This window comes from Eulemur rufifrons, chromosome 29 (genome assembly GCF_041146395.1).
Source record: "Eulemur rufifrons isolate Redbay chromosome 29, OSU_ERuf_1, whole genome shotgun sequence".
NCBI classification, from domain to species: Eukaryota; Metazoa; Chordata; class Mammalia; order Primates; family Lemuridae; genus Eulemur; species Eulemur rufifrons.
Window position 1 is genome coordinate 31,333,839 of NC_091011.1, and position 288,358 is coordinate 31,622,196.

Here is a 288,358-nt window from a genome sequence, read left to right on the forward strand (position 1 = left end):
GAGGTCTACTGCCAGAAAGGGCAGAAACATGTCATTGCCCTTTTTAGGGAGAAATTTTTTAAAAGGGTAATGCCAATGCAATCTGCCTTGAGTCATCTCTCAGGGCAAATTCTGGATGAGAGATCCGTTGCTCTGGATAGTCTCAGATGTACTGGCCTAAATCAGGCCTGATTCTCTCTGAACACACCCAGTGGCTTTGAGTGGAATGCCTTGTTAATGCTTGCATTATGTCCTTGATGGCAGTGTGTTCTAATTGTATAAGGACAGATCTCCCCACTGAACTACTTTGAGGGCAAGGACCATATCTTTCCATCTGTGCATACTCAGCACCAAGCAGTATGCCTATCACATGGTGAGAGGTCTGTTGTTATTGAATGAATAAATAAACAAATAAACCAATCAAAGCAAACCAATGGAAGAGAATAGTGACCCTGTATCAATCAAGGTAATCCAGCCCTACGGTTGTTTAGGATTCAAAAATATCATCCATTTGGGGCACAAAGTTCTTACTGACTGCATATTCAGGTATTGGGACATTGTTTTATTACCTATTCAGCTGCTCTTAAGATAGTATTAAAATGCTGAAGTTAAAATGAATTAAAACAAATAATGCACTATACTAGAACAGAACAAAATGCTTTTTAAAGACATAAACTATATGGACTATAACAAATTATACACCCTCCTCAAACCTCAATTTTCTCATCTGCCAAATGGGGGTAATAATTTACCATCTTTATCAAAGGTTTCATCAAATTTTATGTATATGATAATTTAAGTTTGATAAATGAAAGTGTTATATAATTATAATTAGTATTAAATTTACTCCCTCAGAACATCAGAAGGTAGTTACCTGTTCTTGCATAATATATAATTAAGATACTTATTTAGAATTTATTTCACTTGCATAGCATAATGGCTCATAATTCATTTGTTTATGAAAATAGATGAAGCTAAAGATAACTTTTAATATTTAATAGGCATGTTAAAAAGTATATAGTTACATGGTGGTAGAAGTCACCATGTCCCTCCCTCTTATGGAGCTGTAAGAAAATAATGTGTTTTCTAGAGAGGAAGAAAAATAAGGAAAAAAGAAAGAAAGGGATTAATAATAGTATTTAATAAATGCCTGGGATGTACCAAACACTTTGCTAATGTATTTCATTTCATTTCATTCTCACAATCACCTGACCTTACTATCTGATTTTAGAGAAGAAAACAATGCCTAGAGAAGTTAAGTTACTGGCCTAAGAGCAAATAATCAGTAAGTAATAGAGCTTATGAAAACCCAGGAATGTGGACTTCATTGTACTTTGCCACTAAGAAATCAAAGAGGTGGAATAAAAACCAAATGATGGACATTATCTCCTTCATTGCTACAACCTGGTTTTTGGTAATTCTTAAAAATAATTTGATTGAAACTCTGAGCCCATTGAACTGAGTTTCTGAGCTATGCCTTCTCAAAAGTAACAACTGAAAAGAATATTTTGATTTTGGAGTCCCTTACAAAAACCATACATTACATAATAGCTTCTTCAAAAGGGAAAGAATAATTTAAAGGTGTTTCTTCAAACCACATATTTGTTTTATAAAAAAGATATTACTTTAAATTTTTGCCTATGTAATACATATGCATGGTATAAAAATCAAATACTATTAAAAAGACCCCCAGTCCCACTCCCACTTCTCTCAATCCCCCCCACACCAAATGCTATAGCTCAAAGCAATCACTCTTAGTTTTATCTTTCAGCAATTAAGTACATATTTTAAAATTGTATACATAGATGTAAATTTTTATATATAACCTCTTGGTGTCCTATCATGAATGATACGGATGATGATTACATTTTCTTCTACCATCTTACCTTCCAAAAAAATACACATTTGTCTCCCCATCCATCCAATGTAGTTATATCAAAATTTTCATTTAAATGAATAACATTTACTGTATTATGACTATATAAATATTGTTTACTACTTAGCCAAGTGGTGTATTTTGATCATGTTTCCTCTCTCATTTACCTTTTTGTTTTTCCTGGAGTTATTCCTTTCTTCGGTATTACATTGGTTTAGTTTTCTGTATACTTATAGCTATTTTTTTCCCAAATGCTATAACAGATTTGTCAAATGCTTATCAATTTTTCTAAAGATTTATGCACATCAAATAATCTATTACTTTTGTATTTTTTTCTTGAAGTTCTCCCTCCCATAGCCTTCTGTTTCAATCTGGTTTGGTAATTCTTTCTAAGGCTAATACCCATTTTGTCATTCTTTCTTTCACCATAATTTTTGGTTAGATTCTGTTTCCTGAATCCCATGACTACCTATTTCTTGGTTTACTCTCTGGCTCTACTTTGTTCTCTCATATTCATTCATTATGATTTTGATAGGTTTCTGGAGAGAGAGGGTAGAAAAGCACATGTGTTCAATCTCCTATATTTAATCAGAAGTCCCTAAATTACATTTTCTTCAAAGTCTGTTTACATTGAGGTAGCCTTTCTTTAATGGGATTAGATTTATCTTTATTGGTTTAAAAAAAAAAAGCTTTGTGACTACAACTGCAATTTAAAATGATCACCATCAGCAGTTAACATCTAACTGGATAGATTATGTATATAATTTGATCATTGTGACTACTTGCTATATAGTAATATACTTTCCCAATGGCCTGCAGTTGGCTGACGTAAAAACAAAGCATTTCGTGCTACTTTTCATTGTCTATACAGGGGATTTAAATATGTTTGGGTAAAAGCAACTTTATCCTTTCCAACATAGATTTTTCCTTTAATGTATAATGATTGGTTGCAATCAGTGGCTGTTTCCTCCATTAAAGAAATATAGCAGAATCGATTTCATCATTAAAAAGAATTTAGTACCAGGCCAGTCACAGTGACTCACACCTGTAATCTCAGCACTTTGGGAGGCCAAGGTGGGAGCATAGCTTGAGACCAGGAGTTTGAGACTAGCCTGGGCAATATAGAAAGATCCTGCCTCTATTTTTCTTAAAAAAATCAAATCAAATAAAAAGAATTTAGTAGTCTATATACTCACAAAATAGTTATAATTTTACATTGGATTTTTGATCAAAAATTAAGTAGGGATTCAGGTATTAAAAAATGTAAAGAGGCCAAAAACTAGACATATTATCATAAAGCAAAAGATAAGAACCTTTAATATAAGAAAAGGCTTTAGTTTCTATAGGTAAAGGTTTGGGAGAAAATTCTTTTCTCTATGACTAACAGTGGAGAAAAATTCGATTTAAGCCTTCCCCTCCCCCCCAATAATTACATTAGAGTGAGTCTACTGTACACGGGGCAGTAGAGGGATATGAAGAAAAGATGCTGAAATAACTATTATCTAAATCAATTTACCAAGTTATTATAGGTACACGGTACCTACATAACATAGATTGAAATAACATCCATTGTCTTTAAGAGCTAACAATCTGGCTGGTTGCCATTGCACATGCCTATAGTCCCAGCTACTCAGGAGGCTGAGGTGGGAAGATCCCTTAATCCCAAAAGTTCAAATCCAGCCTGGACAACATAGCAACACCCCATATCTAAAAAACAAACAAAAAGAGTTAACAATCCAAAATAGCAATAATAACACAAATGGAGGTAGAGAATATTGAGGTAATTCAATGAGAAAAGGCATTCTACATGACAGGGCTTTTAATCCTGTTTACTTTGGTACTATTCAGAATTTATATAATAATAAATTAAAATGATTTTTAAAAAAATCACATTTTCCATTATATTGCATATTAAAAAAGCTAATCACATCACATGGTACCTATTTGACAGTATGATATTTAATTAGTAAGGTCAGTTTAACCACTTAATTTTAAAACACCCAATGCATACAGATAACATATCTTCGTAGTCCTGAAAAGGAAAGAAAGGGGAAAAACCTATCTATCTGCTCAGAAAAATTTAATGTATGGAAGGATGAGGAGGGGACAACTCCTCAGGTATGTGATATGTAATAATATTTTTTCATGGTCCAGTAGAACAAAAATTATTAATTCTTGTTTAATACAACTTTGCAATGGTTGAGTATTTCTTCCCTTTGGGAAGAGACTACAAACTAGTCTTGTCACCGAGTAATGTGTGTTCAGTAATCAAAGTAGCCATAATTACAATTGTTGAGTCAAATGACCATAATCACAATTGTCCAGCGAACCAGATTATGACTGTGTTTATTGTCTTTCTCATCAGGGTGTTTCTCTGGTCCATTTCCTATTGTTAGAAATGACTGTACCAACAAAGTTTTGGAGGTTGTTTGGTCTTCATTTGGTTGACTATACAGATTTAATTGTGAAACTAGCTTTGTGGGGCTTTTTAATTACTGAAATCCATAACTTAATACAAGATACATAACTTTTTTTGTCTGAATGACCACTTAGAATGTCTTCTTGCCAGTCTTACCTAATATCATAAGGGTTTTTGTTTGTTTGTTTCTATTTTGTTTTTGGGACAGGGTTTCCCTCTGTTACCCAGGCTGGAGTGCAGTGGCGTCTTCATAGCTCACTGTAACCTCTAACTCCTGGGCTCAAGTGGTCCTCCTGCCTCAGCCTCCTGAGTAGCTGGGGCTACGGACTTGCACCACCACACTTCGCTAATTTTGCTATTTTTTGTAGAGATGGGGTTTTATTCTTGTTCAGGCTGGTCTCAAACTCCTGGCCCCAAGTGATCCTCCCACCTTGGCCTCAGCCTCCCAAAGTACTGGGATTACAGGTGTGAGTCTCTTGTATCGTAAGTTTTGACCATGGTTCTTCTACCCTACTTTGGGTGTGTTATAGGCACTGTTCAACCCTAATAGTTCTCAGTGCTGAATTGGGTTTGCCATCTAGGATTGCTGAACAGTCTTTATCCCTTTTCCAGCTTCCAAATATGTATAAATAATGGGAAGATGTGATATCCACCACTTAAAGACACTGGGCTTTTAACAATTTTATTATGGACTCCCACATCCAGTGAGAATGTATAATGGCACAAAAGACTTTTGCTGGTGGACAGACTTTAGAGTCATCCCTAAGATCTCTGCCTCCTGGTTTTCATGCCTTTGTATAATCTCCCCTTGAGTGTGGGCATGATCTGTGACTTGCTTCTGATCAAGAAAATATAGCAAAGGTGATGAAACCACTCCTGGGGTTACAGTACATTATACAAGACACTGACTTGATAACACACACTCTCTAGACACTTTCCTTACAGGCTTGATGAAGCAAGCAGACACATGGCATGGAACTGAGGGCAGCCCCCAGCTGACAGACAGTAAATAATATGGGGCCTTCAGTCTTACGGTTACAAGAAAAGGAACTCTACCAATAACCTGAGTAATGAATGATCTTAGAAGTGGATTCTTCCCCAGATAGGCCTTCAGATGAGGTTGCAGCCCAGCCAATATGTTGCTTTTAGCATAGTAAAACCCAGCTAAGCCATGCTGGAATAGAAACCGTGAGACAATAAATGTGGATTGTTTTAATTTTCTAAGTTTGTGTTAATTTCTTACATAGCAATAGGAAACAGATATACTTTCACTCCAGTAGTGAACAAAATTAAAAATTAAAAAATGGAAATATAGAAATCATGTACATGCTTCCTGGGTATTTGGGTAGAGGAAAATGCTATAATTAAGGCTTTTATTCAGTTTTCTCTGCTGTGGAACACTTAACAGTCTAAAATAGGAACAAAGTTTAAAGGAAAGAAAAAAAAAAACAGGCAGCCTAAGAGTTACTTGAAACTGAAGTTCTGATATAGATCTGAGTTTAGATTTAAGGGGTCCGACCTTGTTAAAAACTACTCTATAGGCCGGGCACAGTGGCTCATGTCTGTAATTCTAGCACTTTGGGAAGCCGAGGTGGGAGGATCACTTGAGGCCAGGAGTTTAAGACTGACTTGAGCAAGAGTGAGACCCCATCTCTACGAAAAAGTAGAAAAATTAGCTGGGTGTTGTGGCACAGGCCCGTAGTCCCAACTACTCGGGAGGCTGAGGCAAGAAGATCACTTAAGCCCAGGAGTTCAAGACTGCAGTGAGCTATGATAATGCCACTGCACTCTAGCCTAGGCAACAGAGCAAGACCCCTTCTCAAAAACAAAAAAACAAACTACTGTACAGAACTAATAGTTGACACACTGATCTCACAAATAACAAAAAAACTTTAATTATTTCCCAATGATTAAGAAGTAATAAAAAGTCTTTATATTTTTCTTTTTTCTTATTTGGTATTAATTCCAGCTGCATCTGCTCAACTGTCTGTGTGTATGTGCATGTGTGTGTGTGTGTGTGTGTGTGTACGTGGAAATCTTATGTCCTTAATTATATATGCCACTAAATTTCCTGAGGTAAGCAACTTGGCATAGCATTCTTTGGAAAAATACTCTCAGATTTAGAAAATAAATTTGAATTTCCAAATGAAAACACTTTCAGAATTCATGTGTTTCTCCAATAATTTGTGTTTGGGGTGTTTCCCTAGGAATTTGGTTTTCTGTTTGGTGGCTCTAAAGTCTGTTTCATTGGAACTGCCCCAAATATGCATGGAGTGATCTAAATTTCTGGAGTTAGAAATTAGAATTAGTACTTTTCCATCAGGATTATTGGGATAATTAAAGACAAATTCAAACACACACACATACACACATACACACTCACTTAATACAACTGCCAGTAAAAAGAATGCCCAGATGAACTTTGATCTTCTCATCTTTACTAATTCCAACTCAAACCTGCAGTTTGGCCAGAACCAGCCCAGCCGCCAACCAATAGAAAAACCATTTGATTTCTCCACATTCAAATTTCTGTGACAGATCCAAGCCATTAATACTGAGTGAGTAGAATTTGCTACTTCCAAACACAAAAGACTCTTTGCTTATGTCCACATCTTATTTCAGAAGTCAACAGATTAGTCCTTGTTAGGAAGGAAACCTAACCAGAACCTTCCAACTGGATTCTCCCTCCTTTTCCATTTACTAACTGCTTCTGGCTATGCAAATGCACGCATGTGCATGGCCAACATAAATTATGGCTAACAATTTGACACTATTGTTTTATTAACAAATACAATTCAAAGTAGAATAATTAAATAGGGACACATAGTAAAATAAACATTCCAATGACCTTTTAAACTGAAAAGTTCTGCTTTACAAACAAAGGGGAGAACAATACAATTACATGATCGTGCTTGTACAGACTTGCTGAATATGTGATGAAGCCTTGACCAGCCAGCAAGTCCTCCCATCTCTTCCGTCCGAGAAAAGGTTGAAAAGAATAGGACAGCTGTAGTGTCCCCACTTTGAGACCCACTGGTGAATGGAGTGACAGATGTAGAGCCAGTGTCTCAAAGTGGGCAGGTCCTGGTCCCCAACAAACAAAAGAGGGTGACAGTCTCAGACCCCTATTTATTTCAATAAATTTTTTTTAAGCCAGCTGTCTTTTTCTACACATAAGATACTGGTGTCTCAGAATGCCATCTTACTTGATAATCTGAGCAAAATACTAAGCAACAGTTTTACCCTCACTCATTATTATCATCTGTTTATTCTATCTACTTTACTAGGTATACATCCTATGCTATTGTGCTTTCAGTAACTTAAGCACATGTCTCAAATAATAAGGGCTACTCTAGTTTGTGTTAGGTTTGCCCATCAAAAATCTGAAAAGTAAAAGTTTTAATCTCCAAAATATTTCAAATCTGTTATAGATGTCTTCCTATAATACACCAAAGACCCCTGGTTTTTTCTTCTCTTAACTCCACGTTGACCCAAAGTAACAATTTGTAGAAATCTCTAAACACATATTCTATTCTTTAACATATGTTGTGATGGTGACTTCCTGAGTTTTTGCTATTTTACCCAGGAACTATAAACATCTTGAAATCAGGCATCTATTGCTTATGTTTATCTGTCTAGAGTAGATGCTTAATAAATAGCTTAATAAATTCACATGTATTATCTCATTGGATCCTCAGAGCCATCTTGTGGAGTTGGCAGGGTGGTAATCTCCCTATTTTATAATAAGCAAACTGAGGCACAGGCAGATTAAGTGACATATCATTTTACCTAATACAGAAAATCGGTGAAATTGGAAATAAAAAAGAATTTTCCCAATTTAAAATGTGATGGTCATTCCATTGTATTACACAAGTTCTCCAAACATATGGAAAAGCATAGTAATTTTATATAGAAATATTTTTATTCTCAATTTCTTTCAGTTGATCAGTAATAACAAATTGCTCAGGGACAGAGACAAAAACTATAGCAGTTTTCAAAAACACGTATTATCATTTAGATTGTATATTTCTCAAGCTTAAATTCTGATTAACCCAATTCATAGTGCAGTTCTATATTTAGTAAGATTAATGCAACCATCAACATATTTGCTTTGACTTGAAAATAGCTTTAGAATATGAAGACTTTATTGAAATATAGTAGAAAGACTCATTTAAAAAAATGTGAACTACATAAGAATAAAATAAAACATTAAATCACATTTAAAATAATCAAAGTAACAGTGATCCTGACCCAAGGAGGTAATTATGTATATAAAATTTAATGTTCCTGCTAATTTTTACATAAAGCTGTATAAATTTCACACCTAACAAACTGCAAAAATTCATCTACATTTATTTGTAAGACGGTCTTAAGCTCCAGGAATTTCATGCAGTTAGAAGTTGATTTTCTAAAGAAGAGAGAATAATGCTAATGAGTGAATATTAAGTATAAGGCATTAACACTACAGAGGTAAATATGTAATTATATACATTTCCAAAAGTGGGATAAATCACACATTAAGTTATGTAATAATTCAAGGACTTGTAAGAGACAAGAAGATGTACTTAATAGTCTTTGGCTAATTACTTTTAATTAGCATGTCTATATTATAAAAACATATGAGAATATTTAAAATTAAGCATGTAAAATTATTCAACATAGAAAAAATATGGATCTTTACAGCCAGTGGAGGGCCACTATTGGAAAGATGAGAGGTTTTACTTCTTCTACCTACCCATAAAGGCCAAGTCTAGACACTCATAATTATACCAATTAATTGACCATTTTGGCTAAATTATGTAAATTGTCTACATACACTTCTCAAAGTACATAACTGCCAATGCTATTTTCACTTTGGTCAAGTCTACACTAGCTAGCAAAATGAAGTGGATAATTAAAACAATTATTCTGATAACTTAAATCAAGCATTAATTAAGGTAAAAGCAGAATTTTCTCTCTATTTTTTGGTTTGGATTAAAATATAAATGTTCTGTTTGTGTTCTATAAGCATGTCAAAATGGTTTTGCTTCTTTAATTGTTTTTGAAATCTATTTAGCAATTTCTTAATCAGATTTTCAGGTTCTAAAATTTCCAGGATGCCAAGGTAATACAATAGTATTTTAGAATTGTTTATACTGATACTGGCTTAAATCTCATTTCCTAAATTTATAGACAACACTGACGAAATTTATGGACATTCTGAACACAAAAATAAAGCCATTGGAATGCTTTTAAAAACACAACAAGAACGTATTCTTTATATTGGCATTGCGGTTATGTCAAAGAATACTCTTTTATCAGGAGAAGTATGCAAAAGTACTTAGGAAGGAAGTGCAGTGATGTAACTTACTTTAAATGGATAGGGAGGTAAGTACATGTGTATGTGCACGAATAGATAAGCAAGCAAATAATTATATCCTACAAGCATCTATCCAGATATAGGAGATTGATATATGTCTGTCTATTTAGAGAGAAAATTTAAGCAATTGTCACAAAATGTTAACAACTGGTGAACCTAGATGAAGGAAATATGGGTGTTCTTTGAAATTAAATGTTTCATTGTATCATAATTTCAACTTTTCTGTAAGTTTGAAGTTTTTCAAAATAAAAAGTTAGGGAAAATGTACATTTTAGGCTTCACATAAAATAACTAATAAATATTCAGTACCCATCAAATCCCCATGAATATGATACCCCTGAGACTGAAAATTCTGCAATACCTCATTTCTTAAAACCATACTGTGAAATCCATACTAAAAGATTCCTTCCAATAGGCCTTAAGTGAGCACTTTAAAATATTCCCAAGGTTTCCCATGCAGAGTATAGTTAAAGAGCATTCCACTTGAGATCCTTGCCTGAAAGGCCCTATAGAATTGCAAAGTATCATTATTAAGCAAATGTTCCTGGGCCCTTGGGTGGTTCACTTAAAACACATTTCACTGTATTGAATATTCAATGCCAAAAGCACACTGTTCATGTTAAGATTTGCAATTTAAACCCAGTTGGGAGAAGTAAAAGGTTCTTGTAATTTGCCTATACTGTATTGCGTTGATGTAGTAGCTTTCATTGATAATTAAGTCCCAAAAATATGAGTTAGATTGTGTGAACAATGGAGGAAAGCTAACCTTTCTATTATAGCTTTAGCTCTTGACTTCTTGTATTTAAGATTACAGATGCTCCATTAAATCGATTTTGTGTTTAATCTTCTCTTGAAAAACAGTGAATGCAAGTCCCCAACTTTCTTCCCTTTGAGAGAACCCAAGTATTTCACAATGAAAACTACAAGGCTCAAACTAGATGATTAACACCGCCCACTGGGGCTAAGAAAAGTTTAGCTTGTCTCTTTTTGGGTAGTTTCCTCAACTAACTCTCACTAGATTGGAATGCCAACATATATTTCACATTAGATTTTCAAATAATTGTTTGGAGGAATCAGATTTGAGAGGACATTTTAACTAAAAAGATTACTTATGTTCTCTTTAAATACATAGACTTTTTTAAAAAAAAGTTGGAGAATTTTTTTCAATTGTAAAATTGTGGCTTTTAAAAAAGTGTCATTTAAATCTCTTCTCTGCCTATTATTTAGTTCTTTAGCTGTTTTTAACTCTTTTTAGTCTCTCATTAAAACATAAAACAATAGAAATATGCAGAACATAGGATCAAATTTAAAAACATCAAAAATTTATAAGAATAGAAGGTGGGAGATTCTCTTTATGTCAAAATGGAGTTACTTGATTATCTTTTGAGTTTGTGCTGGAGTGGGGAGACCCATCACGCTGGTTCTCACTCACTCAGGAGGGAAATGTTCAGCTAGACTATGGCTTTCTCTGGCCGACATCTTTACAGCACCAGTGGCATGGGGATTCCACTCCAGCATTTGGTCAAACTTCTGGGGAAAAAAATCCAGTCCATGTTCGATGTAGACCTCACCTTCAAGAGGTAAAACTTCCTTGGAACTCCCTTGGCCATGACAGCACAAGTGGTACACTTGGGATTCCTGTGGGAGGTCTTCTCCCCACTTCTACACAGAGGGGGCGGTGGGGAATGAATGGCATAGCAGTGATTGTCCAAGTGTGGTACCCGGTTCAGCAGCACCAGCATCCCTGGGAACTTGTCAGAAATGGAAATGACCAGGCCCCATCCCAGACCTACTTAAGCAGGAACTCTGGGGATGAGCCCAGCCATCTGCGTTTTTAACCGGCCCTCTGGGTGATGCTGATGTATAGCCGCTGACATAAAAACGAGAATATAAATTTTCTAAAGGAGCTTTAAAGTCCAGTCAAGATCTAAAGGGGGAGGCTAGAGAAGCAAGAGGTGCAGCTATTACCCGGGTGGGGTGGGTCCCAGGCCGCCTGACCTGTCCGCGACCCCCTCCCCCACACACGCCCCTGCGCTCGCGCTTCCCACCCCCACCGCCCGCTGCCCTCGGCCCCGGGCCGCGCAGGCTGCCCAGCAGGTGTCAGGTCGGCGGCCCGGGGCGCGGCCGGCCCCTCCCGCGGCCGCGCGTGCCGGCTGCAGCCCCCTCCCGCCCCGCCAGCCCCTTTGTCCGCCCCGAGGGCGGCACCTTCCCGCCCGCGGGGTGTGCGAGCCCTCGGGGGTGGGAGAGGAGGAGGGACAGGGGAGGGAAGGAGGAGGAGCGGGGCGGGCGGCTGAGTGCAGGGGTGGGGAGCCGCCGCCGCCGCGCACCCGATTCCCGTCCCGCCCGGTCTGCGGAAAGAGGCTTTGTGGCCTGCCCCGGAGTCCGAGCGAAACGACCGCCCCGGGGCGGGGTGGCGCCTCCCCCTTGGCGGGAGCCGGCGCGCCCTTCCAGGCCCGGGAGCCGCGGAGGCCAGCGGCGTCCGGGCCGGGCCGAGCGCGGAGCCGGCGGCGGAGCTCGGCGGGAGAGCGCGGCTAAGCGGAGGGGAGGGCCGGAGGGTGGGGCGGGGCGGGGCGGGGCTGGGCCGGGCGGCGGCGGAGCCTGGCGCCCGCGCCTCCGCCTCCCGCGCCCGCGGCCGCCGCAGCCTGGGCCGCGCGGGCGGGCGGGAGAGCGGGCGGGGACGCGTGTGCCCCCCGGCGGGCGGCCTGCGCCGGGGGCCGGGAAGTGCGGGGCGGCGCGGGCTGGACCCCGGACGGCGGGCTGTCCCTCGGGCTGGGGGTGGGACGGGTGGGAAGGAAGGAAAGGGAGGGGTTGGCGGGGCTGGAAGAAAGGGGAGTGCAAATATTGTGACTGCTGGGGACGGAAACTATCTGTGGCGCAGTCGGAGGACATCTCCACTCCAGGCTCTCGGAAGGCTGCCAGGAAGCCCGACGGCCTCTCGTCTGAACTGTCACTCTTCCTTCTGACTGCCACACAGACAGCCGTCACTCATTTCTTTTCGATCCTGCGACTGGTGGGGAAAGTTGCCCACTGCTCACCTTTTATTCTAGTTTCCTCAAGGGCCGGCTATTAATTAAGCTGACTGCTTTCGTGGGAAGCTTCCGCTCCTGGAAACCCTTATCGGTTGTCACCTTTGCGGGTGAATGTGATGGGGGAGCCTGTCCTCTTTCTTCTGTGCCCCTCATCCTACCCTGGGGCATTGCCTTGCGTTCTCCATTGCCAGTCTCCTGTCCTAGTATTGTCGATGGTCACTGCCTGAAACGGGACAACCGTACCTTTGGCAAATCGGTATGGCGGAACACCTCGGGTATACGTGACACCCGAAAGCAGGGACACTTCTGAAGTTTCCCTAACAGTCTCTGAAAAGCGCGGCTCCTCACGGCTCCCTGCGCAGGTGGCAGCCTTGGTGGGCCCTGCCCCTGAGCGGAGCGTGGTGGATGCTGATGCATTAATTGACTTGGAGACACCCAGTCCTCAAGGTTCTCCCATCCAATTGAGTGATAAGATAGGACGTACCAGGCCTTTTAAAAGTCAGTCCACAGCGGGTTGTAATTTCCTTCCTTAGACTTCTAAACCTACAATTTCCCCCACCCATTTCAAACCATTTGGAATTTCTGTTCCTAAATCTTGACTGAGGAAGCTAAGGGGAAGGAATTCTGATCACCAGAGCTTAAGTTAGGGTAAAGAATAGTTTTGATTTAGTTGGTAAATCAACAGAAATCACCTAATAAAATTATTTGTGAACATCTGAGATTTATTTTTGAAGTTTCGATACTATATTTTAACCTATTTTTTAGGTAAATGTGTTAAAGTCAATTAAAACACTGAAATCGAGCAAAACACTCTTTGTAACATCCTAATGCCAATCAATAAAATCTATAGTGCAGGTTTCTTTTACCCAATCCCCCAAAGATGCTTTTTTTGGTTTGACTTTGGCTCTTATTCGCTTGCTACACACCTTATTTGGTTTTATTTGGTAAGTATGCTAAAATTGTAAAAATTACTTTTTTCTTCCTTTTGTTCTTTAACCTTAGAAGGCATCTTGAACCAAAGCAGAAAAGTAATTGAAGTGGATTTATTAGTTCTTCCCACATTTTTATCTATACAGTTTCAAATAAACTGGCATTGGGCAGTATTAGTCAAATCGTTTAAGTTTGCAACAACTGTTTTTTTTCCAGCTTCACCAAAAGGGAGAAAGTTATGCCTAAATTAGAATACTACTGCAAATCACCATCTAGAGAAAAATCCAAGAACTTTCTGTTGCTAATAGCTGACCTTTTGAAGGTAATGGGCATTCCACTTCAGGGCTGTAAATGCCAAGTGTAGACTCCAAAGTAGTGAGTTTTGGTTCTTCCAATGTTTGCTTTCTTCAGTGTTGATCAAAGACCAATGTGTTTGCCTTATGAGGCCCCATTGGAAAATGTTTTTAGAGCAATTACAGACATAACAATAATCAGTTCAGCTTATTTCTTTTACCTTAAGGAACGTGGACAAACAACAACAAAAAGAATGAAAGAAGCATTTTAATAAAAATAAGAGAGAGGGAAAGAGGAATTATATTGGCTATCGTAGGTTAATCGTAGGCACTTCAGGAGAAAAAAAGTTTGATCGTCACTCTCCAGCTTTTTCTAAGACCAGCACTCCTGGTCCTAGTTTTGAATTAAAATGGGGCAGCCTTCTTTGGTACTCTGCAGGGTCCTTGTTATGTAGATGGAGAATCTTCGTGGCCACGTAGGGGGAGGGAGTGATGCAAAGTGTTCAGGAGAAACGAAGCTTAGAGACACAATTCAGCAAGTGGGAAGGTTCGGATGAGGATATTGTGGAAAATTATCTGAACAACCTTTATTACATTTCCAGAATTCATAAGCAAGAATCAAGATTTTATTTCCTCTTTAAAAAATAACCTCTACTAGGTACAGGAGTTGGTACTTGTCAAGCCTTAAATAAAACGTGCCTTCTGTTCGTTCTAGATGGGCGTTTCTGTCTGGGATTGCAAGCCGGGACCTCGCAGCTAGTAATGTAGACGCCCTTGAACCGAGTGATTAGGGCATCCCGTCGTTTCCGAGAGCTGATATGGATATTTTATTTCCAACACCTTCTAAAGTGGAGGCGGTTTCTACTAAGTGGGTCCCCTTCTCTGTAGGCATATACCCTGCCCCCCAACCCAGCAGCCCTAAACTCGGGGAAGGAGGCCAAAGTGGCCAATGCCTCTCTATTTAAAGGGGGTGAGGGGCTGCATAGACCTGACGCCAAAAACAGAAATAGTCCTATTTGTAGCCTGAGTTGACGAAATTAATCACTCAGATTCCCTCAGTTTGCATCTAGAACTTTCCAGTGACCAGCAAAACCGTCGATGTTTTCTTAGGAGGAAAGCTGGGCGTGTGCGGCCCGTGCGGCCAAGACCATTGCGTAATCCTGCAAAACTCACCAAAACCAATCGTGAAAAATGTGTCGAAAATAACCTGGGCCGAAGCTTTTGATGTGTGGGGATGAGCTGGAGGTGGCAGGCGTGGGGGAGGGAGGAACGCCGACCCAAGACCCAGAACGCTGTCGGGGGCCGGCGTCACCCGGCCCGCTGTGACGCACCGAGCCAAACCCGGATCCACCGGGCACCCTTTGCTGTGACCAATACAGACGTCCAGTTTGATTACCACGGAAGCTCGCCTGGCTGATTGAATTTGACCCAAACGTATAACCCACCTCGTTTACCAGGGAAAGGGGGGCTCGTGGCTCTCTTCACTTTGGTAGCACCTGAAATCAGTGGGGCTTTGGGCAACAGCTTCCGTGTGTGTGTGTGTGTGTGTGTGTGTGTGTAGGTGTCGGCGCACAGATTCTTTTTGAAAACATCTTTTGAAGTTGTTTTCTCCCTTGTGATTTACAAACCAAATGAATTTCAAAGAGCTTGACAGCATTCTCAGACACCTAAATGCACCGTCATCTTTTCTCCTAAATTAGGCTTTAGCTTTACTCTTGATTTTTGAACCCCTATATCGGAAACAGCCAGGAGAAATGAGTTAAACATAAAATTTGATTAATGTAGACTTTTACTAAAAAAAAAAAGTTAAAATGAAGCACACATAAAAACGTTTCAATATACTTTGCAAACTCATTCAGGAAAACAGGTATCTGCTGGCACCAACACGTTGTCACAAGAATTTTTTGCCCAAGTGTCCCTTCAAAGTGGCTCTTGAGATCCCCATTTCTTGAGAAAATAAAAGTCAGCAAAAGCCTGCACCCAATTTTTGGTTGGAATTTAATTTTCTAAGCAAAATATGCTCAACAGATGATAGTAGAGATGAAGCCAGAAAACAACTCCAGCTCTTTAAACTGCCAAATGAGACATAAAGCTGCATTGTAAAAATCATCTGGAAAACAGGTTTCCCCATTGAAGTCGCTATGTGTTAATTACTGTGAGCTGGAAGGCTGGAGATCGAACGCCTGGAAGCCGACTTTCACCCCGCATACGTAAACCGAGAAAGTGCTGAGCCGCAGCCAGAGGGCTCCTGCTCGGACTCATTGCCATGCATGCCTAGACATTAATATGTGTTCATGGAGGGCTCATACAGTACGAGGTGTTATTTCCTTATAAAGAAACACCAGGTCTCTCTTTCCATTCTTCTTACAAAATTATTCGCATTATTTATGCTACATTGAGCGATCTAATTTCTTCGTGATAGTCAGCTAATTGCTCTGGCAGGTAATTAGAAGCGGTTTACAACGCAAAGGGCTTTTGCATTGCCCCTTGGATTATTAAGTTGCGCTGTAAATTATACCATTTTTGCAGGGGAAAAATTCTTTTGAGCAAGTTCTCTTCCTGCGATCCGAGATGAAATCGTCTCCCCCCCCCATACACACCCCTCCCTAGCCACCCCCACTGCCACCACACCCCCTGCTTTTCCTGGACTCAGAGTCGAATGATTCTAAAGCACGCGATTTTGTTCGTGTTCACTGGGCCGAAATAACGTGGCCATTATGGCCTGAAATGGGCCAGGTTTGAAGCGAGCTTCCTGCGCGCCTGCAATATCCAGCAGGCATGTGGGAAAAGAACGGCTTAAATGGGGACATCTGTTCAGTGCTGCTCATCTTACTCTTACAGCCAGGTCAGGTTAAGAGAATAACCTGTTCGCCACCTTTTTTCTTGTTAATAAGACTATTAGAAAAAAGCGAGCACACACACACAAACAACACTAATTGAGCTGCCATATAAGCAAAGAATCACACACACACAAAGGTAGCAGCTGAGTTACAAGGGGAATTGTGAAAAATAACCATTGGACTATTTCAGGGGAAATCCACAAAACTTCTGTCAAAAAAGAAACTAAAAAAATTAACATATGCAAGCTCAAAAATGTTCTCTACGCAAATAAATGGATTTATGCAAGGGTTCTTAAGGACTCAACAAAAATGGCTAATTTTCAGGTTTTCATTTTAGTAAACTGACCTGATGGTAAACTCCAATTAAATTATTTTCTTAGGTGTTCAAGTACTCTAAGGCCCAGCACTTTGTTTTGGTTGTTGTTATTTTGGTCTCTGTTATCTCTAAGGATCTGATGACAGACCCCAAGTGGGAGCATGCTAGTTTGTACCCTGGTTTTAGAAAGTGAATTGCATCCCCTTTCACAAATATCACCCATTTGTAAACCTTGTACAATGATTTGAACACATATGGTTAAACCCAGAGACCCAGAGCAGCTCCTAGATTATTTGTAATTAAACACAATTCCCAAAGTAACATTTATCTTCCCAAAACTGCGATTGCAATTGTCAACCGTCTGGAGGAAACGACGGGGTAATCTGGGAACATTACCCCTTCTAGTAACAGAACAGAATGAAAAGAAATCAATAGTGTTAAGAATAAGAATTTAGTAGTTTTTAAATCTGCGAGTTAGCTGTGAGAAAGTGATATATAATACCAAAAGAGAAAACAGCTGAAACAAATCCATTCTAGAAAAAAAAAAAAATCAGACACACTCATCTGAATATCTAAGCTTCTCTTTTTCTCTCTTGCCTTGCACAACAAGAACATACACACACACCCCATTCACCCTAAATGAGCAAACTCTCTTTTCTCTATATGTGTTCCCTTCATTTACATGATGAAGGAGAAATTGAAGTGCTGTAGAATTAATTATCAATTTCATATATGGGCTGACAGAGAGATGAATATGAAATATACCATAGAGTACAAGCCTGCCTGTGGAACTGGCATGAGGTCACATTAACATAGTATGGAAGATACGAACATTATGCATGTTGACAATAAATAGGGAAGTGTGTTTTGTTTTCTTTCTTTAATATAGGCTATACATAGACATGGAGATTTCAAATACCTATTTTGGCAAATATGTTCATATATTTCCTACCTATGAAACTTACGTAGGTATTAAGATGATGTTTTGATACATGGGGAAAGTCCTTCTCCTTGTCTACTGAATATGCAATTTGAATACCCCAGCTAAAGTAAATCACATACTATCCTAAGTTAGATGCGTAAATCTCTTTTAGTTAAGCTATCCCTAACTTTTGAACGTTTGGAAATGGCAGAGAAGAAAAAAGAGTAAATATTAAGGAGAAATGGAAGAAAAATATGGAGTCAATTAAGAAAAAATATAAAATGCTCTTTCAAGTGGTTCCATTTATTCAAAAAGAGTCACCAAGGCAATGCTTTGCATCCACAAGGAGCTACTGTGCTAGTAGATCAACAGTCAGTATTGCTTCGCTGTGGTCAACAAATGCATTCAATTAAGCAGTACCAGGAAAGTAAAGACCCGGCTGTAAATGTGGCCGGACAGTTTGAAACCGAATAACCTCACTAATAGCGGCTATTGTTCAGCGTGAAAGTTCCCATTTTCCAATCAGGAAAATACAACCCTCTCTGGGCTCTGGCCGACTGATCCCTTCCCACCTATGGCTCAACAATCTGCCACCAGCGAGGGGCTTTGATTACCTCCCTTCCCAGGAAATGTTAGGCAACTTCTTAGTAAAGCCACCCGAAAGCAGAAATGGACCTCAGAGGGGCACCCCTCAGGAATCCAACAGGTCCTCGCCTGGCCAGGTTTTCTTTTCAGCAGGGAAGAAACTTTGAACAGAGAGCTCTCGACGAGGAAACACCCCCAACCTGGCTCAGCCCGCTCCTCCCGGCAGCCGCCGGCGGCGCTCAGCTCCCTAGCCACCCCTCTTCACGCTTTATTTAGTAGCCATCACGTCCGCGCGCTAGGTCCCTGCACAGTGGCCAGGGGCTGGGGGCCGTCTTCTCATTCTGGGAGAGGCGCCCGCCAGGGACGCACCGCCCGCACCGCCCGCACCGCGTTCAGTCGGTCGGCGGCCGGCACCAGCCAGTCGGCTTCTAGAGCTTGCGTGTCCCTGCCAACGCTCTGAAAATGGAGATGCTAAGAGCCGGGTTTAAACGTACCCAGCAGAGGTACGCGCTATAGTTGGTGTGCATTATTTTTTTTTTCTATTAGGCTCCCCCCTCCCTCCCCCCTTTTTTTTTTGAAGTGCTGTGTATATACTGGAACACACTTCACAAGTTCAAAAACCGTATTTGGTGTAGATGCGTTGCAGGACACTTGAAAGCCTGGATAACTTTGATGTTTTCCACTATAAATCCCTAATTGTACTTAATGGTTACAAATGGCTTTATTTACTTGTCGCTGTATCTACACATTTTAATCTATTAACCAAACAGCAGAGGCATATTTCACTCCCTATTCCCCCAAAAGGAAAAGCAGGAATTGAGGCCTCTAATTTGCTTTTAGGACCTTCTGTTTCTTTGGTCGTGAAAGCGTAAGAGCTCCAGGTCTGAGCATTGATTAGTCCTCAAACCCGCCTGCAAAAAAAAGCTCCCTTTCTCCACTCTATCTAAGGAGATGTTGATGTATATTGTAGCTGCAAGGTGTTAGATATACTTGAGCAAGTTGTTCCCAGGATGTAAATTAGGTCCCAAAAGCTGTTGTCCAAATCGAAGAAACAGAGAAATTAATCTGGGAGACTATCCATCATCACCGGTAATAAAGAGAGCGACATGGATGAGACAGATGATATGATTAAGGGGCTGTGGTCGTTTTAATTAACTTTTTGCTGTCCTGTAATGATCAAACTGGTCACCAGACCCGGTCAATAAGCATGTTAATATCAAACAAATAAAACCAGGGATGATTAAAAACCTCCTGGTTTATTAAATTTGAAATTCAAATGAAATTTATGCTGCAGATGCATACAGAATGCTAATAGATTTTAGCTTTATTGATAGTGGATCCCACAGGTTTGCAAGAAACAGCAGGATATCTATCTACCCCTCTTCTTGCCAGCACATTAAACTTCATATGGGGTGGGGGAAACTTTTAATTAATATTAAAAAGCCTATACTTCCTATTTTTTTATTCCCCTTCTTTTCCAAACATCTATGTTATCACAATATAATACTCAAGAGTAATGATCAATATTGTAAAAGGTAAACTGAACTGTATGCACCCTGAAATGCTTTGCCAGGCAGGCTGTATCTACAATGGATTACAGATGTTTCCTCCTGTGGGACAGGATTTAAGAATAATCCAGTCACTTCTCCAAAGTGGAGAAAGAGCTGCCATTCAGGCGAGTTTCAAGTAAGTTTAGAAGCAAAATTATGACTGTTTTAATTTTTGGTCAATTACATAATTCTCTTTGTCCTTCCTTTTTAACTGTGCTGCCTTATGCCTTATGACACAAACACTAATTACTTTTGGGGGGGTAAAGGGGGGTAGTATAAGAAAAAAAATGCCCTTTGACCAATGCTACTATGAAATAAATACTTCACTTTTTAAACGGGAGTAAATGGAATATATATATGTGTAGAGAGAGAGAGACAGAGAGATACAAAATGAAGAAAGTTGCACATACAAACCTTTATGAAAATCCTCAAATGCTGCAAGCCAAGCTTATTCAAACTGAAGAACCCAGTACTTTCATTAAATCCACAACAACGTTGTGACTCATGTCATAGGAAGAATGACATATGATTCTAAAGTGAATTTATACGAATGAAAAATCTTAGAATTAGGTAGCTCAAAATTGCAGTCACATGATGCTGGGTTTTTCTAATTCCTGGCATTTTTGAGGAAACAGTAGTTAACGCCTCTGTTTACTATCAGAATCAGCATTTAACTTTTTAATAGTCGTGCCTCACTTCCTTTCAGAAGATAAAATAAATTACTATTCATAGAAGGGAGTCTCCCCTCAAAGCTTTTTTTCTCCACCTTAGAGGGTGATGGTATTGATTAGAATTAAACCCCAAATTTGAACAACTGTATATTAGGTCCTTAAAATGAATATCATTATGGAAGGAGACCAAAGCAATGAAGTTAATTCTCTTTTATTTGTTAAACGGAGTTCCCTCCTTCCCCCACCCCTTCCTCCTTCTGGGCTGGCCTGTCACGCCTTCTCAACACGCTAAAATCATTCAGAGCGGCTTGCAGGGAGAAACACGACATTTATGGTAAGCGTCAGCCTTCAGAGAAAGAAAGCAGTTCATTAATTTACTTCACACTTACTTCAAAGTATGAGAGTGTACCTTACCCCCTTAATCAATAGATATGATGTACAGTCAATACCCACACATGTTAAAAAGGGGTCAGAAATACACACTCTCACACCACAGACATCAGCCTCAACTCTGCTCAATGAAATTTACACAAACAATACCACCTGAATTTGGTATTTACTAAATTCCAGGAGGAATTTTTGACATCTCCATAAGCTGTGATACACTTGAGGGTTCAAAGACAACAAAATAAAAATGTTGCCCCAATCAAAATAGAATAGTTCCTTCATCTAGTCAGATTTTAATCAATTTCACTTAAAATTAGAGTTTTGAGAGCATAACTGCTTAAAAATATGAATTACTATTGTTTTTTTTTTTTTTTAAACGTGAATATTCAGTAGGCCTTCAAGGACTTTGGACTTTTTGCTACACTGGTGTTGTGCTTTCTGTGGTTTAAGAAGTTCCCTTAAGGTAGCAGTGAAATTGTAATGACGTTTCTGAAAGCAACTAATAACAAAATGGCAAGCAAGTGACTAAAACTCACAGAATTTGAACTTAAGTGTGTCTATTAACATGCACATACACTCAGATCTCTGGCCCAAACGCCATTTGACACAAACGCCCAGATAAATGTAGTCCGAGACTTGTCTCTATTCTTAGATAAATAGAATCCATAGATTTAACAATCAAAGTCCTGAGTTTTTTTTTTTTTTTTTCTCAGAAAGAGGCAGTGGTGTTTCCCGTGAAAACTTCTAAATTCGTCAAATGTTCCTGGATTTCTCACCCCAAGAAAAAACAACCCTTGCTTACTCCCTTCTCTATCTGATCCTTTTGTATTGAAATTTACTCAACTCCACGGGACAAACACACCTCTTCCTTTGGAATGAGTCCTGCACTTCCAAAGCCAAATCCCACCTCAGGGAGGAAAAAAAAAAAGCCACTACATCAAAGTAAGAACTCACGGGCGCAGGCGCACACACGCCCCAATTCACCCCTAAAAATACCCCTCAGCCCCCCAATCTTTCTACTGTTTGGTTGGAGAGCCGGGAAGGAAAAGTAGGTGTTAAAATCTTCTTCAAAAATGTAGTGACAGTACTCAATGAGTTGAGAAAAATCACTCAAGATTTTAGGTACAAGGAGCCAGAGGAAATTGGCGACAGTGGCAGGGTTTGTGAATATTTATTCATCAGCCTCACTCAACTTCGCAGTTTCCCTCTGCAAGTCGCCAATCTCTCTCTTACATACGTACACTTTATTGCATTGTTCCTGTTTCCCACCCCCAGCTTTGGTGCGTGCACACACCCGTGCACACACACATCCTCCCTCTTCCTTCTCGCACAAACACGTATTCACACCCCTCAGTCTCCCCCCAAACCAGACACACTCACACACCCCTACTTTGCTGCATTGTCCTCTCCTCCCTAGGTTGGTCAGACTAGCAGTTACACCATAGTACAACTCACACTCTTCCCCTCAACACTTTCCTGCTGTCCCTCCAACCCCCTTTGTCGCACACGCACTTATACTGTCATACACAACACCCTCCCCCTCTTTCTGCACTCTCTCTCCACTTGCCCCCCTTACCACACTGTCACTGCTACAGTGTCACACTTACACCCACCCTCCCCTCCGGTCTCTGCACTGTCCTCTCCTTCTCCGCTTGGTCACACTCGCACAGTTAAATTGTTACACTCTCTCTCTGTCACACACTCACACTCACACACACACACGCGCACGCAGGCACCCCCGCCCGCTCCGGCTCCCGGCCCCCCTCCCCCCCGCGGCGGCCGGAGGCGGCGCCGATGACCTCACGGCGCGCGCGCGGCGCGGCCCGGCGAGGCCGCAGATTGGCTGGCCGCGCCTCCGCGGCACTTCAAAGCCGGAGAGGGAGCTACAATTGTGGTGGGATGGGCGGAACTGATCATTGTATTGCACACCTCTAAAAAAAACACTGCCTCTGATTTATCAATATAAAAAAGATCCTCTGAGAGGAGGAGGGCACTTTTGTGTGATGGCAACTTCACTTCTAGGGGTGAGTCTCAGGATTTTCTCTTGCTGGTTTAATTAGTTTCCTTTTATTGCCGATCGGAGGGGGTTAAAGTCGCCCCGGCCAGGCCACGGGCTATCAGTCTCTCTATTGAGAGCTTTTTTTTTTTTTTTCTTTAAATACAAGTGAGTTTGGAGAAAAGAAAAAGGGGGAGGGGGGGCAGAGTCACTTTTTTCAGCGCAGGAAAAGGTTCGAAGGGCATTTAGACAAGCCACCTCGCAGCGCCTGGCCGCTCCCTGCCCGGGAGACCTGCGCCCAGCCTATCGTACAGGCTTCGATTTCGGGGGTAAAGAGAGCAAGCTTTTTCTCCTGGGCAAACTGCAGATTCTTCCCCTTCCCCTAAAAAAATTCCGCAGCTCGCCTTGTCTTGCAGGTACGTTGAACTCGTCTCATTTTTACTACTGTAGATATGCTTTAAAAAAAGAAAGAAAAGCAGGAAGAGCAAGTGAACCCTACAGTATGACCTCTTTTGGCCTGGGAGAAACAACCCAGGATGGGTTTCTGGGGACCGGAACAGGATTTTCAAAGCTCTTTCAGGATTACAGGGGAAGCGCTCTTAAAAGCAATCCAGTGGTTTTTGCCTAGACTTCTCGGCAAAAGAAACTTCCTTCCTCCCCAGTCTGGACTTTTTGCTTGTTTCGAAGTGTCTGGGGCCTTGTGTGCACGAGAGTGTTGTTTTAGGTGAGAATACTTGTCAAACTCTTCTTTTGCGTGGCGCTTTGCTCCCGAATCAGACGCCGGCAGCCAAACTTGTCCCCTCCTGTAGAGTAGGAAGCAGCCGGGCGCCAGGGCTGTTGGGGGTGCCAGGTGAGTTGGTGGCGGCGTGCCGCAGCGAGAGATGGGGTGCAGTGGGACGTTTTGGAGGCCACCGGAGGACTGATGCACATTTCTTCCCTCCCTCCCCCACCGGCCCTTTGCCCACCTCCCCTCCCCCACCCCTTCCCCTCTCCTCACAGGAAGAACCGAGGTTGGGATCCACTCCTCTGGCCATGCTTGCTGCTACCTGTAATAAGATCGGCAGCCCCAGCCCGTCTCCCTCCTCCCTCTCGGACAGCTCTTCTTCCTTCGGCAAAGGCTTCCACCCCTGGAAACGCTCCTCGTCCTCCTCCTCCGGCAGCTGCAACGTAGTGGGTTCCAGTCTCTCAAGCTTCGGCGTGTCCGGGGCCTCCAGGAACGGCGGCTCGTCCTCTGCGGCGGCTGCGGCCGCGGCGGCAGCGGCAGCGGCCGCGGCCCTGGTGTCCGACTCGTTCAGCTGCGGCGGCTCGCCTGGCTCCAGCGCCTTCTCCCTCACCTCCAGTAGTGCAGCGGCCGCCGCCGCGGCTGCCGCGGCCGCCGCCTCCAGCTCGCCCTTCGCCAACGACTACTCTGTGTTCCAGGCCCCCGGCGTATCCGGGGGCAGCGGCGGCGGCGGCGGGGGCGGCGGCGGCGGCTCCTCGGCGCACTCGCAGGACGGCTCCCACCAGCCAGTGTTCATCTCCAAGGTGCACACCTCGGTGGACGGGCTGCAGGGCATCTACCCACGCGTGGGCATGGCGCACCCATACGAATCGTGGTTCAAGCCCTCGCACCCGGGCCTGGGTGCCGCGGGCGAAGTGGGCTCGGCCGGCGCCTCCAGCTGGTGGGACGTGGGCGCCGGCTGGATCGACGTGCAGAACCCGAATGGCGCGGCAGCGCTGCCCGGCTCGCTGCACCCTGCCGCCGGGGGGCTCCAAACCTCGCTGCACTCGCCGCTCGGAGGCTACAACTCGGATTACTCAGGCCTGAGTCACTCGGCCTTCAGCAGCGGCGCCTCCTCGCACCTGCTCAGCCCTGCGGGGCAGCACCTCATGGACGGCTTCAAGCCAGTGCTACCCGGCTCCTACCCGGACTCGGCCCCGTCTCCGCTGGCCGGCGCGGGGGGCTCCATGCTGAGCGCTGGGCCGTCGGCGCCGCTGGGGGGCTCCCCGCGCTCCTCCGCTCGCCGCTACTCCGGCCGCGCCACCTGCGACTGCCCCAACTGCCAGGAGGCAGAGCGGTTGGGCCCGGCTGGGGCGAGCCTGCGGCGCAAGGGCTTGCACAGCTGCCACATCCCCGGCTGCGGCAAGGTGTACGGCAAGACGTCGCACCTCAAAGCGCACCTGCGCTGGCACACGGGCGAGCGGCCCTTCGTGTGCAACTGGCTCTTCTGCGGCAAGCGCTTCACGCGCTCTGACGAGCTGCAGCGGCATCTGCGGACCCACACCGGCGAGAAGCGCTTCGCCTGCCCCGTCTGCAACAAGCGCTTCATGCGCAGCGACCACCTCAGCAAGCACGTGAAGACGCACAGCGGCGGCGGCGGCGGCTCGGCGGGTTCCGGCAGCGGCGGCAAGAAGGGCAGCGACACCGACAGCGAGCACAGCGCCGCGGGCAGCCCGCCCTGCCACTCCCCGGAGCTGCTGCAGCCCCCAGAGCCCGGGCACCGCAACGGCCTAGAGTGACGCGCACCCGCGCCCGCCCCTCTCCCCGACCTGCTCCCACCCCGGTCCGCTTGGGCACAGTCTGTCCTGGCTTCAACTCCAGCTTCTATCTATTGCATCCTACTCGCTCACTCTCTCTTTTTCTGTCCCTGTCCCCCGACCCCCGCGTGACTTAACTTTGTAAATGGGGATATGGACATGTAAGTAACACGCATTGCTGTCCCGGGCCCTGGCTTTCCCTCTCCACTGGTAACACTATCCGACCCTGGTGCAGCTCGAAACCGCGGCTGTAGGCCTTTAGTTCTCGTCTACCCCTCCTTTTCCTCCCTCCGCCACCCCCAGGTTGTGACGGGTGTAACTTTTAGAGGGAAGCGGCCGCTGGAGGTAGAGCTGGGCGAATCCAGTGCCTGGGAGACCGCAGGCGTCTGCGCGGGCAGGAACGACTCCGCTGAGCAAGTTTGGGCCGGAGTAGTGGGGAGGGTGAGGCAGTAGGCCCGGGCAGGGCAGACCCGCCGGAGCAACCGCCGACTTGATTCCAGAACCGGTGTCCTGGGCGCCTCGGCTTCGGAGCGCCCTCCCAGGGCTCCGGGCACCACTGGAGCCTTGCGCAGGCAGTCGGAGCTCGGTGGGGTGCCCATCTGGCTGCACCGAGACCCAGAGATTGCAGAGTTTAGCTCTCCTAACAGTCAGCTCTGCCTCTTTTTCTTTGTTCCTTGAGGTGGAACCGATGCAAGTTTCAGCAAAGGGCGGTCTTGGTGAATCGCTGCAGCAGCCTTCTTTCATCTTTATAACTTTTTTTTTTTTAACTGAAAAACTAAGGGGAAAAAAATAGCAACCCTCTACTTGGTTTCCCTTCTAGATAGTTTTTCCTCTTAGCGGGAGAAACTCTTTCTCTGGAAACTGTTCTAATATTGATCCCAAAGTTATTTTGATTGCATTAACTTAACTTATGGGGTGGGGGTGGGGGTGAGGGTAGGTGTCTTTTTCTTATGCAAAAATACCCCTTTCCGGTGAGACCAGATTAACTCTCTCCATGTTTGTCCTTTTCTACCTCGTTTTTCACCACTCCCCAGCGTAATCTCCCAATCTTTTTTTTGTTAGTCCAACCGTCAATTTGTATAATACCCATTTCTGTAGATTCTTGCAATTCATTGAAGATTTTAGGGTGAAACTTTTTTTGTGATTTAAACTTATAAACAAGTGAAGAAGCTATCGTTTATTTCAGACGAGACTGTAGTTTAAATGCCAAAAGAGGGAAAATAGGAAAAATAAAAAACCTTTGTAAAATATATCTGAACCTAATGGTTTGTACAACTGGAGAATCGTTCTAGATTAGTTAACAATTAAATATAACTCCACCAGTGTAAGGGTGCGAGGTGCAGTTGTCCAGGAGACGATTTTGTATAGTATTTTTCTTGTACATTACTTCCAGTAAATATTTGAAAATATATTGAAGTAAACTTGATTTTTTTTTGTTTGGTCACAAAATTATTAAGAGTTATTGTTGCAGTTCTGATGAGCTGCAGGTTTTTTGAACTCACTTCTGGAGGTGCAGAGCCACAAACGCACTTTCGGGGCCTAGTTTTGCTCGAATATGAATTTTAGATAGGTATCAAACTGTAACTAAGACAATATTTGATAAATGTTGGATGACATTTAATTTAATGGAGCATGTACTTATTTGCATTTGCTGGCAGTTCAGGCATAGTTAAAGTGAGAGTTCTCCTATATTTCATAATAACTGGGTCTACCAAAACCCATGTATTAAGTAAATTGTCCAAGTGAAACTCGACTAACTTTGGCCTTTGTGTATTTCCTGAAGGTAATATTGTTAACTGTTAATAAACACTCCTGATACTACATTTAAGTGTTTGCAGATTCTGCAAACTAATTGCTCATTGTAATGTTGAAATAATTTGGATATTTCACATTGAAATGAAAAGCCTTTCTCTGGAACATTTTAGACTTGCATTTTAAATGCATGAAATGTAATTGATTTATTTGTAATATTTTAAATGGTATTAATAAACTCAGATAAAAGACTAGGCCAGTTAATTTGTATTTTTTTCCCCGTTTTTAAGCTATGAACATTTTCATTTTATCTTCAGTTAATTGTCTAATTTAAACAAAATATAACCCTGGTTGTATGGTAATATTTAAATAATTGTCTTTAAGATATTAGTTAGATGGAAAGATCTATTTGACAAAATTGTGTTTTCTCTGTTTACCAAGATAAAGATTATAGTGTCTAAGAAATATAATTAATTATTTACCAGTAGATTTAGCTCATAGCATCAGGATTTACTGACCTCTTGAAATTTGTATGAAGTCACAAACAATTCAAAGAAATTTCCCATTCTGCTTCCTTCTCAGTCTCCAGAAGGAGTCAAGTTGTTGGCCATTGATTGCATTTAGTACTTAAAAGGCCAACCCTTACACTGGAAGATCAATACATCTAAAATAAAAACATGGGTTTGAGGATAACTTTTGTTGTTAGGAGGTGGAGGAGGTCAAGCTAACAAAAGCTTGTTTTGGGCATTCCATGTCTTAGCTAAAGATTATGTAGAGGTAAATATCAGTAGTAGATTCCTGTTGAAATGAGTTATCTGTTCTTTTAAAGTCTCTAAACAGCCACCAAAGAAAGGGAAGGTTTAACCTTAATCTATTTACTAGGCTGTTGTTCATAGGTGTCAATGATGCCAATAAAAAATATTGTCTTGTTATGTCTAAGTGCATTTAAGAAATGGGTGTTCCTTGAGCCATACTTTGAAACATAAAATACTCTAAATGTTGATTGATGTTATATCACTATTTCACTATTAGATTAATATTATTATTTTGAATCAAATTGAATAAAAAGTTAGTGTGTTCAGATTCTTATAAGTTTAGCTTCTTTCTTTCTGTTTGCCTTCTCCCCACCCTAAATTCAGTCTTGGTATAATCTTGAACTGACAATTTTCCTTTGAAATTTATATGAAGTCATTATAACCCATAGAAACAGAAGTGAAAATACAAAGTAATATGAACATTTTAAATTCAGGGGAAAAATAACCGGATATAGAAAAATGTTTTAAAATAATGCAGTTTGTGTCCAAGTAACAGACAGCCTAAATCCTTCTGTCTATGCAGATATTTGAGGCCTCCAATCCCTTTGGCTTTAGACAAGCAAGTTAGCTCTGATTCTTTGGCATACTATAACTCTAAATAATGGTTTTTAAAAGTAAAACAGTCTCTTTCTGTCACTTTCTTCCTAGGAATAACACGCAGAACACAGTTTAAGTGTTGTTTCTTTTTTATTGAAAGTTGCAGAGCTGAGGGCTTCCGGAGAGAGCCGTTCTGAAGGAGTTAAATGTAGTGGCAGGTAAGAGGAAAACTGCTTGGTACTTTATAACATCAGCTGCATTACATGCAGAATCAACATTTAAGAGGTGGTTATGGCAAGGAGAAATACTGTCTAGAAGACGATTTCTTTGGTTGAAGGGGGACAGATTTTTTTCTGTTGCGTAGATGTGCAAACTTTCACTTTCTTCTTTTGGCACCCTCATACCTTTCTAGTTTTGCTTTAGTTTGTTTTGATGGTTATTGAGCAGTTTATTTCTAGATTAGTTTTCTGCATGGTGGGCAGGGCTCTGCTTTTGGGGATGAGTATCCTCTTTTGGGAGACCAGAAGATGAAGTACCAAACTGTGATTTCTCCCTACTTTGTGATCAGGCATCTCCTAGCAATGGTTGGAGCCTCACTCAAATGAGGACAGGCTGGGTCTCACTTTGAACTAAGAGACACTTCTAATTTTGCAGATGGAGATAGAGTTAAACTAGCCGTTGACCTGAAGGTCAGGCCAGTATATATCAACCCACCCTCCAGAGATCAGAAAAGGGCTGCCAATGCGATTTCCTACCTCATCTCTTCTCCAAACTTGAGTGTTTCTTCCCTATCCTGCCTCTTCCTTTTCTGGCTCCTTACATATCTTCTCTCTTTTTGGATAATCTCTTTCATTTAGGGATGTGATGGTGATGTGTTGAGGCTGGATTATCAACTAAAATGTTTTAAGCTAGAAAGTTAAACAAATGTGATGAATTACTCTCCTTTAACAAATGACGTCGAAAAAAATTCCTGGATGGATTTGCCTTCCTTTCACCCTCCTCTTAGCCCAATCTTAGCATAACTTCTCAACTGGGATTCCTTTAGGTAGAGAATGCAGAAATTAAAATTTAAAGACAAGCAGGCGATGAGATTGGACTCCTGAGTAGGCAGATCCATAATGCAGCCATAATTTTCATCTCCCATGTGGATCTTTTGGTGAGATTATTGAATGGAATGTTACAAAAGACCTGTGGTGGAATTTCTTTAAAATAAATATTTTATTATAGAAAATTAGCTCAGAGGTCATGTGATCTTTTTGGCTGGTAAATTAAGGCAGGAACTGTAGAGGAAAAAAGAAATGTGGATTTGATTATTCTCTGGTTGCCTAAAATGGTAGAGATAAATATCATAATGAAAGAATTTCTAAATTTTGCCGTTCTCTTCATATAAATAACCTCAAAGAGAGATTGATTTGATGCAGGTATTTTGAATAAACTGTGGATTATCTTTTTTTTTTTTTTTTTTTTTTTACGGATTTTTGCTGCTTCTGTCTAAACAGGCATTATTATTTCTCCCTACACTCCTAAGAAAAACCCAGGTATTACCAGTGTCTCTCTTTCCCCCTCTCTTTCTTTTAAAAGTATGGTTTCTACAGTAGTCTCTTCCTTCCCTCCCTCCTTCCCCTTTCCTTCCTCTCTGTTTTCAAAATGGCCCATACAATTGTTGCTGTTATTTAAAAAATAAGATTCAGAATTTGCTTGCGCCCTATTTATTCCCTGCTTCCGGATTAAAGAAAAGCGGTAATTCCTTGCTTTCCTGGACCCTGGCTGCCGCTGTTTAAGGGGATGCGCGTCAGTGGCCATCTCTTTAGGTTCGCTGCACTCCCCATGAGCAGAAGTGTTGATTTGTTATAGCAGGGGGGAGGTGGATCTCTTTTCTTTGGTCCCTGGGCGCATGTTTAATTTAATTTAATTTTCTGCGGAGTCTCCTGGCAATGAGGAAGCAGCCTCATACGTTTTGCTTTGGTTCCTAACGAACGGTCTGTCGGGGCTCTAAGAGCTCTAGGGACAGCGAGGAGAGCTTGAGGTGACCTAGAATCAGGATTCACTGTTGTTTTAACGCCGTTCTTTCAAGTCCATCTACTGGGGCTTCTTCTTTTAAGCCCAGTCCCCAACTTTGCTTCTCAGGCACTAACTTCTTGCTGCGCGGGAGGGAACATTGGAAGCGCCCTCTGCTACTCTTGCAGGGCTCTGAGCTGAGGGCCAGCCTGCCCAGTTTCCCTCTTTCTCTTTTTAAATGAATTAAGGGGGAGGTTTTGAGCCCGGGAGGATTTCCCTGCCTTTCTAAACGCGACCTCCTGTTTTCCTCTTCTCCCTCCTCGATGTGCCCTGTGCTGTCAGAAAGACCCTCAGGATCTCTCCAAGAGGGTTCCGAGCTGGCGAGCAGCGCGGTCCGCGGGCGGGTAGCAGCCAAGCGTGGGGCGCCCCGTTCTGGGTCTCCCCGCGAACTCAGCCCCGGGCCGACCCGGGCCCGCCGCCTCCCTCGGGCTCCCAGCCGGAACAGCCCCGCGCCGCGCCCACCGTACACAAAGGCACCGCGGCCGCCTCCGCCCGCTGCGCGGACAGCGAGCGCCACCCTGTGCCCCGTGCCCGCTCTGCAGCGCGGCCCGCGCGGGCGATGCCTGCGCGACCTCGGCCTGCCATTCTCGAGCCTCTGACCTTGGTGGGAATTGCCACCCGGAGATACCCCTGGGCCGCCTCTGGGCGCGCAAAAGACGCTCGGGGCCCCTCGCGGTGAAGGATTCCCTTCCCTTGCCTTGCCTTGTTCTTCAAGTCCCCAGGACCCTCTCGCTGCCCTTCGCCATCCTTAGCGCCTTGGAGCGCGGAGCCTCTGTCCCACGCTATCCCCGGATGCCGCGTCCTGCCTGTGCCACTGGAGCCTGCTGAGGCGCCCAGAGGCTGAGGTCATTTTTCCCGAATTTGTTGAGATTTCTCTTTGGTCTTGGCCACGACTGCCTGCCCTACTTCACCTCCTGTGCTCTTTTCTGGGCCGCGCTGCACCCTCTTTCTCTCCCACGGTGTTAGACAAAGTGCAGCGTCCTCCATAGGTGGGAAGATTTATTCTGATCATTTCATTGTGGGTTTGCGAGACTCGAATGGAGGGATTTGCGCACCTTTTTCCACAGTGTTATCACGAAGGAAGCAAAATTATGTCTCATTGGCCGTGAAAACTCTGTGCCCTTTTTAATTTCAGGAGTCAAAGAACAATTTAGTCACCCCGGTGACTACCTGGGAGAAAATTTGATAGATAGATAAATGGAGATATAGAATCACTGAACCTGTTGAACAAAACTCAACTTTACTGCACTGCACTTAAAACCTAATAGCCTGTCTTTGGCTTCCTTCCTAACCATTCTTCTCTCCCGACTCTTTGGAGAACTGGCAACATACTTCAGGCCCATATTTTGGTGACATCTGAAAGGAGATGAGGATATATCAACCCCTTAGAGTGGCGTGCCATGCTCCCTTTAAAGGTCTTTACTTGGAGTATGTGCTGCCTGAGGAAAGGAGATCGCTCCTGGTAAACCTCTCCCCAACCCCTGACTCTTTTAGGCGCCTCTAAGGCCTTAGGCCCTTTGGTCTTGGAAGCTCATCACCCAGGTTCAGGTCCGTGCGTTTCACTTCGTATTCTCCAGATACTCCAAGGATTAAACTTGGTGATTATCGACGGTTATGCGTGCACCATCTATATGAATTTAAGCCACTCTGTGATGAGGCTGCAGCATAAATCTTAAGCACTTATGTTCAGGGAGTTCTCAGAGCTGAACACCTGCGCTTGACAAGGCTCCAGCCACATCCCTCCTGGGGCTAAATCCACAGGCTCTACTGACCCGGATCCCCATAGCCGGGAAGGAAGGGGGGTGGCCTATCTGGTCCGCAGCGCGGCCCTCGCATGCGAAACCCCTGCAGCCGCCAGGAGAAGCAATCTGGCCTCCCAGAGCTCCAGGATATAATTGACACGTCCACCTCCGGAGCCGCCACCACCCCCCTCCCTCAAATCAGCCGGTGAGGTGAGCCCCCACCCCCACCCCCTCTCTCCAGGGTCCGGAAAGCCAGGAAGCGCTGGAATGCCGAGTTCTCTCACCCTATTGTGCCTAGGTGTTGCAAACCACTGGAGGACAGAGCTTCGCGCTTTGATCTCATGTCCCAGTCATTCTTTAGCTCAGAGGGGTGAATTTAAATTAAATTTCTTTTTCTGCTGATAAGTTCTAATGGGCCTCAGAAGGTGAATAATTATGCAGTAACATTTCATGGGTTGTTGGAGTGGGAATTCCCACTGTGCTGTCACCGGGAACAGAATTTCCTTCTTATGCTCAATGCTAAATGAAGCTTCCCAAGGAAGCCACAAGTGTCTTTGAAATCTCGATGCAGATGATCTAGTTCTTCCCTACTCTCACCTCTTTTGCTCCTGCAAAGCTTTGTCGTCATTTTTTTTAATTCAAAGTTTCTTAGTGGTATAGGAATACATTTAAAAACAGTACTAAAGGCTCTTACTTTTGAGGGTAAAAAAATACTTTGCTTTTTGATGACTTGATGATTAAATATGCATTCCTGTTAAGACAAAGTACACACTGATGAAAGCCGGGGCAGCATTTTCCGGGAAAAAGGCAGACCAGTCACCTGAGATTTGCCTCCAAATACCTGGAACTAGTCTTGTCACCTTTCTTGACTTCATTTAGTAAATCAGGGCTTTTTTGCTTGATTTCTGAGAAGAAGGGTTGGGACCTGGAGCTGCTGCAGTCATAAGATTTGATCACTAGTGCTCGGAACCTACCTAGTTTGCAGTTCAGAAGTGGACTTTGCATGGAGGAAAGTTAAAAGGAAAAATGCCTTTGCTGCTTTACTCAAAGTAGCCATCTACCTATTAGAAAATGTGGACTTAATTCTTTGCGATTTTAATTTATATTTAATTTCCGCCCAAGCTAGATAAGAAACAACATCAGCAATTTGGACATTGTAAATGGGTCCTGATGTTTTGATACTCAAAAGAAAATCAGACCCTCAACCTAAATCAAAGAACTCTAAATTTGTAATTTAAAAGCACAATGGAACTCTTTATTGTTTTGGTTTTTAAAGAAAATCCTCCATACCCCATTCAGGTCAGTGCTTCATTGCATAGCATTTTCCCTGTTTACTTTTCTTCCCTTTAAATTTCTTCCTTTAAATGAATTGAGCTCCCACAAGCTTTAAGATTTCTAAATCAACACATAGAAACTGGAGCCTGCTTATCAAGTTTTCACTCCTCTCTTGGCAACTAATTTGAAAGGGCTCAAACAATGAGTTGATTTACATTATGCTCATTTCACCCAGAATTCTGTGCGAATGTTAAAAAACCCTCAATAATTCACCTTGGGTTATCTTTACATCTTTGGGGGAACCAGTCCCTCCAGCTTTAAGTTTTTTAGCCACTCCATTTTAAATGCTGAAATAGAAGAAAGTAAGTAGATGTTTTTCTTTTTCCCCCTAGAGTTCAAGTGATTGTCTACTCCAGCTGAAAATAAAGGATTTGTAGTGCCCAATTTTTCACCCAATTTAATGCCCCTAATTATGCAGCCACCCTATCATCAGGTTTCCCATCATTTCAGGAAGTTTTGTGCTCATTCTTGTACACTGATCAATGCTTCATTTCTCTCTCACGTACCTATCCCTTATTTTGCCTTTTTTCTCTTCCTTTTGCTTTCTTTCTTTTCTTCTCTTTTCTTCTCCTTTTCTTTTCTTCTCTCTTCTTTTCTTTCTTTCCTTTCTTTCCCTTCTTTCTTTCTTTTCTCTCTTTGTCTAAGTAGGTTCTTTCCCCTTTCAACTTAACAAAAATTGGCCTTTGTAAGGGAGGGGGAACCTAGTGGCAGGTGGAAATATGTTTGAAAGACATTCAAATTGATTTAGTGATGCTTTAACAATATTGTTGAGTTATATGTACTCTTTAACAGAATTTGGACAGAATTTGTGTATAGATAAATGAAGTCTTCATTTTGGGAAAAATAATATTTTTTATAACATTAAATTATATTTCTCCCCAAATTTTAAGAAAACACAGTTCTTACAGATGACAATTCAGTAGGCTTTGTATTACGAAGGCAAATTAAGTTTTACTGTTTCTCCCAATAAATAACTGTTTGAATTAAAACTACAGTGGGTAAGTTCACATAAGGTACACCTACATTGTACTTTCTATGTCCTCGATAGTGACATATTTTAGGGACTATCATAATTAAATGTTGTAATAGTAATGAATAGAGAGTAGTAAAACAACCTTGTAAATATTTTGGTTATAGCACATTGTATGTTCTTTAGTTACATGCACTTTGTAGGAAGCATATGGTATAATTTATTTAGTATGTAATTATTAAGTGTGAAATACATTGCTTAGTGACGTGTTCACTTGAGTGTTTTAATATGTACATCCACGAAAGTCAGATTTAGTGAAGTTTTCCATTCTTAAAATTCTACCTGTTGTTTTGCAGAAAAAATACTGGTTTCACAATACGGGTATAATAGATCCCTGTTGTAAAGAAATGGTATTCATGTCTGTGAAGTGGTTTGGAACTACTTTTATTATTATATTATACTCTGAAAGCAGTGGTATGGGTATTTGTAACCTTACTTTTTAAGTGAACTTTTCATTTTGGAATAGTTTTAGATTTATAGAAAAGCTGTAAAAATAGTATATAGAGTTTCTGAGGTTTTCCCTATTGTTATTCTCTTACATTACAGTGGTATATTTGTCAAACCTAAGAAATAAAAAATGATATTTTTAAATGAAGAAATAAAAGCAAAAAAATATTGCATTGCTTATCAGTTAGTGGTAGGATGTAGCTTAGAAAAATGCTGACCTTTTTTTTGGTCAACTTCTTAAAATCAGCTGGGATTTGTCTCTAAGACTGAGACTGTGTAATAAGTAAGTAGAAAGCTATTCCTCAGGTAATGTCTTTAGTATATAGCTTCTTATAATGAAGAATTTTTGTTTCTTTCCTAGTTAACTAAAATCTAAGAAAACATATCTAGTTCAGTTTTGTATTTTTATTTCATACATGGAAGCATCAGATTAAATTTTGAATGGTCAATATTTTCACTTCAAATTATCAAAAATAGTAATATTCTATTTGTTGCCTATACCTATATTTTATTCTACAATTTAAAATGACATATTTACTTATTATTTTTTTTCCTTAATTAGTAACTACAAAATATAAGTAATGTAATGACTTCATTTCTTTCCCTTCCATATTTTTAAACTTAAATTTTAGGATCATTTTTGCCAAAAAACTGAGTGTGTCAAAGTGTAGAAAGCTTTAATACCCAATAGGTGAGTCTTTTTTTTTTAAGTGCAGATAAATGTATCTCCTATACTTCATGGAGTAATAAATTTGCATGTGTTTTTGTTTTATTTACGTAATTATAAAAAGTTTCATCAAAAAGGAAAATATTCTTTATTTAGAAAATATTTTCACTATACCTAGGGTTGCCAGATAAAATACAGAATACCCAGTTAAATTTGAATTTTAGATAAACAGCAAATAATTTTTTAGTATAAGTAAGCCTTGCGCAATATTTGAACCACAATTATACTAAAATGATTTATTTTTTGAAATTCCAATTTAATTTGATATCTTGATTTTTCATTTTTTGTTTTCACTTTTTTTTAAAAAAATAACTTTTATGTATCTATAAGGACAAAGCTCAAAACAAAGGCTATCCACAAACATAATAGCTTGTGCTTGTTCATGAACATGCTAAGGGTAGTATTCTGTACTTCTTTAAAAAGGGAATGTAGGACATAAAGAAATTAGGATTTACTTGTTACCTGGAGAGTGAAAATATAAAATTGATTTTCCTATTATTCTTTTTTGTTTCTTCTTTTTCAGCTCATTTGGCTTCATTCTGAGCTATCTTTACGTTGAGAACACTAGTACTATCCTACCTTACTGAGAAACTACATTTACCTAGCTTCTAAGAAAATAATATTATGCTGGTAATTACTCATCAGCATCTCTACCTTCTTTCAAATATGCTTTTTAAAAGGAAATATCAAAAAAATCTAATTTCTATCCATTAGATTCATGCAGTTGAGACTCTACACTGAAGTTTTGTTCCTACAAATTCTATGCCCCAGATACTTTCTACCCACCCCCTGGTTGAATTATTCTCTTTTAAGCTGCACAGGTATGGACTTCAGTATTTCTAGAAGACACGTGTAAACTGTAGCAGTTGTACTACATATCAAATTCACTGACTTGGTTTTCCATAAATTAAAACCCAATAATCAGAAGTTAAAGTTCTCTGTTACAGGAGGGTTTCTTTTTTCTTTTGTGGAAGTATTGCTTTAGGAAATAAAGGTAATGTCCACTCATTTATTCATGACATTTTCTCAAAAAGCAATCTATTATATTTAAGTAATGTTTTGCTTTCATTATGCTGTTAATTTAATTTTTCTAATAGTTTCATATCTCTTGATATTGTTTGTGATTATCCCCAGAAATAATGACTAAGATTCTGTGTAGTTTATATACAGGCTAATAAGGGTAAAAGGGAGAATGACCCTGGCATGTAAGATTTATCTCTCTTGACTTCATACAGGTCATGCAGAATAAATAAAAACAATATTCACAAGCCACGAATGTCAATCAGATAAATCATTAAGAACAATACAGGCAATCTTTTACCCATAAACAGAAGATGTATCAAGGTTCCATGCTTAAAGACAGCCACGCCTTAGATTTTGCTTTTACCAAGAAATACAGCTATTACTGTGAGGGTTGAGGTGGGGGATGGGGGGAGGGGATGGGTGTATGCCTGCATGATGAGTGCGTGCGTTGCACACCCTCTGGGGAATGGTCACGCTTGAAGGTGCTGACTCGGGGAGGGGGGGTACGAGGAGGGGATGGGTGTATGCCTGCATGATGAGTGCAATGTGCACTGTCTGGGGAATGGACACGCCTGGAGCTCTGACTTGGGGGGACAGGTGGTACATGGGCAACGTATGTAACCTGAACTTTCGTACCCCCATAATAAGCTGAAATTAAAAAAAAAAAAGAAAGAAATGAGAAAGTGGGAAGTTTAGGAAATCTTATTTTGGAGGCAGACTTAAATGATAGCTCTCCCTGGGAAATTAAATTGTGTATAGGCTCCCACAAATTGCCCTACTATTTTTTTACATTTTACTTTGTTTTATAAAACCACTTATATATGCATTTGAATTGATATTTTTTAAAAATATAATTAGCTCTGTGAATTATAAGAGAGGCATTCACATACAAGTACAAATTTGTCTAATTATGTTACCTTCATCCTGATCTAAAGATTTTATATTTCAATAAAAGTTTTAGACTTCATTTTTGAAGACAATTAGATGCTCACTGAAAAATACAAGAAATTATGAGGAAGCAGGGAAAGCAAATTACCTTAAATCTTTCTCTCATTTCTCAGACTCAACAGTTGTGTCTTTACCACCTTTGTTCTATGTAATTTTTTTTTCTTATATCTGTATAAGGTGGTAACGTCCTTTTTTCGAATAATATTGAAATAACTTTCCCTTATTACTAACAATTCTTTGCAAATATAATCTTAAATGGCTAAAAATACTCTATGGAATGCATATATCAAAATTTTACCTACTTCCCTAATACTGGGCATTTGGTTTTTTCCAAATGATCAATATTATATACAATGCTGCATTACATATCCTTATACATGACTTTTTTCCCTAAGTTCTGGTTATTTCCTTCAGATACTAGTAAGAGTAAGGAATTCTGGAGAGATAAACACATTTTAAAGGTTCTAGATAGAGATTACCAGATTACTCTCCAGGAAGTATGTAGCAGTTTATACTCCAACAAACAGTGGTTGAGAGAATTAGCCTTAAATCTTACCAGCCCTGAGTTCTTAAACTCTCTTCCTTTAGTAAGGAAGAAATGAATCTCATCATTGTTTTAAGTAGCATATTTTAGATTCCTAAACTTGTTTTCATATGTTTATTTGCCATCTTAATGTCCTTTTTCATGAACTGTTCCTCCATCCTTGCGCCCTTTTGAGAATGAGAGTTCACTTGATTGCAACCTGAGGCAGATCTGTCCAATGGAGTGCATCCTGGGGAAGGACGTGCTCACTCTGGAACCAGGATCTCACTTCAAGCCTTTGCACCACAGTGTTCCCTTAAGCTGGAGCTGGAAAGTCAGTTTACCTTTATTAGTCCTCGATTAACTAGAGGAAGGGGGTGGAATGCAACATTATGTATGCTACTACTTCACAAAGGAATTTTGGGAATACCAGTTGTATTCCCTAACAAAAAGTAGACATTATTTTGCAATGTCACATGGTACTAAAATATGGATTCAACTGAACATATCTGAATCTTAAACTCCACTAAATGTCTCTTTCTATGGCAGCCTCTACAAAAGCTATACCTGACTGAAAAGCTAAAAAAAAAAAAAAAAAAAAAAAAAGATTCAATCAATGAGTCTATAGAATGCCAAAAAAAAAAACCAGAGTTAAGATTTTTATATTTTACTTTATTAACTGATTTAGCTAGATGTTTTGAACTCTAGCTGCATGAAGCTACAAAATTTACCTTTAAAGAGAATTCATTTATTCATGGCCACCAGGGATGATGCCTTTGATTTGAATCAACTATTATAGCTGGACAAAAAGATCTATTTAAAAATTCTGATGGTTTATGGCCATTGGAGAAATAATGTCCAACAGTAAAATTATGTCTACTTAATCGTTAATTAATTTTAAGTCTTTGAAATTTCTTATATAATTCTATATAATTAAAAGAGTTATCCTTTAGTAAGCATGAATTTTTGTAATACCAAAGTGACATATTCTTTAGCACTGGAAAGAAATGCTTAAATGCAAATACTAAAGAGTGTTAAACCTTTGAATTGTTGAGAGGAGGGAAGGGAAGAAGATGATAAGTTTGGAAATCCATGATTTCTCTCATAGAGCCTCAGCTTGAAGTAGAGACAAGTTTATCTTATAGTGATATTTTAAATGATATATTTGTTTTGTTCAAAAATAAAAATCAAATCAACAAATACTGAATGCCTACTTCGTGTTCAGTACTTTTATTTGGTTTGTTAAAAATAAGCCTTGAGCATAATCATGAATCACAGTCATAATTTCAGAACTTACTTATAATTGTAAAATAAAATTAAAATATTTCTTATGTTATTTTCTTAAGGAAAAAAAGCCATCATTTGAAAAAAAATAATCACCCCATCCTGCCTTTATGACTCTAAAATTAACTATTTAAAAATTTAACAGTATGTAGGCATTATAGTTTTATAATTTTAAAATGCTCAAACTGTGCTAAAATAACTTAAACTTTGGTCTGTGAATGTACATATATTTATTTACCCAGAATTAAATCCTATCTGTTTTTGTCTAAAACTATTACAAAGGGATAGAGGTTAATTTAGTATGGCCTCCAAATAAAGTTACTTGGTTATTAAGTAAATTTAAGTGTTCTATTGTGTATTACAAACTAAAAGAGCTCACTGGTGGTGCTAAATAGACTTTTTGAAAAATAACAGCTCTTTCTTCTTTTAACTATACATGTGAAATTCAGAACACACTGAAAAGAGACTATAAAATGGAGGTAAGAGCCTATGTGTTTTTAAAACTATTACATATTACAAGAGAGAAAATAAGCTAACACTTACTGGACTGCATCAATTATTTGTTCCATGCTCAAGTTTAAAACTCTTCATTTATGAATTCTACATATAAAATGACTGATTTTAAAGATAAGTTTTTTATTTTCTTAGAACAGTTGTTCTCACCCCGTTTTTTGGTTAACAAACTCCTCTGAGACTGTGGTACAGGCTGTGGACCTTCTCTTAAAATTGTACTCATCACTATACCTGTCTGATGCCTGTCAGTGGACCCCAGCTCTAGAGCCAGGGTTGAGCTGTTGGGTCCTTAGTTTATATGCTCTACTAAGATGTTGTACATTTTAGAATTTACTTGAGTAAATCAAAGAAAGTGTCTTTTATCTTTGGCTCTATAATCTACATTGATAAAAATTAACATGGATAAAGGAGACAGGTTAACTCTAGCCTGACAGACTGGATTTTCTGTGAAGATTCCGATTTTCACTGAAGGAGCAACTTGAAATACAATAGATAACAGAAGAGAAAAACCATGGGTACTGTCTTTCCCATTTCAGAAGTGTATGAGCAAAATTTCATGATGTTTGCACTTCTTTTGCTGGTTGCGTCTATGCTGAGTTTGTGATATAATTTACTAGAGGTCACTCCAAATGCTTATATTTTGTCTAGATTAATGTCATAAGGACTTTTGCCAATATATAGAAATGTATAGAATTTTATAGTCCATCATTAAACACTTCAATTTTAAAATAATTTCATTACTCAAAGCAGTGTTTATTTTATAGTATTTGGAAAGTCATTTGTATGAATTAGAGCCTCAGTATAGTTAAGCAAACCAGAACCACTTTTTTTTTTCCTCTGTGAGATGAGGGTCTCATTATATTGCCTAATTTGGTCTCCAACTTCTGGGCTCAAGCAATTTTCCTGCCTTAGCCTCCTGAGTAGCTGGGACTACAAGGTGCATGCCACCACGCCTGACTTCAAATTACTTTTGATGACTCCACCTTAGCCAACACTTCACCCAATGCATGTGTTACTACTTTTTTTTTTTCCAGTTACAACATTTGTAAACCTGTCTTGGTTTTTGCATGATACTGCTATCGAGATCTTTTTGATCTTAACCAAAGAGAAGAATGATGCATCAACAAGAGGGTTGCAAATGGAACAAAAGAGTTATGATAAACATCCTGAAAATAAAGATAGCAGGGATGATTCAACAGTGAGAGACAATCTGTGTAGATACCAGGGTCTAATCTACCCCCTACACTTGTGAGTGTGTTTGTTGGAAGGTAGGGAAGATCGGAGAGCTGTGGGGAAAATGTGTTACTGCTGAAGCAGCTGTATTTCTGACCCTTCCAAGCTGTAATTTGGTTGTGCATAGGAAGTTTTTCAGTGTGAGTGGGCAGAAAAACATCCAGCTTCATGCCAAATGTTAACCAAAGAGGAACCACGTACCTTTGTATTTTTGCAGTGTAAGGAGGAGGCAAACAGCAAGTTGTTATTTCTGTATGAACAACTCAAAAGTACCTTACCATTTCCAGCTCTATCTTAGAGGGATAATGGGTTGGCTGAGTGTGGGCTATGGACTCAGATTCTCTGGGTTGAATCCTCATTCTGTCACTTCCTTGGTGTTTGAGCTTGGGAAGTTTCCTTAATTACTCCATGCCTCATTTTCCCCATTTGGTAAAATTTGAATAATAATAGAATGTATCCTATTGGCAGTGAGTTAATGCTTACAAGGCTCAACTACTTATTAAGCTGATAGATGAGTGCTCAATGACTGTGAACTTATTTCTAATAATAGGTCTAGCTTATTTTATATTATTGATATTATTACTACTACTGAGTGCCAGGAACATTCCATTTTATAATTCTCTCTGCATTTCTCAGCATTCACATGCATTTCCCAGAGTTTTTAATCAAAAGGCACTTACTTTCTCTTTGCTACTTTGGAGGTTTTCTCTGTCCCCATCCTTGGGGGCTATGTCCACCTTGCTCTGACTCTCTATGACCACCCACCCCTCCTGTTTTCCTTTGGCCTCCTGTACATACCATCCTGTGACAGCCAGGCCTTTCCTTTTTGGCTAATTTGTCACACATTAACTCCTCTCTTTTCAGGGGACATAACTCTAGGAAATCGGGGATTAAAGGAATTTATGAAACTCATGTAGATGAAGTATAATTCTGCCTGAACTGGGGCTGTAAGAATTAGACTTTAAATTTAAATTTGTATCTCTCTTTTTAGGTTTTCTGAGGATTTTGTAGTGGAATATTTTTTCCTTCCAGTCCTAAGCTAAATACTAGAGTGTAGTACATTTTTTATTGTTTCAGTGTTTTTAAATAGTCTCCCTCCATTCCTCCCTCCTTCTCTTCCTTCCTTCCTATCCTTCTTTCTTTTTGCTTCACAATTGTCCAGAGCGTTCTGGGAATTTAACATCTCCAACCCTTTCCCTAGAATCTCTTCTTTACTTTCAACTGGGCAAAAATATTTTAACCCAGTTTAATATTACTGTGATGTAGGGAAGTTGAGGGTCAACAAAATGCCTCCATGCAAGAGCAAGTTTAACTTGTCTTATAAATGATGGCATTCCATCATTTACATCTAAACAAAAAAGTAGATTCGTTTACTAGATCATTCTTTCCCTCAGTCTAATAATGCAGCACTGAATGCATTCATTTATAAACACCTAATTATCTAACTTTTGCTTTTTTGCAATCTCAATAAACTAGCATCTTTAAGCAGCTCCTCAGTTTAAAAAGAAAAACATTTTAGTAGGATTAAAATTTAGTAGGATTATCAATTAACTTTGATAATTAAGTATAAATCACTAAGAAAACATGCCTAATAAACTCAAATGCATGGGTGATGTGTTTCAGAATATTTCCATAGACATTATAGTCAGAGACACTACACTTTTATGTAAGAAGTGTGTCTCTTTCTATATTTTTCTTAGCTTGTATATTTCTGCAATTTTGCCCATGCAAAAACTGTCTGAATCCCCAAAACTTATATATGTAGGTAAACACTAAAAGAGAAACAGATCTTATACCTTGAGCTAAATTCAATTTTGTCTTAATGATGTGGATATAAAGAGTATTTCAGGGTATGGCTGGTTTTAATAAGACCATGTAGCTGCTGCCAAAATTTTTGTTTGATCCTCACATTAACCGGACGCACTCTTGTAAGCCATGACTGCAACCAACCATCTTGCTTGGATAAATTGAGGACAGTAGACCTTGGTGCTACAGTGAAGACTCTAGGCTCTGATGTTAGAAAGACAAGGGTCTGAATCTCAGAGTCCAATTCTCAACAAGATTCTTAATTTCCTTAAGCTTTAGTTTTCTTTAAATAGAGATAATAGTAATAACATCTGCCATCATAGTTAATGTGAGGACTAAATGAAATAATGTACATAAAGTGCTTATCCCTTGCTATATGAAACATTTCACAAAAAATATTGTCCATCATTAGAAGCGGTAGTCTGAAATGGTTTTTAGGAAAACTTAGAAGTGTATTGGATCAGTAGTATGTGAAAGCTCATATATTTACAGTATTAAGAATGCCATTTTTACTTATTAGCACATAAAATTATATAATAGAGAATAATGATGTTAAGAAGATAGAATTTATCTTAAACTTCTACTTAATAAATCTAGTCTCAGGATAAAAGGAAATAGCAACAATAGTGGAATCTGTAGCAAAAGTGAAGAGAGAAAAACAAATACATTCTACATACTGGCCCAGCAATAAGGGTACATAGCATGTTGCAGTGGAAAAGGTATAGGGACCGGAGGCAAAATACATGAGTTTTTGCTCTTTCTGTATACACTGATGCTGTTGGATTGGATATTTCCAGGGTTCTCTTTGAGCTTTTACTCAATGCAAATACGTGCAAAATCTGGCTTGCTTTTTCCAAGGAATAAAAGTTTAAATAAATAAGCTTTGTGGTAGGCTGAGTAATGGCCTTCCCAAAATGTCCACAATCTCATTCCTGGAATCAGTGAAATATGTTACCTTACATGACAAAAGGGAATTTGCAGATGTGATTAAGTTTAGGAATCTTGAGATGGGGAGATTATATGGGATTATCCCTGTGGGCCCAGAGTAATCACTAGAGTCCTTATAAGAGCAAGAGGAGGGGCGGAGTCAGAGAGAGACGGAGGTGTAACAAAGGAAGCAGAGGTCAAAGGGATGCAGGCCATTTAGAAGCTTCTAGCTGTTGGAAATGAATGAGGAACAGATTCTTCTTTGGGCCTCTAGAAGGAATGAAGCCTTTGATTTTAATCCACAGAGACTGATTTTTAGACTTGACTTCCAGAGTTAGAAGATAATAAATTTGTGTTGTCTCAAGCCACTAAGTTTGTGGTAATTTGTTATAGCAGGACTAGGAAAGGAATACAGGCTTTATCAGTGTGGTTTTGCTAAAAGGAGGCAGGTTGAGTTCCTTGAGCTACTATGTAGAGACATTTGGTATATGTATAATTATGGTTTTTAAGCGAGCTTTTACATTTCTGGTAATTATCACTAATGGTAGGGAAATAAATAAAGACTTAAAAGCTTCTGCATACTTCAAACTCTCTATCCTCATTCCTCCATTTCTAATTTTCCCAGTTTCCTCCCTTGACTATTTCTTATGAGTGAACTTTCCAATAAGTCTATGATTCCACTTCACAAACATTCTTGGAATAAGAGCTCAGAACCAAAACAGTGACTACATTAGTTGACACCAACATAGGAATTATTTTCACAGAATAGGTCGCATGTAAAGCATAAGACATACTATGTATACTATGAAACTGACACATTGAGTAGATATTAGCTATGACCTAAGTTAACTTAACATGAGAACACACCACAACTTGTTTTAAGGACTGGTAGAATATAAGGTAGGTTGGCTGGGTGAGTTATCAAACAAGTGTGTTTCATAACTCCATGTTGTTTTGTTCTTTGCCCCAACATGTGTGCTATATCTTATTCTTGTTAAATTGTTTCTCTTCCACTGGTACCCTCATTGGTGTTTCAATTATATTAAGACTCACTGAACAGTCTTCCTTTCTAGGAAGGAAGGATGCTTCAAAGGATAAGATGTGGCAATGGCTGAGAGCTACTGGAACACAATAACATTCATAGCTGATTCTGTTGGATCTTGACATCTCTGGACAGCTGCCTTAATTGTATTTAGGATTTTCTAGGCCAGGTATTTTTTTTTCTTTTTTAATTGTTGTTTTATTCTTCTCATCTCTTGTTTTTTTAACTATATCAAGGCCCAGAAGTAGAAGAGAAGCAAAGGGCAAGGACATTCAGATAAGTTTGGATTGAGGTCAATCTGAATAAGTAGTAGGCTGTAAATCATGACTGGCAGAAATCAGTGTTTTCTTTAGACCAGAAGTCCTTGAGATTAGGGGATATGTCTTACTCTAGACAAAAGTCTTATGGGACATTAGATCCACAGGATTCTAAAAGAAATTAGGCAGTGTATGCTCCAGTACTAAATTATTTCAAAATTAAGTAGATTGAACCAACCTATATACTATGATAAAAGGCTAAAATTAAATTAAAATTAAAAATTAACTAAAATTAAAATTGTCATACAAATGAAAAGAAAGTGTTTTTATGGACTTAAACCAGGCTAGAATAGAAGTCAACTATCCAGTGTGTCACCAGTGACTGATAATAACCATGACAAGGAGCTGGTAATACATGATTGTTGAAGAAAACAGCCACAGCCACCAGGGTATCTTTTCAGTAAATGTGTGCTCCTCATTTTATTATGAATAATGAACCTGGTATGATTTCTGCCTTTTCATCCTGAATCACCTAGTATTTATTGAATATCCAAGGCACTTTGAGAAGACAATACATCTTTGGGTATCAGTATACCTGTGGGATAGATGTTGATAGGATCGGGGCAAGTGGGCATTGCAGGTACTGTATTTGCCCCTCTAGGAGGGGTTACAGAATTGACCCTGAGGTGCTCCTGCTCTGAGGTTCTGAGCATATCTATCCCATACTTCCCTTTTCCTCCTGCCTACCCTACTCAGGAAAAGGAAGCTACCAAGAGCTCTATATCCATGCATACTGAAACGGCCACCAGGCAATCAATGCCAATGCTTCTAAACCATGCATCTGGTTCTCAACTCCCCAATCTTATTTTTATTTTGCACTTTTAAAAAAAGTGGCATGATACACAAATGATTTTATTTATTTTATGCTTTAATTTTTTTTTTTTTTTTTACAGGATTTCAGATTATTGACAGAGTGTACTTCATAGAGGCTGGCTGTAGGTGTCACTGTAAATGGAAGAAAATACAGTGAAGAAGAAAGATAAAATCAAGAGATTTCATTACGTGCTTAAGTAAATGGAAGGCATGACTCAGTTTACCAATATTGTTATTTACGCAGAACTTTTGAATCATACATATATTACATATGATAAAATACATATAAAATTTAAACAAATTACTTGATTAAGTAATAATAAAGGCATTTTAAAATTTTCACCCACAATAAGAGTAGATCTTATTTTAAGTAAATAGGTGTTCATACGCAGGTTGGCTGTGATTTATTCTGCCAAACTCAAAGCCTGGAATAATGAAATCTTCAGGCTGGATCATGTGAGACACTTCACTTACTGGTGAAGTAGGAGATAGCTACCTAACTCTGGCAGAAATTTTACATTGTAATCATCCCTATCCGTCCCCCCTCAACAAAGGGACACCATGTAATTTTGGAAAACAGCATATGTCTATTGAGAGAAATACTGAGAGAGATATTATGAGAGAAATTCCTGTGGTTTGGAGAAAAGGGACTAGCACGAAGTACTCTAATATATGCTATAAAACTCTTTAAATTCCAAATTAAAGGCACGTTTCCTGCAGTGCCATAGGCCCAACTACATCTTATGCTACCTTTGCTAAAACTTTCAACTTAGCTAAATGGATAATTTTTGCTCTGGCAACATATTTCCAATTTTATAGTAGAAGTTGAGGGGAAAATAAATTCACTTTGCAGAAAACTGCTTTACAAGCAAATGTGTTAGCACATTTCTCTAAAGTGAGGGATACAGGCAATTCACTCACATGAATTGAATGAATTTTTGTTTCCTTTTAAAAATCTGAAGGGAAGATGATGTATGAACAGGACATGTCTGCACTTGAGCAGCATGATTCTAGGTATTGGTAGATGTAATAAAAGAGATCAAAGCATGCCAAGTAATTACTAAGTACTCTTCTTTGCATTACACAGAGACCAAAATATGTGCTAACTCAACAGCGTCACTGCACTGACTGTGCATTTACTAATTTAAAGTATATATCTCGATTTCTCAGGAGCTCTTGATGAGTTCCCTGTTCCTTTATTTTTCCATTGTGCAGAACCACTATCAAATCTGCATTCTGTATCGTGGAGAGCTTGTGAGTGACCACTAGGCAGGTCCTCCCCATCCTGGCTTTATCAAGGGCATGCTGAACCACCTGGAAGAGAGAAGGATCTGTGATCGCGGTTGCGTTAGATTCTAATAAGTCTGCCTAAGTCCAATCAATTAAGGTAATCTAATAGCTTTCTTTGTTTTGCAAACCCTCAAAGGAATTGCCCTACTTTGTGAAATAGTCACCCTATTCAGTAGAAATGTAGAAAGTAATTATGGATGCATTAAATAAGACTTTCAGTTGGAAAAGTATTTGTGACAATGAATAAAATTACTAAAATGGTTGTGAGTAAGTCGTTCTAAACTCAAAGTCAGGAAGTAGTATTTCCACACCTAAGTAGAATTGTCTAATTTATTTACCTCATTTTTTCTGATAGATTATTATTATTATTTATGGTAGGATTTAGCTGTAGAACTGTCCTGGCTAAAATAGCATCTCAACTAACAATGAGGTTTATAATGCTGTATAGAGGAAATGGGAATGAAAATCCATATTTGTTAAATGTATAAAATGTTTCAGTGATGGCTATCTGGTTTAGAGTCTTACGATAAACCCTTAAGGTGGAGGTATTTTCATTTCTCTGATACATGAACTGAGGTCTGACCAAGGCCATACTGCTAGGAATCCAGGATTATCACCCAACTATGTCTAATTCTAAAAGTTATATTTTTTCTTTCATAACACACTGTTTATTTGGGAATCAAGAATGACAGTCATCTACAAATGGCAATCATATATGGATTAACTTAACTTCCTGGGCTCTTAGGTTAGACACCCTCTATAGAATTTAGGGAAGTTATTTAAGCTTTCTAAGCCTTAGTGTGCTCATCTGTAAAATGGCTATGCTAATGAAAGAAGCTAATTCATCAAGTTGTTGTGAGCATTGAGATAATAGCATATAGTGAACACTTGACAAATATTAATGATTATCATTCGTTTAACCAATATTCATTTACTAAAGAAATGCCTACTATGTGCAAGAAACTACTAGGAGAGAAGGACATAGGAAAATTAGGCATCTGAAGGTTATACCTTCAGGTATATTGTGGTATGTCCCTGTGCTTCTTTGTTTCCTGCTCAGACCAGGCTGATTAAGAGTCTGTAGCAGGTAGAGTAAGTAGCAGACTCTGACACTGCGGTATGGATTTCTCTTTTACCCATCTATATTCCCTTATTAATTTGTTTGGCATCATTGGCATAATAATAAAATGGAAAAGTATTTTTTCTTGGGCTCTTTCCTTGAATGGAAAAACATTTCAAGAATTGGGCCCCTTTTGATAATAAGACCAAGTCAAGTGAGAAAACTTTTCCAGAACACGAGATGTTCTCTGTCCCAACTCTCTCCAACCCCCCCCACCACCTATTGACCTTTTTTAAAAAGGTCAAAGCCTTAATTAGAACTGGTGACCCTATCACTACAATTCTTTTCAGGCCTTTCTTTTCTCAGACTGAGCCTGGTTCCTTCCATGATACTGCATGTTCATATTTGATATTATATTCTGAGATGAAAGAAGAGAATGTTACCTTTTCACTCTCATTATCAAGGGCTGAAGTGGCCTCATCCAACAATAAAATCTTTGGTTTCTGGAGAAGAGCCCTTGCAATAGCTAGTCTTTGTTTCTGGCCGCCAGAAAGCTGTGCTCCTTTCAGTCCAACTTGCGTGTTGTATTTCTATTACAGGAACATGCAATTAGGAAAGCAAGGCTGGGTTATTTAAATTAGCATGGCACCTGTGGGCAAGAACCATCTAAATATTTCAAATTTTGCTACCCTTGAAAATTTGTGTCCCAACAAGTGCTGAAATCTGTTCTTGGGTTTTGTTGCAAATAAATGTTAAACCAGAAGTAAAAACTACTATCTCATTTACATATCTAATCTGATCACAAACAGCAGACCTTTGCCATGATGTTTCTAGAAAGAAATTTTTTAAATTGAAGCATAAGAAAAAAATTATTGGCAAGAAAAGGTTTGCTGTAAATACTTTTTCATTAAGTTATATTACCTTCCATTTTCAGGTCATAATGATTCAAAGTATTTAAAAACAACAAAGAAATCATTGGGTTCCTTCACTTTGGCTCTTGCTAAACCTCTATGGGCACATTCCTCCAAACACCAAGATGCAATTCTCAGTGGTGCATGCACCTTCCTGGAGATAAGTTAGGTTGGCATCTTGAAACAGTCTATTCCACTTTTCAGGCCACCAAACGCTAATGGTGACTTCACAGTGTTCCACAGCTCCTCTACTTACTGATAACCCCATTTCTCCAGTACTTCCCTCCATGGAAGGGTAAAGGCAATTCCACACATATTCTGAAGCCACCACGGTCCCAAATCACAGTTGGTCAGTTCAGTTGGTGTAAGAAGGTTCTTGCCTGCTTTCTAGATTGTCCCATGACTTTGCTTCCTTCCCAGGCTTCACATTGCTTTCTAGTAGTCCTTGAGAGCTGACGGTCTAAGAAACCTATGCCATTGGTACCCAGACAAGAATGTGTGGATGGATCAGCTCCACTGAGAAAGCAGGTCCCAGGTACCACCTTACAAAGGTGACTCCTGTAGCAGCATTTCAGGGAAGATGCAATACGTGATTCGTATGCTGTTTATTTTATTTCAATATCCTAGAGAAGCTTAAATGAATTGCCTTTCCCTCGGTATCTGACTGCCTCCGGGAGATGCCTTTTGGGCAGAGTGGGTGTCAAGAACCTGTAGCGCAACCTCATAACAAAATGTGTTTATTTCAACTTGAAGTTTACTTTTCAATTTAAGATGCACAGGTGCTTGCTTTATATCAAACAATGAGCGTTTGGATTACTAAAGCCCAATAAAAGTGTCTTTTCTAAAGTGAATGCTCTACAGAGAACACAGGCTTTAACTATCTCCTCTGTGATTTATCTGGGACTGTCAGCAGGCCGGGCCCCTGCCTTCTAAAATGCATTTTATTAAATTCAGAACCACAGGCAGGATAATCAGATAAAACTATGTCTGTCATTCATTTCCAAACACTGCAAAGTCCCCACTTAAATTAGAGGATTCAATCTTAAACCAAAAATTGGGAGGTGAGGTGGGAATGTTAATGAGCTTGCAGCCCTTTCTGCCAGTCAAACTTAAACTGTACTTGAATTCCTCTAGGGTACCTGAGGAAGATCCAAAACTAACTTTGGAATCACTTTGCATTTCTTGGCCTTCTCTGGCTTGTAGGAGGATGTACGTTTAAAGAATGAATTGGATGAAAAGTAAATCCTGAAGTTTTGCCCATCATTAAGCAGAACAGATTACAAATGTGCCTATACACGTTGTCTTCATAGCCACCTAGAAACAGTTGCATATGTTTAAATTGAAGGTGTTTGCTTTTTTAAATGAAGAACCATAGAGTTCATTCTTTCCTGTTTCACTGAAAATCTGATCCTATTTTCTGGCAAACACTGGGATGGTGAGTGCGCTGAAATCCACCTCTTTTATGAGAAGCTCGAAGGGGTGGTTCCAGTGGTTCAAATCCTACTTAAGGAGCCATGATGTGGGGATTAGGGGACATCCACACCTGGTGTGTTTCTCAGAGGATCCTTGAGGTCAAGGCAGTGTCGTGTCAACTTCTCTCCCATGCCCCAAGCCCACATTCCCAAATCCCTGCCTGCAGGATGTTTCCATGAGATATGCCATAGCTGCATTACAGTCAGCACGCTCCAAAGTGACTCCTTACTCTGCACCCTCCTGCTTCGACTTGTTAGACAGATCCATAATCCCTTACCTGAAACCCTCAGAGCTACATGTCTTTAAAAATTCTGATATTTTTAATCTTAAAAGGAAAAAATACTATATATTATACACCTACTATGTATTATCTATATTTAATATACAATATATTATATATTATTTGGCACCCCCGGAAGGGTCTGGGACAAAAACTGGTAATCAAATATGTGAATATTTGTACAGATACATTTCAACTTTCATTCTGAGTGAGATAAATAAATACTACATTTGCCTAAATAGCCTCACATTATTTTGCCACCAAATGAGTTTGCACCAAACATACAAAATCTGTGTGTGTGTGTGTGTGTGTGTGTGTGTGTAGGGGGAATGCACAGAGCTTAAGAGCTTTTGGAATCTGGGACTGGGGATAAGAAGATGTGGACCTGCATATCTCTCATCCAGACTGTTATAAAGCACTGGGACTTGCCCCTTTAGTGGCAGTCTCTGCTGTCACCACGGAGCCTCTTGGATGAGCAAACAAAAGGCTGAGTTTCAACAGTTAGTTTTTTTTTTTTAATTTGCTAATATCATTTCCCTGCTTAAAATGTCTACTAGCTTCCTATCTCTAATAAGACAGAGTCCAGAAATTTTAGCCTGGCATATCAGAACCTTCACATTGAGTCCTTGCTCATATTTTGGTCTCCTCAATTCCTTACTCTTTGCCTTATGTTCCAAGATTTTTAATTTTCCCCCAAACACCTAAAACCATTTTACATGTATATGTTTCTTTATGAGTTTATTCTGTCTGCTAAGAATGGATTTGCCCCTCTCTGCCGGGTGAGCTCCTACTCAACCTTCAAGACCCAGTTCAAAGCAGCATCCCCAGTGCAGTGTTCTCTGAGTGTCTGCCTTCTGCGCGCTCATTGCTGCTCTGTGCTTTATCCCATCGGGCTGTTCTGTGTGCTGCACATTTCCTTGTTCACTTTCCACAGACAATCTTGAGCTAAGTCCTGGCAATTCTACTTTTACTATATCTTTTAAATCCATTTCCTTGTTTTATGTCACTTTATAATTATTAATTTCGGCCTTCAAAACCTAGAAATAGCTCCTAACTGATCTCCTAAACTCCCTGAGTCATTGTCACTCCCTACCACTACATTCCATTGTCCAATTCCAGACATATTATTCCCTATTCAGAAATCTTCGATGACTCCTTAGTAATTGTCAAAGTTAAAATTTCTTTCCCTGCTATTTAAATGGCCAGTTTTACTTTTACATGTTTATCAAATACCATACCTTTATATACTCTAATTTCTAGTCAAACTGCTTGTCATTTTGTGAACATACCCCCATAGTTTCTGTCTCTGTTTTTGCTCAGGCCATGCCCCTTGCCTCAGTACAGAGAATGGGCTCTTATAGCCTTGACTGTGGAAATTCTACTCCACCAATTCTCAGGTCACCTCTAAACTCTCTAAAGGCCTCCTCTGAACCCCCAGCCAGCATGACTCCACTCCTCTCTAAACTCAGACAGTAGTTTGTTTACATTCTTTGTGCATTGTGATTATTTGTATTTTTGTGGATCTGTGTTCGTCTCAGCTATTAGGCTTTATATTCCTAAAAGTAGGACTACATTTTATTTGTCTTGGTTATCTTCTCTAAATAGAAGCCCACTGGCTTGCAAAGAATAAGTGCTCAGTAGCTCTGTGTCGGGTGACTAAACGCATGGATGCTGGAATGGAGCAGTGGAGACAGGGGGTGCAAATTTTGAGGGAGCAGGACGTGACAGATGGAGTAATTCACAAAGTTTGAGGTAAAGGTAAAAGAAATCCTCAGAAAGCAAAGTGTGGCAACCTCTTCAATTTGCTAAATACTTCTTGGAGAGGATTAAAATTAATAGTATCCTGATGCATTATATGTGAAGACTTTCTTCCTATGCCTGCTTTCTGTGTGGATATATATTTTTTGCTTATTGAGTGGAAGAGCTGAACTTCTCTTCTAGACTTTTGCTCCAACATTTTTACATTGAAACTATTGCCTTATATTTTGGAAGGGATGCTGGGCTCCATGTATTTGCTCTAGAAAATTAATTCTACCCAAAGGAAGTGCAACAAATTACAAGGTTTGCTTCTACTTTTCTTCCCCAAATACCTAGGTCAGAGCCGTAACATGCTCCAAGTATCACTGTGAATACAGGGGTACACTGTGAATACAGGGGTACCCTGCCTGCCAGCTGTGCTAGTTGCGTTGGGCTGCCCTTCTGAAAGGAGGGGTGGAGCACCTTTGCTTCCATCTCTAAAGCCCTGGAAACACCATGGTCATGACCTCTCCACCTCCCCACCGTATAGCACAAAGAATCCAGGTTCAAATTCTGAGCTTTGGTACAGCTTTAGAAAAGTTATTGAACTTCTTTATCTGTAAAAGGGGGTGGCTACATCAATCCTTGCTCTATTATGGTGGACATTTAGCTCTTGGTTCCCAGAAGAGCTGGGTAATGCATGGCTGGTTTTCTCTCTTTCCCTTCCCCAACCAATTCAACATAAGAGGGCAGCCTTGTCCTACCCAGGGTACTAATCCAAGGCATTTAATAACATGTAGTTTTTCTAAGAATTCTCCGATTTTCATTTTTTAATGATTTTATTTTGGCATCAGATTTCCTTAAGGTTCTAACATGTTTTGGGGAAAACAATGATATAAAGGTAAGTTAAAATTAAATTTGAAAACACCGAGAAATAAGCTAATCTTTTAAAATAATTTTTTTAACATCTTGGTTGTCAAAGGCTATTGTAAAATGTTAGCACAATGAATCTTGACAGAATGTAGTTTTGGGTAAATTTGAGAAATAGTACAATGTAAAGAATAAAAGATAATAACAATTTAAGAAGAAAAATCAAATGGTACAAATATAATTGGAGGACAGCCCCTTACAATAAATAAATTAAAACAAACTATCGGGATTATGTGGATAACAATCTGATCACAAATTAACAACAAGTGAATGCCTTGGTTAAAAAGAGAATTGCCATTGAAAGATATTCAAAGGGTCACCCTATTTATAAAACGTATGTTAATCCTTCCAGTATACTTAGTACTGTAGAACCTTTCCAGAGTAGGAGAAATTGTACTGATGGCCTGTTTCTCGTTGTAGGCACCATTCAGTGTGGACAGGAGACAGTGGGGGAAGATCTAGTAGCATAAAAGTTAGCTTCCACCAAAGAATAGGGCTCTAGATTAGTTGTTTGATATATTGGTTGTTAAACTTGGCTATTTCCTTTTAAAGTGAGATAAAAAATCACTTTATAAATATTTGTCTCTAAAAATATCTCCATTTGTATTTTGTTTTATTTGAGAGAGTGTGTGTGTACATGTAAACACAGACATTATAAGCACTTAAAATTACAATTACTTGTCTCTATGCACTGTTTCTGGATTTGTATCAATGCTTATTGTCCTGAAGCTTTCTCTACAGTTAGCCAAGATTTTTAACTTTTCTGAGATTTTGCATCAATTGTCACGGCTAATACAGAGATCAGGGTGACAAAGATGACAGGCGAGGATCTTACACTCTAGTGGGGAGGGGAGACGCTAAACAAGTAAATAAGCACTCAGGGTAATTTCAGACCATGATAAGTGCCCCGAAGACAATGTGATAGGGGATTGGAGTGGTGGGGACTCTTTCAAATAGGGTGGTCAGGGGAGGCCTCTGCAAAGGTGACCTTTGAAAGGGCTTGAAAGTTAAGGAGCTAGCTATGCAAAAAAACTGGAGGAAGGGAGGTCTGGGCTGCAGAAACAGCAAATGGAAACGTCCTCAGGTGGGGAGCAAGTTGGCGTTTTCATGAGACAGGAAAGACACCAGTGTGGCTGTAGCCAAGTGAGCACACCGTAAGGCTGGCGCTGGGGAGGCAGTGGGGGCCAGATCACAGGCCCCTCAGCAGCCATGTGGGGAGTCTGGGCTTTATTCTAGGTTCGAACAGGTGTCATGAGGCGGTTTCAGGCAGGGGAGGGATAGCACCTAATTTGTGGTTTTAAGGGATTCCTCTGATTGCTGTGAGAAAGAAGAATTATACAGGAGCAAGACTGGAGGGCAGATTAAGAGGCTACTACAGTGGTCCAGACAGGGTCATGGTGGTGTGGACCAGGTAGAGTGTACATAGATAGAAGAATCAAGATATGAAAGCTAATCCAGTGAATATCAATGCATTTTTGTCATGGAAAAAGTAGTCACATGAAAACCTCAAATTTGGCTTTTTACATCTGACTTTGTGTTTTGCATCTAACTTTAGAGACTGGCAATAAATAAATTGTATAATGCAAGGAATACACAAAAACAACCAGTTAGGCCCAGTAACTACTTAGGCTTACTTGGCAGCTTAGTCATTCGGGATTTCAGATATTTTCTTACCTCAGGGAGACCTTCAATAAAAGAATGGATATTTGCAGCATTCGCTACTTCTTTGATCTCCTCTAATGGCACCACGCGGCTGTTATCACCATAGGCGATGTTCTCAGCGATGCTGCAGTTGAAGAGCACCGGCTCTTGAGAAACGATTGCCATTTGGGAACGCAGCCACTGCACATTCAATTGTTTTGCATCGACACCATCAAACAGCTGCCAACAGCAGAATGGAGAATGATGTGTTAAGATCCAACTGTATCATGTTACGGTTCACTGTATTCAAACATATACAAATCATAACAAGAAGGTTAGGAATTCAAGCTATTTCAAAGCATAATGTTATCCGAGGAAGGCTCATAAATCATATGTTGGATAGAAGCAAACAGCGTGTGACTCACTAAAATGCTGACTTCTAAACTTACCTGACATTTCTAAGAGTAGTCCAGAGACCTGCCTGGAGCCTGGACTAAAACCATGGTGCTCTCTCCTGAAGTCAAATGAAAAATGACAAACTGCCCCTCACCTCTGTAACAGGACCCAACTTTATTAAATGAGAGAGTAGGTGTAGATTGATACAGTAGTCCACATGTAGAGATATGTTATTTTGCACACAGCCGTGTTTATGCACACAGACATATAACAACGTTTAACTGATATTTGATGAGCATGCCTGCTACGTGATGGGGACTCTTCAGGTACTGGGGAAACCGTGGGAAATGAGAGAAAGCTCTTGCCCTCTGTGGCTTATATTGTAGTGGAGAGAGGCAGGCAATGAACACACTAACAGGTAACTCAATCAACTCAGAAAAAGAAAGTACCCTGGAGACAGAGTAATGGGATGATAGTGACTGAGGCAGTGGGGAAGGTGTGGAGAGGCATGAGGAGGGGCTTGCTAAGGAGGCCCTAGGGAAGGCACTTTCAGACCATGACATGAATGATGACAGGGAGCCTGCAAGGAAGTTAAAGTAGAAGGTTCTGTGCAGGAGAATAGCAAGAATGAAGGTTCACTGGTGTGTTTAAAGAATTTAAGGAAGCCAGAGAGATTGACACACAGTGCGTGATGAGATGGGGAGCGATATGAGAAGAGTTTGGAGAGGGAGGCAGGGGCCAGATCATGAAGGACCTTGACTGATGGCATGGACTGGGTTTATTCTAACTGTGGTAGGAGACCACTGGAGGGTTTGAGGGAGGAGGTATGCTAACTGTGTTCTAATAGATGAGTGTTACCTGGTTCGAGGGAGCCATTTGGGACAACTCTGTTTCGCAAATATTCGTTGAGAATCTGTAATGGGGAAGAGACTGACATCGCAGGGGAATGAGGACTAACATGACAGTCTTTGATTTTTAGGGGCTTACGGGTTTTTGTGAGGGAGAGGAGGCAGGACAGGAAGCTTTTTGTGGGTGTATGTGATGTGGTGGTGACTAGGGGGAGAGAACCATGGAAAACCAGAATATAAGCTACAGTAAGACAAGGGCCAGGTAGGAAAAAACAATCCTTGGGTTCAAAGGATGGAGAGGTTACATATTTTAAGAGGTTGGACGGACACATGGCTTAATGGAGCTGATTCAAGGAGGCCTTGGTCATGCATAAGGTTTTGACAATTGGGAGGTGGGGATGGCCAGTGGGAACAGCAGAAACCCGAACTAACGAGCAGAGGAAACTATTATCTCTATCTAAAACCAGAACAGAATAAAGCGCTGTGATGTGGACATTGGACCTGACCTCCAACACCCAATTCCACAAGGATTCCATGGCTCATAAGATCAAAATTTCTGCTGCCAGAATGGCTGAAGAATCTTTGGGTCTTTGTATTTAAATTCAAAGTCCTAATCACCATTTTTTGTTACTGGTTTACTTGCTCTCTTAGTTAAGGGTTGAGAGAGAGATTTTTTTTCTTTTTAACTTCTGCATTGTTTGCCCTACCCAAACCAGTGAGAATGATTGAGCCCGAGTGAATGTTTAGGAATAGGAACCCTAACCCCCAGATTAAATGCATTTAAATTCAGTCTTACCACTTGTCCTTTCACAGGGTCATAAAATCTCTGCAGAAGTTGAACAGAAGTGCTCTTCCCACAGCCACTGCTCCCAACAAACGCTACTGTTTTCCCTTTCTCAATACTGAGGGATAAGCCACGGAGGATGAAAACATCTGGGCGACATGGATAGAAAAAAGAGACTTCTCGAAACTCTAAATGCCCTTCACATGTGTCCTGGGAAAGGAAGTAGACAGAATTTAGAAAGGCGACTTAAGAAAGCTGTAACACATTGGAGCACATTGGCTAACTGCTTTCGGAAAGTGGTGCATGTTTCCACGGCCATTTTCATTTGAAACGTGTATTCACCTTTGTAGAGCTGCTGACTGTCCACTGGTTTCTATCAGATTTGTTTATATTTTCGTATTTGTGGTCTGGTTATCTGCACTACTGGACTTCATCAAGTTCTTAAAAACGACTCGCTTCCTTAGGCTTCGCTACACAGATGCAGTCTGTTCTGCAGATTAGCTTTTTGATCAGCTGCTCTTTTTCTTTTTAAAATTTGGCTTGCACTTTACAGAACCTTATTGCTTAATTCAGAAGAGCTGGGTTTCTCATAAACTATATGTATACCTGTCATTTTTGTAAACTGGGCCATGTTTTACAGTTAAGGTACATTGTGCTTTGAGTTCTGATTTATCTTCATTTTCAGTTGATCATTATTTGACAGTGACACTTGCCTAAAAGTTTAGTTTTCTATATCTCAGTCTCTTTTGTGGTTGATGATTTGTAAACCCATACTTAATCTACCCTGCGGAGGTTTGAAAAAGACTTTCCAGAACTATCACTAAATCATTAACTTTCCCTTTATGTATTTGGTTCATAAGATTTTAGGTTCTTTTGAACTTCATGTTTGCCCCAATTGCATTTTAAATATTAATTTTGTTGTTAGGTTTAACATAAACTGAGAGTGTGTGAGTGGATTTGTGTGTGTGTGTGTGTGCGGGGGGTGGTGATGGCTGAACTTTCAAAAAATTTCCTTACTGTCAGGGTTAGTAGTCATATTTGGCACATACTGAGCCAGCATACAGGTAAGAGACAGGGGCAGGTAGAGGGGAGGAACACCAAAAAATATTTGATGGTATTATTCTGTTGTTAAAGGAATGAGATGTCAATATGTGGTTAACAGTTCTAGAAATTAAAAAACATATATGGATATATTTGGCAAATATGTATGCCAAAATGTAAGTGTAGTGTGGCAGTAACTTCTTTTAGCTTATTCAGTATTTTCTGTTTTGCCCTTTACAACATATGAATATTATTTGTACAAAAAAGCTTTTAAAAAACAGAATACTGCATAGAAATTGAGAGTTCAATTATTTTTGTGTATACTCTAGTGTATATTTTGTGTAATAGCTCACAGATATTCTAGGGAACTCCTAGAATTAAATACATATGAAAATTTACTATTTTTAATTGTATTCATATTTATTATGGAAAACTTCAAATATGTATAAAAAGAAAGAGAAAAATGTAATGGACTGACCATATGCCAATCACCCAGCATCAATACTTATCAATATTTGCCAATTTTGTTTGATCAGATTTTAATTTTTAAAGGCATAAGGAGTGATACTTAGAATTATTTGCATATTAAATAAAATAAAGATTAAATAATTTAATTTTATAGTATTTATAAGAAATATTTCCATATTTTATACCATGCATATAGTTCTATAAGAACATATGCCAGTGAGATACTCAATTCCTTTATTGTAATGTTTAGAAAAAAATGAGCAGCAATATTATCATACATATTAATCCTACGAGTTTTTTAAAAAATAGCTTCTTACATCCTTTACTTTCCAAAAGACAAGTATGAAATCTTATTTTCACTATGGTGTATCTTTGAGCATTCTATTTTGAGAATTTTAAGATCTCATTTCTGTCGCTAACAGTAGGCATTCCTTTTAATAATTATGTAGCTCCAGTGATGCTGTATTACTTTAACCTGTCATACATATAAATCTATTAAAATTCTAGAGGGAAATAATTTTAAATAAAAAATTATTTTAAGTATATATCTAATGGCTACTCCTATTTTAAAATTTAAAATATCTAGAAAGGTCTTAAATTGAATATATATTTAATGTATAAGACTATTATTAAGAGGTTTATTTTGAAATTATGCAATCTCCCTATTATTTCCCTTTTAATATTCACCATTTTTAAGAGCTTGTAGCTAAATTTCTATTTGTGTATGTGAACTTAATAAATATAGTTCTCCCTTTTTTCCTTTTATGTTTGGAGATATATTTCCCATGAAAAACAGTGTCTGAAGCGGCAGGACGTTATTTACTTTGCATAGGTTACCACAGAAAAAAACAAATAAACCCTAATGCAGATCTTCATACAAGACTAAAACTTTGGCTGTCTACATAAAATTCAATACAGGAATCAATACTTGTTCAAGAGCACTCTCACAGCAATACTAAAATAAACTGAAAGCATATATTTTTTAACATAAAAATATATATTTTAATAAAGGAGGTAAAAATTTAATTCGGACAAGACATCCTTTTCCCCTTTGTAGCCATAAAATTATCTTTATACATGCTTTTAACTCTTTATGTTATTATACTATAGCACTATCTTTTGCAAAGTTATCCAAATAATGCCTTTACTTAATAAGTGGACATTTGGAGTCATAGTTGTGCTTACTGGTTTTTTCCCTTCTTGACTGTTGCTGTCTATGGTTGGTCTCTTTTCCAACAAAGCAAAAAGATGTGCGGCCCCAGATTTGGCTCTGGAATATTCAGGTGCCAAAACCAGTGTTTCTCCAATGGCCATAGCTCCATACGCAATTGCAGTAAAAACTCTATCAAAAGATAAAGCATTTGAATCTTAGATCCATGGGTCCAATTTAAAATTTAAATTTAGGTTACTTTAATCTAAAAGTAAAGGGGAAAAATGGGCACAATAGTAGATAATCTTTTGACCCAGACATCAACCACTAATGCTAAAGGCCCAAGGACAGTTATCTTTTTATTTTTTTTTTTTTTTTTTTTTTTTTTTTTTTTTTTTTTTTTTTTTTTTTTTTTGAGACAGAGTCTCACTTTGTTGCCCAGGCTAGAGTGAGTGCCGTGGCATCAGCTCACAGCAACCTCAAACTCCTGAGCTCAAGGGATCCTCCTGTCTCAGCCTCCCGAGTAGTTGGGACTACAGGCATGCACCACCATGCCCGGCTAATTTTTTCTATATATATTTTTAGCTGTCCATATAATTTCTTTCTATTTTTAGTAGAGATGGGGTCTCGCTCTTGCTCAGGCTGGTCTCGAACTCCTGAGCTCAAAGGATCCGCCCACCTCGGCCTCCCAGAGTGCTAGGATTACAGGCGTGAGCCACCGCGCCCGGCCAACAGTTATCTTTTTAAATTTTCCACCATGTGTTAATCATCCCTTGCTCTGTACACCAAAATAATCTTTGGAGCTTGGGTAATCTTAAGAATTTCTCTTCCAATTAGAGACATAGATCAAAGGCCCCAACGAGTGAATGTAAAACTTCTTAGCCACCTTGATATGAGTCTTGCTTGCTTGGAGATTTGACAGAGAATTTAATTGACAATAGGAAGAATGAAACTCCAGTAGTAAGGTTTGAATGTAGACAGTAGATACGATGTGGGTTTTTTCCTTTTCTTTCTTTCTTTCTTTCTTTCTTTCTTTCTTTCTTTCTTTCTTTTTTTTTGCATATAATGTAGTTAGAACAGATAACTGAAGCTAAATCACTGGTTATCTGCCTGATGTGCTGCTACACGATTTAGAAAGCAAAGCATGGGGATTGTATTTTCTGAAGGTTCCCAAAACAAAATTTGATTAACATGTACCTTAGCTAAGACTGGAAGAAGAGCTTTGACCTTTTAGGTTTGCAATAGATCATGATCTCAGTTTCAAAACATGTTAATTATAAAATGGTAAGGGTGCAAATGACATTTGGAAGCATTCAGAATATTCGCAGAATTGTGGCCTATCACATGGCTATGGTTAAATATTTTCCTCTCATTTTCTATTTCATTTTAGACACGAAAATACTGTACTGGAATGAAAAACAATACATCTCAGTAACAGAGCTAAAGGCATAATTCAGTTAAATTTCACAGGCAATATTTAAACATGAGGCAGTAAAAGGACATCACAGAACCCAGTTGCTTGTTTGTTGTGCGGGATCACAGCAAGGTAAACACATCTGGGCTCCTTGTGAATTTCTTCTTCGATGGGACCTACCAAAGGGTGGATTTTGATGCAATCACTTCAGTGACCTAGACCTCAGATCCTGAATCGTGTTGGCTTTACAAAGATCACAGTATAATATATAGATACTAAAAAATCCAGTTTTGCGTTTGGGATGTCTGATGTTAAAATTATTGTAGTCACTAGTTTTGCGATGTCAAGGCATTTTTAGTACTAATATCTACAGAAATTGTTTAAAGCTCAAAATGCCATTCAAAATACTCGATACCCAGCTATAAACATCAAAAGTGGTTACTGAGTTTAGGTAACACATTTAGAGGTTTTTTTTTTTTTAATTTGTTTTTAATGCAAGGAAATAGACTGGATCAGACTTAAGCCTCACTCTGGTCCAAGAGTCAGCAGGCATGGTGGGAGGATAATTGGATTATGAGCTAGGAGACCTGGATTCTAGTTCCACCGGGGTAGAGGCTTCTCAGAAGCCAACAACTGAGAAAATAGCTTTTCGTCCTATGATTTGAGATGTGCCAAAATATTTACCTGTCCAGAAATTTCCACTGTAAAAGTAATGTTAAGCATTAGGTATTAATGTCCAGAGGCTAATGTCCTTGTTAGGTCCCTTTTAAGGTGGAAATATTGCCAAGAAGAGAAGGGCCTTCCATTTACAACTTGTGTTTGTGGGAGGTACATGACCCAAAGGATGGAGCAGAGAGCAAGAACAATGGGTTCAGTGGAGAAGGGAGAGTACCAGCAAAAGCCCGGATGCTGTCTTTATTGTGTGAGTGTTGAGGGGAGGGTGAGTGGGATCAGGGTTGATGTTGGTGGGGGTTATACTGAGGACCCCAGAGGGGAAGTATGGACTTTGTGGCAATGGACTATCTGGGGTTGAGTCAGGGACATTAATCTTTATACATTTTCCCCAGATGGGCTTTGTATAAAGGAAGGCAAGGCCCACACACCTAGAAAACTGGTCTGTCATAGAATCTGTCCTTACCTAATCAGACCCAATTAGCTAGAGTGAGATAAACTGAAATTCACTTCCACTCAACAAGTATTTATTGTAGAATAACCAGGACTGTTACCTCCATGACAGAGTTAAACCAGATCCTTCAAATCTGGTTCAAACTCCTAGAGGCATTTGAACTAAGAGACTACCCCAAAAAAATGTATGAGGCAACCCCTCATGCCACTGTTAGTCTTGGGGAATTCCACTCATTTTGAATATATAAAGAGTAATAATTTGCTATGATGACAAATATTTTAAAGTCACTAATACATTTATCAAGATATTAGTCTATAATTGCTTATATATCCCCTTCCTGCCTATAAATAAGATTACAAAAAACATTCCACAGTTCAAAAATGATTTTCACATTGAACTCAATCTTGAAGCATACATGTGTAAAATAGGAATTCAAAAAACCTGAAATTTTACTTCCATAACTTTCATAAACTTAAATTGTCCAGGGAAGAAGATACCTATAGTCTATACGGCACTGGATTTATAGCAAAAATCTGTGGGTTGGTCAGGGTTGGGGAGAGAAGGCTATTGAACAGGAAGAGGTCTGGGAAGGAGCTTCCCAGCATCTTCAGCTGTTGGGCCTCTTCCTTCCTGGTTTTGTGGGTTCTCCAGGGGTTCATGGGCCATGGTCACTGCATCCTCACTCCCTCCATCCTTTCAAGCATGTCTGAGCAATGAGGAAATTCCCTTACCCATCCTTACCGTTGAGATAAAACTGAAATTTTAAACAGATTTTTTTTGGGTAGGAGCAACACAAAAAAGGATAGAAATGAATAATCCTAGTTTTAACACAATTAATGCAAACAGGAAAACTCTACATAGTAACTGGTTTAGATTGATTTGTCTCCCCCGAACCCTGCTCCCCTATGCAGTTTGTAGACCTTTGGTGACTTACCTTAAGAAAAAGTATAATGACTCTGAAGCCAGACCAATGTGAGATCACATTCAAACTCCACCATTTATTTACTAGCTGTGTGACCTTAGAAATGTTACTTAACTTCTCTGTGCTTCTGTTTCCTTATTGGCAAACAGAAGATAACAAGAATATCTACATCTTATAGGGTTGCTGTGCTAATTAAATATATAAATAGCATACAGTGCTTAATACAGTGCCTGAAACATAATAAATGCTCAACAAATGCAAGTTGTTATTATTCCTCTCCTAGAACTGCAAGTTAATGGAATACTTTCAGTTAGAAAATAAGCTCTCACATTTCTGTAGAAATAGATTAGCACAACAGATTAAATCACAACTTTCCAAGTCCCCACTCAGGAAGTTTAATTATTTGATTGGAAGGCAGAGTTCTTTCCTCACAGAGATCATCATTACAATCATTCCCATACTCATACTCTTTCCCCCCATCATCCATATACACCCAGAGAGCCTCTTCTTCCCACCCTACATCCTTCCCTCAATGAATAGGAGAGAGAAAATAAACAACTTATATTCATTTGGTACATCGGCTCTTATAGAATATTTCCATATACGCGATATAATTTGATCACTTAGGAGATGAGTAGAGCAGGGACTCTTATCACTTAACAAATGAGGAAACTCCAGCTCAGAAGAATTATGCAATTTGCCCAGGATCACAGAGCTGTGAAACTGCAGGGCTGGAATGTGAGCCTCCTTCCTCTCTGTGTTTCCCCTACACGGTGCTCCTTGCAGTGGAAAGCTGGCTACAATGTTGGGGTTTGTTACCACTTGTTTCCCGTTTTATAATCTTCACAGAGCCCTAGCTATCAACTCTCTCTTGATTTCTCTCCTTCAGATCCCTTCAGTGGTTGATCTAGCCTCCTTATCTTGTCTTTCTCTGTTCGGTATAATCTCCGGGGAGGAGCCAGTCAGGAGTTGGGTGGCTGCCATGGCAGTGAACACGGAAGGACTTTCCCACCTTCTTTGTTTTGGCTAGCTAAGGTTGCTTCCTGCATTACAACAATGACACAGTTTTTTCGTGGCTGCAGCCTCCTAGAGCAAATGTGGTGGTGGAGCTTGCTTCTTTCCGTTCCTTAGTATTTTAAGTTATCCACCAACTATCAATATCCATTGAAAATACCCACCTCTGTTGCTCTTTTGGCCAGTAATCACATTTAACGTCGAAAGTGCAATATGATTTCCTGTGAAGAACCACATTTGGTTTTTAAGAGAACTGGGCCATAGATAGACACGTAAGCTGCCTGGCTCTGCTTCTTGGGCAGTTTTCAAAGCTGTGGATTTTATTGTGACTGTATCAAAGGTTGCCATGTCTTGATTCTTTCTTACCTATCTGCTCTACTTACCTTCCTGCTAATATGCACAGCAAAGATGGAAGAAGCTCACAGAGGTTGAGGAAGCTCTGAAGTGGGGTATGGAAAGTTGCAGAAACGTCTCCTGGGCACAGATGCTTTCTGAACTATGTTGCAAAAGGCAAAACAGCTAGAAACTAGCCTAAAGGCACTAATGCAAAATGAGACAGGAGACAATACACTTATTTTGTATTTCTAAAAGTCTGTACAGTTATAGTGAAATCAAAAGTGTTACCAGGACTAGCAGAGGGAGGGGGAAGTGTTTCATTACACATGTGCATACGGGAACCTAAACAAAAGATTATCTAAATGCCCCTATGTCCTGGCTGCAAGGTGGCAGAATGAAAATGTTATCACCTTCTTTTAAATGCTCATTTCAGAGAAACTTCCACAATAATGGAAATGGAAGGAGACAGCATCTACCATAAGACATGCGGGTTGGCTTTTATTTTTTCTCTTTTAGCGGCTTTTTCCTCTAAAAATCCTTGCTGACAAAGTAATATTATGAGCACATTAAAGGATTCTGCTGTTAAAACTCCCTTTATGTGTCTCCTTTTCTATGGCACACTGTCATTTCTGAAAGAAAGACAGCTTACCCATCCTTGTCGTTATAAATCATGAAAAAACATTCACATTTTGCAGGGCAAATAATGCATCTTTATTTTTAACAATAAGCTAAAATATGATTTCCCCAATTTTTACATAATTGTAAAAAAGTTTCTGGTAATTACCAAAAGAAAACCCTGAGGTTTTAAACAGATGCAGAGAGCAGCCTGGGATTTAGTACCTGTGCTCGTATTTCTTAATATGTGATCTTCAGAGCCTATGCCTCGGAATAATCTGAGATGTTTGATAAAATGCAAATTCCTGGCTCTATACCAGATCTACAAATCACATTTTGTGGTTTAAGCTCCAGGTATCTACATTTTTAACTAGATATTACATTGGTAAGTTGGGAAACCATTGGTTTACAGAATGGCACAAAGTGCTTTTTTTTTTTACCTAAAGACAATTCTAGTAGGAGGGAGTTTCCTTTGTAAACGTCTTCCAATCAGTTAGTTGATTAGATTAAAAGCTGTCTGTCACCCTAGATTTTGGAAGGCACAGAGTCTTCTAGACCAACTATAATTTGGTGTGTCTAAAGGGACCTTGTGACACATTCATGGTAATTGCGGTAACATCTGATCTCTAAGAAGACTGGAGATTTTGATGTTGGAGACAAATTTCATCTATTCACATTGTGGCAGTGCTGTACCTTCATTCCTAGAGAATCTCTCTTTTTTTCTATACTGTAAAAGTATGGCTATCTTTACTCTTTGTCTGTAGTCTGGTTGAATAAAACTCAAATAAAAGTGATACCAGTGGCCCTATCCCAGAAAGCCCCTGTTTCTTCCTTCCCTCAGGGCTCCGGGAAATACCAAGGTGATCCTATTCATTAATTACTACTCTTATGTTAATGTTCCTGCAAATGTTCTGACAGCTAAAATGCTTATGCATCTAAAAGAGAACCCTTTTTAATTAAAATAAATTCAGGAAGTAGGCAGGCCAGGAGGAGGAGGAATTTTTGTGATGACTTTTCATTCTCTTATACTTTAGAGCTACAAAATAACACTAAGCAAGTCACCTGTTCCCTTTATGTTAAGAATCAGCCCAGCTTTGAATATTCAGATGTCTGGAAAACTAAGCAAAAGTTATTATTATTTCAAAAAATAATTGAACAGTTTGGCTACAGAATTAGTAATAATAATAATAAATGTCTACTAAGCATCTGGAGTTATGAACTTGAATCTGTGCTCTGCTTGCTGATTACAAAACTTTGAGCAAGTTCAGTAAGCTCTTTGAGTCTTAATTTTCCTCATCTGTAAAATGGGAATCATAATATTTCACAGCGTAGTTGAGAGGATTAAGCAGATAATACACGACAAATCCTTAATACTTAGAAGTCAATCAAGGTTTGCTGTTTTAGTGATTGTTGTTAAGTCACAGAATGCCTGGCAGTCTTGGGAGGTCCCTTTGAGGAAACAACCTGCCTGGTGTCACTGGCAGGTATGAAAGTGATAGGCATGATTTTGAGGTCAAATTATTCTTCAACTAAGAAAAATTCTTTGTTTAGTTTTAACCTAAACAAATCTCAGTGTGTAGAAGTAGATTACCAATTCCATACATTATGATTTATATAAATGGTTGTCCTTGACTTAGGCCAAGTCCTCCTGCCAAAGCACTTGCTGTTAAACATACAAATGTACAAAAGAAGAAAATTAGAATTCATAAAAAACAGACTCCTGTTTTCAAAGTGTGAGGTTGACTCTGGAGGCACATTTCCAGGAATGACTAGACCACCTAATTATGCACCGCTTCAAATTTTCCCCTTTATTTTTGATTCAGTCATTCATTCAATAAATATTTACTGTGTGCCTCCTATGTGCCAACCTCTTGTTTTTGGCTTTTGGGAAACGTCAGTGAACAAGATAGACTATGACCTGCCCTCAGTCTAAGCGCTCAATAAGTACAGAAACATAAAAGATAATTTCATAGAGTGTAAGTGCTATCAACACAATACAACATTGCAACGGGAAAGAGAGCGATGAGGAGGGAGGAGAAGGGGACGACTTTGGGCCATCAGTAGACTTAGGAGTGGAAGCTCGGATGGGAAGGAAGAGGCAGCCTAGTCAAGACCCAGTGATCATTCCTGCCAGCGAGAATAGCAAGCTCAAAGGCACTGAGAAGGGGAGGTCCAGGGACAGAAATGGCAAGTGTGGGGCTGACATGCAGCTCACAAAGGAGATAGAGGATGAGGTTGGAAAGGTAGGCAGATGCCCCATCATGAAGGGTTTTCCAGTCATGGTAAGGAATCTGGCTTTGTTGAAATCCCAATGGGAAGTTTAATGCTATTAGATTTGTGCTTTTAAAAAAAGTCAGTCTGGAGGCTGTGTGGAGAATGGTTCATAGGGAAGTAAGAGTGATTGCAAAGACATCAGTGAGAAGCTTGTTGCCGTCAAGAGAGGCAAAGGCTTGGATGAAGGTGGAGAGGGTGAGAAGTATTTTGGGCTTACAGCCATCAGGACTTGGTGCTCTATGAGGTGGGTGAGGGTGAGAGAGGAGGCTCCTAGATTTTTGGGTTGGACAATGGCTTGGATGGTGGTTGGTGCTATTAACTAAGATGGGGCAGAAAAACTTTGGGGAGAAAAACCTCGTGTTTTGTTTTTGACACATTCAGATCTCATTAGTCATCCAAGTGGGGGTGTCTAGCAGGTAGCTGGATAAGAGCTGGTGTTCAGGAGCAGGGTCAGAGTTGGAAATATTTAGAAGGAAGTTGTCAGGACACAAGTGGTATCTCAAACTGTCAGATTGGATGAGATCACCAATGAGAGTGTGTAGATGAAAGGTCTGAGAGCTCTAACGCCCCACGACACACAGAGGCCTGGCTGAAAAAGCAGGAGCCAGTAAAGGAAGTAGAGCAGGAAGGGCCAAGGACAAAGGAGAAAAGCCTAGAGAAGACTGGAGAAGAAAATATTTCAGGAAGGAGGTAGCAAATGCTACCGAGAGGTCCAGTTAGAGGAGACTGGAGAACTGAGAATTGGATGGCTTAGTCTGGGTGGGTGAGATGCTTGTCAGTGGCTTGAGAACCCGTGTTTGCAGTGGCATGGTGGGAACTGCAGCTTGACTGGAGCAAGTTTAGGAGAGATTGGAGACAAGATGGTGAAGGGGGCCGGGCGCGGTGGCTCACTCCTGTAATCCTAGCACTCAGGGAGGCTGAGGCAGGAGGATCGCTTGAGGTCAGGAATTCGAGACCAAGAGCAAGAGCAAGAGTGAGACCCCATCTCTACTAAAAATAGAAAAAATTAGCTGGGCCTGGTGGCATGTGCCTGTAGTCCCAGCTACTCGGGAGGCTGAGGCAGGAGGATCGCTTGAGCCCAGGAGTTTGAGGTTGCTGTGAGCTAGGCTGCTGCCATGGCACTCTAGCCCGGGCAACAGAGTGAGACTATCTCAGAAAAAAAAAAAAAAAGAAGGTGTAGGGAACAAGAATAGGCAACCCTTTGGAATTTGTCTTGCTGTAAAGGAGAGCAGAGACATTGGAAGTCGGTAGAAGGGGACTTATGCTTATAGGAGAGATTTCTTTTTCTTACAATAGGTGATTATAAAACAAAGAAAGAGTAGTGACCAAGAAATTGGTGAGAAGAAATGAAAATTCTTCTGTGAGTTTATAAAATCACCAGACATCCTACATTAGTATGAATGTATTAAGAAGCTTGCTTTCTACTAATACCCAGGACCAGTTATACTGAAGGGATGGGGCCCTGGAGATGTATAAAAGGGCTGCAGAAACTTTAGAGCAACATGAGGAAAACATGTTTTGAGTTTCAAGCAATTGGCTTGCAAACAAACTTTTGGACTGCAACCAACTTTTAAGCTTGAGAGTGCCTGGATTACATTAGAACCAAGGAAAAACTGGCTAATTTAATGGGTGCCAGTGGGCTGAATAAACTAATTTATGTGATTCCAGATTTTGTGCCCTGTTAATTTATCTAAGTAATTAGTCTATGTAATCAGAATGAAGCACAAGCCTAAATAGAATTGTGGTTTACAAGTTCACACAGGCAATGCTGCACACTGTTAGAGGGTAGGCGAGCCTGCAATTTCTGTTGAAATTTCAAATACAGATGTTCCTTTTTACAACAAAATCGGTTTCTAGGAAACTACTAAGTGGCCTCATAACCAGGTAGGATTTAGGAATACTGGGATGGTGTGAACTCTGGACTATTTTCTTGTAAGTGCCTAGTGAGGAAACTTTCCGGGACCTCAGTTAATGGTTAAAAAATAAATACATTTTCATGGGAATAGAAACTAAACATTATTCCAATTTGTTCTGAAATTATTTGGTTTCAAATGACTTTTGGACATTTCCTCAAATTGGATATATCCTCAAAAGACAAATAGGTGCCAACAGTGAGGCTATTCAAAGGAATGATCTGAGACTTCAGAGGCAAAACCCGAAGGGTTGTTCCCAGTGTGTTTTGCCAAATGGCAGCATCCTTGGAACAGGTCTAATCTCTCCCACATCATTGCTGGGAAGAGGCTGATACTTGCTTGGATGTGCATGTTTTGGTGGGCTTGTTAAAAAAGAATGTTATTTTTTTGAGTCAAGTATTATATGGATTTCTCTAGCTCTAAATGTTTAGGAATGACATTTATGATATAGATTAGCAACATTTCTGACATTGTAGGCTTAGGAAGCTCAGAATTAGCAATCAAAATTAACTTTTCTAATTTCAACAGTTGAATTAAGTGTTCCTATAAAACAAAGAAATTCATAACTATGTGAACAGAATTCTAAACTGGAAGCTCCAACTAATGGTTTGGGAAGATGCAGTGTCATTGGATACCATGATCAATTCCAAATGTGACTTTTTTGAAGGGAAACATTCATTTATATGTGTCTCTTCTGGAGTATTCACTCATCAAAGAACTCAACTTCACTGATTTGCAGCCATACTTAATATAGCCACCTCCACACTGAGAATCCCAGAAAGTCTCCCAAATTTCCCAAGGAATGGATGATAAAAAGGCATATTTTGTCCCTACATTCTGATGTTCTAGTAAACTGAAACAGGGAGCAATTTATTTGGGAGTTTAACTCAGATTACATGTATTATATCAGTATCAGTAATTTACCAGTTATGTTATACTTCTTATAGATACTAAGTAACAAAAAAAAATTCCCCCAGCTTAATTTAATCACTTTACAGTGTAAACATGTATGAAATATCCTACTGTACCCCATATATAACACATACAATTATTCATCAGTTAAAAATGAACTTAATCCCAATTACCCTGATTTGATCATTACATATTATATACATATATCAAAACATCATATATGCCCCATGGATATATAAAAATATGTACCAATAAAAAATTCAAAAAAACAAAACCAAAAACATTTTTAATTTTCCAAGCATGGCTTTCCAACATATGTGATTTAAATGATAATCCACTATAAACTAGACATCTTTCTCATAAATAAGTACGGAAATAAGTACCAACTTACAGGGTTTATATGTTTGCACAACTTACATGAACATGCCTTCTGGGGTCATTCGTCCAGCTTGAATTAAATAGGTTCCAAATCGAAACCCTGCTGCATAGGCAAAATATACAAAAGCATGGCTGAATGCATAACAGCTCCCAATGATCTGTGCTTTCTTCAAGGTATTTCTGAAACACACAAAATTTACCAAATAATGAGGCATGGATTATAGCAAGATCAATTTAATGAATGTAAAGTAATGAATTTAGAGGACTTTGAAATGTTATAATTGAGTGGATGTACATTTTTCTAAGGATTAAAGAGAAAGTGATTCTTTTTTTTTACTACTGAGGGTTATTTTAGAGAAGACAGTTAATATAATGATTTTCTCTATACCCTATAGGGAGTGTAACAAATTGCCTTTATATACTTTCAAATGAATGGACAGTCTGTGAATAGCTAGTGTAAGAGTTAAAGAGATTTGGTTTAGAGGTGTTTAGAAATATTCTCTAACTTTCTAACATAATCTTTCATTAACAGAATAAACAGTGGAAATTAAAGCGTGGTAGCAACAACAAGCATGAGGCCAAAAGAGTACAAAGCTATCTTTCTGATAAAGTAATACAAAGAGCATCACTAAGCCAGTGTGATAAGAAGGAGTAGTTTAAAATTAAAAGGAGTAAGCACATTTATTGTGTATCTATTCATTTTAAAATGTAAACTATTGGCCAGGCGTGGGGGCTCACGCCTGTACTCCTCGCACTCAGGGAGGCTGAGGCAGGAGGCTCTCTTGAGGTCAGAAGTTTGAGACTGGCCTCAGCAAGAGCAAGACTCTGTCTCTACTAAAAGTAGAAAGAAATTAGCTGGGCAACTAAAATACAAAAACAAAAACAAACAAACATAAAAATTAGCCAAGCATGGTGGCACATGCCTGTAGTCCCAGCTACTCGGGAGGCTGAGGCAGGAGGATTGCTTGAGCCCAGGAGTTTGAGGTTGCTGTGAGCTAGGCTGATTCCACAGCACTCTAGCTTGGGCAACAGAGTGAGACTCTCTTTCAGAATAAATAAATAAATAATAAATAAATAAATTAAATAAAATATAAACTATTTTAGGGATTTAATGTAAATGACCAGGCAATCTTATTTTCTTTCTTAAATATGTTACTTCATCAATCTTCTTCCAGGAAAAAAAGAAAAATGTGTACACTCAGTAACAGTTAATGGTAATGTGGGAGGACTTAAAATATTTATTCTTTTTTTGTTTGTTTTTTGAGAGAGGGTCTCACTCTGTCATCCAGGCTAGAGTGCAGTAGCATTTATCACAGGTTATAGCAACCCCAAACTCCTGGGCTCAAGCAATCCTCCTGCCTCAGCCTCCCAAGCAATGGGGACTATAAGCATATGCCACCATGCTTGGCTAATTTTTCTATTTTAAAATATTTATGCTAATTGTGCTTGTCCTCAACTCCTCTTCTAATTTCCTCTTGGTGACGTCATATGAGAAATTATGATATGTCATTATTAGGAAAGATTCCAGAGCAAATGAATTGGCAGACAAACCACTGCAGTTGTTCAAGAGCACTATCTTCACAGAACAAAACATGGTTAACGGAATCAGCATGAATCTACAATCACCTGTGTTGAGTCTGAAGCGTCTCTTCATACATTTGCTCAAAGACTTTTTCTCTTGTTAATGAAACTATAGTACGTATATTCTCCACAGCTTCAGTTGCTATCTTATAAAATAAGACAATACAATATAGAAATAAAATTAGTAATGATTAAACTTTTCCTGGTTGTGAATTCCAGTCAGATTGGGGACATAGTAAGTACATCAAGCCAGTAAGTTTTCCTGACAAGTATTTTTAGCTTCCTTTCCCACTACCTCTCACCAGAAAAAGATCAGAAAATGACACTTCAGGATAATAAACATAAGGAAAATTTCTTTTGAAAGATTTAGCCCACTGGTCTAAGTTTTAGCCCCTTTCAAGTTTTCACTGAATTTCAATTTAAACTGGTTCCACAGGTGAGGGAATCAAACATTAGTGAGCATTATGTTCAATGCAAAAGAGCTTCCTGTAAGTTATGAAACAATTCAAGTAAAAGATAGCAGAGAGAATCAAATAATTATTTTATTCCAGTACAGAAATGAAAATAGCAGCCAGAAAGGACTCAGGAACATTCCAGTAAAGTGACACAAGCTGTGGCTCTAAAATTCTTTATATGATAAAGCCAGTTTTCATCTTGATGTCTGTAAACTTAAAACTTTGTATATTTAATTCAAATATGATTAATGCCCCTTAACATTTATATAGTTTTTTAAAAGACTGCATAATTACATGGGATTCAAAATGGAGGAGATTTTGCTTAGAATAATAACCTTTTGGACATGAGAACACATGTTGTCTTGAAAGAGAAACTTCCTGTTTTCACATGCTATTTCCAGGCTAGCAGAGTGGGCGGGGGACAGAGGAGACCTGGGTGGACACTCAGCATTATCTGAAGAAATACTTGGGCTGCAGGAGCGAGGCCTGACCACTTGGACTGTGGTCAGGGTGCCTAGATTCTGCTCTCAATTTTGATGTTGTTTTAAATTCTCATTAATTTCAAAATGAACTCAAAGAGACTTCCATTTGAACATATTCTGTAGTATGCAAAGAAAATGGATAAGATTGCTGAAGACTTGAGGGAAAAGAAGTAAACATAAAAATCTTTGTGACCATTTTTCACAACAGAGAAAAGACTACTATTACAGAACCTTAGAAAGTAGTATTTTTAAAAAAACTAATAATGTCATTTTAAGTCTGAAAAATAAAACATGATGATTTGTTCAAATCTACACATGCAGCTGAACAAAGACTGATATATTTTATTGGTCTATATTCTAAATTGGTGTTTGGTAAATTGACTTGTTAAAAGCCATCGGGAAAGGCCTCAGATTGCCTGTTTGAGTGGAGTTACTGACTGTATGGTTTGAAGTTATTCCAGTGATACAAAAAGGAAATGTCAAACTGTACACATACAACTAAAGATCAAGACAAAAAATAAGACATGCAAAATATAATTAATTGGGCCTTGTTAATTTACAAATTGTGCAAATTATCACAATGTTGATATCACACAGGGTGGGCTAAACAACTGTCTACTGTCTCTGAGGCAAATATTTGTTAAGTAGTTGGGTCTATAGAGCACAAACATTCCAAGGGTCTTTATCTAGTGCAAGAAAGCTGGAAAGGTCCAAGGATCAGGCAAACCAGATTACAATGGTGAGTAATGTGCTTGACATCTCTGCTCATGAATATTCATGATATTTATATTATGCCAGCTGTGATACAGTCACTGTGACACAGACTATAAATGATATTAAAATCATTTTCATATTTGGAGGATGTTCACCAGTGTGGTAAAGATTGTTGAAACCGTATCATGAGAAGAGCAGCTTAAAGACCTGGCTGTACGGCTAACAGAAGACTCACAGTTTGCATGATTCAGCTTCTGAAAGGTTGTCACGAAAAACAATTGTTGGACCGTTACCAAGATGGAAGCCAAGAAGTGTAAGGTAGGAGGTCATCACAAAACAAAAACACCAAAAACCAAACTGGCTACTACCCAGAGCTATCCAAGGGTAGGCAGCCTGGGAAAGCCATGTACCACCTACCAATGGAGGGAAAGGGGGAGCAGAAGATGCATGGACACTTGACAGGAATGTTTTATGAGGGACTCCTACTTCGGGTGAGTGGTTGAATCAAATGATGACTCTTTTAATTCATAGTTGTTACGATTATACAACGTTTCCCTAAATCTCTAATACAATGATTATTTTTATGAATATGGTTGATCCTAAGAAACTTACATACCTGTATGTCAAAGCATTTTTCAAATAATTAAATAAATTGTTCATTTTGATCAGTATAAGAATGTCCTCGTCTCTGACACCTTATTTTAGGCACTGTCAGTGCATTACCTTGTATTCAGTAACTGCTATACTTCCTGTTTGTTTTGAAAAATAAAATACCCAGAAGAATTGCTCAAGAATATTTAACTATTCAATGATCAGAGAATGGGGAATCATGACGTTAGAAAATTCCCCCATGATATGGTGGCAGTATTAATGGCTGACATTATTAAGTGCTTACTGTCTTCCAGGCACTATTCTAAGTGTTTTGCATAGAATAATGCTAAGTGTTTTATGCAATATTCACAAAACCCTGTAAGTGGACACTGTTATTATTCCCACTTTATAGATGAGGAAACTGAACTCAACAAAGGTTGACCTAACTTGCCCATACCACACATTTATTAGTGATAGAATCTGGCTTCTAACTCAGCCAATTTGAATCCAGAGCCTTTGTTCTAAATCATGCATCCTATTACTTTCTATCCTAATCTGGTCTGTATGCATTTCAATGTATACATACACCACTTTACAGATTCCTAAGAGATGAATTAACATATCATAAAGATGGAAGCTCTGATTATGTTTCCCTTAAAATGTTATGATGGTAATAACAGTCTTCATTTTACCTTTCCAGCACGCTTAAGTTCTTGCTTATCCTTGTCAGCAAATCCAGTCATTGTTGCGGTTTCGATCATTCCTGTCAGAGCAAGTACTGGAGCAATACTCAGAATCAGGAGTGTCATCTCCCATCCATATATAAAGGAAATGATAACTGACAATCCCATGTTAGTTGCATTTTGTGTTAAGACACCAACCCTTGAACCTGTTGCCTATAAACGGACATATTTTGGGGGAAAAAATCAGTTAACCTTAAATTAACAAGAATTCGTATTATAGTTCCTTGCAAAACAAGGTAGACATTCTTTTTTTTTTAGGATTTATACATAGGTTTATACTTTGAATTTATACTTAGATATTAAATAAGACACATATTTTTTAAATGGCCTTGACTAATGAATCATTTATTTCATTTTTCTACATTATGTCCAATATTGAGATATCCAAATGAACTGGCTTTTAGTTTAGTGGAACACCATAGGATAGAAGACTGTATAGAATGATGATAGGAACAGACTATTTGAAATTAAATACTACCTACTTAGAGGAAGACTTTTGTTTATGTTGCTCTACCCGAGAGCTCTCCTTAAATAGTTGTGCAGGATTTTACACTCTAATCCTAATTAAGTGTATTGAAAGCTGAAGTTACAGGATTTCTTTTGTCTTCTCAATGATAGCTACACACCCACACTCTTCTTGTTTCCTTACACCCAAACATGCAACAGCAGTAAAACAACACACCTGTGCAGGCATGTGCATACACATACACACGCATACCCCATCTGTTCAGTCCTAACTTATGGATAAATTCTTGGTAATATAACCAATGTTTGAAAATGGCAGAATCATAGTTACTGTTAAAAAAAACTAAAAAAAAAAAAGAGTCAATCTTTAGTTAAGCATTTTATACTTTTTACTACTTATAAAGCTGTGGTCACATTTGCTAGGAATTTTATGGGTAAATAAATATTTTAATAATTAATAGCATTAATAGTGCCACTTTTACATACATGCATAATAGACATGTACTTAAAATTTAAGTGTTTGGCAAAGATGGTTTGAGTTATGCATATACATTCTTTTTGAAGTTTTGCATAGTCTATTTTATGGAAGTAAAAAGAAGAGAATGCTATATTTTAGCCTACATAGTCATTAAAATAGAATCTAATTCACCTTCAACAACATTCTAAGGTGACTTGTTAATTTCTATTTTAATGGGAAAAAATTTGCATTATGGAACCTCTAAAAATAAGACTTTTATCTATTTTTGTACACTTACTTTTTACATGAATTCTTTCTTTATATTATTATATAATAATATTCTATTCTATTCTATTATGATATTATAATCATGCAAGGACCTTAACTCACACCATCTGAGTCCAAACTCAGTGTGTTTTGGAGTACAAAGTTTTGTGTAGGAGTGGCAAGAGTTGATATGGAAAGGAGACCAACGTGGAGAGGAAAGAGTAGGGCAGAAGGAAAGGTACACCCAAAGATAGCCAAAATAAAAGAAAGGATGAGAAGAAACGGTACCCATAATTTCCATACTATAGTTGTAGCTAATATATAAAGGTACTCAAAAATTGCCAACTTTTACTGAGTACTAAAGAAGCACTTTACCTTCCTTATATTATTTAATCCCATAGCAGTGCAAAGAGATGGATACTATCACTAGTTCTGTAATGCAGATAGGAAATGCAGGTAGAAAGACAAAATAACTTGCCCACAGTCATATAGTTGTAACTGGAGGATACAGAACTCTTTGTTCTCTGACCCTTTTGGGAGTAAGTGGCTGACCTGATACCCTATCACCCCTGCATACTTAGGGATGATTTCTTGTAAACAAGAACACTCTCCTCATAACCAATATACCACCATCAAAATCAGGAAATTAACATTTGATACCCAACTACCATCTAATTCTTAGACCTCATTCCAGTTTTGTCAATTGTCTCAATATCTTTTATAGCAAAAGGATATCCAAGTCAGAATCACACATTCCATTTAGTAGTTATGTCTCTTTAGTTACCCTCAATTTGGAATAGTTCTTCGTTCTTACCTTGACGTTCACAACCTTGACTTTTTTGAAGATTATAGGCCAGGTATTTGGTAGAATGTCTCTCAATTTTAGTCTATCTGATATTTCCTCACAATTAGGTTCTAATTTTGTATCTTTGGCAGTAATACTACAGAAATGATGCTGTGTTCTTCTCATTGCATCCTAGTCAGTGGCACGCAATTTTGATTGGTCTTATTCCTGGTGTTGTTCACTTTTAAAATTAATTGAAATTGTGTCTTCTAGGCTTCTCCACTATGAAGTTACTCTTTTTCCCTTTGTAATTAATAAATTTTTGAGGTACTTTGAAGCTACATCAATGTGGAATTTTTTATCAAACTTTCCATTTATTTATTGCAGTCTGAACTAATGGCTTTTTATTTTCTTTAGTAGTTTATAATCTGTTACTATTATCTAATTGTTTATTTTGGTACTCAAATTGTCCCAGATATAGCCAGTGGAAGTCCCTTCATGTTGTCTTTGTTGCCCTTTGACATATCTCTATCCTTCTTTGAATATGTCCTTACTTTCTGATACAAAAAGATTTTCCAAGTTCATCCTGTGCTAACTCTACTTTACTGCTGGAATCAGTCATTTCTCTAAATATTCCTGGTTTCTTTTAGTGGAGAATATTATTTAGCAGCCCAGATAGGGTGCTAGTTGTGCTTATTATTATTACTGGAATGCCAGTGGACAGAACTGAAGAATATGTGTGTGTGTGTGTGTGTGTGTGTGTATGTGTTGGGGGTGTGTGTTTACTAACAGATGAATTCACACATTTACATCTATATTTATTTCTTTATCTATGTGCATTTCTTGAATTCATGAGTTGGAACTGCACTATACATGAATCAGCACGATAGATGCTGACCACTATAAAACCACCAAAAAAAGCTAAAGCTCACAACTCTTATAAAACAATAGCACAAGAAGGGAAACAAACAATGAGGTACTACCCAACATGGTGAACAGAACAGCAACTCACATATCAATTCTATTTCTTAACGTTAACAGTTTGAATGTGCCACTCAAAAGACATAGGCCAGCTGAATTGATGAACAACCCCACTATCTGCCACCTCCAGTAGACACAGCTAAAGCACAAGGATGCACACAGGATCAATGTGGAAGGATGGAAAAAAATATTTCATGCAAATAGAAACCCAAAGAGAGCAGGTGTAGCCATCCTTATATCAGATAAAATTGACTTTAAATCAACAATAGTAAAGAAAAACAAAGATGGTCATTATATAATGGTAAAGGGAGCAATTCAAGAAAAATACATAACAATCCTAAATACTTATGCACCTAAGAGAAGAGTGCCCAGATTCATAAAGCCAACCCTACTAGATCTAAGCAAAGAGATAAACAGCAGCATCATAATTACCAGGAACTTAAACACCCCACTGACGGAACTAGACAGACCATCCAAGCAGAAAATAAATGAAGAAATACTGGATCTAAATGGTCCAGTGGAACTCTAGTACAAATGGGCCTAACAGACATTTACAGAACATTTTATCCCCAAACTACTGAATATACATTCTTCTCATCAACACATGGAGCATTTTAAAATACTGATCATATTTTAGGCCACAAAACATGTCTCAACAAATTAAAAAAAATAGAAATGATACTGTGTACCTTCTCAGACCGTGGTGAATTAAAACTAGAAATGAACTCCATGAGAAGCACTCAATTCTACACAGTCATGGAAATTAAACAACCTGCTGCTGAATGATTATTCGGTCAATAATGAAATTGAGATGGAAATCAAAAGATTCCTCAAACTGAATGACAAAGAGGAAACAAGCTATCCAAATCTATGGGATTCAGTAAAAGCAGTCCTATGCATAAAATTCATAGCCTTAAATGCCTACATAAAAAAGACAGAAAGATCACAAATTAACAATCTAATGACACATCTCAAGGAACTAGAAAAGAAAGAGCAAACCAAACCCAAATCCAGTAGAAGAAAAGAAATAACTAAGGTCAGCGCAGAACTAAACAAAATGGAAAATAAAACAAACAAAAAATGATACAAAGGATCAACGAACCAAAATTTGGTTCTTTGAAAAGATAAACAAAATTCATAGACCTCTTGCTAGGTTAACCAGGAATGGAAGAGAGAGAACCAAAATAAGCTCAATCAGAAATGAAGAAGGAGATATTACAACTGATACCACAGAAATATAAAATATCTTCGATGAATATTATAAAAATCTCTATGCACATAAACTCAGAAACATAGAGAAAATGGACAAGTTCCTGGGAACAGACAACTTTACAAGACTCTATCAGGAAGAAATAGAACTCCTGAACAGACCAATAATGAGAAGTGAGATTGAAGCAGTTATAAAAAATCTTCCAATAAAAAAAGGCCTTGGACCAGGTGGATTCACAGCCAGATTTTACCAGACCTACAAAGAAGAGCTGGTATCCATGCTGCAGAAATTATTCCATAACATCAAGAAGGAGAGAATCTTCCCCAACTCATTCTACAAAGCCAGTATCACCTTGACATCAAAGCCAGAAAAGGACACAACAAAAGAAAACTACAGACCAATATCCCTAAGAATATAGATGCAAAAATCCTCCATAAAATACTAGCAAAGTGATCTCAGCAGCACATGAAAAAAATAATCCATCATGACCAAGTGGGCTTAATCTTAGGCATGCAAGGATGGTTCAAAATATGAAAATCAATAAATGTCATTCACCAAATAAACAGAAGCAAAAACAAATATGATATGATCGTCTCAGTAGATGCAGAAAAAAACATTTACAAAATTCAGCACCCTTTCATGATAAAAACCCTCAACAAAGTAGGCATAGAAGTAACACATCTCAAGATTATATAAGCCATATATGACAAACCCACAGCCAATATCATATTGAATGGGGAATAGTTGTAAGCGTTCCACCTAAGAACTAGAACAAGACAAGGATCCCACTGTCATCACTTCTACTCAACATTGTGCTGACAGTTCTAGCCAGAGCAATCAGGCAAGAGAAAAAAATAAAGGGTATGCAAATCAGGAAAGAGGAGGTCAAACTATCACTTTTTGCTGATGATATGATCTTATATCTAGAAAACCCCAAAGACTCCACCAAGAGATTCCTGGAATTTTTAAATAAATTCAGCAAAGTCTCAGGTTACAAAATCAATGTACACAAATCAGTAGCATTCCTGTACACCAACAACAGTCAAACTGAGAGTCAAATCAAAGACTCAATACCATTCACAATAGCTACGAAGAAAATAAAATACTTAGGAGTATACTTAACCAAGGAGGTGAAAGATATCTACAAAGAGAACTTCAAAACACTGAGGAAAGAAATTGCAGATGGCACAAACAAATGGAAAAAACATATCATGTTCATGGATTTGTAGAATCAACACTGTAAAAATGTCCATACTACCAAAAGTGACTTATAGATTCAATGCAATCTCCACCAAAGTACCAATAGATTTCACAGATCTAGAAAAAATAACTCTATGCTTGATTTGGAACCAGAAAAGAGCCCAAATGGCCTAAGCAATCTTAAGCAAAAAGAAAAATCTGGAGGCATCACATTACCAGACTTCAAACTATACGACAAGGCTATAGTGACCAAAACAGCATGGTATTGACACAGAAATAGAGACACAGACCAATGGAACAGAACAGAGAAACCAGATATAAAACCATCCACATACAGTCAACTGATCTTTGACAAAGCAGACAACAGTATACACCGGGGAAAAGAAGCTCTATTCAATAAATGGTACTGGGAAAATTGGATAGCCAGATGCAGAAGAATGAAAAAGGATCCATATCTCTCAACACTCATAAAAATTAATTCAAGATGGATAAATGATGTAAATGTAAGACATGAAACTATGAGAATTCTAGAAAGAAATGTTGGAAAAACCCTTCTAGATATCAGCCTAGGCAAAAAATTTATGAAGAAGACCCCACTGGCAATTACAGCAACAACAAAAATAAATGAATGGGACTTGATTAAATTAAAAAGCTTCTGCACAGCTAAGGAAATAATCAACAGAGCAAATAGACAACCTACAGAATGGGAGAAAATATTTACAAGCTATACATCTGATAAAGGGCTAATAACCAGAATCTACAAAGAACTCAAGCAAATCAACAAGGAAAAAACAAACAACCCCATCAAAAAGTAGGCAAAAGACATGAACAGAAGTTTTTCAAAATAAGATAAACAAATGGCCAATAAACATGAAAAAATGCTCGTCACTAATCATCACGGAAATGCAAATCAAAACCACAATGAGATATCATCTAACCCCAGTGAGAATACCTTTTATCAAAAAGTCCCAAAACAGTAGATGCTGGTGTGGATGCAGAGAGAAAGGAACATATATGTACACTGTTGGTGGGACTGCAAACTAGTGCAGCCTCTATGGAAAATTGTATGGAGATTCCTCAAAGAACTAAAAGTAGAACTACCCTTTGATCCAGCAATCACACTAACTGGGTATTTACCCAAAGCAAAAAAAGACATTCTATAAAAAAGACACCTGCACTTGAATGTTTATAACAGCACAATTCACAATTGCAAAGAATGTGGAGTCAACCCAAGTGCCCGTCAATGTATGAGTGGATTAACAAAATGTGGTATATGTATACCATGGAATACTGCTCTGCCATGAAGAAGTATGAATTAATGCTTTTTTCAAGAATTTGAGTGGAACTGGGGACCATTCTCCTAAGGGAAATATCTAAAGAATGGAAAAACAAACACCGTCTGTACTTGCTATTAAATTGGAACTATCCAACGAGCACACATGTGCACAGAGGGAAGTAAGATTCAGTGGAAATCAAGCAGGGGGAAGCGGGTAGAAGGGGATGGGCAAAAACCTGCCTAATGGGTACAAAGAACACTACCCAGGTGATGGGCACACTTATAACCCTGACTCAAGCATAACAAAATTGATACATGTAACCAAAAGCATTTGTACCCCCATAATATTTTGAAATAATAATTAAAAAAATTAATCATCGGAAAAAAAACTCTTAAAGTATGTAGTGTTTTCATATTATCTTTTCTTACTATTTAATTCTTAGCTCTTTTCTCTAACTCATTCTTGGTGTCTTATTTAGTCCTCTAGTTATTCTATTATATGTGTCAAATCTTCTTTGTTTTAGATTAAAAGTACCCAGAACTGAAAGGCTTCCTTTCATTTTTCACTGAGAGTTACCTGTTAGACATGAGACTTACCTGTCTCCTTAATGATATGGATCATCTCAGCACAGCTCACATATATGCACAGATACATGTGTGCATGTGCACATGTACACACCATTTACATACACCATTTAAAAATAAAAACAATATACATACTCCTTGAATTTGTGCTATATCTGTAGCTAATACCGTTGTCAAGGCTCCCGTGCTATTTTCCTTATCATCAAACCAGGCAATATCCTAGAGAAAAAGGGATTAATATATAGTTGGTAAAAACATTCTTTTCTGACTTGTGATTTTGCTGTAGTAAGTTAGAAGGCATTTATCTGCTTCCTCACTCACAGATACTTAATTCTTGTAATAGAGATGGAATGACTTTTGCTTCTTATTTCAAAAATATCTATATTTAGATATAAACTGAAGAACTTAAGCCCAACAGCTTGGACTCATTACCATGCTACAATATTGTATAATAAACGATGTTAAGAATGATCACTTTGAACCATGAAGTAATTTGTAACTTCACTCCACAAGTAATCTGGAGAGCAGACTCTATTCAAAAAGTAAGGCAATGCACAATACAATTGAGAAATATTTTTGAAGCTTTCTACCCAAACTGACTAATGATAAAAAATCTCTCTCCTCTTTAAGAGCCACATAGGCAAGATTTTCCTTGACACTTCATATTACCCCCTTAGATGTTACGAGCACTGGGCACTGTGAAAGGCTAAAAAGGCAGAAGGCTGTAAAGCACCTATAGCCAGGAACATGCAACCTAAAGGAGACACAGCCATAAAAGCATAATGCAATAACCAATTTTATTTTCAACAGCAAATGCAGACAGCACATCTTAGCACTTCTCAATCTGAGGAATTAATTCCTTTTATTAGCTACTGAATGTTTCCTCCCACTCACTCAAAACACTTGTATCTCTTATGGATTAAAACCATGTGGAGAGTGTCTCTGAAAGATGGTTTATTTCTGGTGAGTAAAGAACAACAACAACAAAAAAAAAAACTGTTGGTTTACTGCAACCCAGCCAAGGCTCTGAGGCCCAGGTTACAAGTTGCTGCCAACTAAGAAAACAAAAGCATGACAGATTGAGAGCTGTGCATTAATCATGCAGTTGTGTCAGAAGAAAAATATCTCATGGTGGGTACAGTCTCAGCATGATAGCACCACTCTGAGCCACTGCATGGGGGAGGGGTCCCAATGAGTTTAGGGTTCTAGATGCCCAAAGAGCCCTACAGAGATCACAATCTGCACCACACAGTAGCCACTTTGAAAGCACAACCCCAGCCAAAGGCCTAACAAACTGTGAACACACATCAGCAATGAAAATAACCACAGCACCCTGAACCAGAAGACATTATCTGCTTTTATTATATACTCCTCCCTCCAAAATTAAGATACACTATATATTCTCTAATTGTGTCTAGATTTCAGCACAACATAGAATGGAGGTACAAAAAATTTTTACATACAATATAAAGTAAAAAATATAGGAAAAAAAAATTATTATTGAATATTACATTCCTGATTCCATACTAACCTGCTATAACACATAATGTGTAGGCATATATGTGACTAGTCTTAGTCATTATCTGATATTGAATCAGCAAAACGTCCAAAATTGCTTTTCAACAAGCCAACAATTGTGCACAGGAGTTGTTTTCCAGCATAGGCAATATATGCTAAAACATTTAGCAGAGTTTCTGGAACTTAGCTTGTGTTGAGTAAAAATTAGCTCTTCCTGACTGTAATAGGAGTAAGGCTACCAGGCTTTTTGATGCCAGTAGATCCATTTCTTTTTCAGCCAATAATTTTACTTGAAATAAAAATACGGTAACACTATGATAAGTGCTTGGCAGGTGTTCTCTCATTTAATCATTGTAACAACTCTATGAGGTAGATACTATGATTATCTGAGGAAAATAAGGTACTGAGAGATTAAGTAACTTGCTCAAGGCCACACAGCTGGCAAGTGCTGAGGTCAAGATTTGAACTTCAGCAACCAGAGGCCAGAGTTTTTAGTCAGTTATCTTGTTCTGCCTCCCATCTGAATGAAGCATTCTAGTCAAGTTTCATTACCCGGTTCTCTTGCTTCAGGACTTGTTACCTCAAATCCTTTTAGAAGTAGCTTAGGTACTTTTTGAGGCCCCTCAGCAATCACCATTGATGCTATCATCCTAGGATCTAAAGACCCCCCACAGAAGCCCTAGCCAATCTAATTTAGAGGGAAATGGGCAAAACTAACCTTCATATTTGTTCAAAAACCCAATAGCTCTATAGATCAATATTTACCATTAAGAATTATAAACTTAGCTTTGAAACACAATAAACAATGAATTATTTACAACTATTGAAGTCAGCAACAGTTAGAACATTCTTTTCAACTGGAAGGATCTCAGGTAATCACATAAAATATAGATTTTATACCTACAAAAAGACCACACCTGATTCTATAAATACCTCTACCTCAAAAAATAAACTTTAGAAATGGTTATAAAAAGCAGTGCAAGCCTTGGCATGCTTGCTAAGCCTTAAAAAGTCTTATCTTAGGACAAAAGCCAGGTAATAAGTGTTAGGTAAAACCGTACATTAGGTTTTGCTATAGAAGAAGCAAAATTGTGCTGATACAAAGAAAAGGCCAAATACTACTGTTTTCCTCCAATTTTAAAAAGGAAAGATAAGATGCAAAAAAAAATGCTGAAGGATGAAAAGGGAAGATAAACAATGTCCTGAAAGGGACTGAGTTAAACTTATAGGGAAATTTAATAACACCTACTACATAGCGTGGGGTTTCTATGCAATGTTTCCTAAGTATGTACATGTTTTTTGAAGCCCAGAGTTTATGGCTTATAGATTGAAATATTCTTATGAGCAGTGGCTACTTTATCCAAGAATGTTACTATCCTGGTGTTCACATGGCTAATGCTAGGCAGAGGATTAATATCCGGTATTAACCATCAAAATATTAGATTAGCCTCATGGCCTTGAGATTCCTCCACTAAAAGCATTCTATGGACAGAATGCTGTGAAGTTCAAAGTAATGCTTGGAAAAATTAAAATTTGTACTCTTCTGTATAAAAACACCCAGACATTCAGGAAACAATTTCAGAAATTTCTAGAAATTTAAAATAAGTATTTATTGAATGGGGAAAAGCGTAAATTCATGAAGAAAAACAAAAATGAGTGGAAATTGTCAACAAGTGTGAAATACAGTATTAGTTAATTTAAGTTTCACCTTATTTCTTAAATGGTTTAGGGCAAAGACATAAAGTGTTCATAAATAAAAAATAAAGCATGTTTAACGTAAGAGTTTTGTGTGGGCATCAAATTGATTTATGATCTCTAAAGTAAACTTTTGTTTTTCCGGATTAAGGAGTATCTTTCCATATGGAACAAAAATCAGACCTTTCTGATCAGAGGTGTAAGGGCAGTGACGGCTTCAGAGTCGAGTTGCTATGGGAAACTCCAACTTGCTTCACTGCATTTTGTATCTTGTACTTCCCCAAGAATACAAAGGCTAAGGAATTTTGTTACATGGCAGCTCTCAGGGTACTACTTCTAAAAGTCACAAGATGTAAAAACTGGTTTTGATGACTCAGTCCGAGTGACAGTAACTCTATTTCTGAAAAGAAATTACCCTGCCAGGAAGCTATTTGTTCCTGCCCCACGAGGTTTGGCGACACACGGTGAGGTGAAGGGCTCCAAATGATTACTGGCTTTCAGGGTAACCCAATACACCTCAGCCTCATGAAAGACTTTTAGAGGTACCAATCGGAGACATTCCTTCCATTTGCTCCCAAGACTCTCTTCTCAAGATTATTACTTGATCCACCTATTTTTAGTTATTTCACAGATGTGACTGATCACCTGGATGAGACATGCAGACCTGGCAGCTAGACTGATGTTATCGGAGTTCAGGACTTTTCCAATGAGGGTAGAGAGACTGGCTGCTTTAAGTGGAGTGGAAAAACTGGAGCTGGGACCATGGATGAGAAATAGAGAAATTAACAACTCCTTTGCAAATATCTTCCCAAGATATTGTAGCTCTTGCCGCTCCTTTTCAGTTTTAATTTAGTCTTCCATTCTGATCCTGGAATACTACATTATTTATTAAAAGAAAGATTTGTCAAGATGAATGCAAGGAACAAGGAGCAGACCCTAAATTCTTATTTCCTATAAGCTGTATTTTTGAATATCACACTAATTTTTTGTATTAGGAAAATATACCATGAGAATTCTGATGTCAGATTTTCGCTGCTCAGAACAAAAATAGCATGCTTTTAAATGATCAAAAGGAAAGATTATGTCAGAAATTGACTTGAGACAGAACTAAAAGCTGGAATATTTTACAACAAATTTTAAACAAAATAAGAAAAATTCAGTTAAACACTGACCTGATATAACATGGCTTTAAATGCCAAATGTCTTAACCTCATGGTTAAGATTTCCCCTGCTCTGCCAAAAAATAATCCCTGGAAAACAAACAAACAAAAATCTACATTTACTCTTCTTTTTTTCTCTTTCTTTTGTAACATTTAATTGTTATATTTTAAATCAAATAGAAAGGATAACATCAAAAAGTAATTATGCTCTGGCTTATTTAATTTATTAAAAGCTTACCTGCATGAAATAACTGACAAGGCAAATAGCACCCAAAATGACAAATATCATGGAATAAATTTCTGCATCATGCTTTAATGTAGTTTTATCATTATTTTCAAACATCTGGAAAGGAATAGATTTTTTTTCATCAGTTGTTTGGAGGAAAATATAAAAAAAACAGAAAGAAAAAAACTAAAATGTCTACACATTAGGATTTTTGAAAATACATTTCAACATAAGAATAAAGCCACATACACATTTCTGGAGGAAAAAAGTGTACATTATTCTATCATCATCAATTCATTCCACATGATAAAAATAATTTGCTTTTAATTCTCTTACTTAAACTATGTAAATATGGGATCAGACCATTGAGTCCTCTATCTGCTATTATCACAGCATATTTTCAAAGAAACCACTAGTTTGTTTGAATTACTATTCCTAATAATTTTGATAACTCGGGTTCTTGGTATTCTTCTGCTTAGAGTAGTACCCGTAATGTAAGACCTTTGTATTTGCCCCTAGAAATCGCTCCTGAAATTAGTGATTACATATACATAGACATTTATATTGACAAAGTGTAGCTGTGTAAATCAGAGAGACTGAAGTTCCAGGCTAGAACTTTAGTAAAGACTGAAGATTTACCAAGGATCTAGTAAGATCCTTGAACCCACCAACTGTCTGGGGTCCATTAGTACAATCCCAAACTTTTGTTATTTCCTCTCCTTGAACTGGTTGGTAATAAAAAATTGCCATTGTTCCAAGTAGTTGAAAGGAGAGGAGTTGTATTTGTCTCTTTTATTGCTTCAGTGCTTTAGAATGCTGATACAACACTGGAGTCAAAATTAGAAAACAAAGCAATTTCTTTACTGATGGCCCAGTCAACAAGGCCCAGCTAAACACTTCACAATAGATGCTGGCTTATCTCCTAAGAACATTAGTTAACCTTCCTGTCATGAACCCCACACTAAGGGTGATCCACTAACACTCCCCGTTTCCCCCTTGTAGATCAGAGTGCAACAAGCTTGCTGTCTCAGATCATACTTTCTTTAAATTGTTAAAAAATCCGCAAATCAGTTTTACTTACAGTTACAATTTTTGCAAAGATGATGGAAAATACTGGATGAACAATTCCATTTAGAATAGAAGCCAATGTCCCCAGAACCACAAGCGGCCATTCAGACTTGTTTAACTTAAAAGTTTTTAATAGAGAAACTTCAGGAAGATTTGCCTAAAAAATAAAATACATTGGTTAAAAATGCCAGTTTGCAGGCATAATGGAACCTGGGGAAGTTAGCCAATCATAAACAGAACTATAATGTAAAATATCAAATATAACAGATAGCAGGATAGAAAGTATAATTTTTCTTAGAAAAAATTCACTGCCCATATTACTAATGACGAGCCTAAAACATAAACTAAAGGAATCTTTTGGCATTTCATTCAGTTTCTATCATTAAAAAAGCACAAATTAGCTCGCATGTCTGATAGCTAAGAATCACAGGAGAAAAATTAGGTATATTTTTCTTTACTCTTGTTAAACTTGATGGAATATGAAACTCTAGGATAGGGCAAAATCTAGGGAGGTGCTAAGCAGAGAAAGTGCAGAAGGTAAAAGTTTTGCTGGGATTTTAAGCTGGAAAGTTTTCCAATTTCATGATTTATTTACAAAAGCATTTTCCTAATGCCTTGGCTAACAGCTTATTTGAGGGTTCCTATTTATAAGTAAAATCCTGCAATATCTGAGCACATTTTTTAAACTCACTGACCCTACAGATTCTGCATATTTCCAAGGGGAATGATACCAGTTCTTATCTTACAAGATTGTTTCCAGAATTAAGCTTCATTCAGTATACTTGCAACTCTGTGTATTTGCAAACAATACGTACTCAATACCTGTTAGCAGCCATTGCTTTGCTGGTGTTATTAGAGAAGAAGATTTTATGACACAAAATTCCAAGTTTTATACAGGGAAACACAATGCAAGTAGTTATTCTGGTATCTACCACCCCTTCCTAGGACACGTGGAGGTGACAAGGGGAGCCAGCGGTCCCAGTGGTCCGAGGGTAAATGATATCATAACAATCTTGCCTTGCTCTTGTTCAGGATATACAGTGGATTTATTTCAGAAATTTTAAAAATCTTGTGAATAGCTTTGTGGTGAGTAATTATTTTACTTAGGAAAGTAGATAGTGAGCTATTTGGTATTTCATACCAAAACTTCCTCATAAAGTAATGACATTTATGAACCTAGTAGCCAGAGAATTCCTCATGAAGACTATAAAGTAGTTTGTTCTAATCTTGTTCTAATCTTAGTCTGGTCCCTATAATGCAAACTGTGCGATTTGGATGATAGAACTTTTACAGCTCTAAAGCCTTGAAAGTTTGTTTTCAGGATGGCTCAAACCATAATGATATTGGGTTACTTAATAACTGGATTGTATCCATCATCTTTTCTGCTGCAGTTTTCTGAAGCTCATCATCATAAAAGCCATCACCTTTCAGTTAGGTCACTGTCCAAAAGAATATACAGAAATTTAAAAAGTTGTGTACCAACTCTTTTTCAAGTACTGAGCATGGAGCTAAGTGCTTTACAAAATTACCTTATCTTGTGACAAAACTAAGGCTTAGCACCTCCCAGGACACCAGTACATTACATAGCCAGAAAATGTATGAGCTATCTTGCTTCTGTAGGATGATCTATATTACACAGATCATTTAAAGACGTCTTTTGCCTCTGGGAAAATACACAGTAACAGATTAAAATATGATATCATTTAAATAGTATTATCAAGATAAGGAAAGAATAAAATAATAAAGACAAAATGAAAACTTTCAATAAAATGATGAAATATGCTGTACTATCTAAATATGTTACAGGTTATACTTGCTTTAAGATAATCTGATATAAAAATATGAAATTTTAGACATTTTTCAAAGAGATACAAAAGAGTTTTAAAGAGTTAAAAAATGACCTTTCCTAAAGAATTCGAAATTTCATCTGATGCATTTTAGAGTTTTATTGAGTGATACTTTTCATATAACAGACGGTACAATAAACTTACAGTATATAAACTGTACAATTTGATAAGTTTATACACAACTATACAACTTTAAAAACATCATCATCATCAAGATAATTAACATGTTTATTACTTTTGGAAGTTTTCTCCGGCTTTTTATAATTCCTCTCCCACACCTCCCAGTTGGTAGTCCTCTTCCTCCTCTACTCCACCTGCAATTACTGATATGTTTTCTGTCAATATAGATTAGTTTGTATCTAGATTTTTATATAAATGAAATCATACATTATGTGCTCATTTTCATCTAACTTCTTTTGCACAATGTAATTATTTTGAGATTTATCCATGTTGTTGCATGAATCAGCATTTCATTCCTTTTCATTGCCGAGTAGTATTCCATTGTATGGCTATATCACAATTTATTTATCCACTCACTGTTGAGTAGATAAATTTGGGTGCTTTCCACTTTTGGGCTATTACACATAAAGCTGCTGTGAACATTCATATACAAAACCTTGCTTTCATTTCTGTTGGGTAAATATCTAGAAATGAAATGGCTAGAACATATACTAGGTGTACATTTAACTTTCTAAGAAACTAACAAATTATTTTCCAAAATAGTTTTAGCATTTATATTTCCACTAGATTTTCTTTTGCACTTTTCTAATGACTAAGGATGTGGGACATCCTTTTGTGAGCTTATTTCCAATCTGCTCATCTTCTTTAATAAAATGCTTATTCAAATATTTTGCCCATTTTTCAATTGAGTTATTTGTATTCTTATTAATGTGTTTTGAGAGTTCTTTATATCTTCTGGATACAAGCCCTTTATCAGACATGTGATTTATAAATATTTTCTACTAGTTTATGGCCTATCTTTTTCGTTTTCTTTTTTTTTTTTTTTTTTTTGTTGAGACAGAGTCTCACTTTGTTGCCCAGGCTAGAGTGAGTGCCGTGGCGTCAGCTTAGCTCACAGCAACCTCAGACTCCTCGGCTTAAGCGATCCTACTGCCTCAGCCTCCCGAGTAGCTGGGACTACAGGCATGCGCCACTATGCCCGGCTAATTTTTTCTATATAGATTTTTAGTTGTCCATATAATGTCTTTCTATTTTTTAGTAGAGACGGGGTCTCGCTCAGGCTGGTCTCGAACTCCTGACCTTGAGCAATCCACCCGCCTCGGCCTCCCAGAGTGCTAGGATTACAGGCGTGAGCCACCGCGCCCGGCCTCTTTTTCGTTTTCTTAAAGTGTTTTACAAATAATAAACTTGTTGATTTTGGTGATGTCTGATTTATAATTTGTTTTCTTTTATAACTTATACTTTTGGTGTTGTATATGGAAATCTTTGCTTAATCCAAAAGATTTTCTATTGGAGTTTTGTATAGAAGTTTTATAATTTTAGGTTTTACAGTAAAATGTGTAATTCATTTTGAGTTAATTTTCATATATGTTTTGAGCTATGGATTGAGGTTATTTTGTCTATAGATAGCTAATTGATCCAGCATCATTTTTTGAAAAAAGTATACATTCTTCATTAAATTGCCTTTGCAATTTTGTTGAAATGAAATTGACTATATATGTGTGGATCTATTTCTCAACTCTCTATTCTGTTTCATTAATCTATTTGTCTATTTTTATGACAATAAAATGCTTTGATTACTATGGTTTTATAGTAATCAAAATCAGAATTAGTAATTAGCTTTATAGTAATTAAAATAGAATTCAAATCAGGTAGCATAAATCCTCCAATTTTGTTCTTCTTTAAAATTATTTTGACTATTTAGGCTTTTTGCATGTCCATATGAATTTAGAATCAGCTGGTCAGATTCTACAAAAAAAGCCTGCTGAGATGTTGATTGGGATTGCTTTGAATCCATAGATCAATTTGGGGATAATTGACATCTTAACAATATTGAATCTTCAGATTCACTCACATGGTACCTCTTAATTTATCTAGTCTCTTTTAAAAATTTTTCTCAGGAATATTTTATAGATTTCAGTCTGTGGGTCTTAAAATCTTTTATTAAATTTGTCTCTAAGTATTTAACATTTTTGAACTATTATATATGACATTATTTTTTAATTTCAACTTCCCATTTTTCATTTTTATATAGAATTAGATTTAATTTTAGTATTTTTATTGTGTATTTTACAACCTTGCTAAAAACTCAGTGATTATTTTTCATACTTTTTTTGGTGGATTCTGTAAGACTGTTTGCAAATATGATCATGCCGTCTGTGAATAAAGACAGTCTTACATTTTCCTTTCCTCTCTGGATACAGTTTACTTTCTTACCTTATCACACAAGCTGGAACTTCCAGTAAAATGTTAAATAGAAGTGGTGAGAGCATACATTCTTGCCTTGTTCCTGATCTTAGTCTTTCACCATTTAGTATGTTAGCTGTAGGTTTTTGTAGTTGCTCTTTATCAGGTTGAGGAGATTTCTTTCAATCCCTTGTTTGTTGAGAGTTTTCAAGAATGGATGGTATATTTTGCCAAATGAGTCTTCTGCATTGATTGAGATGATTAGTTTTTCCTTTTTAGTTATTTTTTTAATATGGGAAATTATGTTAATTTTGGAATGTTAAACAGATCTTGCATTTCTTAGAAAAATTCTGCTTGGTTATGACATATTATTCTTTTATATATTGTTGGAAGAGATTTGATAAGTTTTATGAAGATTTTTTTCCATCTATGTTCATGGGGGATATTAGTCTATAATTTTCTTTTCTTATAATGTCTAATTCTGATATCAAAGTAATAATGTTATTCTCATAGAATGAGGACTCCTTCCTTTCCAATTTTGTGTTTGATAGAATTTACCAGTAAAATCACCTGGGCCTGGAGTTTTCTTTATGCAAAATGTTTTAACTACAAATTCGATTTCTTTTTAATAATATAACATTATTCAAGTTGTCAATTTATTCTTGAGTGGGTTTTGGTAGTTCGTGTTCTTCAAAAAATTTGTCCATTTCTAGTTGTAGGATTTTTTTACATAAATGTCTTCATAAGATTATTTTATTATTCTTTTAACATATGTAGAATCTGTAGTGACGTGAGCTCTCTTATTCTTAATATTGATAATTTGTATCTTCTCTCTTTTTTCTTGCTCAGTTAAGTTCAGAGGTTTTCAATACCGATGTTCTCAAAGAACCAGATTTGGAATTCATTGTTTTTTCTTCTTTATCATTATTTTCTTCCTTCTAGTTTCTTAAGGTGGAAACTTAGTCTATTAATTTGAGATTTTGGTGTCCAGTGGTATAAATTTCTTTCTCAGGACCACTTTAAGCTTCATCCCACACATTTTGATATGTTCAGTTTACAATTTCATTCAGTTCAAAATACTTTTGAATTTTTCTTTTGATTTTTTTCTTTGATCTGTGCATTTAGAAGTGAGTTAGTTTCTAAATATTTTAAGATTTCCCAGACCACTTTCTGTTCTTGATTTCTAATTTAATTCTGTTTTGGTCAAGTAATATATGTTACTTGAATTCTTTTAAGTTTATTAAGACTTGTGTCCCCCAAAAAATGGCCACTGAGCTGGTCCTTGGCTTGTTTCAGTTCTTGATTGTAAGATGGTGCCTACTTTTCTACCCTCTCAGACTCACAACTTTCTATAAACTGTAGTTCCAGCCACTGGTTAGCCAGGGTTTTCAGCCTCCTTTACAAGGTAGGTCTGCGACTATTGTCCAGCTCACGGCTTTGTGCTTTTACTGTAGTTCTGGTCTGAAGAGATATTTATCTTGTTTCGGAGCCTGAATACATTTTATATATGTTTCTCTTTTATATGTTTTATCCATCATTTCCTTGTGTGGGGGGCACAGTAGTTAGATCACAAACTTACCCTTTTGTCCAGAAGTCTAGAAATTGCTTTTCAATTTTCTGATTTTTACCTTTCTTAGGTTTTGAAAATCTACTTTATAAATCTAGTGAGTTTTCAGGCTTGGAGGCAGATTTCTATTGTGTTTTCAGCAATTGCTATGGCAGGTCCAGCAGATACTAATAGATGTTTTAACATAGTGTTTCCTACACTCTTGTCTAGCATCTCAGTATCGTACTATGTTCTTATACTCAGGGCTGCTGTCATATGGTATACCATCATTACTATTATTTAATTATTTTTCTTTGTGTGTTTATTTAAATGAATTTTTTAAAAAAGAATATTGGTAGAAAAGGATACAAGTCTAAGGGTGAATGCCAGGGAGGACCACACACCTAAAGGGAAAGAGTAGCATCCAAAATTAAAAGTGATAGACCAGCAATAGAGAGTGAGTCTGGGGCAGATAACCCAGGGGCCTTGGGCAGGTAATTGACAGATGAGATTGAATAGTGTGGGCATGAAGATGGTGGGAACAGCTAAAGGATGGTTCGGTCAAGCTCTGTTGAACCCAAGGAGAAGAAAGGAACTCCAGTTTGGGAGGGAAGAGTGGGCCAAGGATAGGTGTGGGATGGTATGGACATAGAGGGTTGGGGGACTGAAGCTGAGATACAGGGACAAGGATGAGGGATTTCAAGGTATGTGAAGTTACAATCGAAAAGCAGCACCAGGGGGCCAGCAAAGCTCAGCTGGGGTTGGGGAGAGGGCTGGGGCTCAGGAATGGGGAGTCTGGGAGAAGCAGGGGTTTAGGTGAGATTAAGATGGGAGGGTGTTTAGGAAAGGGTGCTGAAGAGAATGGTCAGAGTGTGGCTAAAGTGGGTGCTGGGGGCATGTTCAGAGAAAGGAGGCAGAATCGGGGTAGGGAAATGAGACTTGAAGTGCAGGTGGAGACTGAAGAGGGGGATAAGCTGGAAGTAGGGTTAAGGCAGGTGATGTAGGGCTGGGGCAGTGTCTGGGGGTGGGAGGTGGAGCAGAGCAGGCTTGGGAACAAGTACTTCCTGCCCAAATGAAGGAGGCTACTGGGCTGTGCCCTGGCCTGGAGGCCTGGGCCGCTGGCTGGGGCTTATCTGCAGCTGGGGAGTGGCTGCATTTATGGTCTGATGCGACTCCAATTAATCTTGAGCATCACTGGTGGGTGGTCTCTCTACCATACTCGCCAAGGCACTGTTTAACCCATGGTTTGCCTTATAGGGAACAATAATGTAACATTCTCATGAGATTTTTTTGCCCCCCCAGGAAGGACCTCTGATATAAACACCGTCTCATTAGATGGCCTCTTTCTTAGAGTGTCACGGTGATGCTAGAGTGAAGTTTGGGAAAGACATGTTTTGTGAACTCAGTGCTATAGTAATATTTTATGGTAAATAAATCTAAATTTAAGGATTAAATAAAAATTGGAGAATATGTGGGAAAAACTTGGTAGTTGACCCATTACCTCTTTACAGTGGATGGATTCCTCAGACTCCTCAGTGAAGTCTGACGTGACGCTGTTCATAGGGGACAGAGGATTGGAGCTGATATTTCCTTCAGTAGAACACGCCATTGATTCCATCTGTTCATCAGCTTTTTTAATATCCTTAAATGAAGAATATACAGGCTGTCATTACAAAAATGCCTTAAAAATTCAAAGAAACTTTATTAAGCATCCATTTAAACCTGTTACTGCCTTTGCTCTTAAAAGTGGCATATTGTCGTGCAGTTCTTGCTGAATGGTTTTCAGGCTTGACAAAGAGCTAATAAGTTTAGCTCATACTAAAGTGTCAGTGACTGACAATAGCTTATAGAGCCTTCTTTTCCAAAGGCCTATATAGGTAACTGGGGAAAACAATGCCTTAATCCCAATTATACCACTAGCAAGAACAGCTCTTAGTAAAAGGAGTTTTTTGAGACAGATGATACTCTTTTGATGCCTTCTTCCTGCCTTTTCTGGAACTTATAAATCTATAATATATAGCTAGGTACTTATATGTGAGGCTGGTCATGGGCCCGAGAGAGATCTCAGGAGACAATAATGTTTTCCAGGCCTGTCACTGCTGCCCATCCCAAACTGTGATCAAAAAGCAAAATTAATGGACTCTGCTCCTGAAGAATAAGAAATTCCAAAGAAACCAAATTAACCTTAAAGCAATTGTTTAAATTAGAAAATAGGAAGAAGTTCTAAACTAAATTGCTCTAGGTCCACATTTTAGTTTTCTTGCTACTCAGAAAAGTGAGACTGGTTTTAGTGAAATAAAGGGGCTACATATTCTCTGTTCATTGGAATGTGTATGAATAAGTTTATGACTTCCCCCAGGAAGAGATGGGAGGAGGAGGACAAGAGAGAAACGAAGAGCTCAGTTAGGATGATAACAGTTCAGACCAGGGTGGGGGAGAAAAGATGGAAAGATGGAGGTAGATTTAGGTCCACAAGGAGAATGTGTGTACTTGCAAAACTTTCCAGGGATACTGATTCATTGACAAGCTTAACAACTGTTAATCATTTAAAGGTACAATGAACTTTAACCATCTTTGGACTGTCCCGACATCTTTAATCAGACATTCCTTTATGCTATCACTTTCTTTTTTTTTTTTCCTGTAAATTTCTCTACCACAAAAGAAATTTTTTATTTGGCTTTTTTTTTTTCAGGAGTTATTTACTTTGTGACAAGTTTAAGATAAAACTTTGACCTTTTCTCATAATAAAATTTTTTAAGAAGATGCTTTAAGAGTTCAAAGATAATTCCTTTTCCTGAGAAGGCTACAAGAAAAAATAATGATGACCATAAGTTTTTGTATGTATAAATATATCTTTATCTATTTTTATTTTATTTTCACATACGAACTCACTGAAGGAATATGTCTGTATACAATCATGTGCAATCTAGATAAGTAATTATAATATTAACCTCCATAGTTTGAACTTTTCTGAAAAGTTTTATTAGATAATGCTAATGCTAAAAATAATAAAATTTATTAAACCAACAATAATTCTAAGCACTTTATATGAATTAGTTCATTTAATACTCATAATAATTCATTAATAGGTTGCTATTATTTTTCTCATGTTAGAGATTAGAAAAGTGAGGCACTGAGAATTTAAATAATTTGCCCAAGGTCCTAAAACTATTAAGTGGCAGAGTCAACTTGCAGTGACTCCAGAGCTCATAACCTTAACCATTTTTCTATGCTATTTCTCAGGATTCTTCTAGCAGCATTAACATTTGAATACTTGTGATCATCATGTATTCTTTTATTAATATATTGATTCATTTAGACACCACAAGAAATAGTGGCAAGTAAGTATGTCCAGAGTTTCAAAAATGAGTTACTTGTTTACGTGGATATCATGTATGTTATGTTTACTATATAATATCCAGCATATTATGTCTGTTTATTGAGTACTAATATTTACATTGTGTTGTTATATCCAAATAGACATAATTTTAGGTAATCAGAGAATACTAATCCATTTTGAATAAGTTGTTTAAATTTTTATACATTTACACCGCAAACACACCATTTTTGTTTTTCCTACATAATGAAACCCTTTAACCTAAGACTTAATAATGGATTTTTAGTTTAATTATAATAAAAAACAAAGATACGTTACTCCAAAGAAAGATTAGAGTGTTGCAGTTTTTAAAAATCTCAAAATAGGATTAATTCAACTATGGTTATTTCTTTTTATTCTTACTTATATTAGCTTAAAATATTGAACTTAATAACTTCATAAATTATTTAATTTATTATGGAATGAAAATCCTGCAAATTCAGTTGTCAAATAACACCTTGCTTTATTTTTAAAGGAAACACAAAATATGAACTAATATAAAAAAAAGTGAGAATCAGGCAGTTTTTGAATCAATATATAATTAAATTTTCAAACTTTTTTTTAACAATCATTGCTTCATAGAGTGTGTTTAGAAATATCTCATTCTAGCACAGCGGAGAAAGCTAGGTTTGAAATTTGAAGTTATAAATTTGATGAGGAGATGGAGGCTCATAACTTTCTAAATTTCCTAATTTGTAAATTACTAGTATTGACATGAAAGATACAATCAGAAAGTTGAAGAAGTACAATAAACAGAAAAGGGTTGAAGTCAGTTATCTGTAGAAGAGCCCTTGGAAAGAAGCCTGCATTCCAGTTCGAGAGAAGAAAGTTGGGCTGGAATGAAGAAGAGAGCTAGAGCCTAATTCTTAATTGGGCTAGAGCCTCATTATATTAATGTGCCCTAATGAGACAGTTATGTGAAATCCACTGGGGTGGATCTCGTGGCATGCAGAAATATGGATCTTAAGGAAGGGGAATTTGCTGTATGCCCCTAGCACTGTCAGACCCCCCTCTCAATTGCTCAATATGAGCTTTCTGGTCCACCAGTGAGGATGTGGTATGCACACAGCATGGGTTGATGTGTGTATCCCTTCATTCAGGAGATATTTATTGAGTGTCCACTGTGTGCCAGGCACTCTGTAACGTGCTTCCTGCACATTAAATCTCACCCTTTTGCCTGGCTTCCATGAACTTCCATGATTTGACCCTTATTATCCAACTCTTTTCCATTATTCCCCTAACATTCATCTTTATTTATGGAAGGCTGGTCTCCTTTCGGTTTTAGTTGCACACCAAATTCCTTTTTACCTCCATGCTGCTATTTGTCAGCCTGGGTTTCTCCTCCATGTCCATCTCCAATTCCAACCTTTCAACCTTAAAGCCCTCTTCTGTGAAGCTTTCCATGGGTAATATAGCTCTATCCCTCTCCATCAATCTTGCTTCTTATTTCTATAATTTGTAACATCTGTATGCACAATTTTGCGTTTTGTCTCTGTAGCTAAGTTTTAAATCTTTAAGTAGGGATTATGTGTTATATTTCTTGTGTTCTAACCAAAAGATCACTGTAGTTAGACTGTCCTGGATCTGCCATATGTAAGCATGGAAGCCTATTTGTAGCGTGCCTGGCAAATATTAGATACATGCATCCATTTGCTCTTTAATTTCCAGCATATTATCTAGCACAATGCTGAGGGTATGAATCACACTCAGTTTCTTCACTGAGGAATAATAAATCAATCCTGGTTGCTTTGTAAAATTTAACATTATAATTTGGGACTTCTGTTTTCTAGTGTGGTATGATCTCTGAAAAGTTTAAAAAAAAAAAAAAACAACCCACTAATACAACATTATGTTACCTAAACATTACCTGTGACATTGCAAGTGAGTAATATAGACCTTGCTTTGCCATTAGTTCAGCATGTGTTCCTTTCTCCGCCACCATCCCATCCTTTATGGTCACAATCAGATCTGCACTTCTAATAGTGGAAAGTCGATGTGCTACCACAATTGTGGTCCGACCTTTACTTGCCTAGAGAACAAAAGGTATAGAAAGTAAATACAATATTAGTAGAAATAACAACCTCTAAAATATTCAAGAAAACTTCCTGTTGCAGTATTACTTTAAATATCAAAGAATTTCATCCTTGGATATAGAAATTTGGAAACTTTAATAGACTAGGAAGACCAATGGAAATTAGAATAAAAAGAGAGTCAGAAAGTTACTTAGATTCCAAATCAGTGGTTTTATAAATAGTATCTTAGAATTAGAAAGGAACCAGAAGACTATTTAATCTGAGTTACCAAATAGCCTTATGGCTATTAGTAACTAAGTAACTTAAGCTCACTGTTTCTCTTTCTTTTTTAATCTCTAAAATGGGGATATTACTTAACAGGTTGGTTACGATTTCAAGGTAATATACATTTTTAACTTTTTTTTGCAATTATCAATGTATGGAAATGTACACATATCATAAGAGTACAGTGTATTTTTTTTTCTTTTTCTTTTTTTTTTTTAAATTTGAGATAGAGTCTTGCTCTGTCGCCCAGGCTAGAGTACAGTGGCATCATTGTAGCTCACAGCAACCTCAAATTCCTGGGCTCAAGCGATCCTCCTGCCTCAGCCTCTCAAGTAGCTGGGACTACAGATGCACCCCATCACACAGCTAATTTTTTCTATTATTTAATTGCCTGGCTAATTTTTCCTATTTTTTTTTTTTTTTTTAGTAGAGATGGGGTCTCACTCTTGCTCAGGCTGGTCTTGAACTCCTGACCTCAAGTGATCCTCTAGCCTTGGCCTCCCAGAGTCCTAGGGTTACAGGCATGAGACACTGCACCTGGCCAGTACAGTGCATTGTCACAAACTGAATACACCCACATCATAGATCCCAGATCAAGAAAACTATCATTACTGGCAGGCAGAAGCCTTCCTTCCTCATGCTCTTTTCCAGTTACTCTTACCACTCACCAATGCCAAGGATAACTACTATCCTGATCTTTTTTTTGTAGTTTATATAAAAGAGATCATGCAGTATATACTCTTCTGTGTCTGGGTATTTATGTTCAACATCATGTTTTTGAGATTCATCCATTTTGTTGTATACAATTGCAGATCATTCATTTTTATTGCTGCACAGTATTTCACTGTGTGAGTATGCCACAATTTATCCATTCTCTTCCTGATTGACATTTGGATAGCTTTCAGGGTTCGTTTTCCTCTTATGCATAGGCTGCTATACATGTCTATTTGGTGAACATATGTACACAGTTCTACTAGTTGTATACCTAGAAGAAGACTTGCTGAGTCATAGGGTCTATATATGCTCTGTTTTATTTGATTCTGCCAAATCGTTTTTCAAAGTGGTTGTCCCAACTTATAAACCCCCAATACTGCAGTAGAGTCATGGTCGCTCTATATTCTCATCAGCACTTGGTACTTTCTGTCTGTCTGGTAGGTAAGTACTATTATATTGTACTTTTATTTGCATTTTCCTGATGACTAATGAAATTGAACAACTTTTCTTTCTTTTTTTTTTTTTTGAGACAGTCTCACTCTGTCATCTGGGCTAGAGTGCTGTGGAGTCAGCCTAGCTCACAGCAACCTCAAACTCCTGGGCTCAAGCAATCCTACTGCCTCAGCCTCCCAAGTAGGTGGGACTACAGGCATGTGTCACCATGCCCGGCTTAATTTTTTATATATATATATATATTTTTTAGTTGTCCAGCTAATTTCTATTTTTTAATAGAGACGGGGTCTCACTCTTGCTCAGGCTGGTCTCGAACTCCTAAACTCAAATGATCCATCCGCTTCAGTCTCCCAGTGAGCTAGGATTACAGGTGTGAGTCACCATGCCCGGCTGGAACAACTTTTCAAATGGCTAGAGACAATTTGAATATTCTCTTTTGTGAATTGTTCTAGTTTTTTCTCATTTGTGTATTAGAACTGTCTTTTTCTTGTCAATTTTCATGAGTTCTTTATATATTCCAGATACAAAGACTCTGTTAGGTGCTATGTATTACCATTATTTTTTCCCTTTAAATAGTTGTCTTTTCACTCTCTTAATGGTGTCTTTTGATGAACAGAATTTAAAAATTTTAATGAAGTCCAATTAATCAATTTTCCTCTTTTACAATTTATGCTTTTTGTGTCCTGTTTAAGAAATCTTTACTCCAGTGTCACACAGATGTTCTGCTATGTTTTACCTTCAATCTTTATCATGTTGCCTTTCATATTTAGTTCTATAATCCATCTGGAATTAATTTTTGTGTGTGATGTCAAATAGGAGTCAATGTACATTTTCCCTGTATAGTTAACCAAGTGTCACAGCAGCATATTTGGAAGAGACCATCCTTTCCCCATTGCACTGCAGAGCTGCCTTTATCATAAATCAGGTGACCATTATTTTGTGCCTATTTTGTATTCTGTATGCTCTCCTGCTGTTCAGTTTGTCTAGCACTGCACCGGTGCTATGCCATCTTAATTACTACAAATTTAAAATAAGCATTGATATATATTAGTTTAACACTTCCCTCACTCTTAGCTTAAGCCGAGAAAAAAAAAAAAAAAGATTTCCAGCTTTATTGTTCCTCTGCAAGATTGTGTTGGCTATTCTTGAGGTAATGTATTTTTTTTTTTGTAAATCCTTAGCACAAAAAATGATAATTTTGGCAAACTACACATTTGCCAGGGACTTAACAAATAATGGCTAATATTATTACTGTTCATATTACTACTGTATGACGGCTATTTACTTTTCTCATTATTGTTTTTAGTCTTACTTATTACAGAGATGAAAACTGGAGCTCTGAAGGTTAAAAAGCTTGCTCGATGCCTCAGCCAGTCGCTGGGAGGACTGATACTAGAATCTGGTGTGGTTTTCTCTAATATCTGCACAAGGTCTCTCCACCACAATAGATACACTTGATGAAGCAGGTGATTATTTCTTTAAACACTTCTATTCCAAATCTATAAGATAAAGGAAACACCTTAAAACACTAGCTATTAAGATTAAATAATAATGTGGAAAAAGCTTATGATATAATGCTGTATGGAAAAATGTAGGAAAAAATTTATATTCTATTATTACTATGTTTTAAAAAATCTACCCATAGAAAAACACACCTATATAGAAACAATAATGCATCAAAATACTAATAGTGCTTGTATTTAATTATTGGGTTTATGGGTTGTATTTTAATTTTAATTTTATTTTTCATAGAGACAAAGTCTCACTGTATTGCCCAGGCTGGAGTGAAGTGGGGAAATCGTAGCTTACTGTAATCTTGAACTCCTGGGTTCAAGCAATCCTCCTGCCTCAGCCTCCCAAATTGTTGGAATTACAGGCGTGAGCCACTGTGCCTGGCCAGGTTGTATTTTTATTGTCTCAATTGTCTCAATTTTATTTAATGTCCAGGTATTGCACTTCCGTTTAAAAGCAAAAAAGCCAAACACTTTGGAAAAGCATGTTCTATTTTAAATAGCTTTTGTTTCTATGAGAACATATGTATGCACATGAAAAACAAATAGATGCTATTACTGAGAATAGTTACACTATTATGATTAAAGTTCTTTTTATTATTATATTTAGAGCACCTTAATTTTTTTTTTAAGAAAACAGGTATATTCTAATACATTTGGTTTATATAAAGGTGATCTAAAGTATCACCCAAACCAGGATGCTCTTGAATGAGATAAAAGGTGTAGACTGGAGCTTTCTCAGGACAGCTGGGAGATATGTCCATGTAGCTATAACTTAAAACCATTTGAATTTATGCTCTAGGGTAAGGAAAGTTAAAGAGAAATCACATATACTACTCAGGTTTCAGATGGCAATAGAGAGATGGTTACTACTTACATTGAGTTTTTGACCTGGACTTTAATTTTAAAAATTACTTAGAGAAATAGAATTGGGGATGGAGACACTATAACCAAGCAAAGCTAGACTTTGCATTAAGCAGATATTGTTACTAATTTTGGTTCTTGAAATAAACTCATCTGTAAGTGTCATACACACACGCACACACACACACGTATGTCAGGAATATATACATACATACAAATTCCATATATGCATATACATATATATCTGATATGTTTGTGTGTGTGTTTATGTGTGTGTGTGAGCACAGTTTGTATCAACTGAGCCAATCAGGAAACTAGGGATGTTATAATTTGGGTTAGTAATGAGGAATGACAACTGAAGTTCAGAATTGAGGCTAGGTCACTGTGTCACAGTCAGTCTAAAGTTCATCATAGTCAGGGGTGGCAGTAAAGAGACCACTGCAGGGACAGCTTCATGGGTGGATGACCTATGCAGGCAAGCATGGCCCTGGGCTCATAGGGTCCGACTCTTGGTTTAATGCTCTGCTGTTGTCATCTTGTAATTCTTAATAATTTTTGAACAAGAGAGTCCACATTTTCATTTTACACTGGGCCCCACAAACTATGTACCTGGCCCTGACCACTGGTAAAGATAAAAATGTTTCTTTGTGAATCTACCTTAGCTGGTTTGTTCCATGTGTGGCTATTAAGAGACCCCTTTAAATAGGTAGATAAGGGAAAAGGAAGCCCTACTTTGTGATAGTTAAAAATCTATCCAAGGCAGGCCCCTTCTTGTTATGACTTTGACAACATACTGATAATCAGACTATAACTGTTACTCAGTTTCTAAATCTGTGTTGTGTTTAACCCACTTCTCTGTCACAGAGAGTGGATAGAATGGAAATTCTCCCCTGGCAGCAGCCCTACCTGTGATTCACAATGCTTTCTAAAAGTGTGTAATGACATAATAGCTCTAGAACCAAACTCCCCATCATTATTATTATTTTTTAGTTTAAAAGCAAATTATATCCCTCTGCATGGATAGCTAAGCAAGCTTTATGAACAACAGACTGAGAAAACATTATGTAGGAATGAAGTCCACTGTTTCAATAAAACTCATAATACAGTTAATCTGACAAATATCATCATGGATGTAACTGTTATTGTATTGTACAGTAATTAAGTACAAATGGCAAGCAGTCTCATATAGAGAGTCTAGTCTATGACTTTTATAAAGGCAAATCTAATATTCAATAATTTCAACATTTGTGTTTTCCAGAGTCAAAAATTTTGGGTTTGAATCTCGTTTCTGCCAATTTCTGGCTTTGCAATCTTAGACAAGTTTCTTAACTGCCCTAGGTCTTAAATTCTTCATTTGTTAAATAGGGACAATTATACTACTTATATTTTAGAGTTATTGTGCAGATTAATTTTTTTGTGACAAAAACACTTAACCTGAGATCTACCCTCTTATCAAATATTTAAGTGCATAATATAGCATTGCTAACTATATAGGCACGATGCTGTACAACACATCTCTAGAACTTACTCATCTTGTATAACTGAAAATTTATACTCATTGAACAGAAACTGTGTTTCTCTCTCCCTTCAGTCTCTGGCAATCACCATCCTATTTTCTGCTTCTACAAGTTTGACTATTGATATTTTAGATATTTCATATAAGCAGAATCATTCAGTATTTTCCCTTCTGTAACTGGCTTATTTCACTTGGCATAATGTCATCCAGGTCCATTCATGTTGTCCCATGTGACAGGATTTCCTTCTTTTTTAAGGTTGAATAATATTCCATTGTATTTATATATCATATTTTTCTTTATCCATTCATCTGAAGATAGACTTTTAGGTTGTTTCCATATCTTGGCTATTGTGAATAATGTTGCAATGAACATGGGCGTGCAGATAATTCTTTGAGATCCTGATTTCAATTTATTTGATACACACATCCAGAAGTGGAATTGCTGGATCACGTGGTAATTCTGATTTTTTTCTGGGATCTCCATACTGTTTTCTACAGGAGCTGAACCATGTTACATTCCCTCCAGTAATGTACGAGGCTTCTGATATTTTTGCATCCTCATCACACTGTTATGTTTTCTTTCACCCACAACAGCCATCCTAATAGGTATGAGGAGATATTTCATTGTAGTTTTGACTTACAGTTCCCTGATAATTAGTGATGTTGAGGATCTCTTCATATATCTGTTGGTCATTTGTATGCCTTCCTTGGAGAAATGTCTTTTCAAGATCTTTGCCCATTTTTCAGTCAGCTTATTTAACTTATTTTTTTGCTATTGAGTTGTAGGAATTCCTTGTGTATTTTGCATATTAATCTCTTATTAAGTATATGCTTTCCAAATTTTTTTTCCCCATTTCATAGGTTGCCTTTCCACTCTGTTGGTTGTTTCCTTTGCTGTGAAGTTTTTTGTTTGATGTAGTCCCACTTGTCTAATTTTGCTTTCGTTGCTTGTGTTTTTGGTGTCAAATCCAAGAAATAATTGTCAGGCCCAATATCATGAAGCTTTTCCTCTGGTTTCTTCTGAGAGTTTTACAGTTTCAGGTCTTACATTTAAATCTTTAATCCATGTTGAGTTGTTTTTTGTGTATGGTGTAGATAAGGGTTGAATTTTCATTCTTTTACATGTGTAAAAGACACCCAGCCTACTGGCCCATACCTCTCCCATTGATTCAGTTATATTTCCTTGAAGTTACAAACGTTATTTTCTAAAAGCAAACAGATCTTAAACCTTACTAATGAAATTTTATGATGTGATTAATTAGCTCAATGATTTCACAATACTATCAAACATTTCTCAAAACAAATTAATGTGTATGGAATTTAAAATATAAAAATAAACATATGATATATCCCACTCTAAGGAGACTGTGGGAAAAGAGAATGTTGTAAAATCAAACAATTGAAAGGTTACAACTAGAAAAGGTCTGAGAACTGCATGTATCCTTTTGTTCACAGAATCAGAATCTCAAGGTTTCCTGATGCCGGTTTATATTACTATAGACCTTCTCTTCCTTATAGGGGGCTCATTTCACTGGATTTTTTTTTTTTTTTTTTTTTTTTTTGAGACAGAGTCTCGCTCTGTTGCCTGGGCTAGAGTGCCGTGGCATCAGCCTAGCTCACAGCAACCTCAAACTCCTGGGCTCAAGCGATCCTCCTGCCTCAGCCTCCCGAGTAGCTGGGACTACAGGCATGCGCCACCATGCCCGGCTAATTTGTTTTTCTATATATATTTTAGTTGGCCAGATAATTTCTATTTTTAGTAGAGACGGGGTCTCACTCTTACTCAGGCTGGTCTCGAACTCCTGACCCCGAGCAATCCACCCGCCTCGGCCTCCCAGAGTGCTAGGATTACAGGCGTGAGCCACCGTGCCCGGCCTCACTGTATTTTTATACATATGTCTTCTCATATTTCTTTACTTATCAGGCATTACATATGGAGCAGGTTCACTTATTTTGCAAAAGTATGTGCTGTTGTCTGACACCTGAATACTGAGGGGAGGGGAACCTATTTCTGCAGTTGTGCCTTTATTACATTAGTGTTAGAGCAGCCTGCTCTTACCCATCTTACCATCTTTATACTACAAGGTAGAGGTCTAAACTATAAGCATTTGATTAAGGTAGCTATTGTGTTATCATTTCATTTATTATAACACAAATTCATATCTGAGTAAATCAAATAAATCACAGAAATGTATAACAACGTAAAAGAGAAAAAACTGTGCTTCAAAGAATTAGAAAATGGGCCTACCAGTACAGTACACACTCAAATTACTATCAAATGCACTAGAAAAATACATCTCCATTAGATCATAAATGTGATATATTAGCCATAGTGAACAACAACAAAAAATTCAATAGTAATTGTTTCAGACTTAAAACATAGAAGAGATTTTGGCCAAGGCCTCTTAAAAATTTAAACATAGATCAAGAAAATTTGAGTTGATGCTTTGCCTTTTAGCCAGAATTACTTGTAAAGATAAAGGAGATAGTGCAATTCATTCCATTGTTTTTCCACATACTTCAAAATAGGTGTGGTAGATTTTCAATACATCTCTGTTTTGCCATTATTTCTTCTAGAAAGTACAATATTGAAAGAATTTCCTAGTATCTCCTCTCCTACTTCATGGGTTTTACAGAGCTAAAAGCCAAACAATTAGGTATTTGACCAAACAAAGGTCAACAGGAAGGTAGGTCTCTACTTGACACTTTGCTGACATTTTTTAGATTACTTCACAATTCCATGCCTAGCCATAAATCACCAGGTAATTAGCTTGGACTTTGAAGTAGAGGGTGCTTTACAACAACCCTCACAGAACTGCTAGGCAGAGATAAGGGTCTGGAGAAATCAGCCAGAGTCTCATCGGTAATGGTGCCCAGACTTGAATAAAGGTGGCCAACAGGAAAAGAAAGGGGAATAATACAATACCTGGAGCATTCAAGGGGGCCAATTACCAGGTGTAGTATACTCCTGTAAACAGAGAATTCTACGTCCTGGTGGTCAGTGCGGTGGGGGAAATCTATGAGAACATAAGTACCCACTCACTGTCTCCTAGAAGGTCACCTTAGTTGGTTTGGGGCCTATCAGTGGTATATGCTCCATGATATTGCTCTGTGGTCTTCAATCTTTATTGTTTGTTTAAGCTGCAAAAATCCTTTCATCATATCAAAGTTCATGTGGCAACTGGATATATATACATATTTTTAAGTGTCCAGATAAATGGTCTGCTGCTTTGTTTGAATTGGTGGGGAAATTGAGGGCAGCCCTACCTGCTCACCCGGCTTCCCTCCCTCCTTCTCCCACTCCCTGAGATGCGTATTGGAGGCCCTAGTAGCCCAGTGCCCCAAGAAGATAGGCTGAAACTTCCCACTGCTCCTCCAAGTTCTTCTCCCTTAGGCTATCAAATTGTAACTGACCATCTCCTCTGAGGAGGTCGCTGTGGCAGTTAAATGGGAAACATAGGCTTTTTGGTTTCCTAACTACCTCACTGTGAAGTTGAAAGCCACCTGGCTTAGTGTTCTTCGGGGTCAGCACTGGCTCCATGGCTCAACACTGTGGGGTCACTGCCAGGCCGCCCCACCGGCGTCAGAGTGCTTTCTCTTTCTTCCAAAAGGGAATAATAACCTACCTAGACCACAACACTAACCAATAAATAATATATTAGAGATGTCTTATTTGATAACACTTAGGAAAATCAATATCTCATATAGGCATTTTCCTTCTTTTTGGGAAAGGGCAAGGCTTGGTAATAATTTAGATTTATAGAAATCACCAAGATAATTAATACTTATCTATATCATGGAAAACATTTTATTATATTTTAAAAGATTTTTCACTATATTTTTTAAAACTTTGAAATATCCTGCTAAGTAATAGTGATTTAAATTTATTTATGAAAGGGAAATCCGCTAGTTGTATATACAATAGGATCAAAAGAAGCAACTTAAGGGAAAAAAGTGAGTCTGTTATAAGCCCACATAAGAGCTTCAGTTTGGAGTATGGTTTGAATTTCTTTCCCAAGAAGGTGGTGTGGTTTTGGAAGGAGGTAGTTTTGTTTTGTTTTTCAAATTGTGTTAAAATATGTATTACATGGAATTTACCATTCTAGCCATTTTTAGGGGCAGGATTGTTCTGAATCTGAGAGGCCAAATTCCTCTGTGTCCTTATTCTTTTCTTATGTAAAAAAATTTTTTTCACTATTCTTTTGTACTCAGGATTAGACTACTATTCTTTTTTTGAGTAAAATATACATAATGTAAAATATACAATTTTAATCAAAAAAATTTTAAGGGACCAATTCTGTGGCATTCAGTGTTGTCACACTGCTGTGTAACTGTCACCATTATCCATCTCCAGAACTTTTTCATCATCCCATAATGAAACCCCGCACCCATCAAACACTAACTCCCCATTTCCCCCATTCCCAGCCCCTCGTAACCACCTTCTATCTCTTCCTGAATTTGACTATTCTAGGCATCTCATGTGAACAGAATCATACAATATTTATCCTTTTGCGTCAGTCTTATTTTGCCTAGCATAATTCTTCAAAGGTCATTCATGTTGTAGCATGTATCAGAATTTCATTTCTTTTAAAGACTCTTACTATTCCATTATATACATATATATAAAGAGAGAGAGAGAGAGAGAGAGACAGAGAGAGAGAGAACATTTTCATTTTTTTATCCCTTTCTCTGTCAATGACTCCCTGGAGCTCTGATCTATCAAAGAGGGAGAACCACTACCCTAAAAGAAATTAGTGGCTTAGAATTTAACAGCAAGCCTTACAAATGTGAGCCTGTTCAAGCAGACTTATAAAATGTCCCATGACGTTTTGGGCATGAGGTAGACTGTGTGTTACCTTTGCTTTCCTGGCTAAATTCCTGCTGAGGAAATTCCCTGAGAGAAATCCCCTTTCCGTTCCCAATTATTATAGTGCTGCTACGAATGACTAAAAATTAAAAAAAAAAAATCCCAATTCCATATATAAATGCAGAGTAAGATATTTAATTGATACCAACACACTAAAATGTGTATGTATTTGTGTGTGCATTTGTGTGTATAAAACTTACTCTGATCTAACTTCGACTTTGGTTAACCACTTCTTAGAAGTTAATTTAATAAAGTAGCCCACAACTGGGATGGAAACCCTTCCCTCATAATTAGCAAAGGGCCTTTTTAGAGGTTCTCCATTGATGTGGGGTGGCTGAACCTCCCTTAGTAATAATTATGCCTTAGAATTGCAAACCACTTTTAACATTTCAAAGAGCTTCCACAGGTTTTATCACAGAATCAGTGTGGGCTTCCTTGGCTTCCCCAGGGGCCTGCAGGCGCTCACCGCTTTGCCTCCTATTAGTGGTGCAGCTTGGAAGCCTGCTGGGCTGGCACGCCAGGAAGGCAGAGACGGTGGCAGAGTGAAAGCTCACACCCTATGGCATAAACCCTTATCCACTGATCCTGGAACCTCCTCTTGGACAAAATTAGTGAAGTAAAACTAGCTTGCAGTAATCCTAAATCAAGAAGTCCAAAAAAGAGCAACTCAGGTCTTGGAACTATCTTGTATCACGTTCATCCAAAATCCATTCAACAGATATTTCTTGTCTGTCTACTAAGGTCCAGGCTAGGTTTTAGTGGTGAGGAAGCTGCAGTTAACCAATCAAAGCCTTTGACATCAGAGAGTTTACATTCCAGTGGGAGAAAAGAAACAATAACAAAATAAACACACACACAGTATGTTAGCTGATGTGAAGCAACCATTGTCAAGAAGAGTGGTGAAAAGGGAAGTTCCAGAAGGAGCTTGGAGCCCGACTCCATAGAGCCTTGTAGCTTATTGGAAGGAATTTGGCTTTTACTTAGAGTGAGATGGGGGAGCCATCAAGGGATTTGAATCAGAAGGGCGACATAATCAAATTTGCATCTGAATAGCCACACTTGGCTGCTGTGTTGAGAATAAATGGATGATGGCATGGGCTGAAGCAGGGAGTTGGCTACTGCAATGATACCAGTAAGGACAAGAGTGATAGTTCCCTCATGCCACTGTTTAGTCAAAACCCACCCCTGCTCTAGGAAACCACTGATGGGATTTTTTTATGACTACTGATTAGTTTCACTGATGCTAGAACTTTACATAAATGGAACATAATGCAGTTATGGAGAGAAGAGGATGGAAGGAATACGTGAGGGCTGGGTGTGGAGGGAGGTGGGTGCAGGCCCACTAGGGAGAAGGGATACATGTCATTGGGCCCTTTTTCATTGGTTAGTGGCTTGCCTGACATTTTGAACTGACAATCTGCTAACAAACTGCTGTGGATTAAACTGTGTTATGTAGCAGAGTCTGGAGGCTGTTAGACCACCGGGAATGAAACCTGCTGGATGCTCTACCCTCCTTAGCTGGGGTCCTCAGCCATTGTCTGTGGGGTAGGTGGAGAGGACTCTCAGGGTGCGAGAGCTCCCATCACCTTGCTTATGTTTGTACTCTCCCCTTCTTCATGAGCCATTTGCCAATAAACTGGAGTATATTATTAATCCTGTTTTGTATGCTACGTGTCACTCTGTCAGTGCCCTTTATCCTTACCCTGCAAAAGACCACACACCCTACATAAAACAGTCTCACACCTATTGCTACAATGATTTAAATTCCTCTCCCTATGAAAAAATAAAAAAAAAATAACAGGAAGTGAATTTTTAAAATAAATTAAATTCCCTTATAATTCTGCCACTGACCTGTTAGTGTGTATATATATATATATATATATATATATATGTAGCCTTCATTTTTGTTCACAGGTACACCTATTTCATGTAATTGGAATCTCACAGTTGACAAACATTTTGCATTCTTTTTTCACTTCCAACAGAGATTTCATTTTAACCAGTAGGAAGAGCATTTATTAGTTTGTCATGTTGCCAAGCAACTATTTATTTTTAAAGTCTGAACTAGTTTTGATTGCATAAAGTGATTAATTTATTAGATGAGAAGACAACAGACACAACATATAACCTCTCAACAACCCGAGAGCCTGTTACAATACATTTAAAAGTAACTCGAGATGAGTATGTTAAATGTAATCATTGTTAGTACATTCAAGCCCTAAATAAATAGACATCACTATTACTAAAACAATTTATGGAGTATATTCTATATAGAGATCCCTGTCCTAGTTCCTAAGTATAAAAAAAAAAAGAACAAAACATTACCCCTGCCTTGTTTCTTTTCTACCAAGTTGAATCAAATTGGCCAAGTGTCCACAATAAATCAGGATTTTCATATCATGCAAGCAGCATGTGGCACTATCATCCTGGGAGGGAAACAAGGTCAAAACCTGTACAATATGATTTGCCAGTAAATAATAGTAACTAATAGATTTTTCAATAAGCAACGGGTACTCTGGCTGGCAGTATCCATTTCTGGTCCCACCAAGTCAACATTTAAAAGAGAAGCCTGCAATTTTCCTAGAAAAACACTTCATACATTTCCAAGTAAAGGCAAAATAAAATGGGCCATTTAGCCTTCAGAGGGGTCCAGAGGTCATGATTTAAAAGAGAGTTTGGCCACTGAGAAAAGCATTCAATGATTTTTCACACCACCTCTGCCGACTTCCTTCCCAGACACAGTGTACTTGGGGCAGGGTGGCAACTGCCCTGCAGCCTTGAAGCACAAGGGTGAGCAGGAGGGCGGCGTGTGAGGTGTGAGGGGCCAGGGCTGTGGAAGTGAGTTGGATCAAGTGAGTTGGATCAAGATCAGCTGGTTCCCTACTTGAGGGGAAATTAGGTTACAATGAACACCCTGGGACTGCTCTGAGGAAGAAAAGTGGTCAGAGAAGAGAATCCCACAGATGTGTATGGAGGAGGCAAAAAATGGACATGGTTATAGTCATGATGATGGTGGTGGAGTTATTCTGAGGAGGGGGAAAGTGCAAACCTGTGAAAATGGAGGTGCATTTGGGATGATTCCTTGTATATCAGCCTCATATATATATATATATATATATATATATATATTTTTTTTTTTAGCACCAACTACAAATGTCTTCTTCTCTCCTTCAAATCACTTCCTGTAACCACCATGAGTGAGCAACCTGCATCCGTACCTTAAGGAGGGCTCTGAACTTAAGTAATCCACAACAGATCCATACTTTCTTGTATTTAACAACAACGATGAACCAGGAATATGGAAATCAGCAGTACTCCTGCTCTCTTACCTTCTCCAGTGCAGCCTGAACAACTGACTCGCTTTCCGTATCAAGGGCAGATGTAGCCTCATCTAAAATCAGAATCTTGGGGTTTCGAACTAAAGCTCGAGCAATGGCGATTCTCTGTTTCTGACCTCCACTCATTTGAGTTCCTTTTTCCCCTACCAACGTATTGAATTTCTAATGAAAAACAGGAAGAAAAGCATAGAAACAGAAGACAGCATGATCAAATGGTTAGAACAGGAAATGACAATCACAGTTGTGTTTTAATACCTGCTTCAAGCTGGGTGCTTATGACTTTTGACTTGTTTTTGTAAAAACAAACAACAAACTGAAAAAAGAACCTAGTGAAGAGAGGGCATAAGAAAAATTTGGCTAGAACTAAAAGAAATTAGAACATAGGACAATCAAGGATTTTTGGAAAAATTAATAATTTCAACTAATCTTCAAATCTCTTTTAGACATTTTTAGAATGCTTTGAAATCTTTAAAAGAACAACTGTACCACAAATATGTAAATGTAAGTATTATTTGAAACGTTCATTAGAAATTTGGTATATTACCCACAATTTCCTTTCTGAATACTCAGAAAACAGTATTAAAAAAATTACTGTGAAACAAACGTCTCCCTAAAATTTTTTTACTATTGGGAGACTTTTTAGGTCTTCTTTTACTCTTTTGTTGTAAATGCATCTTTAACACATAGATATTGTTATGTATTTGTGGTAGGGGTAACTTCTAGCACCAATGAAGCACTGTTAGTAATTCTATTGGGTTATATTCCTGATTCAAAGTTCATTTCTTCAAGGAAATACATTTAAATATTCTTTCTAAACCTTTAATTTCTAGAAAGTGACCTTCTCACTTTTCCAAAACTATCAAACTTTTTTGAAGAATAATTTATACACAATAAAATGCACCATTTTAATGATATACCTCTATAAGTTTTGGCAAATGAGTATACCACCCCAATAAAGATATAGAACATTCTGTAGGCCTACTAAGCTTCCTCATGCCACTTTTCTATCAGAACCCACACCCTGCCTCCAAATACTCCAAATTTTATTTTTACCTCTATAAATTAATTTTTCTGGTTCTAGAACTTCAAATAAATGAAATTGTACAGTATACACTTTTTTGGGCCAGTTTCTTTCTTTTTTTTTTTTTTTTTTTTTTTGAGACAGAGTCTCACTCTGTTGCCCAGGCTAGAGTGAGTGCCGTGGCGTCAGCCTAGCTCACAGCAACCTCAAACTCCTGGGCTCAAGCGAGCCTCCTGTCTCAGCCTCCCGAGTAGCTGGGACTACAGGCATGCACCACCATGCCCGGCTAATTTTTTCTATATATATATTTTAGCTGTCCATATAATTTCTTTCTATTTTTAGTAGAGATGGGGTCTCGCTCTTGCTCAGGCTGGTCTCGAACTCCTGAGCTCAAACGATCCGCCCACCTCGGCCTCCCAGAGTGCTAGGATTACAGGCGTGAGCCACCGCGCCCGGCCCAGGCCAGTTTCTTTTACCTAGAATATTGTTTCTGAGCTTCACCCACATTGTATTAGTAGCTCGCTCCCATTTATTGCTGAGTAGTGTTCCACACAATGACAGTCTACTTTGGGTTCCCTGATTTAGGAACAACAAATAAAAACATACAAAGAAAACACACAATTCAGAAAAATAATGCTTTTTTTTTTTTTTAAGAATAAGCATATTTCATGAAATATTTGGGACATACTTATGTTGAAAAATTATTCATTATCTGAAATTCAAATTTCAGTGGGAGTCCTGTATTTGATCTGGCATCCCTATATCTATCACTATTTATTTACCCAGGCAGCTGCTGACAACAGTTTAGATTGTTTCCAATTTTTGACTATTACAATAAAAGCTGCCATAAATGTTCATGTACAAGATATTTTTGGGGTCATGTTGTCATTTCTTTTGGATAAATACCTAGGAATAGAATGTTGAGTCATAAGTTTATGTTTAACATTATAAGGGACTATCAAATTGCTTTCTAAATTGGTTGTGCTGATTTCACTTTTATCTGAATGAATGAGAGGTCTAATTGCTTACATCATAACCAAAAGTTAAATTAGTTAATCTTTTTAATTTTGGCCATGCTAATGAGTGTGAAGTAGTATCTCACTGTGGTTTTACTTTGGATTTTCCTGGTGACTTCAGGTTCTGGGCTTTTCTTTGATGGGATACTTTTTATTAATACAAATATCTTGTTGCTTGTCATTGATTTATTCAGGTTTTGGATTCTTCCTGGTTCAATCTTGGTATGTTGTATGTATCTAGGAGTTTATCCATTTATTATATATTTTCTGATTTATTGGCATATTTGGTCATCATAGTCTCTGATGCTCTTTTGAATTTCTGCAGTATCAGTGGTAATGTCTCCTTTTTCATCTCCAATTTTATTTATTTGGGTCTTCTCCCATTTTTTCTTAGTCTGGCTAAAGTGTGTCAATTCTGCTTATCTTTTCAAAAAAACAGCATTGTGTTTCGTTGATCTTTTATGTTGTTTTTTGGGGGGATTCAATTTCATTTATTTTGCTCTGATCTTTATTGTTTCTTTTCTTATACTTTTGGGTTTGGTTTGCTCTTGTTTTTCTACTTCTTTGAGATGCATAATTAGGTTGTTTATTTGAAGTTTTTCTACTTTTCTGATGTGGGCACTTTTTGCTATAAACTTCCTTCTTATTACTACTTTTGCTGTAACCCACAGATTTTGATATGTTATGTTTTCATTTTCATTTGTTTTTAGAAATTTTTAAATTTCATTCTCAATCTCTTCATTGATCCACTGGTCATTCAGGAGCATATTGTTTAATTTTCATGTGTTTATATAGTTTCCAATGTTCCTTTTTTCACTGACTTCTAGCTTTATTCCATTATGGTCAGAGCAAATACTTGATTTAATTTTTTTTTTTTTTTTGTATTTTTTGAGTCTGTCCTTGAAAATGATCCATGAGCTGAGGAGAAGAATGTGTATTCTGCAGCTGTCTATAGTGCAGATTAAGTCCAATATTTCTTTGTGGATTTTCTACCTGGATGATCTGTCCAATGCTGAAAGTGGAGTATCGAAGTCTCCAATGATTATTGTATTGAGGTCTATTTCTCCTTGTAGCTCTGATAATATTTGCCTATACGACTCGGTGTTTCCGTGACAGGTGCATATATACTAAGAATTGTTATATTCTCTTGATGAATTGACCCCTTCATGATTATATAATGACCTTCTTTGTCTCTTTTTACAGTTTTTGTCTTGAAATCTATTTTATCTGACAGAAGTATAGCTACTCCTGCTCTCTTTTGGTTTCCATTTGCATGGAATACCTTTTTACATCTTTTTATTTTCACTCTATATGGTCTTTATAGGTGAAATGGGTTTCTTACACACAACACATAGCTGGCTCTTGTTTTTTTGTTTGTTCAGCTACTCTATATCTTAATAGGAAAGTTTAGTCCAATCACATTCAATGTTATTATTGACAGGTAAGGACTTAACTACTGCCATGATGTTATTTGATTTCTGATTGTTTTGTGATCCTTTCTTTATTTTTTACTTCCTTCCAGTCTTTCTTTGTTAAAAGGGATTTTCTCTGGTAGTGTGTTTTAATTTCTTGGTTTTTAATTTTTGTGTATCTGTTGTAGTTTTTTCAATTTTTGGTTACCAGGAGGCTTGCAAAAAAAATTTTTATAACCAATTATTTTAGACATATGACAACTCTGCTTACAAACAAACAAATAAATAAGCAAAGAGAAATCTAACAGAAATTCTACCTTTTAATTCCATGTTCCCTTCACTTTTTAACTTTTTGTTGTTTCCATCCATATCTTTTTATACTATCTACCTCTCAAAATGTTGTTTTTGAGAGTTATTTGAGTTATTTTTGATAGCTTTGCCTTTTAGTCTTCCTACTCAAGATATAAGTGGTTTATGCACTGCAATTATAGCAGTAGAGTATTCTGTACTTGTGTACTTACTGTTACCAGTGACTTATATACCTTCAGATGATTTCTTATGGTTCATTAATGTCCTTTTCTTTCAAATTGAAGAACTCCTTTTAGCATTTCTTATAGGACAGGTCTGGCATTGATGAAATCCCTCAGCTTTTGTTTACCTGGGAAAGTATTTCTCCTTCATGTTTGAAGGACATATTTACATGATATAATATTCTAGGGTTAAGATTTTTTTCTTTAGCATTTTGAATATGTTATACTATTCTCTCCTGGCTTGTAAGGTTTCTACTGAGAAGTCTGTGCCAGACATATTGAGGATCCTTTAATGTTATCTTTTTCTTTTTTCTTGCTTCTCTTGGGACATTTTCTTTATCTTTGACCTTTGGGAACTTGCTTATTAAATGCCTTGATGTAGCTCTGTTTGGGTTAAATTTTCTTGGTGTTCTGTGACTTCCTTGTACCTGAATATTGATATCTTTCTCTAGGTTTGGAAAGTTTTGTGTTATTATTTCTTTGGATAAACTTTCTACCCCAATCTCTCTTTCTACCTCCTCTTTAAGGCCAATAACTCTTAGATTTGCCCTTTTGAGGCTATTTTCTAGATCTTGTAGACATGCTGCATTCTTATTTATTCTTTTTACTCTTCTGACTGTACATTTTCAAATAGGCTTTCTTCAAGCTCACTACATCTTTCTTCTGCTTAGTCAATTCTCCTGTGAAAAGACTGTGATGCATTTCTCAGTTTGAGAATTAAATTCTTAGGCTCTAGAATTTCTGCTTGATTTTTTTAAATTATTTCGATTTCCTTGTTAAATTCCTCTGATACGCTTCTGAATTCCTTCTCTGTATTGTCTTGAATTCATTGAGTTTCTTCAGGACAGCTATTTTGAATTCTTTGTCTGAAAGATCATATATTTCCATCACTCTGGGATTGGTCACTGGTACTTTATTTAGTTCATTTGGTGAGGTTATGTCTCCCTGGATGTTCTTGATGTTTGTGGATGTCTGGGCATTGAAGAGTTAGGTATTAATTTTAATCTTCACAATCTGGGCTTGTTTGAACCCATCCTTATTGAGATGATTTTCCAGATAGTCAAAGGGAATTGAGTGCTGTGATCTAAGTCTTTGGTCACTGCAGCTGTATCAGCACTGGGGGTGTCCCAAGCCCAGTAATGCTGTGACTCTTGCAGACTCCTGGTGGTACCACCTTGGTGGACTTGGGTAAGATAGAGGATAATTTTCTGGATTATCAAGCAAAGTCTCTCACTCTCTTCCCTCACTGTCTGTGCTGGGCTGTTGGAGTTGGGGGAGGAATGACGTGGGCACTCCCTCATGGCCACCAGCACAAAGTCACACCTGAAGCCAGCTCTGTCTCACCCAAAGCCCATGGTGACTGTTTCCTGGCTGCCTCTGATGTTTCTTCAAAGCCCAAGGGCTCCTTAATCAGCAGGTGGTGAATCTTGTCAGGACTGGGTCCTTCTCTTCAGGGCAGCATGTTTCCCTCTGGCCCCAGGTAGGTGCAGAAATGCCATCCAGGAAATAAGGCCTGACATTTTCCCTTTCCTTTCCCAAGTGGAGGAAGACTCCCTGAGCCATACTGCCTGTAATTGAGGTAGGTGTGACATAGGCACTGGCTTGGCCACCTCTGCTGGTGTCTCACTGGGTCATGTGCACCCCCAAGTCCACAGGCTCTAAGCCAGCACAGATGCAGGAATTGCTCAAGGACTACAGCCCTTGTGGCCCAACTGCTTTACTAATTAAGTCCAGGCCCCAGGCTGTTTTTTGTCAGCTAGTGGTGGGGCTAGCTGGAACTTGGGTTTCAGGACAGAGGATTGCCCTTTGGCCAGGCTGGTCTAAATCCTGCCTCTGTGGGCATTGGCAGAATTCTGCTCTGTGCTGTGTTCCCCTGTGCCAGGATGGCCCTGACTTTCAATGCAAAGTCCCACAATCACTTCACTTTCCCTCTCTCAGCACAGATTCTGTCTCCACTCTGGGTGCTGGTGTGGCCTTGCTGGGGGCTGGGGGAGGGGTATTGTGTAGGTAATGCAAGATTGTCTTTTCTGGCCTCTTCTGTGCCTCTTTTCTTGAAACCAGGTAATCTGATTGCTCATCTGATTTTTGATTCTTCTGAAGGTGTTTACTTGCATGGATAGTTGTTGAATTTGGTGTTTGTGTAGAGGGTGATTGCTGGGGGTTTCTATTTGGCTGTCCCACTCTGCCCCCTCTCCATATTTGTTTTTTTGTTCTTGGGTTATTTCACTTAGAATAATGGCCTCCAGTTTCATCCAAATTGCTGTAAAGACATTATTTCATTCTTTATGATGGCTGAGCAGTATTCCATGGTGTGTGTGTTTGTGTGTGCATGTATGTATGTGTGTGTATATATATTTTCTTTATCCACTCATCAGTGGGTGGGCACTTAGGTTGGTTCCACATCTTTGCAATTGTGAATTGTGCTGCGATGAACATACTGGTACAGGTGTCCTTTTGATAAAATGACTTATTTTCCTTCGGTTAGATACCCAGTAGTAGAATTCCTGTATTGAATCGTAGCTCTACTTTTTGTTCTTTGAAAAATCTCCCTACTGTTTTCCATAGAGTTTGTAATGACTTACACTCCTACCAAGAGTGTTTAAGCATTCTCTTTGCACTGTTATCTGTGCCAACATCTATTGTTTTTTTACTTTTTAATAGTGGCCACTCTGACAGGGGTAAGGTGGTATCTCATTGTGGTTTTAACTTGTATCTCCTTAATGATTAGTGATGTTGAACAGTTTTTCATATTTTTTTGGCCATTTGTTTCTCTGTTTTTGAAGTTTAAGCTTTAAGATGATGGTCCAAGTTCTATGGCAAATTGTGCGTGGTGTAAGGTAAAGGTCATATTTCATTTGTTTTCCATATGGATATCCAATTGTTCCAGCACCGTTTTTTGAAAAGATCTTCCTTTCCCCCACTGAATTCCGTTGGCCTTGTCAAAAGTCAATTGACCAGATATGTGTGAGTCCTTCTGGTCTCTCTGTTCCATTGCACTGAAGTATACATCCATTGTTATACCACTACGACAGTCAGAATTGCTGTCTTAAAATTAGATAGTTCTTTTTTCAAAATTATTTTGGCTATTCTTGGTCTTTTGAATTTACAAATAAATTTTGGTATCATCAGCATGTCAGTTTCTACATGCAAATAAAGACTGGTGGGATTTTGATTAGTAAAGTATCAGATTTGTAGATCAACTTGGGGAGAATGCATATCTTTAAAAATATTGAATTTCTAAATCAATAAATAAGGTATACCCTATTATTTAGATCTTATGTTTTTCAGCATGCTTTATAGTTTTTATTTAGAAGACTTACACATCTTTCATTAAATTTACTCTTAAGCATTTTGTTTTTTGATGCTGTTATGAATGCTCCTTTTAATTTTAATTTTATTTGTAACTGTTGCCACTATTTAGAGAACCTGCTGATTTTTAAATAGTTACAGGTCTATAAAAGTTATCTATTGTTTTTCTTGAGTGAGCTTTGGTATTTTGTGTCTTTCAAGGAATTGACCCTTATCTAAGTTGTCAAATTTATAGACATAGCATTGTTCGTAGTATTCCCTTATTAACCTTTTAATGTCTTTGGGATCATTAGTCGTACACTTTATTTCATCCCTGATATTAATCATAACTATTCTCTCTTCTTCTCCTCTTCCTCTTTCGCCTTCTCCTTCTCTCTCTTTCTCTCTTTTGTCATCCTTGATATAGTTTTACTGAATATTGATCTTTTCAAGGAGCCAGCTTTTGGTTTCAGTAATTGTTTCTCATATTTTTCAGTTTTAGAATTCACTGATTTCTGCCCTAATTTCTATTATTTCCTTCCTTTTGTTTATTTTGAGTTAATTTGCTCTCCTTTGTTTAGTTTCTCAAGGTGGAAACTTGGTTTGCAGATTATAGAACATTTCTCTTTTCTAAAAATAAGCATTTGATTCTATAAGTTTCTCTCAAAACAGCACTTTAACTGTATTCCACAAATACTGATACATTGCATTTTCATTTTTATTTAGTTCAAAACAGTTTTTAATGTTTTTTGAAACTTCCCCTTTGAGCTATAGATTATTTAGAAGTATGCTATTTAATTTTCAAATATTTGTGTATTTTCCAGATATATTTCTGTTATTGATTTCAAGTTGAATTCTATTATGATCTGAGGACATATTTTGTGTTTTCTATTCTTTGAAATTGCTAAGGTTTTGTTTTGTTCGTTTGTTTAATAACCCAGAATATTGTTTATCTCAGTGAATGTACCATGGGCCCTTGAGAAGAACGTATTCTGCTATTGTTGGCTAGAATGGTTTATAAATGTCAGTTAGATCTAGCTGGTTGATAATATCGTTCAAGTCACCTATATTCTTACTGATAGTCTGCCTACTTGTTCTATCAAGTATAGAAGCCTTCAACTAAAATTGTGGATTTGTCTACTTCCTCTTTCAGATGTATTAGTTTTGCCTCGTGTATTTTGACACTCTTTTCTTCATGAATAAACATTTAGGATTATGTTTCTTATCTACAGGTCACATTTTCCTATTTCTCTGCATGTCTAGTTTCTATAAATTATATACTGAATAGTGTGCATGATGTGTTGAAGAGATCAGAATCTGAAAAAAAAAATGTTGATTTTTGTTGTAGTAGGCAGTTCAAATACTGACTGATCATCTGTAACTTGCGCAGTCTTGATTTTATGCTTTGTTGGGGTGAATTTGTAGAAAGTCTCATAACTTGGCAGAACCCAACCTCCAAATTCTGTCTCCTCTGGGGATTTCTCCTGGCTTGGTTTCAGGCTTTGTTAGGGCAGGCCTAGAGTTGATCTTACTCTAAGGTGTGGTCCTGACTCCTAAGGTGTGGCTTTTTTGGTGTCTTAGCTACATGCCTGGCGTGTTAAAAAGGTGTTAATGTGATCTCTCCATTCTGACTGGGCTGCACTGTCGACATCCTCACAGCACTGCTTGAGTTCTAGTATCTCTTCTGCTCTTAGCTTTGCAGCCACTGTGCTCTGGTCAGCCTTGGGTAGTCTTATCCTCAGACAAGGATTTCCTAGGGATGCCCACACGGACGTCTGCCCGCAACCTCAATTCTACAGCTCCCTCATCGCCTTTCCAGTTGCTTGAGCTGCCCTAAAATTTGATCTCTGCCTTTCAGCTCAGTGGGGCTGCCATGCTCTGTCTGGATTCCCGTTCACAGAGATGAGTTCAGAAATGTGTTCCCAGGCAGAATGTTCTAGCCAGTTTTATGGTTGTTTATGGGAGAAAGGCTAGCCATTGGCAGCTAATCTTAAAACATTAATATAAAAATATATGAATATTATACAGGAAGCAATGCTATTCATTTTTGAGCATAGCTTTCCCCAATTTTTCATCTACCTGAAATAACCATTTCTGGAACTTTTATTTATTGTTATGCTTTCTCTTATTTCTATGGTTAATTATGGCGGTGGAATTTAGTTTTCATCACGGTGAGTTACTACCTTTAATTTGTTTTTTGGATTATATCTTCAGGATTTACTATTAGATTTATAGCAGGGGGCATCTTTCATCTTTGTGTAGTATTGGCCTTTTAGTAAAAGCAAATAGTAACTTCCCAGGTATAATTTAAGAGGCACCAGAAAGCTCCCTAATTCCAAGTGGGAAACGAAGAGCGCCGGTGTTTTGAGGAAAGGAAGTCATTGAAAAGGGCAAAAGGTCAGCTAAAGGAAGCATGTGTGCTCAAACTATAGGCAAAGAATCACCTTAAGCCTTTAATGATTTTGCTGGCCTAAATACTGTCCTAATTATGGCCCTAAGTAATGGGCATAGGAGGTAATTACTGATATAACAAAAGTTTTTATGAAAAAAACAAAAGAAAAAATAAAATGATTCCTATGCCATGGAGTGTGGTTTGTAAAGTATGTCCATTAAAAGGAAATTTTTTGTTATTTTGACCTTCTGGAATGATGGAATTTTATATGTATTTTAATTTCAAATCTCATCCTTTCATATTTCACAGGGTGCTCCTCACAACAATTTTAGGTGATACTGATGAACTAATACTTCAGGAAAACAAATGGTTTTATAGCCCTCTGTTAATTTAAAATACCCATTAAGATCTGATAGGTCCTATTGTCAAGAATTTTAGTTTAATATATCTCTTTCCAAATATGATTGCATATTTCTTACCCAATATTAGCTCCATGTGCTTTAAAACATAATCTTAGTTTTCCTTCTGTTTTGTCTCAGAACTAATCTGGACATCGTGTGGGTGTCATTCCCATGCTGAGCCACAAGATGGCCTCACAAATCAACATTTTACAGACATGTTTCTCCGCTAAGGCTGAAGATTTTGTCTGATAGTTCTTTGTCACACTTCAACATATCATTCATTTTTTTTCTTTTCCATTTGCAGAACTAAATATGACTTTTTTTAAATTGGCCTTTCAATTATGCATTTTTTGGGGGTTGTCACCATGCTGTCTTCTCTACATATGTTTCATCTAGGACAATTCATAAATTAATCATTCTCCCACTATTCTGCAGAAGTTACTGTTTCATTATCTTATCTTGGCATATTGCAGTGCTGTAGCTCTAAGCTAAGGGCAGAGGCTACAGAGTGTACTCACATTAGGAAACTCCATTATAAAATCATAAGCGTTTGCTTCCTTTGCTGCTTTCTCAATCTCTTCATCGGTCACACCATCTCGTCCATACTTAATATTGTTACTGATGGTGGTCCCGAACAAAACAGGCTCTTGGCTGACCACTCCAATATGTTCTCGATAATGCCGCACATTTAAAGCTCTGATGTCATTCCCATCCACTGTGATCTGCCAATCCAAAGAATGAACCATGTTGTGATGCCTTTTACTATATTGATTTTAGAGTCTTTCTTACTAGTTCAAAACATAAGCTGAGAAGCAGTGTATTTCTGTAATCAGAGACTGACTGTATTTTGATCAAATATTTATAAGATGTATATTGTCAATAGACTTTTTCTGATAGGAATAAACAAAATCTCAAAAATAATTGGCTTAAAATCTTGACAAACCACCTAAATATCTTTACCCTGAGATCCACAAATTAGATTACAAAGATGTATATTCTAGGTGCCACAAATGTTATTATGTAGACACATATAACAAACTTAATTTTGTTATTTTAAGATTGATGTCACCTTTAAATTTCTTCTAGGAAATGGCCTTCATTATCTGTCTTCAACACCTCACTCCTCTGCAAAAGCCAAAAGTGTCTTCCTTTCATTGTTAAAAGTAATAGTAAATGAACTCTGTCTTCTCTTACCTATTACTCTAATATATTCCAGTGACAAGAAGCCAGTGTTTGGGAATTATAACTCATAGAGTCTCTACTTCTCACCGATGCAGGCATTCTGTCTGGGCGTGGGTATTCTATGCAACTGCATTATATGGAGAATGGTCACCCAATAATTTATTTAGCCATAATTAGAATAGACACATGGGTCTAGGATACTCCTGGTATGAAGACTAAGGAGTAAAATTTAAATGAAACCACTCTGTAGGAGAGTAGATTTTCTTTTAAAAATAACAGTTGAAAGCTTGAATGGAAGCATTAAGAATTATGCACTTATGCATATCACAGTCTCATTCTCTAGGCCATTTGCAAGGGTGAAAACATTAAGTCTAACATTATAAACTACAGAAAAAAAGAAAGAGTGAGGAAATATTTGACAAACTTTAAAATTCTGAGTACTACACATTGCTATGTAATTTTTCTCCACAGCATTCAATCCTTTCTAGCAAACTATTTAATTTACTTATGTTATTTATTGTCTCTCTCTACTTATTAGAATGTAAACTTCAGGAGGACAGAGATTTTTTTTTTATCTGTTTTGTTCACCGAGGTATTCCTAGAACCCAGAACAGTGCCGAACACATAGTAGGCACTAAATATTTGTGGAATGGATGAATACACAGGAAAAAAGGATACGGCTTCCCTCCCAGCTCCACTGTTAAAAATGAAAAGTTGACACAGCTGTGAATGCTCCATGATCGGTGGTACTTCCAAATGCCGTCGTGTGGACTGTGTATGGTTTTTAGCTGCACTTACAAAGCCGTCATCGGGATCGTATAACCTCTGCAGAAGCTGGACTGCCGTGCTCTTCCCACTGCCGTTGGGGCCAACCAAGGCTACCGTCTCTCCAGGCTTAATTTTGAGATTCAGACCTTTCAGAATCTATTGGAATATATGGAGGAGACGGAAATCATAAAACTAGGATACGCTAGAATGTGATGGACACCTTTTCAGAAATTTAATGTATAATTATAAACAGAAAACAATTCTTTTGGGGAACTTAAAAACAAATTTAGATCTTGTTATGTTTGTTTTCTGCACATGTATGATAATCACCCATATAATTTTAGAGAATAATAACAAAAGAATCTCATCATTTCTTTATGTAAAGAAAAGATCTAAGTTAAGAGCACTCGAGAATATTAACTAGCCATAGCAAACTGTTCAGCATTTTCAACTAAAATGCCTTATATGAATTTCATGACTACCAAGTGAGTGAGAGTTTTATCTCTTTTTTTTTTTTATTTGCAAGAACTGAATGAAATCTTGCCAAATATCTTCATGTGCTGTTTAAGGAAGCTCTTTGTTAGAGTATTTTTACATTATTGCAAAGTATATTCCAAAGTAAAACAACTGTCAAGCTCCTCAGCGACTAAACCTGGATGGAATTTTACCATCAGAAATCATCCTTCTCTGCTGTTGCATCTCATGGTGCCATTTCAACACAGGGGGAGCATTTAAAAAATTTTCACAGTAACGGGGGGGGGGGGGGGGGGGGGTTGCTACTAACATTTTGTGTCCCAGGGACCTGAAACATGAGAGAAGGCTCACAATAATTACCCTCCCAGAATGACAATAGCAATTCTGTCAAGAAACTCTCACCTATCTTTGCTTCCATCTGTATGTGTTCAGCCTAAAATGCAGGAATCTCTTCTTAATTCTCTCACTTTGATCTCACCATTTGTAAAGAAACGGGCCCTTTAAATAAGCCAAACATAAAACCTTCAAAGGGCCAAGCAGAGAAAAGTTCTCTAAAGGAGGTGAGAAACTGGGGACCAGCAGGAGTACCTCCTCTTCCACCTGCACTTTTATTCTGCAGTTGCTTTCTGGTCATTCCGTGAAATAATCTGTGTTCTATTTATTTAAAGTGGGTGGACTTTTAAAAAGTCTTCATTTTTCAGCTTAACAAAAAGGGTTAGGTTTCAAAGTTCATTTTGAAAATACTTGCTTAAAACCCAGAGAGCATGTTCCCATGCAATATAGTGGCACGATTGGTGCTTAAAGTCCCCAGGAAGCCAATCTCAATGTATTTGCAAAATGGAATTTGAAATACTCTTATGTTAAGAAAAATGGTATGAATACTATTGCAAAAATGGTAACTAAGTAATGAAAGTTTTAAAAAAATAAAGAGAAATTCAATCAAAGTTTTAATCAGAGAAAAATAAGAAAGTAGGAGTAGGTAGATCTTTTTTTAATGCGAATTCTATAAGGGACATTAGAGGTTGATGACATTAGTAATTGTATCTATTTCACTTAAAATCATGTCCCCCTTATTCTACGAAACAGGTGTTTTGTTAGGAATTGCCCTTTGTAATCTTTAACAATAACTACTTTTTTTGGGTAAATACACCAATAAAATGAAAGGGGGAAGACAATAGAATAGATACTCACATTTTCGCAAGAATTTGTCAAAGGCTGAATGACAGAGGTAATAGGGTATACTGTGTGTGTGTGTGTGTGTGTGTGTACAAGTGAGAAAGTACTCGAGGCACAATTGCTGGTGCAGTAAAAGCCCCAGGAGAAGGAGAGGGGAAAGGCACATGTGCATAATTCTCCCGGGTTAGAAAGTAGGAGGTTAAAATGAGTTATCTGTGTTGAGTGGGGCAGAATACACCAATAGGTGGTACCATAAACCTAAGACATTTTGTTGTGTTCCCCAATCCAGAGTACAGGAATGTCAGGGAGCTGAAATGGTTTCGTTAGTTGAGTATAGAAAAGAGGCTGCAAAGTATAACTAGTTGTTCCAGAGTTATTTGTCCATTTGTCCATCCTTCTGCCTGCCTATCTACTCCAGTCTCTAAGCAAAGTAGCCACAATTTATCTTAGACAGTAGAAGATAAATTCAGAAAACTGTACAACTGTATAATTTAATTCAACCTACCTTGATAGATGGTCTTGATGGATAACTGAAAGAAACATTTTTAAATTCCACAGCTCCTTCTATGCATTCAGGCTTATGTCCAGTTGTTGAAAAGTTATCTATACTGGGTTTCTTGGAAAAACAAAGGGAATGTTATAAATCTTTAAATGACTAAGATGACACTCTCTAAATCCTAAAAATAGTTTAAAGGTGGGTTTTTTTTTTACAACCTTTCCTTTGTGCCATAGAAATGCATGGAGTTAAACATGAAAGTTTCAATAAAACACAATCCCCACACAGAAAAGAGTTCAAAGCAATCTCTCATTCCATAACCAACTGGCCAACATGGATTTTGCCCATTCTATTGTTTTAGAGAAATGACTGTGCCTGTTCTTTTGGTCTTGTTTTTGCAGTAATGGTAGTTACTATTCAAAGCAATAAGAGGTCTTACCTTATCGATAACCTGAAAAATATTAAGGGCGGCTCCTCGAGCTATGTTGAAGGTTTCAAAGTGAGGGGCTGCTGCTCCAATGCAATAACTACCATGAATTGTACTAAAGAAAACCTGCAGGAACAAAAAATAATATTTACTCTCTGCTGTTATACAAGATAGACAACAAAATGAAGTGTGTAATTGGTTCAGGCTCACAGAGAGATATTAGAGAAATTAGGTAAGAAAGAATGGAAAATATGATCGAATATAAAGGAAACATAGTTAATCCAAGTATCCTTGGCCTTTTCCTAATGTGGGACATTTTTCGATTGTCCCATAGGCTTGTGGTTATCACCTGCTGGGATGCCTGAGCAGGAAATCTGCTGACTGAAGAATGCTGGCCGCGAAGCTATGGTGAGCTTCATTCCCCTCCTTGCTGGTCAACCCTTTGAGCTTTAACAAGAGGAGTGTGATAGATTTCACTAGCTCAGATACATTGTATTATTTCTACCCAAATTTTTTTGAATTCTTGTATTACTGGACAGTTATTAATTTTTCAGACAGACACATATCTGCAAAAAGTCAAATAAGGAAAGAACCCCCAAGCTAGGCGTCATTATCCCTATCACATAGATGAGGATACTAAGGCTTAGCAGCTCATTTGCTCAGGAACACATACATTGCAGAGCAGGGACAAGCCAAAATCTCTTAATGCTCACATTTCACTGGATAGGAAATAAATGAATTCCTAAAAATCTTAACTATGAAAGTGTCAAATTCAAACGATGAATTTATTTGAAAGAAGAGAAATATACATATAGAACGGGAATGCCAAACAAGAATTGAAGGATGTGGAGTGGATCATTTGTTCACCAAGATAAATGTTTCTTAATCTTGAAATGATCTGTTTATGGTTGAAACTTAGGAGGAAAACTGAATAAATTATACTTTATTACATAACACTTAGGAATTTAAAAGTCTTCAAATTGTAATGTTGGACAGAGCTGTCTGTGGTTTATTTTAACGTTGCTATATTGCTGAAAGGACAAAGGAAGAGCAGATGAGTCCAACCTACAGAGCGTTTCCTGAGAGGACATTTAGCAAGATGAGTGTAGGGTGCCATCTTACCTCAGCAAGGGTAAATGGAAAAGTCTCACTGCAGACTGACCTTTTTCGCTGCTGGATTAAAAAAACTCAGAGTATCTCTCAGTGGGAAATTCAATTATGATTCTTCTAAAAGCACCATATCTGCCGCAACAAGGACACTAAAACGTGTTAGATGAATAAAACTTGTCAATTCATATCTACAATTTAGAAGTGTATACCAATCATTTGAGGGAAACAAATATTTGTTTATCAAAACATTCATCTTTGAACTTCCATCTTCATTCAAAGAGGAATTTTGACTAAACTCTAGATAAGAAAAGTGTATCTAGGCTAGTTACCGTTGTTCTCAAACGAGACTTACAGCAAGAACAGTCCCGATGGTATAACCAGGTTCTCCGCTCAGAATCAAAGAGGTCCCATACCAAAAAGCAAGTCCATAGGTTCCGTTCATAAAGAAGTACACAGCACCCAGAGACAGTTTCGAAACTATAGCCCTTTTTATGCCGACATCCTTTGCATCTTTGAGATTCTGTGTATACCTTACAAAGACAAAACACAATGTAATAGCTTTTGGGAGGGGAAAAACACCAAGCATATTTTGTCATAATTAAAGGGACAGACCTTTGAAGCTCTTTCTCCTGGCCCCCAAAGGCTATCACTGTTCGGATTGATGACAGGACTTCTTCTGCTACAGCCCCAGCTTTGCAATAGGCACTTAATTCCTTATTGGTCAACGAGACGACCATCTGCAATAAACCACAACCACAGTTAACCAAAGAATGACTCCAAAGTAGTAACAGTGTACAGAGCACTTAATTTAGGTAGAATCTAAATTCTGGTTAGCCTAATATTACCTAGAATCTAAATTCCTATCTATTTTTCCTTCTAGTAGAGCTTTGCCATGTTCTGTGTGTACTTTTAAAAACTCTTTTAGAAATGGGTATCTACATTGGTACAATTGAGAAAGACTTGATTTGGAGAAGGATATTAGGGACACCATTCTTTATGGGTGCACTCTGCATATTAGCGAGCCTGATTTGACTTGATTTGATCTGTTGTTATGTACAAAGCAAGACTTCAAGAGGTTATGGGTCCCAGGGCTGTGGCAGGAAGAGGAACATGATCCTGCCTATGTGTAAGGAGTGAGTTTGAAACTACACTAAGAGATGAGACTTCAGTGAGAAAGGGGAGAATATCACTGTTGGTGATAATAGGCAGGTTTACCTGATTTCAAAATTCAAAACCAGAATGTGCCCTTTTCTCTATTATATGTCCCACTTACTAATCCTTTACAGTTTGGTAAGGAGCACAACAGTTCCATGAAGGGGAACAGCAGGGAAACTGCCTTCAGAGTGTGAGTTTATAACTATCGCCTACTCACATAACAAATCTATCCACTTTCAAAATACATGCCACACAATTGGAGCTGATTTTATGGAGGACATACTCGGAGACTGTTAAAGTCAGGGGGTAGCATAAGCTGAGTGACACTCATTATTTTCTGAATTCCCTTACGATACTATATCACCCGAGGGGAAATGCCACCTGGCATAAAGCCTTGCACTTAGTGAGTATTTAATAAATGATTTCCAAGTTAATTGAATTGAAGGAAGCTAGAAACCATCCACCCTGGTATCACTAATCATTTGGATGACTGTGACCTTCACTTGCTTCCTCTTCATGATCAGTTAATACAATAACAGAACTTAGATTCCCCACTGCTGTTTTTTTACAACCCCTTGTTTACCTGTCTTCCATGAGCAGTTAGGGCTCTGATCTTAGTAACAAGCTGTGGGTAATCTTCCTACCGAGATTTCCTTCCTCATTTCAAATAAGCTGGGGATGAAGATCTTGACAAGGATTACAAGGTCAACACCAGAAGTCATACTAAATAAAGATTTATTGTATAACTATCCAAGCCCTTTAAGGAGTTACTCAACCACAGAATATTTTTATTGCTGAAAATTCGTGTTTGGTTGAATTTGTATATTGCTTAGCAAATAAACTCTGTGAATTTTTATGGATTTGATTTCCATAAAGAATAATTAATGTTGCAAAATTAAAAACCCTGTGCCTACCATCTAGGAGATAGGTATATACACTGGTAGAATTGCCAAAGACATGATATGGAGAGAAATATTAGAGATATATTGATTGTTTTTGGATGTCACAAGGAGTATTGGTTTCAAAAATATGCCATAAATAAGATTAATGTCTTGTGGTATACTCACAGCCTAACACTGCTAAAAATGTAACTTAGAATGCAAATACATATTTGTTTAAAAAACATACTTAGGTAGCACATAAAAATAGATATTAGCAGACTTTTTAATATAATTCAAAGCCTTATAAAAATACAAACTTGAAGAAGCTGACATAAAAAAGTGTTTTATGTGTTTACTGTTTTGGGATTTTTCTTACTCTGTTTTACCCAGTGAAACGAATTGCAACACATTTATCTAGGAATTTAGAATACAGAAGGATCTCCTGGCAGCAAGAACTAAATATCCCCTGGATAATGGCATCACACTTTACCCATGCTACCATCTGCAGCTCCATTAGACTGCTAATTGAAGAGGAATGTTTTGTAATGTTAATAAGATACTCAAAACCTCATTTTAGCCAAATAACTTGAAGATAGAAAGGTGATCGATGATGAACAAAATCAAAAGTATTTGTGGTTTGTAATATCCTTTTGTATCTTGGGACATGGAAAGTGAATAGAAATGCCTTTTTTGACAAACTTAATAAGCCATCTTGTCCACACGGCTTCCTCTCGTTGACACTGCGTTGGCCGTCTCACCTACCCTGGAACATGCTGCCGCCGAAGCCATTATGAGAGGAGACGTGGACAGAGTCACCAGGGTGAGTTTCCAGCCCTTCACCAAACCAATCACCAGGCCAATAGAAAACGTAGACAGGTTTTGAAACAACAGAGCAATCCCGTCTCCAATGCCATCACTTATTTTGTTGATGTCACTGAAACAAGGAAATAAATGTAGTTAAGTCATGTCTACGCCATGTATGAAAACAAAGTTGATGTACTACACATCCATCGTCTTACTCCATCATGCGAGTATTAAGTTCACCGATGTCACGACCATCAAACTGGCTGATGTCCTGCGCCAAAATTGAATGAAAAAACTGTTTTCGAATCCTCTTGGCCTGTCGTGCTGCAGTCATCATCCAAAAGGAAATCTGCAGGTAGCCGAAAATCAAGGCGGCAACTCCTATCCCAACATAATACAGGATCAACCTGAAGAAACATTATTGGAATGTTAGACTTTAGACTGAAGTACAACTTTTTCATCTGTACCAAATTAAAAAAAGAGAAATCTATCCTAATATTTAATGTAGAAAATCTATGCTAGAACCTAGAAAAATAATTAAAAATAACACACCATGAGAAAGCGTGAAGTACATTGAATATATTAGTAGTAGTAGTATTTTTTTTTTTTTTTTTTTTTTGGAGACAGAGTCTCACTCTATTGTCCGGGCAAGTGCCGTGGTGCCAGCCTAGCTCACAGCAACCTCCAACTCCTGGGCTCAAGCAATCCTCCTGCCTCAGCCTTGCGAGTAGCTGGGACTGCAGGTGCTCACCACCATGTGAAATAGAAACAGAATAATTTTTTCTATTTTTAGTAGAGATGGAGGTCTCACTCTTGCTCAGGCACGTCTTGAACTCTTGAGCTCAAGCTATCCTCCCACCTCGGACTCCCAGAATGCTAGGATTACAGGCATGAGCCACCGTGCCTAGCCTTGAATACATTATTAATAATATAGGTTTGCCTGGTAAGACATTTAGAGTATGGTTCTCTTATATTAATGGCAGAAATTAGTATTGTAATACATTCTTGCTATTTGTATCTTCTTTTAGTATTTTTGATACTTTCATATGAAAAAGTTACATTGAAGTAATTAAGATAGCTGTAGGTGGAACAGGAGGGTAAAGAAAATAATACTAGTCTAAAGCAGTTGATAAAAAGCTTTAAAAAATACATACCATTAAATCCAAAATTTAACTTAAGAAATTTACCCTAAGGCAGTATGTACAAAGAGTCATTTTTATAAATGGTCATTGTAGCATTTGTAACAACACAGAAAAGCTGAAAGCAATCCAAATTTCAAACAGTAGGAGACCAGATAAGAAATGTAGTCATTTAATAAACATCTACTGGATGCCCACTATGTATGAGGTTCTAGAGACACAGGCACAAGCAAGACAAAAAGTCCTCTCACTCTGGTGGGAGGGGGCGGACAACACACAAAGAATTTCAGGTTGTTCTATGAGGAAGTAAACAGAGTGGATAGGCCACAGAATAATTGGTAGGTAAACACGGATTGGGAGAGCTAGTGCAGATACATAGAGTGGTTAAGAAAAGTGTCTGTGAGGAACTGATATTACAGCTGGGATCCAAAACATGAAATGGAGCCAGCCATAAAAGGAACAGGAAGAACATTCCAAGGAGGAAGAGGAGGTCTTTTCCAGGAGAGGTTGACATAAAAAAAAAAAGCTTAGCACATTCCAGGAACAAAAGCATTCCAGAGTGGTACGAAACGATCAGACTGGAGAATTTGGCATATCCTAGGGCTTCTAGCTACAATGCGTTGATCAGATCTTATTCCAAGAGAAGCAGAAGACCATTGGAAGATTTAAGCATGGGATGATCTTATCTGTTCAACTCTTAGAAAGATCACTCCAGCTTCTTTTTGGAGAATGGATGGAAGTGACGACTACGGAAGCAGGTTCAGTTAGGAAGCTATTGCCATGGCCAAGGTGAGAAAGACGGGGGCCTGGGTGAGGACTGTGGCTGCCCACATGAAAAGAAGCAGATAGATCTAAGTGTACTTTGGAAATACAAATTGCCAGACTAATGAGTCCCTCAAACAAAAACAGCTGACCTTCTCTGCCTCAAAGGTGATGAGAAGACTGTTAAAGCAAAACGTTCTGTTCCTGCCTCTGAAGACACGGATCAGGAAATGAAAAAATCCTTTCCATTTAATCCTCTGGATTTTGAGAGCTGTGACCTCCCTGAGGAACCAGACTTCTCTCCTCCCCTTGCTTGAGTGGAGTGTCTCTCATGATCCTTGATGAGGAGAGAAAACTTGAAAATCTGTTCCAGCTGAGCCCCTCCTTTGCATATGAAGATGCTCTCTCCACGACTGGAGTCTAATCTGTCTCAGCCTCCTTCAAGCATGCTGTCAGCCCTGGATTGCCACCTGTTATCTAGGATATGGATATTTAGATTTCTTAGTGCTTTACAGCAATTTTTAAAAGGATAGGATCTACCTGTGTTGCCCAGGTTGGCCTCAAATTCTTTGGCTCAAGTGATCTTCCTGCCTCAGCCTTCAAAGTAGCTGGGACTACAGGCACTGCCACCATGCCCGGCAGGAAATGATTTATAGTTTGTGTGTGTGTGCTTTTTTATATTAATAAAGCAATTATTTGTTTAACAGACTCTTCCTTAAGAAATTGCCAATGTACTGGATATGAGAAATGAAGGAATGGAAGAAATCAAGAATAACTCCTTAGATTTTGACTTGTGCAGCTGCTGATGGGGGTACCACTTACAGAAATGGGAGACTGGGAGAGAGAGAGATTTGCAGAATTGCAAGATATTGAGAGTTCTGATTTAGACATGCTAAGTCTGAGAAGCACATTAAACAGTAAAGTGGAGATAAAGTAAGAAGTTGATAATCAGAATCAGAAGCACTGGAGAGGGATGTAGGCAGGAGATGTAGATTTGAAAGCAAGGGACTGGCTGAGACCACCTAGGGAGAGAGAGATTAAAGTGTAGGTAAAGAAGAGAAGAGAGCCAAGGATTGAGTCAGGGACTCTGCAAACAAAGAGAGTTTGGGATCAAGAGAAAGAGCCTGCAAAGAAAGCTGAGGAGAGGCCAGTGAGGTAGTTGGAAAGCCAGAGGAGTGAAGTATCAAGCAAAACACGAGAGGAGAATAAGACTGATGCTCATTGTTTGAGGATTCTGTATTTGCAAATTTGCCTCCTTGCTAAAATTTATTTGTAAGTCCAAAATTAATATGCGTGACGTTTTCATAGTTATTCATGGACATGCACCGAGTGGCAAAAAATTTGATTTGCCCAAGGCATGTATTTCTAGCCAAGGTCCAGCAAGGCAATACTCTGCCTTCTTGTTTCAGTGCTCACACTGTAAACAAGTGTCACTTTTGTGGTCTATTTAGTGCCAAGTTGTTGTCATTTTTGTTGATGATTTTGCTGTTTATAATGGTTCCCAAGTATCATGCTGAAATGTCGGTTAGTGTTCCTTAGTTCAGGAAGGGTGTGGTGTGCCCTATGTAGAAAATACATGTTAGATAAGCTTAATTTAGGCAGGAGTTACAGTGCTGTTGACCACAAGGTCAATGTTAATGAATACACTAAATAGTGTCTTTAAACAAGAGCACACACAAAATAAGGTTATGTAGCAATTGGTTGGTGAAAAGTTTGTGACCAGAGGTTCACAAGGACCTAACACTGTGTTTCTCTTAAGAGCAATGGTTCGGTATTTGATAATTTCATCTTTACAGAAACTTTGATAGAACATAACTATCTGCTGGGCGAGGTGGCTCATGCCTGTAATCCTAGCACTCTGGGAGGCCAAGGCAGGAGGACCGCTCAAGGTCAGGAGTTGGAGACCAGCCTGAGCAAGAGCGAGACCCCGTCTCTACTAAAAATAGAAAGAAATTATATGGACAGCTAAAAATATATATATAGAAAAAATTAGCTGGGCATGGTGGCACATGTCTGTAGTCCCAGCTACTCGGGAGGCTGAGGCAGGAGGATTGCTTGAGCCCAGGAGTGTGAGGTTGCTGTGAGTTAGGCTGATGCCACGGCACTCTAGCCTAGGCAACAGAGTGAGACTCTGTCTCAAAAAAAAAAAAAAAAAAAAAAGAACATAACTCTCAAATAAGAAAAATTGTGTTTTTTAATAAGACAAACTGCTCAAAGGACAAAATAGAACACTACAGGTTTAATAAAAATCATCTTGAATTTTTTAAATGTTGTGGGGAAAATATTTGCCATAATCAAATGAAAAGAAGAGATATAAGACTCATACACTGAAAACCACAAAACGTTATGAGTAGAAATTAAAGAAGATCTAAATAAATGGAGAGACAATCCATGTTTATAGATTGGAAGACAGTGTTGTTAAGATGAAAATTCTCCCTAAATTAATCTATAGATTCAACACAATCTCTGTCAAAAATCCTAGGAGGCTCTTTTGCAGAAATAGACAAAGTGTTCTTAAAATTTGTATACGGACATGAAGGGCTCAGAGTAGTGAAAATTCTTCCTGAGTTTGCTTATTTAAACTATATAACTGCAGTAATCAAAACAGTGTGGTACTGGCATAAAGAAAGACATACCAACATATGCAACAGGACTGAGAGAACAGAAACTAACCCTTACATTTATGGACAATTTATTTTCAACAAAAGTGCCAAGGCAATTCAGTAGAGAAAGGATAGTTTTTTCAGCAAATGGCTCTGGGACAATTGGATAGCCACATTCAAAAAAGATAACGTTAGACCCTTACCTAATTCCATTCACAAAGACTAACTCAAAATAGATCACAGATGTAAGTTTAAGAGCTAAATATTGAAACTTCTAGAAGAAAATGTAGAAGAAAATCTTCATGACTCTGGATTAGGCAAAGAATTCTTAAATCCAAAAGCACAATCCATAAAAGAAAAACTTAATAAATTGAACTTTATCAAAATTTAAAACTTTGTGCTTGAAAAGAAGCTTCTAAGAAAGTGAAAACTCTAGCCACAGAGAGGGAGAAAATATTTGCCAGTCGTATATCTGACAAAGAGATTGTAATCAGAATTTATAAAGAACTCTTACAACTAACTCAGTAAGAAGAAGACAAATGGCACAATTAAAAAATAAGTAAAATATCTGAATAGACATTTGACCAAAGAAAATACATGAGTAGCTAAAAAGTACTTAGAATGCACATAATTAGTCACTAGGGAAATGCGAATTAAAGCCACATTATGATACCCCTTCACACACTTCACACTTTGAAATGGCTATAATCAAAAAGGCAGAGAATAACACATGTTGGTGAGGATGTGGAGAAATTGGAACCCTCAATTATTGCTGGGACAGTAAAATGGTGTAGCTACTTTGAAAAATAGTTTAATAGTTTTTTAAAGAGATAAACTTACCTACCATATGACCCAGAAATTCTACTTTTAGTTATCTACCCGAGAAAAATAAAAACATATGTCCACACAAAGACTTGTACATCAATGATCATAGAAGCATTATTTATAAATATCTAATATCTATCAATTGCTGAAGACATAACAAAACGTGATATATCCTTGCAATGGATTACTACTAAGTGCTGTGGGACCTTTTTTTTTAAATCATGTACCTCAAATGTTTCCAAAACAGAGCACTGATTTTAGAACTAATAACATAACAAGTACTATATTACAAATGTTAAGAATGTTTCTTTACAAATCTAGCAGCCCCCTTTTAATAACTGTACATAGACATATCTTTTCATCTTATTCTCCTTTTTATTGGCTATTTTTAAATGAATGCCGCTATTTTTAAAATTTCTAAACTTTTTGGTAAGAATTCTATACTTCGTGATCGTACATCAGAACCCTGCTTTAATACTGTAAGACCAAAATTCAGTAGAAGACACTACCCTGGATCCTAATTGGGAATTTTCAAAAGACACAATCTGAAGAAATTTTATATAGAAGTTGCTAAAAATGAACTTTCTCTTAAAAAAAAGTTGAGGCTGCAGCAAAACACAATTTGTGGGGGTATCATTCACATTGTAGCCCAGAACAGCACTATTCAATGGAACTTTCTGTGATGAAGAAAATGTTCAGTATGTGGGCTATACAGTATGGCAGCCAGCCAGATGTGGCCATTGAGCACATATTAAGTGTTCAGTAGCCACATGTGATTGAGAAAGAGGAACTGAGAATGAGGAACTGGATTTTAAATTTTATTTAATTTTAATTAATGCAAATTTATACAGCCACATGTGGCTGTGGCTCACATATGGGACAGCACAGATGAAGATTAAGGCCCAGAGGGTATCACTGCAATGTAATGGGTGTCCTTTGGTAAGACAGAGACTTCACTTTTGGGGAAAACAATAGGGATCACTTAATTCCATAGCAAAGACTTAGTTTTAGTGAGACATTATGGAAATTCAGTGAATATATTAGTAAGGTAGGATCTATCTAACAAACTTAACATGTGAGAGAATAAATAAAGCATACTGTTTAATACCTAAAATTACAGAAACAGAATGTCCTTATAAATATTATTCAGATTTTATGATTTTTGTACCCCCACAGTATGCTGAAATAATAATAAAAAAATTAAAAATAATAATAATAAAAAAATTTAAGTGATAAGACTAAGATGAAACATGGGGAAATTCTTATGTTATAATGTTAAATAAAAAGGCTGCTTACAGCTCTGTAAAAATGTACAAGTATGAGGGTAAAGAATAAAAATAAAGACAGGGCCGGGCGAGGTGGCTCACGCCTGTAATCCTAGCACTCTGGGAGGCCGAGGCGGGTGGATCGCTTGAGGTCAGGAGTTCGAGACCAGCCTGAGCAAGAGCGAGACCCCGTCTCTACTAAAAATAGAAAGAAATTATCTGGCCAACTAAAATATATACAGAAAAAATTAGCCGGGCATGGTGGCACATGCCTGTAGTCCCAGCTACTCGGGAGGCTGAGGCAGTAGGATTGCTTAAGCCCAGGAGTTTGAGGTTGCTGTGAGCTAGGCTGACGCCACGGCACTCACTCTAGCCCGGGCAACAAAGCGAGACTCTGTCTCAAAAAAAAAAAAAAAAAAAAAAAAAAAAAAAGAAAAAAGACAAATTATAGAAATTAAAAAAAAAACTTTAGTAGTCTGAATAATTAGTCTCAAAAATTATTCTGAGTAAAACCTTACTATTTTATTTAAAAACGTATTTTTACTATTTGTTGCATACATCTTTTTGATTTTTAATGTTTATAGAAATAATTTTTTTAAGGATCATATAATCTGGATTTATTAACTTTAGGTAACAATAATTTTTTTTTTGAGACATAGAGTCTTGGTCTGTTGCCCAGGATAGAGTGCCGTGGCATCAGCCTAGCTCACAGCAACCTCAAACTCCTGGGCTCAAGTGATCCCCCAAATTTTTTATAAGGCTTAGAAGGAAAATAAATTTTTCAAAGAGGAAAAGCAGGTTCTTTTTCCTCCAGAATGTGTACCTTCAGTTCTGGGAGGAAAAATTGTTATAAAATGCAAATCCTCACAATTTTTCTATGATGACAATTTTGTCAAATACAAGTCAAAGTATAAGACCTACAGACCTTTCATATAGAAGAAAAAAATATGTACTAATTACATTTTATATACTTAACGAAAGAAGAAGACATATTTGCTTAATCACTTATATGTAACATTAATGGTCAAACTTTTCAGTTGTTTTTTTCATATAAGCATTGAATAAAGCAGCATGCAATGACTGTGATATTAATACTTCATTTGGACTTACACAATCACATCTTCATTCAGCTTCTCCTGAGACTGAGTACAGTTCCGATAATTTGCTGTAAAAAAAGTTATTTAAATTATAAAAGAAATTAATTTTTAATTGGCCATACTGTTTCATCTTCCAAATCAAATATAGTGCATTCTTAACCTGTACACAGGTTTATGATCATCTTATTTTCTATTCTTTAACCTGTACACAGGTTTATGATCATCTTATTTTCATTCTTTAACCTGTACACAGGTTTATGATCATCTTATCTTCTATTCTTTAACGTAGAACTTGAAATAATTATCTCTGCTCTCAAGGTATATCCATGCAACTTGGAAAAATACAGGGAAGCATTAACCACGAAGCTCATCACTGGAAAGAATTCTTTAGGATATCTCTGATCAGGCAATGGTCGGGAAAGCATTGATAATAGTAACAGAATTTCCATATCCTGCCTGAGATTATGCATTTTGAATTAGTTTGAGACACTCCAGGAAAGTCCTGATTTAGAAAGTCCAATAAAAACAAGAACATGTGAAATTTCTAGAGGAAGGAGTCATGGGAAAACCTGAAAGAAAAATTATTGAAATATGTTGGTTATAACCAGGATAACAACATAATGAACCTGTTTAAAATAACCTTTGGGTTATGTGTCTTCTTTGTAAACTTTTCTATATATCTTCTAGTAAAAAAATACATCGTGTATTAATTAGTATACCAAAGTCCTGATTGTACCGACAGCACAAAACTGCAGTCAATACCCACTATCACAGTTTTTTTCCTTAAACCTCTATAATAAACATTTGAAATAAATCGCAGACATCATGACTCATCATCTCTCACATAACCATAACATCATCACATATGATAATGTTTATGATCTTTATACACAAATAATAATTTCCTCCTTATTCTATTCATGGAATTGTGGTAGTAAAAAATTTTGAAGCAGCTTATTCCAAGAATATCAGAATTGACATAGCAGAAGTGAAGGTAGTAAAATCTAGTAGAAAGTTTTAATGAGATTTAACTGAAGCTTAATAAGGAAAATACACATTATTTCTGAAAATGGTACCAACAATCACATAAAATAGCATAATCTCATTTTGTAGGTTATATTAGTAGAGATAGTATAGCAAAGGTTCAGTACTGGCACAAAAATGGGCCTCCAATCAATAATCGTGATTATTCATATTTTTATTTGTAAGAACAAATCCCCCTCTTCTATTAGCCTCCAGAAAATTAATGTTAGAATGTTGAAGGTATACCTCTTAATAACTCTACTTCTCTTTAATAATGTGTTATACCAATAGTATCTGTAAATTTATCTAAATTCTTATCAAACTTCTTTACATGTTCACCACATTTGATAAAACACACCATGAAACTTGAGAACACTGGAAAAACATTAAACAATCACAAAAATTAACATTCACAGCAATATCAATCAGATATGTACTGCCTATCCTATCTAAAACAGGTAAGGAAATCAGTTATATTAAAGAATAGATTTAACAAAAGGAATACTCCCATGTAGATGGATCTAGGTTGCTAGGTTTTTGATTGACTGATTGTTTCATTCATTCATTCATTCACAGAGACATGCTTGGCAATCAATAAATATTTATTCAGTGAATTGGCAGTGGCTCTATTTGTTTAACAACAATGAATTTAGCTTATATCATTAAAATATCAATTTTTTAATGTAACTTATAATCTTAATTTAGTTTATGTTATTAAAATATCAAAAAATTCATAAGTGCTTTGACAGGAGACCATGGAAGGATGTAGAGATGGCAGCAATGAGTTTGTTCCACTCAAACAAGATTGGAACACTTGAAAGATTAGCCTTCAGGTGGAGAAAAGAAGGTATAACTTAGGTATAAATTCATATTTAAAGTCAAATAGGGAACAGAGGGAAGTATACTGTACAAAGCTAGGCTAGTATCTAAAAGTTCAGGTTTTAATGAGTCATTTGTCCCAGTTATCATAAACATCTCTAAGGATACCTAGTGTGGAATTTCGGGAAAAACATATAGAATCAGGGAATTACTAATATTTGTAATATTCACCAGATAAAAAACACTGCATAGTCACTATATCAGTGCATAAGAGAATCATCAAAATTTACATCCAAAGAATAATGTCACCTTGAAGGGTGTGACTCTGAAATAGGATGCTACAAAGGACACATGAAAGATGTCTACAAATATGGGTAACATGAAAACACTTTTTTCCACATCCCTGATTGCTAGATTCCTTCCACTCCCATCCTCAGTCTTTATTCAGAGTATCTGTCTCTAGCACCATAATTTCCTGCTTTCTTCCTGCATTATGCTCTAGAGTGCCATGCATGTCTATGAACTATTATTTAAGAAAAACCCCCAAAATAAAAACCTAAGTAGCTAGTAAGCCAAAAGATTTACCCATACTTGATTTCTTAATTTCATCTTTTTAAAGAATGGGTTATAGACAAATTGCCTGGGATGGCCCAAGCCTCTGATTAAATCCTGATATAATCACCACTTTTGATAAAAAGTTGTTTGAATTATTAGAGACAAACTGAGCTCTAGTGGGCTTCAGATGGTTCTTACATACCACCAGCAGGTGGCCTTCAGACTTTGAACTGCAACATTGGTTGTCTCCTGGGTCCCAGCCTAGTGGCCTATCCTGTACATTTTGGACTTGCCAGCCTCCATAATCATGTGAGCCAATTCTTCAATATCCCCCCATATATAAATATGTGTGTGTTCGTGTGTGTATACATACATATATGTACTCACACATATCCTTTTGATCCTGTTTCTCTGGAGAACTCTAATACATTTCTTTAGTGCCTAGCAATATAGACAAATAAGTGACTTAAATAATACTATATAGAGGTTGTTTTATAATACAGTAATTTGCCTTGTGAGCTTAATGTTTGCTTGTTTTATTCAAAGCTTTTGAGTCTCCAGCATTACTGAAAAAAAAAAATCTTATACTCACTTGTATTGGTTTGGACTAGACATCCACTTATAAGGTTATCACTCATTTCTCCTAAAACCAGTGACATTAAAGGAAGACAGGCTCCATTTACCAGTGATGCCAGTATTCCCAGGATCATGAGTGTGATGTCCAGTCCATCAGCAAAGCGGAACTGAGAAAAAGAAAGCATGGTTACACTATGTAATAGTTTTAAACAAACAAACAAAACTCCAACCTACAGTTTTTACCACCAAGTAAACATTACTTTACAGATTGATTAAAAGGTTAAATAAATGTATAAAATCATAGTTACGCATTTATGTATAAAGCAAAACCAAACACCCAAGTTAAGGATTTATAATCTCCTTTGAAGAAGGTGTTGAAAAATAAAGTGGCTAAATCAGTACAAATTGTAGATACGTGACACAAGTCAGGTCAGCTGTGGGTATGAATCCTCTCATGTGGTTGACTTTGGAATAAGTTATTCTGAAAGACTTCAGCAACATCTTAGCTTATGCAAAGCTGAGGTGCAAACTTCTGATTCCTTAGGCTCATCAGCAACATAGCAATGCCACAGCTAAGTGTTGTGAACAGTAACTAACAAGTAAAGATATAATGAATTATATTTTTTACTCTTATTTTAAATTCATCAGATGTGTTTTCAACCCAGGACAATGTCTATCCTGTAAATAAGTGTTTATAATAATTTTAAGGGCTATTTGGAATAAGAAAAAAATACTTGAAGGCCAAATATTGAATACTTTTATTCTATTCTGTAGCAGGTCTGCACAGCACCATTCCAAAACTAAACCATAAACAAAACTTGAAAACGTGGATTGTTTATCTTACCGAGAGAGGGCAAGATGAAAAGAATAATGATATTGAAATGTAATTAGATTTGAATAACAGCAAGAGGCACTTAGTACATATTTTGTGAGTGGAGACTAAAAAAATTTCATGTTTTTCCATTCATCCATGTAATAGCTAATAAATATTTATAGAGCATTTTCCATCACATTGTATTTGGCATTACAGATGATAAGAGGGTATCTGCTCCTCCGCTGTCAGAATAAAGGATGCTACTTCCCAGTTTGTTTGCTTTTAGAATTTACTTTTGAAAAAAACAGGTCCCGTTTCATGTGCATTTCTAGTGGCACGACATTGACAGTGAGGCTGACATAGAGATTAGAGTTAGTCAAGGGGATGTCTGGGAACACATGTATGAAAATGTTTCTTAAACATAATTCCCAAGAAGTGTGCTGACATATTTTCTGATACATAGGCTTTACAACATACTTAGATAATTATTTTTTATTTAAAAAGGATCTACAACAATTTTATAATTATAATACCACGTATCAATGTATAATCATTGGAAAATACTGAAATGTAAACATAGTACAAGTCACTCATAATTCCTCACCACTTAACACAACATCTGGTAACATTTATGCATGATACACACAGACACATACACACACCTCTCTTTTTTTTTTTAATTGAGATCATTGTGTGGATGTTATAGTATTTTTTCTTATACCTGATTGTGAAAATTTTGGGTTGCTTTATTTATTTTTTCCTGTTGGAAATGACACCGTGATGAATTTTTCTTTTAATTTTCTTTTCCTCGAATAATGCATGTAAACGATCAAAAGAACATAATCATTCTATGCATTCCTGACAATTCCTCTAAAATTTTCTGACACATACACTTTCTAATGATTTCACTTACTATCTCAATAGATCCAACAGCTTGCTTTCTCACTTTAGGAAGTTGTTCTTGTAGTGTACTGGAAAATAAATGTTTAAAATGCAAAAATTACAATGTGAAATGCAAAATTTTCCAGTAACATTTTCTTGAAGTGTCAGATATCATCCTTGGTAGCAAACTTATACCAACACCGAAACTTTTAAAACAAACTTAATGATAGTTGCCACTGGATGTCTCTAGGTGTGTTAGGGTAGCAACTGAAGACATGTAACTAGAGTAGAATTTTAAAAAATTGTGGTAAAATACACATAACATAGACGTTACCTTCTTAAGCATTTTTAGTCAAGGTAAACAAGGCACTAAGTACTTTCATATTGTTGTGCTACCATTACTACCGTTTATCCACAGAACTCTTTTCACCTAGCAAAACTGAAACTCTGTGCCCATTACACACAATTCTTCATGGTTCCCTTCCCCTAGCACCCCCCACCATACCGTTCTACTCTCTAGCTCTATGCATCTGACTACTCCGGGCACCTCAAATGAATAGAATCACTCAGTGTTTGGCCTTTTGTGACTGGGTTACTGTCTTCAAGGTTCATCTTTGAACTGATGCACTTAGCATAATGTCTTCAAGTCTCATCCATGTTGTAGCATGTGTCAGAGTTTTTCTCCTTTTTAAGGCTGAATACTATTCTTTTGAATGTATATGTCACATTTTGTTGGAAACTTAAATTGCATCCACATTTTGGCTATTGCTAATTATGCTGCACTGAATATGGGTGCACAAATATCCTTTTTTTTTTTTTTTTTTTTTGAAACAGGGTCTCACTCTGTCACCAGGGCTAGAGTCCAGTGGCATCATCATAGCTCACTGTAACCTCAAACTCTTGGACTCCAAAGATCCTCCTGCCTCAGCCTCCTGAGTAGCTGGGACCACAAGCAGGTGCAACCATGTCCAACTGGCTAAGTCTTCTATTTTTTGTAGAAACAGGGTCTCATTATGTTACTGGTCTTGAACTCCTGGCCTCAAGGGATCCTCCTGCCTAAGCCTCTCAGAGTGCTAGGATTACAGGCACCTGGCCACAAATAACTCTTTGACTCCCTGCTTGCAATTCTTTTAGGTGTATACCCAGAAGGAGAATTGTTGGATCATATATTAATTCTATTTTTAATATTTTGAGGAACTGCCATAGTATTTTCCACAGCAGCTACAACATTTTACATTCTCATCAACAGTGCACAAGGATTTTAATTTCTCTATATCCTCACCAACACTTGCTTTTTTCTTTTTCTGTCTTTTTTTCCCTTGTTCAGTAGTAGCTACCATAATGGGTATGAAGTGGTAGATTACAATATTTAAACTTTTGTAACAAAACCCTCAAGAGCAACTGTGAACTTTAAATGAAATTAGTTCTATTAAGTACACATTAAACAAGTTACTTTGAATTTTGTCCCTCATTTGAAAATTTCATTTTTTAGTTTGGTATGTTCACATTTCAAGGAGGTCCAAATGAAAGGTGTACATTTTATCCATTGATTTCACAGATAATCTGGCAGTTAAACACACACACACAACCCCCTGCCCAAGAGTCTGCAATATTAAACTGAGAGTGGCGGGGAGCAGTTTAAGTTTTCTATGAAGACCTCACAGGAGGACAAACTTCCGACTGTTCCCTTAAGCTTTATAACATATTGTCCTGTCAGCTTTGATAAATGGCAAGTCACTTAAATTTCTTCCTCCCACAGTTAATAATTTACTTCTGTTCAGGCCAATTTGCCCTGGGATGGGACATAGATGACACAAAATGCTTTAAGATTGTTAAACTCCCACAACCCCTTCGCCCATTTCCAAATGCGGATCGTAAAACTTAAGACCCAGTAAGCTCTCTTCTCATGATTAGTTTTATTTCAGGGAAAACATTTCCAACTTCACGGAAAGCTTTCGAAGGAGCGCTTGGGTGGTTTTCAGAGAGGAGAGCAACACGTGGGCAAGCAGGGGTTTGAGGGTCTCCTCCCTCAACAAACCTCCTGGGCCCGGCCCCCCGAGTGTTGCCTGACAATGGGGGGTGGGTGGGTAGGTGGAGCCTGAGGCGCCCAGGGTTCCACGTAGTCCAGGCCGGGCACGCCTGGCCACGGTCACGGCCAAGGCCACGGCCACGCTGGCTCCCAATCCTAGCGTGCTCTGTGCTGGTTTGCATGCTGGAGAGCATGTTAGATACCTGTGGTCCAGGACTTCCATTTCATTAATGCAAATCAGCGTGGCCCAAAGCAGCAACGTAATTCTGCTCCCAGCTTCAAATGAGTCACCTACCTCCACCTAATCGGAATCCTGCCAGTATTTCAAGACCAGATTCCACACCTATAACCCACTGATTTCACTTTTTCAGGGCTCATCCAACCCTTACCGTCAATCCTTGTAGCTTTTTTCTTTCATGTTGTTTTCTTCCATCCTCTCCTGTCCTTACTCATCCAAATGAAATTATTAATATATTAATATATGTTCTCAATTCTTCATAGAAACTAGCAAAATTAACCAGCTCCCCATTCTAATTTTCTGTTAGTAGAAAACAGATATCGCAGTCTGCTGTTGTGTTTCTACTGACCTATTAGCTTTTGTGGTCCACCACTGTATCTCAAGAAAATTGGGTGGGGCGCAGTGGCTCACGCCTGTAATCCTAGCACTCTGGGAGGCTGAGGCGGGTGGATTGCTCCAGGTCAGGAGTTCGAGATCAGCCTGAGCAAGAGCGAGACCCTGTCTCTACCAAAAATAGAAAGAAATTATCTGGCCAACTAAAATATATATAGAAAAAATTAGCCAGGCATGGTGGCGCATGCCTGTAGTCCCAGCTACCCGGAGGCTGAGGCAGGAGGATCTTTTAAGCCCAGGAGTTTGAGGTTGCTGTGAGCTAGGCTGACGCCCCGGCACTCACTCTAGCCCTGGCAACAGAGCGAGACTCTGTCTCAGGAAAAAAAAAAAAAAAAGGAAAAGAAACTTTATTAGGTCTGTGGTATTAGTACCATGACCACAATAAAGATGAGGAAGCTGAATCACAGAGCAAACAATCCACGTTCACAGAGCTAGTTATTTGAACTTGAATGTGACTCCAGAGCTGGAGCTCTCAACCAGCAGGTTATAATGTATCCTGTGAAACACATGCTGGAGACATCATTTACTCAGTCCACAGTAATGCTTAAATGCACAATGTATTCTAAAATATTTTTTTTTTTTAGAAACATTTTCTTTTTTTTTTTTTTTATTTCAGCTTATTATGGGGGTACAAAAGTTCAGGTTACATACGTTGCCCATGTCCCGCCCATCCCCCCGAGTCAGAGCTCCAAGCGTGCCCATTCCCCAGACAGTGCGCATCTCACTCATCATGTAGTTATACCCCCATCCCCTCCCCCACTCCCATCTCCCCGAGTGAGCATCTTCAAGCATAAAATTTTAATAAATCTATTCTCTCATCATTCTCTTACATCAGCATGCTAGGGTACAAAATTTAGAGAATCTGTTTTGAATTTATGAGGAAATGGTGCTTAGAAAAGTGGAAAATTTACTCCGGGAAAATAATAATAATAATAATAATGATACTAAGAGAAAAACAACATTGAAAAAGAGGTATGGGGATTGGAATGCTGCTCTTTTAATTTTCAAAATATTCCCAAAAGGAATTTTCTTCAGCTTTAAGAAGTTTCTGATGTAGGCATTCTGACCCCTAAGAAAACGGTACGGAGGGAGTTCCATTCTGGCTATTTTCTGCATTAATGGACCGTGTGACCTAGAAGGATTCTCTCCAGTTTATAGATTGTATATCCAAATGCAACATGATTATTATGGTAAAAGTGGAAATAAAATAGATTTAAAACCACTTCCATTTTAAAATCTCTAAAGTAATGAATTATAGGTGTAGCAAACTATATAGCATACACATGCACACAGACATCTATTCAGTGAAAGAATAACCAGAATTCAATATTTTCTTTTATTAAATGTACCACACGGAATGAAGGATGCATAGAGTTTTTTTTTTTTTTTTTTTGAGGTAGACTTTCACTCTGTCACCCAGGCTGGTGTGCAGTTGCGTAATTACAGGTCACTGGAGCCTCAATTTTCTAGGCTTGACCAATCCTCTTGCCTCAGCTTCCCCAATAGCTAAGACTATAGGCATGCACCATAATGCCTGGCTAATTTTTCTATTTTTTTTTTTTTTTAGAGATGGGATCTTCTTGCTATTTGCCCAGGTTGATCTCCAACTCTTGGCCTCAAGCCATTCTCCCACCTTGGTCTCCCAAAGTGCTAGGATTATAGGCTTGAGCCACCACTCCTGGCCAAGAATTGAAATAAAAACTTCAGGCATCTTTCCTTTATATAGTAGTAAGCTACAAGAAATTCAGAAGAGGAGATAACTGGAGCACTAATTTAATAAATCCCATAGCTATTTCACTTCCTAAAATTACTATTAAACCAGTTATGACACTGATTATGTTGAAGTCCAGCAAAATGCAAACATTTTGGAAAAAATTGTTTGCTATTTTTGAAAAAAATTATAAGTATTTTTGCTACAGCTGTGAAAAGGATAAGGTATATTTGAAGTTGCAGAAGAATATTAATACTTTTTGTAGAATTCAGGGAAAACTTACCCATTTCTCCAATAATTTTCTTGCATTTCTTCAGCTCTTTCAGAATTTGCCATCTTATTTACAATATAATTTTTCTGAAATAAAATATTAACAAATATGTCATGATTACAAATTTTATAACTTAGCTTAAGTTGATCAAAATTTCACCCTGCCCAGCCGTGCACTCCAACTGAAGTTTCTGGTTAGGCTGTTCATCTATTAAAATTTTGTCCTTGAATTTATAACTTTTTCACTTCACTGTGGGATTAGATTTGGAGCTAATGAAAATTTTGGAATTGTAATAAAAGAAAGAAAGCCAGATTCCATGGAATATGCAGGGTTTGCCAGGATACTGGATTTTATTCCTACTCTGCCACTGATTGGGTTGTAACTGGTGAAGAACTTTAAACTACCTCATGCTGTTTTATCTGTAGAAAACCAGATGCAGTAGTTTTTGTTAGCTAGCAATTTGAGGGAATAGGGATTTTTCTAGTTCACCAAATATATGCAAATTGGAGCTTCCAACTTTCGCCATATGCCACATACAGATTAACAGATAGAAAGAACTAGAATATTTTGAAAACACACTCATTAAAACTGTATTAAGCATAATGTGTTCTTTCTTTGGATGACACTTCAGACTCTTAGCTTGTCTTAAGATCACAATTATATTCATAAATTATCATTTTATTACTGATGTATAGATGTTTGTGACTCAATCTCATTTATTAGGCTATATAACATATTATCCAATACTGAGATGGATAATATGTTATATATTGGTTAAAGATATGGCTTTAAACTCTAGAGTTGAGTTGCTAGTTAATTAAATAGTACCTAAGCTAATAAACCTAAAATAGCAAGGTTCTTCATGAGAGAAAGAGTCCCAATGGGTCAGAAATGCTTTTAGCATCAAGAAGTAAGGAACGATGTAAATACAGTCATCCATTGGCTTATTCTTCCTTTTCCAGAAGTCAATGGTCATACTTTGCATAGGAGATAATTATAACTGCTATCCTGACTTTACATTATCTCTAGTGATTTGACACAAAAAGTAACACAATAGAAAATAAGATGATTGACCATTATCAACCATTTGTGTTTTGTAGAAATTAACAGTTACATAACAAAACTCATCCATTTATAAAAAGAAATCAAAAGAATTAAGGCTTACCTTAGTGCATGATCTGTGCATCTATACCAGAATCATGTGTACATTCTCTCCTCAACAAATAACCAACTGCACTTTCATAACCCTGTTCACCAAGTTTATTTTCTGATCACTTTGTAATATCTGATTACAACACTGGTGAATTTTCAGGTGAAGAACACTGTGTTCTTCATGTTACACTGCCTTGAGCAACAAGATGAGCAAAGAAAATGCACTGAGCCAAATAAACTCTTTTATTTTTTAAAGATCTGCATCTACATACCCAGTTTTCTATTGTTTAGTCCCATAGTATCTTTTTAGTTAGCAGAATTAATAATTATTATAGGTAAAATAAATGTCTTTAATAAGTCAACAGCATATTTACACAAGAAATATTTATTCAGTAATAATACTTTATGCAAGGCATTGATTTCATTACCTCATTATTTGCCCCTGAAGATAATCACCTCCTTCTGATTTCCTTTTGCTCATGTCTACATTATGCTCATACATTATGCATTCTGCCTTATAGCACAAATCCTAGTTAATCTGTTAGATTGTATTTCTTTATTTTTTCCTTCATGAATTAATTGAAACAAGTATCGAGCTTATACAATGTACCAGCTACCAGTTAATAAGAATCAAAAGATATGTTCCCTTTTCCTGAGGAACTCCCATCTTACTCTTTTCTCTATACTGTATCTTACCACTCAGCATGGTCCCAAGATCAACAGCATTGGTATCACCTGGGACAGGACTAAAATTGCAGAATTTTTTAAAAAAGTCTTCTGCTTGTGTCAAAATATATGTAACACAATTTAACTTTTTAACCATTTTAAGTGTACAATTCAATGGCATTAAATACACAATGTATGCAACTATCACCTCTATCTCCAGAACTTTTTTTATTATCTCAAATTGCAACTCTGTACCCATTAAACAATAACTCCCATTCCCTCCTCCCCCCAGTCCCTGGTAACCTGTGTTTTACTTTCTGTCCCCATGGATTTAACTATACTAGGCATCTCATATAAGTGGAATCATATAATATTTGTCCTTTTATATCTGGCTTATTTCATTTAGCATAATGTTTTCAAGGTTCACTTGTTAATCAGAATTTTATTCCTTTTTAAGGCTGAATACTATTTTAGTGTATTATATATCACATTTTGTTTGTTCATTTATCTGTTGATGGACATGCATTATTTTCACCTTTTGGCTATTCTGAATAATGCTGCTGTGAACATTGGCATACAAGTATTTGTTTGAGTAACTCCTCCTTTCAATTCCTTTGTGTATATACCTACAAGTAGAATCTCTGGATCATGTGGTTGTTCTATGTTTAACTTTTTTTTTTCTTCTTGTTTTGAGACAGGGTCTCTCTCCGTTGCGGGGGGCTAGAGTACAGTGGCATCATCATACCTCACTGCAACTTCAAGCTCCTGGGCTGAAGTGATCCTCCTGCCTCAGCCTCCCGGTTGGGACTACAGGTGTGTGCCACCACACCTGGCTGATTAAAAAAAATTTTTTTTTGCAGAGACCAGGTAGGTCTCACTATTGCCCAGGCTAGTCTTGAACTCCTGGACTCAAGTGATCCTTGGCCTCCCAAAATGCTAGGATTACAGCTGTGAGCCACCACACCTGGCCCGTTTGTTTAAATTTCTGAAGAATCTCCATACTAGTTTTCACAGCAGCTGAGCTATTTTATATTCCCACCAGCAATGTACAAGGTTTTCAATTCTTGCTAACACTTATTATTTTCTGGTTAATTGATAATAGAAATCCTTATTGAGTGTGAAATGGTATCTCATTGCAGTTATGATTTGCATTTCCCTAATAACTAGTGATGTTGAGCATCTTTCTTGTGCTTACTGGTCATTTGTATATCTTCTTTGGAGAAATGTCCATTTAGATCCATTGCCCATTTAAAAAAATTTTTTTGTAGTGAGTTGTAGAAGTTCTTTATGCAGTCTACATATTAATCTCTCATCAAAAATATGATTTGCAAATATTTTCTTTCATTTTGTGGCTTGTCTTTCCAGACTCTTGACAGCGTCCTTGGATGCACAGAAGTTTTTAATTTTGAGGAAAAAAATTATCTACTTTTTCTTTTGTTGCCTGTGTTTTTGGTATCATATCCAAGAAATCATTGCCAAATCCAATGTCATTAAGCTTTCCTCCTATGTGTTTTTCTGAGTTTGATGATTTTCACACTTATGATTAGGTTTTTGACTTATTTTGAGTTGCTTTTTGTATAGTGTAAGGCCAAGGTTCAACTTCATTCTTTTGGATGTAGATACTGAGTTTTCTTTTTTTTCCCCAGACAGATTCTTGCTCTATTGCCCGGGCTAAAGTGCCGTGGCATCAGCCTGGCTCACAGCAACCTCAAACTCCTGGGCTCAAACGATCCTCCTGCCTCAGCCTCCCAAGTAGCTGGGACTACAGGCGTGAGCCACATATTTGAATTTGCCTGTTTTTCTTTTGTTAATGATTTCTAGTTTTATTCCATTGTGATTGCATAAATAACTTTGTATTATTTCAATCTTCAGAGTTTATTCAGACTTGTTTTGTGGCCTAACATACAGTTTATCCTGGAGAATATTTCATGTGAACTTGAGAGAAATGTGTATTCTGCTGTTGCTGGGTGTCGAGTTCTGTGTATGTCTGTTAGGTACAATTGGTCTATGGTATTGCTGGAGTCCTAGTGCCTTATTGATATTCTGTCTGATTGTTCTGTTCATTATTGGAAGTGGAATATTGAAGTTTCCAACTATTATTATAGAAATTTCTATTCTTTCAATTCTGTCAAGGTTTTGTACATACAAGTATATGTTTATAGTTTTATATCTTCTTGGTGAATTTAGTGTTTTATCAATACATAATATTCTTCATTGTCTCTTGTAAAAGTTTTTGACATGAGATCTAACTGGTCTGATGTTACTATAACCATCTGAGCTCTCCTTTGATTATTATTTGCATAGAATGTCTCTTTCCATACTTTTACTTTCAATCTGTGCATTTTTAGATCTAAAGTGACTCTCTCATAGATAGCATATAATTGGATTATATGTTAAAATCCATCATAGAAATGCAGATTTTTGTGTCCCACCCTAAAACTACTGAATAGAATCTGCATTTTAATAAGATTCTTGAAGTGGTTTGTATTCCTATAAATTTTGAGAAGCATGACTCTACAGCATCTAACACAAAGCCTTGACAAACAGAAAGCACTACTTATCTACAGGAATTTTTATCTTCTGAAATCCAATATTATAAAAATAAAGTTCAAAATACAGCCTAATGATGACAACATATTGTTCTTATCTACTGTTTATAGCATAGTTTTAAAGTATGGTTGAAGGACCTCTGGAATCAGAATCATCTGGAGTATGTGTTAAAAAATACCGGATTCCCAGGTCTTGCCCCATATATATTAAATGAGAAACTAAAGAAACGTACTGAAAGTCTACATTTTTAATAAGCCCATCAGATGATTTTTAAAAAATTTACTGATTCTGTAGATGTATACTTTGCCAGTTACTCTTCTAAGCACTGAACAGCCTAGACATTTCTGTTGTCATACAGCTTATACTCCATTATAGGGAGGGTCACAATTAAAAAAGATGTACATAAAGAAGAAAAATGAGCAAGTGGTAAGTTTTAGGCATATAATTAAAACAAGGCAATTTTATGAGGAGTAGTGTGGTATTTATACTGTCTGGTCAGAGAAAGTCCCAATATTTAAGGTGAAATCTGAGGTTGCTATATAAAGATGCAGAATAGTATCCAAGAGAGAGGGAGTATGATTTATATGGTAGAGAGAAATGCATTGAGACAAAGAGGAGAGCAAATTGGGGAACAGTGAGAATGTTACTGAAAACCACGAGACGGAAGAAGAATGAGGACAAGTGGTTTGAAGAGGAAGGAAAGAAGAGTTTACTTTGCTGGCAAAGGAGGAAAAATGGCAGAACTTCTCACTTTAAAATCCAAATTTTTCCTGAACATCGGCAGAAACATAGAGCTTTTAAAGGATGGGTTCTCAGCTTCAGGCAATTACTGTTCAACTACAGTTGATGATTCTGATCATCCCATCACAGCTGAAGACAATCTCATGACCTCCACCCAGGACCTCCCTTTACCAGATCTGGGCTGGGCCATTTCCTGTTGCACAAATAAACAAAATATTTACCCTGCTCCTCCCAACCACTGGCCTGAGGCAGGAATACAGGCTTTAGTTCTCAAAAAGGAGTGGAGGACGTTTTAAAGAGACAGAAAATATTTTTGCCCTTTTTTCCAGGCCATTCCTTCGGTTACAAGAAGGTCATCACTACTTGGGACACTATAGGTTGGCCATGATTCTTTCCCTCATGTTCCTATATACTACCAAGTGTTTCAAAAGGAAGATAGATTTGGTTTCAAACATGTCATGTTTGAGATACTTTCGAGATGATCAGGGAGTAATAGCCAGTACTAAGTAGCTAATATGAGAATAGAACTATGAATATGTCAGTTGGCCTAAGGCAAAATCTATCAGTCAGCAAATTCTTTTTATTGACAGCTATGTGGAAGCTATCATGGCAAGTACTATAGAACATGCAAAGGAATATAAAAGTAGGAAGAAATATTTTGTTTACGTGGACTCTTGCTTTAAAAAATATTTCTGGGTTTGTATACTAAGATGGAAATCATAGGACAACATACCTCTGTGAGAAGAAACCTTCTAAGTTGTACTTCAAATTCAAGCATGTTTAGTCAGAATAATTAATGGATAGCTAAAATAGACTAGTTTGATGGAAAGGATGGGTTCTTTGATCTATGAAGGCAGATATGCATTTTATGGATGCTCCAAAATGACCAACCTAGTAGTAGGAAGATCGTTGTTATTGTGGAAAAATTCCAAACACACAACATTTTTTTTTTTTGTTTCCATCTTTACCACAATTATTTTTTCTAAGATGGAGGAGTGTTTTATATTATTCACAATCTTCAATTGTTTTCATATCTTTTAATATTTTTGCTTTGACTTACTAACATCTAATTCCTCAGATGTTATTTTGGGTGGGCCTCATCCAATCAGCTGAAATCATTAACAGAAAAGACTGAGGTCTCTTGAAGAGGAAGGGATACTGCTTTCAGATTCAAGACATCAATTTCTTGCCAGAATTTCCAGGCTTCTAACCTGACTTGTGGATTTTGGACTTGCCAGCCACTTCAATTATGTGAGACAATTCTTTAAAATCCCCCCCCCCCACGACACACACACACACACACACACACACACACGCACCCTGCCTACAGATTCTGTTTTTCTACAGAAAACTAATCAATATACTTGGCATAGTAGGAAGTTATATGATGAATAGTACGAAGAGTGACTATTCTAACATCTGAGAAGACTGAGCAAGAACATTATGAACTAAAATGGTTTCACCCACAGTTAAGGATAGCCCTGAGGTTAGTCCCTGGAGGATGGTTACGGTTGAGGTGTAGAGGATGAACAAGGACATAGTTTCAGGAATGCAATGTGAATTGTCTCACAGTAGAGGAATGAGATCAGTCTGGTTAGAATGAGCTCTGCATGCAGAAACAGAGAGAGAGATAAGGTAGATAAGATTGTAGAAGGCATTCAAGCAATTTTTTGGGACAAATATTACAATTTTCTGAGAATGAGAGAGACAGAACCATTGGTATTTGGTACTATTAACCTGGTGTCATGGATATACTGGAAGGACTTGGGGAAAGAAAAGATTTAGATAAACTCATTATGATCCAGTTTGGTAGTAGTAAGTAAGACATATTTGAGAGAAATTTTAAAGGGAATATTTACAGGATGTAGATTCAGAGGGCAAGGAAGAAGAAATGAAAAATAAAAGTTCAATGATTAAACTTTAGAAACTGGGAATAAAAGGTTAGCATATATAGAGATGGAGAAGTCAGGAGAGGGAATTTGTTTTGGGGAAAAGGTGACATATGGTTTAAATATGCAAATTTGGCTTGATATTAGTGTCCAAGTGAAAGTGTGTGGAATAGAAATAGAAATGTGGCACTGATAATTCCCAGCATAGAGGTATACTTGCAATGGTCATGTTCACAGATGGAATAATTAAACTTGCTTTAATAATCTGATGGTGTTATATAAAAGCACAAGGGAAATGGTATAACACAGTGGCTAAGAATGTTCCTTCTAGAGTAGTTTTGTCCAGTAGAGCTTTCTTCAACAACGGAGATGTTTTCTGCACTGTTCAATATAATAGGCACTAGGCATAGGTGGCTATTAAGCACTTGCAATGTGCCTGGTGAAGGAGCTGAATTTCTAGTTTATTATAATTTTAATTAATTAATTATTCCAGATTTATTGAGATATCATTGACAAATACAATTTTATGTATTTAAGGTATACAACAAGATGATTTGATATACATATACATTGTGAAATGATTACCACAATTAAGTTAGTTAGCATATCCATCACTTCACATAGTTACCTTTGCGTGTGTGTGTGTGTGTGTGTGTGGTGAGAACACTTGAGATCTACTACCATTTCAATAAAACTATGCAATTATTTTATTTTATTTTGTGTTATTTTATTTTACTTTATTTTATTTCAGAATATTATGGGTGTACAAATGTTTTGAAAACATGAATTGCTTTTGTACAATTTGGGTCAAAAGTTATAAGTGTGTCCATCACCCAGTGTGCATTGTACTGATTACGTGTGAATTTACCCATCCCCTCCTGGCCCCTCCCACCTACTTGATTTCCATTGAGTTTTACTTCCATATGTGCACATAAGTGTTGATGGATTAGTTCCAATGTGGTGTTTGTTTTTCCATTTTACAATACTTCACTTAGAAGGATGGTCTCCAGTTCCATCCAGGTTGTTACAAAAGGTATCAGTTCACCATTTTTATGGCTGAGGAATACTCCATGGAATACTATTGACTATGTTTAGCTGTGGGGTTGTTCCTCCTGTCATTGATTATAGTTGGTGTGGAGGAACCAGCTGTCAAGGTAATCTTTTGTGCCTGTAGTAAGCTCGGGTCCCCCAGGTGGGGTGCTCGAATGTCCCAAACTTTTGGAGGGACCCTGTAGCTCCCAGGGGGTTGCTTGGTCCCTACTCCACCTGAGATGAGGGGAGGAGCAAGACACATGAGGCTGGAATGCGAGAGCCTGAGGGGCTTTGCTAGGCCTCTGTGAGGCTCAGAGGTTGCTTATCCAGCTGCTAGGGGGAGCCGCAGACATAGAGTTCAGGGCAATCTCTCCAAGCTCGGAGAGCTGCTCCTGAGGGGAGGAGCCTAGTCATGGGACTGCTAAGGCCCCAGCTAGGCTTTTTCCTTCCCTGTCCTCTAGCGCCTTTTCTCTGCAGGGTGGAGTGTGCGCCCTCCCTATTTTCTCCCTGAAAACTCCACAGCACTCTCCCCTCTGATCGGTCCACGTGTGTTCCCTCTCCACCCAGGACTGGCTCTCCAGGTGCCCCACAGTTTGTGTGTCTGAGCTGCTGGCATGCGTCTCTGCGTGATGCTGGCGGGTAGGGGGATCTTCAATTGTGCACCCCTCTTCCACCACTAGATCCCACGGCGAGGGAGGTAGGCCTCGCTATTTGCAGAGGTCTCTGCCAGGGGCACACTCCCGCCAGAGGAGAAGGGGCAGTTCAGGAGTCTCTGGAACAACCTGCACCCCCTATTGTAGTGAGTGCTGCGAAGGGCCGCTGCGCCTGTTCAGCCCATGCACCCGAGGCATTCGGTTGCCATGGCAACCAAGGGCTAAGCTAATTCAGCCCGAGTGCCACAGCCTTCTCCAATAGGTTCTCCAGTGAGGGTGGCGGATAGGGAGCGCTCACAGAGCCCCGCTCCTCTGTGCGCCTCCACAACCTCCATTAGATACGGCCTCCGTGAGGGCTCTCACCCCTCTAGAGCCTGGAACTGCCACCTCTCCCCGCCCCGCTGGAGACTGGGGGACATCAGGTTCGGCCGGCCTGCCTGAGCCGCCAGGGGGTGCTCCCGCCAAACGCCAGTGGGCAGGAATAGGACAGACTGTGGCTGTCCCGGGGGCCCTGCTGGAATGCCCCCGCCTTGCAGTGAAGCAGCCTGTGAACACACAGCGCTCCCGCAGCAGCGCGGGCGGGGTGGGGAGCGGCCGCAGTCTCCCTGCACGGCTCTCTCGTCTGGGGGCCACTGGGGCCTGCCGGCCTGTCTGAGCCACCAGTGGGCGATCCCGCTCGCTCTCTGAGGTGGGTTTGGCTGGGAATGCAGCCCCATCACCGAGACACGGGCCACTCAGTGTGAGCACTTTCCACCAAAGTTGCTATGGGGGGAAGGGGCTATGGCTACAGGCTGCTTGAGTCAAAATTACTTTTTGGGCTGTCAGGAATGGAGGAGGTGCAGAGGGACAGGCGTGCAGAGGGACAGGCGTCCAGAGGCAAGAGTGCCGGCTATGGCACTGCTCTGTGGAATTAGCACGCTGTGTCTCGCTGCTGGCCGGAGGCACCCAGGTGGGGCAGGGGAGGGCCCTCACCCTTTCACTGGGCTGCGGGCCTCCCTGGATTTGCTCTGCGCCCCCATCTCTCTTCTCTACCCTCCTCTCTCTCAGCTTCACAGCTCCTCTGGGTGGGGTCCCTGGGACTCCTCCGCTGTCTCTTCCCATGGCCCACAACAGATCAGTAATTGTTCTCCACCCTCCTGAGTGCAATCCTCTACTCTTCTGCCAGCATGGCTGTGTCTCTAGTTGGCCGTCTTGGCGGTCTCCTGCTGAGCTTGCATCTTCCAGTTATTATTTTATTCTGGAAGTTCATTTATGACCTGATAGTCAGCAAAATATAAATTTTATCACACAACATTGATACAAAGTATATGTGTGTATGTATCTCTATATATTAATATATTCAAAGCACCTCTAATATGGGAGCATAAAGGAGTAAAAAGTTTTTTAAAAATGTCTTTATGAGAAAGTTTTTTTAGTGACATCATAGCCTTGCTACTGCTTTGTGGCCTACAGTATCAACCAAATTCTCAGTAGACTGTGCTTGCCACATTTCCCCTGAATTCTAATCCATGTCTCTCTAAAATCTATGGGAATAGAAAGGTCAGTTTACTTTGGTTTGAGCCTAAATAAACTCTTTAACGAATCTCTTTTTTTTTTTTTTAAAAAAAAAAAAAAACATTAAAAATCCTCCCACTCAGCCTGGAAGTGTTTCTGCCAAGACTAACTTAAAGCCACAAAAGATTTAGGGTTGGTTCCAGATTGGAAACTGTAAGAACTGTGTGGGACTTTAAGTCAGTAAAAATCCATCTTTAACAGAAATTCGGAATATTAAACATAAGAACGCAGTAATTTTCCACACCCCAGAGAATTTGGGACAAAACCATGAAACTTTTCAAGGGAATTCCCCAAATGATAATTTTTATTTGAAGTGAAATGAAAGAATCATAGTGATCTCTGGAGAATGGCTGCGTTTTGGATAGAGTGGAAATCCAACTCTGCCATGGAGTCATTTTGTGATTTGAGACTGGCTACATAGTTTCTTCATGTTTACTCTGTTTCCTAATAAAGTAAGCAGCTATGATGGTGACTAATCATTTATCCATTAGCTGTTTACAGTAGGAAAAAATTTATTGCTTTACCCTTAAATCTAGCAACCATAATAGTAGCTCCCACCATGAGCACCTACTCCGAACTAGGCACTGTGAAAAAACTTTTATGGAAGCTTCAATAAATATTAGATATTATTATGCAAGTGATCTCTTTAATCATTGATGTATTAGTATCATTTTTACAAGAGGCAATTGAGACTTAGAAGATTTAAGCAATGTTACCTAGTTAACACAACTATTAAAGTGGCAAAGCCAGATTTGTCTACTTCGAAATCCATGCTCTTGACCACTGTGCTACACTGCCTTTCTATACATTTGAAACTCACCATCAGCTCCAAAATTTACAGACACATGCTGGGTGCACACTCATTCATTGCCTTCAGAGACAGAAGAAACACCTTCCCTCCCAGCTGCTTTGAGGCTCTGTTTTTTTCCACTGAGTCTGTGAGCAAAAGCTTGTGGTGGTAGACTAAGGTTGAACATCATTTGCAAACTGGAACAATGTCTTGTACCATCTCCCTCACATGCACATTGTGAAGATATAATGAAACAGTGTGAATAAAAGAGCTCTGGAAACCATATAGCAATTTCTTCACCAATGTAATGCACCAGTGGCTTTTCCTGCCCCCATCCTTTAATAATAATACCTGCTATTTGCTGAATCCTTACTCTTTACTAGGTACTGGGCTAAGTGTATTACTAAAATTGCTCACGCAATCTTCACCATAATTCTATGGAGTGGCATTGTAACTCCTTTTTAAAGATGAAGAAATAGGATTAAACTGTTTGACTTGCCCTAATTCGGATAGTCAGTAAATATGCAAGCTGGAGTTTTTACTCATTTATATCTGAATCTGAAGAGGAAGTATTAATTATAGGTAGATGGATAGATATACAGATAGAGATATAGATGTCTCTCTAAATAAATGTATATAAAATGTGCATATATAAAATGTGTGTATATATACATATATATGTATGAAATTAACATCAGCCCAAGGTTTAGAGAGAAGCTGCTACTAGGAGATACTTTAAGATTCAAAAGCTGCTACCTGCTAGTATACATAGCTCAACATGAGTCCTTAGGAGCAGGTAAAGTAGGCCAGTGGCTTCTTTGTGTTTATTAAATTGTGGTTCTTGAAGCACCTTTGTTTGGATGCATGATAAAAATTCAAATTCATGAGCCCTTCCTCAGACTATTGAATCAGGATCTATGGAGAGTATGCCTATGAATATGCATTTTTAATAAGATCTGCAAGCGATTTTATTCCAATTTGAGTTTGAGATCCACTGCATAACATAATAAGCCCTCTGGCTCTATCTCTGATTGCTTTTATATGAAGATTATTTTGTTATTGTTAAAGTTCCTTTTCTAAATAGAGGAAAAAATAACTTCTTAGGGACAATGTTGTTTTAATTTCATAATATGTATTTTGAAGGATTACATTAATGTAGCTGTGTTGTGTAAAATCTCCCAGCCAGTCAGACAGCCATTTAGAAACGAATTTTGTCCACTCAGAGGGCATCAATTCTATTCTTACTTAAAACATCAATTAAAAGGAAAGGCATAATTGGTCACAAAATTAATTTCCTCCAGGCAAGGAACACCAGCCAGTCACATGTGGGGGTCACTTGCTTGTTAATAGCTTCTTCTGTACATAAGTTACAAGTTGAACCACCGGATATAGCGAACAATTCGGCAAGTTACAGAAGCAATGCCTTTCCCATTTGAGTTTTATAAAAATTTCTGAAACCATTTTTAACCTATAAGAGGAAAAATTATACTTTTCCTTGGATGACTTGTAGTATTTTATTTATATCAAAAAAAGATTATAGAGATTTCTGTAGACCACAAATCCAACTTAATGGACTTTGATTATTACCAAGTTTTTCCAAAAGAATATGGAAGTGGTTCATCTCCAGAGAGTCTCAACAAAGTTGTGTGCTCCTCCTTCTGAGTCTCACTTAAAAAAGAAAAATGTATTTTATCTTGAGGATACCTCTGAATACTGTTAAAAATATTAGATTAATGATAAATTTACCAAATAGTTTTCTAAAATTATTGTTTTCTAAATAGTTAATAAGATTAGAGTATGCTTTAAAAATGACCCCAGGATTTGTTTTAACCAGGTATGGTAAGACATGCAGACACACAAATGACTGTCATGGAGGAAGAAGTTTATACTCACAGGTCCCTAGAAACGGAGGCATGGTGGGCCATGCAAGGCCACACAGGGGAGCACTGGGCTCAGTCAGAAGGCAGAGGAAACATAGGCAAGAGCCTTTATTGTGGTTTCCTCAGGAAAAGCAAGGCAAGGCGAGGTCAGCAGGTTTAGGATTGGCTAGTTTGAACCATTTCCATGGGCTCTGGGGCATAGGGGCTGTCTCTAGTGGCCTGGTACCTGGCCCTGGGGTGATTAGAGCAGGGGGTTAGCGAGAGAGCCAGATAAAGGAGGTGGTTGAGGATATGGGCTCTGGTTGGCTTGCATATAAAAGGTGTGTTCCTGTGGGGTAAGTTGCTTTCTGTTTCTAAGAATTAGCTAACCCTGGGAGGAGCAGTCTCTCCAAGGTCAGCAAGGCCCCAGAGTCTTAGGGGTCTGCCGATTTCTGGGCCAGCCAGACTCAGGGATTGGAGTTTCGTTGCCAGGTCCCGCCCCATTGGTGATGTGGGACTGGGGTGGGCGTGGGTGGGGGTCAAAGCATTCCTGTCGGATACCCTAAGGCACTCACTGGCTCGAGATGGCTTCTTCTGTAGGTTTTCCTGGTGGGACAGAAAGGCAGACTTCTGAAAGTTGACCAGAGAAGTAAAATGCTTCTCAGTGGACACTGGGATCCTGGGAGTCAATCAGGAAGCCCTAACTTTCCCTTTTTCAGTGTCTAATAAATATTTATTGGCAATCTAGTTTGTGTTATTCACTGAGGAGGGAGCACTGATTAAATCAAGGAGAGTCTTCACCCTCAAGTTGCTCCAAGGCCAGTAAAGACCATGTTAGATATATAAATAAGAACAAATACTCTTAATCATACCAAAGGGCCAACGATGGTAATAGGAAAACACAATCGCTAGATGATCTTCAATGGGAGGCATTCTCTGAGCCTGGAAAGGACAGTGTGGAGCAGGATAACATCTCTCAGATGAGTCTGTTGTCACGGTGAAAGTTTCTCTCTTTGGAAATGACCTTGACCTTTCCATTGTCAAAACACCTTTGTATCCTTTAGCCTGATTAAAGTCTCTGGAATTTGTAAAGAAAGATTCCCTAGTTAGTTTTTTTTTTTCTGTTTTGTTTTATTTGCTATGAAATGGTCTGCTTACCAGCTGATTTTTTAAAAGGAAGCTCATTCATAAGAATTAGTGCCTTTAAGTCACTATTCTAATTTAATAACTCCATCAGCACTACTAGAGACTCTACAGGAATCTTAGGGACAGGTTGGGGGTGGAGTGGATGACAGAGATTCAGGATCCAAAGACTGGCATGTTTTATTTCAATTTTTTTTTTTTTTTTTTTAATAGAGACAGGGTCTCGCTCTTGCTCAGGCTGGTCTTGAACTCCTGACCTCAAGTGATCCTCCCGTCTCAGCCTCCAGAGTGCCAGGATTACAGGCATGAGCCACCATGCCTGGCCAAGACTGGCAAGTTTTAGAAACACTCTCTAAAAGATGTGACAGCTGATCATGTGGCCACAGGACAAGATGCGTCCATATCATATGATGTGTATTAGAATATGACTTTTCACAGGAATCTTAGAAATGCTTACAATTACTTTAAAAGATTCTGAGCTGTGGAATTGTGATAGTCACCTTATATCTATCTCTAAGCTTTGGTTTGCCCATAAGCAAAATAAGGGAGTTGCTTCGATATCACTGGAACCTTAAAATGCCACGATTCTAGGGCAGCTTCAAGGGTGAAAAGGAAAGCACACTTGTTTGTAGTCAGAAGATCTGGTTGGAATGTATTTTCTACTTGTTTGCTGCACACTTTATGTCAGAAGTTCTCAACCAGGGCTTATGTTGTCCCCCATAGGACAGCTGGCAGTGTCTGGAGACATTTGTGGTTGTCGCTATTGGCAGGGGTGGAGGTGCACAGAGTGGGTAGAATCCACACATGCTGCTAAATGCTCTACGACACACAGGGCAGAGCCCCACAGCAAAGAACTATCCAGCCCGAGAATAGCTAGATTGGGAAACCCTGATTTAGACAAATACCTCAATCTTTATGATCCTTGGCTTCTGCATTAAATACTGGGCTTTTTTTGTTTGTTTGTTTGTTTTGTTTTGTTTTTTTGAGGATAGGAAATAAGACAGTTGTGAAAGCACACAGTAAGTGAGAAAGTCCCTGAGCTGGTGTGGCCTTCCCAGGGACAATGGCAGAGAAGGAGGGCTGCAGGTGGGCAGAGCCGGGGACACGACGATGAGGGGAGCCCGCTGACTTGCTGCCATCTGGGAGGTGTCACACAGTGCAACATACTGCCTCCTTGACACTCGTGTTACCATTGACTTTTTTCCTGTGGCCTTTTTGATGGAACTTCATGGAAGCTGTAGGGCACACTGACATCTGGGCAGTGGAGCAGCTGAGGTGCCGAGCTTTGAAGCTAGACAGATGTAAGTGTGAATTCTACCTTGTCATGTCTGGGCTGTGTGATTTAACCTTTCTGGAACCTAGATTCTTCGTCACCGAGATGGATACAACATCTTCTACTTCACTAGCGTGTCCTGGAGACTCAACGAAATATTTCATGTTAAGCCAAGTCTCTGACCACAAAATAAATGGGAGCCTTCCTCATCATCACCATTTTCTAACAAAGCGTATTTTAAAAGGGTATTTGTGATTCACATTCTGCCCACAGGGGGGCCACACAAATCAGTCTTCACAGTATTTCCCTGTGATAAATTTATGTACGTATTAATTCTTAGCCCTGTTTTCTTCCTCCTACAAAGCCAAGTTCCTTGAGTTAAAAAGGTCACTTTTTGACTGCTATATATAAAGATAATTATAGTCTGACCCAGATCTTCGAAACCCTTAATTATTATTCAAATTTTGAAGTCTGTGGTAGATTAGAATTCTTGTTTTGTTTTCAGAGATTTGAGATATTTTTCCCAAACTCATTACTTTGTAGCATTGGCATCTGAAACCAGGAGGATGAGGTAGTTTTAATTAAGATCGGAATGAGTTATTTACAGTCCCAAGTTTAAAAACCAGGATTTTTGTTTTTTAAAATATCATATTGGAAAGCTGAGGACAATTATCCCCAGTAAAATGTAAGATAATAATAATAGGTATGATTTATTGACTACCTACCCCAGGCAGGATTTACTGTACGGGATTCGACTGAATCCTCCCCAAAGCAGTCTGGTAAACTGTACGTCATCCTCACTGTTTGGGATGAGGAAATCCGGTCCCAGAGACGTCAGTCTGTCATAACTACCAGGAGACTTCAATAAGAAGAACTGGCATCTGATCCCACGTCCCGCAGAAGCCAAAGTCCACAAGCTTCCTCCACGCTACGCTGCCTCTCCCATTTGGCTTTGAAAGGAGTTTCTACTCTGGCTATCATATTTATCATCTCAAGTTTCTTCCTCAATTACATATTTTATTTCCAAAATAAATATTTATGCTCATAGACCTCCATATTCACAGGAAGCAGAAAATTAAAAAATCGCATAATCACCATGAAAACTTCTGGGTATCTTACTACGGGAAAGGGAAGCTGCGGTTTGCAAGGAGCATACGCAGGGACCTCTTACGAGCAGTTCCTGGGGCGTTGGACCACAACAGGATGGGGAAACCATTGGGCAGCCAGAACACATAAATATGTATTTGAAATATCTTCATGAGCAAGTGTAATTGATGGGAATAATTTAGGTTCCTTAAATAATCTGTAACATTCTCTTCAGAGATACTTTGTCCAGCTATTAAAAAAATCAGAAGACGCCATGCAAGCTATCAACCACTAGATGTCACTGTTGCTTATGAAATAAAACAACTCACTCAGGTCAACCGGCGTGTTCATGTGGTGGTTGTTGAATGACTTCTGTGTTCTTCCCTGAAGTTTACCCTTCAACTAAGAGCTATGAGCGATTTAAAAGAGATAAAGCACATGGTTCCTGACCACAAGGAAATTATGCTTTCCTTGGAAGAGGCAAGTTAAACATAGGTGAATAATTACAGAATATGACAAGAGTGTGCATTCATTTATGACTAGTTGCAAATGTGAAGGGTAGAGGTAACAAGAACTCCAAGATCTCAGAGAAAGAGAAAGAGAAATAAATATGAACTGCACTGGCCATGGATGCTTCCACAGATGTGGGACGTGGGTGATGTTCTAATGGATGAGTCAAAGTGGGGTAAGAAGACAACAAGATTATTCCAAGGAGCTGGCAAGGCACGGACACTAGCTTGGAGGGGGAATAAATGCAGAATTTGGATGAAGCGGAAGATACACTTGGGGAAGAGTGAAGTTGGTTGTGGGGGTGACAGATCTTACAGAACCACAAAACACAGAGGAGAGCTTGAACTTACCTTCCACCCTGAATTTGCCTCTAAAAGGTTTTGAGGAGAGTTGATTTGATGAAAAGTGCATTTTGGGAAGATTACCGGTCAGTAGTAAGCAGAATGGGATGATCCAGGAGAGAGAATCATGGCAAGGAAAGCATGTTTTGCTAAAGAGAGTGGACAACAGCTGTAGTATTCAAGTTGCAAACTATGACAGGAGATGAGTAAGGTCACCACAAAAACCTACTGTGCCACTATTTCTCTAGTGGATGATTTCATGCTTATGAATGGAATGAAAATCTAGAGGATTAAGCCTTGTGAATGGCTCTTCATTGTTCATGGACAAGGGCTCTCCAGGGCACCTAGTACCACACTTCCAAGCATCCTGTGTTCCTTGAGCTCACCGTGGTACCCCTTGCTTCCAGGCCCTCACTCACATTGCTCTCTCTGTCTCTGTCCCCTTCCCCATGTCCCCCTGACTCCAGCTTACCTCATACCTATTGTTTGGTTTCAGCTCAGCTGTCACTTCCTCAAGAAGCTCTCCCCATGTGTACACCAGTTTCTTTATAATATGCTGTTGGAATCAGGTGTTTTTCCATTGTAGCATTTACCCCTTTTCAGTTCTATCCCATATTTATCTCATTTTTTGATTAACCTCTGTTAGTCTTCTTTGAATGTGAAGTCCATGGGAAGAGAGTCCATGTCCGCATTTGCTCACTGTTATGTCTATTCTCATCACTATGGGAGACAGAAAAGAATTGCTGCTTCTCTACTTTGTGTCTGTAATGACCCCATGGAGGAGAGAAGAGGTGGTTAAGAAGCTGAAAATTCAGAGTTAAATGACTGTAGATGAGAAGGTTCTGATCATTTTAGTGCTACCCCAAGTTGCCTGAGAAAAGCAACTTTACAGTTCATTAATGCAGCATGCGGTACTGAGCTACTTGCCTTATGGACCTTGTAGGATGTAGAAGCAATAGCATCTTACAGTCTGTTACAATTAAATGGCATGGAGCTCTGATTGTGGTACCCAGTAAGTGAGAGGAAGCTAAAAGATTCAAGCCATTCTGAAGACATTTTCACAAGCAATAAGGACCTTTCTTGAAACGGCTCTGCAGAATTATTAGGGATTCTTGGTCAAGACTTATCAGCACTACCGTTAGAAAAAGAGCTCCCTATGGTAGCCTGGCACAAATAGCTTGAAATGGTCTTTCAACCACAGGAATCAAATTCAAGCCTTTGGACACAATCTTCGGTCAGTTCATGAATGTGTTGTTTGCCAGGTGGCCAGGATAACACAACAAGCATTTTGTGCAGCAATGACAGGATTCCCTGTGCCAAGACTGCTGTCTGTGTAACTCACACTGATGCCTTGCAAGTGACTTAAATTCTTTTCTTGTTTGTTTTTTACTGGTAACCCCCTTCTCGTAAGCAATGAGTCAGTCAATGATCTCAAGCAGCTAACAGTGTGATTAGATCTAGAAAGACACAGTATAGTTATGGATATTGCTCTATTTGCATTTTATATTGTTGTTTCACATTTAGAATTATGTTATGTTGTATATTTAAACAAAAAGCCATATTTCCAGATCCACCTGCTTTTCCAAAGCACTATTATACCCCTTCAAGTATTGAAGTCTTTCCTCTTCTCCTTGAAATTGGGTGGCATTTTGTGGCTGTCTCAACAAATTGAATATGGAGGAAGTAACGCTGCATGACTTACAAGGCTAGGTTGAAAATGTATTATGAATGTAGCGTACATTTCAAAATAGCTAGAAATAAGGATTTGAAATGTTCTCAAAACATAGAAATAAGTGTTTGTGGCGATGGATATCCTAAATGACCTGACTTGATCATTACACATTCCATGCATGTAACAAAATATCACATGTACCCCATAAATATGTACAAATGTTATGTGTCAATAAAAAATTTAAACAAATTTTTAAAAAGTGTTATGACTTCCGCCTGGTTTACTCTCTCTCGGGATGCTCACTTTTGCAATCCAGCCACCATGTTGTGAGGAAGCCTAAGCCACATAGACCACACGGGGGTAGATTTATCAGCCCACGGACCCAGCTTAGGTCTCAGGCTACTGCCAATAGCAGCTCACATGGAAATGAGATTTCAGCTGAATCTAGTCCCCAGCCTTTGAGCTATTCCAAATGATGCCAGGAAAAGCATGGGTGAACGAGCTATTCCCACCACGTCCTGTCTAAATTGCAGGTTCATGAGCAAAATAACTGTTGTTGTAAGGTACTAAGTCTTGGGTCACTTGTAGGGAACTGGAGAAATGGTCTAAAACAGGAAGCAAAACATTCTATTCCAGCTCGTCTTTGTGCTTTGTTCATAGTATTTCTTGGGCCTGAAATTCTTTTTCTTCCTCTCATATTCTTTTCACTTGTCTAACTTTTCTGTTTACCCTTTATGAATCTATTTAGGTATGAATCTCTGTAGAAAGTCATCCATAATCCTTAGTCAAATGCCCCTCCTATGTGCATAAACCTCAACAACAGTCCCTGCCAAATGAGCTGTCAGGATTCATCTAAATGTTTGAGGTCTACACCAGTCGATGCATTCATCTTTGTGTTATTCATCTTTGGATCATTAATTTTTGTACACCCATGGAGTAACATAGTGCCTGGTCCCACCTCCTCCTACCTTTGTGAACTTGATCAAGTTAATAAATGTCTCTATCACTCCCTTTTCTTATCTGTGAAAGAAGATAAAAGCTCCAACTCCTAGTGTTGCTCTGAGGATTGAAGGATAAAGTCATGTAAGGTGCTGATATATAGCAAATGTAACATAAATTTAGCTATTATTATTATTAGAGTAACCTCCTAATAGGAGGAAATACTCAGCATTTCAGAAAGCAGATCTAACAAATAATAGTTTGAGATCCATTAGTCAGAATTCTTGACCCCACTTTCCTGCTCCTGGGCAGGTTAGAATCTGTTACCTTTTCCCACGATATGATTTTCTTTGCACATTGCTTTAGAGGGAGGGCAGGTACAGCTTAGAAAGGGTACATCAGTTACATTGATGAATGTATTTTTAAACCCGTAGCAAAGATAAAAGTCTTGCAAACCAGCTGCTTGTGAAAGATAACGTGTTTTAAAAGTTCAAAAGCTTGGCTTTGGATACCAGAATACAAAGTCTTGAAGGTAACGAGGCATGGAGAGTGTGCCAAAATCAACAGAATGTATGGTGATGTAAGAGTTAATGGGAGAGACCCAAATCCCACCCAGTCCTTCCCCTTCTTCCTACCTCCTGAACAGACAAGAAGTGCTGTGTTGTACCCTAGGATTCCAGCATATAGCCAGGGGAGACTAGAAGCCTGCTGAGGCTCCTTGGTTGGAATAGCAGGCCAGCCATGGAAAGATGAAGAGCCTAGACTGACAGCCCGAGGACCTCCTCACAGAGTCTTTTTTACCCAGAGAGGAAAGAAAAGATCCAAGAGGGTGCAAGTGTTGAGAGAGGTCCAATTGACTTGAAGGAAACTGGGGCAAGACAAGGAAGACATGGTGTGAGCGTGTGTGTGTGTGTGTGTGTGTGTGTGTTTTGGGGGCAATGGTTCAAGGACATTATCATCAGTGTCTGCCAGTCCGTGACACCAAGTACATGTTGAAGAGATTTACAGCTCAGCAGACACCAGACACTAATAGTTATATTTATTTTGGTATGACTTATTTGGGTATGATTGGCGTAAATTCCTGGGTGTGAGGGAGTAATTTGCATACAGCGTATTTAAGTAAAGACTCCCGTTTTCTTCAATCACTCCTGCTTTAGAATGGAAGCGGTCTTTTGCTTTCCAGTGAGTAGACAGCATGGCTTTGTCCAGACAGAATGGCAGCAGTGCCCCTCTGCAAGCTCGGGGGATTTAGGATAATCTACTGGCCATTTCCTGTTGATGGCTCTTCCAACTGCGTGTGGATGTGGTTTCCCATCAGTCTAAGCCAGCTCCTCCCTAAGAAGCCAGTGCCCAGGCTTCCGTGGAGGCCGGAAGAAATGTTCCTCTCCTGGAGACGTGTGCTGCTTCGTCAGGACTTGCAGCTCTCAGCAACATTGACCTTCTTATCACTGCAATCTGGAAGAGCACATGCTGTTCTTGATGATCTTGGCAAAGAGCTTTATGAGAAAATGTTGTGGAAGTTGTCTTTTCCAGTTTTAGCTAAACCACCAGGGTCAAATTCTATTTTGCACTCGAGATCCACTGATGAATACTGTGTAATTCAGAAGGAAAACGCGCTAGGGGAGCAGTTCTCAGAGGGTAGTGATCAGACTGCTTAGGTTCTCGTCCCAGCTTCTACATACTGGATCTCAGATCCAAAAGGTATTTTATTTTCTACTCTTCAGTTTTCTTTGCTGTAAAATAAGCAATAAAGTGTTGACCTTGTAGGTGTTGGTGATGGAATTAGAAAACACATAAGAAGCACAGTACCTGGCATTTTGTGAGTTCTTAATGAATGAATGTTGACTTTGTTATTATGTTTATCCTTATTGCCAGTATTCATGGTGGCAGAAGATGTTGGTTGGTTACTCCAAGGACATTTTCTGCTGCTCCATCCTCCTTGTAATCTGAGCACTGATTTTTATATTTATCTGGGAGCTGATAAATTTAACATGCTGATAACTTTTGATTGAATTAACTGCTTACTAATAAGTGGTTCCTGTTTATTTCTGAGCATATATAGGAGGATGGTACTTCCCAATCAGCCTGAAGGTAGTCATGCCCATGTGACTTGCAGTGGCCAATGAAATGTGAGAAATAATGCTTGTCACCTCAAACAATGACACCCCAGATGGTGAAAAACCCAAGAGAGGACAGTAAGTATAGAACCACCCCCCCACCAACATGTGATAGACATGTGGCACGAATGAAGAATAGACTTTTCACCATTGAAATGACTGAAATGTGGTTGTAATCTACTGCCATAGTCAATCCTGGCTGGTACAGAAGGGAAAACGTCATGAAACCTACTTCATCCTGCTGTCACTTAAAATTTTTTTCATTTTCATTTTATTTTTCAGAAGTTGTTTTCACTGCAATCAACTTTTTTTGTACAAATGGCTGGAAATTACTAAATCATAGTTCATATCAAACTGTACTTATTTTAGCTTTTGCCATTATGATTTTCTTTTGTGGCTGTTATTTCTAACAAGCTCAATTTGCTTGTGTCAAATTTTGCAGATCTAAATTCTGATAAGAAAATATGAATCACTATTTTCTAATCAATAATGAAGGATTATTAGGAAGAGGGTAGAGCATAGAACAGACTCTAGGACCAGGTGATGGGTTCAAAACCTGGCTCCACCACTGCTTGCTGTACCACTTGGGGCCAGTAACTTAACTTCTCTGTGTTTCACTGCTTTCATCTACAAAAAAGGATCATATCAGCAAGGAACTCAGGATGTTTTATGAGAGTTAAGGAGTTACCATTTTTTTTTTTTAAAGCTCTTAAAACAGTGCCTGGTACTATAAAAGCTATATAAGTATTTTTAAGTGAATATAATGCTCAGGTTTAACTATTGTCAACAATATAATTTTCATTGATTACTTATATAGAGTATAATTATTACTTGTTCTGTTCATGTGGGTATCCGTTCTGCTGATGAGATATAGATTTTAGTCAGCTTTTAATCTATAAAAAATTCTACCATGAGTAGAATATTTGCATTGATTATTTCTACTTATCATAGTAATTATAAGTGATTTAAAGTGTTATATTTAAACTTTATCAAAACCATAAGAAAATGCGGAATAATCTTCTACAAATATTTTAGAATTATTCTATGTCCAGGATTGGCTTATAGTATTACAAATCTAATTCTCTATATACTTGGAACCACTTTGTATTGTTGAAGCAAAAATCAAACACCAGGATTCAAAATGTCAGGTCAAATAGCCCTGGGGTCAAAATGGGAGGACAGAATGAGTAAAGTCAAAACAAAATTGCCTACTTCCTCTGTTACAGCAAGTGTTACAGCGAGTGGTCCCGAGGACAAACCGAGTGGCACACGGAGAGTTGGAGAATCAAGGTTTATTTGCCGGCGGGCTCAGAGGGGTCTCTGAGACACCAAATTCTGAGCCCCGTCTACCGGATTTTTCCCACTTTTATTAAGTTGGGGTGGTCCGAAGGTGGGGTCTCAGGTGACTAATGCCCACCAGGTAATAGGTTAGCTGATGTGTCAGGTAATAGGGTAGTATTATGTTGATGCACTAAGTAATAGGGTAGTTGATGCACCAGGTAATAGGTTTAGTGTTATGCTGATGAGCCAGGTAATGGGTTAGTTGATGGGCCAGGTAATAGGTTAGTATTACGCTGATGAGTGTCTTCCATGAGGGGTGGGGGTCTCAGGTGGCTGATGCGACAAGTAATAGATGGGGGTTTTCCTTATCACCTCTTTTACTTACTTGTTCATCTTCTTCCTGTTGTTCATTGCTATTCATGCAATCATTATTCAGTCATGGGACAGATGGTAATTGAGTGCCTGCTACATTCTAGGCCCTGCAGATACAAAAGGGAACAAAAGACAAAGCTCTGGCCTCACAGAGCTTACATCTTAAGTGGGAGGAGATAGAGGAAAGCAAACAAATAAATGCATATATTTAGGCAGTAATAAGTGCTCCGGAGACAAATAAAGTAGAGCAGAGAAGATAGGTAATGCCTGGGTGTGAATCAGGGAAGGCCTCACTGATATTTGCTCAGGAATCTGAAGGAAGAAAGAGAACAAGGAAAACGTATGCACGGAAGACGGGTGTTCTAGGCAAAGGAACAGATCATGGACTCTGAGGCAGGCGATTGCTTGAATCATCTAAGGTAGACCAGTGGTATGTAGGTCATAGTAAGCTATGGTTAGGACTTTGGCTTTTACTCTGTGTGAGATGTGAAGATAACAGGTGTTCTCGGGCAGGGGAATGACATGATCTGGGCAAGCAGACACTGGGGATCAGGCTGCCTGGTTTGAGTCCTGGCTCCCTGACCTGTTAGCTGAGTGACTTTGAGCAAATTCTTATTTTTTCTCTGTGCCTCTGTTGTCTTTCTTGTAAAATAGGATGATCATGGCACCTCCTATTAATACATGGGATTAGAATAAGGATCAAAAGAATTAATATTTATAAAGAGTTTTGAGTGGTTCCTGGCACATACTGAATGCCATGGAAATGTCTGCTATGTAAATAAGATATTTTGACAGTATCATTTTGACTATGGTGTAAATAATTTACTGTAGGTGTGTTGAGGGTGGTGGGATTATTGTTCGAGATGAAACTGTGGAGACCTAATAGGAAACAATCTAACATGACAGTGTTGCTGACTTAGGCCTACATGGGAGTGGTGAAGGTAGTGAACAGTGATTAGATTTGAGGTATATTTAAGACTAAAACTGATGGACTAGATGTGAGATGTGCACAAAAGAGAAGAGTTGAGGCTGTCTCCAAGGTTTTCAGCCTGAGCTATTGGAAGAACAAAATTGACTTTTCCTGAGGTGCAAAAGACTATAGGACGAGCAGTGGAGAGTTACAGACCCAAGAAAGATTATATCCTTTGACCAGCAATTAATAAAGGATTGATGTAGATCCTGAGTGCAGAACCATCTGAATGTTTAATGGATTTAAAAATAAAAAATTCCTATTAACATATTTTCAAGACAATCAGAGTACAAGTTGGATGTGGAAAATCCCAGGAAATTAAAGATATTATATTATGAGCTTCAGGAATTCAATGGTGGGCTGTGAAATATTGAACTGGTAGATTCCTGAGTGTATCTTGAAGACAGATCTTGGAGTAAAGTTTCAGAGAGCCCTTGGAAGGTGGGGCTCACAGGAAATGAAAAATTGTCAAAGCCCTGATCTATGGATACATTCAAATAAAACTGAGGTTAAAAAAAAGACAACCACCACCGCCACCACCACAAAGGGTGGGCATTCTTTTACTCTCACTTTCTAAACTTAGTGGAAAGTACATCATTTCCAAGGATGAAGCAGAAGTCACATGATCCAAATTCACTAATTATAGAATTTTTGGTACAGCTAAAATTGTTTAGTTCTGAAGCCCTTAAACTATAAATTTGGACACATTGAGGGAAAAAAATTGCTCATTTGAGAAGACATACAAAGACAGTAAATTGAAGTTGAATTCCATTTTCAGATCTAGTGTTATTTGCAAAGTTTTCCAAGAAAATTTAATATAGCAAAAGATAGTCCACCTTGAATTAAAAGAAAATTAATTCAGCAATATATATGTATTTATAATTTATATGACTATTACCTACAAAAAAAATAGAAGTATAAAAGATCCTTAGTGATTTCTCCTATTTAGAACTTATATATATTTGTTCCCTGCTCGAGTGCAAAATAAAAAATTCCTTCTAGTAATCACCTTTGCTTCAGAGTAGAGGCATCATCATATTCTTTTACAGTGAATAAGTTTCTATTTTCACTTGTGGTGCATCTCATTTCTGATTTAATATATCTATCCTACCCCTGTCTCTAATACTAGGGTTACTGAATTTAGATTAATGTGTCTATGATACAGAAAACATTCTGTGAATAGCATTCAACCCCATTGTTAATTAAATATGGATTGTGGTATGATTGATGAACTAGTAAAGACATAATTAAGAAGGCAGGAGACACTGTAGAAAGAAGGATGAACTTGGAACTGGAAGATAACAATTATGTGGTTAACTTTTCACTGAGGTGAAATATGTACTTGGACCAAGGATGGGGGGCAAAGTTTGAGTTCTGCAAATTTCCATATTCAGAAGCTAATTTAGATAATAAAATACAGCTTTTCAAACAAATGATTTGAAATGGAGTGAAAGGTAGTGTCTTGGCTTTTGCCTTTCTTGGGGTTGAATATTATGGCAGTGGGTCAGAGGAGGGTGGCTGCCGTAGAATACGGGGAAATCTGAAGATGTCTGGGCTGGTGGTCTGCTTTCCCGGGCAGAGCCTCAAGAACAACCTACACATTTACTTGAGTAACACATCCTGATTTAGAGCCATAATGCAATATCAGCAGCAGGAATTTTCTAGATTTATGAACTTTGAGGTAAAGGTGCCTGGTTCCTCATGGCCAACACTGGCACGCAAAAGATTCAGAGATTCCTTCTGTTTTCCCCCTCCCCAACCTGTGTGTGTGTGTGTGTGTGTGTGTGTGTGTTTGTGAGAGAGAGAGAGAGAGAGAGAGACAGAGACTGTATTGGAGATGGTGGTGTAGAGATGGTGTGGAGATGCTGAGCTGGTTCAGACATAAGGTCATGCAAGGTTAGGATGAAGAGAATGGGATTTTTCTACTGGTGGCAAATGGTGTAGATCACCAGCAGGTGCCACTGTGACAGCCCAGCTGGCCAGACAAATGAGTGACAACTCAGCAGACACCAGCACAAGTCATCGGAGATGTGACCAGGCGAGCCACCTTGCTGTGGATATAAGCAAAACCCAGGAGATAGTACATGGGCCTGAGGGTGTGGAGTGAAAACCCCTTATCCCTCAGCACAAAGATTTCCCATAAACTCCTTCCTATGCCCAGATGTCACGGGGGAACCAACTCTGAAAGACTGAGCACCTCAAATTTACCTCACATAAATTATTTTATACTCAGACTCTTTTAAACGAAAATTATTTAATGAGGGTTTCAAACATTAAAAAATGAAAGAAAATAATATAATGAGCCAACACATATCCTGATTCTAGAATTATCAAGATACTGTCATGCACGTGTCACCTGCCTTTTTTTCTTTTTATCTTTGTCTATTTCTTTTTTTTCTCATTAAACCTTGTTTTAATAAATATAAAAATTCTGTAATAGATTTTTGGCCAAGCTGTTTGCAATAAAAAGTACTGATTTTAAAAACTCATAAGTTAAAACTTACACACACACACACACACACACACTCACACAAAATGAATGGTCCACAAAACACTCTCCTTTCCTTCTGAAGGTTTTTACCAGTAATCATTAACTAGTATTTTACTATTAAACTTAAATGGCCAATTGAGACCAACAGTTCTGAGTCCACCACTGATTGAGGCTGGGAGGCAGGTATTAGTGATAGCATTCATCCAGCCTTCAGAGCTTTCTGGGCAGACTTGGTGGCCCTGTCAGCTCCAGCAGCCTCTTGTCCACTGCTTTGATGACACCCACAGCATCTGATTTGAAATTGATCACAAACAACTGATCACACAGCAAAATGACCCAGAGGAGGGTAGTCAGAGAAGCTCTCAACACATGTGGGCTTGCCAGAAACCATATCAGTGATGGCAGCATAACCCAATTTCAAAAATGTAGGGCCATCGTCCACCATCTTAATAGAGCGGTGATCAATCTTCTCTTTCAGCTCATCAAATTTGCAAGCAATGGGAGCTGTGTGACAATCCAGCACAGGGCACAGCCAGCACTGATTTGCCCTGGGCGGTGCCGGATAATTACCTGAGCAGTGAAGCCAGCTGCTCCCATTAGTGGGTCGTTTTGCTGACACCAGCAATGTTGCCATGACGAACATCTCTGACAGACATGTCCTTGACATCGAAGCTCACATTGTCTCCAGGAAGAGTTTTGCTCAAAGCTTCATGATACCTTTCAACAGACTTGACTTTGGTTGTAACCAGCTGGAGTAGAGGTGCCTCTGTGCTGGGTTTGAGAACCCCAGTCTCCACTTGGCCCACAGGGACAGGACTGATACCACCAATTTTGGAGACATCCTGGAGGGGCAGACACAAGGGCTTATTGGTTGGACGAGTTGGTGGCAGGATGCAATCAAAAGTGCCAAGCAGCGAGGTTCCACTGGCATTGCTGTCTTTACGGGTGACTTTTCATCCATTGAACTAAGGCTTGTAGCACAAGGCTCTGGCATGTTACCATTCCAACCAGAAACTGGCACAAATGCTGCTCTGTCGGAGCTGTAGCCAGTTCTCTTAATGTAGGTGTTAACTTCCTTAATGACTTCCTGTATCTCTTCTGGCTCTAGGGTGGCGCAGGGGAATCCATTTTGTTAACACCAACAATTAATTGTTTCACACCCCAGGTGTAACCCAGAAGGGCATGCTCACAGGCCTGCCCATTCCCGGAGATACCAGCTTCAAATTCACCAACTCTGGCAGCAACAATCGGGACAGCACAGTCAGCCTGAGATGCGCCTATAATCAGGTTTTTGATAAAGTCTCTATGTCCTGGGTCAGAATGATAGTCATGTAGTACTTGCAGTCTCAAATTCCCACAGGGAGATATCAGTGGTGATACCGGTAATTCTCGCATTCAGTTTTCAGTGTATCTAGCACCCAAGCATGCTGGAAGGAGCCCTTTTCCATCTCAGCAGCCTCTCAAATTTTTGGATGGTTCTTTTGTCATTCCCACCACATTTGTAGATCAGATGACTGGTAGTGGTGGACCTGCCCTAATCTGTGTGTGCAGTGATGACAATGTTGATATGAATCTTTTCCTTTCTCATTTTGGCTTTGAATTAGTGGTGGTTTTCACAACACCTGTGTTTTGACAACAAACCTGTTTTGAAAAAGCTCTTTTTAAAAATTTCTACTTCTTCTTCTCCCATGCCCTCCTGTGCCATGCTCTCCCCTTCCTTACTCTCCCACTCCCCATTCTTTTAAAGATATTTTAGAGCAAATGCAGGTATCATGCCACTTTAATTTCTACGTATTTCACTATTCCCTCTAAAAGAAGCAAACCTTGTGTAACTACTCTTTTAGGCTGGAAGAAATGTAATACTTTTACTTGGAAAACTTAAAGTTTTTTCCTGTTGATATCCAGCAGTGTATGGCTTGAGAACAACACTGAATCAGTTACAGAAAAACATCAAGCTATCTTTTCTTTGTACATGTCCTTTTAAGATAAAAGCTTATTGGACATCTCTGTACATAGCCACGTTATGATATAAAGTATTAATTTAAGTAAGTAATTTATAGGACTTTAGTTTTCTTCCTCATTGAAATACGGATTATAAAAGCTAAGTTTTTTGTTTGTTTTGGAAGGGAGCTACATATTAGTTTACTTCAAAATCTCAAAGGACATTTTCAGCAACTCCATATAGTGTAGACATTTACCATATGTGAAGTCTTATAATTGTAAATACAAAAATGTTAGCAATTTCTGGAGCATGTAAATTGGTGGCAGAAGACACACATACTTCCACCTGAGTATTTCACTTACAACTTCCCCAAAGTGTATCTACCTTAGAAAACATCAATTACTGGCATTTTGGGGTCATTCAACTGTTTGGTAATCTTATGAGAATTAAGGACCTTATCTCCAAAAAGGAACACACCCACAAAATTTTGTACACACCTTTATTGATCCCCTGGAATGCAGCCATGTATCTACCGGATACCCTTCCATAAACAAACAATTTTCATTTTACTTTTTGGCCTTGCATATATTTCGACTTTGTGATAGCTGACTCATCATGCTTCTATCTGTTTTCTTACAAGTCAAAGTACCAGGGATATATTTTATCAGTAATTCTGAGAAATGTTTATTTTTCAGGAAGGGCACTGGGGCCTCCCCCTGCTTGGCACTTACTGCCCTGCATTCTACTTGCCAATCCAAATGCCTGTCTCCCCTCCTAAACCATAAACCTCTCAAAGGCAGAGACAGGCTCTAGCTTAGAGGGGTGTCTCTAGCCTCTAAGGCCATGTCTGGTTTTAGTAAGCCCTAAATAATTATTTCTAGAATAAGAAAATGTACAAAGTATTCTCATTAAACACTTTAAGAAAAACGAAGTTATGTGAAGTTCAGTGATTTGCCCAAAGTCAAACAGCTAATAGGTAGCATGGTGGATATGACACTCAGGACTGCTGACTCCAAGTCCAAGGATCTTTCAAATACACCAGCTGTCAGGAATTAAAAAAAATGAGCTGCAGAACAAGTCACTGCCAATATGTGAACTCTTGTTACAGATAAGGTTTCAATAGCTTGGGGCTGACCGTGAGGGTCCCAAAGAGGAAAAGGCGAAAAGGAAGGGAATCTTGAGGTAGAGGGAGGCTTCCAGGGAGTAAGACTATGTATCTTCGGGAAACTCTGTTATATTCCTGAAAACAATGGCACACTTAGGATATGTAGAATATTGATTCAAAAAGTGATTTAATTTCCTTAAAAATTAAAGTATTTAAGGACATGTGATCCTTTGGGTCTTCTGTGTTTTCTTCTTCTACTGCTTTAAAAAAGGATGAATCAATGCCTTTTGCAACAATTTGGATGGAACTGGAGATCATTCTCCTAAGTGAAGTATCTCAAGAATGGAAAAACAAGCACCACCTGTATTCACTATTACATTTTTAACTAACTTGATGAGCACACATGTGTACAGAGGGAAGTAAAACTCAGTGGGAATCCAGCAGGGAGTAGGGGGTAGGAAAGGAGGGGCAAAAACCTACCTAATGGCTACAGTGAACACTATTTAGGTGATGGGCACACCTATAGCTGGGACTCAAGCTTTACAAAAGTGACCCATGTAACCTAAACTTTGTACACCCTTATTATTTTGAAATAATAAAAAAGAAAAGAAACATCCTCTCTGACCTGCCCAGATCATCAGATTGTAAGCCTAGTTAACTGGTTAATTGGTTGACCCCAGTTTAATATTCTTATTGGCCCAGGTCTCCCCTTCTACTCCTCCCCCCAGCCACCAATTTCTACAAAAGAAAATCTCTTTAATGTCTTTCGTTCATGACACGTCTGTGTTGTTTCTATAATTTTTATGTAGATACCAATCATGCTCTTCCTTGTTTCTAAATGAGAATGTTGGATGTTTGTGAAAACAGAAGATGGACTTTACTGATGCTTTAGTCTTTATCAATCCCTCAATCAACTTAATTGAATTGAATGGTCATATAATAGCAGACGCAACCATTTGAGACACTGATTTGTTTTTTCATTTCATTATCATTTAAATTTTTATAATATAGGCTTCCTGAAATCTGCCACATCTCTCAAAGTAGAAAACAGGCCAATAGAAGATGTTTCTCAGAAAACCCAGCCACTGGAGTGAGCAAAATCCATTTGAATGCATTACTGTAAGTTTGTATTCAAAGAGTGAACTCAAACTTCTAAATGGAAAAGGTTGAGGGGACATGGTCAGAGAATAGTCTAACTTTTAGAGGAATTTCAGTCATTTCCTGTTTTGGGGATATATGAAATATGCAGGAAAGTCGTGCTTTTGTTGACTTTGGTTGAAAAATCTATTTGATTATAAGGGTCTATTCAGTATTCTTGGATGATTCATTTTGAAGTCTAGCATTAAAAGAGCATTAAGAAAATATTGAGGAACGAGAGGCTCACAACATCTGGCCCTAAGGCATTTGACACTCTTCTCTTTATCTTTTTATGTTAATTTCTTAATTTTTAGAGAATCATGTGCTGTCAGTATACATTCATTCCCCCAAAGCAGCGAGCAGCGTTGTGAAATATCTCTTTATGTATAAGTATGTTCATAGCATGGGACCATGAATAAATTTGTATATAGAATTGGACTAAACCATAATAGTGCAAGCTTTTTGGGGGAGGTAGCCTCACTTAAGGTATGTCACAAGATTTCTTATTAAGAATCCCATCTCATATCATCCTTTCTTAGTACCTAAGATTTTCACTATTGCCTTCCTAAGGAAGATACCACTTCTTGTTAACAGAACATGGGTTTGCAATGTTCTGCACACACACACGCACACACACACACACACACACACGCACACAGAATTAAAGTCAAATTTAAAGAACTAAGTAAAACTTGTAAGCATAGTTGTTGAGATATACCTCAAGTGTTATCAAAGACTTTCAAAAACTTAAAGACATTCCAAGAATGTCTCAAGGTTCTAAGGTGGGCCTAAAATTAACATGATTTTTTTTTTTTTTTTTTTACCTAGAAGGGCAAAAAATGAAACCATCACTCCCATTACCTCAGCAGCACAATTATTTTGCCAGATTAGCTGGTCCATAGCAGGTCAGACAAGAGCACCGAAGATAAAGAGCACAGAGGCTGTGGGTTTATTTATTAATTTTTGGTAAGGCCTGGAAGAAGCTGGTTGAGAAAGGGTTTATACGGCAGCCTAGATTTTGCAGCTCTGCATGGGGATCAAAGGCTTGGAAGAGGGGCCTGGGGATTCCTAGAGGGAAGTGGGCAATGCTAGTCACTGATGCGGTTTTCTCTGACACTGTGCTAAGCTCCAGCCTGCAGAGAAGGTGGACCTCGACCAAGGGATGAGTGGGACTTGGGTGTGTGAGCAGGGGTCGCTAGGACTGTGTGGGGCTCCAGCAACGTCACTGCCACGTTCTAACTGTTTACCAGGCATGTCAGGTGGAAAAGCCCTCATGGAAGAGCAATTTGAATAATAACAAATATGGAGAGATGGTAATAGACTAGGAGCAAGAGGGCTTCCCATATAAGATTCTGAGAGGACGAGAGAGATCTTTATGATGGTTACAGGGGGTACTGACAATGTGTCAAGCCCTTTTACAAGTTCCTTTCTCCTGAAATCCTTAAGATAACCCTATGAGATGGATTCTATTATTATCTCCATGTTACAGATGGAAACACTGAGGCTTAAAGATATCAAGTAATGTTCCCAGTATCTCACAGGTGGCAAATAGCAGAGCTTGGATAGACACTTAAGGAAAGAAAGGCTGTTTTAATTAAATACTCAAAGGGGAACATAATGTGAAAGGGGGATTTCTTTTTATCACTTGTAGCTCTGGAAGGCAGAACTAGGAACTAATGGGAAGTTAAAGAAACCATTCGGTTTCAGTACACTATAAGGAAGGGCTTTCTGAAGTTTGGAATTAACCCTAAGGAGGAAAAACTCCTTTGTGCAAGAGTGAGCTTTCTATGCTAGACAAATTCAAGTGGAGACTAGACGGCCACGTGACAGAGAAGCTGTAGAGGGATTTCAGACTTGACTGGGAATATTAGACCAGGTGACCTTTAAATCCCTGTGGCTTAAATTACCAGGGGCTTTAAAGTGATTTTAAAATATAAATATTGTCAACTTCATTTGCATTTATGTCTCTGTGTCATTGATCGATCATTACCAGCTTCAACTGGCATCCACAGTCTAGATTTTAGACACAGTTCTGGGATTCCATGGGCCTGAGAAATACATAGATATTCCTTAAAAGACATGTACTTATTGCATAATTATAAGTTAATCCAATTGAATCAAAAATGATAATGATTTCTTATTAGCACTAAGTATAGTTTTAACAGAAAAGTGATACAGTGAATTACAAGTTCTCAACTTGGTTGAGATTTTGATTTCTTTGAAACCCACAGTGGCATAGTAGTTTCAGCAGATGGAAGACCACTAATGCTTCCTGTCCTATAATTGTCTGTGAGCTGCTCTCAAAAGAGAAATTTCTTTTGAGTAAGAAACTACCCTCACCTTTTCTGCAAGACTTTTCTTATTTATTTACACTGAAGATGTTGGGAAATGAAGACCTATAAAATCAGGGATAGACTAACTTTACAAGACAAAGACAAGAAGGAATCATATTCGATCCCGCTTGGTTGAGCAAAATGAAATAGTGACCATATATGTCTTAATGGGTTATATATCTACTAGCAATGGAGGCTTATCCAGCTATTGGGGAAATAAAGCAAATGGGATACAATGCAGATGAAAACACTGAAAACTTAATTATTAATTCTACTTTTTGGGCAATAAATAAAAAAACTCTTTTTGATAAGGCTTCTAAGGAGTGAGTATAAATGCTTATAATCAATCACAAAAACCTAATGCATTTTTACTGGGTGTGAGATCTACTGATTTCATTCAATTAAGTAAATTTTCTTAAAAAATATTCTGCATAAAATCTTGGACTTGGGCCTGAAGAAGACATAAAATGACACAATCTTTACCTCACAAAGTTTACCATGTGGGACATACCAATTAAATGGGCCAATAGCTATAATGAAAGGCAGTATATTATACATATCATAACTGAGGTATGAACAGAGTAAAAAATCTATGTGGGAGGCAATGGAAGAAGGACCCATACGTGACTTCCAAGATGGGTGACAGATAATGGTGTCAAACAGGAAATAGAAAAGTGAGAAGAGAGATTTATTGAGGTAGGGGAAAGGAAGGTAGGCAGGGAGCAAAGGTGAGAGATTCCATTTTGTACACATTTTGGAGCCAGGGGTGTTGGCTGAATATCCAGGTGGAAGGAAGTGTCAAGCACGAGGCTGAAGTGCTGGCCTGGAGGGTGGGGCAGGAGTTGGGGCAGAGTCTTCCACATACCTGTGATCTCTGGGCCTCAGGGAGTTTGTGGTAGTGAGAGAGCCCTAGAAAGAGGCAAGCAGAGTGTAACTGGTGTCAGGAGCAATCTCCGTTCTTATCACATTCTGCTCTCTAACCCCAAAAGAATTAGGAATAAATCTTGTAAAAGAAGCCTGCCTTCTTAGTAATGTGCTTGTTGGATAGCTTGTTTCCTTTCCTGTGCCTGCCAACCATCCAATGCAGTCAGAAAGCCAGCTTCTATCCATAAACATGTCATTTTTTTTTCATTATAAGATAAGATAAGAGTGTCAGCAAGAGATACTTTCTGACCAAAGGCAGAATCATTGATGACGTGGTAATGTTTTAACGGTGAAATGGAAGCACAGAAATCAATTATAAATGTAATCAACTCCTCATTCGAGAAAGAGAGCAATGGCAAAACCCACCTAAAAGCATTTTTACTTGGCTCTCTCATGTACGATATGTGGCTCCATATTTTCACTTGTGTTCTTCTTAATCTGATATAAATAATTTACATTTCATGAGGCCAAAAATTTAATAAGAGAAGGTAGTCAAGGAGTCCATTGGTTGGCAGAGAAGGAATTTGGAGATGAACATGTTTGCCTTGAGTAAGACTCATACAGAGAACAAGGGCTTATTCTAGATGTCCTTAGCTCTTCTTTTCATAGTTTTAGACTGTCTGGCAGTAAGTACTGTTCCTGGTATTAGTGTTCTCATACTTGCCTTGTCACCCAGCAGCCAACAAGGTATCAGCGTTCCAAATGTTAGATAGAAATTGATGATTAAATACAGTCTATCTCCAATTTACCCATCCCCAACATCATTTTATGCTATTTTAATGGACACAGGGGTCTAGTCTATGTAGGAGTCATAAAATATTGGTTCTTCTGGGCCTTCGAGAAGGTTAGAAAAAGAGAGCAACATTTGGGTCATCATTAGTATTTCCTTGATGTATCATTTTAAATTGCTACATGACTATGTTTTCTCTGTTTTCTGGACTTTTCAAGGAAGTAGAAAAGTATTATGTGCCATCATCTCCAGGTTGATAAAGACAAGTTTGATATTATATCAATCTATTTGAAATTTAACCTCTGATCTCTTCATTTGAATATAATATAACCATTATTGCTATTCAATTTGCTAATATTCCCATTGAAGTAGAATGATCTTTTTTAAATGTAGGAAGCTATATTTAATGATATGTTATTGGTGTACTAAAGAGATTAAATTAAATGTTTAATTAGCACTTTGATTTATAAATAGAAGTATTCAATGTAAATCAAAATTTGTAAGGTAAAATCAAGGAGGAAAAGCTTTGGTCTTTGTAAGCAGTATTTGGGATGTAAAGTCCATGAATTTTACTTTAAAAAATATAATTGGAAACATTAAATCTATCTCAACAAAGATGTTCTTATGATGGTGGACTGATCTCTCAAATATCGTTTAAATTTGAGCACTCTCATTTTCTCTTTAATTTAGAAACTATTCTAAATTATTGTGCCACTTATTTCTAATTTACTGATTAAAAAATGTGTCCAATCTCATATTACTGAAAAGGGAAAATACTCGGTATATAGCTCTTCATAAATTAGAGAAAGCTGTGATTTTTTCTCAATGCTGTAAATTTCCATGAAGAGAAATTAAACCAACCAATAAACACACACACCAATATACACTTAAACACACCAATTAGGCTATTGAATTAAACATAGCTCCTGAGCTATATTTTGTCAGAAATATAATGTGTGTATATTCAGTTAATGCAGCTTACTGTGCTAGTCTGTTATAAATATTTACTGATGTCAGGTGACAACTGGGAAAATTAGTCAGTGTGTGCAAGAATATAATTTTCTTAAGACTGTAAATCAGGTAAAAATTCAGAAGGGAAAATTACTGACTGTTGAAGGTCTTACAGAAATAACTTTAAAATAAACCTGGTAAAAAAGAAAACATATCCGGTTCCTAGGGAACAAAATTTAATTCCATTTTCATCTACGATATCTTCAAAGACCTTCTGAAATATTTGTAAAGTTTTTAAACTTTATTTTAAAATACTTAAGGACTTCCTAGTCCAGAGTAAGTGTGTAGGCGAGATTATTAAAGCATTTTGAGGAAAACATTTGCTTTTGGACTTCCACCAGGATGTTGTAAAATCTCTTGGGAACAAACTTGCAGAATTATAGAGATGTTCTTTCAAACTTTCACTTGGCCCTGACAGCCTGCTTTTTGATGTTTTTTCTGCTACTGAGTAAAATGTAAAACAGCCTACCAATCAACCAACCAAAAAGACAAAACATGTTGGATCTGTAGAAATGTATAATCTGTGAAATTGTGAATACCTATAGTAAATGCCTCAACAAATACGGTTTGAAGGATAAGTGGGTATTGACGCTAAGAACATAGAAAGATTACAGTTTTTTATTTTCTATGGTTGATAGCGTATGACCTGAACTTGTCCATTTCTCTTTCTTTTTATTTAGCAAAACTACATGTACAACTAATTAGGAAACTCAACTCAACTGAACTGTTGTGGTCTGAATTTTGTCCCTCCCAAAGTCTTCTGTTGAAGTTCTAACCCTTATTACACCTCAGAATGTGACTGTATTTGAAGACCCACATTTTACAGTAAATAAAGAAGTAAAGAAAGTTAAATGAGTCTGTTACAGTGGTGTCCTGATCCAATCTGTTTGGTGTCCTTATAAGAAGAGGAGATTAGGACATACCGAGAGAGACATAAAAGAAGCCTGTGCACAAAGAAATGGACATGTGAGGACAGAGGGAGAGGGTGACCATCTGCAAGCCAACGAGAGAGACCTCAGGAGAAACCAAACCTGCTAATACCTTGATCTTGGGCTCCCAGCCTCCAAGACTGTTAGAAAAATAGAAGTTTGAGGTATTTTGTTATGGCAGCCCTAGAAAACTAATACAGTGATAATGAAGTAAGAACTAAATCTTTGAAGAAAAAGCATTGAGTCATTTAAATCTCTTATGAACGACCATATTCTGGCATTTGAACTTCAAGCCCCTGTGTGTACTTACTTACATCGCTGGGTTGCTATCACTGCTACTCTCATTGATCACACGTACCCACAGAGCACCCATTCATCCTCCCACTTCTCTCTTTCCACCTCGACTGCTTGCTGCTGCTTTCATCCGCCTCTCAATGTATGTTGTAGGAAAACATCTGTCAAAACTGGATTTGAATTCTCTCTCAACTTTTAAAAAAATTATGGTAAAAACACCCACAATAAAAGTCATCATCTTTGCCATTTTTAAGTGTATAGTTCAGTAGTGTTAAGCATATTCACATTGTTGTGCAATGATCTCCAGAACTTCTCCATCTTGCAAAGCTGAAACTCTATATGCATTAAAATAAAACTCCTCTTTTCCTCCTTCTCTCCAAGCCCTTGGCAAACACCATTCCAGTGTCTGTTTTTATGAACTTGACTAATTTAGATTCCTCATATAAGTGGGTTCACAGTTTTTATCTTTTTGTGACTGGTTTATTTCACTTAGCATAATGTCCTCAAGGTTCAACAGTGTTGTAGCATTGTGGCAGAGTTTCCTTTTTTTTTTTTTTAAGGCTAAATAATATTGCTATGTCTATATCTATATCATCTATATATCTATCTACCACATGTTTTTAATTTAACCATTCACCCATTGATGGACATTTGAGTTGCTTTCATCTCTTGGCTATTGTGAATAATGCTGCTCAGAATATGGATGTACAAATGTCTCTATGAGATTCTGCTTTAAATTATGGATATATACCTAGAAGTAGAATTGCTAGATCATATAGTAATTCTATTTTTAATTTTTTGAGAAACTGCCATGGTTTTCCATAGTGGCTGCATCATCTTACATTCTCATTAAAAGTACACGAGGGTCCCAGTTTCTCCATATTCTAGCTAGCGCTTGTTATTTTGATGGTAGCCATTCTAATGGGTATGAGATCATATTTCATTGTGGTTTTGATTTGCATTTCTCTAATGATTAGCAATGTCAAACATCTTTTCATATGCTTGCTGGCCATTTGCATATCTTCTCTGGAGGAATGTCTATTCAAGTTCTTAGCCTGTTTTTAAATCAGGGTACTTTTTTTGTTTAGTACTATTTTAATGTATTCCAAATGTTTACTTCTTATCAGATATATGACTTGCAAATATTTTATCTCATTCCTTGGGTTGTCTTTTCATTCTGTTGACTATGTTTTTTGATGAACAGAAATTTTTAAGTTTGATGTACTCCCGTTTCTCTATTTTTTCTTTTATCACCTGTGCTTTTGGTTTCATTTCCAAGACATTCTTGCCAAATCCAATCTCATGAAGTTTTCCTCTGTGTTTTTTTTTTCCTAGGAGTTTTGTAGTTTTATGTCTTACTTTTAGGTCTTAAATCCATTTTGAGTTAACTTTTATATATATGGTGGGATGTAAAAGTCTAACTTTATTCTTTTGCATGTGGATATCCACTTCTCCCAACACTATCCAACACTATTTGTTGAACAAAGTATCTTTTTTTTTTTAATCAAGTGGTTGAATCACTTTTGTCAAAGATCATCTGACCGTATACACAAAGGTTTATTTATAGGTTCTCTATTCTATTCCATTGTTCTATATGTCTATCTTTATACCAGTACCATACTGTTTTGATTACTGTAGCTTTGGAATGTGTTTGAAATTAAGACGTATGAGACCTCCAACTTTGTTTTTTCTCAAGATTGATTTGGATATTCAGGGTCTTTTGAATTTTAGGATTGTTTTTTCTATTTCTGTAAAAAATGCCATTGGGATTTTGATAGGGATTGCATCAAATCTGAAGATTTCTTTGGATATTATTGACATCTTAACAATATTAAGTCTTTCAACTCATGAATATGAGATGTCTTTTCATTTGTATGTGTCTTTTTAAATTTCTTTAATCAATGTTTTGTAGTTTTCAGAGTCCAAGTCTTTCACTTCCTTAGTTATTCATAAATGTTTTATTTTTTGGTGTGATTATAAAAGGGGTTATTTTCTTAAATTCCCTTTTTAATTATTTATTGTTAGCATGTAGTTTACCTGTTGATTTTGTATCCTGCAACTTTGCTGAATTATCTTATTAGATCCAACAGTGTTTATGTAGACTCTATAGGATTTTCAACATATAAGATGATCTCATTTGAAAAACAGAGATAATTTTGCTTCTTCCTTTCTAATTTGGATGCCTTTTATTTCTTTTCCTTGCCTGATTGATGTGGTGGGAATTCCAGGGCTATGTTAATTAGAAGTGGTAGCAGTGGACATCCTTGATATTTTCTAGCTCTTAGAGGAAATTATTTGATTCTTTCTCCACTGATTATGATCTTATCTATGGGATTTTCATTTACAGTCTTTATTATGTTGAGGTAGTTTCTTTCTATCCCTAGTTTGTTGAGTATTTTCCTTGTAAATGAGTGCTGAATTTTGTCACATGCTTTTTCTGCATCAATTGGGGTGATAATGTGTTTTTTTTTTCCTTTTCAGTTAATATGGTATATTACTTTGGTTGATTTTTGTGTGTTGAACCATCCTTGCAATCTGGGAATAAATTCCACTTGGTGATGGTGTATAATCCTCTTGATATGCTGTAGAATTTGGTTTGCTAGTATAATAGTCCCTTGGTATTTGTGGGGGATTGGTTCCAGGGCCCCCTGTTGATACCAAACTTTGCAGATGCTCAAATCTTTTATATAAAATGCCAAGGTATTTGCATATAACCTATGCAATTCTCCCATATATTTTAAATCATCTCTATATTACTTATAGTACCTAATATAATGCCTACATATCACTTCAGTTGCATGGATTCAATATAGTGTCTGTTGCATGGCAAATTCAAGTTTAGTTTTTTAGAACTTTATGAAATTTGTTATTCTGAATATTTTTGATCCATGGTTGGTTGAATTCATGCATGCAGAACCCACAGATATGGAGGGCTGATTGTATTTTGTTGGGAATATTTTCATTAATATTCATCAGAGGTATCAGTTTATGGTTTCCTTATAGTGTGTTTGATTTTTTAAAAAAATAATTTTTATTTCAAAATATTAGGGAATACAAGTGTTCTTGTTATACTACATGGATGAATTGTATAATGCTGCAGTTAGGGCTTTTAGTGTGTCCATCACCAGAATAGTGTATGTTTTTATTGCTTATCCTGTCTCCACCCTCCTCTCTTTTAGTTTCCAGTGTCCTTTGACACTTGGACATAAGGATACACCTTATGACCATGTGTATCCATCATTTAGCTACAACTTATTAGTGAGAACAAGTGCTATTTGTTTTTCCATTCCTGAGATGCTTCACTTAGGATAATGTTCTTCAGTTCCACCCAAGTTGCTGCAAATATTATTTCTTTCCTTTTTATGGCAGAGTAGTATTTCATTTTGTGTGCGTGTGTATCACATTTTCTGTATTCATTCATCAATTGATGGGCACTTAGATTGATTCCATATATTTACAATTGTGAATTTTGCTGTGATAAACATTGGGGTGCAGGTGTCTTTTTGATATAATAATGTCCTTTTCTTTGGAAAGATATCTAGTAGTGGAATTGCTAGATCGAATGGTAGGTCTACTCTTAGTTCTTTGAGGACTCTCCTTACTGTTTTCCATAGAAGTTGTACTAGTTTTCAGTCCCACCAACAGTATATAAGCATTCATTTCTCATTGCATCCAACATCTATTGTTTTTTTATTTTTTTCATAATGGTCATTCTGTTCGGAGTAAGGTAGTATATCATTGTGGTTTTAATTTGCATTTCCCTGATGATTAGTGATGTTGAGCATTTTTTTCATGTCTGTTAGCCATTTGTGTGTGTTCTTTTGAAAAAACTGTGTTCATGTCTTGTTCCCACTTTTTGATGGGGTTATTTGTTTTTTCTTGCTGATTTGTTTTCATTCTTTGTAGATTCTGGATATTAGCCCTTTGTCTGATGTATAGTTCATGAATATTTTCTCTCAATCTGTAATGGTCCCATTTATTTATTTCTGTTGTTGTTGTATTTGCCTTTGGGGTCTTAGTCACAAATTCTTTGCCTAGGCCAATGTCTAGAAGAGTTTTTACTATGATTTCTTCCAGAATTTTTATGGCTTCTGGTGTTTAATCCATCTTCAGTTAATTGTTGTATATAGTAAGAGATAGGGATCCTATTTCATTCTTCTGCATATGGCTATCCAATTTTTCCAGCACCATTTATTGAACAGGGTGTCCTTTCCCCAGTGTATGTTTTTGTCTGCTTTTTTGAAAATCAGTTAGTCATAGCTATATGGTTTTGTTTCTGGGTTCTCAATTCTGTTCCATTGGTTTATGTCTCTGCTTTTATACTGGTATCATGCTGTTTTGGTTACTATAGCCTCATTGTAGAATTTGAAGTGAGGTAATGTGATGTCTCTAGATTTATTCTTTTTGCTTAAGATTGCTTTGGTTATTTGGGCTTGTTTTTGGTTCCATATGAAGTTTAGGATTATTTTTTCTAGATCTGTGAAAAATGACATTGGTACTTTGATGGGAATTGCATTGAATCTGTAAATTTCTTTGGGAAGTATGGACATTTTAACAATGTTCATTCTTCCAACCCATAAACATGGGATATTTTTTCCATTTGTTTGTGTCATCTATGATTTCTTTCATCCATGTTTGTAGTTCTCCTTGTAGAGATCTTTTACCATCCTAGGTATTTTATTTTCTTTATAGCTATTGTAAATGATACTGTGTTTTTGATTTGACTCTCATCCTGACTGTTATTATTAAATAATATATAGAAACACTACTGATTTATGTATTTGATTTTATAACATGAGACTTTGCTGAATTTATTAATCAATTCCAGGAGTATTTTGGTGAAGTCTTTAGGGTTTTCTAGATACAAGATCATATTGTCAGCAAACAGGGATAATTTGACCTCCTCTTTTCTAATTTGGATTCCCTTTATTTCTTTCTCTTGCCTGATTGCTCCAGCTAGGACTTCCAGTATTCTGTTGAATAAAACTGGTGACAGTTGGCATCCTTATCTTGTTCCAGTTCTTAGGGGGAAATGCTTTTGCTTTTCCCCATTTAGTGTAATGTTGGCCAGAGGTTTGTCATAATATAATAAAAAGATAATAAAGCTATATATAGCTTTTATTATTTTGAGGTATGTTCCTTCTATGCTTAGGTTGTTGAGAGTTTTTATCATGAAATGGGGCTGGATTTTATCAATGCTTTTTCTTCATCTATTGAGATGTTCATTTTTGATTTTAGCTGAGTTTTCTTTCTCTTTTTCTTAATCTGGCTAAGAGTTTGTTAATTTTGTTGATCTTTTTCTGTTAAGAAATCTACTTTTTAATAGTTGAGAGGTCATGTGACTCAAACTCTTGAAGTTTTCTTCTCTTTGTCTGTAAAATGGATGTGTCATGTACTGTGCAGGTTGGTGTGTCCTAACCACATTATTTCATTCAACCCTTTACTGTCACATAGTTGGTGCTTAATAAATAGTAGCTAGTATTATTTTTAATTATGCAAGCAAGAGAAATTCCCTTCCCTCTGTAGATCACAAATTCTTTTTTAATCCCTTTTCAAAAGAATCACAAATTTTAAGCATTACACTTAGTATCAGCATTCACTTCTTAGAAAATATGAATCTTCCTGCTGTTTTGTCTCTTGTTGTTCTTGTCTAATTCTCCTCTTGGTTTTATGGCCCTTTTGTGCCCATGTTTAACTCAATAAGGATATATTTCTTCCATAAGCCCTTCATTATTCTTTTCTTTGTACATTACCATGAATTGATATCATACTAATAGATTTTTTTCCTAAGATGAGTTCTTTCCTGCCTGTATTTTCTATTAAGTAGAATAATTCCACATACTGTGAGACATTGTTTTTGAATAACTGTCCTATAAACTTAAAGAACTTGAAGAAAGTGAAAGTTTATTCATTCCCTGTATACCTGCTTTTAGTAGATGTGGTTTCAATTTTTAGGATAGAGGAAACATAACTTTTTTTTTCTGGACTTCTTTTCATGTGTGTTGGTTGAAAAGGCTCTTGTTTGATTTACAACTTGATTAAACATAGCTGAGTTTTAATTTTGACCTAAGTCATCTGAAAATAATTATATGTACAGATAGTCCGTATTAAAATTTTCTTTTAAAATCTCAAACCCAAGGCAGAGTTTGGCTTTATGGACAAATGAAAAATCCTTTGATTTCCTTGGTGGAAAATTATATACAGTGAGTTTTATTGGCATTGTTGTTAACCTCTGATTGTTCTGTGAATCATGGAGGGTGCAACATTTACCCCTGGAGGGAGAAGAATGGAATCTGGATGTAGAGAGAGAAAAGAGAGAATTATGCACTTTTAAAAAGTTACATAAATTAATTGCAAAATTATTAATATATTCAGCATCTTACATATTGGACCTTACCGTCTAGTTTAAAGCTACATAAGGGTATATTACAGACACTTGTTTTAGCATTGTAGCAATCAGCTTTTGTGGTATCAACAAACAACCCCTAAATTTCAGAGGCTTACAACAATGAAAGGTAATTTTTTGCTTATGTTAGATGAGGGCTGTGGGTTGGCTGTAGCTTTGTTGGTCTCAGCTGGGCTTCATGTATCTTGTAATTTTTGTGCCTCAGCTGATAGGCATCTACTATCTAGGGCATGCTCTTCTCATGGTAAGAGAGGTCAAGGGGACATGAGTCAACTACAAAACCACATTAGACATTTACATACCACTGGCCAAGGCAGACCACATGGCTAAGCCCAAATCAATGGGACAGGGAAGCAAACTCTGCCTCCAAGAAAGCACAGCAAGGTTTGGGCAGGCATGAATAGTCATGAACAATAATAGAACCTATCTGGGAAACACTGTGCAAACCCATAATAAGCTCAACATAACCATTCAGACTAGAAATAAATCATTTCTAAGTCAGATGATTTTAGAATATTATATAGAATATTATATTTTGAGGCCCCAAAGTAAAAAGATTAAAGATTCTGTAAAATCTATCAAAAATCTATTAAAGAGTTAGGGTTCTATGATATTGATTGAATATTATTTAGAGGTCCAAAAGTAAAAAAAATAAAGTGGGGCTCAGGACCCCAATGTCCTGCCTGCTCCCCACTCCTCACTACATTTTCCTGGCAATCTCTAAGAGAATTCTTCAGAACATAGTTTGAAAATCACCAGTACAACATTTCTCAATGCAGCCTCCACAGATGTTAAGGGGTATTAGGTTACAAAAAATGTAAAACGATCAGTGTGGGTTGAACAAAGTTAAGCAGAACTGCAGGAATTCTCAGAAACTTTACTGGGTTAATGTTCGTTGTGAACCTCCAAGAAGGGGACATAGGTCTCAGAATTGCCCCAAGTTCTTATGAAGCAATTTAGTGCTTTGGAACATATTTTAGGAAAGGCTACATTAGACAACTGCTCTTTTATTTAAAAAATTGTATCTGGGACAGAGACTCAAGGTAGGACAACTAGTTGAGCTTTTCTTATCTAGTTAGTTACAGAGATCAGATTAAGATTCAGATCTCCCCCTTCCCCTTCCAGGAATCTTTGATCATGTTGCTGAGTTTGTTCCTATGACCTGGAGCCCTGGACATACTTTGGCAATGATGTAGTGGTTCATGGGGTATTTTAACCTTTGAGAACAATAGGCTTGGTCAATGCTTCTGTTAGGGCCCAATATGAAAGAAACTGAATGACCATGAGTAACTGGTTTCACAAAGTGAATGAAGGATTGTATGATATGATCTGAAACAACTGCTGGAATAAACCACAACATCAGCAAACACTCAGGGATTTTTTTTCTCTTCAGTGAATTTAAGGCTCCATTCATGTAGAAAATAATGGATGTCAAAAGCTGTAATTTTCCATAGTACGTAAACTGTGCCTTTTCCTTTTCCTTTCATTTGCAAGTAAATGACAATTATTAATCTGTATAATTTATGTCCTAGGTTACTGTTTGAGATGTTCTCTAAGAGTGATGCTGGACCACTAAGGAGATAAATTTGAGCCCAATTCTTACCTACAGCTTCATAGCTGCTATATGTTCAGAGGGAAAGTGTCTACTAATTAAAATATTCTTCATCAATCCTACATATCTGAGGAAAATCCATGGTGTCTGTGGTACAGAGTATAATGGAGAAGAGCCTGGCTCTTATAAATGTACCCGTGATGTGAAAATCCAAAATTTCAAGTGGATTAAGAGCTAAAAAATGTATTAGTATTAGGTCGGAGCAATAGTAATTGTGTTTTTGGATCCTGAATTTTAAATCATTATAACTAGGTTCAAACACATCTTTATTAATCAAAATAGGAACCATTACAATCAACACATTTTTGCCAGCAAGAAATGAGTTTGTTTATTCTTGTAGCATAAAAATCTGTGCTTCAGGATTTGACAAACTGTTGGAAAGCATTTTCTGCAGCCTGCTGGTTGTGGAAGTATTTTCCCTGAAAAAGGTTGTTGAGATGCTTGAAAAAGTGGTAGTCAGTTGGTGAGAGATCAGGTGAATTTGGCAGATGAGGCAAAGCTTCGTAGCCTAATTCGTTCAACTTTTGAAGCATTGGCTGTGCGATGTGCAGTTGGGTATTGTGGAGAAGAATTGGGCTCTTTCTGTTGACCAGTGCCTGCTGCAGGCCTTACAGTTTTCGGTGCATCTCATCGATTTGCTGAGCATACTTCTCAGATGTAAAGGTTTCGCCGGGATTCAGAATGCTGTAGTTGATTAGACGGGCAGCAGACCACCAAACAGTGATCATGACCTTTTTTTGGTACAAGTTTGGCTTTGGAAGTGCTTTGGAGCTTTGGAGGTTCTCGATCCAACCACTGAGCTGTTTATCCCCAGTTGTCATATAAAATTCTCTCTCTTTTTTTTTTTTTTTTGCACATCACAATCCGATCAAGAAATGGTTCATTGATGTTGCATACAAGAGAAGACGACACTTCAAAACAATGATTTTTTTGATTTTCGGTTAGCGCAGGAGGCACTCACTTATCAAGCTTTTTCACCTTTCCAATTTGCTTCAAATGCCGAACGGAACGAGGTAGAATGGTCGATGTTGAGTTCCTCAGCAGCTTCTCGTGTAGTTTTAAGAGGATCAGCTTCGATGATTGCTCTCAGTTGGTCCTTGTCAACTTCTGATGGCCGTCCTCTGTGCTTCTCATCTTCAAGGCTCTGGTCACCTTTGCAAAACTTCTTGAACCACCACTGCACTGTTCTGGGCCAGATGCGTTGCTGATGTTGCGAGTTGTCTCTGCTGCTTTATGACCCATTTTGAACTTGAATAAGAAAATTGCTAGAATTGGCTTTCATTTCCATAGTCTAAAATAAACATAAACAACAAGTAATAAATCATAAGCTAAAAAAAAAAGGCAAGAAATACGCATTGAAATGCTGTATAACATAACCACATTTATTTAAGAATGTATTCCAGTATCAAACAGAAAATTTCAACAATGCTAAAACTGCAAGTACTTTTGCACCAACCTCATAAATGGAAAAATATCCAAAAGAATAAGAATGAACACGGGGAAGTTGTTTCATGCCTCAAAATATCTGTAAAATATAAAGAATAAAGAAAAGAGTAGCAAAAATTAGCCACGAGAAAGAGAAATACTTTTAAATTTAACAGATTGTTTCATAAATATTGAGTAAGTACAACTTCACATTTTTCTCCATTGTTCTTGAGGAGTAGTCATCCAATTATTTTTGTTCTTTATTTAAAGCTGAACGAGGCAAGTGCTGTGTTTATGGTTTTATGAGTACTTGCCTTAGGCATTAGTGATTGAAATTGCAAAAGAACAAATATAAAACTTTCCAGGTGTATGTAAATGAAGAACACATGTGAGATAAAGCTGTGATCAGAATACAGATTAAAGGATGATACTAGTTTTTAAAGTCTACAATTAAGAAGAAATTTTGATTTACCCAAATACGATGATTTCTGGTTTTATTAACTTTTGTGCACCTCCTGTATATTCCTCCATTACTGAAAATAATTAATATTCTTGGAGGTGTCTTATCAATTAATTTGCAATTTTGCAAAAACTGCTCTGATCTTTTCTTTTAAATTTGTTCTGGTGTCCCCATAGAAGGTCCCTGTATTGCCTTGACCTTGATTTTTTTCTCTCTCAAACTAAAACCAAAACAAAACAAAAACAACAAATGAACCACTTTTAATTGACATACAATATACAAACAGAAAAGTTTGTACAAATCCTAAATGTACACTCAGTGAATTTTCTCAAATTGAGTACGCTGAGCAATCAGCACCTCAAAGGACCCCTCCATAGTCCCTTCTAGATGCTCACAAACTTTTGTATACAAAAACAAAATTTCTGAGCCCACCAACCTCCAGTTAGTTCATTTCAAAGTTTAGAATTTTTATCCTCTTTTGGAAATTGACTATATTTTAAGTTGGACTGTGTATTATACCAGAATGAGCTTGTATGATTATTCTGTGAATATTTGCAGTTACTTAGATATTTTTCACAGAGCTAGGTGCATCCACTACTGCTCAGAATTTCTTTATCAACTTGGAAGCCTCTGATCTTGGGACACAGGTGCCAATTTGTCTTTGTCATTTGTCTGTTTCCCCAGATTTCAGCTATTATATTAAGATTGCATAAAGATTAACCAAGGTCAAATAGTTCTTTTTTAGAAGTTCGTGTATGTAAAAGCATATGCATTTAGAAGTAGAATGTGGGAACTTTGATTTCCTCTTTTTCTTCTGGGTCTCTAATTTTTTGCAAAATATTAACTGTTATCCCACATGAGCAGAGAAGTAATTAAGAATCCAGGAATGATGTGTCATATTTCATAATAAAAGTGTTTTTTTTCTGAAGGAGTAGGCTTTAGTTGTTTGCCATTAGCCATTGTATAACAATCCCTATGTAAGTAATGTATCTGTATATATTACCATAGATTACTACACATGTAACATGCATATATATAATGCTGTGTGTATATATGATATTTAATAATAAAGTTTAATTTGTATTTCAAAATATCAAAAATTGCCAATATTTTCCTGTTGTATATTCTTAGAATACCTTCACATAACTTCCTCAAAAAGTCATTTTTAATCTCTTAAAATAACTGACTACTCACTCTTAACGTTCTCTCTCAGAGCAAGTACCCCGTTCTTTTCCCAGATAGAACTTACTACAAGGTATCAGAAAAGATTTGGATTTATTACTTAATGTCAAGCCTCCTCACTGGATTCAAGCTCATGGGTTAAAGATCAGACCTTGTTTGCTTTGCTCATGAGTTTATCTGCAGTGTTGAAATTATGATAATCATGTACAGATTTATTATAATAATATTTATTGCATGAATTAATGCTTTGGCAGTATGATTATGTTCTTTAAAAAAAGGGGGGGATGTATGATACTGCAACCATTGGGCCCAGGCGACATTATTATACAATCTCAGCTTTCTGAATACCCAAGCATGCTTGCTCCCTATCCTTCCCCCTCTCCTCTTACCTCATATCCTCTTTAAGTCTTTGCATAACAAGAGCCATCTGCTTGCTATTCCTAGCTCAGCAACAACCCCAGGTCCCTCACTGAACCTCTGAGTTAGAATCCTCTTACTTCCTTCCCTCTGGCTCTGCCCTGGAGCCCGTTTAGAGAACCAGGCCTCAGCCTCTCCTCTAGGTCAGAGCTTCCCATCCCTCATGTGGAGATGGAGGGTTACAGATGTGCTGAGTGGCCAGAGCCACCTCTAGGAGTAGCTTCATCCATTTTTCCCAAGAAAAAAAATACTATCATTGTCTTTATAAATCAAGACACAAGAAAGTTGAAATGCATGGTCCTAGGTTTGTCCCCTGTCATAATAAGCCTTCAGAACCCTCTAAGGATAGATGTTTATGCTACCCTTCATAACCCTAGACTTAGAGGCTGTAGCCCACCCTTAAGCAGGGGCTAGGTGGCTGGGGCGCTACTCCGCTGCTAGACCTCTCTGATGTTACCTGTCGGCCTCTCAACCTAAAGTTTCACCACTGCCAACAGTGGATTTCTCATGAATGCTCAGCTTGTCTTAAGGGATTGGATTCCTGGATGTGAGCTGTTTACACACCATGGTTGCCATACTCCCTTGGTTGCCATATTGGTCATTGTCTTTGTATTCACAGCTTGGTCTCTCCTCCCCTAGGTAGTTTCAGCTCCAAATTGTGGTCTCCTCTGTCTTCCTTTCTGGCAGCAGGGCAGTAATGGCTGATATTCAGAGACATGACTTTCAGGTTATTCACATATTGTGTTCTTCACCTCTGTTTCCCTTTCATAATCTATCATAATAGGAAAGCACTCCAAACTCCTTTACACTGAAGTAGAATTGATCGATTTCAGTTTCAAAGATTACTATTTCCAGTGGTACCTACATTTTGACATGGGTCAAAGCCTTATGCTATTAAAATGGAACTTTAATAGTGAAAATACAGGCCTCTGCTTGTAAATGGGGAGTGGTTTTTCTAGGCAGATGGCTTTCCTATTATTTCTGAAATGCACTCTGAGGTGCACTGCCACCACAGCCCAGGCTAAGGTTAATCTATTTTTTTTCAGTGCTATAAGACCTTGAAAAGGGCCTGTGGTTCCAGATTCTTTTAAGAGAGGACCTGTATTGGCCTAGTACTACCTATCTGCATATAAAAGCAAATCCTCCAGAAGATGGCAATAAAGATTAAGGAAGCTCGTGAACTGGCAGAAGCAACATGAGAGGCAGAGAATCAGGTTTTGCAGATTCAGGCAGGACATCTTGCCACACTCAGTAATCACAGAGTATTTACAGAAACACCACATGTAAATTATTTATTAATGAAGTTATTACCAAATTATAATTTTAAGATGTTGCTTTCTATAAAATACTTGGATATGTATGTTTTTATCTTTCTTAGGGGGATCCTGGGTGTGCCTGGTCTGTTGTTTTGATGCCTGTGCCAGGTTTCACAGAAGGCAGACTAATCAGCTTTTGTGAAAAAAACACATACCATGTCTTGCTGCTGAGGCCAGGGCCAGAAAGACTTATGGGAGCTGATAAAGTAGGCAACCTCAGGAGAAAAATAAAAGTACACTATGTAGAATAAAACCAAAATATTTTGTTGTAGGGGAATTTAATAACATTACTAACATACTTTTCAAAGTTTGTCAAAGGAAATATGGCAGATATTTTTGGTTATTTTTTCCAACACCCATTCCCATCACCCTTTCCCTTGGGTACATTCACTATAGAAGCTGCAAAAACAAAACAATCACTAATTTCTCTAGCACCTTTTAAAGTTAAGTATGTGATGTATTTCCATTTAATGAAACCTAGAAGGAGACCAGCTAGAGAACACTAAGGTGATGTTTGGAAATCAGGAAGCCATCTTGTGACCACACATTTACAAACCTGAGGAGAAGATCAAGTGGCTAACAGAGATGAGACCCAGACTGTGCTGAGTCACTGAGCCTACGTGTGCCACCACCTGCCTTCAGGCTCCTTGTTATATAAATGAGTTCAAGATGTTGTCACTCAGGAGTTCTTGCACAGCAAAAAGCATGCTTGGATACTATCAGCTGAAATCATGGTTGAATACTGTCATGCACCACAAGAGTTACACACGATATCTTGGATCTCATCCTCACGACATTGTGAGCCAAGTATTATGTATGAATGAGGTGAATGAGACTGGGAAATGTTAAATATTTGCTCTTTTGGGATCTTTCCCATATTAGAGTTGAAATTCAAAACCAAGTTGTCAGATTCCAGTACATAATGCTGATGAATAATCTGATGGAATTCCTACAAACTTATGCCTGTTTCAAAGGCTGAGGCAGTAGAACATCCTTTGTTGTGCTCTCTCTCTAAATGGCCGCCTGACAAAGTTGTCCACGTTTATGATATTTATTCTTTTGAAAATAAAATATAAAGATTCTTAATCTGTGAAAAATGCAGAGCAGAGGTATGATGATCTGGATTAGGAACTTAATTTATATTATGAGTCAGAAAACAAACAAACTCAGAAAGGCATGAGTGTAGTCAAAATTGCTGGTACTTTTGGAGAAAAGAATTGGTCAAGGCAGCTTAAGTAGTTTGGTTAGCAGAGAACTCATCTTGTTTTATTTATGGTTTGCTCCTAAGCCACTCTAGTTTGCAGTGAAGTCAACTCCAGACCCTGATGCTTGTTTCTGATACAAATTTAAAGAACAGAAAGAAAAGATGAAAATTTGAAATCTAAGGAGGTGAAATTCAGAGAATGTAGCTTCCCATTCTGCTTAGTAAGTGCCCTCAGTTTCTGTTCCATGCAAATGGCCATCAAATAAATGGGAAAAGCAGCTGCTCCTTCATGGGAGATGTAAAGCTTTCAAATGACAGAACATCAAGGGTGTCTCTGACTTTTCCTGGAGTCCGTAGTGGTTTTCTATTATGGATAAAACCCAAAAAACTTCATCTGTGTCTAGTAGCTGTTACCATGTTTTCACATTCTCCATTCCAAGGAGCTTTGGATTTTTTTTTTCTAGTTGACTATTCTCTCTGTAACTTTGAATTGGGGACTAAATACCACGATTCAAAGATATGAGTTGGTTGGATGAGTTAGGAAGGGAGAGTATTGGATGGGCTGTTGGGAGGTGGGATTGGTCTGGGAACATTTTATCCAGGACAGTATATTTTATTTTGAATAGATTTTAAGGAATTGTGGGTGACAGCATCTGCAGATAATACAGTTCAAAAAAATTTTTTTAAATTAAAACTTAGCCTAATTATCCTAAGAAATGAAAATAAGAATTAAATAAGCAATAAAATTTATGCACTGTGCTAAATTTCTTCTCTTTCCCATGTTATTCTTGGGAATATTATGTACAAATGAAATATCACCACATGATTTGGTTTAGACATTTTGCTGTCTTGCTTTATTTAAATTTCCTTATCTACAGGATGAACTTTATAATTAAATTATTTGCCAAGCCCCTTTAAGTTACCATCTTTATCCGTAACTTAGCTAAATATACTTTTCTTAAAAAAATTTTCAATAAAGATATATGTGTGTGTGTGTGTAGATATATATAATGTAATTATAGAAAATCAATAGAAAACTTTTTTACAGATCCACACAGAGGGTCTAGTCAATGATTATATTGCTTGCCTAATTACCAACCATTAATAGTAATTTTTAAAAAGTGATCTTTAAGTGAAAAAAAATCCAAATAATTGTTTAAATTGAGCCAGAAATAGATAAGAAAGAATTTTCTTATTAAATTTTTATAAAGTGGCTGAAATATATACAAACATAATTTTTTAGGGGAGGATATGAGATACCTATCTTTAAAAATTATCTTTTAAATTTTCAGTTGGTAAAAGTTTTTAAATATATCTGCAATTTTAAAATGCAATAGCAATTGCAATGAAAATTCCTTAGACAAATATAAATACCTGTTAGGCACATATTCTTTAATTATTTTTTCTTGGAAATACTTGAGAACTCATTGTTCACGGAGCATATTAAGTTATGCAACTTACATATGGTTATTACAGCTGTGATGCAGTCAGTAGATAATTTTTTAATTAGCACTTAAAAGATTTCATTGTAGATATGAAGACATTTGATATTTTGGTGACTGAAATTCTGAAAATTTAACTAGAAATGAAAAACGTTATCAGGTAAAGAAATAAGAAAACTTAGATTTTTTTTTACTCATATTTGACCTTTCCAAAGCTATGCCCATCTTAGTACTACTTAGTTAGGTTAAACTTTATTCTAGTGTTCTGTTTGACTAGAATGTTCTAATTTTATAAAAAGCATTAATTAAATATGGCATTATGCATTTACTAAGTCAAAAATTGACCATGTTTCTTGAAAGCTGCTGGAATTTCCTGTTCCACAGTCTTCTGTTCAGGGAAGCAGCCATGATGTCTGCATTTTATACAGTCGTCTGGGATCAGCCTTAACATTCATATTTTGACCTCTTGGGACATATTCCAAGGTTTCCTGAACAATCTGTATAGCCATACAAAAAATATTGTGGTTTTTCAAATAGATTGCTCATAGCAGGTCGTTTATTGACTGAATTATTAATCCCACCTCTCCCACATTAGTGATGTCATTGTGAACTGTCATGGCATGAAGGCCAGCTTTTAGATTAAGCTCTAAGAAATCTTCAGGAGAAGGAAGCCTTCCTTTCCCTAAATATTGTAGTCAAATTTTGAGAAAAAAACCTTGCTCTTTGCTTGCAGTTTTCTTTAGCCTTTGCTATGCTATTGGCAGATCTTCAAACTGTTAGATGGCAGTAGATGAGTTGAATTTATAAGTCCATGAGATCAGAATCCTATAGACTCTACATGTATTTGAATTCATTCAGTGGGGTTCCAAGAGAAAAAGGATCTTTCTACTAGTCTATGATTATAATATAGTAAAAGAATTCATTAAATATTAAATTTTGTCTATTATTTGTATATTCTTTTAGTTAATTCATTTCTAGTAGGTAGCTAACCTATGTTACCTTAGTTCAGGAATTTCTTTTTTTCTATATGGACAACAGAAGACATTCTATTACGTCTGTTCAATGAATTAGGTATATATCTACGTTGGTATGTAGTACATTCTGGAAAATAAAATGGCTATTTATAATTTCTGATTGTCCATTGTCCCTTAAAGAAAATGCAATATCCAGATGATTCATTAAGTTTGCTGATTAAAAGTTGATGTGACTGAATAATTGGTGAAATTTGAATATGGACTGTGGGTTAGGTAACAGCATCAACATCAAGTTTCCTAAAATTCGTCCTTGTACTGGAGCTATGTAAGATAATGTTTTTTTCTCAAGAGACACACACTGAAGTAATACATGAATAAAAAGGTAAAATATCTAGTACTTACTCTCAAATAGTTCAGAAATTTATTTTATGCGTACATACACATCCACGTAAATAGCGGGCCATGGAGAGAGATGAAGTAAATGTAGCAAAGTTAACAATTGGTAAATCTGAATGAAGGATATAAGAACAGTTTGTATAATTCTTACAACGTGTCTCTAGGTTTGAAATTATTTCAGAATAAAAAAATATAATGTGTCTTCAAACTAAGGCTTAGGCAAAAACAAGTATGTGTTTCCAGCCAGCAGAGAGACATACTCCCTTCCCTCTAATCCATGTATTTTATTTTTGTATTTTAAAATGAGGAGAAAGCATGACTTTTTAGGACATGTAATAGCAAGGAATGGCAAGAGACTTCCATCATGGAAGATTGTCCAATAGCTACAGGAAATGAATTCCCTGAGTGTTTCCTTCCTGTCAGTACTGAAAACAAGCAGTCCTGGAGAGATGCCTCTTTAACTATGTGCTGGGAAAAGCAGAGGTTTTATTTATTTCTGGTTTCTTCCTTCTGGTAAAAAATCAATTAGGAGTCTGTGCTAACCAGATTTCTTCATACTCACACAATTATAATTACAAGGAATGAATAAGTGGAACACCTTAAACATGGTAGACTCTTGAGTACTCAAAAATCTTGACTTTTCTCCAGTATAAAAGCTAGCATTTAATTTAAAATCTTATATCTAGTGATATCAAACACTTTTATTCAGTCATGAAGCAATTATTTGACTTCAAAGACAAGGGTAACTGTGATTAACTATCCCAGTTTTTCTGAGCATCTACTTCATACAATGTTATGCTTTTTAAGAAAGACAATTTCCTTCATGCTTTGTTAAATGTATTTAATTTTTATGTCTTTGCAAGATTTTTCAAAAATCAGGGGGAAAAATATCTGTCAGACTGTCATTCAGGAAATAGGGCCCCTGTGTTATTACCTTCTATGAAAAAGCCAGGCAAGGTGAGGGTTAGTAATCAGCATTAGACAAATGGAAAAATAGAGGCCCAGAAGACTGAAATAACTTCTTTAAAGTCAAATAATCCCTATTTGAGTTTACACTGTAATCTCTGGCTTTAAGCAGTAGAATTCTTTATAAGGCTTATGAGTTCTCTTAATTACAGTGAGTTTATAATTAGGCGTATTTGGTCATCCTTGGTCATTCTTTCCATTGTTTATACTAGTCTGCAATTTTAAAAAATGATTTTTTTTCAATTGAAAGCTCCAGGATGCAAGCTGCTTTGTAATTACCAATGACAAAGTATTTTCAAGTCAAATTGCTGGGGCTTTAATAATATTGTGATATTTGGATTGCTGTGGTATCTTAAAGATTATGTTTTTAGCAATATAATTTTGAGTGTTTTCCAACTTAGAATGCTTTAAAAAAATCATCACTTTTAATATTGATTCATTTCCAAAATCAAAATACGACACAAGTCTATCACTGGTGCACTCATCTTACATTGCGTGAAATCTTGAAAGACTTGCTTTGTATGCTAAGAAAAGAGTCCGGATTCCTTGTATGTCTGAATGCAGGTCTTCAGGGTTTAATCTTGCCCAGACCCCTGTGACTGTTTCCTCACCCCTTAACCCCTGGAACTTATTGAAACCTAGAGTTCCTAGTCTATGTTCTCCTATCTCCTCTGAGTAACTACCATTCCAGTATATGGAAACCTATTTCTCCTCATTCTTCTTATTCATCCTTTTTTTTTTTTTTAAATTGAGTTTCCATGTTTATTTCCATAAGCAAAGCCCATTTCCCCACAATGGCAGGTCAGGCAGAATTAGGAATTCCATAAACAGATTACATAATGAAAAAAGATTAAGAAAGAAAATGTTCCATCATGCCTCTGGCCCATCTCAATGAAGCCATAAATATTTTCCACTTTTAACTGTCTCTGCAACGTCTTCCTGACTAACCATCTTCCTAGCATCCCCATATTTAATATTTTGAGCAATGCTATAGTCAAAGTGAATGCCCAACTGGGACCCTACACAGTGCACATTTAGCCTCTTAATGTCAGCTTCAAGTATTGCAACACATCGAAAACATAGCTTGAGAGAGAGAAGTATGAAGAGGCTTTGTGAGGTGGTGGGAGCCCAATCACAAATAGCCGCACATCCCATGATGTGTTCCATGGGGGTTAAAAAAAAGTGTAAGTGCTAAAAGGAGAAACCTCCTAATTGCCCATGGAATTACAGAGAAAGTCAATATTGTTGGATAGATCAAATGGTGTAAAAATTGAACTAAACATAAATATTAGATGATCAAAACCAGTTCTTTTCAAACTTTGATGTATATGTAAATCACTTCGGAGTTTTATTAAAATGCGGTTTCTGATTCAGTGGGTCCAGGATGGAGCAATATTGCTATCCCTGAGTGCTGTGTTTCTTTTACATTTGATTTGTTAATACTAAATGATAATATGTATTTGCATATATATTTACACATTTCCTTGCATATATTTAATCATTTATATTTTTCTAATACTTTAAAATGATTCCCATATACTCTCCTTTGATCCTCACAGTGATTCTGTGGCTTGAGCTATTTTCTCCATTTTTACTAACAAGGATACCAAGGCTTGGAGATAGTTGTCAGGAAACTTATCTGGGATCAGAAAGTTAATAAGTGGCAAAATCAGCACTCAAATCTAGGTCTTTGGTTGAAAAAAATCTGTTTCTTTCCACTAAGCATTTATTTGTTTTCATCATACAGAACACATGTAGAGATGATGTTGTCAAGCAAAAAGGATAATTTCTAAGATAGCTTAAACAAAGACTGCAGAAAGAGAACAAAGAGACATCTTTTGGAAAACCGTGACCAAGTCAAATCCCGAGTCCAGCTGCATGGCTAAAAGGGATATGTTAGCTCTGATTAAATAACGAGTTTTGACATGCAGCAGATGACAGACAAGAGGAAGAGACCCAGGGCTTGTAAGTGTACAGACTGGAAGTAAATGACTGAGTCAATGGAGCATCAGTAATCCAGCATGTCCTTTAAAGTTCACTCTCGTAAAAATGAAGAAAAAAATGAGGCAAATTTTGTTTAAAAATTATTTCAAGTAGCAGTGTTGGCTGAGCCAGGTAGCTGTTGCACTTTTATGTCTTGTTTAAAATTGGAACTCCTGTGTGTGTGTGTGTGCGTGTGAGGCTCACAGTTTAACACATATTTATTATGTAACTTAGGAATGCCATATATTTCTCCAAATAGGTTCTTTCATTTCCTGCTTGCTAAACTATTTAAGGAGACAGCATTGTTCAGCTTCACTTCCTTGTGAACACCTCTGCCATCTAGTGGAATGTTTGAAATCACTCAGTTGGCTCATTAGGGGTGTGGTTAAGCAGTATATAAAGTGTTCAAATGTCACAGGGAGTGAACAAGGAAGTAGAACTGGAGATGGCTGTAAAACCTGGGTTTATATGTTGACCCATGCTAAGATGAATTGAGTAGCCAGCCTATACTTAAGGGGAAATGTATTTTTGTCCCCTGAGATCTCCACAAACAGAGAGAAGGGCTTCTACACTGTACATAGCTGTTTTGGTTAGCTCCATAGAGGTGACCTGCAAAGGTGTCCCATAAGAAGTGCAAAGAAAGACCCTTAGGACCAGGAGTAAGGTGCTTGAAGAAGCAGCTCTGATACTTGGGTTGTCAGTAGATCATGGGACTCTCTGGGAAGTCAGCTGGAAACCTACTGGAAGAGCCAGCCCTTGGGTCATAATTTTACATCAAGTATAATGAATTAAAAGTATATCCTTACTATTACTAACTTAATAAATAATTATTATTATTATATTAGTTGAAATTATCATCTGATTTACATGCTCTATTTCATCTTTGTAACCATAGCATAGGTTGCTCTAGAAGTTGTTGCGTATTCATAATCTGAGATTACTTATCATAAAAGTACTGGGAGTGAAATCCTTCCAGCATTAGTATGAGTTAGTATATTGTATACATTAGTGCTAGGTTTAATTTTGGGCATCTCATTTTCAGAAAAATTGAAGAAATTCAGAGGTGAAGGAAAAAAACACTTAGCCTATGAAGAAAATTTAACTGAATTGAGATTATTTTAATCTGAAAAATAAAGATGTTTAAATGGATTAAGTAATTCTTTCCCCACCATAGTTATAGTGGAAGGATCTTTATAGTTTTGTGAGACATTAGCTGGGCCATTCCCCAGCAGTGTGTAACCACATCCTCTTCTTGTAATATACACAAGAAAACTACTCCAAAAACAGGGACTAAAGTCTTGTGTTGGGGTTTAGAATTTAACTTTAAGCCATTGGCTTCCTCTAGAATTTAAGGTATTTGTTTTAAGTTTGCTTTTCTAATATAATTTCTGGAAAATTATAACTCACTCAGAACTCTGCTAAAATCTGACTTTTCCTACATTTCAAGAATAGTCTCTAAGCAGTCTTGAATCTTTGGTGAGAATAACAGGATTTAAAAATTGATACAGATATATAATCAGTCTAAAAGCAAGATACGTAAGTAATACTATATATATATTTGCATGTGTGTGGCTCAACTTAATTAACCTAAGATTGGGTGCATTAAGAATCCTCAAATTAGACTATTCCTCCACTGACCATGAGAATATGAATTCCAAAGGTAAGAGTTGCTTGATTTAAAGGTTCTTTGCCTTAGGGACACAATACCTCACACTATTTGTTTGTCTGAAGGTTGTTTTGAGAGAGAGAGAGAGAGACAGGGAGACAAAGAGATGGAGACAGAGACACAGAGAGAGGAAGAGAGAGAGGAGCCCTTTAATATGGAACATGTTGCTGGGCAAGGAAGTTATGTTACATCTCTTGGATTTTGGCTCCAGACCCTTTGATTACTGGGGGGACCTGCAAAATGTTCCTAAGTTCCCTAGATTCTGACTTTGCTTTGGTTCTCTAGTTCCTAATTCACTTTTGGCCCATGGTCAAGTTTCCTCCCTAGTTCATGACTTGGCTCTTCCAGTGACTTGTCCCTGTTAGAAACACCTGAACACTCTGCCATTAAGTTTGGAAGCAGAAATGTCAATGTAGAAGTAATCTCATTACTTGTGAAGAGACAGTAGCCAGTACTTATACTCAGTTTTTCATTTTTCATTATTATAGTAAATCCTTTCTTTTCACAATAATAATAAGCATATCAATTGCTAGAAATCTTAGAAAATACATTTAACTTCAAAGGAAATAAACTACTATAAGCTTATATCCCACAGAAAAAACTATTGGTGAATAGTACTAAAACTCAATTTTCTGGTAAAATAAGCAGAATTTTTAGAACAAAAATAGGACCATAGGACCACATTTTATGTTTTTTCACTTAAGATATAATATATATTTCCCTATCACTATATTTTCCTACAACATCATTTCTCAATGGCTGAAGAATAATCTAATACACTATAAATATGTTTCATTAATCAATCCCTTACTTTGAACAAATTTAGATTTTTAAATATTTTTTTCCATTTTAATAGTATCATATAAACATCTTTGTACCTATGAATTTGGTGGAGCCATGATATTTTCTTAAGATCTCATCTTAAATTTCAATTATATATTTTTGAGACATGTACTCACAGGTGCATACATATCTTTAATAGTATTTTCAAAGTATGACTAGTTTCATATTTAAGAGGAAACAGGATTTTGGATCTTTTGTGAGAAAGATCATTTTGTTTTGACCAACATTGATTGTAATCAGAATGAGCAGACAATTTATATGGTTTCTTTTTAGATTTAACATTCAAATCATGGTTCTGATTTTTACTGTTTTATGCCTTCTTCATTGGTTTGGTCTTTGTTTATTTTTGTATTTTTGTTTGTTGGTGGTCCAAAAAATAAAAATTCTTGAGGCAGGATCTTTTCCTTTGCCAAAGTCTGGTGTAAAATTGATGATGAATGAAACAATGGGGCATACAAAATATCATGTCACTCTTATATGGAAAATGTTGCTAGTTTCATTTAATCCTTTTCCTGTGAAAGTTTATTAGAATCTTCTCAAGCATATCTGAAATTGAAAACTAAAACAACAACTTCAGCATGTAGAGTGAATGTATAGACTTGTTCAACACTTCTATAAAGGGATCAGATAAAATCCAGCTTGTAAAACAAGGTAACAGTTAAACTTATTCCATAGCAAATGTACTGAGCCAGCTCTCCACGCCAACCCGTAAATATTTCCATCCACACACACTTTCCAAAGGATAGTCTTCCAGTTGTAATTAAACTCCAAGCTGTTGCATATTTTGTGGCTTCAGTAATTTTGCCTATATACAATTAACATTTTGAAAATAATATCCTTAATTTATTATAACTGTAATAAATTTTTCTTATGGAAATGTACTTTCCAATTTGTAGGCTGTATTCCAAATCTAAAGACCCTCACATTAATAAAGTGGTAAGTATGCTGAATTCTTCCATAGATAAACCCATAAGGGAGAGCTTCAAATGCAATGGTCATAGTAAGGAAAACTAATAAATTCATCAAAACCAAAGATTTGCATTATGGTCTCAACCTCAAAACAGCAAAAGCTTAAACATTTGGTTTTAACGAAAGGAAACACTTTGCCTTCCTAAGTTTCTTGTGACAACTAACATTTTTTTTTTTTTTTTTTTTGCAGACGAGATAATGTAATTTTTAAAAAATTACTATTATTATATCAATAGATTTAGGGGATACAAGTGATTTTCGTTACATGGATGAATCGTATAGTGGTGAAGTCAGGGCTTTTAGTGTACTCTTCACCAGAATAGTAGACATTATATCTAACATGTAATTTTTGATACCTCAGCCCCTTCCTCTTTTCTTAGTTTCCAATGTCCATTATACTACTTTATGTCCATATATACACATTGTTTAGCTCCCACTTATAAGTGAGAACATGTGGTGTTTGTTTTTCCATTCCTGAGATACTTCACTTAGGATAATAGTCTCCAGCTCCATCCAAGTTGCTGCAAAAGACATTATTTCTTTCCTTTTTATGGCTGAGTAGTACTCCATGGTATATACATACCACATATTCTTTTTCCACTTATCAGTTGTTGGGCACTTAGGTTGATTCCATGTCTTTGCAATTATGAATTGTGCTATGATAAATATTTGTGTACAGGTGTCTTTTTGAGATAATGACTTCTTTTCATTTGGGTAGATGCCCAGTAGTGAGATGGCTGGATCAAATTGTAGGTCTGGTTTCTGCACAGCATAGGATTTAATCAACAGAGCAAATAGGGATCTACAAAATGGGAGAATATATTAGTAAACTATACATCTGACAAAGTACTAATATTTAGAATCTACAAAGAACTCAAACAAATCAGCAAGAAAAAAACAAGTAAACCTATCAAAAAGTGGGCAAAATACATGAACAGATTTTTTTCAAAAGAGAATTATACAAATAGCAAATAAACATATGAAAAAATGCTCAACATCACTAATTTTCAGGGAAATGTAAATTAAAACCACAATGAAATACCACCTTACCTTTGTCAGAATGGCCATTATTAATAAGTCAAAAAAATAGATGCTGGCATGGATGTGGTAAAAAGGGAATGCTTATACACTGTTCTTGGGAATGGAAATTAGTACAACCTCTATGGAAAACAGTGTGGAGATTCCTCAGAGAATTAGAAGTAGACCTACCATTAGATCCAGCAAGGCAACCAACTTTTTATGATTTGATCCTTCAAACAACTAGACATCCCATGAAGATGCTCAGTCTTCCTTTATAATTCTACTTGATCTTGATTATTATTTACTTTACTTTTTAATACTCATAACATGATAAAAATTTTTATTTGATGAGTGCCCATTATCTTTTAGCATGAGTCCTAGATGCTTACTTAATTTAATCCTCACAGTAACTCTATGAGGAAATTATTGCTATTCCAATATTACACATAAGAAAATGGAGGGTCAGAAATGTTGAATAATATCACCAATGTCACACAGCCTGGAAACTGCAGGGCTAGAGCACTGATTTTATTCTGCAGGCAGTAAGCACCACAAATTAGATTCCTGAGGGTACGCTATTGCCTGAAAAAAATAAACTACAAAGTAAAGTGCTAGTAAATATCTTTTTATTAACATCTAATTTTTGTTTCCAATTTTTTTTTTTTGGTCTACAAGTGAACTGTAAGTGAAAGATGGCAAAATAAATCCATAATATATGCCGAACCTGCACTGAGACTACTGTTCTTATATTTTCTGTTGATGCTGATGAAATCTAAATTTGGAAACAGGAATCAGAACTATGAAGTTACTGAAAGGTTAAAGATCCTTTCTGGCAATGCCAGTAGTCATTTCAAATAAGTATTTCATATTACTTCAATAATGTTTTAATGACTATACCATTCTATCCTTTCATAAAGTTTACTACCATTTGCTTTCCATTAGAAAATCATTTTAAATTAAGGGCCCTGTTAAGATGGAAAGTCCATAGGCTGTAAGAAGTTAATAAATCAGAGAATATTATTTTGCATTTCACCAAGGATCTATATACATAAAGATTAAGGTATAAATTACCCAACTTTTAAATTTCTTTCCTGTATTCTTCCATAGCACAGCTATTTCGCATTGTGGAGAATGTACTCTTTTAGCCTCTTCCAAGACACTTATGACTCCTGAATTGTGTCCAGTAATAAAAGGTACTTTACTTCTATTTGAAGACAGAGCAAAAGCTGAGCCAGGATGAATTAAGCTACTTGCCAGCTATATTCAAAGGGACCAGAGAGGTAATATGTCCCCATGACAAAGCTCAGGTGAGTTTCTACTATCTGTAACATGGTACCTTAGAAAGGTGTTGAAATGTTGAATTTCTACACTCATTCTGTTTATCCAAACAAATGGCATTATTGCCCAAAGAAGGCTCTGAATGCCAAAACAAACTGGTGCCAGTGGAAAATTCAACTAGTGACGAGTAGAAGATTAATCATCAAGGAAATAAATAGCCTTGGTTTGATGCATAGGAGTTTTAAGAAGACAGGCAGCATTTTTGAGCTGCACAATTTTGAGCAGGCTTTTCCTTAGCAGCAGTGTTGTGGAATAGAAAGAAAACTGGATTTGAAGTGCAAAGATCTGAGCTTTAAAAGGGGAGAGTGAAATGTTTTTGAGGACTTTGTTAAGTGATAAACCCCCGAGTTAAGGACTCTCTCATTTGATCTCGTTACTTCCTCACAACACCAAGGCTCAGAGAGGTTAAGACATTTGTCCTAGGTCAAAGCTAGCAAGCAGCAGAAGCAGAACATAAGCTATATTCATCCGAACTTGGAGCTCATCTTCTTGTCACTCTTATTATTTAAAAAAGATTATAAGCATATTCAGTTTATCATGGAGAAGGATAAAATCCAGTTGTTTTTCTTGAGGTATCATCTGAGTATCACCTGCATCAGAATGATTTAGAAATCCTAAGTCCCATTTCAGACCTATTGAACTGGAATCTTTGGAGATGAGCCTGGGCTATTGCGATCTAACAGGTCCCCTAAGGCGTGCCTTATTACACACATTAAAATTTGAGAGTTGCTGCTCTAAAAGAGGGTATGAAAGACTCTGAAAAAGCACAAATTGAAAACGATACTTGCACTATGTCACATTTTAAAGCTGTTCAAAGTCAAGTGTAACACAGGTGTGTCCTGAGAATAAGAAGCTATTTGAAAATAAACAACAACCCCAGCTCCATAAAGAAAGTCTGAGGAAATACACGAATCTTCACAGACAAATACAACAGGCCAAAAGTAGGACAAGGAATTTCTTTCTCCAGGTCGACACAATTCTTGTATTTTATGTTGGAACCTGAAAGACTGTCAAGGGTATTTTATATTTTTCACACTCAAGGGGATATACATACCTATTTGGATTTTGTTTTATAGCTGGCTGATCAACAAGAAAAAACAAATGAAATCATAGAATGGAGGAAAAATCCTGGACTTTGAACTATAGAAGTAGGATTGAATGTTTACTGGGCATGTGACTTTGGGTTAATTAAAATTTTGTGATCTCAGGATAATACAAAAGGTGCTAAATCACCATTGTTTCTTGTAACTGACTTAACTGATCAACAGTTAAGTGCACATATAGTAGTAACATTCATCGGGTGTCAGGCAGGTGGGAGCGGGGAGGAGGGGATGGGTATATCCACACCTAATGGCTGTGGTGTGCACCGTCTGGAGGATGGACACACTTGAAGCTCTGACTCAGGTGGGGCAAGGGCAATATATGTAACCTAAACATTTGTACTCCTGTAATATGCTGAAATAAAAAAATTAAAAAATTAAAAAATTTTGTGATCTCAGATTTTACATCTTAAAATGAAATAATAATGATTATAATAGTAATAATAATAATATTAAGAACTACTTTGTTGTGTTGCCATGAGAACTAGAGACAAAACATGTAAAGCACATGACACAGATCCTGATACAAAGAACAGAGTTAATCAGCAGCAACTATATCATCCTTATTATAAGTAGCATTCATTAGAAAGAGAACAGAATAGAAATGTGCTCATTGCATGTATGATATTTAAGAGAATCATCTTTGGCATATATGATGGTAAACCATTAAATAGAGAGGTATACCTCTCCTGAGCATTGTTAAGAGGAGGTCAACACCTCCATTTTTTATTATATGTCTTGAAACATTACTAAGACTTTTGAAATAGGAACTTAATATTATTGGAACTTTTCTCAGATTTTTGTCCAGAAATACTTCATACATGTCTAGGGTGGCATTTAATAATTAGCTCTTAAAGGTCATGAATAAGGAAAAGGTCCTAAGGGATGCAAGAAAAACGAAAAAAAATAACATATAAAGGAGCTCCAACATGCCTGGCAACAGACTTCTTGGTGGAAACTTTACAGGCTAGGAGAGAGTGACATGACATATTCAAAGTACTGAAGGAAAAAATCCTTAATCCTACAATTTTATATTCTGCAAACATATCCTTCAAGCATGAGGGAGCAATAAAGACTTTCCCAGACAAACAAAATATGAGGGATTTCATCAACACCAGACCTGTTCTATAAGAAATGCTAAAAGGAGTTCTTCAATATGAAAGAAAAGGATGTTAATGAACAATAAGAAATCATCTGAAAGTATAAAACTCACTGGTGACAGTAAGTACACTAATACAGAACGCTCTATTGCTATAATTGCAGTATATAAACCAATTATATCTTGAGTAGGAAGACTAAAAGACAAACCTACCAAAAATAATAAATGCAATAACTTTTTGAGAGATAGTATAAAAAGATATAAATGGAAACAACAAAAAGTCAAAAAGTGGGGAGGGGATGGAATTAAGGTATATAATTTCTTTTAGATTTCTCTTTGCTTATTTTTTTGTTTTGTTTTATGTAAGCAGAGTTGCCATCTGTTTGAAATAATTAGTTATAAAATGCTTTTTGCAAGCCTCATGCTAACCTCTAATTTAAAAAGCCTGCAATAAATACATAAAAAATGGAAAGAAAAAAATTAAAACACACTGCCAGAGAAAAGTCACTTGTACACAAAGGAAGACAGGAAGGAGGGAAGAAAGAAAGAGAGAACTACAAAACAACCAGAAATCAAATAACAACATGGCAGTAATAAATCCTTACCTATCAATAATAACAATGAATGTAAATGAACTAAACAATCCAATCAAAAGATATAGAGTGTCTGAATGGATAAAAAAGCAAGGCCCAACTATGTGTTTTCTATGAGAGACCCACCTCATCTGTAAAGACACACATGGACTGAAAATGAAGGTATGGAAAAAGATATTGCATGCAAATGGAAACCAGAAAAGAACCGGAGTAGCTATACTCCTATCAGATAAAATAGATTTCAAGACAAGAACTGTAAAAAGAAACAAAGAAGGTCATTATATAATCATAAAGGAGTCAATTCAGCAAGAAAATATAAGAATTCTAAATATGTATTCACCCAACACGGGAGCACCCAGATGTATAAAGCAAATATTGTCAGAGATAAAGAGAGAGAGAGACCAATCACTGGAGACTCTCACACCCTACTTTCAGCATTGGACAGATCATCCAGACAGAAAATTAACATAGAAACATTGGACTTAGTCTGTACTATAGCACTAATGGACCCAATAGATGTTTGCAAATCATTATATCCAACAGCTGAGAATACATGTTCTTCTCTTCAGTTCATAGATCATTCTCAATGATAGACCATATGTTAGGCCACAAAACAAATCTTAAAAAATTTAAAAGAATTGAAATCATATGAAGTGTTTTCCCTGAACACATGGAATAAAACTAGAAATCAACAACAAGAGGAACATTGGAAACTATATAAAGACATGGAAATTAAACAATGTGCACCTGAATAACCACTGGGTCAATGAAGAAATGAAGGAAATTTAAAAATTTCTCAGGAAAATGAAAACACAACATACAGAAATCTATGGGATGCAGAAAATGCAGCAATAAGAGAATCTAAACTACAGTGAGATAGCTAACATGGCTCTTATCAGAAAGAGAGGCAATAATGAATGCTAGCAAGGATGTGGAGAAAGGTTAATCATCTTACACTGTTGGCAGGAATGTAAATTAGTACAACCACTATGGAGTACAGTACTGAGGTTCATCAAAAAATGAAAAATAAAACTACCATTTGACCCAGCAATCCCACTCCTATGTATATATCTAAAAGAAAGGAAACCAGTATACCAAAAAATAGCTGCACTTCCATGTTTATCATAGCACTATTCATAATAGTCAAGACTTGGAATCAACCTAAGTGTCCATCAGCATATGAATGGATAAAAAATGTAGTACATATGCACAATGGAATATTATTCAGTCATATAACAGAATGAAATCCTACCATTTGCAACAACATTGATGGAACTAGAGAACATTATGTTAGGTGAAATAAGCCATGCACAGAAACACAAATCTCATAGGTTCTCACTCATTTGTAGGAGCTAAATATTAAAATAATTGATCCCATGGAGGCAGAGAGTAGAATGACAGTTACCATAGGCTGAAAAGGATAATGGAGGGGGGGTGGAGATAAAGTGGGGATGGTTAATAGGTGCAAAAATATAGACAGTGAGACAGAATGAACAATATTTGATAGCACAAGTGACTACAGTCAACAATAAGTTATGATATACATTAAAATAACTAAAACAGTAGAACTGAAATGTTCAACAACTAAAAGCATAGAATTGGAATGTTCCTAACAGAAAGAAATGATAAATGCTTGTGGCGATGGATACCCCAGTTATTGATTTGATTATTAAACATTGTATGCCTGTATCAAACCATTCCATGTACCCTATAAATATATACAACTATTATGTACCCATAATTAAAAATAAAAATTTTTTAAAGTTCATGTTGATTTTGTAAGTGGTACAATTTCTTAAAAAGTGTTAAAATAATGATAATATTTTTTAGCAAATAAAATAAATTATACCTTTGATTGACCAGAATACTCATTGCTCAGCAATGAGGGATAATAGAGAATTTCCTTTCACTAGGGTGTGTCGGTGGGGAGGGATTGATACATGTTTATCAAGAAATGGGCTAGGCCTAGTTTGTCTCTGAATCCTCTTAAAACCTCATGTAAACAACGGTGGCAGGTGACTCATTTGCTTGTGGATTTTTGGAATTAATTGAGTATAATGAAGTAGTTTGGTCTCTGCTCGTCAGAAGTTGTTAGCATCTACCTACTTTGTTGTGGTGAATCATCCTGGGTAGGTTTTCTAGCTTTGACGGCACCTATTTTTTCATACAAATGTGAGTAGATCTCGGAATGCCATGTTCTTAAAAAATGCAAGTGAAATATTTTAAAATTAAACATCATCAACCTAATATTAATTTCACATCTCAAACATACCTTTTCTGTTCTGTACTGTATATTTTAGAGTCAGGGCTGGTAGGAAAATACTCCACACAAAACTGTAAATCAAATGTACTATCCATTTATTTGAAAAGGTTAACTCCTCACTTGACTTTATACTATTTTGGAGAGTGTTTTTTTTGCGTGTGTCTGAAATGTGTGCCGTTTGTGCTGATTGTTTCTGGCATAAGCAATCAGAAAACTAAAATGTTTGCCAATGGGAGAGAAAGCGCCAGACTTCTATGAGCCAGTCATCTTTTTGACAGAGATTATAAAGAACCACTCAGCTCACTCTGTTGGGAGTAATTGGAGTCAAGTCATGCTTACAGAAGATTCCCTCTTTGTTCTTCCTGCTGCCTCTTAACCCAGTTTAGAAGGGACATTACTCTACTACAAATAAATGCCAAAAATTCTTTGGAAATAAACAAAAGGCAGAATGTGTGAGTTTGTCCATGTGCATAAGCATTTAGCATGGTGCATGCAGTTAAAGAAATATGTAATCAAATAAGAATTTTAAGAAGTAAGAGAGGCGGTATATTTTCCTGACCAAAACGTATTACTTTGCTCAAAACAACAACTATTATTATTAACGGAAGGGACTTTCAATTCCTTTCACGTTCTAACTCTAGTGTAAACATTTGTTACGTGTTCCGTCACTGTCTGGTAGGGTTTCTTCATGATTCCTGTTCAAAACTATAGCCCCAACCTGTGTATCACAGGGTGCTTACTAATGATGTTAATAAGGGTTTCATGATCAGATAGGTTTGAGAAGTTTTGGGGTGAGAGAATTAATAAGTGGCTTTTTATTTTTTTAACTGCAAGATTTCTTGGGGTTTTTAATATATTTATGTAAATTGCAAGTTCCTAAATGTGTGGTAGAGATGGCAGTATTTTCCAAATCCATTTGATCATGAAACCCTTCTAATGAGGAGCAGCTACTGAAGCTGGTGTTCTAACGGGGCCACTCTGGGAATACTCTGTGGTTCACAAATTCACAGTAAAATGTCTCACTTTCAAGACTTACTGTTTATTCTTTTTGGATAGTGATGAGACCAAATTATCCGTCCTTCAGGGACACAGATTCAAACATTACCACCCTTCATCTCTGCCTTTCTCTGTTCAGGATATTTATAGTAAACAGTGATTTACTAAATTATATTTTGGAGACTTTTGCCCTAAAAATAATGTCTCTCTAAGAAATAGCCAACTTACAAGAATTGGGCACATTGGTTGGGTCCCTAGCATACAATCACACTGACCTAAGTATTATTTTAAAATCAAGTCCCTTAAAGAGTTTCTTCTCAAGATAAGAGGACACAAAGGATTTCTAAATGAGAATTTTGTCTTATATTTTAGAACCTGCCCTAAAAAAATTGATTCTGCATTGATGCCTGGACATGTACTATCCTGACTGGGAAATAATGGGCCCACCTAAAATAACTTACAGTCCTGAGTCACATCTAAACCTTAAAAAAAAAAAAAAATCCCTCGGATAGAATACTTGTCTTTAGTTCACAATACATTTTTTAAAATCCATTTTAGAGGAAACCAAAGCTATCCCAGGAGTTGGAAGAACATGGGTTAGAAAACACAGCTGTGTAGGATTTTACTAAACACAGGTGTATTAGTTTGCTAAGGCTTCCATAACGAAGTACCATAGACTGGTTACTTAAAGAATAATCATTTTCTTTCAGTTCTGCAGGCTAGAAGTCTGAGATCAAGGTATGAGCCAGGTTGATTTTTTCTGAGGCTTCTCAGTTTCATAGATGGCTGTCTTCTCTCTGTGTCTTCATATGGTCTCTCCTGTGTTTGCCTGTGTCCTCATTTCTTCTTATAAAAACAGCAGTCAGATTAGGACCCGCCCTAATGACCTTGTTTAATTTTACCTACTTCTTTAAATACCCTACCTCCAAATTCCGTCACATTCTGAGGTACTGGTGGTTAGGACCTCACATATAAATTTCGGGGAGATACAATTTAGCCCATAACAATGGGTAATGCTTGGCCAGCAGTCTTCTGAATGTATTCCATTAGGCCAAACATATTAGAAACATTTCAGAGACAAGCAAATATTGCAAAATTTCATGGCCCATGCATCTGTATAATGATGCTTAAGCCTCACTTTGCTTTTTTTGTGAATTTCTCTGGATTTTTACAAGCCTTATGTTCTGGAAAAAAAAAAACAAAACTGTCAGTAGTGCTATATGATATTTAAACAACCAGTCAGGTCTTGGGGTTGTGTGTGTGTGTGTGTATATATATATATATATGTATGTCTGTATCTTAGTGTTTGTTAACTATTTCCAGGTCAGAGAACATATAGGGAATGGAATATTAGTCCTTCATGGTGGGTCAGCGTACCAGGTACTTGTAGTTCCCTGTGCTCTACTGAGGCCCAAGGGAATCATTATACCAACATACTAATAACTTTTCTTCAGCAAAATCATGGGCTAAGAAACACATACTTAACTATAAATGAGTTATTTGAAACTGAGGAACTTGAGGGCAATCACATCCAGGTCACAGAGCAGTGGAATTTTGACCTGGAAGGGACCTTCGGTATCACATTTCAGTCATTCACAAACCTCCTTACATTTTGTTTCTGCCGCATCAGTGAAATTCAATACTGGTATTATTATCTAATGGGTCTCTTCATATTGACTTACTGTATAAAAACCTTTAGATGTAGCCACATCTTAAGAAAAATATTACTTTGAGTTAGAATTCAAACTTTGTTGGAAACATCTCCTGACCCCTTTTTAGGGGTAGAGATTCTTCCACGCTTGCTCTCTTTGGCGTAATTCAGCAGCGGACGCAGAAGATGCAGTGAAGGATTTGGGGCCCCATGGAATGGAAGAAACCCAGGACTCTGAATGACTGCAAAGGAATGTGACAGGAGCAAGAAGTAAATCTTGTGTTAAGCCTCTGGGGTATCGGTGCTGTTTGTTACAACAGTTAGCCTACCCTGACTAATAGAGTCAACTTTGTAAGACTTTAGATATTTCAACTTCCTGAAGGCCTTTTTTTTTTGTATTTAAATTTTTGAAATATGTTTATTATTTATTCCCATTTTTGCTTAGATAAATGCTTTTTATAAAGCCACTAAAATGATATTTTTAGTTGTGAACCCTAGGTTAAGGGTAGTATGGAAGTAAGTGTATTACTCAATCATTATGCCTTTGCATATAATATTAAATATCCTATCTAACATCTTAATTTATTTATGTTTTTCAGAAAGTTAACATCCACATGGGAAAAAAGGCAAGTATAGTTGTATGGAAGGTGCAAGCTGCAATTACCTTTGCCCATGCTCCGGTCAGGATCCTACTTTTGCATGAACTCTCATCACCTCTAGGTACTCAGAGAAATTTTTAGTACATGGAACTTCAAAATAGATAAGAATTGTTGATCACCAAGAATTTAGGCCAATTTCAGATCTCTATCACAAGCAAAAAGTAGAACATAAATGTATATACATACATAGCTATGTAATATAGAGGATGGATTAACTTGAAAAACAAGGTCTCTTCTATTTTTCTTTAGCAATAGTTTAAGATGGTTTTAAAATTTTATTTGCTTTATTTGGCTTGGAGTTCGACAGGACTATTTTTTGTAGGGAGGGAGAAAAGAGGTAGATGTATTTGTTTCCAGGTGCCATTTGCCGATGAATGCCAGATATAGTAATCCTGGGCATGGGATGACAATAGTAAATAGAAACCAAAGTAAACAATCTGGGTTTTAAAGCAAATACAGAGATGGAATATTAAAGATGAAATGGAATCAATTCACTCAATAATATTATTGAATGCCAGTGGGATAGTGGCTACCTCACCAGGTCATGCTGTGACTCAAGGGTGTGGACCAAAATGTCTGTCCTTTCATGGGACTTCCAGGCTGTGTGTGGAAGTACAAACAACACAGAGACAATGCACAACTCACTCAATGCCTGCTTGTATTAGAACAGCGCCTGTTGCTTCACAGTCCAGCATGTTCCCTCAAGACGGCTGAAGCAATCTCTCAAGACCCATGGAGAAGTTTCTCTCCTGCGAGTATCCTTGTCTTTCTGCCTTTCCTTATCCTTTATTACTTTGAGATGACCCTATTCTGGGACTTATCCCTGTTCCCACAGCTGAATTCCACTCTGTCATCGGGCTTCAGGAGCCCAGTGACTTGCTTAAGAGTCGCAAGTCATTTTACCAGCCTGATTGTGACAATTGGCTCACACTGAAAATATTAGATTTGCATTAAATAAACCTCAAATGTCAGTTACACACAAAACATTTTGAAATGCATTTTGGCAGAGGAATCTATGTAATACCTTAAAAAGTTTAATAAATCAAAAAAAGTAAAAGTTTAATCAACCAAATAACAAAATCATACTTTTTTTCGTGCAAAGAAAAATTTAACATTAAAATAGTAACAAAAACCCTTATAAAAAGTCACAAAATAATGACAGAAAGTCCAAACCCGGGTACAAAGGAGTTACAGAAGTAGAGACAAAGATTGTAATAGTGGAATTATGTATCTTAGCTTAATTGCTCAATAATAAACAAGTCAACTCTGGAAAGAGAATATTAAATCTATAGAGAATTTCCAATAGATGTAACCATTGGGTTATAAGTCACTCTCATAAAATTAGAAATGGAACTTTATAGAAAATTAACTCCACAAGTCTCTAGTTGATTTTATTAGAAGATTCTTATGTTGGCTTCAAATACTTTATGGCGTAATTACTATTCTTGTGTTTAGTATTTTCAATCTTCAGTGGAAATAATTATTAGTCATATTCTAAAGTGATAATCCTAGATTGCCCTGAAAAAGAACATAATTTTAATATCATCAATTTATTACAAATAATAAGAAAAGGCAAAGCATAGAATAGAGTAGTATTCATCATTAGACACCAAGACATATATACTCTGCAGAAATTCATGATATATAAATTACATCAAATGTGGTGCCGAAATGAATTAAATAATTTTATTTTAATATAATTAGCTTTTATATATGCATTTAGGTTGTTTATTTAAGTAATATTAACAAATCTCGGAGTCACTTAGGCTTGGTAGCTATTTGAAAAGTAAAAATAATGTTTCCATTATATCTTGACTTTATTTCTTCAGAGTTGGATTTTATCATTTGATTGAAATGCTTCAGTTGTATGAAGTATTCAGTAATATTCAATGTAACACATTAAATGAAAAACAAAATTAGTCACTTGGTCTCTCTACTAACTCATTAGATATTGTGTAAGTTTTGTGTTATTTTGTTTTTTTATCCATTTCTAATCAATGTCATAAGGTAGATCAATATACTAAAAGCTTCTAAACACAATATACAAGCCTTAAGAATAAATCGTGATGTCATCTACATAAGGGAAAGAAATTGAATTTATGATTACGTTGAAACTTAGATCACATGATTCTACTTCTTTTATTTCATTTGTTTTTGTTTTAAAAATCCAAGGTTATATGTTTATTAAACAAAATACAGAAAATATAAACAGAAATAACAAAATAAAAATTATTCATATCCCTACTACATCCAAACCCAACTATTGTTAAGATTCTGAAATGTCCCTTTCTGTATTTTTTAATAAAATTATGATTGTGTAGATGTATGTGTTTGTGTTATGTAATTTAGGATCCTGCTGTTTAACTCTGTGTTGATAAGCATTTTTCTGTGTTATTTTATAGAATTCATATGTATGTCTTTACTGGGTATATGTCATATACTCTTGGTAATTTTGTTTGTTTGTTTCTATTAAAATAGTTCTGAAACTATTATCTTTAGATATAAAAGGTTCCAATTTATATATCTCAGAGAAGTCAAGGTCAAAGCATATAAATAATTTTGTGACTCTTAGTAAATATTGTCAAATTTATTTTACAAGGGGATTGGACCAAATTATATTCTCACAAGAATATATGAGGTTATCACTAGTATTGGAAATCACCCAATTGTTGTTGTTGCTAATTCAAGAGGTTAAAAATATCTCACTTTAATCTGCCTATATCTAATAATAGGTGATACTATCTTTAAATGGCTTTAGAAACATTTAGAGTTGTTCGATCTACGTAATTTATTTCTATTGCTAAAATATAATGAATTGTTAACTTTTTATTTTTTATTCTCAAAGTCTGATCTGTGTTGCCACCAGTGGGCTCATTGACTGGCATTTTTCGGTTAGAAGGATGAATATACTTACAAACTTTGGAATGGCTCAGTTTGGAAACATAGGACATATTAAATTTATGGCACAAAAAGTGTTCACAATTCTTTTGTATAAGAGAAGGTAATAAACAGAAATTTTTTTCCTTTCCATAGCACTTTGTATTTCCGTTCTAATCATTTTAAATAGCTTTTGTCTGTTATTGTTAATTTTGTTAGTAAGGTAACTATTTTCATAAGCTACACACAACTCACATTATTTGGAATTTTTGATTAATCATAATCCAAAAGCACAGCAAAATAAAATATACTCCTTCCTATGATAAATGTTTAATTTTCCTTCTTTACATAGATGCTGGTTTCTGCCACTGCTTAGCTGTCAATAGAAAATATATTTAATAGTATTTATATGAAGCCCTTTGGCCATTATAGAAATAAATATTTTCATTTGAAAATTTAACTTAATCTCAAATTTCTCTTAAGGTTAGAAGAAATGGCCTACAAGGAGCCCATTTGTAACTTCAGTTGAGCACAGGATTATACATAAAATCTTTTGCAGGATGTGGCTAAATTCAGTGAATTATTTATAAAAAGCAAAAGTGTTAAAACTTTACTTGAAATTCATCCTGAACATGTGGATGCATATTGTAATTCCTAATATTAAAACACTTCATCCATTATGTGCTTTTCTTTAATCTCTTTTGGGACAATTATAGAATATATTATACTAGAAGGCCTCCTATAAACTGATGTCTGTTTACTCCAAGGAGTCTGTTATTTCCTGAGGATTTTAGTATCCGGGATTTTTATCAATCCAAATAAGGTTAAGTCAACATATGATACTGTGATTAGTTGATGCAAACATTCTTTGCTCTTCTGCTTTGGTCAAGGCTGTTCAGAACTATAAGGAGACTGCAGAGGCTAACCAGCCAAAACGCTACTTCCCTCAGCCAGTTGGAAGGTCTTCTCTTAACTGGCCATAATTTCTCCCTAAGCGTCACTGCTTTGTGTAGAACAACAAAGCAGGGATGCCAACACCCTGGTAAAATAAATTCACTGGTTACCTGGGAATGAAGGTGAGTGCTGAGAAGGTCTCCTCTCTATCTTCCCTTAACACTGCCAAATCGGCTCTCTCTTTTTATAATAATGTGGGGTGTTTCAGGTAGCATATGAAACATTTTTTATTATATCAAAATGTTTTTAAAAATCTAAGACATTTTTGTGGGTTTTTTTTTTTTTTGCTTGTTTATTTTTGACGTGCGAGAGGGGATTGAGATAGCTTTTTATTTAGTATTGATTTAGAATAAGCACAAATGACATAGAGCCCAGACTTTGGAAATTTGTCTTTGCTATTTACTAGCTATCATACCCTTGCACAAAATACTTATTCTCTTGGAGCTTTTATAATCTCCTTTGTAAAATGGAAAAAGTAACAATCATTCCACTTATTTGGCAAGATTTCTGACTCCATAGGCTGTAATATTTTCTTTTTAAGGGGAAACATGTTTAATCTATATTAAAATAGGTTTATTATAGTTCAAATATAAAAAATATTATTTCTTGAAAGTTTTTGTTCTGTTCTGATATTTTAAAACTTGCTTTTTTGAAGGGGATTGCCAAATAATGTTTTTCTACTCTATTTTATAGATTTCTTTTTACAAAAGAAATATGTTTATTGTGGAAAATAGAGATAGGTAAAAATTTTATTAAGAATTGCTACCATTCAGAAATAATAATAACTTGTGATTACACAAGATGGTGTTTGTGGGTGGGGGGAGTATGAAACTGATTCTTTCCATGGTGCGGGCATGTAAACACAGTAGAGGGTTTTTAAGTTTCATTATGCAACTTTAGGATCTCTTTTTTGAAGACAGTTAAAAATATCTACAAAATTTTATTCTAAGCATTAACAATCCTATGCCTTTAGTCCTTGTATTTAGTGTCATTACTCTGTCCTTGTGGGAATAAGCTTTCACTGCCTGTGTTTTATAAAAAAAAAAAATCCAATTAATCACTATAACTACATCCAGAGCTCCAGCTGGTTCATTGCCAACTCTCTGCCACTTAACTGAGGCTGAATTAGACTAATAGTTTTGTGCACTGAACAGTGAGACTTTCAGCTCCTTATAATGATTCATGAGTTACAGCTGCAGTCCACGCTCATTAACAATATCTGACTTTTCGCTGAACCACAGAGCTTCCTTTCCTCACAGTTTATCTTTTGATAAAATTTCAACTTTTCAGTTTTATGGATGAGCATTTGAAAGTTAATAAGATTCATAGACTTCAAGAAATCATTATTCAGGGTAGATTAGATTGTGAGAAAATGAACTATTTTTAATTTTTGCTAAGATTCACATTTAGAAAAATAGATACTTTCTCTGGGAAAAGAATACTTTTTCATGTTTTCAGAGAAATTTTTCGTATGTAAAATTTTTTTTTTATGTGGAATTAAAACTTCCCAAAAGTGTCCTATTCCAGAATTTTGGATCTAAATAAGCCAAAGTTGACTTTCATGATTTTAGGAGTATTTGTGGGTATTATTTCATCTTGCATGATCCAGTTGGCTCTATGTTACGTGAGCACATTATGAGAGGAAATGACAATTGGTTCAAATCAAGAAGTAAGGAATCTGGCCGGGCGCGGTGGCTCACGCCTGTAATCCTAGCACTCTGGGAGGCCGAGGCGGGTGGATTGCTCAAGGTCAGGAGTTCGAGACCAGCCTGAGCGAGACCCCCCGTCTCTACTAAAAATAGAAAGACATTATATGGACACCTAAAAATCTATATAGAAAAAATTAGCCGGGCATAGTGGCGCATGCCTGTAGTCCCAGCTACTCGGGAGGCTGAGGCAGTAGGATCGCTTAAGCGCAGGAGTTTGAGGTTGCTGTGAGCTAAGCTGACGCCACAGCACTCACTCTAGCCTGGGCAACAAAGTGAGACTCTGTCTCAACAAAAAAAAAAAAAAAAAAAAGAAGTAAGGAATCTAAAATATACATTTTTAATATCTTTGAAATATTTTATTTTAAAATATTCAAAGTTTAAAAAATAATCTTATATTATCAAGACATAATACATTATTTAAAGTTATGGAGTGTAAATATCATCAAACAAAATTTTAATATTTCTCTGGTATAAGTATATATCAGAACAGACTCAAATTCTGTAACAAAAAAATTTGGTTAAATGTAGAAGAGGAAATAATGGAAGCATTGTAGTAGCTTTAAGGAAATATAATATGTTTGTGTAAATTTTTCAAAAATTACATTTGTAATTTTTTAACAAATGATTTTGGCTTAAAATAAATCAGAAGGGTATTTTCCTTGATCCTAGGGGTTTTGGATACAGTTCCTACATGTGCTCTCTCTAATGATAAGTCAATCTGACCTTCTTTTCAACATTCACTGTTGAGTGAGGTAAATATAGCTTCTCCAGTTTGCAGTTTGACTCCTTTATTCATTTGTTAAAAATACAATTAGCCTCTGTGGTGGATTTTGTGGATTGGTTCCCTAAGACATGTATTCTAACTTCTTTCTTCTGTGACTCCCAGTACTGCAATGCCTGGAGGTTGAAAAATAAAATGAAACAATTTTCAGATGTCCTTGTGGTTAAGTTTTCAGGTGTGATTTGGGTTCCTCCAATCTAGGACACTTAATGGAAGATTTGAATTTTGAACTAAGTTAATTGGGATAGAGACCATAATTCTGGTATTCAGATGGTGGCACAGTAAGCTTGGGTCTGTCACCAACTTCCTGATTTTCAGCAACTTTCCAAATTGGCAGGTAAAACATTCTCAAACAGAGAAGCAGTGGGAAACTCATGAGGCTGGTAACTCCTCGGATATTCTGCCTAGAGCTTAATCTGCCTTGATCTCCAGATCATCCAACAGTTTTTAAGCCACAGAGTAGCTGGTGATATGCTCCTTTCTATATAACAGGTTTTTGAGGTCTGTAATGGAACTCTAATCAATAAAAAAACTTACCTCAATTATAAGCTATTCAAGGGCATTTTGATTACTCATTCCTGATGATAGAACCCATAGATATTTCCAAATGGTTTGATTTGTCATTTGACCCACGATTTAGGTGAACATTAATAGAAAATAAAATAGCTTTCTGAATAGATTTTTAGAGAGAAGATTATTGAGAATATAAGAGGAAATGTGTGGTGTTTTTCCTTTGAATATTGTTTTTATCAGAAATAATAACTTTATTCAGTGATACAATCAAGGTAAATATAAGCATGTATACATTCATATAATTGCATGTTATCTGTACTACTGGGAGGAGTTAATGATACAAATAATTCAAAAGGAATGCATTTGAGTAAGGTATAACAGTGAATTTACATCACTCCATCATTTCCTTTTTCTGTCTGGTATATAATGTATTATGATGTTCAGGTGTCAATTCCTTTGTAAAACTTTCCCTACCTCCCCTGTGCTTGACTCTCTAACCACTAAAAATACACACACACACACACAAACACACACAGGGTTCTTATTTGCCACTTCTGTATATAGTTATATTAGTACTTTGGTCAAAATGTGTTAGAGTTATTTGTTTAGTCTATTTTACATTCTTGATGGTGAGGTTGATGAGGGTGGCATGAATTGTGTTTATTAATCTTTGAATCAATAGTATCTGTTATATTGTAAATGTTAAAAAAAAAAGTGTTGGTTAACTCAACAAATTAGAAGTAAGTAAGTAAGACCATGAGAAGAATGCAGCATAGAGAAATACAGAGACTATTGGATGAGGAGTCTTAAGATCACTGTTGCAGTCATGTATTGCTACAAAACAAACCTCCCCCTGACCCCAATTCAGTGACTTAAAACAATTGATTATTTTTCAGAATTCTGTTGGTTGACAGGCAATTATTCTGCTTTCTGTGCTGTTGGTTGGGTCTCTGGGATAGCTGGATGATCTGAAATGGCTTCACTCGCATGATCTTTGGTAGGTGCTGACTTTTATCTAGGTAAGAGGTAATGGTAAATATTGAAGTTCTTTTAAGGCCCTGCCTTGGAAGTTATTCAACCTCAAGTCCATTGCACTTTATTGGTCAAACTATGTCTACTGGCCAGTCAAGATGCAAGATGTAGGCAAATAAATACCACTTCTTGATCTAATGACAAAGTCACATCGCAAAAGAGAGATGGGAAATACTGCTCTGGCCATCTTTGAAAACATTCTCTTTCATACATACCCTTACTTTATTTCTGTCTCTCCTTAGATGTGAAACACTAGGTCCCAGTTTTCTCATCTTTATAATAATAGTACTGGACTTAATAAATTTTCTTCTAGCTGTAGGATTATATGATATAATGATGTTTTTGTTCAAAAGGTTTGTATTGAAATTTGAGCCAGATTTGATCATGTCTTTATTTCAACTTGAAATTTATCAGGCTTTTCTTCTTCAGGCTCCTGTGAGCTTCAAGTTGCTTTGTAGACTAATACTATGCAAAGAGTGATCATCAAACCACCAGCATCAATATATCACAGGAGCTACTTATATATTTTTTTATTTTTATTTTTTAAAAGGCTGGTCAAGTGAAGCAGTGGGAGTGGAGAAGGAACAAAGGAATCTGTAACTGGTTGTGATCAATTAGTTGTAAACACCACTGCACTCAGACCAACCAGGAGCTACTTTTAGAAATACAAATTAATGGGACTCACCCCAGAACTACTGAATTAGAATTTGTGGAGGTGGATGCAGGAATTTGGGTTTTAACAAGCCTTCTAGGAAATTCTGATACATGGTAAAGATTCAAAAGCCCTGGTGTAGGCTGGGCGCGGTGGCTTACGCCTGTAATCCTAGAATTCTGGGAGGCCCAAGCAGGAGGATGGCTTGAGGTCAGGAGTTTGAGACCAGCCTGAGCAAAAGCAAGACCCTGTTCTACTAAAAATAGAGAAAATTAGCCGGGCATGGTGGCACATGCCTATAGTCTCAGCTATTTGGGAGGCTGAGGCAGAAGGATTGCTTGAGCCCAGAAGTTTGAGGTTGCTGTGAGCTAGGCTGATGCCACGGCACTCTAGCCCAGGGAACAGAGTGAGACTCTGTCTCAAAAAAAAATAAATAAATAAATAAAAGAAAGGAAAGGAAAAAAACCACATTGGTGTAGAATACATCAGAGGAAGTACAAAAGTAAGCAGCAATGTAAAGCAAAGCAATCCTGCCTACTAACCACACATTTAGTCATAAGCTAGGGACAGTAACAAAATTAAATACCCCAAATTCTCATCTCAGCCAAGTACACTGGAATTCCACCATTACAGATGTATTCATTGCATTTAAAACTGAAAATCCAGTGTTAAAAGACAATTCCATAAGGAGAGGAAAAACATAGCTGGCTATTAAAACTACAGCAGAGATGAGTTTACTTCATTGTCTTTCTTGAAACTCACATAGTAAAACCTAAAGAAGCTGAATACCAGACAATAAAATCTTGTTTCGAATAAAAATCCTGTTATGAAGAAAAGATTGATCCATGTGTTTTTAAGTCTCCCCAAGAAAGAAGAAAAATGCATAATGAGGGTCTCCAGAAATAAGGAAAAGGCACCGGGTCTTCATGGAAGCCTGAAAGGGGCAGAAGGGGGTAAAACATCAAATGGATAAAGAAATGAACAAAGCGGAAGTGCAGAGACACAAAAGCTAGAAGCTGCTCCCTCCTCCTCTGGCCCTGGGCCAGCCATAATGCCTGTTACCGTGGTGACAGATTACAAAGTTGCTCATGAACAATAGGAAAGATGAAGAGAGGAAGAGATGAGAGAGGAAAAGGAAGGGAGTGTGAGGGATGGAATATGAAAAGAAGTGTTTGGAGCTGATTGCAACAGCTAAGAGATGAGGAGAAAGAAACAAATTATCCTTCAAAATCAGAACCTTCTATCTCTAGCACTCCCTCTCAATGACCTAAAGATAATGTGGAGGCAGGAAAATGAGAGTTTCAAAACTGAAAAATTTCCATAGTTCTGTGGTTTTTTTTCCTTTGTTGTTTAGGTGTCAGTTCCTTGTCTCCCTCACTTCCAGCTGCAAGGGAGGCTGGGGAATGTCCCTTGAGAACTGTGTGCCCACAAGGAAAAAGAAATGCGATTTAATTAATACATAGCTGTCTCTGCCACACAGATGCAAATAACATATGGTTAAAAAAATGATTTATCTCAAGTCTACCCTCTGAGAGCAAAGATGAGCAAATTCGGTAAAATCAAAATAACAGTTATATCTGTACTTTATAAAAGATTGTGAATTTATCTGTAGTCACTTTGATATGAAATTAATGCATTGGCTTTCTTAGAAACTTAATTTCAAGTTTAGTAGCACTGCTTTTCCCAGTGAAATATTATCTATTATTGACATAGAAAATAGTGTAGGTTCATGGCTTATAATGTGTTATTTTTCTTATAGTCATCTAGGTCATCTTAAAAAGAGAATTTTGATGGAAGCAAAAATCATTTAATAAAATGTAATTTGATTTAAATTTGGATCCAATTAAAGTTTCAAAACATGATGCTAGAAAACTAGGGAAAGGTAACACAGCATTGCTATGCAGATATCAAGCATAATACTGAATGTTTAAGAGAATGGTGAGACACTCAATTCCAGAGCCACCTCTGACAGTTAGTTACCTGTTGTTGAATGTGGTATTCAGTATTCTAAGATTCAGTTTGTACATCTGCGAAACCACAGAAAGAGTTGAGAATTTGAATTAAGTAATCCCTAAAGTCGTTTCTAACTCTAAAGGTTTTACAGGCACAGCAAGAATAAAGGAAGGCATTAAGTGTCTTGGTGCTCCTACAAGTGTAGTAGTAACCTCCTTTTTGTTGGGTAGGACTAAATCCAAACCATTTCAGATACATTGGTATCTGTAAAAATTCCTTTGTGGGAAAGGAAATAGAGCTGTTGGAAGGATAAAGAGAAAATTAATATTTATATCCATAAAGCTCTTAGCGTAGTGCCTCATACAAAAAGAGCTTAATAAGTTAGCTAATTTTAACCATTATAAAACCATTTCAGAACACTTCACAGCCCTCAAAATTCAAAATGTTGCTTGTTATTATTATGCTATTACCTAAAAATCCCTCCAGATCACTTATCGTTTGGACTTCAACCTTATATATAAATAAGTACCAAGGAGATAGGTTACCAGAAAAGGAAGAGGAAAATTTTATGTTTGTTTACCTCTCCCTATATTCCTCCCTGTTACTTAGTCTTTTCTCCCTTCCTTCTTTCCCCTCTTCCTTCCTGTAAATCCTTGTCTATGAATTAAATCTGAATAGTTTGCTTTCAGAATCCAGGTTCCAAATCACTCTTCTTTACTGACTCTTTTTAAGTACTTTCCACAGTGCCTCGCACGTAGGCACTGTGTAAATTTTAGTTGATGCTAAAATGTTATGTTAAAGCTTTTTGGGGGCCTGCCTTTAAAATTTTTTGCAAGATTCAAGATTTAGAAAGTTTACAGACATGGACAGGAAGTAAGGATTGAGATGTTTCCAGTCATCCTTTTTAGTATTTAAGTAATTTTTGGCATATGTGCTTGCTAATACAACATTGCCTGATTTCTTTCAACCAATGTTTTTATTTCTTTTGGTTACTGAGCAGAGCTATCATTGAACCTTCTCTCTGACTCTCTCCTATATCCCATGAATGATCAAATCTTGATTTTTTTTTTTTCCTTCCCAAATAGATCTGTCCAGGCCAGGTCTCTCCATCTCCTAGCATCACTCTTGCTCACCCCAATCCAATACATTTTCCTCACAGCAGCCAGAGTGGTGAATTGAAATACACAAATGGCTTTTGGCTGTCCTGTTAAGTGTCAGTCATGATCCCAGCAGGAAACAGGCTTCAGTTCAAACAGTTCGAATATAGAGATTATAATGAAGGAGCCCTTTGCATTGTGGTCACAGTTAAGGGGACCGAGAGAAGATGCTGAGGAACATAAAGAGACAAAAGTGAAAGTTGTTTACTATTGAAGGTTTGTATTACCAGAGCTCATTGAGAGCTTGCCCAAGGAGGAGGGACCTTGGAGATGGGGTGGGAGTGCTTGGAGCTTCATCTCTCCTCCAGTCTCAGATCTCCTCTCAGTGCATCCTACTGGCCAAACTTAACTGGAAACAGGAGAACGAGGAGCTCGGGTAATTCACTCTGTAGGGGTCAGCCTGCAGGAGAACAGATCTGGGCAAACAACATGAAGAATAACCAGTACATATGAAAGACCAAACCTTGATTTGACCTGCGGGACCCTGCAGGATCTGACACCTTCCTCCCTCACCCAGCTTATCCTTGGTCACTCTGCTACATTTCACTGAGCTTCAGCCACACTTGGAGTTTATACTTTCTGGAAGGTACTATGTTCTTCCCAGCTCAGTGTCTTTACACATGCTCTTTCCTCTAATAAGTTCTGGCCCAATTCTTCACTTTGTTAAATCTTAACCATTCCTTAGAGCTCAGCTCAAAAGACATTTCCTCAAAGAAAGTCTTACCTGACTCCCTGGACTAGGTCAAATCCCCATGTAATGTGTTTAATTACAACCTGTTCTTCTCCTTCACAGCACTTAGTGTACTTAAATATCTATTTCTTTATTAATTACGAGACTCTTCATATTCTTGGCTATGAACATAGAGCTTTTGTCTACTTGGTCACTAATCATTTCCTACATGTTTTGCATATAAGCATTGAAACTCAATAAACATTGCTTAAACAATGAGTGAACAAATGAATGAATAAATATTTTTTCATGGTTTATCAAAAAAAATGCAAAACTGTTGCAGTCACAGAGGATGTAAACAAATGGAAAAACACATCATACTCATGGGTTGGCAGAATCAACATTGTTGTTAAAGTGTCTATACTACCCAAATTTACAGATTCAATTCAATCCCCATTAAAATGGCAACACCATTTTTTGTAGATCCAATGTCTTAATAGTAGATATGGTTATTATTGATTCTTCTGCTAGATCTATAATATATAATAATATTCTCTATCTGATAGCCATTCAAAATTAATTATGTCAATGGCACCAGAGTGAACAAATTGATACATTGTGCACAAAGTAGCCAAAGGATGAACTGGCTGCCACATTCCTTGAATATTGGGGCTCCTCAGACTTTTCTTGACCTCTTTTCTTATTTGACATAATCACTAAGGTTAGTCTCATCCACGCCCATGGCTTCCACGTTCATCAGACACACAGACACATACCCACACATATGTGCTAATGACTTCTAAGTTTTTATCCCAGTCCCAAGTCCTCTCTTTGGCTCCAGACCTTCATTTTCAAGTGCCCTTTTCCACCCTCTTCTGAAATCACACCTGTTAAGCTTCTCTTATTTTCAGTCTCAGTTAATGGATCACCATCTACCTAGTGTCCCAGATCAGAAGTTTTGGACCCAATCTTGAATTGTCTCTCAATCTATATCTAACCAGACACCATATCCTTTCAGTTTTAACTCCAAAATGTTTAACCGAGCTTCAACATTTTCTCCTCATTTCTAGTTCATTGAGTCAGTTTCTCAATACTGCAATAATATAATTTTCTGTGGCCTTTCTGTTCTTTTTTTTCCCCTCTTCATCATTGTCTGAATTCTGGGCAGAGATTGGCATATACTAAAACAAGATTTATACCACTTTCTTGCTCAAAAAATATTTATCACACCTTAAGCTTCTCTTTGCTCGCTTCTTAGTTTGACATAATAAATTCTTTAAAGTATGGACTATGTAAACCCTCTCTACCATTCTATCCATCCAAACTTATCACCTACTATCTCATATCTTACCCAAGGGCTCTATATTTTAAGCTTTTGATGGTATCAGTTACTCCTTGCTTTCTGTGACCTTGTTTCATGATGGAAGAGCTAAGAAGTCCTTTGAAAACTTACATTTCTGTGCTTATCTGCAAGGCCACTTAATGGCTCATTCTTGGCATATTCCAGACCCCATCTTATCCCTTTCACTATTTGGTCTTTCAAGAAATAGTGTTAGTGAGAATACACTGAACATACTTATACTCTGGTCTCCTTCATTTATAAGGGGATCTGTTCAATCACTTATTAAGCAACTCATTAAGCCTTTATTGAATACCTATTATGTTCCAGAAACTGAATCTAGAGATACAGTCCTTTCCATAAAGGCATATAGTCTAGTAGATGAGATGAATGTAGTGATTAATGGTACCCTACCTTACTTAAGTCTAAGGTATGTATGTGTTTGCAAATGCCTCGCAAGTGAGTACAAGCTGGCTTCTCATAAGAAAAGCAAAAATACAGACAACTTCTGATTTTTCAGATACTTTAAAAATTATTAATTAAAGGAAAGACTATTTCAAGAGTTTCTCTTTGGTTAAAGCCCTAACATTTTCAAAACACTTTTTTAAAAATTTTATATATTTTGTTCACATATAGTCTTATTTCTCTTGGAGTTTGTGTCTAAAAATACTGACCAATTCTGTCTACAACCATTTGCTTTCTATGTCACAAACTGATTTTACACGATTATTACAACTTGGACAGGCAACTTGGGGCTAAATGTGCCCCCTACATAATTTTTTCTACTAATCTTTTTGTAAATAAGTTTTTGTAGATACTTGTATTAACTAGAGCCATGATTTCAGCAAAGTCCAATAAAAATCTAAATGTACTTTCTAGTTCAAAGTTGCTTATAACTTTTCAACGTTTAGTTTGTGATTTTAAATTTACTCTCTAAGGATAAATTATAAATCCAAGAGCTGGAAGGGACTTTATGGGATCGTTTGGTTCTCCTCTTGCCTTAGACAAATACAAGCCTAACTGTATTAAATTGCCACTCTCATTTAAATCTCTCTGAGGGAAAAAGAGCCACAGCCTTGCCTGGATGAAGTACTTAATTATACTTGCAGTGAATATAGTGTTCTTTCTTGGGGATATTGAACCTACTTTGGCTCCTTAGTTGCAAATTAAAGCTAATTCTTTTTCAGTTTCTGGCAAGTGTTCACGGGGCACACTATCTTTCATCAACTTGAAGGCATTCATATAGCCTGATGGTCTTCTTTTTGCAAGATTAAAAAAAAAAAAAAAGAAAACAAATAAAACCAAAGAATTCAGTAGCCTTTTCTTATAGAATCTATTTTCCTATTTCTTTCTTTTTTTTGGGGGGGGGGGGCTTTTAGTTTCTTTATAATTTAAAATGCTAAAAGAAAATCTGAAGATGTTTCTCTTAAACACAGTCAAGAAGAGCAGATTTTTTTTTTCCTTTTATTTCATTTGGCAAAAATCTGTGGAGCACCTGTTCCATTCTGAGCACATATGTGGGATGTTAAAGAAGCAATGCTGAACAGGAGAGAGCCTCTGATCTCTAGGAGCTAACCATATTGACAAGGTGGCATTGAAAACTTATAAGCAACTTTTATGTAGGCAATACAGAGGGGTCAAGGATGCTAAGTAGGTTAGGCCCCAGGCTACCAAATCAGTGCAGCCCCTACGGGGACTTGGTGCCATATTTCAGAATTCTGTGCATTCTATACTGTGCAGTACAGAAATGGCTCACAAAAGATGAGAACTGAGACTTTAGCTCCGTGTGTACTAAAAACAAACAAACAAACAAATAAAACTTGGATTTGTGCCATGGCATCCTCTATAAACAGCCCACTGATCTAGAGAAATATTTTTCAATTTTATGGTTGCTTGCCCAACTATTCCTCAAGCTCTGTGAGATAAAAATATATATCAGGTTTTATTCCAGTACAAATATAATCCCTAAAATAAATTTTTAAGAAAGAAAGTATAATCATAAATTTGGAGACATATTTTTCCAATATTCACTCTCAACAAAAGGAAATGAATGCATTTTTTCCCATGACTCTTTTACCTGTACATAGTTAAATATACACATGCATACGTATGTATTTTGTTGGTGGTGTTGATGGCAGAATGCCAATAATCACCATGTGTTCAATATTTCATTTTGTGAATATATAATCCTGGAAAGTATTCTATTCTATGTTTTTACTGAGCGGAAAACTGAATTTTTAGCCCTTGCTTATATAAGTGGTTATTATGGCACTATGTACCCTTTAGGTACAGGTAAGTAATATGTCCTGATTTTCCCAGGATAGATCTAATTTTCATCTGTTATTCTAGCATAATTATTAATAGCTCCTCTTTTCATGCTCAAAAGTATCCCAGATTGGTTGATAAATTGCATGGTTGCCCTCAACTTTGGGCCACCTGCTCTAACGTGAAGATAAGAAAGTATTATAGTTAGCATGAAACATTAATGAGGGAGCATTTAAAGCTACCTCTGCAAGTGAGTAAAAATCACTCATCTGTTCCCTTTTCCTGAGTAGGTCTGAATTTTCGTCTGGGTTAGGACTTCTTTCCAATCATATTAAAGTGATTTAGGTGAGGCGAAGATAGTATTGGGGGTTGTATTCATGTAAATAAATGGTATAAAAGTATCTATAAACAGATCATCTTGATCTGGCTGTATTTTGAACACAGAATAATCCAGAATGATATAGACCTAATTAATTGTTTATGAAAATTTATTTACTCTTTTATGCTAGTAATTTATTTGTATTTCTATATACTCAATGCTATACTTTTCTGGATTATCTACAGATAGCTATGTTCTCTATCAAATCATCAGCACACAGATCTTAATGTAATCAAATAATTGTATTATGTTAACATTTTTAAATACAAAGATCTTGTAAATTATAGTATGGTTTGCAGCCTTGAATTTACTATCATATCTGAACAAGTCCTAAAATTACTTTTGTTTTAGGCATACATTGAATTTTAATTGATGTCTTTATAAATTTATGCATCACTCATGGGCTTAACTTAATGGAAGAAATTAGGAAGGTTGACGGGAGGTGAGTTGGAGTTGGTAAGTCCACAAATTGGAACAAGGAAAGGATGATATAGGCAGAGTCATTGGTACCATATGTTTTTATCTTCCTGGGGAAGCAGCACGATTGCAGGGCTACCTGTGAAAACCCTGTGTACTAGTTTACTAAGGCTGCCATAACAAAGGATCACAGACTGGGGCCTGGGGTGCTTAAATAACAGGAATTTATTTTCTCACAGTTTTGGAGGCTGGAAGACCAAGATCAAAGTGTTGGTATAGTTGTCTCTTCTGAGGCCTCTTTCATTGGCTGGTAGATTGCCATCTTTTCACTGTGTCCTCATATGGTCTTTCCTTTGTGTGTATGCACCCTGTTATCTCTCTGAGTCCAAATTCCTATTTTTATAAGGACAGTGGTCAGATTGAATTAGGGCCGATATTAACAGCATCATTTTAACTTATTCACCTCTTTAAAGGTCCTATCTCCAAATGCAGTCTTCTGAGGGGTTAGGGCTTCAACATATGAATTTTGGGGGAACACAGTTCAGCTCACAACATCCTGAAAGAAGGAATTTCATTTGCAAGAATGAGTGAAGCCAAATCCTTTAACATCAAAATAAGAAGATAATGATGATACAGGGTCAGAGCTACTCCAGGAAATTTCTGGAAAGTTGTTTTATATTCTTGATGGCATATATTGTTGGAAAGAAAATTAATTTCACTGCTTATGCTCTGAGAAGGCCTAAAGAATGATGTTTCCTGAATATAAGAATAGCTTATGTTTCAATTGTTTATATTTGGTATGCTTTATTATAGCTTCCCAAGGTACCATGTTTAAATAATAAAATAAAGGGCTAAGACTCAGAACAAATGAGTTGAAGCCACTGTAAACTATTCATCATTCTGTGGTTCTGAGCAAATTGAACTTTGATCTTTAAATGTCAGTTTCTTCATTTAAAAGTTATTACATGTTTCTCTTCCCACCCCCCTGTCCCCCTACCCCCATCCCAGTAGGAAAGGATAAGATTAATTGGACATGTAAAATCATTGGATTACTTAGGTAATCCAATGCTGTGGAGGGAGATCTTGAGATTTATAGACGATTAGAGCAAGAATTAACATTACAGATACTCTCTTTCAAACTCTTCAGTTTTCCATGTGCAGAATGCTAGATCCAGGAAAACATAGCTTATTAGGGTTTAAGCTCTGGAGTCAGATCAGTCTGGGTTTGAATCAGCCTTGGACACCTTTCTATCAATATGACTTGGAGTAAATTACTTAACCTTTCTAAGTCTTGGCTTCTTCAACTACAAAATGAGGAGAATATTAATAACAGTTTCTTCTTCATGGGGTTGCTATGGGTTTCAAATGGAATAATTGCAAAGCACTTAGCACCATGCCTGGCCCATGTTAATTGTTCAATAAATGTTAGTTCTAATAATAACTGAGTATACTGTTGCCCAGGATCATGGAAATGGTGTTATTCGAAACTCTGAGATTTCTTAGTTTTAAAGGTATGTTTCAAATTTAGCAAGAAAATCATTTCCACCTTTAAAACTTTATAAGTACTATTTACTACCAACCATACCCTTTTTTGATGCCTTCCACCAACCATTAAATGTAATAACTTTCCTTAGGGCAGTAAAAAGTGCTTTAGCTTTCACTCCTGCTTTGGCATAAGCAGTTCTGTAGCAGTTACCATTGCCAGGATCTAGAAATAAAAATTTACCCTTTGATAGTTTACTAAATGCAGTTATTTAGCAAATCTACCACTTGAGAGCTGTTGATTTTTAGAACATTTTTAAGTTCAGGAATAAATTTAAAGTACAATAAATAGAATCCCCATTCAACTATTTCATTGGAATCACATTGTATTTAAAAATTGATAAGAACTAGTAAGAAACTTGTTGAAATTATCTGAGAAGTCGTAAAGGTACAGATTTCTTAAAAATAAATTTTATGTAATAAACCTAAGTATAGGCAATTATGTATATATCATTATAAACTGACCACACAAAACCTTAATGAAAAGTACTGTTTAGGGCTATGTTTCTTTTTTTATTTTTCTTTTTTTTTTTTTGAGACAGAGTTTCGCTTTGTTGCCCGGGCTAGAGTGAGTGCCCTGGCATCAGCCTAGCTCACAGCAACCTCAAACTCCTGGGCTCAAGCGATCCTACTGCCTCAGCCTCCCGAGTAGCTGGGACTACAAGCATGCACCACCATGCCCGGCTAATTTTTTCTATATATATTTTAGTTGGCCAGATAATTTCTTTCTATTTTTAGTAGAGACAGGGTCTCGCTCTTGCTCAGGCTGATCTCAGCGATCCACCCGCCTTGGGCTATGTTTCTTAATGCAGTTAGATAGGGTTGGGGGAATAATGGTGGGGAGGGATCAGAAAATCAGGGGTATATGGCTAGGTTTATTAGGGAGAAAACACGGAAGTTTGTTCCTCCTTGCTTTGACTTGATTTCAATCATGGTATTTAATGTATAATCAAGTAGAGCAGAAGATCTTTGTTTATCAAATGAGGGTTTTGGCTATAAATAGGTGAAAAAACCCAGTCTGGGACGAGGGGAGTGGTCATAAGTTATTCTGTCTGTAGAACTGCCTGGTGACCTTAAGAGAAGTAATTGTCAATGGGTTGTTTTTCTGGTAAGATGGGCAAGATATCATCTGTCCTTCAAATAGGGTTGCTGTAAGAGTTATATGTGTTAATTTACTGAAGTGCCTTGCACACAGTTGGTGTTTTCTAAATAATGACTATTATTACAGTAGGTTCTTAAATATTGGTTGATTATTTGATCAGATTGAGGGAAGTTAGTTATTCAACTGCATGCTTTTCCTGTAAGAAATAAATAAGCATTATGATCATTATCCAAATTCATTCCTTCAACGAATACTGACTGAGCATTGGCAGTCCACCAGATGGGGAGCTGGGCTCTGGGGAATTTGCGCTGAACAGACAAAGATCTCTGCCCTTAGGGATAACTTTCTACTGCACATAATGTTCACTCAAAAATATGAATTAAAAGTCTTTTCCATGAAAGGGAGTTTTTATTTACTTTCTTTCAAGTTTTGAATTATGATTATTTATTCAAAATGTGCTCCATGTGTTATAATCAAGGGATTAGTAACTAAAACAACCAAGATGAATTTCTAGCAAAATATATATCCTCTGATGTTTCCTGAAGGCAGTAAGACAATATGTGGCATTAACACACAGAGTTTGCCTTCAGTATAATCCTGAGTAGAGTTGATATTCCTGTGAAGAAAAGAAAATCTAACATATACATTTGACTTTTACTTTATAGATTAGAAATTTGTGTTCTATGGCCACAAACATGTACTTTATTATTCGCTATAACGTTAGGCACCTTAGCTAATGCTACTATGTAATGATTTTTATGCACTGTAACTTGCTTTGGTGATGAATCTAAAAAAGCAAACTTATAAAGAGAGAATATCAAATTTCATTAAAAGGAAAAGGAAAAAAATTCCCATGGGGCATAATAGTTAGACATCATTATATTAGAGTTGGAAATAATAAGTTGATAATTTAAATAAATTAACAAAAACATAAAAAGTGACAAAACAAGAAAAATATCAGAAGTTTGCACATATAATTAAAAGTCATTTTAATTTACAGCCATTTTTTCTTTAAAATTTGTTTTAAATCAAATGCTTTTAATAATATTAATAGTATACAGTAGCAAATTTTGTGAAATTTCTAGAAATCTATAAAATAAATTAGAAGATGAGACCAGATGAGGAAGAGAAGACCAGCCCAGATGAGGAAGAAGAGACCAGACCAGAAGAGGAGGAGGAGATGAGACCAGAAGAGGAAGAGGAGACAAGGCCAGAAGAGGAGACGAGGCTGGAAGAGGAGACCAGACAAGATTAGGAAGAGGAGACCAGACTGGACAAGGAAGAAGAGATGAGATCGGATGAGGAAGAGGAGACAAGACCAGCTGAGACCAGATGAGGAAGAGGAGACCAGACAAAATGAGGAAGAGGAGACCAGACCCAACAAAGAAGAGGAGACCAGAGTGGACAAGAAAGAGGAGACCAGATCAGAAGAGGAGACCAGACTAGATGAGGAAGAGGAGACAAGAATGAATGAGGAAGGGGAGATGAGACTGGATGAGGAAGAGGAGACAAGACTGGAGAGAAAGAGAAGATGAGACCAGACGAGGAAGAGGAGACCAGATGAGGAAGACGAGACCAGACTGGATGAGGAAGAGGAGATGAAGAGGAGACCAGACCAGAAGAGGAGATGAGACCAGTTTGGAAGAGGAAGAGGAGATCAGACCGGAGGAGGAGGAGGAGACTGGACCGGATTGTTATGGTGTAATATCTTTTTAATGTGTTGTTGAATTTGTTTTGCTAGTATTTTATTAAGGATTTTTGCATCTATATTCACCAGGGATATTGGTCTGTGGTTTTATTTTCTTTTGGTATCTTTGTTTGGCTTTGGTATTAGGGTAACGCTGGCCTCATAAAATGAGTTTTGAAGTGTTCCCTCCCATTCAATTTTTTGGATGAGTTTGAAAGGGATTGGTGTCAATTCTGAAGATGCTTAGTAGAATTCACCAGTGAGGCCATCTGATCCTGGGCTTTTCTTTGTTGGAAGTTTTTGATTACTGATTCGATTTCGTTATTAGTTATAGTTCTGTTCAAATTTTCTATTTCTTCATGCTTCAGTCTTGGTAGGTTGTGTGTTGCTAGGAATTTATCCATTTCTTCTAGATTACCCAGTTTGTTTGCTTATAATTGTCTCTTATGATCTGCTGCTGGTGGGTAGAATCTTTTGAATAGGTCTTTTAGTTCCATTTGTTCTATAATATTGTTCCAGTTATTTGTTTCTTTGTTGATTTCTGTCTGGTTATTCTATCTTTTATTGAAAGTGGAGTATGTATTGCTGTCTATTGTATAATTTTTTTTATATATTGGTGAATTTTATTTGCTAAAATTTTCAAAAGCATTTTATATTTATTGGCTCATGAAAAAATAAATTTCATATCTATATTCATAAGGAATATTGGTCTGCAGTTTTCTTTCTTTTTGTATTGTTTTGTCTAGCTTAGGTACCAGAGCAATACTAGCTTCATAGAATGGGTTAAGAAGTGTTTCCTGCTCTTTTATTTTCTGAAAAATATTTGGTAGAGTATGTGTTAATTCTTCTTTAAAAATTTGATAGATTCTCCAATTAAACTACCTGAGCCTGTTGATTTCTTTTTCAGGAGATTTAAAATTACAAGTTCAAATTACTTAATAGTGTAAATTGATTCAAGGTTTCTATTTTTATATTGTACTTCTCAAGGAATTGATCCATTTCATCTAAATTATCAGAGTTATGTGTGGAGTTGTTTATCATATTCCTTTATTATTCTTTTGATGTCTACAGGTTCTATAGTGATATCCTCTGTTTCATTTTTACACTTGATCTTAGCCAAAAGGCCAAGAAGTGATTTTTCTGTTTCATTTCTAATATTAGTATTTGTGCCTTCTCTCTCTCTCACCCTCTCTCTCTTTTCCTTTTTGTCGGTTTTGCTGGAGGGTTGTTAATTTTATTGACTTTTTCAAAAACCACATTTTTGTTTCACTGATTTTCTCTATTGTTTCTCCACTTTCAGTTTCATTGACTTCTGTTTTTATTTTTGTTACTTTCTTCATTAGGTTTGATTTGGGTTTGTTTTGCTCTTTTTTCCCTAGATTCTTAAAGTGGGAGCTTAGATTATTGATTTAAAATTTTTTTGCATTCTAATGTATTGAATTTTATAAATTTACCACTTAGTAATGTTTTAACTGTGCCCTTCAGATTCTGATATACTTTCATTTTCATTCAGTTTGATGACAACATAAGGGGAATATGAACATCCTGCCTCCCCACTTGGCCTTCTCTGACACCAGGCCAGTAAAGGGTGGGTGGGAGAGGGAACTTAGGGTGCCTTGTTACAACTTGGTGAGAGTGTAGGTTCTCCTCTTGGCCTTTGGTAGTGTGGTAAGGAATCGAGCCACAGTTTTAAATATGGTATCTGGGTGTTTGGTTGGAATAGAGAAGTTATTGTCTAAAAGTTTTCTCCTTTAGCTTGAGAGAAAAAGCTTTCATTGAGCCTCTCTCCCCTTTGTGCTCACTGGCATTTCCCAGTTGCCAACTTACTTAATATCTAGTCTGAAATATACAAGGCAAAAAGAAAACCCAAGGAACTCACACTATTCAGTTTATTGTGTCCTAGGGTCCTTTGCCAGTCTGCTTTCTTTACTTCACCTTTCAGGATCTTATGATTGTTTTACATATAATGTTCTGGGTTTGATTTCTTTATTTGTAATCAACGTCTGTGGTGCCTGAGACTGTCTCAATGGGTTGACCTGTGGTTGTTAGTGGTGGCTATGGTAAGGCTTTGCTAGGGATGGGGATGCCTGGTTCTCAGTCATCTGGGCAGCATGTGTGGATGCCGGTGATATTGCTTTCTGGACAGGTAGGTCCCTTTGGCCTCCAGGTAGCTTGCTCAGGTGCTGGAGATGGCAGTGCTTGGCTTGGTGGAGGATGTGAGAGGGTCCTCAGGCCCCTGTATGGCATGGCTGTTATTGGTGGTGGCAGTAGTGATGGTGGGCCAATCATCAAATCCCAAAATGGCTTGTGTGGCGTGCCAGCAGTGGTGTCCACTGGCTGGGCAAGCCAGTCCTAAGGCTCTCCAGTGGTATGCATGAGCACCGGCAGCAGCGACAGTGGGTGAGGCTGGTTTGTCTTCAGGTGTCCAGTAGGCCCAGCCAGGCACTGGCAGCAGGGGTAGGTGGATCAGAGCCCCTGAGAGTAAGCACAGGCTAACAGTAGCTAGAGGGATAGGTCAATCCCAGTCCCCCAGGTGGTGCACTTGGGCACTTGCGATGGTGATCAGTACAGGCCTCAGGTCCCATGACAGTGCCTGGGCAGGCCAGTCCCCAGGCCACTTGAAGGTGTGTGAGGATGCTCAGTGGCACGCTGCTGGAAGAAGTGGAAGTTACTGTCAGAGAGCAACCTTGGGTAGGTGGCTCTCAGGTTCTGCAGAGCACATGCTTCAGCTCCCTTTGTCCTGGGGGCAGCCTCCTTGATCCATTGCACTGCCCCATTCCCCAGGGTGTAGGGCACTGCCTAGGCTAGAGTCCTAGGGCCCCAGCTGTGCTACTGGATCTATAGATACTGCAAGGACAAGGGGGAATGGCAGCAGGGCTTCAGGGATGTGGAGATGCAGGGGCTATTGGTCCCCAAGGCAGGATGTAGTCTGATAGATGATGAGCTCTCAAAATGGCATCATGCTGTATAGCTGCTTGGGTCTCAAGGTGGTTGTGGGACCCAGTGAAAACTCTCTATTTGGAATAATGCTGTTACGTGGACTTCAGGCATCTCCCAATACTAGTTTCATGCCTGCGAGAGCCAAGGGACTCTCTCATGGCCAGGATTGCAGAAGTCCACAGTGGGAATGTGGACCATTGGGGATCTCCCAGTTACCTTTCCCCTATTATGGTGAGTTCCACCTGGCTCCAAGCCAATCCCTGCCATGCTGGCTGCTTTTCTTCCCTCTCCTTCCATGTCTCAGTTGTTCCCTGTCACTCTGCTGAATTCCAGTGCTCTCTCTTTGAAACTCTATTCAACATATTATCATCTATCTGCTGTTTTGGTCTTTCTTTGTGGATGAGGCAAGTGCTGGGCACCTCTGCTCAGCCATCTTGAAGACTCTGTCCTTTTCTTTATTTTAAAGTCATGTTACTTTACATAGAAGTTAAGAATTGTAATATTTTCTTTTCACATTCAATGTTCAATTTGTAGTGATCATTTTTATACTTAATCACATTTTTTACCTTTATAACCTTTATATTTATTTTGTCTGGTTTTAATATACCTGTTCCTTCCCCCCACCCCCTTTTTTCTTTGCTTAGTATTTGCCTGGTACTTCTCCATTCTTTCGACTTTCAATTATTCATTTTTTAAATGAGATATGAGTCTCTTTAAAGAAATGTAGCAGGACTTTAAAAAATATTCAATTTAGTGTGATGAACTTTATTTTTAATTAAGAATTAGTTTATGTTTGTAATGATCACTAATTATCTTTTGATTGTTTCTATTATTTTATTGTGTGCTTCCTATTTGCCTCAGCTTTTCTGTTTTTCCTTAATTCCTTTCTAACTAGTTTATCATTGTTTTTCATTTTTATTATGCTTTTTAAATCAGTGCAGACATTTTAAATTTTTATTAGCTAAATTCATTTATTTGGAATTGCAACTGGATTTTGAATTCATAGTAGAAATTTTTAATTCTCATGATCAGTATGTTTTGACACTTCTGAAAAATTCTTAGACTTTATCTCTTCCAATTTTGCCTCATCCCAGTTCCCTCTATCATTTCTTTTGGAGCTCTGATTAGACATTGTCATCTTAACCTCTCGTTTTTATTTTTCATAGTTTTCTTTCTCTGGGCTACATTCTAGACAATTTCTTTAAATTTATCCTTCAGCTTACTAATTTCTATCCTAAATTTTCATTTGCTTCAGCCAGTCACCTTAGCATTTAAATTGAATTCTTTAAATTATATTCTCTACCAGAGATTTTTTAGACAACAGTGGTGTTGTAAATTCAATCTGTAAATCCCTGTGAGGGTGATCTTGCGGTTAGGAACACTCAGGAGAGATTCTCCCTTTTCTCTTAGTCCCCACCCAATCGTCATCTATGCCAGCCTCAAGACAGTCAAAATCCTTGCCATCTCCTACTGGGCATCAGATTTTATTTCTTCTTTACCTTTATACTTACTGGTAGATAATCCTATTTGATTTCCTACTTTGAGTAAATGCTAAGCATTATCACCTGTGCCCTCTGTGTTGCGTAGGCATTAGAGGAAACTCAGGTGTCCAGAGTTGGGCAAAATCTCTCAGAGGTGCCTTTGGCATTGGCCTATGTCCCAAATTTCCTGTGCAGCAATGTGGCAGCTCCACGAATCCTTTTGTTTGTTTCTTTGTTTTACCTCTGCAGTACATTTGAAATTAAGACTATACATACATATTTGTCTAGCATTTTAGTTGATGTTGTTTAGAGAGCAGTTCAAGGTTTCTGATTGTGCTAGAAAAGAAAATTTGGACCTACTATCTCATATCTATAATTTTACTTCCTTTGCAAAGTCATTATTCCTTACTAATTTTTTGTGCTCTTAGTGGGTGGCTTTGTTACAGACTGACATTACCATACCCTTCTGGCAAAGCATCAGCTAGTTGGGGATTAAAAGGAGAATTATTCTTCCATCTGTTTGTCATCTAGGTTTTAAAGTAGATAATTTCATCTCCCGACTTAAAAAAAAAAAAAACAATTTCTGTATTTTACAAGCAAAATGTTAGCTGTGGTAGCATTCTGTTTCTCTTTTTTTCTGTTTATATTTATCATTTATGTTTATATTTATACCATTATGTTGTGTAATTTTATTTTTTATGTACTTTTCTATTTATAGTTTGTATTTCTTAAACACTATCAATATTTTGATGAGGAAGGTTATCAGATCTCCCTCGATTTCAGATCTGGCTTTCTGTTTCTCATTGCTGTTCTAACTTGTCACTATGTGACTACCAAGAATTGCTTTCAGGTCTTTGACACGATACAAAAATTTAGCAAATATATATTACTGGCCTACAGGGCTTCACTGACTCTGGGTTTTGCCTCCAACCGAAGGTTGTCTGTTTCTTATCTAGGTTAATACCATGCTCCTTTATGGTGCTGAATGTTGTCAACTTTGGGATTCATTCAATTCCTCTGAGGCAAAAATTAGCAACCTAGTTTTCTGAAAGTTGTTGATCACACTTTGGAAAGTTATAATTGGACAATGACCAAAATGAAGTCACTACCCTGCCAGTGTGCTCAAGAGCTCACCTGGAAAATAAGAATACTTGAGACTTTGCAGTCCTGTAACTCCAGCCCTGGGCCCAAGCATGAAGATGCCCAAGGAACCCCGTACCTTGTATAAGGGTGAAGAGGGGGCCTTCTGCCACCCTACTAATCTCGTGGTGTGACCTGTGGGGCTGTGGGCAGTAGGATGGGGCTTTAGTACCTGCTTCTTTCTGTACATCTCATTTTTGTGTCAGTTTTTTTTGCCTAATTAAGTTATGATTTTTCCCTTGATATTTTATCAACTGAATAATTTCTTCCAAACTTGGAGGGCCAAGTTTCAAGGAAGATGAGAGAACACTGAATCTGGCTACTTTGTAGAAGAGAAAGATTCTGTGTGAAACCATCCCCATCCACATAGAGGCACAGATTAGATTCCTTTTGACTGATCCCTGAAATTCTGCTGTTCAGCTTTTACAGCCATCTTGGTGATCATTCATGGATAGATGGTAAAATCATGGAGGATAAGAACCATGGTGTTTTATTTTCTTTCTTTCTCTCCCTTTCCCTTCCCTTCCCTTTTTCCTTTTGCATCGTTATCTTAAAACCTGAAGGCCTAGCACTTACAAGCACTTACAAGCCCCATCTCCAGTGTTGTCTCTTCCGGTTATATTGTCTGTGTAATAATTTACTCTACTATACTCCAAGGGAAGTACAAGTTACCATATAGTCAACAGCCTAGGGGGAGTTAATTAGTAGATGAGTTCTTTATTCTAAATTAATACCTTAAGATTAGTTACCTAATAATATATCATTACTGGTGAAATTGAAATCAGTGATATATAGGTTATGAGATTGGTTGAAATGGTAATACAGGATCCACTACTTTGGCCTGAACTAATGCTCCAGTAAGTTCACACCTACTTCCTAATAAATGTCTCTCCATTTGACAGAAGGTGATCTGTGATTTCTTTCATTGCCATAGTCTCCTTGGAAGTGAGAGCTGGGGACTATAGACCCTCCCCCACCTCTAACTATTAGAGGATTCCAATATCCACCAAAAAGAACTTGACATTTTTTAAACAGCCAGCCTGGTTCCTAGTGCTTTAGTTTTACAATAATAGTTACGTCCATTCCTGCCTGCTTTCCCAGGCATCGGAAACTCTCTGGGAGCCCGACTCTGGAGCACACTGTGTGCAGCTGGGGTATCAAGGTGCCGCTTTGACGTGGCATATAGGAAGCCTCCAAAAAATCCAGTAGAATTTGTTGAACTCTGTAAGTGATGATAATTCTTTTCTAGTAAGAAAGACTTGAAAAACAGAACAAAAGAAAGACGCATTATGCTTTTTCCTTTCCTAGGTTATATCCCCTTTGGGTGTATCTTTCCTGGATATTTGGTCCTTTCCCTTGACCTACCAGCAAGAGATTATTATTGCATATTCTTATTCACATGCAAAATGGTGACACATTTGTTTGGGGGGTTATAAAACAAAAAACTCACTATTTAAAACTTATATATGATCTGTGTATGTATGTTTCACCATAAGTCATCATATTATTAATTTTTCTGCGTAGGCACCCTCTTCAACTGTCACATATTCTTACCCTGAAGTTTTGCTGAGCTTTGTAGCAAATATGTGGGGAAAAAATAACCAACAACATTTTTGGTCTGAAAAAAAAAAGCTACCCATTGAGTAGGAGTGTGAATTCAAATGTTAAGGTCACCATGGAACCCACAGTTATTCATTTCAGTAAGATCTATGTGACATCACACTTTTGTTAAATATCTTAGGAAATGACAAAAAGAGGCCAACACTCGCTCCATCTAAGCGCTGAATGAACCTTTGTTTTCTTCTGTCTAAAGCCTCTCTTTTTTTCTCTCTCCCCACCACCAGCCAAGGCAAAGGAGCATTTCCCAGCATATTCAACTTATATTATATAAAAATGGATCTGATTAATACATCTCTGTAGTGTAAACCACTGACCTTTTCACCAGGGAGCGGCCTCTTTCTTAGAAATTTTTCTCTCCTTCAATGTGCTTTTTCTAGAACATATTCAGTCCATAACATTCTACCCAGTCCCCCCAAATTCTCATCATTCTCACATACAAAATACATCCTTTTTATCTCAACAGTCCCCAAATTCTTAACTTACTTCAGCATAAAGTCTGAAGTGTAAAGTCTAAAGTCTCATCTAAATATCATGTAGGCTGGGCGAGGTGGCTCATGCCTGTAATCCTAGCACTCTGGGATTGCTAGGTGGGAGGATGGCTCGAGGTCAGGAGTTCAAGACCAGCCTGAGCAAGAGCGAGACCTGGTCTCTACCAAAAAATAGAAAGAAATTAACTGGACAACTAAAAATATATAGAAAAAAATTAGCTGGGCATGGTGGTGCATGCCTGTAGTCCCAGCTACTCGGGAGACTGAGACAGAAGGATTGCTTGAGCCCAGGAGTTTGAGGTTGCTGTGAGCTAGGCTGATGCCACTACACTCTAGCCCGGGCAATAGAGTGAGACTCTGTCTCAATAAATAAATAAATAAATATCATGTGAATCAGATTTGAGTGAGACATGAGGTATAATTCATTTTGAGGCAAAACTACTCTCTAGCTCTGAACCTGTGAATCCAGAGAAGTTATGTGCTTTCAGAATGCAATTGTGGGTCAGGCATAGAATAGACATTGGCATTCCAAATAGGAAAAAGAGGAAATAAGTAAGAGGTGATGGATCTCTAGCAAGTCTAAAACTCAGCAAGGCAAGTTAAATCTTATGGTTGGAAAGTAATCCTATGTGGTTAGAAGGCCCACCTTCTTGATGCACTGGGGCAGCAGATCTGCCTTCCTGATCCATTGGGGTGGTGATTGCATTTCTGTGGCTTTGCCCTACCCCTGAGGATAGGGAGGGGTTGTCCCACCCTTGAAGCTCTGGGCAGAGGCTATCTGGCCAGTTGAAACCAAGGTGGTGGCCCTGATGATCCCTGAGTTGCCTTTGGGGTCATTTTTCCCTTTACTTGAAGAATAGGGCACATTTGCTGCTACATAGCTCTATTATCCTATCCTGTTAAGTCCAAGAAGTCCCATATCCTTCCTTCATTTTGTCCTGTCTTTCTGTCCCCGTTAGTTTAAACTGGCAGTGGTTCTGCTGGCATAATCCCATCTCTATTTCTGGCTTCTGTTGAGATGCCTAAGTCAATTGGTCTCACCCATGATCTCTTTATCAAATGGTTGTTCAGCCGTATCTTTAGTGTTCTCTTCAGAACAGGCTTTCTCATTTTTTGCAATGTGAACAGGCTGAGAATTCTTCAAATCTCCAAGTTCTGATTTCATTCTGCTTAACTATCCTTCTTCAATTCATCTCTTTTCACATTTTACTATAAGCAGCCAGGAGGAACCAAACTACTTCTTCAATACTTTGCTTAGAAATCACCTCAGCTAAATATCCAATTTTATTGCCCGCAAGTTCTACCTTCCACAAAGCACTTGAACACGTTTTAGCCAAGTTCTTTGCCACTTTATAAGGGTAGCCATTCTTCTGGTTTCCAACAATGTATTCCTCATTTTCTTCTGCAGCCTCACCAGAATTACCCTTAATATCTCTGTTTGTAGCATGTCCCTCAAAACTCTTCTAGCCTTTATCCATTACCCAGTTCCAAAGCCACCTCCACATGTTTAGGTATTTGTTACAGTAGCGCCCCACTCCTGGTACCAAAATCAGTATTACTCAGGGTTCTCTGGAGAAATAAAACCAATAGAATATATATTTATATCTATATCTATACCTATATCTATCTCCGATATAAAAAGATTTATTATAGCTCACATGATTTTGGTAGCAGAGAAGTCCCAAGATCTGTAGGCAGCAAGCTGTAATTCTAGGAATTCCAATGTGTGGATTCAGTTCCAGTCTGATGGCTGATAACCAGTAAAGCTAGTGGTATAAATTCCAGTCCAAAAGCCAGTAGACTTGAGACCAAAGAAGAGCCAATGTTTCAGTTAAAGTTTTAAGGCCCTACCCACATTAAAGATAACAATCTGCATTACTCAGTCTATGGATTCAAATGCTAATCTCATCCAGAAACATCTTTGTGGGGACTCACCCAGAATAACGTTTGATCTAATGTCTAGGCACCCCTGCCCAGTCATGTTCACACATACAATCAACCCTTATAGCAAAGCATCCTTGTCAAAAATTACTTCACCATATCTGTGAGGGCTGTTTATGGACTCTCCTTTCTAATCCATTGGTTTATATGTATGATATCTTGTATTGTATTTTTGTCTTACTGTCATGACTATAAATTTCAGTGACTACCTAATTTTTTAATCTCTGAAAAAAAAGAGTTGAAGTTTACTTGAAAATTTAAAAATATAGATAAATATTCTGAAAATTTCCAGTATTGTGCTTAGTTTCAAAGTGGATATTTTTGATAACAGTGCAATATGTTTTGTGGTAGTCTCAGAAATGCCTATTACTACACAATAAGTTCTGGTTTATTTTATCAAATATATGCTTAGATTAATTTGTCCAAACTTATAACTGTATAACTGAGTTCTAGCGTAATCCCCACTTTGACTTAGTAATTTTTGGGCTAGTTTCATTCCTGAACATTAGATAGAGCATATTATAGGTTTTTAAAATTAGATCTACTTAAAGTTTTAAGAATTTCTTTAGATATTACTTTCATATTTTTCAATGTTTAAATTCTAGTTTACTGATAGCTTGCAAACAATTGTTGTTTTCCCCCAACCATCTAGAATAGAACTGTATGTCCTCAAAATAGATACAAGCCAAGCTACACACTACAAAGTGTGAAATGGCATTTGGTCTTTTGTCTTCTAGCTATCTTATATCTGATAATGCAAAATCACAGAAATATCAAGATAGAAAAAGTGGAACAACTGTGGGAGAGAAGGAAAGAGGGTAAAAAGGACTGCTAAAGAAACTTCTGATTCTGACTAATAAATATGGTGTGAATTTATGGCATGCATATCCAAGCTTTCTTTGTAAATTCCTTATAAAGAGAAAAATCTTTCCATGTCAAAGATTGGTATTAGTAAACTAGAAATAAATAAGATATTGGATGAAATCAATGAGATGCTGGTTTCACTATAAAAACAAAATGCCTTTTCAAAAAATATATATCGTGTAACTATAGCTATATTTAAAATTATCAAATATATGCATATCTAAACCTATGTGTTAAAGCAGATCTCAATCACAACATTGGTTTTTCAAACCTCTTTGTTCATGTTCTCTTTTGAAAGAGTTGAAGACAAAACCAGTGTTGCCAGCTGAGCATGGCAGAAATAGCACAGGTTTGAGAATTATCCCTGACCAGGGTTCAAATCCTTGCCCTGCCATTGGATGTGGTGCCTTAGACAAGTTACCTAATCTCTCTGAGCCTTTCCTTACCTGCTTGCAACTTTGTAACAAAGAAATGATTTTCTTAAAGCATTTACCAAATGATAAGAATGAAAAATGGATAACTATTATGGTTTATACAAAAACCTAAAACTACATTTATATAAACTATCAGGGGATGTCACTAAGCAGGAGCTGTGGTTACCCTTGTATTTGTAGAGTTAAGGTCCTTTAAAAATTCATTTTCTTGATTTTTAAGTTCCTAGTAAATTAGACTTTTTAAAAAGCTGTTTTAATAATGTAGAAGCAAATGCAATTTGCCTAGAATTCTACTCTCTTGCTAAGTGTCCCTTTTTCAATATGAAGTGACTTACATCCTAATTATTTCCTAGTCTCTGAAATGCTTGTCCAGAAGGGAAAGTTTTAGGATCATTTGGGTCTGAATGTAATTGCAAAGCTTTGTAAGTTGGGAACCAATCCTGATGGTTATTGTTCATTGTGGGGTTGAGGCTGGGTGACTGTCTCTTTCTGGCCCAAACAGATTTTTAGCTCAAAAGGCTCCTGGGACATTTGCATGATGACCTGCTTTAGTGACTTTTGTGGGAGGATGGGGGGAAGCTAGAAAGAAAATTATACCTCAAGATATTCTCTATTACGATCCAAATCATGGGAGATTTCTAAGTGTTGAGTGTAAATCAGAAGCATAAAAATATAAAATAATAATATCCAATAAAACTACAGCTTTTACAAATTTCTATCAGTTATTTTCTGCTAGTGGTAGAACCAAGTTAGGAGAATTTCATTAGGGCATATTTTATAAGCAGTACTTCTATTTTTATTTAATATAATGTCATGAATAAACATATGGAGACAAATGAGATGAATTTAAATGTTCAGCTGATTTTCACTGGAAAGAAAGAGGATCATTGCTTTTTAATTTTCTTTTCTTTATCAACTAAAGTTGTATGTAAACGTTAGTGATTCCAAGTGATAGTAATTTGAAAATCTTGAAGGTACACTATTGAATATACATAAGCCTCTTGCCTATGTTTATTATATAGTAATCATTTTCAAAATGGAGTTGGATTCTTGACATTTCTTTGGTAGAAAATAAAGTATATGTATCCATATCTGAAAATATTATCAAGCCTCTGTTCTCCTTTAACTCCTCAGAGCACAGTATTTCGGTATCTTCCAAGGAAATTACAAGAGGGATGAGAACTAAAGTAAGAGGCTGGCCATTAAATGCTTCCTTAGATGTCAATAATTTCATTTGACTAACTTAAGCACTTTAAAAAGGGAAAATCAAATCAAAGTCTTATTTTCTACTCACTGCCCTTTCAGGAGACAATGGTCATTTCTCAAGCATTTTTGCATTTCACACTGAAGAAAAGATCTGATAAGGAATGATTTTTTTTTCATTTAGAGAAGGGCACGTACTCCGGGCTGTTTTTCTGGTCATGCCCATATATTTCTGCTGATCCATGCACACCCTCTTGCCCTGTTCCTGTTAGGAAACAATGGCTTTTTTTTTGTGATGTGACTGACCAGGGATGGGGTACATTCTGCAACTACAGAACAAAATGAAGCCATTGGCCTAAACATGGACTGAACCTTTGACCGTGACCCCATTAGTACTTGACTAATGTGGGAAACTACCAGCAACTTGCACTTAGAATTCTGAATCACACGATGTGACAGATAACACTAAACATCATGATGATTAAAATTCCTCTGTTTGTGAAATAAAGAATAGGAAAACAGCCTACTGTTCATTCAGTATTGGTACCTCACTATAACTATTCTATTATAATAACAACATCAGTAGCAGCAGCAACAAGGATAGCTAACATTTATTGAGAATTTCTCATAAGCAAGTTTTATAGGCTGAATTGTATCTCCTCCAATTCATATGTTGAAGTCCTAACCCCTAGTACCTCAGAATGTGACTGTATTTGGAGATAGGGACTTTAAAAAGGTAAAGCTAAATGAAGTCATTAGGGTGAGCTCTGATTAAATATGACTGGTGTCTTTATAAGAAGAGGGGTTAGGATATAGATGCCCATGCACAGAGAAGACCATGTGAAGACACAGAGAGAAGACTGCCATCAACAAGCTAAGGAGAGAAAGCTCAGAAGGAACTAACCTTGTGAACACCTTGATCTTGGACTTCTAGCCTCTAGAACTGTGAGAAAATAAATTTCTGTTGTTGAAGCCACCCAGTCCGGGATACTTTTTATGGCAGCTTTAGTAAACTTACATATTAATAGGGACTGTATGACATGTTTTACATTCATTATCTCCCTTACTTTTCATAGTAACCTATGGAATATATTCTATTATCATCCTTACTTTTCTAATGAGGGATCTCAGGTTTAGGTAATTTTAAGGGCTAGTAAGTGGGCAAGCCAGAGTGAGAACCATTGCAGCTAGATGCTGGAATCCAGGGCCTCAGCCATGGTGATATGTTGCCTGTCTCCTGCCTTCTCTCATGTGATATAGGAATGACGACTCTATCCCCATCACAGAGGGACTGTTACTGTTTCAATTGTATTCTCATTTTGCAGATGAGGAATTTGAGACTTAGGAGTGTCTTGTCTAAAATCACTCCACTGTCAAGGGACTGAGACAGAATCCTGTCAGATATGTCTGACCCACTGTGTGAATCTTAATCATCCAACTGTCTCGCCTTTGTCTCCTTTTGTCCGGAGGAAAGGAGCCATCTCTTGGTTTATTTTTGGATCTTTAGATTCTGGAATACTGCTTGAATAAAACTGTGACCTTGTTTTGCTTACTTTAATGCAGCATTTGAAATTTTGAAATTTATTCATTATTTAGAACTAAGAGGAAGAAAAAGATCTAAAAGGAAATTGCAAACAGTGTAGTCACTTCCTTAGAATAAAAATAATAGTTTATGGCATTGACCAGTTATTTTATATTTTAGTAATACAAAAGGATCAGACCGCATATGGTGGAACATAGTTAATGGTTTTTCTTGAGCTATTTGGTTAATTTATCTATCCCCCTGATTAGCCTCTTATTTTTTACGTCCACCAAAAAGGCAATAACATTTTATTTTAACTTACTCAGTAGAGGGAAGTTACTGAATAAAATTTTTCAAAAGAAGATATAAAAATGGCTAACAAACATATGAAAAAGTGTTCAACATCTCTAATCATCAGGGAAATGCAAATCAAAACCACAATGAGATATCACTTAACTCCAGTGAGAATGGCCTTTATCAAAAAGTTCCAAAACTATACATGTTGGCGTGGGTGTGGAGAGATAGGTACACTCATACACTGCTGGTGGGACTGTAAACTAGTGCAGCCCTTGTGGAAAGCAATGTGGAGATAACCTTAAACAGATTCACGTAGACCTACCATTCGATCCAGCAATCCCATTATTGGGCATCTACCCAGAAGAACAAAAGTCATTCTGTAAAAAAGACACCTGCACCCGAATGTTTATAGCAGCACAATTCACAATCGCAAAGATGTGGAAACAACCCAAATGCCCATCGATTCATGAATGGATTAGCAAAATGTGGTATATGTATACCATGGAATATTACTCAGCTATTAAAAATAATGGCGATATGGCATCTCTTTGGTTCTCCTGGAGAGAGCTGGAACCCATTCTATGAAGTGAAGTATCCCAAGAATGGAAAAATAAGCACCACATGTACTAACCAGCAAACTGGTTTCCCTGAGTGCACATTTGGGAATAATATCAATTGGGTATCGGACAGAGGTCGGGGCTGGGTGGAAGGGATGGGTGTATACCTACGTGATGAGTGCGATGCGCACTGCCTGGGGAATGGACACACTTGAAGTTCTGACTGGGGGGGATGGGGTGGGGGGAGGGGATGGGGAGGCATGGGCAATGTATATAGCCTGATCTTTTGTACCCCCTTAATGAGCTGAAAAACAAACAAAAAATAAAAATAATAAAAAAAATAGGGGTAGGAAAGCAATCAGAAAGCAATTTTAATTTAACTGAAAAACACATGAAATGGGGAAAAAATTCAAATAACCTAAAAGCAATTCTGTTAGATCATTAGGTAGCCCATTTAAACCTAGCACATTTACACAGCATATCCTTAAAAGTATTATCTTTTTAAATCATTTGGTCATACTTTTAAGTCCATTGTCATAAAAAACAACAACAAAAATTCTTGAAAATTCCAAGCAGATTCAGAGAGATAAAAATGTGGATGGAAATATTTCAGTGATCTGAAATTTGCTTTCCTGATGAAATCCACTTTTTAGAATTTGTCTGAAAACCCACAAGATTTGCAAATACAGGCCTTATTCTTTAAAAAGACTTCACAGAGTCCACATGTCCACATTTCTGTGCTCATAGAACAGGTACACCGAGTCCTTGGCAGAAGCATATTTACTCCTAACACATCTGACACAGTGGTTTACTTCCCTTCCTTAGTTCTCACTACTTGTTAGCAGCAACGAATTTATAAGAACAGCGTGGGTTATAACCAAAAGCAAATGCATTGTTAGTAACAATCAGGACTTCAACATAGGAAGAGATACATGCCTGAGTTGATGGATAACCCAATTACCTTGATTTGATTAATTCACATTGTATGCCTGTATCAAAACATCACACATAACCTATAAAGATAGACAACTAATATGTACCTATAATAATTAAAAATAAAATGAAAAGGAATTGGTGCTTCTAAAATAAGAAAGAATCTAAGAGTGTAATTCAATATCAAACATTAGGGAAGTAGCAATCTTGCATGACTTTGGCAAACAAACAGTTCTGTGTACAAAATCAAACCCACCACTAGTTTATAAGCTACATGAACCTAGGTAAGTGATTTAAAATCTTGATGTGTCTGTTTTATCATTTGTAAAATGAAAATAGCAAAATCTAACTGGCAGAGAGGTTGTAGGGATTAAATGAAATTACTGTGTAAAATGCCTGGTCAATTTTTCTTTCATTCTCAGGCTCCAAATTCTCCATGCACACTTCAATAGCTTTCACAACTCATTGGACCCTAAAGTTGTTCATGTTCATAACAATAATTGATTCTGGATCATTATGAAAAAATGAAAGCTATCTTCAACATTTTTTACTTAAAAATTTACGCCAATGTGTAATTCATGTCAGAAAAACATCAAAATGGTTATTAAGTCATTCCTGAAATGTGCTACCTAGTCCATTTTTCTTTTTGGTTCTTGGCACCACCCTCTGGGGACCGAGGTTCCACTTCATCCTCCTTCCAGGACCCATGACAGAGCAGCGCGTGTCTCATACGTTGCCAAGCCACCATCACTAGGGAAGCAAAAGCTCTGGAAACTCTCATGCTGGCAAGTAAATGCTCCAGCCCAGGAGTGACACATTGCTTCCTCCCATGAATACATCATTGTCACATGGCCTCATCCAACCACAAGGGGCCAGGCTGTCCAGTCCTACCATGGAACTGGTAGGTGGAAGACTGAAAATATTTGGGAAATAGCCCTAGTGACTTACCTCAAAAGAGATTGATGTATAAACCAAGTTACCAATATGTTTATATTATAAGGGGAAAATTCAGGATGGATCATATTGGATGCTAACATTCACTTATAGAAAAATTTTTCCCTTGCCATCTCGTTAGTTTAAAATGGAGAGTATCTATTACTATGTATTGCTAGTGTTGGGTTTCCAGGGAGCGCTCTTGCTGGTATCAGAGCTGAGAAGCTGTAATTGGAAAGTTGCTTGATGGGCACTGAATCAGGGAATTGGATGATTTAGGGAAGTGGTTCACCCACATTCTGGTAAAGCCTAATGAACTGTTCTTGCCCCACAAAACAGAAAACATCTGGAATATAATCCCAGATTCAGTGGGTCTCCTCCGTAGATTGCGGTGAATAGCCATCAGCAAATTTTATATTTCTGACTTCTGTTTTACTGTCTTCAATCTGCCTCATATTTTTTAGGTAGGTCTCCTTCAAGTTTATTCATATGTTTAATGAAGCTCAATTCAAGCCCTGATATTTCTGCTTTTGTGTTTTTATTTGTTGCTCTTTTTGTTTTGTTTTACCAACTTATATTTTACTTAAAACATGGCTCCTGCATATATATCTGATCTCATTCTTCATGTTTTGGCTTAATCAGCTTTATTTTAGAGCTGGGAAGTGCCTCTACTTGAGAGAAATAGAAATATTAAATAGGTTTTTCTATTACTTGCTGGGCCTGTTTACTAGGTCATGGATAACAGAAGCAGTTGGTGAAAAGGATTCTTGGGTCTGATTTGGATTCTGTTCTGGGTTTGGTCGGGGAGAACAATAAGGCTTAGTGATGAGGCTGTGGCTTCAGGGAGCGACGATGACTGTGCATGAGGCTCAAATTTTCCATATCAGGGCTAACACAATAATGGGGACACATTAGCAGTGTGTACAGATCACATCTCCAGATAATAACAATATTCTGGTGATTATGTCTCTGCTTTGATGGGTAAGACTAATACAAATCACTAAAATTATCAGTCCAGGAGAAGGAGAGGTAGCATAATTTAGAACAGAGATTAGCATCACTCAGTGTTATTCTGAACATTCTTATGTTCATGACTGTGATCGATAAAGGCCAAAATATTTTGATTAAATACATTTTCCTTCAAGAATAAAATATATTCAATTTACCACATTTAATCATATGCCTGTTGAAAAATATAGAAAGAATATTCTTTGTTTCGTAACTACGGAGACAAAATCAGAGCCAAAAAGGAACTCAGTATTTACAAGGTCAATACTAGTTGATGTGTTTCCAAAAAAGTTCTCAACGTTAGTGTACAAGAAAAAAGTTTCAACATTTCATTGAGCAAAAATATAAACTGCTCTCTTGGGATCTGAGTGTCCTTGACTAGGGAAAAAATTCCATGGTAGAATGATCTGTAATGATCTGTATTAAGCTTTCCTGCCAACTCAAGCTCTTGAGAGTTGGGCTATGATAGAGAATTGCCAGTGGGAATGCCTTGCTTGAGGCCTGCCAGCTGGAGTACCGTATGTAGGGCAAGCCTACACATCTCTGCTAGAAATGCCACGGAGTAGGCAGTCAGGACATCTACTAAAAATATCATGATGGGGGTTATAAGAAAAGTTATCATGTGGCGAGGACTAAGACAATGTCAATACTAGTTCATATGTTTCTGAAAAAACTCTCAGTAGTACAAGAAGAAAGCTTCAATGCTTCATTGAGCAAACATATACATACGTCTTTAGGGATTTGGTTATACTTGACTAGGGAAAAAAATCTGGAGAATTGTATATTTACTTTAAGAGTCTCTAATTTCCAACATTTCTAGAGTTGACTTAATGTGAAGCTGAGCAGATACAGGATCAAATTAACCATTGGCCAAAAGTCCCAACTTCATGCATTTCCAGTTAATTACCCTGCCACTTTCTGTGCTCCTATGAAACGAGCAGGAAAACCAACCTCTCAGATTTTCCTGCAATTGCTTCTCTGTGTGGATGCATAGCGAATCACATTCTCTACAGTTAGCATTTGTGAACTGGCTTACTTCTGTTTATGATGAGGCTGTCTGAGGAGGAGAAGCCTAAAGTTTTAATCTAAATGACCAGAGCCTCAGGGTATGTTATCTTTCCATCTCTCTTTGTTCATAGTGCCTGTGTCCACCGTGTTCTTGGATCTAAAATTATCTTGGATGGCCGTGAGTGTCACTGAGTCGTTACTCCTACTCTAATGCTGATACCTCCCAAATCTATTTTTGGGAGTATTCATTAAACCAACATTTATTCAACATTTTTGTGCCAAGCCCTGCCTGGTGTGTAAAATAAATATTAAAAGAAAGAAAAAGACACAAGGAGATGACAGATTTTGAGGGGTGGGGTGGGGAGGAAAAGACCTACATATAAGACAATAATTATAATAAAACAATTTATTCAGCTACATTCAGATTTCAGAGGAAACTCATAGGAAAGGGGATATTGGACAAGCCTTCACTGAAGAGATGATGAAATTTCTGGATCTTGAAGATGGACAGGAATTTGTCAGCCAGAAGAGGTGAGAAGAATATTCCAGCATCTGCAAAGATGAAAATTATATCAAGTAATGGGGAATGCTCAGTGAAGAGAGAGTAAGTGGCAGAGGCCACTGCACGTAGGAAGCAAGACCTGTGGGTTGGAAGTGGAGGTAGTTGATGAAGAACAGGGGCAGGAAAGGGAGATTCGGATCAGGTCATGAAGGCTCTGAATTCTACGGTAAGGGTGTGGGACTTTATTGGTAGCAAGGGACTGCAGGCCAGATAGTCTTGGGCTACTCCAGACTGGGGAAAAGTTTGATTTGTATTTTGGGGGGATTAACCTTGAAAGGCCAGATTTAAAAAGAACATACCTTTTTATCTTTATAAAAACTTGAAAAATCACGGGCTTTCATGAGATAGGTCATTAGTTTGAATATATTTGAAAGAGTAATCACTAATGAATCAATATGTAGCTATAATTGTTCATGAGTTTTGTGTGTGTGTTGTTTTGATTGTTGTTTATGTAGGGAAGGAGCAGGAGAAGTGAGGAGAGTGAGAGGATCCAGAATTGGGTGGAAATGGGTGGAAGGACTGATATCAAAGGAGGAGGGATGGAGCCAGTACAGACAGGGAGCTTGGGCAAAGGACAAACTTTGCCTTTGTTAACTTTTATGCATCTGTGTAAAAGGCAGCAGACCACAGAACAATGTTCTGTTGTCTGGTCTGCTTTGCATAACAGATAAAGATTTTTTTTTTTTTAAAAAGATTGAATTTCTATTAAGTAGCCTTTATTCTTTGGAGCTACATTAATTCTAGTTATTGCCATTCATTTTTTAAAGTGAGAAGAAACTGTATGGTTTTCTGGGTTACAATATAACGTGCTGGGTTATAAAAGAATGAAAAAAAAAGTTTTTGTTAAATATTCTTTTTTTTTTTTTTTTTAAAAAAGAGTCTTACTCTGTTGCCTGGGCTAGAGTGCCATAGCTTCAGCCTAGCTCACAGCAACCTCAAACTCCTGGGCTCAAGCAATCCTCCTGCCTCAGCCTCCCTAGTAGCTAGGATCACAGGCATGCACCACCATGCCTGGCTAACTTTTTCTATATATATTTTTAGATGTCCATATAATTTCTTTCTTTTTTTTTTTTTTTTTTAGTAGAGATGGGGTCTGGCTCTTGCTTAGGCTGGTCTCGAACTCCTGAGCTCAAACCATCCGCCCGCCTCGGCCTCCCAGAGTGCTAGGATTACAGGTATGAGCCACCATGCCTGGCCAGAAAATATTCTTAATTTTTGTGTTTTTTCCCCAGAAATTTTAACCTAGTACATTAATATTAGGTGTAACATGGTTGTAGACATTCATTTTAGATACTAATATGATATTTCATCCTTTTTTATTTTTGTAAAAACATCACAGAAATGACTCATGAAAGAGTAATAGATCATTTTCATCAGCTCCCATCAGTTTGGACATTGCTGCCCAATGATCTTGTTACTTACATTCCATCAATCTCAATGAAATTTAGTACAGAAACAAGAAGGTTATTTATGGATAATGTACTTCTGTTATGAATAAAAAATTTCAGTTTCCAAAAGAGAGAGAGTAAATTTGGCTTTCCCCTCTACTATGTCCAAAAGACAGCTGACTTGGTCTAGATATTGACTTTAACGCTCAAGGTGTGTAGTTCATACTTTAGTTTGACCACATGACCTAAGAAATAAGATTCACAATGAACCCAAAAGCTCCTCCCTCTCCCAAGCTAATTTACAAGGAAACTCCTGCAAAGATGGACAATGACATAAACCAAAGCCAATTCTGATAAAGCTCTAATGTGGACACTCTTATGTCCATTCGTGACAATTAATGCAGCTTCCTCTTCATACCAGCGTATTTTATTTGCCTTCTGGAAGGAAGATGGAAGTTCACATTCCTGTTAGTATTTATGCAATATGTGTCCAGTCACTCTTTGCTGATTGGTATCTTCTGGACCCACTTGACTCATCTGTCAGTGCGTTGGTCTCCGGAGCCATTGCTGTGGTTAATTACCCCCTTGTTATTACTGCCTCTGTGTGGAATATTGACTGCATGGTTGATGGAGTGTGAAGGTCTCGAAATAAACTGTGAATTCGAGCATATATAATTGGCTATTGAGTCATTGTGAAACCTCTCGGCTCTCTTGGAGTTACCACCCTGGCCTTGTGAACCTAATTAACGCATCCGAAGATTACTCTGAATTGTTCAGGGCTCTTTTCTCCATGACCAGAGAGGAAAAGCAGAACTCTGTCTCACTCAAAAATGAACACATGATGGAGTGCCTTTCCTTTGTCAGTGTTCTTTTTGCTAAGTGTTCTCACATGTCATTCTTGGAAAAATTCCTGTGAAGTGGATCATATTACGTCCAGGTTTTAGATGAAGCAATTGAAGTTCAGAGAAGTTAAGTGACTTGCCCCAAGCCAGAAAGATCATAAGTGGCAGAGCTGTGATTCAAACTAGGGTTTTTTGACTTTGAGGTAGTCATCTTTTTGTCACGCCATGGTGGTCACCCACCCCACAGCCCCCTTCTTGGGAAGCCCCAGGATCCCCCCGAAGCTACTGGGTGTGGGCCTAGGGTGTGGTTGTTGAGTAGTAAATGCCCCATGGTTAAGTGACTTTTGATTACAAAGTGTTGAGAAAAAACAATAATGCCAGCTTACTTCTGTGTCAGAGATAGGAAAATGATTCAGAATCATATGCTGTTAGGCAACCAAATTTAGTTGTAAGATTTTCTTTTCAAGAAGTTCATTGCTCTTTGAGTAAAGCCTCAGTAGATGAAAAGGATGATGATATTGCCACTGAGATCCATTTCCAGAGCTGTGTTATGGGGCAGTTAAAAGGGAAGTGAGGCAAATTTGTGAGGTAAAGGAACTTAGTGCCCTCTCACCGACCCTTTAAGGCAACCTCTTTTTCTCCCTCATCTTAGCACTGTTGGGCCTGGCTAACAGTCTAGAAGGAATCTGAAAGATTGCTCTACCATTGTGTTAACGTATGAGTGCTCAAAATGGAACCTCTCCCTGGGATTTGAGAATATTAATAGGGAATATATTAAAAAGGAGTAACGAATTTCTAAATGGTGCCATCCTGGATACTAGAGTGGATCAATGAGGGGAGTCCTTTTGGCTAGGAAACTACTGAAACTACACTTCCTTGACAGTACAGAGAAAAGTGACTGTGTAGTATAATTAGAATTAGATATTTGATATGCAATGTTCGTTCCTATTCTTTAAATATGTTGAATTAAGTACCCCATGACTGAAAGGTTGTAGAAATATGGTTAAATTCGACAAGCACATTTTAGATACAGATTTAAATGCTATAAAGGGTTGATAAATATTGGGATCAACATTTCATCTGTTGGAAAGGAAAGCAAGACATAATTATCCCATATGTAAAATATGAATTCAGGGATTGTGGCTTGGTATTCTTCATCTTTATAAAGTAAACAACTAAGAAAAAACAAAAATGGATAGGTTTTGGTGCAGAAAGAATTAATGAGGCATTTTAATACTGGATTTACTGACAGAAAATTGTCTGGTGATACTGGAATTTGCTACTATGGAGTATCACTTAGAATAGGATGTGCTGTGATATAGTGGAAACAACCAAGTTTTGGAGTCAGACCTGGCTCTTTTTGTAACATTGTACCACTTTCTTAATCTCTTTAAGTGTCAGTTTCCTCCTTTGTAAAATGGGAAGAGGAATAATCCATAACTGAGTTATTCTAAGAATATTCTAATAACTAAGTGAGATGCTGTTTAAAAAATACCTAGGAAATGGATGCATAAGGCTTCAGTAATATTCTTACACTTCTCTTTTCCTTTCTCATTTTAAGAAACAATTTATAAATAATCCTGCCTAAATATAATAAACTGGTTATAATTCCTAGATCAAAATCATGCCTTCTGGCAGTGAAATAACAATAAAAAGGCCTCAAAGCTAAAAACAGTGTGCATATAGAGTTATAAAGACAGAATGATGTTTATAGTTGGAGAAGTGTTTTTACCCTAATTTGTTCACGCTATGCTTTTACAGTGAATTAGGAAACAAGCACATCAATTTGGCTTACTTAGAGGGAATTCCATGGACCTTAAGTCAATAACCAATAAACCAAGCTGTTTATATTCCAAATTTGGACTCACAACATAAATTTTAATTCCCTAAGTTCAGCATATATATATATGTGTGTAATATTATACATTATATACACTATTATATATATTCATATATAACACATTATATATAACTAACTATATAAAATATATAAAATATATAATATATAAAGCAAATAAGTATGATATATAAAGCAAATAAACCTTACTAAATATCCTCTTACTGGTAGCAGAGATTCATAAGGTATTAACAGCAATAATGATAACCTATTTTCTGAATGGAAGAAACCCTTTTGGAATTGGAACCTTTGCCACAGTTTTGTTACTTAAAATTTTGCAGTGGCAAATAGAAAGGGTAGGGCAGGAGGAAGGGACTGCACTTGAGATACTGAATTAATTGTGCATAGGAAATGATTACGATTAGTGAAATATGTGCCAGGATAGTAGGATCCACAAAACTTGAACTATCTTCACAATTTGTATCTCTTTAAATCTTCTATTTCAGAAGGAACTTCAAGGTGTCTGGATAAGAAAATGATAGGAATTGAAGGGCTGATTATGAAGCACCTTGAGCTTATTTTGGGGACTTTGCCTTTTACTCGAAGTGAGATGGAGTCATGGGAAGGGGTTTGAACAGAGGAGTGATTATATGCTATGACATCTTCTAGCAGAATCATTTTGCCCACTGTGTTGAGAATAAAGTATAGGGAACAAGAACTGGCTCAGGCAATGTAGTTAGGAGGATCATATAATAATCGGGTGAGAAATTATGGGTCCCTAGACCACGTGGTGGCATTTGATGTAGTTACAGATTCTGAATTTATTTTAAAGATAGAGCCAATAGGATTTCTCATTGGATTAAATGTGGGAGAACAAAAGAGGAATCAAAGATAACCACAAGATTTCTGCCCTGATTAACTCAACAAAGCATATTGCCACTGACTAAGATGGGGAAATCTGGGGACGAGAAGAATTTGGGGGAAGAGTACGGGGAATAAGGAGTTTTATATTAGTCATGTTTAGAAGTTTATTAAACTTTCAACTGGGAAGTCAAGAGACAATGGGTGGATAAATTGGGGTTCAAGACTGACATTTAAATATAAATTTAAAATTGTCACTGAATCAAGCCATGGCACTGAATGAGATCACTTAGAGAATGAGAGAACAGCTTAGGGCTGAGCCTTTGGGCCTTTCCAGCATTTAGAAACTGGGAAGATTAGGAGAGACCTACAAAGGAGATTAGGAAGAAGTGGCCAGCGGGGAAGAAGAATCAAGTGAGAGTTTTATCCTAAAAACCAATCAAAAAAAGTGTTTCAAAAAGCAGGGAGAGATCAACCATATCAAATGTTATTAGTCAGAGGAAGTGAGGACTTCAAATTATTTGATTAGACAATGTGGAAATTGTTGGTGGCCTTGACACATTGTCTCGATGGAGGGATAGAGACCAACAGACTCTTCCTCAACGTTTGCAGGACCCAGAACAAGAGTACAATTTGAGGTCCATGCATCATCTCTCTAAATTTTTAAAGTTACAAATCAAGATAACAAATTGAAGACATTTTGTGACCACCAGATAATAAGCATGAGGAAAAGGCCATGGAAATAGCAGAAACACTGGTCCTGATGTAGTGTAGCCACTGAGCCAGTGCCAGTAGCCCTCTCCCCCTCCCCCAAGCTGAGAAGAGGAGAGAAGGACGAGTTCTCATCCTCCCACTATCATGCTGGGAAAGCTGCCGGGCCCAGGCGATCTCCTGAAGATGCAGCGTGGGTCTGCAGTGCTCCTCTCCTTGGAGTGGGTGGGTAGACAGCTGCCTCATCAGTGGATGATACACAGGCTGCTTGGCTTGGGGGGGTGCCAGGTACGTGCAGGCGTTGTCTTGGAAAAGAGCCATTTGGAGTCCATAAGAAGGAGGAAGCCATGAGACCGGTAAGGGGCCGAGCTGGGGTGCAGCCCACCCTTGGAGAGAAAAAAGAGCCCTAGTCTTAGAACTTTGTTGTCTTCAATCCCGATCTTGCATGTAAGGTTTTCTGTTATTTGCAGCTGAACAAATTCTCATTTGTAGGCATTCAATAAATATGCATTAAATGTCTACATGAATAAAAAACATTGCCATGAGGCAACATGTGGCCACTAAGAATGGTGAATCAGAGTTATAAAAACTGACATGTTTAGTATGATTTAATTTATGTATGTATGTTTATATGAATGTGTGTGTATATATATATATAACACATATATAGAACATGTACTTGCATATGTACATAGAGAAATATTTGAAAGATAGTTTACAAAATAAAAATTGTGATTATCTCTGGTTTATATGACTTATTTTCACATTCTTTTTTTATTTTTCAAGTGGGCATATGTTATTTTTATGATAAGGAAAAAAATAGAAGTTTTAGGAAGAAAAACAAATGGCATGTAGATGTTTATCTTTAATTTACAAGGTCCCCTTCCACATATGAAAATTGGATTAGTAGATTTTTTTCTACATTTTTGTAGGGAAAAAAATTTGCAGCACATATTTATAATTTTACACTCCTTAACCAAACCTGAACTATTAGTTTTAACATGAGACTGTTTCTCAACCTTCTTTACACTGCTGTTCCCATAGACACTTTTCCCTAATTGCCACCCCTCCGCACCCTAGCCACAGAATTTTAGTACTATTATTTGCTCAAGTATTTTGGCCCTTTGCAAGATCACAGACTATTGTAATAGCTAGGATTTTTTTTTTGTCCCCCAAGAGCCTTTTTTTTTTTTGCCTCTTTGGAGGCAATATTGACCGTGTTGAGAAGATATGACATCAGCCATGAACATTTCAGAGTCTTGCCATTAATAAATGTCCTCAGGAAAGGCGAGTGCATCTCATTATCCTTCATACCTGTCTTCATTCTTTTTCTCCCAGGACAATACTTTGCTCCTAGCAAACACTCAAATGTTTTCTGAATGACTGAATACTGATATATTAGTTCAGTCTCCCTCTCAGGAGCAGAGAAGATCCCTTCCTTATATCATCACCAGCTCACTCCAAATTTCAACTTCTCCAGCCAGCAGAAGACACCCTTCCCATTAAGTCCACAAATACTCATTTCAATGTCCCGTTCCAAATTCCTGCTACACTCTCATGGTATTTTGCATTCTCCCTACCAGTGTTTCCTGAGTGCTGTGGCAAGTTCTTGTTTCACATATCCATGGTGATCTGTGCTTGCAGGGCCATTTCTGCCAATGGCTCTTGACTCCCTGGCTCTCTGCATCCTGCTGGCCCTCCACCTGTCCCCAGACCTTAATTCTGATGCCCAGCTGTCACTGGGTTGCAGTTTCAATATAGCTTTCTTAAGGCTGAGGTCACCCAAGAAATTACAATATAGACAACGAGAACTTAACACCGTCCCAGTAGTTACTGCTCTATGTCAGGCTTCTTTAGAGAGTGGTCCCTACTGGCAGTGATTCTCCTGAAGCCCTGCATGTTCCCAGGGGAGAGATTCTCCTCCCCAAACCAGATAGTCACCTTCAGATTTTCTCTCCCATTCCTTTCTCTTAGGATCACACTAGGGCCCTGTACTTTTCTGCCTTCAGCTTAATCCAAAGGAAGGAAGACATCAACACAAATAGTTAGAGAAACAAATGAGAGCAAATAACCCCATGATTGTCGTTGGGCCAGCAGGCCTCAAATGAAGACTGCCTTTTGTATCATGGTACAGATGGATCAAGGATTCAATCTGAAACATCTGCATTTAGATATTTCTTTGCTACTGTGCTTTTCTGAGAACAAAGTCTGCTTCTGCATTTCTTCTGTCCTTTGCTCATTGAACAAATACTGAGTGTTGACTCCTGCCAGACACTGTACCAAGTATTTGGGATACAATGGTAAATAACACACATGCATCCCGTGTCCTCACAGAACTCATATTTTTATAATTAATTTGTCCCTTCCAGAGAAGTTAGAGAGTCTGCCTCAAGAACCAAGTCCAATTTTTACTCAAAAACGCAGAAACTACTTACTACCCTTGTAGTAACAATTTCTCAGCTCCACTGTTCTCAGGTCAAGGCACCATCTCTGACAATAGAAACAGTATGTTGCTGTATTAGTAAGGAAGACTACTTGTGGGATAAATATTTGACTTGTATTAATAATAATATATAATTTAGCCTAAGTGAATTGTTTTTGCAACAGAACCACTTGGGAGCTTAAACACACACATGTGCACATATACATATACCACATACAACATCCCCCCAACATAACACCATGCACACACACAAAAAAAACACACATACATACAGCTGGACCATACAACCAAAGATTCAGAAGGGGTATTAGGCATGGGATCAGGGGAGCAAGGAATATGTTATTTATAAAAAGTGATGGAAAATTCTAATAGTCTACCAGATTTTTTACTAATCCAGCAGAAAGATCAGCTGATTGGGGATCTGGGGAACTTGGGTATAGGGATGGTGACCATGCTCTTCATGGTAGTCTGCAGGACCCAGGGAACCAATGTTCCCTTGAGATCCCATTGTCCATTATTATACTGCCATCCTCACCCTGGCCCATGGTTCAGATACAGTTACCACTGCTTTCCCTAGTACAGAAGCTTGCCTGTCTTCCCCAGACCATATGCACATGGACCCTGGTGAAAGTAAGGGCCAGAAAAATCTTATATACAATGCAGCACAGGAATTCCAGAAGCTTTGATTATATGTAAGTTTCATGTTCACACATTTGCTAGAATATAAGCTCTTACAGACTCCTCCTTCAAATCTCCAGTTGGTATTTCTCCCTCATCTCTGGGAAAGGTCAACTCTGGCCACAAAAAAAAAAAAAGGTTCCACCCATTGATACTTTCTCTTTGTCAGGCATATTCCACTAAGTTGGGATTTGTTTAGATTCTAATTAGGTTCACCTAGGCCCAGGCTTTAGCTCCAAAAGCAGAAGAGATGGTTGGATTCAGACTCCCATTCTATCTCCAGCAGAAGCCACAATTCAGGCACACATTACCAAAACTGTGGCTTTATTTTATGCCCCAATGACAACATATTAAGAAAGTGGAGTCCTCTTGTATATATGTCTTGAATAGAATTCTTGGCCTAAAATTAACCCTGGCACAACTGAGCTATGGATCATCTGATTCCTTTCTGGGCCTGGCTTATTTCAGAAATCACCTCATTAATTGTGCATGACTCTATCCGAACCACCCTGATGATGGCACCAGCTACACTTAGATTACTCTTTTACTTTTGTAGTTAAAAACATTTTAGTTACAAAATATTTTAGCATACAGAAGATATTATAACAGATGGCTATTTTTCTACCACCCAGATCTAGCAATTTCTTCACTTTAGATTTTTTAATGAAAAATATATAGATATAGCTAAAGAAAGCTCCATCCCCAATCCTTTCTACCCTCTCAGTCCCAGGAATAACCACTATGCCAAGTATGTTGTGCATCCATAGTTTATTGTCACTACATGTGTTATGTACCCATAAACATCACATAGATTTGCTTTGTGTTTTAAAGTTTACATAAATAATAATAAACCAAAGTTCAATTTAACTAGAGCTCCGTGAATTATGATGGATATGTTTTTAAAGCATAGTGTAAAATTCAAAATGAGAGTCTCTTTTTATTCAAAGCAGTGGGAGAATGACTTTGATTTTTGTCCATCACATAGAGTGCTATATATCAGTTAAGTAGAACTAGTTTAGACTAATGTGGCCCATTTTTAAAAATAAACGAAAGCACACATTTGTTTGCATATTTTTAAACAATTGAATGTTAGGGGGAAAAAATCTATCTTCAAGAAACAGTATAAAAAAGAAATGCACTTTTTCCTTGCTATCAAAGTACCAATGATATGGTGAAGACATGATGACAGCTGTGAACAATTGGGAAATTGCCTCATAAGTTAACAAATACGGATTTGAGCTTGGGAAATCCAAAACACACATTTGGAAAAACCCATCATCATGTAGCAGTTTACAGTTGCTTCCTGATTTTAATAGGTTGCAAAACATGAAGCAGAATAGATTAGTACATAGAGTCTTTACTTTGCCACTGGGAAAATTTTATTACTGTTAGACATGTGAGCATTTTGACAATATAATAAGTGGACAAAATGAGTTACAATAACTTGGAAATACCTGTATGAGGAATAAGAAAGACATGACCACTTGTTTGAGTTGATTTTGTGTCCTCTTTATTGTTTTTGCTGATTTTAAAATTTTCGTGTGTTTCTTATACAAAAAAGTATAGAAAATCACAAAGAAGAAAATAAATTGTTCACAATTCTTTTATTCTGAAATAACCACTGTTAATATTTTTCAGTTGATATATTATGAACATTGTCCTGTATAATTCTTCTTCTACAACCTCATTTTCTTTTATGTTTTTTAAATTATACAACATATGATTATTATTTTAAAAAACAAGCAATGCACAAATACACATATTAAAAAGTCTCCTGTTCTCTACTACCACTTCCCATGCAAATTTCACTCCACTGTTTCAAACACTGTTTGGTATGCATTCTTCTAGATATTTTCTATGTGAACACTTTTAAAACAATGGTTATCCTATCATACTCTTCTTTTTCATTTATTCACTTAATAATTGTGGTAGACTCTTACGCTGGTGACCCCCAATGGATCACGCCTCTTGGAGTGTACACCCTTGTGTAGTCCTCTCCTACATTGTGTCTGGGCTTAGCCATGTATCTTGCTTTGACCAATGGGACACTAACAAACTTTATATAGGCAGAGGCTTGATAAAAATTTGCACATCAGGGCTTGTTCTCATGGTTCACTCCCACTCGAAACCCAGCTACCATGCTGTAAGAAAGCGGGTCTTGACTTCTGGATGAAGAGAAGCTTCATGGAAGGGAACTGAGATTGTTCCAGGTGGCAGTCAACAGGTAGATGTGTGAATGAGGTCTTTTTGGATGTTCCAGCCACAGTTCATCTGCCAACTGAACGAAGCACTATAAGTGAGCCCAGCTACACCACAAAGAGCAGAAGAACACCTTTAGTCAATCCACAAAATTCTGAGACATAATAAATAATTGCTTTAAATTTGAGTGGTTAGTTATGCAGCAATCAATAACCCAAACAATAATATTATTAGTTCATTTTTATCTACCTCACTCTTTAATTTCTGCTTAGTATTTAATTTTGTGAATATACTACCATTTATTTAATTAGCTCCTGTCTGATGTGTATCTTGCTTATTTATACCAATAGCATTGCAATAGACATCACATTCAACACTAAGAAAATATCTTAATATATAAATATTCATGTGTACCTCTAGATATGTCCTTAGGGTAGATTTTTTTAGATATCTTTGAATCAGATACCAGGCAGTTTTTAGGGCTATTGATAGATACTGACAAATTACCCTCAATAAGAGGTAAGATCTGTTTATTTTTTAGAATGGATATGATAAAAAAAAGCCTCATTTAATCACTAGTATCAGCTTGGACTGTGACCTGATTACCTTAGCTAATTACTTGGGTTGAGGACATGGAACATAATTGTGGAGAAAAGGGCAAATAAACTTTTTAAAAATGTCCCATCTAGAATCAAGCATTATTGAATATGAAATTTATGTTTGGTAGTATCCGTTTAAAAAGTTGAAAGGAGAGAGCAATTGTGAACTTGTACAGCCTCTTTTTGAAAGAATTTTTCAATATCTAGTTAAATTGAAGGTGTCTATATCCTTTGATCCAGAAATTTTACTTTTAAGTGTACCCCAGAGAAACTGTCATGGGTGGACATTTAAAACAGTATAGAGCATAATGGCAAAGCAATCCCGCTTGTCAACAGGAAAATGGTTATACATTAATGCAATACACTAGTGCAGTGGAAATGTTGTTACAAATCCTTATGTCAAAAACAAAGGAAAAAAGAGAAAAGAAAAACAACAGATTGCAGAAGAATTCATACTATATGAACATATTTACATGTAGTTTTGGAAACACGAAGAGGCTATAAGATATGTTGTGCAGGAATGCACACAGATGGAGTACAAGTATAAAAAATGCATGGAAATAAGATTGGAACTTGTAATAGTAGTTACACTGTGAGAGAGTGAGTGGGATGTGATCAGAGATCAGTTCTCAGAGGCTTCCAAAGTTTTGATAATGTGGTATTGCTTAAGTTGGGAGGTAGGTACCTGGCTACTATTGTATTTTTTATACACACTTTATGTGTCTTAGGTATTCCATATACACATTTTTTAAAGACTGTGTGGGGGAGGGCAGGAAGGAGGCCGGTGTCTCTTCTGTGGTGTAATATTTCTTGGTGTTGAGAAGGGGAAAATAAAGGTGGTGTCTGCGGAATCCCCTGCCATGTGTACAATCAGTTCTTCAGTGTTTGGTCCCTGCTGACTGGTTGTGGAATCCCCAGTATTTTGGAAATATTTAGAAGATCAAGAAAGTTTTCCAGTGGATAAGCCTTTTCTCACTTCCTTTAAAGTACTTCCTAATGTCTCTGTATCATGATGAAGCATCTGTAGCTCATCTGGAAAAACTAATCTCTGGTTCATGTTTCTACCAGTACAAGGGTCAGTCCTTCACCTTCCTATGTGGGGAAATGGTAGAGGGCAGTATGTGTAATGGGCAGAACATGGAGACAGACTATCTTAAAGTCAGATCTTGGTTCTTCTCCAACAAGCTGTGTCAACTTGGGCAAGAAGTAAGTTACTCAACTTTTTTGATTGGTTGTGAAAATCAAATGTGATACCCTGTATAAAGTGCCTGACACATAGGGGCTCAATCATATTCTCCTTTTTTCCTTAAGGCATCTACAATGTGTGCATCATTTTAATGATATCTGCAATCATAGAATTGAGTGATTATATTTAAAACCCAGATTGAAAGTCATACATTGAAACCAAGCCAAGAATTGGCAGAAGACTTGTTTTTTCCTGGCTAAACAGTAAAACAGTGTACTGAAAAAGTCAGTTAGGCCAGTCTTTGATCTTCCTGTTGAGTGAGCTGTTACTTCTCAAAGCTAAAGACTTTTTCCTCATATGTCACTGCACGGTAGAGGGTTTTTCGTCTATACTGGAACAAAAACGAGTACATGTCATGGTATTTGTGCTTTCTATTTGCAAATGAGTATTTATGATGAAGATTTTCTTTTAACTAGAAAAATAACAACATTTAAATCCATCAGAATTTTAGACTTTAAGTGGTCTTTAGAGACTATGTCAAAGCCTGTCACTGCTACGATTCCTTGACCTCCCTCCACAGTTGGTCAGGACCTGCCATGGGGAGGGTGATCCCTGGGGCCTGCTCCACTGATTCATTGCCAACAACATCCTTTTCCTGCCTTTCCTCTCCCAACTGCGGGGCCCAGAGAGACTTCATTCTCTAGTCATCACACTCACACTGTCAGCCCGCTTCTTCAACTTGCTATAGTCTTAAGACTTTAAAATAGAAAACTCACTCTTCTTTGAGAGGAATTTAGACTCTCCTTAGCTCTTCTGAGCCCTCTCAACTTCTGCAGCACAATTTGGTCCCTGTGTTTTACCCTTCGCCGCTGCCATTCTGCTTTTATCCCCATTACAAACTTGTTTGATTTTGATTCATTGCCTCTTAATGGAAATACTAGGTAAATAGAAGTTTGATAGAACCTAAAGAATCTAAAAAAAGTTAAGTTTCTTTTGGCAAATTTGAAAGGCAGTTGAGTTAATTGTCCTTTTACAATTACTGGGCTGTTACTCCAGCAGAACCATTGCAGCATAAAAGCACTAAAGCAAACTGAGATAAGGCTGGGAACAGAAGAGAAAGTACCAATAAACAAGACACTCATCAGATAAACAAAATTCCATTAATTTGATATTGTTTCCAAAACTTCTGAAAGGCTAGGCTAATGCCGTCTGGTTTGTAAACAAAGGAAATTTGTGTTAACACCTCATAGCACACACTTTTTTCCATTTCTGTATCCTCTGGTTAGAATATCATTTTGATCTAGATTTTTTATTCTTCCTTGTTATTCTTTACATTGTATTTTATTAGTCAACGCTATGTCTTCCATTATGGTAAAAATTCCAGAGAAGGAAACTAATCATCAGATGAAATGAAAGCAAAATGGAAAGAAGGAATAATATAGGTGGCCCATTCATTAAAGCAATGACTAAAAGCTCCACATATTTAACATCAAAAAACAATTGGTTCCACATAAACACATTTTTAAAAAATGAAGATAACTGCTTTATGCATGTAAGTGAAAATACTTGGTGAATATGCCTTTAGTCAATGCATCTTTTTCACAGAGCAAACATCAATGAAGTGTTTTCCTGATAACCCGAAGGAATATTTATAAATCTAAGTTTCTTTTCAGATGTTCCTATAGGGATACCCATATACTAAATGGGCTAAGATGGTTATGGTTTTAGAACTCAGGTCTACTTTTCATAGGTCTTCTCTATCTTCTCATATTTCTACACATAAGCCTGTCTTTATTTGTGCTGTCCAGCTTTAACAATCTTGCCCAATATTCACAAGTACTTCACAATTTGCACAGTCATGTAAATGAGACGTGTCTCAATTACATCACCCTGGTACATTGAAGAGATTTAATAAATGTTAATTGCTGAGAAAATTGTTTATAATTAAGTCTAGAGTAAAAGTTAGTAAGTTGATCTTGAGAGCTCTTGTATGGGTAAAGTATGTAAGTTTTATGCATTTTTTGATACCTGTTTTGCTCCTTTATTTTTTTATTTCTTACTTATTCAGTTAGAAATTGAGTAAAAGACAGAGGATTTATTTCTATAGGGAATCATAAAATTTTCACAGTAGGTTTTCCTAAATATGTAAGCCTCTATAATAAAGCTTGATTAATATTCTGCCTTTATAAAACTCAACAATGACCCACTCTTAATGAAGAAAAATGAGTAGTTCAGATTAAGCAGCCTTGGGACAAATTAGTTGTTTTCTGTGGTTCAAGGAAAAAGGACAAATTCATTGCCAATTAATGAGAGACTTAGAGTTGAGAGTCTGGGAATTAGATTTATGTAATAATATGTTTTAGATTATTTTTAATTGAAATTCCATTTAACTTAACCATTTGCAGGCTAAAACTTAAGCATCCAGCAGAAAATGAGAAACAACCAAAATTATCCAACAGTAAGGGATGAATGAATAAATAATTTATGATACATACATATGATGGAATATTATGTAGCCACTAAATCAATATTAAACTAATATTTACTAAACCCAAAATGTTCATGATAAAATAAAAAGTAGAAAAAGTAGGATAAATCTGGTATATAAACTGGGATATCAATTTAGGAAAATAAAATTAGGTATATGGATAGAAAAACAAAAATATACAAAATAGATAATATTTGGTGGTATTACTGGTGATTTTAATAGTTTATTCTAATTTACATTCCCATTTTCTTTTATATATATAATATATGTTATATCTAACACATATGTATCTCCTAATATTGTGTATAGATCTATATATGTTATGTATGAGATATATACATATATTAATATTATTGAGAGGCTACTTTAAAGAAATAGGCAGCTATCATCCACATACTGCTACTATTACTATTGCTGCTAGTACTACTACTTGTACAGAATTATTACTCTTCTTAGCACTTTCCATTTGTTAACAAACTCAACCCTCCCAACAATCTGTTGGAGACAATCTTCCACAGGTCCCTGGCACTCTTATCTTGTTGGGTATGCCAAGAATGCAAAGCCTTAACCACGCTTTATCTCTGATGATTTTCGGGGTTGTATTGCAGTGACAACCTGGGGAGATGAGGTAACGTCTCCCTCTGGGAGAGTGAGTAGGCTTGCTTACAGGCTACTATAAAGCAGATTCTACCCTTGGCACAGTATTCCTCTTCTGTAACACGATACCCTGTGTGCAGGCACCCATCTAAGGAAACCTGCAGTGCTGTTGGGGACTGGGGCTCAGGGAACTAACACAGCTGTGATGATACTCTGGCTACTACTTTTGCTGTGAATAATAAAGTCTTTTGTCTCTGATCCAGGTGTCTTGTGTCTTTTGGTACTGTTAATGAAACTGTGGCAAGTTAATTTGTTAGCTTGCAAGTAGGGTAAAGCCTAAGACCTTTCACAGTTCTTGGAAAAATTTATTGCCCATATCATATAGATAAGGAAAGAGAGTTACAGAAATGTTAAGTCACTTGATGCTATATAGCTAGTAAGTGGTGGAGTTGGATGTGAACCTGGCAGACAGGATCCAGTGTCCGGGCTCTTATTATCCTGTACTGTCACTTGTAGCAGCTGAAATTAGGTACATTGAGAGGTCAAATGACTATCAACTATCAACTCCATGCAATCAATATTCCTGCAAAATAGGGCCGACGGGTTCCTAGGAGTTGCTATATGATGATGCTTCCTTTATCTGTGAACACATGAGCATGGCAAATTGTCACTAAGAGAGTCTGAGAAAGCAAGTCATAGGTCAGTCTATTCCTAGAAGATGAACTAAATATAAAAATGGGGCTGGAAAAAAAACTAGGAACTATTCTCTCATCTTTATATTTTTCATTATGTTATTGCATGCTTGCTATTTTGTAATATCTCTGTTCCTTCCTTAAAGAGAAAGAAAAAGTCATGCTTGGAATTCGTGACCTGCTTGCAAGTTGTGTTTGTATGACAATCATCTTAACGACTGAAAATGGAAGCAAGGCGTCTCAATACTTCAAAGCAGTTACCAAGTTCAATTTTCAGAGCTTGACTCTGAATGAATCTCCAGCTGGGCGTGGATTCAGGACTACCACAACATACAATTTCTGAGGGGGACACTCACATGCATACAACATGAATGTTCCCTCCTAGAATTGTGTGATGTACTATTTAGACCTTTGATAGGGTTCACAGAAAGGAACACCACTGGCAATGGCCTTAAAGCAATGCAGGTATACCTAATTTTTAGTTAATGTCCTCTTGACTTTGAAATGAAAGGACTTTGTTGGAAGGTACTACTGAATGAGGTCTTTCTCTCAGATTTCTTTCTCCCTGCCTCAGATTTTCAGATAAAAAATTCTCAGATAACACAAGCTATTCATATCAAAATATCATAGACAGATCCTGATTCAATGGGTCTGGATAGCAGGCTGAGATGCCATATTATTAGCAAATTCACTGCTACTGTTCCATCAAAACCATATTGAATAAAAAGATCAGCATCTCACAAACTTCTCTGATGATAAGAATCACCTGGGCAGCTAATGTTTAACAATGCTCATAGGTGCCACCCCTAGAGATCCTAATTAGGTAAGTCGGGATGGCCTGAGAGCTTTTAAGTAAGTAGTCTAGGTGACTCCTATCATCAGGAAAGTTTGAATATGCTACCGTTCTAGATCAATGGTTACCAATTCTGGTTCTGCTTTGGCAATAGGGCTTGCAAAAAAAAAAAAAAAAGGAGATGCCTGTAACCAGGAATGAAGCTGAGATATCTGGGGCTTAAGACATTGTTAGTTTCATGAAGGCAGGGACCAAAGTTGTTTTTGTTCATTGCCATAGCTGGGTGACTTAGTGCAGTGTCTGACAAAGTGAGTACACACTACTTATAAAACATTTTCCAATTGTCTTTATCTAGACTCCTCACAATCTAGCCCTGTATTAGTCAGAGTTCTTGTGATTTCACATGACAAAAACTCCTCTTAAACCAGCTTAAGCCAAACAAGGGAATTTTTTTTTTTTTTTGAATTAACAAAGGAGTATAGGTTTGAACTGATTCTAGGCATAGTTGGATTCAGATGTTCAAACAATATTATCAGGTATCAAGTCGCCTTCCTTCTTTCCTTTCTCCTTCCCTGCCTTTCTCTCTCTCTCTCTCTCTCTGTTTTTTCTCTCTTTCTTCCAGCTTCTCTATTTCTTTCTCCTTTTTCTATTTCAACTATGAGTTCCTCTGTATTTTCAAAAGGCTTTCTCTACCTAGGGAAAACTCTCCAGGGGAATGCCCAGGTCTACATGGTCCTTACATATGAAATCTCAGTGGAAGAGAAAGTCACTTTTCTGATAGTGCCAACAAAATTCTAGAGAAGAACCTAAATGGCCTATTCTTCTGTGTATATATGTTTGGAGAATGGAGTATTGGATTATTCAAGCCTGGGGTTAATTCTATCCAAATCATTTGGATTGAGGAAGATTAAATGGAGGGGGGCAACTCATTAAAAAGGAGATGGTATTGTGCAGAAAAATATATGTCCCCCATAGACTCAAATCTATATTTCCAGCGTTGTCATCTGTCCTGTTGCTCAGTGGAGTATGACCTGCCCTGAACTAGTTGCTGGTCTGTGACTACTCTGCATCTTCCCAACTCTATCCCTGTCCCAATGTATTCTCTTTGCTTAAGATTCCCTAGAATTATAACCCATCTGTTAATTTATTGTAATCATCCATCTTATTGCCCAATTCAAATGCTCTCTTCCTCTGAATACTTCCTTTAAAAAAACTGTGGTTAAAAAAAACATAAAAATTTACCATCTTAACCATTTTTTAGAGTACTATTCAGTAGTATTAAGTATATTCACATTGCTGTGCAACCAATCTCTAGAATTTCTTTATCTTGCAAAACAGAAACCCATTAAACAAATCTCCATTTCCTGTCCCTAGTCACTCTCTGACAACCACCATCTACTTTCTGTTTCTATGAATTTTACTACTCTAGATATATCATATAAGTGCAATCAATCAGTATTTGTGTTTTTGTGATGGTTTATTTCACTTAACATATGTCTTCAAGGTTCATTCATGTTGTAGCATGTGGCAGACTTCCCTTCCATTTTAAGGCTGAATAATATTCCATCGTGTGTGTATAACACATTTTGTTTTTCCATTCATCTGTCAATGGACACTTGGGTTGCTTCTGCCACTTGATTGGTGTGAATAGTGCTGCTATAACATGGATGTGCATGAAGCCTTCTTGAATTCCCCCGTCCACTCTCTGCTCCAAGAAATTATCTTCTCCCACTCTTATAAAAATGCTGGCTCTTCCATGTCATGGCCTCACTCTGCCCACAGTGCTATGGACACTGTACAGTATAGTATACTGATAACTTTCAATGTGAGGCATGTGTGCGATTCCAATACTATTTGTATTACACTTGACATATGCATTCACATATAGTCCTATGGAGGCCCAACTAGTCGTAAGACTCTAGAAAAAAATACTGCCTGAACTACATAAAAGCCAGTCTCCATTTTTTCCAGTTCATTGAAAACTTAGACACTAATATTATTTAGATAAATAGAAATGAGTAATCGAAAATTATGAAGTGAATGGTTAAACCAGAAGGTCTTTTAAGGAAGACAAACGTTTAGGATCATCTGCCACAATTACTTCTCCTGTTCCATGTTATGGTAGAACATCTGATACGAAATCATGTACACATGTGTGTGTGTGTGTTTAAAGTTCTTGATTAACAAATTTTATGTTTTAGTCAGGTTAATTGCCATAACTGATTTCTGAAGAAAAATCTTGATTTGCCTATATCATTTATAGCTAACAAACTAATTTCTAGAAGTATATTGCCACAGAATTACAAACTCCATGCAGAAAAAGCCATAACCAACTGCATCGTAATTAATGATTTTGCATAGTCTCAGTCCTAATGAGTCTATTTGAAAGTTTTACCGGCTATCTGAAATTGCAAATAGTGATAAAACCTTAAGATGTAAGAGTTGCTTCTCCAATCTTTCTTACCTTCAGAAGCTGATTTTAGTTTTGACATTGTTCTATGATTAAGTTTTATAAAACAGAAAGAAGCAAAAATAATACTATTTGAATTAGAGGTTAGATATTTTTGGTTTATAAAACTTGAGTAAATGCAACTTTCTGTTATAAGCATGTTAAGTATTTCTTAATGTGTGACAGGATGACTTGATTGAAAGAAAAATTATTAGTAATATGTAAGAAACTAATCTATCTGCTTCAATAGCTAGGGACTAAATAACGCAATATAAAATACAAGTAATAGATAACGTAAAAGGCATTCAACATTGCAGAAAACCTTGCTATTTCACCTTCCCAACCAGGTTTTGACCTTCTAGCCATGGATAATTTTTGTTTGATCATACTCTCCAAACCAATGTGAAGGATTTGTGTATTTCTTACAAAAACTAGATTCTGTATAAAAGTAGATTAGTCCTACAAGATACAAAATGTTTTTTCTAAGATAAAAAATCTGAGAAGTCTGGTTTAACATGGATCCCCTGAGTCTGAATATCAAAAGTCAATCTCTTCTCTTGTAAATACTTCACACTGCTTGTGATATTCAGAATTAAAAAGCAAGTTTATGGCAAATTTCCATATTTCTTAGAAAGATGAAGAATTCAACTGTGGCAAATTGAGGGCAATATTTGCTTAAATTGTGTAATTTCCTGTTTCAACATAAAGGTATGAACTCTTATCAAAATTGAGATTAAAATTCATGTTGCCTATCAGCAACATGAGACCCTTCCAACACAGGGCACAGAGTAAGTCTTCAAGCATGTCCTCATCAGAAAAGAATGTTTTTCTATCGAGCACCCATCAAACATCTACCTGAGAAAAAGAATATTTATAGACAGTCATTTCTGACATAAGCAACTCATCTTGAGGGTAAGCCGCATGAGAACAGGGACTTTTATGAATTGCTCAATAGTTTATCTCCAGAAACTAGAACAGTATCTGTTCACAAAGTATCTGAACACAAAGAAATACTGAATAAATTACCCTATGTTGCTCCCTGGATAGATCTCACTCCTAGGACAACCATGACCCAGGCTTCTCGGTTTTAGTTCCTGAGGGATTCCCAGATCTGTCCGCAGCTCTGCAGATTCACCACCACCAGTGACAACAGTCTCTCTACTTGGTCTCCTTGGCTGCATTCTAGTCCTCTCTGTGGTAGGTGGACCCCAAAGATGTCTATGTCTTAATTGAAAGTGTGAATATGTTAGATTGTATGGCAAGGGGGAATTAAGGTTGCAAATGGAATTAAGGTTGCTAATCAAGTGACCTTGAGATAGGGGAGATTATTCGGGATTATCTGAGTGGGTCCAGGGTAATCTCAGGTGTCCTTAATATGGAAGAGGGATGCGGAAGAATTGTTGTCAGCGTGATTTGATGTGAGAAAGACTTGACTGGCTATTGCTGGCCTTGAAGATGAAAGGGGCCGTGAGCTGAGGAATGTGGATAGCCTTTAAAAGCAGAAAGACACAAGAAATTAAATTATATCTTAGAGCCTACAGAAAGGAATGCACCCCTGTCACCAACTTGATTTTAGCCCAGTGAGACCCATTACGAACTTCTGAACAGCAGAACTTTAAGATAACAAATTTATGTGATTTAAGCCACTAAGCTTGTACTAATTTGTGACAGCAGCCATGGAGCACTACTGTCCTCCAAATGAATCTCATCAGCAATTCGTCTCTACCCAGAACCTCCCTATAAAACACTTGAATGGTTTTGATTTTGCTATTTCTCTTAAGATGAAGACCACATTGCTCAATGTGATCTATCTACAAGGCTCTGCCTGGGCTGCTCTTCTCCAACTATATGGTCTCATCTTCCAAGTTCACCCTTAACGTTTGTCTGCACTCCAGTCACACCAGCCTTTGTTCTCCTGTGGACCCTTCTAATGCAGGGTCTATTGCTTCTTCCTTTTCCATTGGTTAGCTCCTGCCCTCCCTGGAACCCTCAGATGAAAATCACTTCCTCAAGGAGCATCTCTGACCTTCATAACAAGGTCAGTTTCCAGTCAGAAGCTGTGATAACACTGAATGGTGAGCCTCTCTTGTGAACAATTATTAAGGTGTGATTTCACATTTCTTCACATGATTCTTTGATTAAAATATGCAACCTTTGTGGGATCTTTCCTTTTTTCTCTCATCATATTGCCTATGCCCAGCATAATGCCTGGCATACAGCAGATGCTCAATAAATATTTGTTGAAAAAGGAATAAATGAATGAATGAATGAAGCTGGATCTCCCAAAGACTGGGTTCCAGGGTGGTTTTGGGTAAGTCCCTTACAGAATCACCTTCATGGAGAGAGGCATTTTATCTTATGAAAAGATACTGTGGTAAACAGCCCATGAAATCTGCTAACTATGTTTCTTGCAGGGCTTTTGGTGAGAATTTTTCCATTTCAATATTTTTGTTTTTAATACAAATTTATTTTTCATCCTGTTTTGGAATAACTTTTTTTCTCCCCAGAGAGAATAATCTGTTTTCTTTCTTTTCCAGAGGACTCCATGGGAGCAGCCCAAATCCATGATCTTCAGGACCCAAACACACATAACCCAGCTTCTGAAAGAATTGACAGCTGACTATAGCTAAGGTCCCTTGCCAGCCACCTTTCAATTGCTCTTTGCTGAAGAGAGTCACTTGACCCAATGTCACTCCATGCTCAGGAACAGGCTGCATCTAAATGACAGTCCAATCCAGGTGGTGGAGTAAGAGGTATTAATACAAAGCCTATCCAGTTAGAACAACTCTACAGATTCACCCCAACTTCAGCACTACCCACAGGGGAGCTTTTGTTTATTGGCTTCATAGACCAACTGCTCTCTCCGCCCATTTAGCTTTCTTCACTTGCCCACAGGTGCTAATCTCCAGCAACATCATTAGGAAACTTTACCAATACAAATCTCTGCCTAGAAATCTCCTTCCTAGAGAACCTGTTTATGACCTCCTCTTTGGCCAAAATGAGACCTGAATGATCACATCTCCTTTTTACTTTTCGTGGAAGCTAAGAAACCCAGCTAAAGAAGCTCCAATAGCTTATATGATCTACATATTCACAGCTTTGGTTTAGGTTGTCTACTTGCATGCCTGTCTGCCACAATGCTCTCTTTTTTTATTTATAGCATATCATTATTTTATTGGACATATTCTAACTTTAAATTGCCTCCACTCCTTTGGGGAAGAAGGCAAGATTTCAATGAGCAAATAAATTGTTTAAATAAAAATTTAGTCTATTTGGAAGACCAAAAACAAACAAAAAAAAAACCCCACTAAGCACAGAGATTTAGGTTTACTTAGGGCATGGTGAAATTCCATAGATGTGTTCAACTATTAAACATCCCAATTGTTCTCTTTTCAGTGTTCTGCCATAAGGTACAGTTATGACTGCTTGAAGTAAAAGACAGGCAGAAAAAAGGTATGAGGATGCTCATTTTTTGTTCTAAATTTACATTCTGCTTAAGAAGCAAGCAGGGAGAAAAGAAAGGCTAGCTATGAAGTGGGAAATTCAGGAGGCAGATGGGGCAGATGGTCCATGGTTTAGTAAACCTTCCTTCCACATCTCCCTCTTAGACAGCTGTCTCTAAATAACTCGCATCATGATGTCTTGATTCTGCACCACTTCAAGCCATTTGTCGCCTGATCAATGAAGCAGTGTGCAGTGTTAAATTGCTCTTATAAAGTGGTTATGACTCTGTTTCTCAGTTCCTCATTTTTCAAACCCTTGTAGCCAAAGTTACCAGACACAAAAATAGCATGAGCTTTGGATAACAGCAACGTTTCTTGATGCAGCTGTTCAGTTCATTTACGTGAATCTCATAGGTTCATCCTTTTTTAGCAAGCAGAAAGCAAAACTTTTGATCTTGTGTTTTGGCTAGGGTAGGGGAATTATGTGGTCTGCTAACATTCCTGATAGATTGATCTTTGATCCCATATCAAAGACATTTATGTTTTCTGATCTTATTTCCTCATTTTGAAATTTCATTTCAAAAAATAAAATCAGAAACATAAACTTTCTTGATAATGGTGGGGGAAATGCCAGGATCTCTCTTTTTTCTTGCAATTAAGGTCTTCCTTGAGAACACTAAATCCCTTGATAAAAGGACCCTTTACATAGCCTAAGGCACATTTAATCTGGTGCATTTCCCATCAATAGCAAACTACTTCTTACAGCCAGGAGTTCTCCAGTGATATTTAATGTAGACCTCAGAGACCATTATAACCAGGACACTCAGTACGGTCTGAGTATTCTAGCAGGGAAAAGAGAGGAAGTGATTCTAGAGATTCATTAAATTGTTTGTTCACTTATTTGTTTATTACCATACATTATAAATATGAATTAAGATCTGTTTATAAAATTATAGAAAATACAGTTGAGAACTTATAACTGTCAGGCAGCAATTTACATACTCAAAATATTTATCCTAAAATAGGACTGATCTGATAGTTTAAGTTAGCAAAAGAGAGCTAAATGGTCAGTGCAAAAGTAATTTCGGTTTTGGACCCTGAATTTTAAATCATTGTAACTAGGCTCAGACACACCTTTATTAATCAAAATAGGAACCATTACAATCAACACATTTTTGCCAATGAGAAATAAGTTTGTTTATTCTTGTAGCGTAAAAATCTGTGCTTCGGGATTGGAGGAACTCTTGGAAAGCATTTTCTGCATCCTGCCGGTTGTGGAAGCGTTTTCCCTGCAAAAGTTGTTGAGATTCTTGAAGAAAGGGTAGTTAGTTGGCAAGGGCTCAAGTGAATATAGCAGCTGAGGCAAAACTCCATGGCCCAATTTGTTCAACTTTTGAAGTTTTGATTGTGCGATTTGCAATCAGGTGTTGTGAAGAATTGGGCCCTTTCTGTTGACCAGTGCCGGCTGTAGGTGTTGCAGTTTGCTGAGCAGACTTCTCAGATGCAAAGGTTTCTCTGGGATTCAGGAAACTGTAGTGGATCACACTGGCAGCAGACCACCAGACAGTGACCATGACCTTTTTAGGTGCAAGGTTGGCTTTGGCAAGTGCTTTGGAACTTCTTCTCGAGTCCAGCCACTGAGCTGGTCCTCACTGCTTGTCATATAAAATCCACTTTTCATCACACATCACAATCTGATCTAAAAATGGTTTATTGTTGTGTATAGGAAGAGAAGACAACACTTCAAAATGAAGATTTTTTTGATTTTCGGTTAGCCCATGAGGCACCCACTTATCAAGCTTCTTCATCTTTCCAGTTTGCTTCAAATGCTAAATGACTGTAGAATGGTTGACCTTGAGTTCCTCAGTAACTCCTCGTGTAGTTGTAAGAGGATCAGCTTCAATGATTGCTCTCAGTTGGTCGTTGTCAACTTCCGATGACCGGCCACTACACTCCTCATCTTCAAGGTTTTCATCTCCTTTGCAAAACTTCTTGAACCACCACTGCACTGTACGTTTGTTAGCAGTTTCTGGGCCAAATGCATTGTGGATGTTGCGAGTTGTCTCTGCTGCTTCATGACCCATTTTGAACTTGAGTAAGAAAATTGCTCAAATTTGCTTTTTGTCTAACATCATTTTGATATTCTAAAATAAATATAAAATAAATAGCAAGCAATAAATCATTAGCAAAAAAAAACCCATAAAGTGAGAAATGCACATTAAAATGATGTATAAGATAACCACATTTATTTAAGAATGTATTTCAGTATCAAAGGGCAAATGTTAACAATGCTAAAGCCACAATTCCTTTTGTACCAACCTAATGTAAGAAAAATTTGTTTTTTAAATCAGTTTATTCTGATAATCATCCTAAGAAATGTGGCTTCTTTTAAAAGTAAAAAAAAAAAAATTTAAAACAAACTTGGGAGATTACAAGTTACTTAGCAAAGTTAAGATGGTGTTTGAGGACATGGCTTGTGGAAATGAATCCTGATTCCTGATGCAAGAACTTCACCCCACCCTCTCCGAAGGTAATAGGAAAGAATGACAGTAAAAGTTTTGACTTCCTTAACCTAAGTATATCTTTTAAAAAATACTATCTCAATCTCTCAATTTACCTATAAAATCACTGAGTAGACTCACTAATAGAAAATGGAAAGCAAAAAAGAAATAGCTTAAAGAACCTTGAAGAATGTCATTAGAACATGATATGGTTTCCATCGGAAAAGAACTGCAATGGATTCTGACACTAACTATGCCAAACTTCATCGATTAAAGGCATAGTCCTCCACAGGACTGCCTTCTTTGCAAACACCAGTCTCAAGTTCAGGGGCACCCAGGCCACCCTCTCTTCTGACCATCTGGCTACAAATTCAGGGGTTCTCAGGAGTTCTCAGGTGTGATAATTTGCTAGAATGACTCGCAGAACTCAGAAAAACATACTTACAATTACAGTTTTATTATAACAAAAACACACAAATCAGAACTAGCCAAAGGGAAAGATGCATAGGAAAAAGTCTGGGAATGTCCCAAACATAAAGCTTCTGTTGTCCGTTCCCTACAAAGTCAGGATATGTTACCTTCTAGCACATCAACGTGTGACAATGTGTATTTCCAACCATGGAAGCTCATCCAAACTTCAGTGTCCAGAGTTTTCACTGGGGTTTCTTTGCATAGGCTTGCTTGAGTGATTGAATCATTGGCTATGTGGTTGAACTCAGTCTCCCACCCCTTCACCTCCCCAGATGTTGGACTATCACCTACCTCAAAACCTCTACTCTCTAATCACGTAGTTTGTATTTCTGTGTGACTAGACCCTCCCTCTGAATCATATCATTAATATAAACTATTAAAGGGCCTATCAGGAATCATCTATTAGCATAAACTCAGGTGTGGTCACAGGGGCACAGCAGGAATAACAAAGATACGCCTATCACTTTGGAAATTTCAAGGGTTTAGAAGATATCTCCCACTAACCAGGGAGAAAGGTCAGCCAAATTCTTTATTATATAAAAGGAAACCAAAACATGAGTTCTTCATAAGTAAAAAGAACATAGAAGTTTGATATAGCATTTAATCTTTTAGATGATTTGTGTAATTGCAATTACATAAATTATTCTGGGACACACATGTTGTTTGTGCTTGATGAGTCAAACTTCAATGGCTAGACATTCATTGCTCTAACTGGTAGCAAATTGCATTTTGAAGACCTTTTTATTTTTGAGAGTTTCAATTATCTGACATCCATTTTCATTATACATGGAATAGCTTAAATTGTCAGGACAGCACAAAATATGGAAGGTGTTAGATAATTTTAGGTAATAGAAAATATGGCAATTTTTTTGTAAAATATAAAAAATAGTTTCATTTTGTTTCAAAATTTGCCTCATTGTATAGATTAATCCATTGTTTTAAAACTAAATCAAGATTAAAATTCTCATTCATCTTGTGTTATTCAGCATCTTGTGCAAGAACCATGGTCCATTGAAAGATACTCAAACAGTAATATTTTTCAATGTATACTTAAGACTTAGTGATATTTATTCACTAAGTTTTTGTATTAAATGTTTAAAATTAAATATTTGTGTAATGCTAACTAATTTCCTTTCTTTTCTTTTCTTTTTTTTTAACAGCCAACTCTATGATAAATGGGATTTTAAGTGGCTGACTTGGGTGGATAAGAAAATCATGAATGGTGTTCACTTGATTCTAATTAAGAAATATGTGCTTCTAGCTTTATATTTTAGGATTTTTCATATTCTGCCTAAAGATTTCTAAAGCATTAGATGATATTAATCTTATTTCATTTACCAAAAAGATAGTCACAAAAGCTATTCCTGAATAATTTTGTAAAGTCTTAGATCCTGGAGTCTGAAAGCGAGTTTTTGAGATTTAGTCTAAGTATTTTCTAAAGGTAATAATTTTCTCAGGCTTTTGTAGATTTCAGAAAGGTACTTCCATCTGGAAAATCCCCAAAACATTATTTCCTCAAAGATTTTCAAGATGGCTCGCAGAAGAACATAGTGATTAAAGAAAAAAATAGTAAAATACAGAAGTGAGAATTAGAAAAATCACTTAATTTAA

The 288,358-nt window shown here is 37.4% G+C and overlaps 2 protein-coding genes and 1 pseudogene across 2 annotated transcripts; 1 reads left to right on the forward strand and 2 right to left on the reverse strand.

Moving 5' to 3' along the window:
* The first annotated feature begins 23,071 nt into the window (after positions 1-23,071).
* On the forward strand, positions 23,072-27,675 carry SP8 (Sp8 transcription factor). Its single transcript, XM_069462300.1, has 2 exons — positions 23,072-23,180; positions 24,152-27,675. The coding sequence occupies exons 1-2, from the start codon at positions 23,160-23,162 to the stop codon at positions 25,649-25,651; spliced, it is 1,521 nt and encodes a 506-aa protein (XP_069318401.1). The 5' UTR covers positions 23,072-23,159; the 3' UTR covers positions 25,652-27,675.
* A 19,982-nt stretch (positions 27,676-47,657) lies between these two features.
* Positions 47,658-149,208, reverse strand: ABCB5 (ATP binding cassette subfamily B member 5). The gene is made up of 27 exons (XM_069461951.1): positions 149,156-149,208; positions 144,533-144,590; positions 142,822-142,972; positions 139,846-139,900; positions 132,357-132,548; positions 132,100-132,271; positions 129,914-130,038; positions 129,654-129,831; positions 128,204-128,317; positions 127,774-127,884; positions 125,649-125,774; positions 124,187-124,390; positions 113,600-113,770; positions 99,916-100,077; positions 96,174-96,314; positions 88,926-89,069; positions 87,857-87,961; positions 87,631-87,708; positions 83,381-83,464; positions 75,970-76,173; positions 73,081-73,181; positions 71,494-71,634; positions 60,586-60,742; positions 57,904-58,101; positions 55,897-56,103; positions 49,335-49,481; positions 47,658-47,855 (listed from the first exon to the last, which is right to left on the reverse strand). Exons 1-27 carry the CDS (start codon positions 149,206-149,208, stop codon positions 47,658-47,660), a joined length of 3,777 nt encoding a protein of 1,258 aa, XP_069318052.1.
* Positions 149,209-176,543: 27,335 nt separating this feature from the next.
* Positions 176,544-195,468, reverse strand: LOC138376976 (elongation factor 1-alpha 1 pseudogene; annotated as a pseudogene).
* Positions 195,469-288,358: the final 92,890 nt, after the last annotated feature.

Bases quoted from the DNA above. Each gene is read 5' to 3' on its own strand.
- ABCB5 (XM_069461951.1), bottom strand. From the start codon at position 149,208: ATGGCAAATTCTGAAAGAGCTGAAGAAATGCAAGAAAATTATTGGAGA. The intron at 130,039-132,099 runs GTAGGTGAGACG...GGTTTATTGCAG, and splicing joins CGGCGGCAGCATGTTCCAGG to ATGGTCGTCTCGTTGACCAA. The intron at 113,771-124,186 runs GTGAGTACACTC...GTTTTTCATTAG, and splicing joins TTATAATGGAGTTTCCTAAT to AAATTCAATACGTTGGTAGG.
- SP8 (XM_069462300.1), top strand. From the start codon at position 23,160: ATGGCAACTTCACTTCTAGGG. The intron at 23,181-24,151 runs GTGAGTCTCAGG...CTCTCCTCACAG, and splicing joins TGGCAACTTCACTTCTAGGG to GAAGAACCGAGGTTGGGATC.